The sequence below is a fragment of the Nuphar pumila genome, chromosome 15, assembly GCF_984573655.1.
Source record: "Nuphar pumila chromosome 15, dmNupPumi1.hap1.1, whole genome shotgun sequence".
Lineage (NCBI taxonomy): Eukaryota > Viridiplantae > Streptophyta > Magnoliopsida > Nymphaeales > Nymphaeaceae > Nuphar > Nuphar pumila.
This window is the reverse complement of record NC_143263.1, coordinates 83,304,999-83,572,471: the sequence shown is the minus strand read 5'-3', so window position 1 is coordinate 83,572,471 and position 267,473 is coordinate 83,304,999. Positions and strand designations below refer to the sequence as shown.

The 267,473-nt window shown below is 36.9% G+C and overlaps 4 protein-coding genes across 5 annotated transcripts; 1 reads left to right on the top strand and 3 right to left on the bottom strand.

The window, feature by feature from the left end:
* Positions 1 to 48,633: 48,633 nt before the first annotated feature.
* Positions 48,634 to 50,244, bottom strand: LOC149815812 (uncharacterized). Its single transcript, XM_089989138.1, has 2 exons — positions 49,663 to 50,244; positions 48,634 to 49,052 (listed from the first exon to the last, which is right to left on the bottom strand). Exons 1-2 carry the CDS (start codon positions 50,221 to 50,223, stop codon positions 48,900 to 48,902), a joined length of 714 nt encoding a protein of 237 aa, XP_089845264.1. The 5' UTR covers positions 50,224 to 50,244; the 3' UTR covers positions 48,634 to 48,899.
* Positions 50,245 to 70,674: 20,430 nt separating this feature from the next.
* On the bottom strand, positions 70,675 to 177,940 carry LOC149815811 (methyltransferase). Its single transcript, XM_089989904.1, has 9 exons — positions 177,716 to 177,940; positions 177,543 to 177,646; positions 177,296 to 177,415; positions 160,320 to 160,424; positions 160,049 to 160,153; positions 103,285 to 103,423; positions 78,487 to 78,602; positions 78,339 to 78,395; positions 70,675 to 71,182 (listed from the first exon to the last, which is right to left on the bottom strand). The coding sequence occupies exons 1-9, from the start codon at positions 177,858 to 177,860 to the stop codon at positions 71,087 to 71,089; spliced, it is 987 nt and encodes a 328-aa protein (XP_089846030.1). The 5' UTR covers positions 177,861 to 177,940; the 3' UTR covers positions 70,675 to 71,086.
* A 10,125-nt stretch (positions 177,941 to 188,065) lies between these two features.
* Positions 188,066 to 203,463, bottom strand: LOC149815810 (chaperone protein dnaJ 6-like). 2 transcript variants are annotated; one of them, XM_089989984.1, is made up of 9 exons: positions 203,372 to 203,463; positions 196,565 to 196,697; positions 189,823 to 189,921; positions 189,622 to 189,723; positions 189,473 to 189,532; positions 189,280 to 189,386; positions 189,105 to 189,187; positions 188,577 to 188,667; positions 188,066 to 188,496 (listed from the first exon to the last, which is right to left on the bottom strand). In XM_089989984.1, the coding sequence occupies exons 2-9, from the start codon at positions 196,676 to 196,678 to the stop codon at positions 188,283 to 188,285; spliced, it is 870 nt and encodes a 289-aa protein (XP_089846110.1). In that variant the 5' UTR covers positions 196,679 to 196,697; positions 203,372 to 203,463; the 3' UTR covers positions 188,066 to 188,282. The 2 variants fall into 2 exon arrangements, with proteins under 2 accessions (XP_089846110.1, XP_089846109.1); XM_089989983.1 differs by lacking the exon at positions 203,372 to 203,463 and adding an exon at positions 202,675 to 202,817.
* Positions 203,464 to 250,989: 47,526 nt separating this feature from the next.
* Positions 250,990 to 253,432, top strand: LOC149815809 (glutathione S-transferase U17-like). The gene is made up of 2 exons (XM_089989982.1): positions 250,990 to 251,456; positions 252,853 to 253,432. Exons 1-2 carry the CDS (start codon positions 251,130 to 251,132, stop codon positions 253,237 to 253,239), a joined length of 714 nt encoding a protein of 237 aa, XP_089846108.1. The 5' UTR covers positions 250,990 to 251,129; the 3' UTR covers positions 253,240 to 253,432.
* The last annotated feature ends 14,041 nt before the right edge of the window (positions 253,433 to 267,473 follow it).

The following is a 267,473-nucleotide window of genomic DNA, read 5'->3' as shown; positions in this document are numbered from 1 at the left end:
CCACCCCCGCCCCACCTCAAGATTTTATCCTCCACCCCCGCCTCCATCCCCGGCGGGGAATGAATTTTATCCTCTATCCCCGTTTCATGTCCTCCATCCCCGGTTCAAACGGGGATGAGGCGGGGATACTGCGGGGAAAAGTGGTCGGGGTGGGGATCGTGGCGGGGCAGGGAAAAGTGCACGTCCATCCCCGCCTCCACCCCCGGACGGGGATGGATTTTAACCTTCGTCCCCACCTCCATCCCCGTTTCATACCCTTCATCCCCGGTCCAAACGGGGCGAGGCGGGGCGGGCCCCCGCTTTCCCCCGGTCCACTGCCATCCCTAGTGATACCAGCTCCGGGGTAAATTAACTCTTTTAATTTATCTTGGGTTACTGATAACCTAAGTTAAATTGACGAAAAAGTGGTGTCTTCTTAAAAAAATTTAAAACTTAGTTGGGTTTTTTTTATTAAGGCGCAAACTTTACGTGGGTTTTTAAAAATTTCCCTTATTGGTGGTGGTTGTGGATCGTTGGATTACGTAAAAGGGTTGAAGAGCCGCGATGCACTATTCTCGCGTGCGCCATTTTCACGCGGGATTGGTGAGGTGGGAAAATGGGGGAGGTTTTCCCTACTGCTTTGGCGATGCGAGTGGGCCCCACCTGCCCGTTTGCGGAATCCCTAACGTGGTAAAAAAATTTATTTTTTGAGAATATTATATTTAAAATTACATAAAGGGGCCTCACGATTTTGAATATTTTGGTATGAGCCTTTTGGGTTCCTGAAAACTGCCAAACGAAGGCCTGATATGGGTCGTACGTAGGGGTGGGCAACTCGGTGGGCCAAGCCCACCCCGCTTGTCATGGGCCGGGTTTGGGCCCGTTAGGTACTGGTCTGAAACCCAGCCCGTTATATACATGGGCCGACCCGTGAAATACCAAGCTGGTTCGATGGGCCTGAATTATTAATTATTTTTTAATAATATAAAAAATATTAAAAATTAGCTATTACATGGTAACTTGGATAACTATTATTATTTACCTAATTAGTTGCATGCGAACTTGATATTTATTAATTATTATTATTTACCTAATTAGTTGCACTAGTTAGGAATTAGTTGCATGAGAACTTACTATTCTCTCATTAACCCATAATTTTAGTTAAGCATTTATAAATTTTAAGATTGGGTCGCCATAGGCTTCTCTTCAAACCCGAGCCTGTTAAGAATCAAGCCAAAACTTGGCCTGATCCATTAGTAGGTTGGGCAGGGCGGCTTGATGCCCCCACCTAGTCGTATGTATCTTATTGTGTCAACGGGTCAGGTTTACCTCGATTAGACCTAGACTAAACCCTATAGGGTCCGGGTATAGTGACAAATAAGAAGACTCGATTAAGACTTGGGTTTGGACCTGAAGGTCCGATTAATACATGAACTCAGGTATAGTTTGTGAAATTTTATGCGAATCAGGTCATGCTGAACATGAGCGTTTTTGCTCATGCCGACATCATGGCCATCCGATTTGCATTTCAAAAAACTCAAAAGTCAACAAAACTATGGCATTCATCCAAAATGCAAACAGACGGCCACGATGTCGGCATGAGCAAAAACGCTCATGTTCAGCATGACCTGATCTGCTTCCCTATGCCAAACCCCTTTGGGGGCAACAACATCTATTTTATATGACAAAAATCATAAATTTTCACTACCGTGGTGGTATCCCATGTGGTAAGCAGGGTCATGTGCCAAGCTGAAGACCCAGGTTCGAGATATCTGGTAGGGGTCTGCGTAACCCCATCTTGCCTTTAAAAAAAATCATAAATTCTCATCAGATTGAATACTTGGAGCCTCATCAAATGTTTCCCATGCTCTCAATAAATCAATATTCCAAGAATCACCATTGAGTTGAGCATACCATTAAAAGGAAGACATGATGCGGGGTTTATGCGGGGTTTTCATCCATGCATATCACCTGCATAATTGCATTATAAGATTGGGCAACGATTGTGGACGTGTTCAATCTGTTAGAACCATTCATCCATGACCCATCAGCTGACAAATGGATATCATTCTAATCAAAATCATTTTGTTGGTAATATTATGATTTTATATTCAATTTTATCACATAATAGCACCTTTCTTACTCTAGATTTCTACAAGCAATCCAACCACACCTCCATTAAAACCCCGTTGATTCCACTAAGAAAGTGATCAATTCTTGGCAATGATTCACCCACCCAACACAATTTAATGTAAATCAACAAGGAATGAGATTTCATATATATATATATATATATATATATATATATATATATATATATATATATGAAAATTAAAATTTATAAAAATGGGCACCGTGCTAAATGAAATCAAAATTTTAACCTCATAGACATATTCAACATGATTGATTTACTAAAAATAGACACTTGGATCATGCATTTTGGATGAAAACAATGGTATTTGGATCCTCAAAAATTTATGAAAATTGTAGGTTGTTGATTTTAGAAACCTTATAAAACTTATCCATGCATCAGGACGAGATACCTATAAAAACAAGCTATACAATCAGAAATTTAAAAAAATACCAAAAATCGAATATCATGTTTCATTCAACACCTACATTTTGTAGCTTTTCATTTCCTTATATATATATATATATATATAATCATCCCCTAGCCATGATTTCTGTCCTCTCAACTACTGTCATCCTCCTGTAAGCAAAAGTGAAACTAGTAGAGAGCTCAAATTAATTAACAATGACCACAAATAAAAATACGAAGAGAGAGAGAGAGAGAGAGAGAGAGAGAGAGAGAGAGAGAGAGAGAGAGAGAGAGAACTTATGTGTAAATGTGTAAATTATTAATAATTGACTACGGTTAAAGTTCAAAGAGGAATGCATTTGAATAAGAAAACAAAGAACTAAAGCCTTTGAATTATGAGAACTTTGGTGTGCGGATTTGAATTAAAAAATAATTCAGTATACTTTTGCAAATAAACTTATTTTATTATTTATTTGATTGAATGATTGGGCCTCATTCCGTCCCTCACAATTTGTACCACACAGCTCATAAAATTCATCACCTTGGAGGTCAAGACGACAAAACTATGAAGCGCATCGTCGTCGCCATCATCATTGCCACTGCCATTGCTGACGAAAGCATATTTCAATTAGGTTGGTGGAGGCTGCCAATGGATCGGGCCGGTCTATATTCATTATTTTATGGATTTGGACAAAAATTTGGATACGAGCGTAAAGAAATATAGATCCGAAACTAAACTTGATTTAGGTTTGGCATTCGCGATCCGCAAGGGTTTGCTCACCTGACAGAGGTTACTTGTGAATGTAATGTAATGAGATGAGGTTATGGGCATGTGATCATTTGCAATCTCATTTATTTATTTGACACTATTTATATTATATTAGGAAGGGGTGTCAATGGGTTGGGTTTGGTTCAGACTCACGTAAAAATCAGACCCAAACCCGATTTGAAAATATTGTACCAGATCTGAACTTGAGTCCAATCAAACCCACCATAAGAGAAACCATGCCCTGATCTTGTAAGGATTACATGAACTAGAGCCGAACCATACCTAATAAAATAATATTTTTTTATTGTTTTTACATTGAAACACTGCAGATCTTAGTTGGAACTAGGGTCGGGCCCGAGTCTGGCATGAAATTTCACAAACCATGTCAAACTCTATATATTAATCAGTCTCTTTGTGTTTGCCTCAGATTCTAATTGGACCTTATTTATTATCAAACCCTGACCCTAAAGAGTTTGGTTTGGGTTGAGTTCAGTTCAAACCCGATCCATTCACACCTCTAATATTAGGTAAAGTTTACGTATAGTTTTTCTTTTTGAGGCCATGACTTGTTCAACTGTCTGTTGCATATGCATAATTAGAGGTTGCCTAAGATTGACGCAGCTTATGAGACAGTTTGTATGGAAGGGTAAGGAGATGAGAAAAAGCTTGAGTTGACAGGAAAGTTCTCTATGTTCTTTTCCACCAAAACAGTTGGCAGGTTTCTAACTTGAGCTCGGATAAGTGGACTAAGTTTCACTTGATATGCGAAACCCCTTTGGGGGCAACAACATCCATTTTATATGATAAAAATCATAAACTCTCACCACCTTGGTGGTATCCCATGTGGTAAGCAGGGTCCTGTGCCAAGGTGAAGACCCATGTTCGAATCCCTCTGCCACATGGGACATAAGAGATATCTGGTAGGGGTCTGCATAACCCAGCTTGCCTTAAAAAAAAAAAAATCATAAGTTCTCACCAGATTGAATACTTGGAGCCTCATCAAATGTTTCCCATGCTCTCAATAAATCAATAGTCCAAGAATCACCATTGAGCTGAGCATACCATTATAATATAGACATGATGTGGGGTTTTCATCCATTCATATCACCTGAATTATAAGATTTGCCAACAATTGTAGACGTGTTCAATCTGTTAGAACCATTCATCCAGGACCCATCAGCTGACAAATGGATATCATTCTAATCAAAATCCTTTTGATGGTGATATTATGATTTTATATTCATTTTTATCACATAATATCACCTTTCTTACTCTTTAGATTTCTACAAGCAATCCAACCACACCTCCATTAAAACCCCGTGTTGATTCCACTAAGAAAGTGATCAATTCTTGGCAATGATTCACCCACCCAACACAATTTAATCATACCTAATACAAGGTAAATCAACAAGGAAATGAAATTTCATGAAATTTCATAATATATATATATATATATATATATATGTGGAAATGAAAATCTAAAAAATGGGCAACGTGCTAAATGAAACATGATATTGGATTTTCGGTGTTTTCTTCAAAATTTTGACCTCATAGACGTATTCAACATGATTGATTTACTAGAAATGGACACTTGGATCATGCATTTTGGATGAAAACAATGGTATTTGGATTCTCAAAAATTTATGAAAATTGTAGGTCGTTGATTTTGGAAACATTATAAAAAGCTATCCATGCATTGGAATCAAATGCTCCAAGACAAGATACCTATAAAAACAAGCATATAAATCACTTCTGTACAATCAGAAATTTGAAAAAAATGCCAAAAATAAAATATCATGTTTCATTCAACACCCTGCCCATTTTGTAGGTTTTCATTTCATTATATATATATAGTTAGTTAGTTAGTGATTGGTAGATTCTCACACATTAGGTGAGAAAAGAACATGCTAAATGGTTTTTTCAGCCCTTTTTATTTTATTTTTAAATTCTGACCGTACAGATGTGATCTATGTACTTGATTTTATAGGGATCAGCTCTTGAAGCATTCAATTCCGACACATGGGTGGGATGTTAAAAAAATCAACGGTCCAAAATCTTTATAAAATTTTGAGGCTCCAAATATCATTTTTTTCATCGAAAACAATGATCTAGGTGTGAATTTCTCATAAATCAACCATGCCCGACACATTTATGGCGTTAGGACTATAAGAAAAACACCGAAAGGAGAGAACTCATATAACACGTATCATTTCACACCTAACGTGTTAAATGAAATATGCTATATATATATAAAGAGAGAGAGAGAGAGAGAGAGAGAGAGAGAGAGAGAGAGAGTAATGGGTAGGTGCTAAATGAAATATATTAAATGATACGTGCTAAACGGGTTATTATGCTCTTTCAGTGTTTTTTTGCAGTTTCGACCTCATAAATATGTTGGGCATGGTTGATTTATGAGGAATCCACATCTGGATCATGTGTTTTCGATAAAAAAATGTATTGAGAGCGTAAAAAATTTATGAAGATTTTAAACCGTTGACTTTTTGAACCTTATAAAAACCCATCCTATGTCGGAATTGAACACTTCAAGAGCTTATCCCTATAAAATCAAGTACATAGATCACTACAAGGAAAACACTAATTAGCGACGGAAATAATCCATCGCAAATTAATGATGAATTAGCGAGAGAAAGATTTTTGTCGCTAACCTTTACGAAATTTACGACGGAAACCATTCTGTCAGTAATCCGTCGCTCATTAGCGATGGATAATCAATGAAATGTTTTTCGTCGCAATATCCATCGCAACTTAGCGATGGATCAACGACAGAACCTTTCTGTCGCTAGGTCGTCGCCAAGTAGCGACGACCTAGCAACGGAATTTTTCCGTCGTGAATTCGTCCCTAATTTCTCCGCAAATCCCCAATCTTAATCCTTTTCTTTCTCTTTTCTGTTTCGCCTCTCCCGCCCGACGCCATTCTTCTCCGCCGCCCGGCTCTTTCCGGCCCGTCGCCCCCTCGACCGCCGCCCGACACTCCCTCGACCATCGCCCGACGCTCCCCCTTCACCGACCTTCGTCGCCCTTCTCAGTAGGCACTGCCGGTGACCCCTTGTACTCCCCTCTGCTCCCGTTCGACAAACCCTATGAGCAAAGCCACCGCCTCTGTTGTCGACACATCGGCGACCTCTCGGTCACAGTCCCTTGTGCCAGCCTTGCCACCACTGTCTTTTCCGACGTCTCCTAAGTAAACCCTGTGACCCCCTCTCGCCTTTTTCCCCTTTTTTTCGGGATCACCGGCAGGGGGTGCCCCCCTACGTTGCTTGATTTCTCCAGCAGGGAGTGGCACCCCCTGCCTCACTTGTTTTCTGGCAGGGGGTGGGCTCCCTTCCTTACTTATTTTTCGACAGGGGGTGGCCCCCCTGCCTTGCTTCTTCTTTGGCAGGGGGTCGCCCCCCTGCCTCATTTTGTTTTTAGGTAGAGGGTGCCCCCTGCCTTACTGTTTCTCCGGCAGAGGGGTGGCCCCCCTGCGTTGCTTGATTTCTTCGGCGGGGGTGGCACCTCCCTGTCTGGCTTGTTTTCTGGCAGGGGGCTGACCCCCTGCCTTATTGTTTCTCCGGCAGGGGGGTGCCCCCCTACGTTGCTTGATTTCTCCGACACGGGGTGGCACCCCCTGCCTGGCTTGTTTTCTGGCAAGAGGGTGGCCCCTCTGCCTTACTTGTTTTCTGGCAGGGGGTGGCCCCTCTGCCTTACTTGTTTTTCGGCAGCGGGTGGCCCCCCTGCCTTATCTTTTTTCCGGTAGGGGGTGGCCCCTCTGCCTTGCTTCTTCTTTGAAAGAGGGTCGCTCCCTGCCTCATTTTGTTTTCAGGCAGGGGGTGCCCCCTTTGCCTTACTATTTCTCCAACAAGGGGGGTGGCCTCCCTACGTTGCTTGATTTCTACGACAGGGGGTGGCACCCCCTGCCTGGCTTGTTTTCTGGCAAGAGGGTGCCCCCCCTTGCCTTGTTTTCCGGTAGGGGGTGGCACCCCCTGCCTCATTTTGTTTTCAGGCAGGGGGTACCCCCTGCCTTACTATTTCTCTGGCAGGGGGTGGCACCCTCTGCCTCACTTATTTCCTGGCAGTGGCGTGGCCCCCCTGCCTTGTGTTTTTCGACAAGGGTAGCCCCTTTTTGTTATCGGGTAATAAACTTCATTTTAACTCATTGTTTTTTGTAGATTTCTCAACGGATCTTGCTTGTGCCCCACCACCCGTGGTAAGTGATAAAAATAATGCAAATCAGGTAAATACCCGTGGTGAGTAAGTGATGCAAGCGCATCACATGTTATTTAATTTTTTGGATACAACACTTTTTTGTTCACACACTCACTTAGTTGTGGATATCTAGGACTGCTTTGATGGAGTTTAGAGATCATGCTGAGCATGATTTTAATGTATGAGAATCGAAGTGTTCTTATTTTTGGAGTACGGATTTCATGCTAGGCATGATAGTAGTTAGCGGGATATTGGAGTGTGTTTTCTACATGTACGTGTTTGATATTGTTTTGATATAAATGATTTGAATGTCTTGCATGAATTTTAAATGTGTTTATATTCATGCTTGCATGAAGTTATTTTTCATTTGATTATGCCTTCCATGTGAAATTATATCATGATTTTTTTGTTCAAATGAATGTATCGTTTTATGTAATTTGATTTCAAATTTGTAAATATCCTCGTGATGTGTATAAATATGATGTAATGGTGTATTGTACATGAAAGTTTAAACAAAACATTGCTCACAAACAATCACCAAACAAGAATTAATAGATAAATTAGATATTTGTTTCATCATAGCATTATTAAGATTTTTTTTAATTAATGATGATAATATCTGTAATATTATAGGAAAAAATGACTATAAACCGTGAATGGATGTATCGTAGGATAGTTGATAATGAGGTGTCACATGAATATATGGATGGTGTTAACAATTTTATTGAATTTGCAACGACAAGTGTTAGTACAGTGGATCCCACCGGTCGGATCAGATGCTCCTGCACGATGTGTAAGAACAATCGATTTGTAGAACCTCACGGGGTTAGACATCACCTATACATGAAGGGTTTTGTTAGTGGTTATCAAAATTGGATGCTTCATGGTGAAGAATTTTGGAATAATTATGATGCAAGGCTGGATGTGGTGCACGATAATCCATATGTGGATTTGATATTTGATGCCGCAAGACCAAAAATGGGTTCTGCTGTGGGACATAGTGATGCACCAGTTGGAGTAGAAGAAGAAGCAACAAACGATGCAACTAGTACATTTTATGACTTACTTAGAGATGCTGATGAACCACTGTGAAATGATTGCGAGAGTCACACTATCTTGTTTGCAGTTCTTCAACTACTGAATTTGAAGTCCGAGTTTAATTTGAGTCAATCATGTTTTGACTGTCTGTGCTCTATTGTGAAGAGTATGTTGCCCAAAGATGAGAAATTGTCACAAAATTTCTACCGAGCGAAGGTTATGGTCAATGCTCTAGGTATGAGGTATCAAAAGATAGATGCTTGTCCCAATCACTGCATGTTGTATTTCAAAGATCAAGAAAATAGCAGATCATGTGCATCATGTGGACATCCTCTGTTCAAGCCAAAGACAAAGAGAAATGGTAGCACAAGGTCAAAAGAAGTGTCATATAAGTCACTCTGCTACTTCTCTCTCACTCCTAGATTGCAACGTCTTTATATGTCTTCAAGGACAACTAAACAAATGATATGACATGCAAATAAAGTTCGACATGATGAAGACAAAATCACACATCCTGTTGACGTAGAAGCTTAGAGACAGTTTGATCATACTCATCAGAACTTTGCTTTGGAAGTGAAAAATGTTAGGCTACGTTTATGTACAGATGGATTTAATCCATTTGGGGGTAGATCAACCCCATACTCGTGTTGGCCAGTATTTGTCACCCCATAAAACCTTCCTCCAAGTTTGTGTATGAAGCATCAAAATATTTTCTTGTCTCTATTGATCCCTGGTTCGACGTCTCCGGGCAAAAATCTCGATGTATATTTGAGGCCATTGATTGATGAACTGAAAATACTGTGGGATGACGGTGTTCTCACGTACGATGCCCACAAAAAATAAAACTTCAATATGAAGCCTGCTGTTCTATGGACAATCAGTGACTTTCCTGCATATGGTATGTTATCTGGTTGGAGCACACATGGGAGGTTAGCATATTCGTACTGCATGGAGGATACAAAATTGTTTAGATTGACGCATGAAAGGAAGTCGTGCTGGTTTGATTATCATCATCGATTTCTACCCAGCGATCATCTGTTCCAACGACAAAAGAATGTGTTTCGAGTAAACACAACTGAAATGAAAGGTCCACCAACAAGGTTGTCTGGCATAGCGATTTTAAGAAGATTGCGATACTTTTCATGTAGACTGACAGATGCCCGTAGGCCAATGGACAAAGAAATCTATATTTTGGAAACTACCATATTGGCCAACCTTATTGATACGACATAATTTGGATGTCATGCATGTTGAGAAAAATGTGTTTAATATAATAATGAATGTGAAAGGAAAAATGAAGGATAATCTGAAGGCACGTATGTATTTAAAAGTGGTATATAAAAGATCAGAATTGAAACTCAAAAAGTACAATGGCAAAGTACTGAAACTAAAGGCAAGATATATGCTTGAACCAGATCAAGTAAAGTTGGTATGTGAATGGTTGAGACAATTGAGATTTCCAGACGGCTATATTTTTAACATTGCTCGAGCTGTGAAGATAGATGATGGACAATTATATGGGTTGAAGAGCCATGATTGTCATGTCATTATGCAACGGTTGATACCCCTAGCATTTCATGATATGTTAGACAAACCTATATGGGGGGTATTGTTCGACTTGAGTAGATTTTTTAGAACATTGTACGCAATAGAAGTTGTAGCATCTGAGGTAAAAAATCTTGAGGAATCTGCCGTGACTACTATTTGTCAGCTAGAGAAGATATTTCTACTAGCATTTTTTGATGTTATGGAACATATGATCATACATTTGCCATATGAACTTAAGGTTGGTGGACCTGTGCAATATCGGTGGATGTACTCATTTGAAAGGTATATGTTTATTTAAATTTTTCTTTTCAATGCTATTGAGAAATTTATTGTAATCTGAGATGTATATTGTTGACATATGCATGTTTGACCTCAAAAACAAGGATCAGAATAAAGCAAGAGTAGAGGGCTCTATTTGTGAGGCGTACACCTTAGAAAAGATTTTAAATTTCTCATTTATGTACTTTGAACCTCACATTCCAACACGTTACACATGCACACCTCGTAATGATGATGAAGAACAATTAACTGTAACTGATAAATTGTCTATATTTCAACCACTTGGACATGCATTTGACAGTTGCCGGTGAAAACTCTTGAAAGATCGAGAGCAAGACGCAACACAAATATATATCCTTTTTAATTGCTCAGCAATCGACCCATATATAGAGTAAGTATACTTAATATGTAACAGTAAGTTCTATAGGTGCGTATATGGTTCGGTAAAATAAGTTTATGTTAAGTGCAGACAATTTGATCTGGAGTTGCGAAGAAAACTTCCACAACTCACTGATGTAGAAGTACAGAAAGAACATGAAAATAAATTTTGTGGCATGGTTGAAAGAGTTGGTAAGGATGATTGTATACATTCTTTCCCTTTATACAACAATAAGATACTTAATTTGTCATGATCATAGTCATTGTTTGTGCTTGTAGGTCTACCATGGTGATGTTGAAGATCAAGGAATATGTGATTTACAAAATAATTCGTCTAAAGTTGTGCAATGTTACAACGGGTACATCGTAAATGGTTATTGATTCCATACAAAAGACTACAGTGTCAACAAGTTAACAATGAATAGTGGCGTGCGTGTCAAGGGTAGTAGCTATGGTAAAAATGAACATGACTACTATGATGTTATAGAAGAAATAATGGAGTTGACTTAGGCACAAATAATATGTTAACTTTATTCAAGTGTCAATGGTTTGATCCCACAACAACAAGAGTCGACAAAGTCTCAGGCATTGTGGAGGTGAATCATAAATCAAGGTTTGCAACATATAAACCATTTATATTAACTCCTCAAGCTCAACAAGTGTACTATACTTCATATCTGAGTAAAAAAAAGTCAGATAGAAATGAATGGTAGACAGTTTGTAAGGTAAAGTCGAGTATGATTAGTTACAGGAAGACAAGATTGCTGAAGAGGGTGATTACTATCAATCAGATGATATGTATGACTTCTCTTATGATCATGATGTCACACATGGTATGCATGTCATATCTCCATTGTCTGATGGCACATGCATGGAAGAATGTAATCCAAATGATATACCAAGTGGATGAGCGCTAAATAAAGAAGAAGAAGATGACGAAGAGAAGGAGGAGGAAGAAGAAGAGTATGAAAGTCAAACAAGTGATGATGAATCATTCATAAGCTAGTGAAATACATCTTGTAATACATACCTGAATGATTTGAATGTATTAAAATCTATTGTATTGAATTGAATATATTGCATGTCTCAGATATTTTTCGAATTGATTATGTATGTCCGATAGGTATAGCGTTATGAATTGAATACACATGTAACGTGTTAGAATTATTTGAATGTATTGCAATATTTGAATGCCTTGCATGAAGTTTTTTTTTAATTTGATCTGAATGATTATAATGATTAGAATGTATTAAAATATATTGTACTGATTTGAATATATTGAACTGTAACTGCAATGTTTGAATGTATTGCATGTCTCAGATATTTTTCGAATTGATTATGTATGTTTGATAGGTATAGAGTTATGAATTGAATGCACATGTAACATGTTAGAATAATTTGAATATATTGCAATATTTGAATGTCTTGCATGAAGTTTTTTTTTTAAATTTGATCTGAATGATTAGAATGATTTGAATATATTGCAATCTATTGTATTGATTTGAATATATTGAAATGTAACTGCAATGTTTGAATGTATTGCATGTCTCAGATATTTTTTGAATTGATTATGTATGTTCGATAGGTATAGAGTTATAAATTGAATATACATGTAACGTGTTAGAATTATTTGAATGTATTACAATATTTGAATGTCTTGCATGAAGTTTTTTTTCAATTTGATCTGAATGATTAAAATGATTTGAATGTATTGAAATATATTGTATTGATTTGAATATATTGAACTGTAACTGCAATGTTTGAATATATTGCATGTCTCAGATATTTTTTGAACTAATTATGTATGTTCGATAGGTATAGAGTTATGAATTGAATGCACATGTAACGTGTTAGAATAATTTGAATGTATTGCAATATTTGAATGTCTTGCATGGAGTTTTTTTTTTAAATTTGATCTAAATGATTAAAATGATTTGAATGTATTGCAATCTATTGTATTGATTTGAATATATTGAAATGTAACTGCAATGTTTGAATGTATTGCATGTCTCAGATATTTTTTGAATTGATTATGTATGTTCGATAGGTATAGAGTTATAAATTGAATGCACATGTAATGTGTTAGAATTATTTGAATGTATTCCAATATTTGAATGTCTTGCATGAAGTTTTTTTTCAATTTGATCTGAATGATTAGAATGATTTGAATGTATTGAAATATATTGTATTGATTTGAATATATTGAACTGTAACTGCAATGTTTGAATGTATTGCATGTCTCAGATATTTTTCGAATTGATTATGTATGTTCGATAGGTATAGAGTTATGAATTGAATGCACATGTAACATGTTAGAATAATTTGAATGTATTGCAATATTTGAATGTCTTGCATAAAGTTTTTTTTAAAATTTGATCTGAATAATTAGAATGATTAGAATGATTTGAATGTATTGCAATCTATTGTATTGATTTGAATATATTGAAATGTAACTGCAATGTTTGAATGCATTGCATGTCTCGAATATTTTTTGAATTAATTATGTATGTTAGATAGGTATAGAGTTATGAATTGAATGCACATGTAACGTGTTAGAATAATTTGAATGTATTGCAATATTTAAATGTCTTGCATGGAGTTTTTTTTCAATTTGATCTGAATGATTAGAATGATTTAAATGTATTGAAATATATTGTATTGATTTGAATATATTGAACTGTAACTGCATTGTTTGAATGTATTGCATGTCTAAGATATTTTTCGAATTGATTATGTATGTTCGATAGGTATAGAGTTATGAATTGAATGCATATGTAACGTGTTAGAATTATTTGAATGTATTACAATATTTTAATGTCTTGCATGAAGTTTTTTTCAATTTGATCTGAATGATTAGAATGATTTGAATGTATTGTATTGATTTAAATATATTGAAATGTATTGCAATGTTTGAATGTATTTCTAGTATATTTTTATTTGTTAGAATATGGTTTATAGAGGACACACTCGTCGAGCACCCAGTGGTAGCCAGTCTGAGCCTTCATCTTCACAGGCTCCTTCGATAGGTATATCATTTAAATAATTATATACTTGATTAGTTGAAATATACATTATGTGAATTTCTAACTCATTGTTCTGTAGGTGTTATTTCACCTACACATGACCCAACTACGTCGGATGCAGGGTCTTCTCAGTGTGATTCATGATAAGTAATTCAAATAGTGTATATCGATGGTCGGTCGTAAGTATTTCATTGTCACTTGTTCCATATTTAACTTATAAAAAGTTTATATTGACATTCGATTGTTAATGTGTATCTTTTCATATGCAGTGCGAGCTTTAAGCAGCAAGAAGTAATACGAGGAATTACGAAATCATTACTGCATCATCTTCTAGGACCGGTAGCGCAATGGAAAGAGTACTCAAGAGAGGTGTTGGACAGATTAATTTTCTCATTCATGGTATGCAATCATTTATCATAACAAGAAGTGTTTTATATTTATGTGTGCTAACTTTCTGAATGTATTTGTAGGCTTCCCATTGTTTTGTGAGTGCGAGAGAAGAGAAAGACGTGAGGGTAGTGTGGCAGAAGGTGACTGCCAATCGTTTTGCCGACATGTTGTATAATATGAAGATTGTAGCAAAAAAAGCAGTCAGTGGGATAGATGATCCACTGCAGTGGAAGGGCCATGGACCTCCTAAATATTGGGAGGGCATGTGCGATAAGTGGACGAGCAATGATTTTCGAAACCGCTCAGCAAAGGCTGCACAAAACTGAGCAGCGATGCCCGATGCACAGCTACACACAGGTGGATCTAGGACTTTTGGGATCCACTAGAAGAAAATGGTAACTCATCAATATATATATATATATATATATATTTATAAGTATTTCTGCATACTTATTAATCGATTTTTTATATCATGTAACATTGTAGAAAGCAGAAAAAGAAGGCATTATACCTTACAAGGATGTGTTTGTTGAAACACATAAACGTAAGAACACAGAAGATTTTGTATCAGAGAAGGCGAGAGCGACAACGGTATGTATTTATTGTATTAATAAATATTGTGATATACAAGTTACTTTGAATTATATTATCATAAACATTGTAATTCTTAATTATTAATTCATATTCTAATTATTACTTTCTAGGAGTCATACAAGCATCAAATGATACAACGATATGGCGATGACTCCATTCAGCATCTGTTTTTTGATCCTGCAACATGAATGACTGCTACAGGTGAACCCAAAAAGGGTCATATTTTCGGGTTTGAGAGTAACATAAACACCAAACCACTCATTGCCTCCTGCAGCCCGGGCTCACAGAGTTCTCCCGCCAGCATCAACTCCCAACGTCCTATTGACCCTGCTATGTCTTGGGATAATGTTTGTCAGTGTCTTAAGGACAAAATGCAACACTTTTTAAATGAAGCCATTCTCAACCTTGTTCGTAATGAGTTGTGCAACTTTTTTCAAGACAGGGGAACTTCATCTGCATTCAACATGAGCTCAGGTGCCCGTCAGGTATGCATGATTGAATTGCTATAAATTTTTTCTTATAATTTTGTTAATGTCCTTTAGTTTATTACTAGTCTATGTGTCATTCAGTTATTTACTTTGTTGCATTAGATTAAGTGGATTGCATATAATTTATTTTATTATGTTTTGTTTATAAATACTAACATTTTGGTTCTCTTTTGTAGGATGTTGGAGATGATCAATGTAGAGGAGCTGAAGGAGGCATGGAGGAAGGGGCAGATCGAGAAAATGAAGAGGATGCTGCCCAAAATCTTGGCGAGGATTAGATTTTTTTGTTTAATTTGTTTGACAAACTTGTAACTAATTATAACTTCACAAGGACTGTACTTGGTAGTTAAAGTTTGCTTAACTTAGCATTTTTGTTTAATTTGTATGCATTTTTTATTTATACTATTTTTTTATAAGGAGAATATATGAATTGTACGAGAAATTTTTCTCGAGTTTCAAAATATTTTAAATTTTTTTTTTAAAAATTTATTATAAATTAGCAATGGAGTAGCGACGGATATTATCCGTCGCCAATTTAAAGCAGTCATCGGTTTGCAGTGGAATTTAAGCCATCGCTAATGTCCGTCGCCAAATTAGCGATGAAAATTAGTAACAGATACTCATCCGTCGATAAATGGTAGTGGCGAAAATAGCGACAGATTAAATTTTGTCGCTTAACCAAATCGATCTCCATTTAATGATGAATTCGCGACGTACATAATCCGTCGCTAAGCCGTTGCAACATAGTGATGGATTGGCGACAGATAAATTCTGTCGCAATTTAGCGACTAGAGTTATGTGACGGATGCTATCCGTCGCTAGTCTGTCGCAAAATCCGTCGCAAAGATGTACATCGACGGACTAGCGATGGATAACATCCGTCACCAATACATTTTTTCTTGTAGTGGATCACATCTATGCAGTCAGAATTAAAAAAAATAAACCTAAAAACTCATTCAACACCTACTCATTACTCTTATATATATATATATATATATATATAGAGAGAGAGAGAGAGAGAGAGAAAGAGAGAGAGAGCAAAACACATCGAAAAAATGCACCTGTGATCAGCAATGCATGTTATTTTATGAAAAATTACCTTTTAATGGCAGTCTCATTTTTTCGTTGAAACCTTTAGCTGCGGTCTGGGATTGCTGCTAAAAGGTGCTTTTGTGTGTGTTTGCGGGCAATTGTGCACCTCTTGTTCGTCTGTTGGTTCGTTCGATAAGTTACTCCATTTCCTATATATATTATCATCCTCTAGCCATGATTTCTGATCCTCTCAACTACTATCATCCTCCTGTAAGCAAAAGTGAAACTAGTAGAGAGCTTAAATTAATTAACAAAGACCACAAATAAAAAAACGAAGAGAGAGAGAGAGAGAGAGAGGTAAAATGTGTAAATGTCTAAATTATTGTTAATTGATTACGGTTAAAGTTAGGAGACTCAAGGAGGAATGCATTTGAATAAGAAAACAAAGAACTAAAGTCTTTGAATTACGAGAGCTTTGGTGTGACGATTTGAATTAAAAATTAATTCAGTATACTTTTGCAAATAAACTTATTTTATTATTTATTTGATTGAATGATTGGGCCGCATTCCGTCCCTCACAATTTGGACCACACAGCTCACAAAATTCATCACCTTACAAGTCAAGACGACAAAACTAAGAAGAGCATCATCATTGCAACTGTCATTGCTGACCAAAGTATTTGGTATGTTTATTGAGTTTCAATCTTTAGGTGAGTGGAGGGTGAAAGTGGGACCAGTACCAAGATGAGATGACGATTCCCTTCCATGCATATGGCTGCCAATGGATCGGGTCTATATTCATTATTTTATGGATTCGGAGAAAAATTTGGATACGAGCATAAAGAAATATAGATCCCAAACTAAACTTGATTTAGGTTTGGGATTTGCGATCCACAAGGGTTTGCTTACCTGACAGAGGTTACTTTTGAATGTAACCGAGTTGCCCAAACGTGACAAGTTTTGAAACTCACAAGTGACGTGCTGCCAGCCCTACCAACACACACCCATTCGCACGACACATGTCCTGCTTGATTTTTTTTTGTTGAAAAACACCATTAGTGGCAGTCATGACCTCCGCTAAAAGTCCTTTTGTGAATTTTCAGCGCATGATCGTCCATTTGCAATTTGACATTTGTGCATAGTGCACTCTTTGAATCTTCTCTCTCTCTCTCTCTCTATATATATATATATATATAGCATTATTGATTTCAACTAATGAGATGAGGTTATGGGCATGTGATCATTTGTAATCTCATTTTATTTATTTGAGACTATTTATATTATATTAAGAAGGGGTGTCAATGGGTTTGGTTTGGTTCAGACTCAGGTAAAATCAGACCCAAACCGGATTTGAAATGCTGGTACCAGATCTGAACTTGAGTCAAATCAAACCCACCATAAGAGAAACCATACCCTGATCTTGTAAGGATTACATGAACTAGAGCCGAACCATACCTAATAAAATAATATTTTTTATTGTTTTTACATTGAAACACTGCAGATCTTAGTTGGAACTAGGTTCGGGCCCGAGTCTGGCATGAAATTTCACAAACCATGTCAAACTCTATATATTAATCGGTCTCTTTGTGTTTGCCTGAGATTCTAATTGGACCTTATTTATTATCAAACCCTGACCCTAAAGAGTTTGGTTTGGGTTGAGTTCCGTTCAAACCCGACCCATTCACACCTCTAATATTAGGTAAAGTTTACGTATAGTTTTTCTTTTTGAGGCCATGATTTGTTCAACTGTCTGTTGCATATGCATAATTAGAGGTTGCCTAAGATTGACGCAGGGACAATTTGTACGAAAGTAAGGAGATGCGAAAATGCTTCAGTTGACAGGAAAGTTCTCTTTCTTCTACATCAAACAGCTGGCAGGTTTCAACTTTAGCTTGGATAAGGTGCACATGTCACACTTTGAGTATGCTTCTGCACCTGACCGACCTTCATTTGCCTTTGGGCCCCACAACTGCCAGGCTGTCATACAAAGATGGAGGGCAGGGTGCAGAGGCACGCTCTGTGTCATGCAAGGTTGTTAAATGGGACGAGGCGAAGCGAGGCGTTGAGCCTGTTACGAAGCGAAGCATAAGCCTCAAGGCGTTGAAGCGTAAGCTTCATGATCAAAATAATAAAATATATAATATTAATAAAATAATAAAAATTTTAAATAAAAATTACTAATCAACGTCAATATACAATAATCATAAAAAAAAAAGAGACAAAAATGAAGCACAAGAACAACCGTGTAAATTTCAATCGAAGATCAATATAAGGATGAAAAACTACAAGCCGTTCCCTCAATTTAAGCATCAAAGTAAATCAAATTCGGTCAATTACAAAAAAACAAGAGGCTCATTTTCTCGTCTCCGATACGATACCAAAAGAACACCAAGAACTAACTAACGCTTACAGAGAAGAAAACAAATAGCAAGGAAGAGGAAAAAGATAATTGCCTGAAACAATTTGCTGCCCTCGTTAGTGAATTGGAGGAGGACCTTGGCCTATTCGAACGCCGATTTGAAGGCGACGAGGCCAGCAAAGACATCTAGGCCGATGGCATCATCCCTCTCCCTCAGCTCGTCGAAGAGAGGGCTCAACAACTTCACCCTCCCTGACAAATCGGAGGCCTGCTTCTTCAAGGGGCCGCGGCAGCTTTCCGACACGGCTTAGATCTCCCGAACGAGGTCGATCAACTACTGCACCACCTCCCTCACCTCCGATTCCGACACCTCCGATCCAGAGGGAAACGTTTCCCCACCTCCCATTCCTTCCAAACAAAATCGAACGACGTGTTTGGGGATTCCTTCCTCTGTTCCGAAAGGGGAGGGAGCAAAACGAGGGGAAAAGATCAAAGAACTCTTTTCTTTTCCGTTGTTTGGACGGAGTAGGGGGATGAGTTCCAGAAGGCCTTTGCTAATGGAAAAAAATGGAGGTATGTGAATTGGGAGGAGCGAGAGAAAGGTGCAGGGATATTGTTGTGCTCACACCAGACTACATGATGTGCACACCTTAGAAGCGAAGCGCACCTCGATGCAAGGTGTGCGCTTCAAGTCTGCAAACGCCTCATACAACATCTCAGTACCTTGAGCTTGCGCTTCGCCTCTGAGGCATACACTTCAGGTACTGAGGCGTAAGCCTCTCACAACATTGGTGTCATGTGATGTCACTGAATTCCGGCTCTCTCAACTCCCCCTTTTCTCGATCTCCTCTTTTTATTGGAATTTTTTAGTAAAACATTATTCATGTGATAACAATTCTATTCACTACAAGGACAAGGGTCAATAAGAGCAAATTTTTTGCTGCTATTACTCTATTTCTCATCATTATTGATCTATAATAACAATAGTTTTTTGCTGATAAGTTATTAAGAAATGGTCTTTGTTGACCAATAATGATTATATTTATAAGGCACCGTTATAGGTGACCCAACCCCAACGAGTGATCGTGGTAACTAGGAACACTAATAGCAGTGAGGCAGCCTATAACGATGTGGTTGATTTAATGATGACATTTCGATGTCGCCGTTATAGCCTACAACAAGTTAATGCTTATTGTTATAGGCAGAGAGAATTAACTCACCATTATAGGCTAACTATAATGGCCAAACAAGGATTTCTCATATAATAGTAACATAGAAATGTTATCATTATAAGCTCTAAACCTATAAAATTAAAACTAAAATTTTGTTTTAACATTTTTTTACATTCAAATGAAACATATATTGAACAAAAACTTCAAATACACTTCAAACACTCAATTTCAAATATATATCCTCAAACATTCAACTTTAAACATAGACCCTCATACATTTACTTCAAACATACATCCTCAAATATTTAACACACTTCAAACTATTGACATTCATTCAATAAAAACTTTAAAATACTTCAAAAATATAAATCTCCATCCCCTACATCATCTCTAAGCCTGCAACAAATACACTTCAAATATAAACCCACTATATCCTCTCCAAGCCTGCAACAAATAGATTTCAAATACCAACTCACTACATCCTCAAACATTCACTTAAAATATATATTCAATAAAAACTTCATATACACTTCAAAAAATATACATATACTTCAAAAATACAAACCCCTTACACTCCCTACATCCTCTTTAAGCTTGCAACAAACATAGATACTTCTAATATTCACATAAACCAGTGTGCAAACAACAAATTAAGAATCTATTAGATAAAACATATTTAACACTATAATTTCTGAAAAAAGTAAACTTAGAGAATATGAAACTTACCCTTTATGATACTTCTAGAGGTACGAAGATGATCTACTAGTTTATATAATGCCCTCGCCATCAGTTTTTGTCCATCTATTTCAGTCTACAAATAACAAATTATGAATCTATTAGATCAAACATATTTATCACTATACTATATGAAAAAAATAAATTTAAAAAATAAAAAATTTACCTTCGTATGATACTTTTGTAGGTACAAAAATGATCTGCTAGTTTATATAACACACTCATCGTCGGTTCCTATCCATCTATTTCAGTTTGCAAATAATAAATTAAAAATATATTAGATCAAACATATTTAGCAATATGAAAAGAATAAACTTAGAGAATAAAAAACTTACCCTCTATGATAATTTTGGAGGTACAAAGCCACTAGTTTATAGAACACACTCGTCGTCAGTTCTTCTTATCAATATATTTCAGTCTGCAAACAACAAATTAAAAATCTATCAGATCAAACATATTTAGCACTATACTCTATGAAAAAATAAACTTAGAGAATACGAAACTTATCTTCGTATGATATTTCTTAAGATAAGAAGATGATCCACTAATTTATAGAATACACTCACCATCGGTTCTTGTCCATCTATTTTAGTTTGCAAACAATAAACTAAAAATCTATTAGATTAAACATATTTAGCACTATGGAAAAAATAAACTTAGGGAACAAAAAACTTACTCTCATATGATACCTTTGGAGATACAATGATGTACCAGGCTTAATAGTTACTAAAGTCTTTCATTGCTTGATTTTTTTTGTTGCATAAAAACCAGTTTGATTATGGTGATGATATTTGAATTTTGTTGCAACCTTTATCTTTCACGAAATTATGCATCAAAATATTATTAATCATACTCTAAATCATCTCGATGTAATGACATGAGATCTTTATTGATTGTGTTGGGGAGGAGGGTAATGAATCAACCCCTTTGTAATCATCCTCCTGATATGCATTGTTGTATTATTCTTCATTTTGTTCAGATGAAGATAACAGAATTTCATACACATTTCTTAGTATTATCTTCTAAGCTATATGTATTTTACTCTTTGTGGGGTTTCTAATATAAAATATTTGCATAACTTGAGGCGCTAAAATAAATGGATCATCTTGGTATGCTGAGTGAGACATGCTAATACATGTAAAGTATTTGTCCTTGCGTATGTGCCTATTATCAAAACAATTACATTTAAACATATACACCTGATTTCGTCCTATATATCTAAATTCGATAATATTTTTTAGAATACAGTAATAGTCTATATTAGGCTCCCTTACATCGCCTTCATACATAACCATTATCCCACTGTTATGAGAACTACGGTCTTCACCGTGAGACTGTGTATGAAACCTGATTCCATTCACATCATAAGTTTGATAGGACATTGGTTTGCGTTTAAGACCTCTTATGAGAATTTGTAATTCTAGAGAAGCATCCTTGTGCTTTTGTAGAAACCTACGTGTAAACTTCTAGTTATGTCGTATTATAGCTTCTTGAACATTGTTACACAAGCTGTGGATTATCGGTTTATGTTACTTTAGATATGATTCACATTCAACGCAGTTGTCCAATACATACCGATGAACTTTCGCACGTTCTTCATATGAAAGTACAAGTGGTAAACCACCTCTAACTTGTTGTGTGAGAATACAGACAAACGAGGTGGCTTTGTCGCGCTGGGCCTATCATCATGCTGATCTCGATGGTTAAATCTAGTATACATGCCACTAAGATACATTAAGCAAAAGGTTGCATATTCTGTTGAAATATATGCCTCAGCAATGGAAGCTTTTGCTTGTGCTTTGTTTCTCACAGTTCGCTTTAATCTATTAAGAAGTCTCTCGATCAGATATATCCAATGATATTGTATTGATCCAACAACTTTGGTCTCACTTGGTAGATGAATGGCTAGGTGCACCATGATGGTAAAAAATGCGGGTGAAAATATCTTTTCTAAAGCGCATAAGATTACTATAATATTTTTTTTTATCTTCGTTAAAGCATCGCTTCTTAACGTTCTTGTACACAACAGTCTGAACATATCACCTAAACGGATTAAAGGTATGCTGATTGTCTTCTTTAAATTTTCATGAATTGCAATAGGAAGTAGGCATTGTAAGAAGACGTGACTATCATGACTCTTTATTCTTGTAAATTTAGCATCATTTTTGTTTATGAATCACCCAATGTTGGATACGTAGCAGTCAGAAAACTTCACTTTTTTAAACCAATCAAGAAACTCTTGCTTATGCATACTTAAAAATGTGTACTATGCATGTGGTTTCTTTGGTGTTGCACAACCTCTGTCAAAGTGCAGGTGATGACATATGTAACACCCCAAAATTTTATCAAAATTTTTGAAGGAATTTTTTTAAACCACAGCAGAATAGTGTAATTGAAAAACGATGCAACTTTGAGAGGGTTACAATAACACAATCACATACACATTGTTTTTAAAACACTTAATTAAAAGAATTCATGCAAATGAATACTCAATTAAATTTAGAGTTTATAAGTCTTATCCAAATCCAACTTAATAAAAAAATTCCAAAAAAGTTAGATTTCCCAGGAAAGAAGAATCACGATGATCCATCTGACACCGCTAAGCAACCCACCATCGCACCATCTTATACATTATCTGAAAAATGTTAAAGTAAGGGGAATTAATCTATAACCTCGGTAGGTTACACAAAAACACATAAACAAAGATATAATCCAAATATAAGAGATAAGCATTAGCATAATTTCAGATAAATGACTAAATCATGCAACATAGTATATCAGGATAAACATAATTTATATTTTCATAATCAATCATGCTTGCAGTCAAAGTTCAGAACAAATATTCTACAATGCATAAATTTAGGTAAACAAACAATACATCTTAAATCCTACAATCATGCACATACTGAAATAATGTCAGTGATTCAATACTTGATGTTTTGTTTATCTTTTCTAGCCTTGAATGATACACACTCAGGGTTCCTACTCTGATTCAAGCAATCCAATGAGGTATTTTTTATGTCATATAATTTATTAGCCTTATTAATTAGAAGAATCCACAAACTCTCTTTGGAGTTTCCACTGAAGCGGTCCATGACCGAGAGAATCTTTCGGTTGTTCATACAAAATCGATTTCAACTATATAGAGATTTGAAATATACCACTTAGGCCATACGGTAGTCTGACCCCCTACCACCGACGATTGGGGACCAATGGAGACGGCTAACTCTCCAAAGCGACAACAATTGACTGGTCATGTGTACCACCATTCTCTCCAAGGTGCTCTTGGGTTTAAATGAGTTATAGGTGTTATTTAATATTAGACTCATGAATTAATTTCAAGTACTCTCAGCACACGTGCTCTCAGCACACGTGCTCTCAACACACTGGCTCGTTAGGCAACTTAACGACGAAACTGGCGACAGATACATTCTGTCGCTACTTAGCGACAGAATGGGCGACAAATATATTCCGTTGCGAATTAGCATCGAAAAATTCATGATGGAAGCTATCCATCTCTAATTCGACGCTAATCCATCGCTAAGCTGTTTAGCGATGGATTAGTGACAGATCAACGACAGATTTAGGTCATCGTTAATCCACAGGTTTCTTGTAGTGATTGCCACATCCCTTGTTTCACCACGGATGGGCTTGGCCTCAGAGTTCACTGTCTTGATGGTCCTCTATTTTGGCCTGAGCTTCAAGTTCAACCGCTCTGCCTCTTCCCGCAAGATGAAGTTATGCGTGGCCCCAGAGTCTACCATTGTTGTAGTAGACTTCCCATTTGCAATGACTTCTAAATACATGAGTTCTTTGCTAACCGGTATGCTTTCAACTGCATAACTTTTGACCGCGTTAACCGACCACATAGCTCCCATCCTTGGTTGCATGGCCTCAGTGTCACTACTCTCTGATAGTCCTGCATTAACCTGTCTGTCATCCTTCATGAGGCGCTTAGGACATTACCTTATGATATGCCTATCACCACAGAACCAACAAGTCACAACCTGCCCTTTGTTGTCGTTATTATTATACTTTTTATAGTTTTGTTTTCTGTCAAAATGGTGTTGGGTCGATGCCTCACCGTTATTGTCGCATTGATCCTCTTTATTGCCTCTATGGTCTGGCTTCTTCCCAGCCTTGGTCGATGAAGTGAAGGTCTTACGCTGAGTATTATCCACTAGGAGCTCGGTCGTCACATATGCATCTTCAAAAGTGTCGGGATTGCTCTTTTTCACTTCGGACTGTGCCCACGACTATAGTCCTACAATAAACCAATTGAGTCTGTCTTCATCTGGCATATTGGGTGTGCCCAACATGAGCTTCTGGAACCTCCTGATGTAATCTATCAAGGCTCCAGTGTGTTTTAATTTCGACACCATCCGATATATTTAGAGTTTTACATTCTGCAGCATAAAGTAGTTTCATAGCTCAATAATGAAGGCCTCAAAAGTATCAATTACGCAATGCCCTCTTTCCATGTCGCTATATTTTTGTCTCCACCAGGCTATGGCATCTTTGTCAAATAGAGTTGCTGCAGCCTTCACCGTGAGGTCCTCGACCAGTACGTTCTGAATATCCAGACAGTCTTCTATCTGGAACAAAAAATTCTCTATGGCCTTGATGTCTCTGGAATCATTGATTGCTTTGAAAAGATGCCCTAAACATTTCAACATAATATTTTTTAGTATTCTTGTATGTGTTTTTAAGGTGGGCACTGAAAGGAGCTAAACAAGGAATGTTTGTAGAGCAAGTAGTTAAGGAAGTTGATTGGTGTCTCGAGGAGGATTCAAAATCAATGTGGAATAAGATAGCGAGTGGCATGAGAAAGGTGACTAAGGAGGTATTGGGTGAGTCTAAAGGCGGTGCACCGCTAGGTAAGGATACATCATGGTGGAACGAGGATGTCAAATTAGCTATTAAGGTTAAAAGAGAGTGTTATAGAAATCTAAGTAAGAGTCGTGATAATGAGAATTTGGAGAAGTATATGATAGCAAAGAAGGAAGCTAAAAAAGTAGTTCAAAACATGAGGGCGAGAAGGATATTTATAGGCTTGCAAAGATGAGAGATAGGAAATCGAGGGATCTGGGTATTGTTAGATGTATCAAAGATGAAACGCAAAGGGTTTTAGTCAAAGATGAAGAGATTAAGGAGAGATGGAAAGATTTATTTGATAAGTTATTTAATGGAAGTCATGCTCAGGATCTTGGAGACTTCTCCATTCCTTTTCATGAGATGAATCATGACTTCATGCGCAAGATTCAAAAGAAAAAAATTGCAAAGGCTTTGAAGAAAATAAAATCAAGAAGGGCAGTTGGCCCAGATTGTATACCTATCGAGGCTTGGAAATGCTTGAAAGAGAAAGGTTTAGAATGGTTGACAAATATTTTTAACAAGATTTGGCACACAAATAAGATGCCTAATGAGTGGAGAAAGAGTACTTTGGTGCCTCTATATAAGAATAAGGGTGATGTACAAGATTTCACAAACTATCGGGGTATAAAACTCATGAGTCATACTATGAAACTTTGAGAGATGGTGATTGAGTATAGGTTGAGGAAGATTGTCATGATATCAGAGAATCAATTTGGTTTTATGCCTGGAAGATCAACTATGGAAGCTATACATCTTCTTAGACAACTTATTGAGAGATATAGAGAGAGGAACAAAGATTTGCATATGGTTTTTATTGATTTGAAGAAGGCATACGATAGAGTACCTAGGGACGTTCTTTGGTGGACAATGATGAAGAAAGGTGTTTCTCTCAAGTACATTAGTATAATTAAAGATATGTATGGAGTAGTAACCAATGTCCGCATTTGTGGAGGGGTGACAACCAATTTTTCTATAACGGTTGGGTTACATCAAGGATCTGCTTTAAGCCCTTTCCTATTTGCTATAGTGATGGAAGTATGGAGAAATTGATGGAGATGTAAATCATAGGATAAAGGTTGGATGGATGAAATGAAAAAGTGCAACTGGAGTGTTGTGCGATCGTAAAATGCCATTACGGTTGAAGGAAAAGTTTTATAAGACGACTATTAGGCCCTCTTTACTATATGGTACAGAATGTTGGGCTGCCAAGAGACATCATATTCAAAAAATGAGTGTAGCTAAGATGTGTATGCTTAGATGAATGTGTGGAAATACAATAAAAGATAAGATTCGGAACGAGGAGATACGTAAGAAGGTAGGCATTGCACCCGTTGAAAATAAGATGAGAGAGAATTGTTTACGGTGGTTTGGGCATATTCGGCGAAGGCCTATTGATGCTCCAGTTAAAAGGATGGAGAAATGGGAAAATATATTAGTTAAAAGAGGTCGGGGTAGGCCTAGGAAGACTTGGATGGAGATGATAGCAAAGGATATAAATGCTTTGAACCTCACCGAGGACATGACATTGGATAGAAATGATTGGAGGAGAAGGATTCATGTGGAAGACCCAGAATGATTTTCTTTTTTGTTGTTGTTATTGTTGTTTGTATTCTTGTATGTGTTTTTCCTGAATAAATTAATGAATATATGCTTGATGAACTGCCATATCTGACTTGCACAATCATACTCATACTTTAACTGTGATATCTCAGTTGCACCATCATGCTTTAGTTATGGTATTTGAATAACAATAACTATGTTTTGAACTACATTTACCTGGAATTGGTATAAATCCTTGCCAGGCTTTTACAAGTCTGACTCTTTAAAGAGGATTTCAGGTGACTAACTTGTCAAGAGTGGATGGCGCGAGGCAGTGGCAACATCATGAACTAGACTTCCATAGATCAAGGGCCAGCTTAGGATATTTTGTTTATAATATTGTTTTGATCTTAAGCGTTTTACTAATGCTATATTTTATGACATGAAGTCTCATATATAAATAAGTGTTTTGGTTTCATAATGTTTTTTATTTTTGTGGTTGTTTCTCACCTGTGACCTACTCAGAGTTTTTTTAAACCCAATATTGAGAATATCGTCTTTCCACTCTATATATAAAAAAGGCGAGCAGACCGGGGTAGCACCACTAGAGGTAGTAGAGCAGGGCGGGGTAGGGAGGCCTGCTGGCTTATAAAATTAGAGAGAGAGAGAGAGAGATGCGTTAAAAAAGAGGGAGGGGGTCCTTATTTATAGGGATCCAGCTTGGTCGGTGGGCTGCACCAAGTAGCAGCCCACCCAGCCAGCTGCCCCTTGGTTAATTACTAACCTGCCCTTGGTAGGTTGGTAATTAACCAAAATATCAAAAAGGGGTATTTATGCCCTTAAGTTTTTTTAAAAATCCCCTACTTACCTCTAAGATCTTTTTAACCCTTATTTTCTTATTAATTTCAAGCTTACCCCTTACCTATTAAATAGTCTATGTTATATTATGTTGGTTTTGGATCTAATTGATCCAAATCCAAATTGGTACCTATTAATGTAGATTACATTATAGCTTATAGTTGTGATATCATTTTGGGTCCAACTCAATCCAAATCCAATTAATATTATTTTATTCTTAATAGAGTATTAATTATTTTAATATTTTACTTATATTAATGATCTACAAGGTGGATCCATTTGAAAACACTTTCTTATTTTGTATCATGAATTTTACCAAACTCTTTTCTGAGTTGGATCCATCAATTGGATCTAGAGGCCATTTGAGTAGCTTAGGTTTCTTTCAAAAGTCTTAACTGGTTTTGTATGAAAATTCATAAAATATGCTAAGAAAATAAAATATCAAGTGAACCCTTATACATACGTAAATTTATTCAAAATTTTACAAAAAAATCACGGTTATTACATTTCCTCTTTCCCTGATGCCCCTTTTCATGTTGTTTATACAACTTGAGACCATCTCTCTCACACTTTTCCTCTCTCGCATCAGAAATCTCCGTCTCCTTCCTCCTTCAATTTTCCCTCCCATTTATCTCTTTCTCTCTCTGTCTTCACCAAGGTTTGCTCCATGCTCGACGGTACCTGTTCATCGATGATGCTCATCGAAAGTCGCTTGCTCGTGCCCCCTACTCATCGAAAGCCCCCAACGCAGTTTGATCCCCATCTCTCTTGCAATAACAATCTCAGACCAAGCACCAATCTCCTTTCTCCCTCGACTTTCCCTCCCCCTTCTCTCTCTCTCTCATTTCTTGCTTGGTTGTCGTTGCTATCTCCCTGCACTATCTTTAGGCTCAACCCCTCTGAATTTAGCCCAAACAGAGGGGCATCATCCTCTCTCATCGGATCAGCTTTTCATGACCTTGAAATGTTATTTTGCTTAGGTAAAATAGTGTGCAACATTGGCCAAAACCCTAAATTCCAACAATCTCACAGATTCCAATTCAAAAACATGAAAAAACACTGAATAGAGACATAAAAACCCCAAATATAAAAACCATGCACCATGATCATTGCTCATAACCTTAAATTCTCAAAAGAAACAGAAAAACACATACTAGTAAGAGAAAAAAGAGACCCAAAAAGAGGGAAGCATATAGATACAAATATACAAACGAAACTCAAACGATCTCATCGAAAGTAGGGGTTGTGTCAGGGCTCGTCCGAACAACTTGGATATTTATTTTTGGGCATAAAAAATGTTAACTCGAACCCAACCCAATGAACATGGTTGGAGTTTGGTTCATAATTTTGCATGGATATTTGACCCAACTTTGGCTGACCCAAGCATTTTCTTATATATTTTTATATAAAAAAAGAAAAGCATTAAGTACCCCTCAATTATGTGGATTAGGGTTGAGACTCCACTTTTTAAACATGAAAACCCCAAACCATTTACTAAAATGATTGTATTGTATGACAAATATGACGTATTTTTTAAAATGCCTTGCAATTTTCTCTATTCTCTCCATGTCCAAAATTGCAAATATCTGATTTTAAAAAGACTTTTTTATCCTTCGCACATGTGATTTCTTAAATATATGTGAATTTTCTATCAAATATGACTTTTTTTCATAATATTCTTTGTTCTCAGATTTGTATCTCTCTCGTCCAAGGTCAAAAACTTAAATTTTTATAATCGTTGGAAAGTTGAGACATAGACCAATAACTTTTCTACTTTGAGTTAAGAGCCAAAAACTTCTATAGGATTCTCATTTCTAAATTCAGAAATCAGAATAAAAACATACTCTATAGACTAGAACAAACACGCCTTTTCTGTGCCATTTTCAAGCTATATGTATTGAAAATCAAGAAAAATAGAAAAAAAGATAGAGATAGGTCGGGATGTTAGCATTTTAATGCCACCAAGATCACCTTAATTTGATGAGCTATTAGCGAGAAACATCCTCTGAAAGATAAATTGTTCGATTATTCCAGTATGTAGAGCATGCTTCTATTTCAATTTTGGAGCTAAAAAATGGGAACCCTAGAGGGATTTTCAGCTCTCACTTAAAACAAAATGTTATAGACCTATGTCTCATTCCAATGATTATAGAAACACTGATTTTCAACATCATAGCAGAGAAATACAGACTTGAAAACATAGACTATTCTGCAAAAAATATATATGTGATTTTTGCATATATTTTCTTTGATTTTATCTTAGATATATGCAAAGTTTATCTTATATATGCAATTTTCTCCTAAATATATGTGATTTTCTTTTATATATGCGATTTTCTCTTAAAAAGATAATTTTTTCTTAAATATATACAATTTTTCTCTTAAATATATGCAATTTTCTTCTTTATATGTGATTTTCTCTCAATTATAAATTTTCTTCTAAATATATGTGATTTCTTCCTATACATGCAATTTTTATCCTAAACATGTAATTTTCTCCTAAATATATGTGATTTCCTCCTATATGTGTGTTTTTTATGCTAACATGTGATTTCCTCCTAAATATATGTGATTCTTCTCTTAAATATATGTGATTTTTCTCTCTTATATGTGATTTTTTTAAATATATATAATTTTTATGAACAAAAAATCACATATATAGGAACAAAATCATATTTATAAGAGAAAATTAGAGAAAATATATTAAAAAATCACATGTTTATGAGAAAAATTGCATATACAGGAGGAACTCCATATATATTTAAGAGAAAATCACGTAAAATATATGCAAAAATTACATATTTGGGAGAAAATCACATATAAAGAAGAAAATTGCATATATTTAGGAGAAAATTTGCATATATAGGAGAAAATCACATATATTTAGGCAAAAATCACGTTTAGAAGAAAAAACACATATATAGGAGGAAATCATATATATTTAAGAGAAAATCGCATATATAAGAACTTCACATATATTTAAGCGGAAATCATAAAAAATATATGCAAAAATTGCATATATATTTTGTACAGAATAGTCTGTGTTCTCAGGTCTGTATTACTCTCCTTCGACATCGAAAACCTGCATTTTTATAATCGTTAGAAAGCTGAGACATAAGCTACAACTTTTTTATTTTGAGTTAGAGACAAAAAACTCTCTACCGTTCATGTTTTTGAGCTCTAAAACCTAAATAAAAGTATTCTTTGCATACTAAAATAACCAAACAATCTATCTTTCAGATAAAGTTTCTCCCCAACCCCTCATCAGATCAGGGTGATCTTGGTGGCATTAGAAAGTTAACGTCCTAATCTTTCTTTTCTTATTTTATTAATTTTCAATGCATGTGGCTGAAAATTAGCATAGAACAAATATAAAAGACAGAGTCATGCATGTATGTTTTAGCCTATAGTATATACTTACATTTTGCTTTTGGAACTAAAAAACGGGAACCTTATAGGGGTTTTCTGTTTTGAATCAAAATAGGAAAGTTAGAGGCTTATGTCTCAACTTTCCAACAATTACAAAAATAAAAGTTTTCAACATCAGATTAGAGAGATATAGATCTAAGAATAGAGGCTTAACTGCAAAAAATAGTCACATCATTAAGAGAATATATTTAAGAAATCGCATGTGTAAAGGGTTAAAAAAGTCTTTTTAAAACTAGATATTTAAGAGATATTTATAATTTTGGACATGAGGTGAATAACAAAAATCATAGGGCATTTTTCAAAAACACGTCATATTTGTCGTACAGTACGATTATTTTCTGAACCATTTATGTAAATGGAATCCTCATCCCTATTGTACCCCCTTTGGGATCTCATTGTTGCCCGTTGTTTTGTTCAAATCAGACCATATTGCTGGACTCAGCATGCTCAATCTGACACGAATCGACCCTTGTATTGCATTTTTTATAAAAAATGTGATTTTTTAAGATAATTTTTTTATATTTTATAGCCATTTGATTTTTTAATCATCGAAAAATCTTGCACTAAATTAAGATTTTGGCGATTCAAACATGAACCTTCACTAAGTGGACAATGTAGATTGCCTCTATAAGATCAGGTTTGATCAAAACAACTGGAAATAGTGAGGTCTCATGAGTCTTGGCTAGAATGGGAGCGTTTCATGAGTCTAAAATCTAGAAAGATAATTAAGCCTCCCAATAAACAAAAACACGGAATTTTAACGTGGTTCAACTGTTACGATACCTCTTTCTCAACTCACACTAGAGAGGTTTAAAGGTGACCTCTTAACAAAATGATAATCATGAGAGTCTCCTAAAACCACAAGATTACAAAATGCAGTCTTATCTTTACATTGAGAGGTAATCTCTCAACACGACCTCTACATTTAGAAGTTTCCTTCACGTTGGAAACAAACCTGTTGCTATCTGTAGAATTCCTATTTGATTTTCTTGCTGCAATAGGATTCATCATCTTATCTCCAGTTGATATGATTGGATCTGGATTTGACACATGCTTGGACCTGAGTAACTTGGTGTGGGATTCAAGTGAAACATTGGACCTCAACAAACTAAATGGGAGGAGCAGACAAAAGCTTGCACTTGAACTTGGTAAATTGAAGTGGAAACAAGCCTTTGGTGAGAAATTGATTATGGGCCTAGGCACTAAAGAAGCGTTTGCATGTCATGGAAACTATGGCTTTTTCGTGGAAATGCATCGACCGACATGCATTTCCACGCGCCTCACTGTGACCAAACAAACTGGCACTCCTTTTTCTCATGAAAAAGAGCCCAAAATCTACTAGAACCCCAACCTTTCAAACACCCCCCTATTGGGTCTAGGGATGGCAGTGGACCGGGGGAAAACGGGGCCCTGCCCTGCCTCTGCCCTGTTTGGACCGGGGATGAAGGGCATGAAACGGGGATGAAGATTAAAATCCATCCCCATGTGGGGATGGACTTAAACTTTCCCCCACCCCACCCCGCCCCGTCCCGATCCCCGCCTTGCCCCGCCCCGCCCCATCCCATCCCCAATCCTTTTAAGGGATGGCAATAGATCGAGGAAAAATGGGGCGCCGCCCCGCCCCCTTTTGGACTGGGGATGAAGGCGGGGATGAAGGTTCAGATTTTGAGACGGGGCGGGGTGGGGACCTTATCCCCTGCCCCTACCCTGGCCCATTGTCATCCCTAATTGGGTTGAGGAGATACTAAAGTTGGCAATGATAGAGGTGGTGACTATAAATGACAGATCCGGGTACTTTTTTAAGCTCAAGAAGTGTGGTCTCCGTTAGAGGAGCCGACTCTTGCTTCTTCTATCTATATTGACAATGGAGTGTAAACATGGCAGAATTGAGTGGCAATTTTGCAGGTGTGCGCATCTCTAAAAATCATACCATTTCACATCTTTTCTTTGCAGATCATATTTCATTATTTGGCGATGATTCCAAAGAAAATATGTGGGCTTTATAGATGTTTTTCAAAGATTTCTGAACTGCATACTAATGGGAGAAAAAGTGAAGTTATTGTTATTAATGACCCTACTAGAGAGTTTTCAGAGAACATTGCCTATTATTTTTTTGTTTGAAGGAGGCACTCTTCCCTTGTGTTACTTGGGATGTTAGCCACTCCATATAGGAATTTCAAGGGAACTACATTGGAGTCATGCTGAAAAACGTGTTCGATAACGGACCTAGGCTTGTACTTCGACATTCCTACCATTTTCGGGTTGAATGATTTTGGTTAAACACAAGTTGTCTTGCATTGCCATGCATTTTTTTTTTGCAGTTTTTCATATACCTAAGAGGATGGAGAAGTGGTTGAAAAGTTTGCTGCAAAATTTAATTTATTTGGTCAGGTAAACCTGAACAAAGTAAAGGGAATTGAGTGTCTTGGGATCTAATGGCTCAACCTCTTAACTTAGGTGTCCTGGTGTAGTGATGCAGCACTAGAGCAGGGTGTACTTGGGTTCAGGATCCATCTTTTGGGTTTTTTAATGTTTGGATCATAGCTAGAGTTTTGATTCATCTTTGATCCATATTAGATTATGTTATTTTGAGGGCTTTGTAATTAGTTTGATTGATTAATTATTTTAAACTTAGTTTTTCTTTCCCCTTTTCTCTCTAAACCTTATTTTTTATCTTCTTTTCGTAGTTAAAAATTTAGACACCCCAAATTTGACAGAATTATTTTATATCAAAGTCATTCAGTGTCCTTTGCCTATTTTGGAGTCTTCCTAAGTTCAATTTCATTTTCAGCCTTCAAAATTATATCCTCAAGGTTTTTTACCAAAATACAAAACAAACTAGAGGAATTCAGCTTTTAAAAAGCAAAAAATGAAGTCAATCTGATATTGCAATAAAAAGTTATGATCAAAATACTAAACAAACTAGAGAATTTCAGCTTTTAAACAAGCCAAAGATCAAGTCAATGATCTAGAGGGACTCTACCTAATTCAACCCATTAAGCCAAGTTTAAGTTCAGATCCCCTATCTCACTTAGCCTATTAGAGCCTATGCCAAGTTGAAGTGTTGTTGAATTAGGTAATGTGCTCGTCATCATAGGAAAGGGTTATCTTCCTCTTTATATGTTTATTTTGTGCTTATTTTATTTATTTATTTATTTATTTATTTATTATAAAAAGTATGATTTTTTCTAACGGATAGCATATTTGTCTTTATTTTGTGCTTTTCTGACAATCTTGATGATGACTCACACCATCAAGCTCACCTTCTTTTAGAATTTGAGTCACTTATAAGCTAAAGTTTGGCCATGCATTAAAGATTTTAAAGTTCTTGGGCAGCTGATCCCTGCTTATTGGAGGAGGAAAGATGTACTGATTGAAAAGCGAACCTCACATTATCTTGTGTCTCATCTTTTTTGAATTACACATATTTTCTCTTTAGAAATTTGGAGATCCATACCTAGGGATAAAGAGTATTTTAGCTTTTCAGTTTAGCGTTGCTAGTAACCTGCTTTGGCGAATCTACGAGAGAGCTTACTCCTGCATACCTTCAAGGAGAAATATGAAATGAGTGGCTGGCCTGCAGTGTTCAGGAAATAATAGGTGGCAGAAGGGGGTCTAGAATTTGGAAGGGGTGGATGAAATTAGGGCTGCCAATCGGGTCGGGTTGGCGGGTCAGCATACCTCAACACGAACCCGACCCGTTTATTAAACGGGTAACCCGACACGACACAACACGGTTAACCCGTTTAATAAACGGGTCGGGTCGGGTAAACGGGTTGGCGGGCGGGTTGGAGGGTCGGGTTCGGGTAAACGGTTTGGCAGGCGGGTCGGGTAAACGGGTTGACCCGCCCGCCTAACCCGTTTATTAAACGGGTTGGCGGGTTGGCATACCCCTAACACGAAACCGACCCGTTTAATAAACGGGTTAGGCGGGTCGACCTGTTTATGACACGAACCCGTTTAAGCCAAACCCGAACCCGGCTAAGAAGCGGGTCGGGTTGTGTCAGATTTTTCCACCCCTAGATGAAATCACTTCGGTTGCTCATGAATGCTATACACAATAAACAGAATTTTGGGTTCCCAAACTGCTGTACACAATAAACCGAAGCAGTGAGCTGAAGTTCATAAATCTTCTTTCTGATAAATTGTTCTCATGATGCCAGGTAGGGCACTAGTCCGAGACTCAGGTTACAATTATGCTTTTCTAGACCTTTCTGGGTTCTTCTATTATTTTATTATTATTATTATTATTATTATTTATTTTTAATGATTATTATTTATTTTTAATGACCAAGGAAATCACCCGTGCTGGACAGTTAGAAATGGGCTCTTCCATCTCATAGCTAATTCCCATTCCTGGGTGGAAAACCTCTAGGGTACCCCCCCTACCTCCAGGGTACCCCTTCTTCCCAGCCACCGGAAAACCTCTAGGGTACCCCCCTCCCCCCCTTGCGGACTGCTTTTTAAAGCTGCTTGAGCTCTAGGTATGACTAGGTCCCATAATATTTCAGGCCAGATTTTTATACAATGCTTTTAAGTTCCAGGTGGAACCACAGAGAGATCTGTGTACAGATGCTTTTTGAAGCCTGATAAAAAGGCTCGTCTAGGTCAAACATGCCAGATTAGAACTCAGTGCCTGTGCCAGATATGCCGTGTCCAGACCTGTCTTCAGTTCTGTTAGGCTCCAAAAATGATCCCTATGGCTTTACTCAGTGCATCGTTTTTAGTAAGGCTACAAATTCTTTGTTTCATTGAAGAATGGCTCCCTGCTGGACTCTGAATCCATCAGCACTCAGTTGTGACGATGCAACTTTTGGCAGTCCCATTATCATGTTCAGCCCTTCGTAAGTTTATGTCATAAGGACATGTTATTTATTTAGGGGGTGTTTGATTTGCGAGCAACACTGGACAAGGACACCATGTTCTGTTCAGTCCTGTCCAGACTCGGTTCAAGACATTACAAGGTGTCCTTGTGCGGCGTTTGCGTCAAGCATGTTAGAATGCTACTATTTATGTATCTCGATTCATCATCGAGAACAACTTGGACACATATATATCATTTAGCATGAATTCACTCTATACATTTTAAAAATAGGGATTAAAATACAAAGCCTTTAAAATCTAAGCATACCCAAAAAAATTGCAAAAAGATGATTTAAAATACAAAATTTCTAAAATCTAAGCATACCGAAAAAAAAAACATTCAGATCTAACATGCATTTATAAAAAAATTGCAAAAATAGAGATTAAAATACAAAAACCTAAAATCTAAGCATTCCTCAAAAACAAATTTGGATTTAGCATGTATTCACTCATAAAATTACAAAAATGGGGATTTAAATATAAAACCCTTAAAAAATCTAAGGATACTCGAAAAAAAAAGAAGATTTAACATGCATTCACTCAAAAAATTGTAAAAATATGGACTCAAATACAAAACCCTTAAAATCTAAGCATATCAACAAAAAAAATCATATTTATGCATGCATTTGCTAACAAAATTACAAAAAATATGGATTAAAATACAAAGCTCCTAAAATCTAAACATACTTAAAAAAATGGATTTATGCATTCACTCAATTTTTTTTTTTAAATATGAATTAAAAATAAAACCCTTAAAAATTAAGCATACCTTAAAAAATCGGATTTAACATGCATTCACTCAAAAAATTGCAAAAATATGGATTAAAATACAAAACCTTAAAATCTAAACATACCTAAAAGAAGACCGAATGCATTCATACAATAAATTGCAAAAGTAGGGATTAAAATACCAAACCACTAAAATTTATGCATACCTGAAAAAATAAATTTAGATTTAGCATGCATTCACTTAATAAATTATAAAAATAGGGTTTAAAATACAAAACCCTTAAAATCTAAGTACACCTGAAAAAAATCAGACTTAGGGTTCTACAACTAGAGAGAGAGAGAGAGAGTATTGATGGTGAGGAGAGGTCTCCAAAGAGAGTATTGTCGGTGAAGAGAGGTCGTCTATGAGAGAGTATTGTCAATGAAGACAGATCGTCAAATATGGAGGATGTTGGTCATCATTGTTGAAGGTTGTGTGGTGAGATAAGAGGAGAGAGCAAAGTCAGACAACCAAAAGTCGTTGTCATCTCGCCCTACCCGTGTGTCTTGCATTTACATGGGCACACGGACAAGCGTGGGTCCCATATGATGAGCGTCCCGTGGATAGGGCATTTTATTGATTCAAACCATAGTTGCTAGAGACGGGTATGGGTATAAGTATGAGTACATAAGACCCCTCAAAAGTTTTGGGTATGTTTTTATTGAAACGTGTATCTAAAAATTTTGGTATGAGCTTCTAATAGACATTGATATGAGATTTTGGTACGTTGTTTTCTTGATTATGGTACCCATTTTTAAAATTACATCTCATCATTTATGTTACAAGAATAATACCATCATATATATTGTGATAAAAGAAATGCTAAGAAAAGCAAAAATACTAAAAATCAAAATATCACCTAATTTCACTATGTATAGCAATAGCAATGGGCCAATGTCTCAAGCAACATGTAAAAACAAAATATTGAAAGCAATATATTTTAAGACAATAACTAAATAAAGAAAAAACAATCTCAAGCTAATGATGTAAGGGCTACCTCTTGCAAAAATTTATGAAAAGTATATGCAAGCACGAGAATGATCTCTTGCATGTCTTCTCAAACCTCAATCATGAATTTGATATAAAAAGTACAAAAATCATATTTAGATTAAAGAAAAAGAAATAACATCTTTTAGCAGCTTCAATGAAAGTGAGAGAAGCATGTCCATTGTTTTAATGGAAGTAAGCTAGATCCACACATACAAGAAAAGTGTAAGACGGGCTGCGGAGGTCATATTATCCCATGTCTTACCTTGTTTGAGAGGGATATTGTAAAACCCATGAATCTTCAACAATTTATTTTATGTGAAATAATGGCTCGAATTTAGTTCGTATTTAATGTTGCATTTACATCTAAGTTGAATTTCAAGTGTAAGTGAAATCCAATTTGAAACCCAACTTGGATTTGGATTGGACATCAATGTGAATTTAATTAAAACTGAATTTAGGGTGAATTTGGATTTAATTAAGACATTGAATCATAATTTACTTGGAGTTTGGAATCCATAGGGTGGGATGCCCCTCTATGTGGGCCCACTTGGATCAAATTGCCTAGGTGGCAATGTATTGAATTTAATATAAATTAACCTAGACTAGGGTGGGATGTCCCTCACTCCCTCTCTCATTATCTAGTTATGTAATTAAATTAGTAATTACGTTAATGAGGTGGATATTATCCTAACTTGCTTGGTTCACAAGGAACCAAGTTGGTTATCAAAGACGTGACTTGGTCAAGTCGGTTAAGATTGGCTTAGGTGGCATAAGGCATTGCTAAATACATTGTACCTAGGAAGTTTCTTAATTAATTTACTTAATTGTTAAGCAAGTTACCTAATTAAATCCTAAGGAAGATTGCTATAGATTTAGGTTGGACTCTCTCTTCTCCCACCCATTTTTAGAGAAAGAAGTCCCTAACCCTATGGTAGATTATTGTGCAGCTGCCAAGTGGCATTCTCCCTCATATATAATATTATATTATTTAGCAAATAATTTAAGAAAATTTTCATTAAATAGATCTTTTGGAAATTTTGATAGAGCCCAAACCCTCTACACGTTTTTGGTGAAAAACCCCTATTATTGTGTAGAATTTTTTGAGGTGGTGCTATGTGACACTCCCTCTTATGTGGATTTTATTTTAATTGTTTAATTAATAGATTTGTGAGGTATCATTGGATTAGAAGATCTTAGGTGAGATGAAGGCTTAGGATTGAGTAAAAAAGAGACCTAGATGGAGTTAGGTTTTGAAAAGCCTATAAGTAGGTGTGTGAGAAACCCCTACATGTTTTTCCTTATTCCTCCTCAAGGTTGACCCCCTCTCCCTCTATCTTCCTCTTCTTCTTCCCCAAGCTCTAGGTAGGAAAACCTCCATTAAAGCTTGAAGGTGGTGTTGTACCTTTTCAGTGGGGTAGCATGAGGATGATCCATACCATTGAAGATGAAGGATTCATAGACTCGACCAATTTCAGGTAGAGTGTCACTAACTTTGGATGTGTGTATATATTAGGGTACACGATCCATGCATGCGTACGAGTTTTTTATGCATCCTACAACCAAATATTGGTCCAGATATGAGTATGAGCTGTTTTTTATGTGTTTTCATGATTTTAAAACCAAAAATAAGTTTTTGGGAGATCGGTTTTGGAAAAATACTATGTTCTACGTTGTTTTGATAAGTTTCGTATATAGAATCATATTTTGAATTGTAAATATGTACTAAAATATTGTTTAGATGTGTTCATGCATGTTTAGATGATGTTTTAATTGATCAAAATCCTTTTTTTGTAGATTTTCATGGTAGATCTTTATGTAGGCTGAATTTCTTGTTGTGTTTCTTGAAATAGCATATTGTTTTTCTGAAATCTTGATCTGACCAGTCTATTTGTAAATTTGATTTCTCTTAAATGGACCACAAAAAAATTGTGAAAATTTATGAGGATACTCTACTCACGTAGAGAAGATTTTAGCCCAAATATTGTACTCATCTGAGTTTGAATGAGGGAAATATGACCTCTGCAAGTTTATGTAGAGAATCTATTTGAAACAATGAATCTGTTTTGACAAATTTTCATTAGTAAAATCATATCCCTTTAATTTTGTATTATATTGATCTAATCCTTTTATGGTTGATGCTTGATATATATGTACCTGTGATAAACATTTTGTATTTTGGTTCATTATGGTTTGAAAAATAAAAATTGGGCAACATGGCCTACATTTTGTATTTTTCTATGTTCTGTCTTGTCTAAGGACAAAAGTTACAGGTTATATAAAATTTTTAATTAATATTTATAACATTTTTTGCTCTTTTTTTTGTACTTGCTATGGACATGTCAAGCTATTTTTTGTAAAATTGTATGAATTTACTTCATTATTTATAATGTCTTGTTTGAGCTTACAATGTCCGGACAAGCCTATTTTGTAAATAGAAAATAGACCATCATTGCAGAATTTTTATAAATTCATCCGTAATGATTTTGAGGTTAGGTTTTTGTTACAACTTCGGTAAAATTCTGTCAACACCATTCCGAGTTGAGAGTGTTTGCTTGATTGTTCAAGTTTCAAAAGTAGACCCCATGGACATGAAACAATTATAGAGGTGAACTTTATTTAAAATTGACTTGTTTATGCATTGTATATAGGATTAGTATGATGTTGAACTGTACTTTAGCTTTTGTGCACAATATGTATGCTTTAATGCATGTATGGTATGTTATTTTGATACATAACATGAATATAATGTGTGCATGATGCTTTGATGTATTGCATGATTAGGAGACATGCAAAACTCTTGTGATGTGTATTATGATGTAAATGGATGCTATATTGTGTTGTAAGGCATAGAAGATGCATGTATATTTGAATGCTCGAAAGAGAACTTACGGTTATGTGATACCAATATTGTGCCCTAAGTGAGGCAATGTATGATCCCCAATTGGACGCTATGGACCCTGTAGGTGGGTTAAATGTGTTAAAGGCATAAATTGATGAGAGAATTAATAAAATAAATCTAAAATATGAATTAATTCTCTTGTACTTTGAAAGAGATGGTAAGCAATACTCTTTGGCTCTGGGGGTTACTTTATAGCCCGAAGGATGGCTTTCTCCAACCCCAAAAATAGGAGACATGACTACTACTGAGATCCACGGTGTAATGCCCCAAAATCAACCCTAAAATTTTAGAGAAAACTTTTTTTTTCGTTTTAAAACAACGAAAACAACTTTTTTCGTTGGGTTAAACATTTTGGGCGAGTTACAGTACAATCAATTATCATAACTGAATTAAAATGTGAATAACATCGAGATTTAATTAAGTCTCAATGATTTGAAATACATTTCATAGGATTTTGATAACAATCATAATTTTTTCAAAACTATCTCCGGGAAAAGAAAAGACTGGCTCTCGATGTCGCTTAAGCATTCTGCATCCACTCTGGAGTTATACATCATAGTCTATCTGAAACCCCATAAAACAAGTCAGACTCGTGAAAGCCTAGTAGAAAATAGCATACTTGCATAAATGCATGATATCATAATACATTCAAACACAACCTCAGATATATCAATTGTGCAATACACATCTTAGCAAACTATAACATAAAAATCATGTTAACAAATAAAATAACTGGTCAATTTTAATACGCATCCACTCATGCTAAGATTCACATCAATACAATAAATTATTCATATGCATGAACATATACAATATGCATGAACTTATCATTCATGTGTTGTGAGTCCTTCATGCATAAATAGAATTTTATCTTCACTTATTGTTTTCTTGCTTAAATGATACATGTCATGTTCTATCTATATGCAATTCAAAATCTTATTTCACTTATCAATATATGCCTGTGGGTTCGACACAGACTCTCCCAAATGGTGGTATGACCCAGGTTTGTGTTTTTAAATAATTGTGTCTTATTAACCTACGTGGCACCCCATCTGTAACTACTCTCGAGAGAGAATATAATTCTATAGAAAGATTTTTCAACTCTTGTAACCCGATATATCAGATTTTCATGCTAAGCTAATATTCCACAGAACCGTCAGTGTCAAGCTTACTCTTCCAATAAGCCACAAGAGAATTAATTTTATTTTTATTTCTTAATTAACTCCCTTGTTAATAGTGTCAATGCAAACATGCAACCAGATTCAGGGTTCATATGCAACAATATTCATAGCACTTAATGTATGCATTCAATTAGTTTCTACCATAAAATCAATACAATAATACAATCAATATGTATATACATAATCAAGGTAGGCTAATCATTGATATTTAGGCATGCTCAATATAATCAATAATGAAATGCATTCAGTTAACATGCATATCAGTCCAATATCTCATTTAAACATCAATAAATATGCTGCATAAAATAAAATACAACCTAGCATTAACACATGCCATACTTGCAGTTCGGATCCCTATTAACCTGATATTGGAAAACCTATCAAAACTCACAAGGACCAAATTTAACTCTCAAAATGTTATTGGGATTGCTCCATCATCTTAGGAACACAATCCAAGAAACATAATTATAAAATTCATTGTAATAAAATCAAAAAAATTCTGGGACTGAACCCTGTTCAGAAAAAATATGAGACAGTTCCTATCAACCATAGAAATTTATTTTGGTTTGTGAAATTTTTAAAGATTTTAAAAAAACTATTTTGATAAAATCCTTTTTACAAAATCTTGTTATATGTTACCTTTCACCCAGATTTTTTAGAATTTATTTTGATTAGGTTTTTAGAGCTTTCAAAATATTTGGTCAGAACGGTTGATAGGGCATAAAATCTATACTCTATTGCAATGAATGTTTCAGTCTCAAAACGAAACCAAACAGGACAAAACAAGATTTTGAATTCTTAGATGTTTAAAACACTCAAGTATTTTTAGTTTTATTTATTGACCTTGTTTTCATAAAGATATCAATTTGTTTCTAAAACTAGTCAAAACAAAAAATGATGACAGAATAACCAAGATCCAAACTCATGCAAGATCTATTAAATAAGAACAAAAATCATGGTGAAATTTATATAATCATGATTTTTTATGCTCTGATCATATATACAACATCATACAACATATATTTGATTATATTTATGTTAATCTTGCTAAAATATTAACATTCATAATCCAAAAATCAATAAAACCTTCATGGAATATCTTAAATACAATTTCATCAATAAAACCTTCATGGAATATCTTAAATACAATTTCATCTATGAAAGAATCACATGAGACATAAAAACAACATGGAATCATGAATTATTTATACAATAACATACTATTTAATCATGTTATACATGTCCTAATCTACCATATATGATCAGATTAACTTTCTTTATCATAAAACATCAAAACCTTAAAATATTTTTGGCAAAACCTTATTCAAAATTATTTTCGTGTATTTTTAACCAAGATCTATGCAAGAGACAAATTTACAACATCAAGATCTATGAAAAAATACTCAAAAACATAATTCTATATTCATTATATATACTAAACAATCTACTAAAATATAAATCTAACTATTCACACGATTTTTGCTTTTTAGGGTTTCGAAACTAGTCTTTTCCAAATCATTTTCTCAAAACTGATCTACTACAAGAAAATTGTGTATTAACGACGGAAAGCGTCCGTCGCATAATCCTGGTCTCTAAAATGCGACAGAATCTATTTGTCGCCAATCCGTTGCTAAATAAGCGACAAATTTAGTTTTGCGACATATAATATTTGTCACTAATCTGTCACTATTTTAGCGATGGATAATATATGTCGCAAAAGTTTAAAAAAATTTAAAAAAAATTTGAAATATAACACCAACTATTTCAATAGAAGGCAGTGATATTCATGATAAAGTTTTCCATGTCTAATGCTTGTCCATAGATAATCTGGCACTATTATGAAAATGAATCATGATTATTGACAAGTCTAGGAAGGTTGATGAGATGACTCTTCATTAACTTTTATGTTTTGAACGGAGATTGGCTCATCCCATCATACATTCACAGTTACTATTCATATATTAATAGCAGAGCCAAAGCTTCAAGAAACATTGAAAGACAGAGCAAAATGTGCATAACCCAAAGAGAACACCAACTTGATGTAATGATAGATGGAGCAAAAATTGAACCAGGGTGACTATTTCACCAGAAAAGTGTCATTCAAGACAACAATTGTTCACATTTAGCACTAAGGACCTACCAACAATCAAGAAACATTTAGCAGAAAAGTGGGGGGAGCATACCTTGTTTTACAATGACAAAACTAGAGACAAGGCTAAGACAACAATCATAAATCACCTTATGGGTGTAAGCTTGTGGTAAGCTCAATAAACAGAGTTCAGAAAATCCAGGAAGTGCTGATGGAAGACAAGCAGCTGTTTGACAAGATTTCAGAAAAAGATAGACAGGCAGAGATGGCAAAGCCTAAAAGAGATATTCATTAACAAAGAGTGAAGACAAGAATTGGAAACAAGGTCCATCACAGACTAAGTTTAAAACTTCAAACACAATGTTAATTGTAGTAGCAAAAGGATAATTAAGAATGGCAAACACAACAGAATAGCTTGTGCCAGCATTTTAAAAAAAGGGGGAAATAAATACAGAAAGAAGATGACCATGTCAACAATCATAATAAAAACAGAGCACATAATAATATCCCTAATAAAAAGGCAGCAAAACCGGATCTCTGACAGCAGAGGATACATTCCCCCTCATAAAATGGAATGTTGAATTTTACTCTAGAAGATATTAAACTAATGATGCGAAGTTCTAGAGCAACCAACCTTTCGGAAAGCATTGCTGAGCCTTCTTCGAAGAGCTCTTCTACAATCCCTACAGCAGATAGCTTCTTTGCTTGTTTATTCACAGAATCATGTGATTTCTTTCTGAAGAGATTTCAATTTATTTTGCTTTTTTGGAGGTGACGACAGTGGAACCGCATGGTCCGATGGAATTATGTCTACGACGATGCATGTTGTGTCATCTTTTAGACCCCTTGACTGCAGACCTTCCTGCAAAGTGATCAATATAACATGGCAAAAGATATTTGATCATCATGTTCCATTTACATAGAACAAACTAAAAAAATAGAAGAATTATCACCTTGACAACTTGCCTAGCAGCAAGCTCAGCAGGCAACCCACGGCAGGCCTTTGCAGCCATCTCTGAAGATACAACATCCCAAATGCCATCAGAAGCTATTATGAGCCTTCCCCCAGCATTTGATAGTTATGAAATCAGATGCTGTGTTAAGATTCTTCACATTGCAAGACCAAAAATCAAGTAAACACAAGGAATAAAAACACAGTAAATGTGAAATACGAGCTGGAAAATCAATATTTTCAAGAGGATATAATGAAGAGTAAGCAAACAATGATGCCCAAGAGCTTCAGTTCAGTTAAAATAGAAATTGGATATAGAATGACCTTTCCCTCCATAATCCACCAATCAATAGCACAAGAATCCAAGAAAAAGTTCAACTCCATAAAAGCTAAAGAATCCTTTAAAATGAAGAAGTAAAAGTCTAAACAAAAATCATTCATTCGTAGCATTAAAAAAAATTGAGATTTACACAACGAGAGGATGGAGGAGAGGGCAAAATTTGCTTCCGTTCGAACGGCATGGGCGATGATGGAGACGGTAGCTAGAATCTAGCATGGCTGGGTGCTTCAGAGATAGTGGACTCTGTCTCCGGCTCAGGTGAGGGGGGCTTTGAGGCTTTCGGAGACGTCGATTGGGAAGATGGGCAGGAAGGCTTTGTCAAGTGCGAACCCCCAGAGTCACGCCTTCCGGGCGAGTGTTAGGGCTTTTACGGGGGAATGGGGGAGAGAGCAAGCTAGGGACAATTTCGCGCCCAATATGAGTCGGTTTAAATAAAAAATTAGCTACGGAATTAGAAAAAATCTGTCCCTATTCCATTGCTAATTACCAACGGATTCACGAAAAAATTTGTTGTGAAGTTGCGACAGAAGTTTTCCGTCGCGAATTTGTTGCTAATTAGCGACAGATGCGTGACAGAATTTTTTTCGTCGCTAATTTCGCAAATATTTTGAATGTTAGCGGTAGATATTTTTTTCTCGCTAATCCGTCGCAAATTTGCGATGGAATAACATAATTTTTCCGTCGCTAATTAGCATTTTTCTTGTAGTGATCTTCTAAAATATCATTTTGGGTTTTTGAAAATCTTTTTCATATTGATCTAATAGCCATAGATGTTCTAGGCTTAGATTACATGAAGATCCAAGCACTGGATCAAAAGGAGAATATGCTAATATATCTCAAAATCGAACATTATAAAAGTAAAGATTTTCTATCAAAAACATGATTTTCACAATAACACCATCACTTTTTCCTCTCGTACCTTGTTTTGGGCTGGAGTACCCTTCATCAAGGTAGTTAAAAGTCTCTAATGGAGGACTAAACTTTTCTAATGACTTGAAAGAAGAAGAAGATATGAGAAAGAATAAGAAAGAGATGCACTTCAATAGGGAGAGGGAGAGAGAATTAATAATCTTCCTCATGAGGACCTTTATTTATAGATGGGCCTAGACAAGAGTCTCATCTCTAATATAAGAGATTAATATCTATTAATTTTCTTTATTAATAAAATAAGTAAATAAAGTATGGGTCATAACTTATTAAATTTAAAAATTGATTAAACTAGAGAAGAAAGGTAGGGTCTTTTTACTCTAACTTGGACTCTAGTGACAATAGTAACATTTCGGAAGACTTACAGACCCAAAAACTCAATAGAATTTGATGTTTAAATAGTCTATTTGATATCCTTCGAAACATAGATTGTCGTGGTGGTCTTAAATTTAATCGTACATACGGATCAGCAAAAAAATTTAGTCGAGTCGAAAAACATTAATTTTCGTCCTTCAATTAGGCATGAATTTCAGTTGACGATAAAATGCTCAAATCAATACCAATTTGGACGTGTAGATAATCGATTTTGATGTTTTCGAAAGGCTGCTTATTTAGATTTATAACCCAAAGAAACTGCACGCAACATGAAGAGGTAGTCGTGCTGGCTGGGTGGCTCAGCCTGTCGACCGTGACCCTAGGCTAGGACCCCTGCCCTGAAACCTAAGCTGGGTCTCTGTTTGCGCAAAGAGGAGACATCCATGGGGATGAAATAAGTAATAAACTCTCCCAACCAATCAGCCCTTCCATCTTTCACGGGCCAACTTGTCACTAAAATTAATGATCTTAATAAAAGGCAAAATTAGTGGGCAAAGGACAAGCTTTTATATGACCACCTTTTTTTTTAATATGGACATGTCCGTTGTATTAGCATAATTGTTCTTAATTGGCATACCATAAACAAACACCACGCAATTGCAAGTAGACCACCAATCCAATGGCTATCTATCCGTTACATGATCAATTACCTCTTTCACATGTAAAAGCCTACAGAGATATTACCTGCAAACAAATTTCTCAAGATATTGAATATGAGCTCCTCTTCCTCTACCTTCCCAGGAAGATTTTTTTTTTCTCGGTATCGAGCAAACCACTGGAAAGAGATCTCACAGCAGAAAAGGATTCAGAGATACACCACCTAGAAAAACTGTTATCCTCGAAGCGAAAAATGACTGATCCACTCAAAGTATCTGCTCCTGTCGTTAATTTGCAGGATGTTCATTTGAAGATTCAAAGATGGGATGTCCAGGGAATGCTCGGACAATCAAGATCGCTCATAGCAAGGTGACAGAAGCCCAAATGAGCAAGAAGCACCATTTAGGCTCTGTTTGGGAACAGGAGATGGGAGGGAAGATGGAGAGTTAATAAATACTATCTATCCCATTTACCCTCATTGATGTTTAGAAGCCAAGTTTTGGAAGATGGAAAGGGTGATGGGCGTGGAGACGAGCTTTTTGCAACTAGATCCTCAAGGATGTAGTTGGCAACTGCACTCTCATCACCCCCTCACATATTCTCTCCAACACCAACTCCCAAACAGAGCCTTATAGTTGTTTTAATAAGCCACAGATTTTGTTCTTTATTTTAAAATATAAGCAATTGCATCCACAGGGACTCCACACATTTGAGTAGGCCGGTGGGGTTAAGGTGTTCAAGCTGAAAGACGTCTCGAGATTGGCACCCGGAGCGTCCATCCCTTGCCGCAAGGTTGAGGCCAATGGGAAACTATCAGAGAGAGAGAGAGAGAGAGAGAGAGAGAGAGAGAGAGAGAGAGAGAGAGTACTTGTGACATTCACATTGCAGATGTTGAAACAGGGACATGGTCAACATGGCACTTAGGCCTGTAACAAGATGTCCCACCATGAGGGTGGTTTCTCCTCGATCCTCATTTATCAATATATCCATTACTAATAGCTTCCTGAATGTTGACATCATTCCCATTCACACAGGCTCAAAGTTATAATCTAATTGCCTGCTATGTTCACCAACAGCATAGCACTTCCTACTTTCTCTCTCTTCATAATGACTTGCCTCTTACATTTGAATAAGACAAGTTATCGACATATACTGTGGACTACATGGTTATCACTTGATATCAAGGGTGATATCTGCCATTCAAATTTGAATAAGACAAGTGATCGACATACATTTTGAACAACATGGTTAACACTTTGAAATCAGGGGCCCATTGAAAGGAAGACACACAAACCACACTCTCCACCATTATTTTATTGAACAGAATGGCCATAATTCAATTCCCCTGTACATGCTTGGAAAGTGACATGAGAGGAGTTGGTTCGTTTTACCTTACACGCTATAAAAGGAGCACAATAAAACAATGCATAAATTATTCCATAGTATTCATGAGTGAAATGGAGAATGACACTGCTTTTATCCTCACCACACATTGACATAAGAGGGTGCACATTTCTTGTGTGTTTATGAATGCTGATGATGAATGGGATGTACATAATGCAGATGCATCTTTTCAGTTTTTCACATAGGTACAATGGTTTTGTTTTGCATTATAGCCTGTTAAAGATGGATAACAAGGTGATCTCATGAAGGCATACCATATTCTTCCAACCATCACTAGCTGCACTCACTCTGCCCTCTGCACACTAGTCTTGAACAATAGGATGTACAGTTTATCCATGGAGAAATACACAAACCCTCCAACTGAATGCGTCACAAAAGATCCAAAACTCGTACCGACAATACAGTGCCATGCTGGCCCGTAAACTTTATCAAACTCCTACACCAAAACATACAAAAGATCGATCAATCAAACGAACAAAGAGATAAAACATATCACATCCACATTCCCACCCCTCCCCCTGTCCCTAGAGAGCACCAGACACTTCACTAAAGCTTTACTAAGAAAGGCACCCTTCCTTCAAAAAAAAAAAACTGACTCTGAAAAAGCCAGGACACACAGAATCATTGCATCCTTTCTGCAAAAGAAAAGAGCCAGGCCCTACAAAAACACCTTTCTTGTCATATCTAGAAAACTCCCTGAAACCGCACCTAATTATAGAGCAAAGGCATATTATTACACCACGTTGGGGGGATTTCCCCATTTGACTCTTGACTCCGAAGAAAAGATTACTCTTTACCAACACCATCAAATTGAAACCATTCTACCACGGCAACAATCTCATCTCCTCTCCCCCTTCAATCCATCCACTCCAGAAAGGAAGAAAACAAGAAAATTAATACAAATCAGTGATCACCAACTTAATCATACAATAAATACCCAAAATACAACATAATTTTTCCTAATCAAAAGCCCAAAAAAGACTATGGGTCATGCCTGGTTTGTGTTCCCTAATTGAGGCATAAAAGAGGAAAAAGGCAAAATGTACCTTCTTCAGGGCAAAAGCCAAGTTCTTGGTGCTGAACTTGCTGATGCTGGAATCATAAGTTGCACGGGCACAAGTGACAGCATGGGCCTGCATGAAAGGGGGCATGTCTTCAGCCAAAATCTTGGCTCCCATCCCTGAGAAATCAGACCCAGGTGACCCAGAAAGCGATTTCCTTCTCATGGGCTTCTTCCCATCAACACCACCATCTTCTTCCTTCTTCCCATCCTTACAATTACTAGAGACTAACCCCATTTTGGGGTCCCCTGAGAGGCGGGTATCCTTCCTAATCTCACCCAAATCCATGGACTTGAACTTGGAGTCGATGGGCATCGACTTTGTGGCCAATTGGGCGATGACCACTTTATTTGGTTGCGGATCCGAAGAGGTTCGTCTCCTCACCGCGTTGGTTGCAGCAGCCTTGTTGCTGCCGTTCCTCCTCTCCTCTGCAGCTGCTGCTTTGGCGCTATCGAGGGAGGAAGGGAGGGGACGGTGATCCGTTTGGGGCGGAGGTCCCCTCACGGCTGAGCTCGCTTTCGCACACGGTTGTCTCCTTGGATCCATCGCAGCAGCAGCACCACCGTCGCCGCACCTATTCTGCAGACCTAGAGCCATGGGATTTTACCTCTAGATAAAATATATACACACCGTTCTATCCTCTGAGTCACCATTCTTTCTATCATTCAACGTGTACATGAATAAATTAGACAGCCTATGGGTACTTTGGGGGATGCATTTCCAACGCACCAAACAGGGGTAGTCACTAGTGAATGATACACTCGACTGTATACTCAAAATCTGTAATTTATTTATGGTAAAACGGTTGTGTAACATGATACCATACTATACGGTGGTATATACTTTTGTTCAGTATCGTCCCCGTATCGTTTGGCCAACGATTCAGGTGAATCGGCCGACTACAGAATGTGACACATGTTAAAGTCATTAAAACAATATTAAAATAATTTTAAGTATTTTTTGCATTTATTAAAAAAGCCTATTCAGGGGGTACTGCTGATACGATACGTATCAGCCGATAATACTGACAACATTGCTTTTGTTTGTACATACATAGTCATGAAATAAAAAATCCAACCTTACATATGTTTTTACATTGGTTTATCTACTGCTTTATCGTGTCTAATACACCATATGATTGTTGTTTTCGCGACAACGGCTCGCAATTTATGAAAACAAGGGTGGCTTAAAACGGTATTAAGATATCGTATTTGAGTAAACTTAATACATAAAAATAATAAATAGAGCATGTTAAACATGATCCAATGGTTAGATTTTGCTTTTAGAGCCTACATCTATGTAAATTAATCAAGTGTATTAATAGTACAATACCACCATAGAAGCACCCTTTATTTATTTTTATTTTGTTTGTAGTTCTCAATATGTGATTCATTTCTTTGGCTTAGAGGTTGATCTTTGGATCATGCTGAGAATTTAAAATTCAATAACATGCAATGTATGGATCTTTTAACACTAAAAAATCGTGTTCATCTTTTATACCAACGGGGGGGGGGGGGGGGCTCCGCTTGTCTGGTAGGAGCAGCTAATGCACGTAACCTTGTGTTGGGACGTTGCAGGTTCAAAACCCAATGGTATATTTGTATAACTGGTAGAGGTCTGCCTAACCCCAACTTGCCTTTAAAAAAAATAAAAAATAAAGGATATCATTGTTTCATGTTGAAACTTCAAACCCCTTGTTCCAAAATGTTGTTTCTAAAACGTGAAACATCTGAGTGCATTTGTGTGCTCCAAAAAACTCTAAACGCATTTGTGTGATCCAAATTGTTCGTATAATGAGTTTGTGAAGGAAAATATGGTACAGTCAAGTGCTATATAGCTAATATTTTACACATGGGTAAATATTTGATACCAATGAAGGTATGAAACTATTGAGTAAAACTAACCTTCGTTTCATATTTTTTCATTTTTTTTTTGTTGTCAATCGAGCCTTACAAAGTCTACATTGTTTGCTTAGTTAGAAATGAGTTTTGAATTGCAAAATATATGTGAGGGAGGAGGGGTGTTTCGCCGGCATGGCCAGTGGGGTGGTTGTGAGGGCACTGGGACGAAGGAATCGGATCAAACCCCGCTGATGCATGAGTGTGTTCGTCGGTTTCAGAGGTGCGCCACATAAGGTAAGGTAGTCGTGGGGCCCCACCCGGAGTTTTCCTCAATTCAACTAGAGTTCTTTGCCCATAAAAAAAAAAAAACAATAGCCCACAATATACAAAAACCTCACCATTCCAAAAATAATGTTCTTATGTGGGAAAAACACAATTTGAAGTCCAACCCTTGGGAAACATACCATGCTTAACCTAATGTGATCATATTTTGTAGATACAATTTCAACCTATGATTTCCATCTGAATATTTATGCATCTTCATTGGTACCAAGTATTTTCCATTCACACACACGTGTGCGTGCTCTCTCTTTCACACGTGGAAAAAACACTGTCTGCACTCGTGGGTTCCAAACTCTTTAGTTAAAACTAATAGGAGGCTGTTTTGACTAAATCCGTTTCTATGAATGTGTTCAACATGGTCAAACTAGTAGGACCTTTAAGATGTATTTTTTCATGTAAAAATATAAATTTTTAAGGGTTAAAATTTCAGTGCATGGCTGTTGGTTTTTCAACTCTTAGAGTCTTTGATATGCACGTCAGAAAAACATGATCCAAGATCGGGTTTCTAACAAGCCAAACATGTAGATCTCATTTGGAAGGTCATATGTGAAAAAAAAATACAAAAAAGCAAAAAAAAATCAACTTTTGAACTAGGGTGTTTGAGAAACCACGAGGGTAGCAAACATTATCCCTATATATGTATATTAGCTATACTTGGGGATTATGCAAAAAATAGTCACATATTTGAGAGGAAGTTCGCATTATATAGAAGAAGGTCCGCATGTGCGAAAGGTAAAAAGGTTTTTTGAATCTAAATATTTACAATTTTGGACATGAGGAGAATATCGAAAATCATAAATTTTTTAAGAAAAAATCATCAAATTAGCTGTACAGTATGATCATTTTTTTATTCTAAATCCCCTAGTTAAAACTCATAGGGCAGGTTCCATTGTTCAAATATGACCCAATAAATGTATTTAATATAGTCTAAATGGTAAGAATCGACCTTTGAATTATGTTTTTCTCTTTAAATGTAAAATAATGATTTTCTGATAGGTGTAAATTTGGTATATTTTAGGCTGTTGATTTTTGGTCCCCTGAAAAATCATATATACACATTAGAAAAACATAATTTAAGGGTCAATGCCTACTAAACCCAACATGTAGTAGATCATATCTGAAAGGTCCGATCCAAAATAATAATAATAACAAATTTTTTTCAGTTATGGGTTTGAAGCTCATGACAGTAGCCAACTTTTTCCATATATAAATATATATAATCTTTTTCTTTCTTTTCTTTTTCTTTTTTTTGAAAGAGCTTTTTTTCTTTCTTTTCAATTTTTTTCTTTCTTTTCAATTAGGCAATAAATAACCCATACACTTTTGAAAGCGTCCGAATGTACCAATCTCACTCTTTTTAAAAGATTAACCTTAAAAATTGAAGATGCAGATTTTTTGTAGGATCTACATTCGAATTGGGATCAAAAACCCATCTGCTCGGAATATATTTCATTTAAATCCATAGTTTTTTCAAAAAAAATTTATCAGATCCAATATCTATTTTAAATCTAGGCTCGGGATTCAATTCTGCTACATCGGATCTATATAGCTAGATCCAGCTGTGGATTTGAACTTTCTGCCAGTATTTGGATTTGAATATAGATCTACAATGAACCAGCCCATACCTGACCTGTCTGCACCCTTAAGTCCCACACTGAATGTGTGGAGTTCAGAGCCAATTTGTAAGTCTCAACATGAAGAACCATAGAATCAAGCAGGTATATATATATATATATATATATATAAAACGTTAGGCCCCTTCAAAAATCATAGTTTTAAATATTTTTTTGCACGTGGAACATCGTAAATGCGAACTATAGATTATGTTTAGTGGAAACTGGCTTTTGGATCTCTGAAATCTGAGCCGTATATAGGTTTTCCCAGTGATCCAAATTCAGTGGCTATGAAGGTACCAGTTTTTTTAGGTTCAGAAAAATACATTTTTTGTCGAAAATACATTATCTAAGAGTTGATTCTCACTAAATGGAGCATGCTAAACACATCTAATGATTCGGACCTATCATAAAACACTTAAAACCTATAGGGTAGAACGAGGCGGAACGAGAAATGGGGCCTAATATGTTCAGTTCTCAATATATATAGAGAGAGTAGAGTAGGTGGTAGTTGCCTGCCACTTTTCTAGCCTACCATCAGCCTACCTAGCTTTTGAAGGTTTTTTCATGTATTCCTTAAACTTGAACGCACAAATATATTATACATGTTTGATTTTATAAGTATAGGCCCTTGGATAGTCTCATTCCGAACACATAGGTAGGGTTTTATAAGGTTTAAAAATCCATGGTCTAAGATTTTCATAAATATACGAGCCTTAAAAAACCCCAAAGGTGTTTGTTATAGCGGGATGGGGCCTAGGGCGCTAGGCAGGCGGTCTAAGTTCAAATATCATGGGCATCACCTCTTGTGCAAGCTGAAGCATGCCCACTCATTGGGGGGCAAGGGGTAAGCCTACGGAGTTTTATGCTGTCAGAAGAGCGACCATAAGTACGGCAGGCAAAGTCAACGTGGCTAGGTCTCTTCCTAGGGGCGGTTTCTCCGTGTGAATATAAAAAATAATAATACAAGCCTTAAAAAATCATGTCTTTTTTAATAAAAAAAGGCATTATCTAAGTGATATTTTTTAGCAAATCGATCATGCCAAACATATCTGAAGGGTTAGATTTGCAAAAAAACAACCCAAAAATATATGTTCGCTCATCCAGGACCTTTTACATAAACTAGTGGTGTAAACAGATCAGATACAAATACAGGTTGGATCATGCCAGATTTGAATCCCAATCAAAATTTCATGCAACCAATCTAAATCCAACTCTATATCTGAATGAGATCTAATGAAGTATGATTGAGTCTGGATTCAAAATATATAGGGCAATAGTGAATCCAGTGTCCCAAAGGGGTTTGGCATAGTGGGATGGGGCCTAAGCGGCTAGGCAGGTTGTCTAGGTTCAAATTTCATAGGCTGCCACCCCTTGTACAAGCCTAAGCATGGCGACTCCCCGAGGGCAAGGGGTAAGCTCACAGAGTTTTACGCTACTAGGACAGTGACGGTAAGCATGGCAGGCAGAGACAGCGCAACTAGGTCTTTGTTCCTGGGGATGTTTTCTTCGTGTAAATATAAAAAAAATAGTGAATCCAGTAAAAATGACTAAAAGAAGCTTCTACATGTAAAATTGTAAATATATTAGATCTGATCTCATCCGATCCAAATGTAGATCCCACAGAATATTGATATGTAATAAAAAATAATTTGTTTAAGCATATTCAAATGCGATTTGAATGTGCATTCAGATCTATTCTTATGATCCATATCCAGATATAGTGCCGCATGATTCAAATTGGATATCAAACCTACCATGGACAGTCTGATTTCCTGCTCACACACGAGTGAAGAGTTTGTAATAGTGTGCGACTCAATGGTGGTGTTAAATGCGTTCCCATCCAAATGGGTCAAATTGAAATGCACATGTCCTCTGGTTAGAAATAATGGACATGGACGAACATGAAATCCCTTTAGGTTTAGGTCAATATCACCAAAAAGCAGATTATGCAATATATACAGCGTGTGCTGTCCATCGCACGTGCGCATTCATTGGGTATTTGTCCAGTAGTGGGTGGCAGTTAAACCTCTCTCTCTCTCTCTCCATATACGAAAATGAAAACGTACAAAATACAAAATCTACTAAGTAAAATATGTTATTGGACTTTCATGAACTTTTGGTATTTTTTCAAAATTCTGACCATAGTGATGTGATCTATATGCTTGATTTTATAGGAATCACTTCTTGGAACATTTGATTTCAATGCATGGATATGTTTTTATAAGGTTTCAAAAATCAACAACCTATCATTTTCATAAATCTTTGAGGCTCCAAATACCATTTTTCATCCAAAATACATTATTCAGTGTTGATTTCTACTAAATCAATCGTGATGAACACATCTATGGGGTTGAAATTAAAAAAAAATTAAAAAAAAATACTGAAAATCCACTTCATGTTTTATTTAGTAGGGTTTTTTTTTCATATATATATATATATATATATATATATATATATATATATATATATATCAGATTTTATGAGGATTAAAAAATCAACCGCCTATAATGTACCAAAATTTCAAACCTCAATACAGCAAAACTATAATCTATGGGGCCGATTCTTACTATTTTGACCTTGTTTAACACATCTAGGAGGTCAGATTTGATCAAAACAACCTCCCACTATGAGTTATAACTAGGGATTCCTTATAGTTTGTATGTGCACAGTACTTAGCAAACATCCTTCTCTTTTTTTCTTCTTTGGGTGCAGATGATCCCATGGATGTGATCTACATGTTTTTAGTGAGAACTAACTTTTGAATAGTTAGAATCTGACATATGTGCATGTTCTCCGACAATGTTGTAAAAATCAACAATTGTAAATGCACTATTTTTTCAGAAAAAGACATGTTTTTCATCATAAAAACATGATATGAGGGTTGATTCTCACTATACAGAGAGAGTCACTAAAATACAAGAACTACAATGTGAACCACGATTTTCATGATTTTTTTGTTCCTTTCTCTTAAATATGAACCAAGCAACGAGCGGCTTGGCTTGTTTTCCAAGCTAAAGAAAGAGAAAAAGAGAGAGAGAGAGAGAGAGGTCAGCATGCACTTGATAGACATGGTGAATGTGTATCTCATGATTAGATTACATGGAGGCATGTCATGAGCACATGATGCATGGATCTCCTTTCTATACGCACACCAAAAAGTATATCAACATTCATTCTTAAACATTTTACATGATTTGATCGTTTCATAAGAAGTTTGATAAAAATGTGTCTTAGATTAATGTGTCTAGACTTCTTGTTACATTTCAGATTATTTGTTTTATATGTATAATTTTTATTTGATTCACATATTCAATATTAGAACCCAAAATAATCATGTCATCAATATATAAACAAATTATAATAAAAAAATTACAATCTATTTTATTTTAAATACACTTATCAACATCATGTATGTTAAAACCTTGATTTACAAGAGCTTTATCAAATTTCTCATGCCATTGTTTATGAGTATGCTTTAATCCATGTAAAGATTTCTTAAGCTTGCAAACTTTTTTTTATTGTCCTTGCACTATAAATCCTCTATATATATATATATATTTAATTCTCTATTAAATATTTTATTTTTATATTCATCATATAGATTTCAAGCTTATATGATAACTATAACAATCAGAATTCTAATAATAGTTATTTTGGTAACAAAAGCAAAAGTATCAAAATAATCACCATTTTTTTTTGTTTAAATCTTTTTGCAACCAGACAAGCTTTAGATTTCTAAATTGTACCATATACTTTTAACTTTTTTTTTTTAATTTATTTCCAGCCAATAGTTTTAAAATGAGCAAGTAAATCCATTAATGTTAAAACATTATTAGATATAATTAAATCAATTTCATCATTTATAGCTTATCTCCAAATGACAGCATCTTGAAAAGACACATGATCATTCTCAATAAAAAATACATAAAATCAAATCCAAAATTAGTTAGTTTTTTAATGTTTATTGTGCCTAACTTCAATTTCAAGTCCAATATTACAATCATTAAAATTTTCAGTCATGTCACTAACAAGTTGTTCATCAACTACAATACGACTACCATAAAGAAGAGAATCAAATGCATTCTTGTGCTCTATGAAAGATACATCTTTAAATTTAATAATAACATCATTAGCAATATCCAGAAATCTATATGTTTTCTAATGTTCAGCATAACCAATAAATACACATTTTAATGATTTAGGTTCAACTTTTTTTTTTGTTTTAATAATTATAACACACAAGCCCAAATGAAAAAATAACATAGATTAGGTTTTTACCAAACTACAATTCATAAGGTAATTTATCATATTTAGAACAGGGAGCTAAAAAAACTTATTTTGTATAACATTAGATTTTGTATAACATTAGAATATTTGAGAATGACATCAAATTTATCAAACTACATTATCTTTAAATCCATTTTGTACTTTAACAAGATAAAAAAAGAATTTGGAAAATGCTTCATCAAATAAATATAACAAAATTTGAAATAATCATCTATGAAAGTAATAAAATACCTATTGTTACCATGACTTAGAACATTATTCATGTTATACACATCTGAATACACTAATTTAAATAATTTATAATATTTTTATATACTAGAAAATATAACTCTAGTTAGCTTAATTTGAATGCATGTCTCACACCTATGATTATATTCTATTTTGATATGTTAATGGAACAGTCTAAAAGTATTCATATTATGAATACTACGTGAATTAATGTATTATAATCATGAGTGTCAAAGAAAATAGGAGTCCACTATGTAAACGAAAATAATAGATTCATAAATGCTCATGTTGAACATTTCACCAGTGACAAAACATTTGCCTACAAAGAGTTTTCCTTTGGTCATAATTTCAATCTCAGACTCAATCACAATTTTAGAAGTATTTCGTGACAGCAGATTTGTAGAGATTAAGTTATTATAAACTTCTGAAGCATAGTGAAAATGTTCAAGTGTTAGGATTTTTCTGGAGGTGAACTTAATTTTCATTCTCTTTGCCGAGCACTTTAGTTGAGGAAGAGTCTTTCATAAAGAGATTACATCTCTCCCCAACTACCTCATTTGACTTGAACAAATTTATATTGTTTTCCACATATATAGTACAATGTTCAAGTATTAATCTCTATCAATTGCCACTATGAAGGTTTGAGAGGTTAAAAAAAGATTTTTCTCTTATTTGGCATGAGACCATTCCTCTTTAGATTATGCATTACCATGCATAATGGCCAAACTTGTCACATACATAGCAATTGATTTTTTTTTATCAATTTGTTTTTTCTCTATCACAAAATTCTTTTTGTTTCTTTAAAATTTCATTATTTTATCACCTTTGTTACTAATTATATTCAATTTAGGCAAAATCTTTCTATAACTCAAATTCTTTTTTTTTATGAAAACAAGTTTCTTTCTCAATTCAGTTGTCCTAAAGAAGGCCCTCTAAAGTGATTTTGTCATTCTTATTATTAAGATGATTTATATACTCAAGAATCAAGTAGTTTTTCAATGATCACTGCAACTTGAAAGTCATCATCAAGATGCATACATTTTTCTTTGATCTTATAAGTCAATATTTGCATCTCGTAAATTTGGGCAAGTATAGTATTATTATTAACAATAAAAAAATTAGCTAACTGGTCTACAAGGAACCACTTATTACCAGTATCTTTTGTATTATATTTGATTTCTAAAGCATTTCACACCTCTTTAGCTAACTCCAAAAGAGTATATACGTCAAACAATAAATCGGCTAAAGTGTTCAGAATGTGTCTTTTCCATCAGTAGTTGTTTGTGTATAACTTCTCTCTCTTTCTCTCTTTCTAATATTCTTTTGTTTCGATTTCTCCAGCAACAATAGTGAAACGTAACTTTTTTGAGGACATAGTCGATGTGCAACTCAGACAACAAGAATGAGACCGATTGTCATCGCTTGAAGTTTGACCCATTAAAGCGATCAAGTTTCTTAAGGTCACGGGTCAATAGATTAATGGAGTTGTAGACGGATATCAAACCATAAGCCCTATTGAAGTTTTAAAATTATTGATAACAGTTTAAAAAACCAAAATCCTAAGTCTAGAGGCATATTCTTAATATCACTATCTTTAAAACTGTAATCGCCTTACTTCAAAATTTTTGAAGATGCGAACAAAGTTTGAGTGCGACTAAGTTCCAAGAATACAACTAAGCTTGGACCTCAAGAGTGTCACTGCTTCACAAGACTAAGTCACCTCTCTCACACACCAACTTTAAAGCCAAATGAGTGTAAAAAAATAGAAAGTAAGAAAGGTATGAGAATCAGAATAATCTAATGACTAAAAGAACAAAAAAAAAGGATTTTTATAAACTTAAGAAAACTAACAACATTTTGGGTGATTAATGAGATTGAATGGCCATCAATCTAATATTAGAAAAATAAACAAAAATGATCCTGAATGGTCACCTACAAAGTTAGAAAGCCTCATGATCACCATTTAAATGCTCTCAAATAGGTCAAATCAATGCGAGAAATGAAAAATCAAAATTGTCTTGATAAAAAAGTCAAGGTGAGCTCAATATGGTCAAAATTGACCTAAGTGCCTCTGAATACGCCTCACGTAGCTGTAAAATACAAAGTGTACCTTCATTGCACCTGACATCCGCATGTCACCCTAAGACATAAGGGTTTCTAAAGTATTAGAAATAAAGAAAATATTATTTAAACTACCAAAAATTTCTCTCTTAAATATGAGATTAAACTTTTTTCAAAGGTATTTTGATAGAAAACAATAAATGAACTAAATCTTCATAAAGAGCAAGTGATATGTACATTCTCATCATAGAGAATAATATATTTTGAATTTTTTCCAACAAATTGTTATTGGCTCTTTGAAAATATGTTTTAATTTACATTGGATAACTCTTGGTGCTTTTATATATAGTAGTTAGGTTATTATATTTATTGTTAAAAACCTTAAAATAATTATAAAATAATGTTAGGTGCTACATGGTGTATCATATGAATCATTCATGTCATGTCATAAGACATGGCACCCTACCTAACATGCTCTTATGACATTAGGGCTTGTTTGATGGCTTGTTCAACAAAACAAACAGAACACGTGTTTTTATTTTGGTGGCTTGTTCACAAAAAATGTGTTGCTTATGTTAAACATTTGTTTTGTTAGATCCATTGTACAAACATGGACACACATAAATAATAGGTTAGATAACTTCATTTTAGATCGTATGACTCGATCTGCCCAGCCATTATTCATGTTTTAACAAGATTTTCGATATCTCAACATTATAATTGGTATCATATTGGATCCAATTATGAATGTATGTCACAAATCATGAATTTTTGCTTCGAATATGGATATTGAATTGGATCCAAATACCAAAATAATATAATACTTATTTAAAACAAACATGCAACCATTTTTTTGATATCCCAACGTTAGAATTTGTACCATATGGAATTCAACTATGAATGTATGTCACAAATCATGTGTTTTTGCCCCAAATATGAATCTCAAATTATATTCAAATATACAAACAATATAATACTTATTTAAAACAATAATTTTTTTGATATCCTAACATTATAATTGATATCATATTGGATCCAATTATGAATGTATTTCACAAAATCATGGATTTTTGCCCCGGATATGGTTCTCGAATTGGATCCAAATATCAAAATAATATAAAACTTATGTAAAACAAATACACAACTATTTTTTTGATATCCCAACATTATAATTGGTATCATATTAGATCCAATTATGAATGTATGTCACAAATCATGATTTTTTTTAATATGGATCTAAATTTCAAAACAAAATAAAAATTATTTAAAACAAATTTGCAATCATTTTTTGATATCCCAACATTATAATATCATATTGGATCCAATTATGAATGTATGTCACAAATCAAGATCTTACTCATGCACACACAATCTACATCCACATCAGTGTACTCCTTTGACAAATGGAGGCTACTTTCGTGGCAAAGATATGGCCTTCAAAATGTTAAGAAATTAAAACTATGATCCATTCTAAGTAACCACGAGGCTCATGATCATAATTTTCTCAGTATAATAGAAAAGAAAATCAGTTTTCTAGAAAAGTCACACGAACACCAATCAATCAACCATCAATGATCAGACGATCCTTTGTAACTTTCAAATTCAATTTTTGCTCCTCACTGGATATCTATCATGGAGGTCAACAAGAAGCCCAAGATATGCCCTTGAGCTACTGTAGCCAGGTTTTTGTGGTTGAATTTTCCTCACCCACCTAGTGAGAGAGAGAGAGTGTCAACTCCAGCACTACAGAAGAGAACTTCCAACCGAAAAGATTTTTAATTTTTTGTAGTTTTCTTATCATAAATTAAAACAACCCAAACTATAGTCTGCAAGGTTACATGGCATCTGTGAGCAACACATCTTGTGTAAAAATGGCATTTGGATGTACCTTAACTCTCTTTGGGCATGCTTCTACACATTTGGTGGAATTTCTGTTGTTTACATCTTTAACTAGCTATCATAACTAGTTGGACTTGGCATCAAAGGATTAATTTATACCAAAAAATTAAATTAAATTGCAAGTACATGATTTTGAATTGAACCAATCAACTTTTTCTGACACACAGAAGCATGAACAGTTTTCAAGTTGGGGCACTGGAGAAGAAGCCCCTCTGAAGTAACATATGTGAAACAAGATCAATCAATATATATCTCTTCATATGTACTCCTAAAACACTTTCATTTGCTCGTGTCTAACTTAAACTATCAGTTCAACAAGAGCAATCAAATAAGATACCTGGTTGCAAGTTTGTGCATGAATTGATGTTTAGATCATGAAGCTCAAGACAGTTTAAATACAATACCTGCATTAGAGCCAAACATTTTAGAATCCCTGAAGGAGAAAGGTAAAGAAAATGTAGGATACTGATAATTTTGACTTATTCATGACATACATCTAAACCAGAGCAACCCCATAAGCTAAGTTTCTTTAACCGAGAGTGTTTAATAATTAGCTTTTGGCACATAGACTGCAATTTGACAACAGGTGGTCTCTACCGATAGCCATGTTCACAACCATTTTTGTCTGTTAGCAATCCTTTTCCATCAATGGCATTATCATGAGAGCAAGGATCTAGTATTTCCATCCCATAATCAATAAGCTGCAGAAGTGGCAATTGAGTAGTAGCAAATTGAATTCCACCTGAAAATAGAAGGCAATATTACAAGATTTGTAAGACAATAAAATACATAAAGAAATAATAAACAGAGCAATAGTTCAAGGACTAAGAGCCAAACAGAGGTTCAGACAACTCAACCGACTTTGGACCAAGCCTCAATCTAGAGCTGAACAAACTTGTATCTGCATAACTCCAGTAGCACCGAAGTCCTCAGTGGACCCAACTAATCAACTTACAATCAATAGACAATGCAACTTCACACTCGTTCTCTCGACTAGGTTCACACAAGACTCTTGGTAAAAGATTTCAAAGTTTACTAGTAAGTAATAACAGAAGCAACAATGGAAGAAATACTAATTTGATTAAAAATGAAATTACAAAGGAGAATTAAGTTTAAAAGATCTTTACTGGAAGTGATGTTAGAACAAAGTGCTAGTAGAAGTCTGGATAGAGTTTTCTGAAACACATTGCATATTATTCCAATGACATCATCGGTAATGCTTGAGTTGAAAATAGAATTAACATTCAAAGAGTATCCCAGAAAAGAAAAATTAAATCAAAATTGTTGCATGAACCAGTCGTTTGATTTTCATTTCTGTCCATTTCAAAAATGAAGACATTGATGCAGAGCATCCAGAGATAGAAGCGGATTTGGATCACAATCCAAATCTCCAGACTTGTTCCGAACATCGCTACCCAAGGCGATCCACTCGCTTGCAGGACATCCCTGGTCCTTGTGGATCTTTCAGTTAACTGATGCTCGTTGTGCTCCTTTTATTGTCTCAATTTCATTGTAAAATCATATTTTGGATTTGTTTCAATAATTGTCGTGTCATGTAATTTTTTTTTTTTTTTTTAGGAGCTGGATTCTATGCATCCGGATAGTTCTTGTACCCTATAGGATCTTTTTGTGGTACTAGAGGGTGTATGGGGTCAAAGGGTAGTTTTTATTTTTTTGCAAATTCGCTTCTCTTTTGTGTTGGTGCAGGATCCAGTTCGCAGCCTGTTTGGATATGGTTCATGATCCGTCTTCAGAAGGGGGATCCTAGGTAGCGCCACTTTGGTGTTGTCCATCTTGGACCTCATTCAAATCTTGTTGACCAGTTCAAAGTCACGATATGGTTGTTGGACCATTTAATATCCATTGGCTAATTATAGCCTATTCAAACTCGTTTTTGGTGCAAGGCTTGGGAAGCCCCGTTGCCTCTTTATTGTAGCTATTTTTCCAAGCTCCAAGCCCTTAATTAGGGGAGGTCGACCAAGGGATTGGAGGCTTCTTCTTTATTTTGAAAAATCGTGAATTTGGTGATGGCTAGCTAGTTTTTGGTGTGAAGCTTTTGAGTGTGGTACCTTTGTGAGAAAGAAAGAAACGTGCGTTCCTTGCGAGTTTAGAAGTTGAACTTGTGAGTGGTTCCACTTGTGGTGGCTGTTCTGAACGTGTTTGTGGTGGCTGATATTCTATCCCTACTGATTTGTGGTATTCTAATGGTGTCGGTTGCTTCCCAACGACAGCCAGTAACGATTTCAGCCCGGATATCAACATCGGTTCTTCGTTCTTTTCTTTTGCTACTTTTATTTGCATTTGTTTGTGATTGTTCATGATTTATCATTGCTAAGTTGTAATAGATCTTTAAAGAAGTGTGAATGCATGCTTAGATGTGTTTTATGTTATGATTTGTCTCCATTGATTTTTAGTTTTCTTGGAATATTGTTCTGTGTGATTGAAACTCGGATCCTATCAAAAGACCCAAAACGCTGTTACGAGATAACAGAGGAGTCTCTGATAAAATACTTGTATTGGACTCAATACTGATCAAATTTTAGCATTCTTTAGCTTTCTAGAAAGCTAAGACAATTGTATCCAACTTTGTAGTTGAGACATCTTTGAGATTCTCCCGTTTGGACCTCTAAAGTTCAGTATATTTTTGTTATTGGAAGATTGCTTGCATGAAATTTAGATTTTTTTTATTCTGTAAAAAGCTAAGATCTAAATCTACATCTTTCATGTTTGGAGATTTCGTTGAATCATTGTTTTTGTACTCTGAAAATATCAATTTTTGCTATTGTCATTTTGCTTAGAGTTTTTTATTTCATGGTCGTTAACTATTATCATTTTATAACTTCGAAAATTCATAGCGGGTTGTAGGAATATCAAAAAATTACAATCTTTAGTGTTCTGAAAAGGTATGGATTTGAGCTTTGTTTCGTCAATTGTGAGTTTCAGCAAAGTCCATCGTTTGAGGGGTTGAAAACCCCTTCGAATAGTCTGTTCGTGGAATCCGATAGTCTGTGTTGGACTTGTTTAGCAGTCCCAGTTCTGAGCTCGTGAAGCGGACATTCCTGCTCCGAATCTGGTGTTTTCAAATTCGTTGAAAAGCTGTGCGAGTCACGCACAACTTTTATTTGGATCATTTCTTTCAAAATCTAGTGCTCGGGTCCCGAAAACCCGTTTCTCAGAGTTCAGTCCAGATTCTCTATCATTTAAGCTTCTGCATGCGTTTGGATCCGTTTGGATCTTGGATCGTAGATCGGTGTGTACCGAGTCTACACCATTCCATTGCATCACATATCCACCAACAGAAACAAACCATACTCACTGCAAAAAAGGAACACTCACTTAAAGCTTGAGCAGCAGAGGAGTTTGTCCTAACAACTATACTAGGATTGAACAAACCCTGCTCATACATAAACCAGATTTAGCATCCATTCACTCTATATCTTGCAAAAATAGGATTTAAAATGCAAAAAACCCCAAAAAAAAAAAATGGACTGAACAAACCCTAACCTTGAATAAACAAGATTTAGCATGCATTCACTGTATAGTCTGCAAAAATAGGGTTTCAAATTCAAAAAACCCCAAAAAATGGAATGAACAAACCCTAACCCTGAATAAGCCGGATTTAGTATGCATTCACTGTATAGTTTGCAAAAATAGGGTTTCAAATGCAAAAACCCAAAAAAAAATGGAATGAACAAACCCTAACTCTGAATAAACCGGATTTAGCATGCATTCACTGTATAGTTTGCATAAATAGGGTTTCAAATGCAAAAACCCAAAAAAAATGGAATGAACAAACCCTAACTCTGAATAAACCGGATTTAGCGCGCATTAACTCAATCGATTGTAAAAATAGGGTTTAAAATGCACCCCCCCCCCCCCCCCCCAAAAAAAAAAAAAATCTAGGATTAAACAAATCCCAACCATGAGAGAGAGGAAGGGAGAGCACCCTATTCCTACAACAGAGAGGGACCAATACCACGGCGCTCTACCGGGTGGGAGTTTGAAACTGATAACACTTGCTGGAGAGGGAGAACTCCAATATCAGTTCATCATCCGAGGGGCCCCACCATTTAACGTTTCTTTCAACAATAAAGTTGAGGAGTAGGTGGGAAACAAAAGGTATTTTGTGCTCTTTGGGAATTGGAATTTTCCTTCCAAACTTGCAGCAGAATTTCTACTTGGAAAGTGATGGGCATGGATGACGGTAGACATGAAATGCCCTTAGTGACAAATATAGCTGATTTTTTTAAGATGTTGCCAAAAAAAGAAGAAAAGTGCAGGAAATTGAGTAACCGTTTTAAACGGCAGTTTCTCAGAGATTTTCAAAATATCATGATAAAATGTAAATATTGTGGTTTTAACAGCTAATTTTTATGAAAAACTTGTGATTTTTTTGTTATACCTTTTTATTTATTCATAAAAAAGTCATTTTAAAATATTTTAATTCGTTTTTGTTAAAGACGCAAGAAATATAAAAATCTTCGCTTTCTCATGAGATTTTGACTGCCGAGATTTTGGGTTTTAAGTACTTTGTTACTATGGAACTGCCATGATTCATTTGAGTCGATTTGGGTATGTTTCGCTGCTCCTTTCAAAAAATGAAAAGGAATCACATGAGAATTGAAATCTCATGAGACTCAAAATCACATGATTCTAATTCTCATGTGATTCCATTTTTCATGTTTGTTCCACGTGTGAAAAGAAATCCTATTTGCATTGGTTTTCAGTGAGCTTCACCTCGCCTCATTTCATCCTAAAAACTGAGAGAGAGAGAGAGAGAGAGAGAGAGAGAGAGAGTAGCTTCGCCGGTTTCCGGCAAGCTTTACCTTGCCTCATTCCAGCCCAAAAGCTGAGGTCGTGAGAGTGGGGCTCGCCGGAGGGCATGCTCTATCTCACAGGCAATAAAAAATAAAAAAGAAGAGAAAGGGGCCCCTGTTTTGGGGCACAACCCCAACGTCTCTATTTCACAGGAGGGAGGAGGAGCATTGTTGAAAATCACACATTAACCTGTGAGATTTCAAATCTGACACCATCCACCTTTTTTTTTGTTTGGTTAACAATCAAATGAGAATTGGACCAAATCTAATTCAAATGAGAATTCAAATCTCATGAGGCCCAACCAAACATAAGGTAAAAGAGGAGAAATCATTTGGTAGGATAGCAAAGTAGTTTTTTTGTCACAAAATTGCATCTACAAAAACTCATAATTTATTTGAAAAAGTTGTTTCAAGAGGAAAGATGAGATAAGCAGTGCACTAGAACAAGAATCCACGGTTCAAACATCCAACATTACAAACTCCGAGAATTACTGGAATACAATTCTACATTGCAAAATCTTCAATCCCATGGTGACCATCTCACCAACTGCAGGGATGTTCATGGGTTGATACCATGTTTGCGCCCTATTTCAAGGGCTTATCACTTGACTGTGACTGCCAATGATGTCTAAAACCTCATCATATGATCTAAACAATCCATAGTGCTTAAGGGGAGTAGTGAGTAGGTGCTTGAACATTAGGTACTTGACACTTGAACATGCTGGCCGTTCATGGCGGGCTTGATGAACAACAAGTGTCAAAAATGAGTTTTTTCGCAAACGAGCAATAGCGGCAACTAAAGTCGCCACTAAAGGTTAATAGCGGTGACAAAAATCACCGCTAAAGCTCAATAGCAGCGTTTTTTGTCTCTGCTATTGCTCGTTCAGGAGGAAAAACTGATTTTTGACAATTTTTTTACGCTGTCGTTCATCAAGCATGCGATGGACGGCCCACATGTTCAAGTACCTAATATTCAAGCTCCTATTACTTTTCTTGCTTAAAGGTTGCTTACATATGTCTGTTCATGGACTATAAAAAAAATGCTTATGGTGCTTTAGCCAGACTGGCTTTGATAAGGATCATAGTTGCCAGAAATGCATATCGATACAACTCTCAAAAATCCTGATAAGGGTTTCTAATAAACATTGAGACGGTTTCTAAAAGAATTTTGACAAGTTTCTAAAAAGTTGATACAAAGTATATATATTCATAAAGATGCCTACAAATTAAAATACTTAATCATGTACATACAATTTATCATTTATCGCATAATAATTTTTTTATCAATTATAATACCTAAAAGTCTTAATAAAAATAATGTGTGTACACCCACAAGGGCTCCATTCATCTGACAGGGGCGACCCATGAATGTCATCAAGTTGATGGGACATCACAAGTACGAAACCCATGGGTGGCACCTCTTGCCGCGAGGTCGAAGCTGGGTGTACTCCCTGGTGGGCAGGAGAAACCTCAAGGGGTTTTACCAACCGGAGGAAAGCCAATGTGCAGTGGGTGATGGTTTTTTTTTTTCTCTTGGACCATAAAAAAAAAATGTTTGTACAAAGTGAAATTGTTGTTTGTACATAAAAATGTCAAAAGAAATGAGCTCGATACTCATTTACAATGTGTTTCTACATAAGATGGTATTCATTTCTCAAGTGATTGGGACAAGCTTCTTAAATACCTGATACTTCTGTTTATGGTTTCTGAGACGAGTTTAGTACCAATATTTGGTATTGGTATGCCTGATGTGAAAGATGATAGGCTATATCAAGTACCAATGCAAGTATGATAAGAATTACAAGAAGCTTTCTATGCTTTATGAAAGAAAGGAATGGCAAAAACAAAATGACAATGATGGAAGAAAGAATAAATGAAAAGCTAGCCTTACGAAGTAACATTTTTGTTTTAATGATATAACGAACTTGTGTCATTTAATTTCAGTCTTATTTAACATAAATCACTTAGGGCACGTTTGGAAGCAGGAAAAACTCTCATAAAAAAAGAAAATTTTGCCTTTGAGAAGTTTTGATATGATAATTTTTTTAAAATGAAGACTCTTCACTTGTTTGAGTAGCTTGAGAAAAATAAAATGGAAAATATTAAAAAAATAAAAGAGAACATGAGGGTGGTGCTGGTGGAGCTTTTCCAAAGCGGTGATCCAACTGCACCGATGGATGCTGCCAATCTCTGGATGTCCAGATTCTGCGTTGCTAAGCGGAAATACTCGGGTCTCATCCTGGAGGTCTCTCTCTCTCTCTCTCTCTCTGTATATATATATATATATATATATATATATATATAGATAGATAGATAGATAGATAGAGAGAGAGAGAGAGAGAGAGAAAAAACATACCCGGACCTGATAAGAACTACATGAACCAAACCCGAGCCATGCCCTGTAATTTTTTTTTATCATGTTTACATTGAAAATTTGTGGGCCTTAATCGAAACTCGGGTCGAGTCCAGGTCTGGTATAAATTTTTACAATCTATACCCGAATTCATGTATTAATGGGACCTTCGAGTACAGACCCGGATCTTAATCAGGTCTTATTATTTATCATCATACCCAGACCCTATAGGGTTTGGTTCGGATTGGGTCCCCCATTGACACCCCTACTTAACACACCCATCCTCCTATTTTTTATATCAAAGCCCCATCAATAAAAATGAATCACTCTTATGGGTCCTTTTGTTTCTATGGCAATGATTTCTGGGTGGTACTGTGGTTTCTCTTGTTCAGATAATACGGCTTTTGTGATGCCTATTTGTTGGTCCGCGTAAAGTATTTTACAATAATTGCCATCTTTAAAAATTATTTTTAATCATTTGATGTGTGTATATGTGTGGTGAAGATATGGATGTGGGTGGTGAGATAAAAAGAGGGCTCACAAAAATTTTTTGAAAACATCCCTCCACACCCCCCCCCCCCCCCCCAAGAATATTTTCTATAAAAAACTGAAGCTTTAAAAACGAGAGAAATTCTCTCGTTTGAAAGGGTGCGAAAAACCGTACAAATTTTTCACTTTGTATCGCTTTTCTTACATCTTTCTTTAAAAACGAGAGAAATTCTCTCGTTTGAAAGGGTGCAAAAAACCGTACAAATTTTCCACTTTGTATCACTTTTCTTACATCTTTCCCACTTCCAAACATGCCATTAATGAAACGTAATGTTTCTTATAGAAAAATCCAACTTCCAAGAGGAAAAAGATCGTGCAATTAAGAACTATAGCAATCAAGATGTCAAATATTTCGGCTTTTAGATAAATGTATGTCCCCCTTAAGAGGTAAACATCTTTATTATCCGGCATATGCACGTCTTTTTTTTTGTGTGTGTGCACAGATGCATGTGCAAATGGTTGGGTCGTTTGTTTGGGTGGCCCTACCCCTTGAGTTCTCTTTTGCAGAAAGTCAAATATAAGATTTCTTATAAAAATCTTTTTTTACCATGTTTTTTTATAAGCTCTCTATACATATAAAAATGGGACACAGGCACGCACATGCATAGGCCTCTGAGTGAAGCATAGAGAAAGAGATATAATAGGCCCAATGTAGCCAACATACAAGGCCAACTTGAATTTGTATTTGTCCAATGGGGGAAGGAGCAGAACAATCGGAAAAAGCAAAATGGCAAACATGAACCAACTTTTACCACATCAAGGCAACAGTGACAGGGGGCCACATAATGCACACCATCCGTGACTCTGCCATGCAGCAACAGTTCTATACATTTGACTAATTTTAGCATTTGTTCTAGTTCCACACAGAGTTGTTATATCGGTCGATGCTTTTTCAACTAACTGCCCCACCACCCCATAAGAAATCTATTCTGCATTGCCCCATGTCCTCAATTGAAAATGTACCCTATACCTGCAAATTCAATTTAATCCTAACAAAGAAAGTATTTTCTGTGATTTGCAGTCACAGGTGCATGCATTCACATGCTGCATAATCAAACCATTAAAGAAAAACAACCTCAACATGCACCAAGGGTGCTGACCTGTGCTTGCCTGAATACCAAACTTGTGTCAGAAATTCAGCTAATAGAGCCATGTGAACTAAAAGAATGGATACATAATTGAAGAAAAGTTTCAACTAATAGCTAAAAGACTAGGTTTACATACTGTGTTGAATTACAGCAGCCATGGTGAGCTAATCTTGAAAAACTGGATCAGCTGTCACCTGAGAAAAGGGCCTACTTGCAGACAGTTCAACCCAATTTACATCTGGGGATAGACATCTTCTAATTGCAGATGATTTTGACCTTTACAAGGTGCACCCGAGAAGCCCTACATCGCAGTCGGTGCCTTTGACAGCTAGGATGTTGGCAACATTTTGGATGTACGTTTCTTCTGTGACCACATGGGCCCGTAAATTGCCAAATGTGTCCTACCAAACCGTCTATCAGAAATCTGGAAAACAAGGATGTGACTAGATGAACCAAAAGAGAACAGACAGTTTCCAAGAACAGAACAAAACAAATAATATATAGGGTACATTTTGACTACTAATGAGTAGAAATCATTCTTTTCTTCAAAAAATTCTAATTTTTGTAGATCAAATGTTACGGATGTGATCTACATGGTTTGTTTAGTGGGAACCTTGTTTTGAATCATGTGATTGTGACAAGTAATTAGGTTTTTAAAGGGATCCAAAAATCAACGGCCCACAATGTGCCAAAATTTCAAAACTCAAAAGATCACATTTTTACATCAGAAAAGCACGATCCAAGGCTTGATCCTTAGCAAACAAGCTATGCTGAACATATCTTTGTGGTTAGATTGAGTTGATACAACTTGCACTGATGATTTCTAGCTCATTAGTTCCTTACCTTCCTTAGTAGCAAATAGTTTTCCATATATATATATATATATATATATATATATATATATATATATATATATATATAGAGAGAGAGAGAGAGAGAGAGAGAGAGGAGGGTGGGGGAGGGCACATGCCAAGAAAACTCAGTAGGTCCAAATATTTGGACGTACAAGGTCTTTGATAAGTGGCCTGATCCATCATTTTTTTTTGGATAGTCAAGCTGTTGGATAGCCCTCTGGAGATTTAAGCCCCCAGAACCTCACTTATGACAGTGAAACCTAACCAACCAGCTATCCCATTCAAAACCATCCACAATGTCTACTGAATAAGCTAGCGTTGATGATTTCTTTGACACAGATTTCAGCATGAAGCTTTTTACTACCACATTTTCAGTATAAAGTCCATATACCAACATGGCGTAGAATGAACATGAAGGGAATGTGATACATGAATTCCCTCTAATGAAATGAAAAAGAGCTCACGCACCTCATACAAGAGGCTAAACACAACCCAAAAATGGGTTCAATCACAAGGGCCAGTAAGGGCCAAGAGAACACACTTAAAAAATAAATCTATTATGTGAGAAATGCATTGGTAACAAGTAGGGGTGTAAACGGGTCGGGTTTCAAGAAAAAAAAGAAAACGAGGTAGAGAAAGAACTTTGGTAAAAAAAAGTCCGCAATCTGAAATTTAAAAGGGACATATGGTAAATCAATCATCCCCTTCAAGTGTTTTTCTTAAAAGTAGTGGCAATCCATTTCAATGTACTTTGTTCATTCATGGAATGTATGATTACTAACTACATATATGGCACTCTTGTTATCACAACACAACTTTTAGGGTTCTGAAACAGCAACTCTTATATCTGTAAGTAAGGATTGCAACCACACGACCTTGGTTGTTGTTGTAGTCATCGTCCTGTACCCAACTTTCGTAGAGGACAAAGACACCTTCTGCTGCTTTTTGCACATCTAAGATATAAGAAAATCACTTAAAAATATACGAAAACCATGGTTGAGTGTTGGTTGTTGGGATCTCCTTCTCGGTCAAAATCAGTATATGCAATAAGATTTAAAAATGAGGAAGAGGACAAGAAAGCCCTTTAGATATAGTGTTTTTAATGTATCGAACAATTCTCAACACAACACTAATATGAACCGAAGTGGTTGCATACTGAAATTGACTTGTAGTATGCATTGCATGTGCAATATCCGGTCTAGTAATTGACAAGTACATCAATGATTCAATAAGCTCCCAATAAAGAGTTGGATCATCCAATAAGACTATCTTCAACTCTCATTTTGGCATTAATCACTTCAAGAGTAGTAGCAGATTTCTCATTTGTGATCTCTGAGCGTGCAACAATATCAGCTCCAAACTTGATTTGGGACAAAATATATTCTCTTGGCGAATAAGCTACTTCAATACTTAAGAAATATCTCAAAAAACCAAGGTCAATTATATCAAAAGATTTTTTAAGCATAATTTTAATTTCTTCAACTCCCTTCTTATCACTTTCATTGATGATATAAGAGCAAAATAACAATCACAGAACTTGTAGATCTTATAAAAAGAGCAGTGTCAATATAACATGATTTGAATCCAAAATTTAACATAATCCTACTGAACTGATCATATCATGTTTTAGATGTTTTAGGATCTTGTTTAAGCCCATATAAAGCCTTACGAAGGTGAAGAGCCTTCCTTATTTTAATATTTAGACCAAGGGGAGGATCCATATAGACTTCTTTATTCAAATTTTCATTCAGAAAAGCATTCTTAACATCTAATTGAAATATATGTCAATTTCTAATGGATGCTAGGACAACTAAAGTCCTTACGATGGTCATAGAAGTTGTTGGAGCAAAGATCTTCTCATAGTCTATATCATATTCCTGTGAATATCCTTTTGCAACCAACCTAACTTTGTATATTTCTAAAGATCCATCATTCTTTGTTTTAATCTTAAAAACTCACCTGCATCCTATTGTCTTCTTTCTCTTGAGAAGATGTTAGATTTCCCAAGTCTTAGCTTTATGTAAGGCATCTAATTCTAAGTTCAAAACCTCTACCCATTATTTGATGTCTTTTGTTTCTTTATAATTGGACGACTCACAATATGAATGAATAGCTAGAAGACATGCCCTAAATTTAGGAAAAATTATTTATATAAAACAATCCTACTTGGGGTTCTAGAAATTCATTCAGATATTCTAAGACTAGGTTCCTCTATTGCAAGTGGTTGACTATATCTCTCAAGTGCACACGGATGCTCCCCATTACCTCATTTACAATAATGCATAAGATCATGGGTAGGTTCTTCGCCAACACTAGATTCATCATTTAGTTCAGTATTATTACTAACTTCATTATCATCTTTTTCATAATCATTAATCTCAACATTTGACTTAGGCAATAAGTTAAACAAGAAGGCATACTCGGACTCTTAGGTTTTTCAAGATAAAATCCTCTTTCCTTTTCAAGAAAAGTGACATTCATGAATACATAAAGTTTGTCATTTATTAAATCATAACATCAATAGCCTTTTTGGTTATCAACATATCCAAAGAAAACACATTCAGTACCTTTAGGGGAGAGTTTATCATATTTTTCAAGAAATACAAAACATTTACATCCAAAACCTCTTAATCTTTTGAAATCGACAATAATTTTAATTTTTTTTTCAATTGGAGACTTGTTTTCTAAGATTTGAGAAGGCATTCTATTTATTAAATAAACTATGGTGAGAGTGCTTTGGACCAAAACCTTTTTGGAACTCTTTGAAATAAGGTCTTAGTAGTCTCAACAATATGACGATGTTTTCTCTTAGCAATACCATTTTTTTGAAGAGTCCTAGGATAAGATTTTTTATGTAAAATACCATTGGTTTTTAGATAAAATTGAAATTCATTTGAAAGAAATTCTCCCCTTGAATCGGTGCGAAATATCTTAATATTTGTTTTAAATTGATTTATTACAAGATTATGAAAATTTTTAAAACATGAAAAAACTTCATATTTGAATCTAAAAAAGCAAATTCATGTATGTCTACTAAAATCATCTATAAAAGTAACATAATATGAGAATTCACCTTTGAAAATAATGGGAGCGGGACCCATACATCCAAATGCACCAATTCAAAAAATTTATTAAATAAAAAAGTTTTAAGCCCAAAAGGTAACATTTTTATTTTTTCAAGTATACAATCATTACATACATTCTTTTTCCTTACAAGATTTTTTCAAAAACAGAAAGAGAAGTTTGGATCAGAGTTACCGGAAATGCCTAGCTAAGTGGGGAAGCGCGCTTCCCCGAAGCGCGTTTCGGAAGCACGAAACGTCGCGCTTCCAAAACATGTTGGGAAGCGCCAAATTTTTTTGGGAAGCACGCTTCCCCTTCGCTTCTCCCCTTTTTTCATTTTTTTGTATTTTTATTTTTATTGTATTTTTCTCTTTTTTTGGTTCCCCCTCACTTCCTAGGTCGCTTCCGGTTTGGTTTCGAGACTATTCCTGATTCGCTTCAAAGTCATCCCACGCTTCCTGCTTTCTAAAATTTTGAAAGTGCCTCACTTCCCGCTCTCGCTTCCTCCACTGGCAACCATGGTTTGGATATACTTGGGTGTCCTAGACATTTATGCTAAAGGGTCTAAATCAACTTTTTTAGCATGATTACAAAAAAAATCTTTACAAAGACATAAAAAATCCATATAATATAGGTCTTCTCTTCTATTGCCTTGCCCAATCAGCTTCCCTGATTGAAGATCCTACACCCAACAACCTTTAAATGAGAAAAAGACTGCACTCATAATCGAAAAATTGAGAAATCTAAAAAAGGTTTAAATCAAGTTTTGGAAAACTCTAACATTTGGAACATTTTTTTTTAATCACTTGAAATTTTGTTTAAGTTTCCTATACTTTCTACTTTCAAAGAAGTTTCATCGATAGATGTTACACATGAAAAATATGAATTAGTGCAATCGGATAGTAAGGATTCATTATGTGTCATATAAAAAGAGGCTCCCGAATCCAAAATCCAGGAGGATTTACCCGGAGGAGAAGAGGAAGATACAACGGCACCAGATGTACGAGTGGTTTTTAGGATTTGTGAAATGGCCTCCGCAATTTGTGCAATCGTGAAATCATTGAGGTTGCCTCCTTTTCTTGTTTCTTCACATTTTTGAGGTTCTCCACTCACCACGTCCACCTTCTTTTGAGTTTGGGACAATCCAGTCTTATGTGCCCCGATGCATTACAAAAATGACAACCTTTCTTCATCCATTGTATCCTCCCCCATTGTATCCTCCTCTATTGTACTTTTTCTCAAAGTGAGAAGGTTTATAGGTTTTTACATAGTTTTTGAGTCTTGATACAGCAAGAACTTCATTACTAAACTTGTGCATTCCAAGTCTAGTTTCCTCTTGACACACTTGGGCAAGAGCATCACTTATAGAATGAGCAGAAGTTCTATGAAGTAGAGATGACCGTACTTGCTCAATTTTTGGTCTAAGGCCATATAGGAAGGAGAAAAGATTCTCTCCACTTGTTTTTGCCCCATTTCTATTTTTGAACATTCCCACTTAGGTTCTAGCATAGACAATTCATCACAAATAGGAGATAATAGCAAAGTTACCAGTCGAGGAAGCGGGAGCGGGAAGCGATACGGGAAGCGAGAGCGGGAAGCGAGGCACTTTCAAAAATTTAGGAAGCATGGGACCACTTAGAAGAAAATTACGAACCGTCTCGGAAGCAACCTAGGAAGCGAACCGGAAGCGAAAAAAATGAAAAAAATGGGGGAAGCGTGCTTCCCATAAATGAGAAGCGTGTTTCCTATAAAAGGAAAACATGCTTCCCATAAAAGGGAAGAGCGCTTCTCAAAAAAGGGGGATGCTTCTCCACTCATTTCGAAAGCGCGACGTTTCGCACTTCCGAAGCGCGTATCGGAGAAGCGTGCTTCCCCATACGCCTAGGCGCTTCCGGTAACTCTGGATAATAGACAATAAAAGTCTAACACTTTTATTTCCTTGCTTGGTAGTATGCACTTTATCTTGAAGGTAATATAATCGAGTCATGTCCTTTTGAATGAACATGCTCTTTAAGAATACCCATGCATCACATGCTTTTTTGAATTTGATAATATTGGTAGTGACCTTAAAGTCTATAGTATTCATAAACCATGAGAGTATTTGAGCATTGTTAGCCTCTCAATCGTCAATTTTTTCTTGATATTCTTGTATAGTTTTCTCCTTTTCTTCTTCGGTAAGAGCTTCGATTTGGTCTCCTCTTCTTGTTAGCTTTAGTTTGGGTTCATTAGTGGTTTCACTAACGAGATTCCATAGCTTTTTCCCCTTAATGTAGTTTTCCACGGTGGTAGCCCACATTAAGTAGTTGCTTTCGTTGAGCTTGTAGGAGATGACGGAAGAGGATTCTCTTTCGCCCATGATGGCAATCACTTTGAGGATGAAGACTAGAAGATGATCAGCACCACACGAAGATCACGATCAAGATGTTTTTCAAACACAAGAGTCCTAGGCTTAGATACCATGTAATGAAACAAGATGTACACAAACACAATGATAACAAAAGGCGACACAAGTGCCTAAACACAAGAGGGCCTTTAATGGACCAATTACAATATCACAAAAGAGATACACAATAACAACTCACAAGAGACCAACAATGTAAAAATATAAATTGTATTTTTTCACATAAAATGATTAAAAAAGCATTAGGGAATACAAGGGGAAAACCCTTATTTATAACCAATTAAGAGGGAGAGTGGAGGCATCCCAACTAGCTGTTGAACTAGCCCCCAACAGTCATATTTATGACCCTTGGGAGCAGACCAACAACTAGTTGGCCTGTCCCAACAGCCATAAACAAGAAAAAAAAAAGAAAAAGAAAGAAAGGGGCAGCCCTATAGGCTGATCCCTATTATATTGTGAAATTACTGAAATACCCCTGATGGGATGGGTATTTCAGTTTACATGGACAGAAAACACACACACACACACACACACACACACACACACACACACACATATATATATATATATATATATATATATATATATATATATATATATATATATATATATATGTGTGTGTGTGTGTGGGAATGGATATAGATGAGGCTTTTTGCACCTTAAAATGGATGAAAACAGGTAGAGGATTAGGTCTGGATTGGGTCAGATCCAAAACTAGTCTGACCTGTAGAGGGATGGACAGAGTTGACCCCTTGTGCACCTTAAATTGGATGAAAACAGGTAGTGGATCAGATCTGGATTAGCTCAGATCCAAAACTGGTTTGACCTGTAATGAAGTACCAGTGCCAGTGTCTACACGGGTACAACACCCTTTTTGAAGTACTCATGCTACATAGGCCCTAGGTCTTCTCACCTTTAACAAATTAAGGTACCCAAAATAAAAAACAACCTTTCGAAGTTACCAAAAGTGTAAATCTTTGCTCCTTTAAATAAATCTGCTAAAACCTTGTGGTTAAAGCACTTTTTTCAATTGCCTATTTGTATAATAGAGCACCTTCTTCTTTGCACATTTCTTACCAGCTAAAAACTAATTCAGTCTCCACCAAGTACAACAAGGTCAAAACTTTGTTGTCCTCTCAATGTATACACAGACAAGTTCAAAAGCAACCAATGCATAAATTAAACTCTTTAAAAAAGCAAAACTGAACGTAAAAATGCTTAGACAAACAAAGTTGCAGAAAAGAAGGCACATATGTCATTACCTTTACAAGAGCGCCACATGAATCCTGCATTTCTGTCCTTAGTGGATACTCTACGAGCTTTACAACAAGAACGCAAAATCAACCAGACATTTCAATGCAGATAGACTATCTAGATATGGACTTTTCATAGAAGCGAAATAGGACTTACAAGAAATGCATCTTTGCCAACTAAGGGTGAAACAGAGAGCTGGGCCATCAATATGTCATATGATACAGCAGTATAAGGAGGTGTGACACTGATGTAATCAAAACATCCATCTTTACCTGCCAAAAGTAATCCATTATTAATGTTTGAATTCAAAATTTACCTCCACATGGTAGCAGGGAGTAGATTTATGTGACAGTGATCCATCATAATGGTTGAATTCATACTGTACCTCCACATGGTTGCAGAGACAGTAGATTTATGTACCATTTTGTTTCCATGAATTTTGACAATATGGCAGTCAGTCAAGACTCAAGACTAAATTACATAATGAACTAATGATGGAGACAACATGTAATTAAGATCATGAATAGTTAAACCAGCCTCACTATTGAACAGCCATCAGGCAAGCATCTAATAGAAGTCAGATAACAGACAGATAAAAAAGCCTGCATGTGTCACCATAAACACACACTATTATGGTCTGGTTTTGAGGAAGTTTCCGTTTAGTTCCCATGAATTTTGAAATGGCTAGGAAAAAGTTCTCTAAAGCCATAATGTGTAGGCCAAAATGCAAAAACACCCTCAAAGATCAAACATACTCTAAAAGAAATAGCTCGTGGTATACTCCCAGAATAAGACATTCTACATTAATAACAATAGTTTATCAAGAAAGAAAACATAAACGGTCTGCAGTTTCATAGAGAAGTCTTATATGATAAAAAGATGAATCAGTAAAAGGTTTCAAGATCATACAGATTCCTTTTAAAATAGCAATGAACCTCAATGTGTTTAATATGTTCATGAAGGGCCAGACGTGTTAACTAATGCGGAAAATATATACCTCAGAATACACTAACGTGAGTTTGGCCACTGAAGGGTGTATCAGTAGAGGTGAATCCATGGATTGAAACTTTGGCCTTAGCACCAGAATAAGCAATATTTTGACACTTGTTACTAACAATAGAAATTTAACATCACCAAGAATAAAGAAGCAGATGAAAAAAATTGAGCACCGCTAGCTGTCAAAACGATATGTATCTACATTTTGAATGATTATTTGGATGATAGATGTAAATGGAAAAGAATAAAAATGAAGGGGAAGACAAAGGAGATAGAACAAAAAGAAGATATACATACGTGACAAGGGTTTAGAACTTTAGAGAGTACTTGATTCCTCAATTCACTAGAATATTTATTACACATGGATTTTATTTTATTTTTATGATCAAGATGGAGGATTAAGGCCCCCCTCCTTTCCAGTAGACAAGCCCTACCAGTGGGGTTAAGACTTGCAACGTCTCATCACATGGTGACTTGAACAAACTGCTCCTATCAAACAGATGGAGCCCCTGTTGGTACACATGGATTTTCTTAGGGTATCACAATGACCTACAAAAAATATACATACGTGACAAAATGATCAAAATGCCTTTCTATACTAACACTTAGGGGTGGCAATCGGGTCGGCGGGTTGGCGGGTTGGGGGGTCAGAATACCTCAACACGAACACGACCCGTTTATTAAACGGGTCGGATGTGGCAAACACGAACACAGTCCATTTATTAAACAGGTAACCCGACACGACACGGTTAACCCGTTTAATAAACGGGTCGGGTCGACACGACAAGATTACACGACACAGCGACCCGTATATTAAACGGGTCAACCCAATAACATAGACACAATAACCGACCCGAATAACCTGTCTAACTGCAGAGCTACCCGCGTTGCCGGAAGTAAGCCACTGCAGGAGGTGGGAAACCTTCACTGTCTCTGTCATTGCTTTGTCGAGAAGGAGCCGTGAGAGGCAACGACTGAGAAGGACATCCTCGCCATCGTCGCTCCTCTGAGCTGGAGAGGGTTCGGTCCATCTTGTTCACCGGAGATCACCCGCAGCTTCGACCGCTCTTCTCCCTCTCTCATTTTCTCAGAGAAACGAAAAGGGGAACTCGATTAGGGTTTCCTTTTCATTTTTACTTGTAAGCATTTATTTAAAAGAAATAATTTCAGTTTCGGTGCTGAATTTTTTTGAAAATTCTAGATCAAGTCTCATATATTATTAATAGATTGTCCCGAATAACACAATTAGAAACACAAAAACGGGTTGCGGGTTGACGGGTTCGTGTAAACGGCTTGACCCGCCCGCCAAACCCGTTTATTAAACGGGTTGGCGGGTTGGCATACCCCTAACACGAACACGACCCGTTTAATAAACGGGTTAGGCGGGTCGACCCGTTTACGACACGAACCCGTTTAAGCCAAACCCTAACCCGGCTAAGAAGTGGGTTGGCAGGTCGGGTCAGATTTTTCCACCCTTACTAACACTAGCTTCCAATAGAGAAGATATCCAACATTACCATGTTACCAATAATCTATCCAAGTCTGGATCTTCCTATTGGTCTAATGAGAATATCTGTAAGGTAAGTTTGGGATCTCAATGTAATGTATGAACTATAAAATAGTTTAGCTCCTATCTTTTCTCAAATGAAATCACAGCCAGTGTCAATATGCTTTGTCCTTAAAAGAGTATACAAAGTCTAAAGCAATCTGAATGGCTGCTCTATTATCACAGTACATACTTATAAGGCTATAAGCACTACCCTTTGATTTTTGTCGGGGGGTTAAGAAAGCATCGCCGGGGTTGACCACAATTCGAAGACCCTTTTAGTCTTCTCTACTCTCAAACAAACAAAGCAGAAAGAAAGTCCCTTTTCGTTTTTCATCAAGTGGTGGTATCTGACAGGGGTTGAAGATCAAAAAGTGGGTTTCCTTCTTTCTATAGCAGGGCTTAGACGGGAATGTTGTTGAGTGGACGAAAGGCCTAACTTGATTTGAAGTTGCCTGTTTGTTTGCCATCTACTTGCTAAAATATGTGTATTATCGTCATTTGTAATCTCGTATATATTTATATTCATATATATATATATAGATACATATACATATATATATATATATGTATATGTATATGTATATGTATATCTATATCTATATGAATATAAATATATATTCTTTATTCACCCAAAAGGGTATTTCTGTAAATTCCTGTTTTGCGCATATTCCACTTTGGAATATTGCTTGTAATTTTTCATTTTTATTTTTTATTTTTTATTTTTCTTCTTTTTTCCCTTTTTAATTTTCGGCTTTTGTGCCACATAGGGAGGCTCCCCAAACAGTCGTTGGGGAGCCTCCAACGGTCACATATGTGACCGTTGGGGGCTCCCAACGACTCTCTTGGGAGCCCCCTTTGTGGCTCCTTTTCTTGCTTATAAATAGGGGCTCTCCCCTTTGTATTTACTTACTTCTTGAGGGAGCTTATGCTCCATTGTAATGGGGTTTTTACCCCTTGTCCATTGTTTCTTCAATGATATGCAACTTATGACTTTATGTCATATTTTTCCCTTTTTATGGGTTTTATGGGTTAGCACATTATGTGCTTGTGTTGTTTCCCTTTAATGGGTATATTTGCACTTCACGTGCATATGTATGGGTTCATTATTGAACCCAATGTATTCCAACTCACTTTCTAACATGGTATCAGAGCAAGGTTGAGATCGAGTTGCTCTTTGGTGCATCGGGAAGCGTGGTATTCAAGAATTTGTTAAAGAAAAATGGTGAAGTATTCATTTCTCTCTATTGTCTTTCTTATAGTTATTCGGTATGCATTCTATTTCTTTGAGTATTGTATGAAGAATGTAATATGTTCTTTTCTTTATGTGTGCTTTTTTGTCATTATGTCTTTTTTGAGTTTCTTGCTACTCCATTGAATCATTTTCGTATGTTTTTCTTTGAAAAAAAAATGATAACTTGTTTGGCGAAAAATTAGATATATGATTGCTCAAAACTTGCTTTAATGGGTCGGTAAAAATTTATGACCGTTGGAACTTTGAATTTACATTTTAAACCTAACCTTGTTTATGAAAATACCTTTATATGAATGTTTAGTCTTTAAAGAAAGGTATGTTAAGATTAAAATGCTTGTGAAAAATGTTTGGCATATATGAAAAATTTCATATTATGTGTCCGTTTTATATGAGCAACATTTAATTAAGAAAGTTTTTTTTTTAATACCGATTGAATTAAGTTTTAAAATGGTCTTATGGAATATGGTGATTTTCTTTCCATCTTTACACTCTTAAGGATGTTTTCAACATTTAGAGAGTTCTCTCTCTTTTCAATAAGAGACATTTATATTTCTATGTTGTGATTGTCTCTTGTGGGTTTTGGTGTTTGTCCTTTTGTTTGTTCATTAGTGAATGTTGTAAGTGCTTAATGCACTCTTTTGCTTTTCCGCATATTTCATTACAAAAGTTATGGTCTTCACTAATGTTTATTGTGTACTTATTTCATTAGGAGTAGGTAATAATCTATTAAGTCATGTTTTTTGATAAAACTTAAGAATGTTAAATTTTTCCTCAATAAATGTTTACTTTTTATTTAAGCCATAGTACAATCTTATTTATCATAAGGTTTTGTTAATGAATCTATTTTGTTGGGATTTCTTCCACTTTAATGGAGTTTTCTCCTTCTTTGGGAGTTGTATATGTTTTTTGTTCAAACTCTCCTTAAGGAGCCTTTCGGTCCTTATAATCTTCTTGTGAGTATATACTCTTTTATGAAGATTTCATGATTGTTTATCATTTTTAAGTTGCAATAGTAGATTTCATAAGTTTTTCGAAATTCACCATCTTTATGAATGCCTATATTGGCCTAAGTTTGTTATTTTTGAACTTCACCAACTTCACCGTTTAATTGCACCTTATGTCTTTCATAGTTAAGGCTTGTTTGTTCTAAATCGGTTCATACACATGATGTTGCTTAATATTTCATGTTATGTTGCATAGTAAGCCTTTTTTTTTGGTGTACAAGACTTCTTTTGAAGATTAAGCATAATTCGTGTTTATGCAAAATTGTTTTGATGGATTATATTGGACCTTTGATTCAATTGGTTAATCGGTCCTCTTTGTAAAAACTTTTATTTGGAAAATGATTCCTTATGTGTTTATTGCCCTTTTGTGACATTTATGTTTGTCCATCACATGTTATTTAATGCATCATTTATTTGGCCTTAGTATTGTTATATTAGAGATGTTTGTCGAGGTGAGTTATGGGCACCTCGTGTTGTATCATTTTTAGATTGTCCACCTTCCATATTATAGATGGTTGTTAAGGTGAGTTATGGGCACCTTGGGACTCTAAAATGATTTGTTATTTGATCTCTAATTATGAGTGTGACACTCATTTTTTCTCTTGTGCCATTGATATTATGGATGCTTCTATGTAAATGTGATGGACATATGGTATTTGAAACCTTAAATGTTTTAAGGTACATTTAAAATCAAGATGTTTTGGGATTATAGCCCAACCTTTTAAAATCAAGATGTTTTGGGATTGTAGCTCAACCTTTTATTTGTTTATGAATCTTATGAGTGCATTTGCACATTTGTGATTCCGTATGTTGTGCTCGTTATGCACATGTGTTCTTGTGTTTTTTCACAAGTGTTCTTGGTGTGTATGTTCACACATTTGTTCTAAAGAATATTATTTTATCGGTTGTAGTATCTTGTTGAAGATACGTTTTACTTGCATCTATTCCAAAATGTTATTATGAGTATTCTTTTTTTAAAAAAGGAATATTGTTTCATTCGAGGTTTATTTTCATTACAAGTTTATTGCCTCAAAAGTCTTTTCCTTTTATGCCCATTATCTAAGTGTCATCATATGTAGACAAGAATTCTATTACACCTTTGTGTGTTTTTAGCCCTTTGTTGGCTATTGCTCTCTTGGTCTAGTAGCTGAACACACTTGACTTGAGTGTTTTTATATGTAGACAAGGCACGTTGATTCACACCATGGTGTGTAATTTTTAGCCTATGTTGGCGTTTGTGTCCTTGTTCTAGTCGCTTAGATGTATGCCCATGGTTGGCTTATTTCACTCATTTCAAGTGCCATCTTATGTAGACAAGATATGCATTGTGTTTTAGCCCATGGTTGGCTTATTACTCTTGTTCTAGTAGCTAAACATACTTGGTTTTAAGTGTATTTTTTACGTAGACAAGAGATACTTTTTAGTCCATGTTGGCATGTATTCTCTTGTTCTTGTCGTAGATGCACTTATTTCAAGTATTATTATATGTAGACATGAGGTTTTTTTTACACACCTTTGTGTGTGTCTTTGGCCTTTAATGGCTTTATATTCTTGATCTAGTAGCTTATACACTTGATTTATGGGTTTTGGAGGACTAATGAGGAAGTTGTTTGTAATGGATAAACTATTGTTGAAATTTGCAAAATTTCATTCATGACTTATGTTTTTCAAGTAACTCATATTTTTTGATATGGATATCAAGTTGATTTCTTAGCATTTAATCTATATATTAAGTGCTTATGGGTTTTTACACCCTTCTCTTATATGCAAAATGTGGATTTTGTCAATTAAGTATGACTTTCATAAATGATTTTAAGACCTTGTGAACTCTTGGGTTTATTTTACCTAAAGTATGCTTGGAGACTTCGTTTCTCTTGTTTGGGACTTCATTACATGTTTGAAGCATGATCATTAATGAGTTCTTTGAGTATTAATTCATTTAATGATAAGTACATACATATGCACAATTATGCTATGCTCTTTATGGCCTTTTTTGGGCTCTCATTCAATAAAGCATAGGTATTTTATGTCTCTTCGTAGGCTTCTTGTGGTATCCCTTTGTGGATCATTTTGTTATTCCCCATTATGGGGTTATATTTGTCCAATGTTGGACCTTATGAATGCATTATGCATTCTTACAATTTATTTTTGCATAATTTGCTTCCGCTCAGTTTGTTTTAACATGATGTATGATTTTGAAACTTTAAGTGTCATTTCTGCATAATTTGCATAATTTCTAACATAGGTCATCCATAATTATGCTTGTTAGAAATGGTCCATTTGAGTAAAAGTGCAAAGATATGTTTTACTTGTTTCTTTGTTGATTCTCTACAGGATCGCTAAAGATGTGGAACATTAGATGCATCATGGATTCGATTGATGGGGAATTGGACTTGAAGACCTAGCTCAAACTGTCATGAAGATGGAGTTTTTTTTAAAGACTTTTGAAGAATTGGACTTCGTCTCAAGACTTCCCTTTGATTTTCCAAACTTTCGGGGTTTTTCCCCGCAAAGTTTGAGGGGGGATGCTAAAATATGTGTATTATCGTCATTTGTAATCTCGTATATATTTATATTCATATATATATAGATACATATACATATATATATGTATATGTATATGTATATCTATATCTATATGAATATAAATATATATTCTTTATTCACCCAAAAGGGTATTTCTGTAAATTCCTGTTTTGCGCATATTCCACTTTGGAATATTGCTTGTAATTTTTCATTTTTATTTTTTATTTTTCTTCTTTTTTCCCTTTTTAATTTTCGGCTTTTGTGCCACATAGGGAGGCTCCCCAAAGAGTCGTTGGGGAGCCTCCAACGGTCACATATGTGACCGTTGGGGGCTCCCAACGACTCTCTTGGGAGCCCCCTTTGTGGCTCCTTTTCTTGCTTATAAATAGGGGCTCTCCCCTTTGTATTTACTTACTTCTTGAGGGAGCTTATGCTCCATTGTAATGGGGTTTTTACCCCTTGTCCATTGTTTCTTCAATGATATGCAACTTATGACTTTATGTCATATTTTTTCCTTTTTATGGGTTAGCACATTATGTGCTTGTGTTGTTTCCCTTTAATGGGTATATTTGCACTTCACGTGCATATGTATGGGTTCATTATTGAACCCAATGTATTCCAACTCACTTTCTAACACTACTTGCTTTTCTTTTGCCTCACTGCTATGGTCTTTTTCACGCTTCTATATTTAACTTGAATTTACTTTGTATAGGCTTCAACCAAGGCCCTCACAGATACCATGAACCATAGTTTTGCTCAGCCACAGCACTAGATCTGTGCACAAAATTTTGTTCTTTACTCCTCCATAAGACCCGACTATCACCATGCAAAACCTAGATACAATATTTCATGTCTTTATTCATCAAAGGGTGATGTCTTGACATTTTTTAGCACACACACACCCATATATATTATACACACGTGTGTGTGTGTGTGTGCACCCGGTAATGTGAGCACTCATTGTGCATATGGTCAAGAACATCTCTCTCACCCAATCTAACCCTATGGATATGTTAAGCATAGTTTGTTTGTCAGGAAGCACACCGTGTAAATTGCTTTTCAGCAATAAATTTATGATTTTTAATTTTTAATTTTTAATTTTTGATATATTGTGGGCTATTAATTTTTTACACCCTTGAAAATTGTTTTTAGACATCACAATGATTATATCTATTTTTAAATATATCATATAGATCACATCTATAAGGCTTTTTTATCTATCTGATAATTTGGTAGAGTGAATGTACATTGGGCACATTAAAACTGTCAGTGTGTGCGTGCTGATGTGGGCTAAAGCGCATGGTCACCTTGACAGCAAGGTTATTTTGAAGGAGGGGGAGATGATACGGGCCAGAGCACATGGATCCATCGAGTCAAATTATATAGTGAGATGAGGGTTTGGTCCAATTGTGGGTCATGGGTCCAAGTAGTTTGTTTGCTATGGGATTGACACACAATATATGATGTAATAAGTTCTTCCTCCTCATGAACGAGAATTAGCCTTTGGCTTTGGACATAGCCCCACCTCGAAGAAGTATTTTCCCTCTTCTTCCCTCTCACTCGCCTCCACCTCCCATCTTCGCGTGTGCCCCATGCTTGGTTGAGACTACACGCAGACTTCCTTGCCACACTGTAGTTCGCCTCATGCCTCTCCCACCATGTGCACTTGTCGATGCACACACATTCCCTCACCGCAGCTTGCTCACCACGCACACCGATTTTGTGTCCCGTGTGGTTCCTTCACACACCCATGTAGCTTGGCAATACGCACTCGACGGCATCCCTTGTCAGCGTGCACATATGTGCACCAGGTAATGTGAGCACTCATTATGCACGATGGTCAAGAATATCTCTCTCGCTCAATCTAACCCTATGGATGTGTTAAGCATAGTTTGTTTGTTAAGAATCATATCTTGTATCGTGTTTTTCTGAATATAGTTATGAATCTTTAATCTTCAATTTTTGACATATTGTGGGCCATTAATTTTTTGATGCCCCTTAAAAAAAATTCTTATATATCACAATGATATGATCCAAAATATGTTTTTTTGATTAAATATATCATGTAGATCACATCTATAAGGCTTTTTTATATATCTGACTAATATGGTTGAACTATTTAAAGTGAATGCACATTGGGTGTGTGTGTGTGTGTCTTTGTTAATATTTTCTATAAACTTTCATATGCAGAAACGACTGTAGATCACATAAACGTCTCATAGATGGATTCAGCATAGTTCAAATGCTACAAGTCGGTATTTGGATCATTATTTTTTCAACCTAAAAATATGACTTTAGGTGTCATGAAAATATTGCATATTGTAGGCTGTTGATTTTTGGAATCTTCCAAAATCAGACCTACCTGTCATAATAGGACAGTCGAAGTGCTGATTCCACTAAACAATACATGTAGATCACATCTCGATAGTTGATTCATGAAAACAACAAAAAAATGAAAAAAAGAGATTTGTACATACAAATGACTGTAGCAAATGTATATGTACAAGTATATGTTGAGAATAACCATGTATTGCAAAGGGTATTATAGTCATTCAAGTTAGAATGGGTGTAATTATTATTTTGTATTTAGGCCAAGGGCATTTTTGTACACTAAAATATAATGAATACATATAAAAGGACGTGAGCCCTATCATTTTCAGTATACTTGGCTGCTATTCTTCTCTCTGTTTCCTTTCTTATTCTCCTAAGGCACGATTCCACAAGGCAGGCACATATTCCAAGATATTTAATATGGTATCAGGGCGAGATATAAGACCTCATTGAAAAGAAGTCGTTATGTACAGGACTGACGCATCTTCATTAATGGCTACATTGTAATTTAGCTGTGTTGTAAAAGGGTAATTTAGTACCCTAAACCTTGTATTAGAGGATATATATAATGAAGACTTGTTCACCGATTCCCTGTATGAGGAATCGTGGTTTCTACTGCAGCATATTTTCTCTCTTGCGTTCTCTTCTCTCTCCGTGTGATTGAACATCGGATTCCCTAAATTCTAACACTCATATCAATGTTGTTGTTGATTCATTGATTCCTCTTCAAGATAAGTTTCTCTCTCATCTACCCTAATTTTCTTTTCCTCCTGTCATTTTCTTCATTATTCTCATATTCCTTCTTTCTTTAAAAAAAACTCGACCTTCGATCCATCGCAGATCTAATTAATCAGATCTGTAACAGATTCAGTCTTCTTTTCCTTTCTCGGTTTTCTTGGGATCAACCCTCTCTTCCTTTATACCCTAAAAAAAAGAGGGAAGATATTAAAAAAAAGGTAACAGGAAACTCTCCCTCTCTCTCTCTCTCTCTCTCTCTCTCTCTCTCTCTCTCTCTCTCTCTCTCTCTCTCTCTCTCTCTCTCTATATATATATATATATATATATATATATATATAAAAAATCTAACATTAAACTAATTGTATTTAACAATAGATGGATTCAACATTATCAAAATCACTAAAATACCCTTGAAAGAATGGTATTTTTAAAGTGCATGGTTACTTTTTGAACATTATAGGTCTTTTGAACCTAGAGGGAATTGAAAAGTCAAACACCTTTTCCAAAAGAGTAACTTTATAAAGCTATCAAAGTCACCATATGACCTTGAAAATTAACATTGTATTTTAAAAAATGTTATTGTTTTAAAGGTGTTTTAGTCATTTTCATAAGGTTAAATTCATCTAATGTTAAACACAACTAATTTAATGTTAGATTAACACACACACACACACACACACACACACACACACACACACACACATATATATATATATATATATATATATATATATATATATATATATATATATATATATATATTCAAACCGGATCTAATAAAAAAAAAAGGGGCGATTGTTGATGTCAACAATATCACCGATCTGACTTGTGCCCTATATCTTTCTATATTTACATTTCATTTGATAGTTGGAGTTGTACACAGACTTTATTTCTTCGCTGAGCCACTTTGTAATGTCACATATTTTCACACTTAGTTAAATTTGAGATTTTCAAAAATTTGGCTAAGTCTGGGAGAAAAATCGTTTGAACCACAATTTTAGATTGATGTTTTTGAGTCTGGGTTTGACCCAAGTCTCATCAACTAGGTCTAAACGAGCCAATTGAAACGCGAGAAAAAAGTTTTATTTTCAATCTTTAAATTCAAGCGAAATTCGAGCAAAATTCAAGTTATTTTTGGGTGAAATTCGGAATTTGATATTCATGTAATATATTGTTGGATGCGTCTCGAAATTATGAGTGCAACGGTGTTTTACTTTTCTAAATCTGGGCTATGGTTGGTCCAGAAATCACATTTTTTCAAAAATTGAGCAGTCTAACGCAGAGTTACAAGTCGAGGAAGCGGGAGCAGGAAGCGATACAGGAAGCGGGAGCGGGAAGCAAGGCACTTTCAAAAATTTAGGAAGCGAAAAGCGTGGGATGACTTAGAAGAAAATTACGAACTGTCTTGAAAGCGACCTAGGAAGCGAACCGGAAGCGAAAAAAATGAAAAAATGGGGAAGCGAGGGGGAAGCACACTTCCCATAAATGGGAAGCGTGTTTCCCATAAAAGAGAAACGTGCTTCCCATTTTTAGGAAGCACGCTTCCCTGCACGTTTCGGAAGCACGACGTTTTACGCTTTAGAAACGCGCTTCCCCATGCGCCTAGGCACTTTCGGTAACTCTGGTTTGTCGAGATGGATCCGGAGTTGAATCGGATCGGATCCAAATCTTAGGATCCAAATTTTTGTGGATTTTGGTTCTATTTAAGTCCTACGTAAATCTGGATTCGATCCAGGTCTTACTCCAATTTTTGTTTTGGGTCTTGGATCTGAATCCGGATCCAAATCCAAGCCCAACATTTTTCTAGCTTTAAATTGAATATAAAGCTTTATTTTGGGTTAATATGAGGTTAGGGAGCCTTCTAGGTTAATTTGGTTATTTTTGGAAGTTTTTAAATATTTTTAATTAATTAATATTTAATAATTAAATAAATAAATAAATAATATTAATTCCGAGTTTTCATTTTTGGGCTGAGTAGGACTTCCTAAAAGAGTTCTTATTATTGCTTAAGAGAGGTTAAGAAAGAGTTTTAAAAGTTTTAAAAAGGAAAAAATTTCAAATATGGAAAAGTCAACATTTGGGAGAGTTTCAAAAAAAATAAGAAACTAAGAGAGAGAGAGAGTCCAATAGGGCTGGAGAAAAAGCGAGGGGCGACCTCCCCTATAGGGCCTATAAAAAACCACAAAAAAGAGAGAGAAAAGAGAAAGAGAAGGAAAAAAATGAGGAGAGATAAAGTGAGGAAAAGAGAAAAAAAAAGGAAGAAGATGAGGAGTTTGAGCCATCTCCAATCATTTGCCCACGTTTTTCAACTTCCACCATCGTTTTTCTTCAAGTTTTTATTCATGGTATGAGTTTTCTCTCTTGAATCAAGTGAGAAATTGATATAGATTGGATGCCCATGCAATATTTTGATGGAAATCCATGGAAAAAGCGTTTTTATCTGTCACATGGGTGCGGGTGCGGGTGCGGGTGCGGGTGCGACACGGGTGCGGCACAATTTTAAATTTTTTGGACACGGGGACTCGGCTATATATATATATATATATTATTTTATTTTATTTTATTTTATTTTTAAAAAAAAAGATATTATTTTATTTTATTTTATTTTATTTTATTTAAAAAGTACACAGTCACAGCACTGTGCACTGTGCACAGGCACTGTGCGCACTGTGCACTGTGCACAGGCACAGCACTGTGCACTGGCACAACACTGTGCACTGGCACAGCTGTGCACAGCACTGTAAACAGGCACAGCACTGTGCACCATCTCTTTTTATATAAAAAAAATCATTTTTTTAGTTTTTTCAATAGACATTTTTGGGCTCGGTCAAAGTTGACCGAGTCCAAAATGTGGACGGACTCGGCCTCAACTCGTTGACCGAGTCCGACTCGGCGTTGACCGAGTCCGACTCGGCGTTGACCGAGTCCGACTCGGCGTTGACCGAGTCCAGGCCAAGCCCGAAGCCGCACCCGTGTCCACACCCGTGTCGGGGCGTGTCGACTCGGGTGCAGCACCTCCCTAGCCGAGTCCGTGTGACATAGGTTTTTATGCATGTTTTATCAAAGATACATCATGGATCTTCATCCATGCGTGTATTCTTGATTCTTTTCATCTTTACAATGAAATAAAATTCTCTACATGTTAAAACAGAATTTTTATTGGTGGTAAAAGTTTTTTTTCTAAGGTTTCTTTTGTAAGTTTTGATCTACATAGATATTCTATTGATTTAGCCAATAAGTGCATGGCATCTAGGTCTACGTTTTGTTTTGGATGCATGGATAAAGGCATATGATGTCTATATACCTATATGTTTTTTTTCATTATTAGTGTGTATGACAGTAGTGATTCCTATATATATATATATATATATATATATATATATATATATATATATATATATATATATATATATATATAATTGTGTTTTTGTAGGGCCAAGAATATTGAATTTTCGTTGATGCCTAACAACCCATGCAGTTTGATGATGTTAATGTTATGTAGTGTTTATTTGAAAACAGTTTGGTAAATCCAAACTCTTTAAAATAGAGGTTGGCTGGCCCATATGGTTGTGTGTATGCCGATCTTTTGAGTTTATTAGTTTAACAACTTCAGTGTTTATAAAACAGTTTCTACATATACAACAGATTTATTCCCACATGGATGCAGTTAAATTGGGCTGCAATCAAACTTGTTTTTCTGTGAGCATGCTTTGATTCTTTAGAAAGCATGATCTGAATGTGTTTGGTCAGTTATACTTCGTGTTCAGATGCTGCCAGATTTGGTGGACAGGGGTTCATGAAAAAAAAATTATCGAGCAGGGTTTTTTTTCTCATAAAAAAGGGGATTACGGGCTGGCTGGCAGCCAACCGAGCAGGGCTCAGCTGACTGCCAGGCCTTGGCAGTCTTATGTACAGGCACTGCCAGGGCCTGTACATTAACTGTCAGGCCCGGGGCTGGCCTGACAGTCCCCTAAGTGGCGATAGAGAGGACCCTGACAGACCTGCACAGGCCCGACCTGTGCAGGGTCTGTGTGTAAGGTCATCTCGACCCCAGCCGAGTGGGCTCGACTGGGCTCGACTGGGGCTTGTTAAAATGTAGTTTGCGTATGGATCTGGATCCAGATCCATACGCATGTTAAATGAAACACATGCTCAATACAGCTTCATTAATGGCATTCTTGTAATATCTCTGATATTACAAGGCTCATTGTATATCTGTTTATTTTATAAAGCTTAGGGTTTGGAGGTCGAGCCTGTGCGTGCCGCCCCAGCCAATTGTGCATCTCCTCCTCTCTCTCTCTACTTTCCTGTGCAAGCTGAACCACACATACATCCATACAAAATCTCATATGGTATCAAAGCTTGGGGTTGCGGAATCCTATTAGAGGCGTGTTCAGCGAGATATGAAGAAACAGGTTTTGGCTCGTCTTCCCCCTTTTTTATTCTCCTCTCCCAACCCTTCTATGCAACTCATCTTTCTCCCTTTTTATTCTCCTCTCCGAATCCTTCTATGCAACTATTTTTTTTTCTGCTAGTTCTCGTTCATCATCTGTCCAGGTTCTTAACGTGATACCAATCCCATCGTTCATCAACGACAGTCCCAAAACTAAACAGGTTCGTCTGCTACTCATTTTTTTTTATTCTCGTTCATCAACGACTGTCAGCCACATCAACGACTGCAGCCATCGACGACTGTCAGTCATCGTCTCTTGATTCATCCACTCTTAACGTTTGTCAGTCTTTCCTCAACATCAACGACTACAGCCACATTGCTGCAGCCATCGACGACTGTCAGTCATCGTTTCTTGATTCATCCACTCTCAACGTCTGTCAGTTTTTCCTCAACATCAACGACTGCATCCACATTGCAGTCATCATTTATAAGTGTTCTCCTCTCTGATTGCAGCCTGTTTGATTCATTTTTTATTGTAGTCACCATTTTTATTCATTCTTTAATTGCAAACAATCTCTTTGATTCCAGAAATTTTTCTTTTCCTTTATTGTTATTTTAGTGTTCCCAGTGCAACGCCTATAGGCAGATTATAACAGTTTACAATCTTGATTTTGAATCTACAAAAAAAAAAGGATTATTTCAAGATATTGGTAGCACAGGTACATGTCTTGTTGAAGTTCTCCTGATTGATTAAGTGATCTCAAACCTGTTTGTTTCTTTCCATTCGTTTTGTTTGCTTATTCATTGTCCCATTGATATGGATTACTCATCGTCATCCGGTCCCTCTGCAAATTTCTTGAGTCAACTCGTTACAGAAAAACTTACTCATTCTAATTTTTTGACTTGGAAGAGGCAAATCCTTCCTTTTATACGGAGTCAGGATCTCGATGAACATCTGGATGTTTTAGTTCCTATACCACCACGGCTTATTTTGCAGGAAACCAAGGATGAGAAGGGTGACACAATTATCATTTCTATTAAGAATCCAGAGTATACAGCTTGGAGGAAGTGGGATCAGTCTTTGGTTGCTTATATTACGTCAACACTCTCTCAAGAAGTGTTGGTTACTCTTTCAGATGATTACACTGTGGCGGATCTGTGGAGTAAGTTGTCTCAGACATACTCTCAGATATCAGAAGCCCGAGTTATGTACTTAAAAAATGAATTTCAAAGTTTGAAGAAAGGCTCCATGACAGTCATGGAATACATAGGCCGCTTGAAGAGTATTACTGATCAATTGGCGGTTATTGGAAGTGCTATTGCAGATAAAGATAAAGTTCAACAACTTCTCAATGGATTGGGTCCTGATTTTGACATGTTTACCACAGCTTTATCATGCCTTCCTCAGTTGCCCACTTTTGATGACCTTCAAGCGAAACTTCTCCAGCATGAGATGATTATGAAACAAAGGGCAGAAGGAAATGAATCAACTCGTCCTCATTCAGTTTTGGCCATAGACACTTCTGTAGGTTTTGGACGAGGGAATGGAGGGCATCAAGGAGGCAGAGGCCGCGAACGTTTTGGGCAGGGAGGACGTGGTATCTTGCCTATACCTAATATTTCAGGGGCTTTTAATAAAGGGAATCAGAGGAGAGTGCCCACTTTTTTCTTATGTAACAAAAGAGGACATGTGAAAGTTGATTGTTGGTTCAATCTACAGAATAGAGGAAAAATAAACAAAATTGAGAATAAATCAGCTACTACTGTGGACACAAAAGTGTCATCCACAGATGTGCAACAACTTTTGTTATCAGCATTGTCACAGATGATCAAGCAAAATGAACAAGGCGAATGGTATGTTGATTCAGGTGCCGCCACACAAGTTACGGGTAATGCGGGTAAGTTATCTCACTTATTGCCTTATTTTGAAAATGGTAGTATAGTTACGTGAGATGAAACTTGTCACTCCATTAGTCATACTGGCAGTGCACATATCCCTATGTCAAAGTCCTCACTTAACTTGTCCAATGTCCTTCTTGCTCCTAATATTAAAAAGAACATTGTTTCTGTAGCTAAACTTGTTGACGATATGAATTCTTCCGTCGAATTTACTCCCTCTTCTGTTTATGTTAAGGATCTACGAACGAAGGAGACGTTCGCTAAGGAGGAGCGACAAGGAAACATGTATGTCTTCAAGGAGATTCCTTCAGTGTCTTCGCCTTCAGTCCCAGTCCTCCAGTTGAAGTCGTCCAAGCATTCTTCAGTGTCTTCGCCTTCAGAGTCTTTGTTTTTCCCTTCATTGGAAGTTTTTAATTCATCTCATTGTAATAAGCCAGATATTTGGCATAGTCGTTTGGGACATTGTAGTCGGGGTTTCGTTGAAAATCTTGTATCTGATGGTCTCCTTCCAGAGTCTAGTTTATGTTCATTTTTTGATAATAATAATAAATGTTCATGCGAACTCTGCAAAAGCCATGTTCTTCTTTTTCATATTATAAATAAAAGAGCTTCAAAGCCATTTGAGATTATTTGTTCCGATGTTTGGGGACCCGCACCTATTCCTTCTCTTTCTGGCAGTCGTTACTATGTTGTTTTTATTGATTCTTATTCTCGTTATACTTGGATATATTTCCTAAAACACAAGCATGAAGTTTTTCAAATATTTCGGGAATTTCATTCGATGGTCAAAACAAAGTTTGCTTGTGATATTGTGCATTTACAATGTGATGGTGGAGGAGAGTATTCAGAGAACGAGTTTATTGCCTTTCTTCGGGATAAAGGAATAAGTCGACAAGTTTTTTGCTCTCATACTCCTCAACAAAATGGGGTTGCGGAGAGGAAACACAGGCATATTGTCGAGAGCGCGATGAGCATGTTACATGATAGCAATGTGCCCATTAGTCTCTGGAAAAAAGTTTTTCACACATCTGTTCATATCATAAATCGTCTTCCTATGGCACTTTTGGATCAGAAATCTCCCTATTATATTTTATTTGGGCAACATCCCTCTTACGATGAGTTGTGTGTTTTTGGTTGTGTATGTTATGTACATATTGATTCATCTCTGCGAAATAAGTTTCAGGACAAGGCTGTCAAGTGCAGATTTGTTGGGTATGCAGATGAATACAAAGGTTATCGATGCTATGACCCTACTACAAAACGTATTAGGACCTCCAGAAATGTTGTTTTTGACGAACGAAATTTTCAAGTCGATGACTCTGCAGCGTTGCCATCTCGAGAATTAGAAGTATATGATCCATGGATGAGGGCAGATCTTTTTGCTAATACAGGAGAAACATGTGAGACAAATTGTCCTTCCTTCGGCTTGAGTAGGGAGTTGAATGACTCACAGATGCATGTTGAATTATCTCCAGTTGAGTCTCCAGTTGAGCCACCCCCAGTAGAACGCTTCTCTGGACAGATATACACTAGACGGGACAAAAATACAGAGCCGAGGAATGTGGAAAGCATCGCCAATGATCCAGCTCAAAGGTCGTCACGCATTAAGCATCCTATTCAACGATGGGTGAGTTATGAGACATTCTCCCTTGATTTCCAGTTGTTTGTCTCAGCTCACAAAACAGGATGAACCCACTTGTTTTAATCAAGCTCTTCAATCTCGTCATTGGACTGAAGCTATGAATGAAGAAATGGAAGCTCTTCATGAATGCCAGACTTGGGAAATAGTCCCTCGGCCAGAAGGAAAGAATGTAGTTGGCTCAAAATGGGTTTATAAAACAAAGTATAAGCCTGAAGGAAGTATTGACAGATATAAGGCGCGACTTGTTGCTCGAGGATTCACACAACAATATAGTGAAGACTACGATGAAACTTTTAGTCCGGTAGTCAAAATGGGTACTATTCGTGTCATCATATCCCTAGCAGTCGATCGAGGTTGGAGCCTTAGCCAGATGGATGTTAAAAATGCATTTTTGCATGAAACTTTAAAGGAAGAAGTGTATATGGAGCAACCTCCTGGTTATGCCAAGAAGGATCCTACTGCCTGGGTGTGCAAACTAAGGAAATCTCTGTATGGGTTGAAACAGGCGTCCTGTTCCTGGTTTGAAAGTTTCTCTATGCAAATTCAGAGTTATGGTTTTAGAAGATGCTCTCTGGATCACTCACTCTTTATTTACCAAAAGGCAAACATTGTTATACTTCTTATATATGTTGATGACATTGTTATCACTGAGAACTCAGATAATCATGTGCAAGACGTGAAGCAGTTTTTAATGAAAACTTTCAAGATGAAAGATTTAGGGGAGTTGAGGTACTTTCTTGGTGTGGAAGTTGACAGACAACAAGACACATTGACACTCATGCAACAAAAATACACTCTTGACCTTCTGGAAAGAGCCGGGATGACGAATTGCAAACCAGTCAACACTCCTAGTGTATTACATCAAAGGTTGAGCTCTGAAGATGGTCATCTTTGTGTCAACCCTACAACGTATAGAAGTCTCGTGGGGATGTTACAGTACTTGACCTTTACCAGACCTGATATAGTTTATGTTGTCAATCAGGTATCCCAGTTTATGCATGCTCCAACGGAGGGTCATATGGAAGTTGTGAAGCGCATTCTACGCTATTTAAAAGGAACTATAGGAGACAGACTTGTTTATCGCAAGAACGATAATCTGCATAGAGAACATGAACTCATCACTTATACAGACGCAGATTGGGCAGAGGATCCAGATGAGAGACGATCTGTCTCCGGATATTGTGTATATATTGGACACAATTTAGTGTCCTGGAGCAGCAGAAAACAAAGGCAGTGGCACGATCGAGTACAGAGGCTGAATACAGATCGATGGTGCAGGCACGGCAAAAGCCACATGGATTAGGCACTTATTGAGTGATCTTGGGGAGACAATTATTCGATCATTTCTTTTATGTGACAATCAAAGCACAATAAACATTGCATGTAATCCTATCCAGCATAGCAGAATAAAGCACATTGAGATTGATCAACATTTTATACGGCAGAAAGTCGAGATGAAGGAGATAGAACTACGTCATGTTCGAACAGAAGATCAAGTGGCAGACCTGTTTACCAAGGGGTTAACAGGACGTCAATTTTGGCTATTGAAGAGCAAGTTGTACATGCTCCAAAATCACGTACAACTTGAGGGAGGGTGTTAAAATATAGTTTGTGTATGGATCTGGATCCAGATCCATACGCATGTTAAATGAAACACATGCTCAATACAGCTTCATTAATGGCATTCTTGTAATATCTCTGATATTACAAGGCTCATTGTATATCTGCTTATTTTATAAAGCTTAGGGTTTGGAGGTCGAGCCTGTGCGTGCCGCCCCAGCCAATTGTGCATCTCCTCCTCTCTCTCTACTTTCCTGTGCAAGCTGAACCACACATACATCCATACGAAATCTCATAGGGCTATGCCTTTAAATTTTTCAGAAAAAAAAATATATTAAACAATTTATGTTAGGCAGCAGTCTGGCCAGCTTGAGCCTTGATCCCATGGCTCCTACCAGACTGTTGGGCAGCAACCTCCACTCAAGAAACTTCTTTTTTTTAAAAAGCAAGTTATAAATAAAACTTTTAAATTATGAGTGGTTGGTGTGGCTAGCAGCCAGCCAAGTGGGTCTCAGCTGACTGCCAGACCTTGGTAGCTGTGACTAGTGGTGCATTCTTATTTAAAAAAAAAAAAGGAAATAAATGAATGTATTCCATTTCTACGGTGCTGGCCTAGTTTACTGGAAAATTATATATTGATTATATGTGTTTTGCGGCCTAATTGGAATTTTGAATCATGCTGGGAATAAAAGATTTTCATGTGCTTAACTTGTCGAGACTTCCTTTAAGCATTGTGCTACATGTAGGTTAATTTAAGTACATGTGTGATTACATGAGACGATGCATGGTTTGCGGACATAGGAATGTTCACTTTTCTTTTAAATTTAGCTCTCATGAATGGAAGCATACATGGGAATGGTTACATGAAAACACATGCACATGAATAATGAATGCATGCATATGAATGCTTTATTTATTACATGCACATTGTTATTCGACATATATGAGTGCATTTTAAAAGCATATTGACATCATTGCATTTATAGCATGAATGTTTCGATTTTTTCATATGATGCATCCATGATCAATGGATCATCGCGGGCCTGGTGAGCCTGAGCTTAGATTGCTCATTAACTTGTTTTTATGCATCGCAAAAATCACATTCTCGACATTTTTCTCTAATTGCACTGTTCTGCATTTTCCACGGGCAAGAGTACCGTGATGAGCCTCGCGTTTGGAAACGCGAATTTGTGGTATTAATTTGGCATGCATGGTTGTGGATAGAAAAGCATGTGATATGTAATGAATGCATTGGCATGTTCCTAATGATTTTTACATATGAATGCATGGGTGATTAAAGTGGATCATCATGGGTTGTTAGATGCCTTGAGTCGGTGTGCTTCTTGTTTTACTTGTTTATGCATTGCAAAGATCATATTTGGTATTGCGGTTTTAATTGCATTGTTTTATTGTTATCATGGGTGGTAGACCGTGAAGAATTGCTCATGTTGACTTGCGAGCTTACGTTTGCATATTTGCAAATTCATGGAATTGATATTAATAACAAGATAAAAAGAACAGTGTAATTAATGATCCCTTGATGTTCCTTCTACAGAAATGTAATATTGGGCTTAGCGGTTTGGGGACCGTGAGAATACAAAAACTATGTGTGTGTTGTTGTTGCCCCTAACCCGATATTAAGGTTCTTCTCCTGGCCACAGTTTTCAGGAGAATCTGCCACTTTGCCTGGGGGTGGTGTGTAGACACAGTTGTTGTTTTGGTATACCAAGAAAAGTGGCACTTGTGAATGATGATGTCCCTGGTGTCTCCGACATTAGATGTTGATTTCTAATATTCCGATGAATGGTGTTGTTTTCTTATATCGGTCGAGGGTTAAGTTTGGAACCAAGTAATAAAATACAAATTGTGTGCTAAGTTACCCTGGGAACCTAACTTGACCACGGAGATTTTACCTGTTTGGTGTATCCGCGGGCAACAGTAATTAAAAAGAGAAACTTAAATTGTATGCATTTAATAGGAACATGCATATAGAAAAGAAAACTTGACTAAAGATAATAATGTGTTCATACATGTGCATTGAAATCATGCATACTCCTGCTATGCATTAGATCATGCATATTTACTTATTACCCTAATTGTGATATATTGATGAATGCATGATGTTTCTTCCCTACTGCATGTTAAATGTCTATATTGCTTAACTTGTGGTCCCTATTGATTATTAAATTGTCTCTCATGCTTAACAATTGTTTTCTATTGTATAAATGATTAATTGAATTACGAATTTGTCATAAATGCATCCATCTAAATTATTGCATGAATCTTATCTGTATTCTTTATGCTTATTTGTTTCATTAAAGGGATTTATACGCAAAAAATTTTGGATTCTAACACCCTATTTTTTATGTTTTTTCGCAGCCTCAGATGTCTAGTGGAGAAGGCTTGCTTCTGAGAAGAGTCATGAGGGGACTACACCACTGCAGGGCAGATTCTTGGGACGGCGTGACTCTTTCTTTTTGTTTTCTTTACTTTTATTTACTTATGACTTAAACTATATGCATTTGAATAAATAAAGTTTTGATTAGTTTGGTACTAAGTCACATGGGTGCGGGTGCGGGTGCGGGTGCGGGTGTGGGGATGCGGCACTTTAAAAACCCATAGGTGCGAGGGTGCGGCAGGGCAAAAATGTATATATATATATATATATATATATATATATATATATATATATATATATATATATATATATATATATAATTTTGAAGTTTTAACAGTTAACAACAGTAAAACTATTATATATATAAGGGAACCTTGACCGTTTCAAGGTTGGCATAGTCAGATAGATCATTTTCTTAGTCAACAATATGTCTGGGACTGGTCAAAACAGGGGTACATTAACCAGGTTATATGAACATATATATGCTTGAGTGATTCAATGTAACTTCATATTTCTAACATTAAACCTTACGCAAGAGCAACCAGCAAAAGAACTTGAATGAAGAGAATACCTTGTGTTTCTTGAAACAGGAAAGTGAGCAACTGCACCTTAAAATATTGACAAATCAATAACTTCTGTAACTTGGTAGATCTTATAATCCTATGAACTGAACTTAGATAATGAATCAATTCCAAAACAAATAAATTAAACCCATTACATGCCCATAACATAGCAACACATTTTAAGCAATGGTTGATAGAACGACTTTTCAAAAAAGATAAAGTAACATTTGACCTTAAGTCATCAAGCATAAGCAACTAATAAAATAGATTGTAAACGAAATGAAAAATCAAGAAGCTCCACAAAACCCATTTTAACATAGAATCAAAAGCCCCAAAATCAAATAGTCAAAGATCCCCAAAAAATAAATACAAATTTTATTAACTATATAGTAGCATCATCAATTCATCAAAAAAATTCGGAATGCCCAAACCCCCCAAATAACATTATTGAAAAAAATTCAAAATACCCAAAACCCCAAAATAATATTATTGAAAAAATTTTGAAATGTCCAAAAAGCATATTAATAAAAAGTTAAAAACCCTAGATGCTAATGACCCACGTATAATACAATCAGAGAGAATAGAGCGAGTGAGAGTGACGAAGAGCGAGTGAGAGTGAGAGCGAATGAGAGATAGTGAGTGACAGAGAGGAGAGACCGTGAGAGTGACGGAGAGCGAGTGAGAGTGAGAGAGAGAGCAAATCGGAAGGAGACATACCTAAGAACTGAGGAGGAGCGGCCGGAAGGAGTCGGAGATCGTCGATGTCGGCATCGACATCGGCTTCAGGAGGATTTTGCCCTAATCCTCCTTCTTTCACTCGTTTTTCATCGGGCGAAAAAAAAAATAGTCTAAAAAATGAACCTAAATGACCCTGGGTGCGTTGACCGCACCCGCATCTCATCGTGTCGACGCGGGTGCAGCACCTGCTTTGCTGAGTCCCTGTGACTTAGGTTTGGTATGAAAGATGAGTATAAGATCCCTTGTGATGGTGGTTGTGTTTAACTGTAAAGGCCCCAGGTCTCTGGGATTGTTTTCGCACTTAATTAAAAAAAAATTGTCACTTTTTCATGGGTATGAGCTGGGATCGTTACACACTTAACTTTTCATCCCCCCTAAGCATCCTTCCCTATGTGATGGTTATCGAAATTTTGCTGCCTAGGATTTGTGGTTTGTTTTCACATAACTTACATGGATTTGTGATTGTTCTACCATTGATTTCCTTTGCCACATTGCTTTTTCTCTTCTTTTCATTGTCTCCCTAATTATTCCCTTCATAATTTCAATTGTATATGTTGTATTTGCCTAGTTATGAGAAAGATAAACTCTTGGCCAAGGCCACTAAATGCACATTTCTTGGCTATGGTATTAACCATAAGGGATATCGGTGTTTTGATATCAATGAGAACAAGTTACAGGTTTTTCATCATGTTACTTTTTCTATCCACATTCCGGACTTCTCTAGTTTGTTGGGACTTTATTGTTGATATTTCATTGTTTTTGCAATGACTTTCTACCATGACATTAATAGATTCACTCCATCTAATTTACCTACTTCTTCTCCTATTCCAGTTCATCTTAGCATTCTTGTTGCTCAAATCATAGAGTTGACATGCAGTCAGCTCCTAATGAATACTTGTAACAATCTGTTGAGCTGATATCAATTAATCCCGAAGTTACTTGTGATGCCCCTTTTATATGAGATACTAAAATAAGCCACAGTAATGGTTTTCCACCATGCTAGAGGTGTAAATCTAGCTTTGGCTTTTTTTCGTTAGTTCTCAAGGCACCCTGACTTTGTAAACATGAAATTAGTGCAGGCATGATTTCCAGAGCAACTGTCTTTACCCTATGATTATCAATTGGCTTTTGTATAGCATGAACTTCATACTACTCATGAAAGAGAACATGTACAAAAAATTAGATTAAGCCATCAGAGTTCAGACCATCAACCTCATTTCTTATTGATAATCCACAACCATAGAGGATTGTAAGCAAACAGAACACCAAAAAGGCATGGGCAATACAATTGACCTAATTACAGTCAAAAGATTAAGGAACAATTATGACCAGACACTTCCATTATTGATATCTGAATGTGCATACCTGGAAATTGTGCCGCCTGCTCCAGGAACCTTTCCACCTGGACAGTATGTACCACAGACATGTTTAAAAATCCAGTGCATTCTAAATTTGGCCTCAGCACTTCAGACACAACCCAAGGATCCATTTCAACAAAATGTGCCTGATAATTAAAACACACATTAAAGTAAAATGTGGTTACATATACAGTTTCATATACTTGAGGGCTAAAACATGATGTACATATCATACAACAAATTCTTATGTTGAAGCAAGATTGCTAACTATAACAATTAAAAAAGGAACAAATAGACAGAACAAGTTGGAACAAAAAATGCAAATTTCCATACAGATCACTCAAATTCAGCAAGATGCCACATTTTTTAAGTCTATGCTGCAAAGCACACTTCATTGATCTAGCCCCATTTGGTACTAGAAATAGAAGGAATACAAGAATTACATAAAAAAGGAAGAATAAGAAAGAAATCATAAATTTCATTACAAATAGAATCCTAAATTAAAAATGAGCATCTAGATAACATATTGCAAACTGGATGAAGCTAAAATTGTTACTTTCTGGTTTGAATTCAAACATTGTCCATTCATTCCATGGCACTTTAATGAACGAAACAACCATATTTTTCTTTCAATTTCATGGGCTCTTTTAGATCATGTCCTGGTCAATCACCCCAAACACTGCATAATCTGAGCTTCTCTGAAGATTCACTTGGAAAAGGCATTTATTTTTAACCACTAGCCCCCTTATGTTCCATAGGCCTGTCTTCCTGGGAAATCTAGGTGCAAACCTGCTTGTGATTTTGCACTGCATGAACGAGATTGCTTAATGTTATAATCCTGGAGTATTCTAACATCCAGACGAGATGATTGACGAATGAGTCAGTTTTTGCAAGAGAGGACGCCTTTAGATTCATATCTTCCTCCATCTTGCCTACACATTATGATGGGAGAACACAGTTGAGCTTATCAGTGACTGAGATAATAATATATATCTTAATCACCAAGACCCCTTGCTGATAGTTCACAAGCTAGTTGTATTCATCCTTCATGTCCTCCACCTTGCTGAGTATCAACACATCCTTCGAAGCTGCTGAGGTAGAGCTTCCATTCCCCTTACTGCATTCCTTCATTGGTAAACCAAGAAGGCTTAAAATGTTGCCCTAACTTCTGCCTCGACACAATGAGGTAGCATGGAGATGACATGCCATCAAAGTGTGCTAGAAGTAGTAGTAGGAGTTGAGTTGAGTTGAGTTGGATCCTCCAATGTAATACCATACTGAACCGCCCCATCTTATGAAATCCATAATGATTATAGGACCTAGGTCCATTGTATTCTTTAATCCAATTGGCATCCAAGTCCAAGTAATATAATGGGTCCTTAAGACAACTCAGGCGAAGAAGCCCTAACAACCCTTCAAATTCCATCATCACTTGCATCCTCTACTCTTCAGCCACCACTCCCAAGGAGCATCCTCTGCAATCCACAAACAATTGTTCATGGTTTGATAGGTTTCTGCATTCTCTGTGGGCTTGACAAGATGATTGTGGATGCCAAATCTCTTGACAAGCTGGTGAATTATGTTGTCATTAGAACTTTCCTAAGGACTCAGTAGAACCTATATTTTGACTGATCCTACTCATATCTCCCTTAGGGCACATTTGGAAGTGGGAAAGATGTAGGAAAAGTGATACAAAGTGGAAAATCCATATGACTTTTCTGACCCATACGAGAGAAAATTTCTCTCTGAGAGAGTTTTTCTAAAAAGTACATTTTTTATAGGAAACATTCCTCCAGGGCAGGAAAATTTTGTGGTCTCTCTCTCTCCATCTCACCACCCACCACCATCAATCCTTCACCCACCACCACCATCCATCTCACCCACCACTCGAAAAGCCGCACTCCCCAAGATGATTTTTCATCATCCATCTCATCACCACCTGTAATATCGTGTATTTTCACACAGCCATTTTGAGATTTTTTTTCGAAAATTTGGCCAAGTCTTGGAGAAAAATCGTTTGAGCCTCGATTTTAGATCGATGTTTTTTAGTCTGGATTTGACCCATGTCTCATTTTCTAGGTCTAAATGAGTCAATCGAAACATAAGAAAAAGTTTTTTTACCTTTAAATTCAAGCGAAATTCAGGTTATTTTCGAACAAAATTTGAAATTTGATATTCGTGTAATATGTCGTTGGATGCGTCTCAAAATTCTGAGCGCAACGATACTTTATTTTTCTTGATTCGGACTGCGGTTGGGCCGAAAATCGCATTTTTTTTTAAAAAAAAATTGAGTAGTTTGTCGGTTCGAATTCGGACTTGGATCGGACCAGATCTGATGGATTTGATCTAAATTAATATGGATTTGGACTCTATCCAAGATCCATATTAATCTGGATTTGATCCAGCTCAAATCCCTTTTGGATTTCAGAAATGGATTTGGATCTTGGATCTTGGATCTTGGATCCAAATCCAAATCCATGCCCAACAATTTTTCTAGCTTTAAATTCATCAAAAACCTTTAAATTGGGGTTTATTTATATTAAGAAGCCTCCCAAATTAATTTGGTAACTTTTGGAAAGTTTTGGAAATTTAATTGTAATTTAATATTAAATAATTAATTAATTAATTAATTAATTAATTTAAGGCAATTCCAAAATTTTATTTTGAGGTTTGTTTAGGACTCTTGAAAGAGCCCTTAAACACCTATGGAAGAGTTCAAGAGGATTTGAGAGACTAAGAGTTCTTTTTAACAAAATTTGGAAAAAAAACTTAAGGAGTTTTAAAATTTTCGGAAAACTCACATAAAAGAGTTTTAATTGCATGAGAAGTTTTCTCTCTCCAGCCCTTTTAGATGGGCTGGAAAAGGGGGGGGGGGGGGGGCGTCCCCTCCTATTAGCCTTTAAATACTAAAAAAAAAAGGGGAAGAGAGAGAAAAAAAAAGGGAAGAAAAAAAAGAAAGAGGGAAAAGGAGAGAAAAAGAGAGGAAGAAGAAGATGAGGAGGAGATCCGCGCTTCTTCAACTATCCATCTACTGTAACGACCCCAATTCATACCCCTTGAAAATGCATTTTTTTTAAAACCATTGCGAAAATCTTTTCAAAAACCCGAGGCCTTTACAGTTCCATTCCCAATTGGATAAAACAACCAACTACGATAGAGCTTACAATTATCATTCATAACAAACCAAACATTTATTGAAATAATGAGTAATAAGTCTCGAGACAATTGCATAAAGAAAATGTGCAGAATGCAATATCAACTGAATGATACAAAAAGGAAAATAAAAGACTGAGTCACGTTATCCATCTGTGATCTGTCTAGCAAGTGCATGACACCTGTAACTCTCCCAGAAGTCAATCGCTTCACTGATCACCTACGGTTGCAAAAAACCATATAAAGAAGAGGTCAGAAATCCAAAGAATTTTGCATACAGATCTCTCTAATGAAAATAAATGAGCATAAAGAACATGAAGCATTAAGCATGAAAGAACATTAATCAACAGCAGGAATGACCATTTAAGTATGCAAGACATTTAATATGCATTAGAATTAAACATCATGCATCCACCAACATGTAATAATTAAGAGTATAAGTAAAATATGCATGTTCTAATGTATAGCAGGAATATGCATGATTTATGTGTAATGCATGAACACTTTATTATCTTTCATTAAAGTTTTCTTTTCCATATGCATGCCCTATTAAATGAATACAATTTAAGTTCCTCTTTTTAATTACCGTTGCCCGCGGATACACCACACGGGTAAAATTTTCCGAGGTCAAGTTAGGTTCTCAGGGTAACTTAGCACACAAGTATTTTATTACTATGCTTCAAACTTAGCCCTCGACTGAATCACCTTCGGAACATTAGACATTCGTATCTAATGTCGGGACACTACGGACCTCCACATCTAATAGTGTCACTTCCTTGGTATACCATAACAACAACTGTGTCGAACACACCACCCCCAGGTAAAGTGGCGGACTCTCCCTAAAACCGTGGCCAAAAGAAAAAACATCAATATCGGATTCAAGGGTCAAAGCAAAGCACACGAAGTTTTTTGTATCCTCGTGGTCCACCAAAACCGAACATCTAAGATGCCCATTCTTGCGATGGGAGATCTCAGTACATATATTACACTGTTCTTATTCATTATCTTTTTTTTTTGTTAAAGTCATTTATTAAGTTTTGCAAGTCAACATGCAAAAGCAAAAGCAAAAACTCGCATCTACCTCTGCGAGAGTCATCACGGGGCTCCAGCCCGTGTAAACACATAGAACAGTGCAATACAATGCAATAAAAGTAAATATGATTTTTGCGATGCATTTAAAAGTGAACAAAGAGAGAGCAAACCATAGCTCGAGGGCCCCAAGCCCACGATGATTCATTTCGAACATCAATGCATCGTATGCAAAAATCATAATATGTAATTTATGCAATAATACCAACATGATTCCAAATGCACATTCATTCATACCAATTTAACAAAGTGGATGAGCTACCACAGTCATATGCATGTGTTCACCGTCAATGTAAAATTGTTTTCATGCAATCACTTAACACACATGCATTCATTCATGATTCATAAGTACATGAGAACATTTATGCAGAATTGTACATGCTAAACACACATTGATTTCATGTGTGCACATGCCCTTGAAACTAATCCATAAATGCACGATAAATAAACATGCCCCATAAATGTAGGCACATGAAAATTTTCATTCATAACATGTGTTAACATCCACACACATGAACATAACCCGGCTCTAGAAATTGAATTTCACGGCTGCACACATTTGTATCATGTATGCACCTGTACCAAAACAAACTTTGCAATAACATGTTAACATGCCTGCATTCATATCCAACATGCTAAATTCAAACTAAAGCAAGAACTCCATTCATCAGATTAAGTCCACCATACTTAGCAAAAATCTGGAAAATAATCACATGACTAGGCTCGTTCTTTTTAAATGTACACGAGCACTTGGAATCACTTGAGATAGTATATTGCTAATGCATATAGTATCAATTCCAAGCATATGAAACCAAACCCCATTCTTTTATACACAACAAGCCAGCTTTAGTTTAATTAACACGTCTTGAAATAAATTTAAAAAGCATAGCTGAATACCCAATTTTTTTTTAAGAAGGTTTACACCCATCCAGCCGACTGTCAATCGGCTAGGGCTCAGCTCCAACCCAGCCGACCCAGTCCGCTGCCCTATGTACAAAACATTTAAAACAATTCTTTTCATAAACAACTATACATGTATCATGCAAGGTTCCATAACACACAGTAATTATTCTCAAGGTTGCACATACAAGTTTTTACAGATTTAAGGCTTAAATATGCAGAGATTAAACACGGTTACATTCACATATGACAGTATCCAAAACAAATCATATGCACGTTCATAAGTCTAACAGAATCACTAAGCCACTTGTGTATGCTTATTCCACAATGCATATGTATTCATTGTTTTCAGAAAGCACATCATTACACACATTTTGTAAAAACCGTAAGTTTTGCCATTTAAATTTTGGGGAAAACATGCAATTTGGACCTTAGATCCATATTTCGGATCTCGGACCCATAAATGGGTATCGATGCATAGCTTAGGGCTTTTAAAAAAAAAAATAAATAAATAAATATATATATATATATGTAAATTAACGTTTGTAATACAGCGAGATATGTATGGCGAACTCGCGGATCCACAGTTGGATCCATTTGGATCCAACTCGTGGACCCATTTTCGTTAACAAATAGGCGTAGACCCAACTCGGGGTCGGTTACCGGGTCCCGGGTCCGGACCCGGGTCGCCCCTGTGTGTCAAGTAAAAAGAAAAAGGGGGCAACCCGATAAGGGTTGCCCGATTTTTCTGAAAAAGGGGAAAGTGAGAAGGGGGAGGGTTAGGGTGCTGAGAGTAAACCCTAACCCCTATCGTGTGAGGGGAAAAAGGGAAAGGTGAGCCGCAGCCTCCGGCGAAAGGAGAACGACCTCCACCAAATTCGGAAGGCTTCCTCCTTTAAGATGGCAGGTTGGTATCCCCTTCCCCTTTACCTCTCTATTTTCGCCCCAAATCTCTCTCACTCTCCTCGTTTTAGTGCGTTGCTGGAGCCACACCACCGGCAACTCCCCAACTGCGGCAGACGTGCGCACCTCCCTTGGCAAGCGACGGTCCTTCCTCCTCCTCGTTGTTTCCCTACAGCCGGAGCTCGATAGTGGGGGTGGGATCGACCTCAGCCGATCTCTCTCTAGTAAGCTGCATCCAATCATCCGGATTTGCGAAACAAGGTACGGGTACCTCTTTTTGTTTTCAAATGGGGCATCGGTGGAGGTTCGATTTCATGCAGCAGTCGATGGAAAATCGGGGAGAACAGTTCCACTGTTACTCCCTTGCACCTTCTGTGCTTTTGATGTATAGAAAAAAAAGGAAAAGAAATTTTCAGTTACAAGATAAGTATGCTGTTGATTGCTGGCAGCATACACAGGCCCACACTGGGCCTGTGTATATGCTGCTAAGCCCAGCCAACAAGGTCAGCTGGGCTGGGGCAGGTGGGTGTATGCTTTTGAACCCAGCTGACAGGGTCGGCTGGGCTGGGTGTTCTTCTACCTTTCAAAAAAAAAAAAAAAAATATATACATGACATTTTTACAGGTAATGTGCGTAAATAACAGTTCTTTTAATGTTGTTCTTGTTGACAGCATACACAGGCCCATATTGGGCCTGTGTATATGCTGTTAAGCCCAGCCATCAAGGTCGGCTGGGCTGGGCAGAGTTGCAACAAAAAAAAAAAAAAATCAGTTCCTTGTCGCAGGTATGCTGTTCTTTTTGACAGCACACACAGGCCCAAACTGGGCCTGTGCACATGCTGGTGGACCCAGCCGACAGGGTCGGCTGGGTTGGGCTGGGTGTTTTTCATCTATAAAAAAAAAAATATATATATATATATATATAAAAAAAAATAATCTATAACAAAGATGCTTAAGCTGTTGGATTATGTTATGGTTAGTAAGAGAAGGATGGGATTTAAGTTATAAGCCCTTTTGGGCTGATTTGTGTTTTCATGTATCGATATGATAATCATGTTTAATCATGTTCTTTTTTTTTATAACAAGTCTCAAGTTGTATTTTTCCTTATACATGAATATATCACTATGATGCATCTGTGAATCATACAATGTATGTTCCCTTTCAAACCGAATCAAGTGAACTCTCTTTGTGTTCCATCCTAATCTTCCATTATGAATATAAATATTTTCTTAGCTTCTGATCCATCCTTGTTGACCCATTTTGCGTTTTCGTATATCGATATGAAATTTTATGGAAAAACATTCGGATTTATCATGCTGTTAGGCATTCTTATTTTAATTTGAATGGTTGGAAAATATTGATATTGTTTAAATGAATTGGCATCAGATTTATCATGATGTTAGGCATTCTTATTTTAATTTGAATGGTTAGAATGAGATGATGATTCATCCATGGTTTAATTCTGATATGTCTTAGAAATTAAAGATGGTATTGAAATTGTGATCCCTGTATTAGTATTCCGGTGATCAAAATGAATCATCGAGGGTTTGGTAAACCCGAGTTGTGGGAATATTTTTCCTTACTCATTTCAATGCATTTCAAAGATCATGCTTCATAAAATATTTCAGCTTTATTGCACTGTTCTATATGTTTCCACAGGCCGGAGTCCTGTGATGGCTCTCGCGAGGTAGATGTGAGCTTTTATCTTTCCTTTTGCATATTATGTTGCAAAACTTAAGAAATTAAATTTTAAATAAAAGAAATAATAAAGCACAGTGTAATATACCTTCTGGGATCACCCATCTGGAGAATGGGGATCTTAGAAATCCGGTCTTGGGGAGACTGTGAGGATACAAAACTCCGTGTGCTTAATTTTGGTCCCCTGAACCCGATATTGAGGTTCCTTCTCCTGGCCACGGTTTTAGGGAGAGTCTGTCACTTTACCCGGAAGTGGTGTGTTTGACACAACTGTTGTTTTTGGTACCAAGGAAGTGGCACTTGTGAGCGTGGGGTGTCCCTTGTGTCCCCGACATTAGATGTGGAGGTCTAATGTTCCGAAGGTGATTCGGTCGAGGGCTAAGTTGGAACCCAGTAATAAAATATAAATTGTGTGCTAAGCTACGCTGGGAACCTAACTTAACCTCGGGGTTTGTACCCGTTTGGTGTATCCGCGGGCAACGGTAATTAAAAGAGAAACATAAAGTTGTATGCATTTAATAGGGCATGCATAAGAAAACAAAAGACTTAAATGGAAGATAATAAAATGATTCATGCATTGCATAAAAGACATGCATTTTTCCTGTTATGCATTAGATCATGCATACTTTAATGGTTTCCTTACTCAGTACATGAGGGTAGATGTTGAACGTTAAATTCTTGTTGCATGCTGAAATTTTAGTAGATGCTGCTGCTTTACTGTCCTTGCATGCTTAGCAATTATGATTGTTGCATGAATAAATTCTCAGTTGCTATAAACTGTCTTGTATGCAATTCCATTAATTGTTACATGATATCTCATCTTCATTCTTTATCTCACTTGTTTCATTAAGAAGTAGCTGTGCTCAGGATTTCGATTCTGACACCCTACTTCGTTGGTTTTTCGCAGAAACAGGTGATCAGTGAAGTCGACAGCTACTGCGAGGGCGCGAGAGTCACAACGAGTTTTGACAGTCTTCTTTGTGGACAGAGTGGCTCTTCGTTTTGTTTTTTTTTTTATCTAGTGTTATTGTTATTTGCTTATTGTCATCAGTAGTTACTTGAGTCAGACACTTTATTTTTTTTAGATTAGTTTTTAATTCATGAATAAAGGTAATGGTTAGTTATGGATGTTAATTGCAAGTTCTTTTGTGGGTTGTGGCTATCCAGTTGGAATTGGAACTGTGAGGACCCCGGGTCTCTGGGAAGTTTTTCCGCACTGTTTTAGAAAAAAAAAAAATCCGCATTTTCAAAGGGGATGAGTTGGGGTCGTTACAGGTTTGGTATCAGAGCCACCACAAATACTTGCAATTTTATCGTCTTTTAATGTTTAATTCTCATAATTGGTATGTGAGCCCTGTCCTGAAGCGTCAACAAGTTGTGACTCGTCCTCCAGAGCAGTCTTCTTCACGGGTATGTTGCTTAATACTTTTGCTTACTTTATATAAGTCCTATGTGATTATGTTACTTAAAATTTAATGTTCTTTGGTGTGAATTAAAAGTCTGATATGATTCGGGAACGAATATTGTTCATGATCAACCCTAAAGGGGTAGTGTCAATAATAGTCTAATTTGAAAAGGTGGTGCATTGTAGATGTCGCACTATACCCGTAGAGGCGCTTCGTCTTCTACTGCTGCTCCCACGAACTGGCAGGAGGAAAGAGATTTCATGATGGAGACCATCCATACCCTAACAGAGACTATGGCGGCACAAGCTGCACAAACGGCCCAAGCAGCACAGGCTGCACAGGCAGCTGCACAGGCAGCCGTGCAGGCAGCGACTCGTGACCCTCCGGTCAACATCGTTCCCAACGCAGGTGGCGTTTCGTTCGAGAGGTTTCTGAAGTTGGACCCGCCTTCCTTTTCAGGAAAGGCAGACCCGGAGGCTGCCGAGAGATGGGTCGAGGAGATTGAGAGGGTGTTTGACGTCTTACTTGTCCCTGAGGAGAGAAAGACACCCTTTGGCACGTACCGCTTAAAGGGCGATGCCATGAACTGGTGGGACACCCTGCGAAGGGTGAAATTTGCTGATTGGGATGAGATTCCTTGGGAGACGTTCAGGGAGGAGTTTCTGGACGCCTACTTTCCCCCTTACGCCGAGGAGCAGATGCAACAAAGGTTCCTCGATCTGACTCAGGGGACCATGAGTCTAGTGGAATACACTACTAAGTTCCGGAGTCTTGAGAAGTATAGCCCAAACCTCTTCAAGAATGAGAAGGCAAGGGCGGCTAGATTCGTGCGTGGACTGAAGGACGGGTTACGGACTCGTGTGCTCGGGGGTCGTCCTTCTACCCTGGCCGAGGCGATCGAGTCGGCCACCGTACTGACCGAGGACTGGGAACGATCCAAAGGTGGTTTTCAGAAGAAGGGTGGCAGCGGAGGAGGTTCTTCAGGCGGGACCAGGAAGAATCCTCCAACAGGAGGGGGAGTGCAGAACGGAAAGAAGCAGCGGACCTGGGACGGGCGACAGCAGGGCGCGCAACAGGGCCGACCTCAGCCGCGGAGGCAACAAGGGAAGGCCCAACCGGCCTGTCGCAGATGTGGCAAGAATCATCCATTAGGTTTTTGCCCATCGTTTAAGGGGGTTGCTACCAGTGCCAACAGCCAGGGCATATTGCCCCCTTCTGTCCGAACAAGCCTGCGGTTCCGGGTGGACAGCCGCAACAACCACAGCAGCAGAGGCCTCAACAGCAGCAGGGTCAGCGCAAGACCAATGGACGGGTCTACGCAGCGACAACAACCTCCCAGGATGATCAGGCTGATCTGATCGAAGGTATATTCTTAGTCGCCAAACACTTTGCACGTGTTATGTTTGATTCGGGTGCAACACACAGCTTTATTTCCTCTTCGTTTGCAAAGTTGCTTGATTTGGTTCCATCTAGCCTCGAAAGGGCTCTTGAGGTGATGTCACCTATGGGTGCATCCTCTTCCTGTGGGAAGTATTTTCCGTCCGTAGGCGTGGTGATAGAAGGCCATGAGTTGTCGGCCGATTTGGTCATTTTGGATATGACATTCTATGATGTCATCTTGGGCTTGGACTGGTTGTCCAAGCATAATGCGACCCTCCAGTGTCGGGGCAGGAAGGTAATCTTGGAGCACCCCAAGTTATCGACATTGTTGTGCCATTCGACGAGACCAACCGATGGGGTGAAGATCATGTCAGCTTTGAAGGTCTCCAAGTACCACAAGAAGGGTTGCATGGTATTCTTGGCCAGTGTTTCTGCTCAAGACAGTCAGGCGCCGTCCTTGGAGCAGTTAGACGTTGTCCGCGAATTCCCGGATGTTTTTCCCGAGGATTTGCCAGGTTTGCCTCCGCATCGAGAAATTGAGTTCTCGATCGAGCTAGTGCCTGGTACAGCACCAGTTTCACGCGCTCCGTATCGCATGGCACCTGCTGAGTTAGGGGAACTGAAAAAGCAGTTGCAGGAGCTTCTTGACAAAGGATTTATTAGACCGAGTGTATCCCCTTGGGGTGCCCCTGTCCTCTTTGTTAAGAAGAAGGATGGTTCAATGCGACTTTGTATTGACTACCGCATGTTGAATCAAGTGACGGTGAAGAACAAATACCCTTTGCCTAGGATCGATGATTTGTTTGATCAGTTGAGAAGGGCCAAGGTGTTCTCGAAAATCGATCTTCGTTCAGGATATCATCAGCTGAGGATTAAAACCAAAGATATTCCTAAGACAGCGTTCAGGTCCAGATATGGGCATTATGAATTTCTAGTGATGTCATTTGGACTTACAAATGCCCCTGCGGCATTTATGGATCTGATGAACCGGGTTTTCAAGTTGTGGCTGGATTCTTTTGTCATCGTGTTCATAGATGACATTCTGATATATTCGGAGAGTGTGGAAGATCACCGAGAGCATTTGCGACTCGTGCTGCAGACACTGAGAGAACATCAGCTTTATGCTAAATTCTCAAAGTGTGAGTTTTGGATCGATAGGGTGATGTTTCTTGGTCACGTGATATCCGAGAGAGGTGTAGAGGTTGATCCAGCAAAGGTGGAAGCCGTTTTGTCATGGGAACAACCGAAGACGGTGACAGACATTAGGAGTTTCTTGGGATTGGCGGGTTATTATCGTCGATTCATTCAAGATTTCTCGCGTATAGCGGCTCCGATGACTCGGTTGTTGCAGAAAGGAGTGAAGTTCGAATGGTCCTCTCGCTGCGAAGACAGTTTCCAAGAGTTAAAAAAGAGGTTGACCACAGCGCCGGTGTTGACATTGCCTTCCGGGGCGGGTGGTTTTGTGGTATATAGTGATGCGTCAGGGACTGGACTGGGTTGTGTTCTTATGCAACATGGAAATGTCATAGCATACGCTTCCCGACAGCTAAAGGTGCATGAGAAGAATTATCCCACCCACGACTTGGAGTTAGCGGCAGTAGTGTACGCGCTGAAGATTTGGCGTCACTACCTTTATGGAGAAACGTTTGAGGTCATGTCTGACCACAAGAGCCTCAAATATATCTTCACCCAGAGGGACCTGAATTTGAGGCAACGTAGGTGGTTGGAATTCCTAAAGGATTACGACTTCTCCATCGCTTACCATCCGGGTAAGGCGAATGTGGTGGCTGATGCGCTTAGTAGGAAGGCGTCAGTCACAGCAGCTAGCTTGATTGGACGCAGTTGGGATCTGGTCGAGGAGTTCGTACAATGGCAACCTTTTTCTGATGACTCCGAGCGCATCCTTTGTGCCGGGATGCAGGCACGACCAGAGATCATAGACCGAATCGAGGAACTCCAATCAGAAGATCCGGACTTTGAGAAGTTGTGCGATAGTGCTCAGAAACCAGAAGCGCAGTTTCGCCGGGAGGAGAGCGGGACCATTATGTTCGGAGACCGATGGTGGGTTCCTAAAGCATTACGGGAAGAGCTGATGAGTGAAGCTCACAGGTCGAAGTATTCCGTTCACCCTGGTTCCACCAAGATGTTCAAAGATCTTCAGAGGACGTACTGGTGGAATGGGATGAAACGGGACATCGCGGAGTTCGTATCTCGGTGTCTTACTTGCCAGCAAGTGAAGATTGAACACCAGAGACCGGGTGGACTTTTGCAGCCTCTTGAGATTCCAGAATAGAAGTGGGATGATATCTCAATGGACTTCATCGTAGGGCTGCCTAAGACCCGACGACAACGAGATGCCATATGGGTGATTGTGGATCGGTTGACAAAGAGTGCTCATTTTCTTCCGATCAGGATTAGTCAAAGCTTGGAGAGTTTGGCCGATCTCTACGTAGAAGAGATTGTTAGGCTTCACGGAGTGCCTCGTTCGATAGTGTCAGATCGGGATCCGAGGTTCACATCTCGATTTTGGCGCCAGCTTCAGAAAGCCCTTGGCACTACCTTGAAGTTTAGTACTGCTTTCCATCCGCAGACAGACAGGCAGTCAGAGCGAACGATTCAGACGCTCGAGGACATGTTGAGAGCGTGCGCTCTAGATTGGGCCGGTGATTGGGACAAACATGTGAAGCTTGCAGAGTTTTCTTATAACAATAACTTTCATGCTACTATTGGCATGGCCCCGTATGAAGCACTGTATGGCCGACCGTGTAGATCACCGGTTTGTTGGGATGAGGTTGGAGTGAGAGCAGTAGAGTCTCCAGAAATCGTCCAGCACTATGCGGATCAGGTACGTTTAATTCGACAAAGGTTGATTGCAGCTCAAAGTAGGCAAAAGAGTTATGCCGATCAGCGGCGTAGAGAGCTCAGTTTTGAGGTAGGCGATCACGTGTTTGTTCGAATCTCGCCTACGAAAAGTATCTTCCGGTTTGGGAAGAAAGGCAAGTTGAGTCCCAGGTATGTGGGACCCTTCGAAGTCCTTGGACGTGTCGGAGAGACTGCGTATCGAGTAGCCCTTCCTCCTCAGTTTTCGCAGATTCACGATGTTTTTCATGTCTCGATGTTGAGAAAATACGTGCCTGACCCCTCACACGTAATTCACTATGAGGCGATCGAGGTACAACCTGACTTAACAACGGACGAGAAGCCGATAGAGATTGTGGAACGCCAAGAAAGGGTACTGCGCAGTAGGACGATTCCAATTGTAAAGGTGCGTTGGCAGCATCATGGGCTAGATGAATGCACTTAGGAGCCTGAGGCGGATATGCGTCAACACTATCCTCTTTTATTTGGTACGTGCTAATTTCGGGGACGAAATTCTTTTAAGGGGGTAGGGATGTAAAAACCGTAAGTTTTGCCATTTAAATTTTGGGGAAAACATGCAATTTGGACCTTAGATCCATATTTCGGATCTCGGACCCATAAATGGGTATCGATGCATAGCTTAGGGCTTTTAAAAAAAATAAATAAATAAATAAATAAATAAATATATATATATATATATATATATGTAAATTAACGTTTGTAATACAGCGAGATATGTATGGCGAACTCGCGGATCCACAGTTGGATCCATTTGGATCCAACTCGTGGACCCATTTTCGTTAACAAATAGGCGTAGACCCAACTCGGGGTCGGTTACCGGGTCCCGGGTCCGGACCCGGGTCGCCCCTGTGTGTCAAGTAAAAAGAAAAAGGGGGCAACCCGATAAGGGTTGCCCGATTTTTCTGAAAAAGGGGAAAGTGAGAAGGGGGAGGGTTAGGGTGCTGAGAGTAAACCCTAACCCCTATCGTGTGAGGGGAAAAAGGGAAAGGTGAGCCGCAGCCTCCGGCGAAAGGGGAACGACCTCCACCAAATTCGGAAGGCTTCCTCCTTTAAGATGGCAGGTTGGTATCCCCTTCCCCTTTACCTCTCTATTTTCGCCCCAAATCTCTCTCACTCTCCTCGTTTTAGTGCGTTGCTGGAGCCACACCACCGGCAACTCCCCAACTGCGGCAGACGTGCGCACCTCCCTTGGCAAGCGACGGTCCTTCCTCCTCCTCGTTGTTTCCCTACAGCCGGAGCTCGATAGTGGGGGTGGGATCGACCTCAGCCGATCTCTCTCTAGTAAGCTGCATCCGATCATCCGGATTTGCGAAACAAGGTACGGGTACCTCTTTTTGTTTTCAAATGGGGCATCGGTGGAGGTTCGATTTCATGCAGCAGTCGATGGAAAATCGGGGAGAACAGTTCCACTGTTACTCCCTTGCACCTTCTGTGCTTTTGATGTATAGAAAAAAAAGGAAAAGAAATTTTCAGTTACAAGATAAGTATGCTGTTGATTGCTGGCAGCATACACAGGCCCACACTGGGCCTGTGTATATGCTGCTAAGCCCAGCCAACAAGGTCGGCTGGGCTGGGGCAGGTGGGTGTATGCTTTTGAACCCAGCCGACAGGGTCGGTTGGGCTGGGTGTTCTTCTCCCTTTCAAAAAAATAAAAATAAAAATATATACTTGACATTTTTACAGGTAATGTGCGTAAATAACAGTTCTTTTAATGTTGTTCTTGTTGACAGCATACACAGGCCCATATTGGGCCTGTGTATATGTTGTTAAGCCCAGCCATCAAGGTCGGCTGGGCTGGGCAGAGTTGCAACAAAAAAAAAAAAAAATCAGTTCCTTGTCGCAGGTATGCTGTTCTTTTTGACAGCACACAGGCCCAAACTGGGCCTGTGCACATGCTGGTGGACCCAGCCGACAGGGTCGGCTGGGTTGGGCTGGGTGTTTTTCATCTATAAAAAAATATATATATATATATATATATATATATATAAAAAAAATAATCTATAACAAAGATGCTTAAGCTGTTGGATTATGTTATGGTTAGTAAGAGAAGGATGGGATTTAAGTTATAAGCCCTTTTGGGCTGATTTGTGTTTTCATATATCGATATGATAATCATGTTTAATCATGTTCTTTTTTTTTATAACAAGTCTCAAGTTGTATTTTTCCTTATACATGAATATATCACTATGATGCATCTGTGAATCATACAATGTATGTTCCCTTTCAAACCGAATCAAGTGAACTCTCTTTGTGATCCATCCTAATCTTCCATTATGAATATAAATATTTTCTTAGCTTCTGATCCATCCTTGTTGACCCATTTTGCGTTTTCGTATATCGATATGAAATTTTATGGAAAAACATTCGGATTTATCATGCTGTTAGGCATTCTTATTTTAATTTGAATGGTTGGAAAATATTGATATTGTTTAAATGAATTGGCATCAGATTTATCATGCTGTTAGGCATTCTTATTTTAATTTGAATGGTTAGAATGAGATGATGATTCATCCATGGTTTAATTCTGATATGTCTTAGAAATTAAAGATGGTATTGAAATTGTGATCCCTGTATTAGTATTCCGGTGATCAAAATGAATCATCGAGGGTTTGGTAAACCCGAGTTGTGGGAATATTTTCCCTTACTCATTTCAATGCATTTCAAAGATCATGCTTCATAAAATATTTCAGCTTTATTGCACTGTTCTATATGTTTCCACAGGCCGGAGTCCTGTGATGGCTCTCGCGAGGTAGATGTGAGCTTTTATCTTTCCTTTTGCATATTATGTTGCAAAACTTAAGAAATTAAATTTTAAATAAAAGAAATAATAAAGCACAGTGTAATATACCTTCTGTGATCACCCATCTAGAGAATGGGGATCTTAGAAATCCGGTCTTGGGGAGACTGTGAGGATACAAAACTCTGTGTGCTTAATTTTGGTCCCCTGAACCCGATATTGAGGTTCCTTCTCCTGGCCACGGTTTTAGGGAGAGTCTGTCACTTTACCCGGGAGTGGTGTGTTTGACACAGCTGTTGTTTTTGGTACCAAGGAAGTGGCACTTGTGGGCGTGGGGTGTCCCTTGTGTCCCCGACATTAGATGTGGAGGTCTAATGTTCCGAAGGTGATTCGGTCGAGGGCTAAGTTGGAACCCAGTAATAAAATATAAATTGTGTGCTAAGCTACGCTGGGAACCTAACTTAACCTCGGGGTTTGTACCCGTTTGGTGTATCCGCGGGCAACGGTAATTAAAAGAGAAACATAAAGTTGTATGCATTTAATAGGGCATGCATAAGGAAACAAAAGACTTAAATGGAAGATAATAAAATGATTCATGCATTGCATAAAAGACATGCATTTTTCCTGTTATGCATTAGATCATGCATACTTTAATGGTTTCCTTACTCAGTACATGAGGGTAGATGTTGAACGTTAAATTCTTGTTGCATGCTGAAATTTTAGTAGATGCTGCTGCTTTACTGTCCTTGCATGCTTAGCAATTATGATTGTTGCATGAATAAATTCTCAGTTGCTATAAACTGTCTTGTATGCAATTCCATTAATTGTTACATGATATCTCATCTTCATTCTTTATCTCACTTGTTTCATTAAGAAGTAGCTGTGCTCAGGATTTCGATTCTGACACCCTACTTCGTTGGTTTTTCGCAGAAACAGGTGATCAGTGAAGTCGACAGCTACTGCGAGGGCGCGAGAGTCACAACGAGTTTTGACAGTCTTCTTTGTGGACAGAGTGGCTCTTCGTTTTGTTTTGTTTTTATCTAGTGTTATTGTTATTTGCTTATTGTCATCAGTAGTTACTTGAGTCAGACACTTTATTTTTTTTAGATTAGTTTTTAATTCATGAATAAAGGTAATGGTTAGTTATGGATGTTAATTGCAAGTTCCTTTGTGGGTTGTGGCTATCCAGTTGGAATTGGAACTGTGAGGACCCCGGGTCTCTGGGAAGTTTTTCCGCACTGTTTTAGAAAAAAAAAAAAATTCCGCATTTTCAAAGGGGATGAGTTGGGGTCGTTACACATTTTTTTCTGTAAAATACCATGCATGCACCACGATTTCAACATACAGTTTCATGTATTTATTCAGTCCATGACATGACTCACCCATAGGAATCGATTCCCACGAGAACTAGGCATCAAATGAAAGCATATACATTACTTAAAAATTCAGTTTTAACACAGAAATTAGTATGATCACAAATTTGTTTTTGAAGGATGAAAAGAGTCAAAAACACATGCATGGAAAGGGATCCATAGATCCTATTTCGTATATCATAGAGTGATCACGTAGATCTACTCTTTCACCATGATTTTTTTATCATGGTGTAGCATGGGAATCGAATCGGTATTCGATTTCTCACTTATGTCAAAAGAAGAGACATGTACCTCAAAATTGACGTGGAGACAACCGTGCTTTGTTGCGCAAATATGTAAACAAATAAAGGTGATAATTAACATACAGGAATTTTTGACCGAATCAGGGTTGACCGCATGCAGTGGAAGTAGGGGCGGTGTGTGTGTGGACCCGGCAACTTGACGAGCCCAGCCTGACTGACTAACCCGAAGGCTAAGGTTAAGCAATCCCTACCAGCTATACAACTATACCACTGGAATTCAAGCCTGCCAAGTCCCAACACAAGGTGACGTGCACTAACTGCTCCGGTCAGACAAGCGAAACCCTCGCTGGTTCCACCAAAGAGAATCAGGCAGAGGCATCACCCCTGCCTGGCGGCCGAAAAAGAGAGGTGGCAGGAGGGTGAGCCCCTGCCTGCCGAAAACAGAAGGGAGGCAGAGCCATCGACCCTGCCTGTCGGGATCCTAGAGGCGGTAGGAGGTGAAACCCTGCCTGCCGAAAATCCACAAGGCGGCAGGGGGCGAGCCCCTGCCTGCCGGCAACAGAAAGGGACAGGGAATGAAGAGAAAGGGAGGGCACGACTTCCAAACAAGAAGAGGGAAGGGCGAGGGAACACCCTGTCTCCCACCCTTGTCTCCCACCCTGGTGGTGTCCCGACCACCGCTGGGAAACAAAGAACGAGCACAGAGAGGGGTCGGGCTCAAGTGAGGCAAGACCCGGCTCAGGTGGAGTCCGCTGTAAACCACAGAGATGAGCAACTTTCGGCAGGTAAGCAGGAATGTGGCATTGCAGCAAGATGTGTCGTGAATCAGAAAGGAAGGTACTTGGGGGAGGTGCTGGCGGAACAGGCAATAGTGGCTTGGAGTCGCTGGGCCGAGCAAAGCTCCGCCGAGGGTTCGGTTGGACAGAAGAGGAGGATAGCGGCAGATGGTCTGCAGCTCAGCAGAAATCATCTGCAGAGAGGCAGCTCGATGGTGTTGCAAGAAGTGGCACCTTCGGTGGTGCCGATGGTGAAGGTGGTGTTGTGAGCACCTAACCAAGAAGAAGGGGCTCACAGTGGTGGTGCCACCGTGAGTCAAAAAGAAAGAAGTGAGAGGGCACACCCAAAGTGGTGGTGTGGCCTCTGGCAAACTGCAGCCCGTCGAGAGAGAAGAGAAGAGAAAAGTCGTTACCTGCGAGGTTGCCGAACGGCCAGGTCGGCTGCCGAAAAAACGATGAGCGAGCGAGGGAGAGAAATCGAGAGGGAAGATGGGGGGTGCCAGAAGGGGTCGTCGCCATGGAGAAGGGCGGTCACCTGCGCGAGGTTGTCGGGGAAGGTGGGTCTCTGGTAGGCGAGGTGCAGAGAGCGGGGAAACGAGCGGGAGGACAGAGAGAGGTGGTCGGGGTGGCTCGGGGAGAGAAAAGCAATGAGGATTCAGGCGGGGGTACCTCGTCGGCAGTGGAGCTCGGTCGGTGAGTCCCCGAAGCTTGAGCAGGAGAGGAGAGACTGCGAAGAGGGCAAGCGGCGGAGTGTTAGGGTTCTTCTGAGAACCCTAACCCGCACCCTCTCTTAAAAAGAGATGGGGGGCGCGATTCGAGAAACCCCAAAGGGGTTTCCTTTTTCAGTCGAGGGGGAAGGGGAGAGAAGCGATGTGGGGGAGAAGGTTTTTAAAATAAAACCCTTGCCCCCATAACCGTAGCGGGTCCGGGTCGGATCTGTATCTGACCCGGATCCGAAATTATTATTGTGTTTTTAAAAAAAAAAACGTGAGTTTTACATCTACGCTCTATCATCGTTTTCTTCATCTTAGATTCATGGTATGGGCTTCTCTTTTGTTTCGAGTGAGAAAAAGGGCATAGATTCATATTCCATGCGATGTTTTAGTAAAAGCCCTAAGAAGAGAGTAAATCTGAATATTTACTCTAAGATCCATGGGTAAATTAATGTATTTGCATCATTTTCGAAATATATATATATGTGTGTGTGTGTGTGTGTGTGTGTGTGCAGCCAATTTAGTGTGTTAATACTTTAAAATAATTTCGGAGCAAGCCTAGCCCTTTAATTAAAAGGGAAATCGTGGTTTTGGATTTGTAATAAAACTAGTGTATTAAGTAATATGTTTAGGTTACTTCTTGGAATCCTCCATGTTCGAATGTTTTTTCTTCTTCACTGTTTTGGCAAGCCTGTTAGTGCATACAAGATTTAGTGTATATGAGCATACACATAAGTACTTAAAGCTTTAAAACTTGTGTACGTATAGGCACATCTGACAGAAATTTTTATGTAAAAATTTTCTGGGTTTGATTGGTTCGTCAGGGGCTCACCTGTGTCCTGGCCGGCCCAGCCACTTGGCCCGGCCGGCGCAGGCCTGGCAGACTTGCCAGGCCAGCCATTCAGCTGACGCAAGCTTGGTAGACCCTGTCAGGCCAGCCACTCGGCCTGGACACGTGTTATTCAAAAAAAAAAACTTATATAAGCACTTGGTGGGCTGGTTGGCCTGACTTGCCAGGCCCCACCATGGTTTGAGTCGTTTGACTGGGGTCTGATCGGACCAGACCAAACCCGGCCTGGTGCTGGTTGGCAGCCTGGTAACCCAGCTGAGTGGCTCAGCTGGACGGGTTCTTATCTTGAAAATAAATAAATAAATTTAATACAAAAGAATGAAAAAAATTTGCTCTCATTATCAAATTGGAAAACTGAACAGTGCTTATAAATTTTGGATATCGTCCGTGTTATCTATGATCATGAGATGGCCCATGTGGCCGATTTGCATAGTTTAGTACATGCCTGATTTGGTGCACCGTGTTATTGAGGGTTTAGTGAAATGCACTAAGATTCCAAAATTTGATCTTTTATGGGTAATTAGACTATGTGCATGCTAGAAGTAGATATTCACATGTTGGTTTCCTATGTGTGCACATGAACTCTAATGTTAGATTTTTTTTCTTATTCATGGATTGAGCATGTGCGACTCCGAAAAATTATAGTGTTGTATATACACGTTTGCATGAGTGTCATCACCTATGTCACATGGGTGCGGGTGCGGGTGCGGGGATTCGGCACTTCCGAAAAACCCGGGTGCGGGGGTGCAGTAGGGGCAAAAATGTAAAATATATATATATAGAAGGGGGTCCGGGGGTTCCCCCGACGCGGGTCGGGGTCCAGTTTTTTTTGCTGGTGTTTGTTTGAAGACTTGTTACCCACGTTCTGCTTGTTGTGTACTTTGGCACAACGGGACAAAATTGATGAACCGAAAGGATTGGCAATCTGATCGACCCAGCATGTTGAGTTCTGCTCCCTGGTCTTCACGAAAAAAAATATAAGCTAAAGGTTTGATGTGGTTTGTTGGAGAGAGTCTTCACGAGGCTCCACTGCCACGCCACTGCCTAGGGTTCTTCAAATTTCATTTTATATACAGTTGCACACAGATCTCCCGTCTGGACTCTGAATGACAGCTAAAAGAAATTTATTGGATTTGACATGTGGAAAAGAGAGGTCTACACAAGGCTACGGCTAGAGCACTCATCTCGTCAGGAGAAAAGTGAATACTAATAGCCACCAAGGCTACCACCACCATTATCATTTATTATGGAGAGAGAAAATCCTTTATAAAATAGCATGGGATGCCAACAAAGCTTGTCAGATCTTGTGGACACAAGTGCCCCTTTATAAAACAAGAGCAGCAACAGCAAGCAGGCATCCACGCTTCGGCTGTTCCGTCCTTTCATTCTCTCGTCACTACCTGCAGGGATCCAGCAAGGGGTGGGGAGAGGTGAAGAATCTGAAAGTAGGCAACTCACAAAAGCTATCAAGGCCAAAATCAAAATCAAAATCCAGCAAGGGATGGGTCCCGTTGCGCGGTCAGCTGTCAGCAGAACTTTTTTTTTTAAATTCCGCAACCCATTTCATAGGGCAAATATTTTTTTGAAAAAAAATCCAAAAAAATTGACCGAAATGACCCTGGGTGCGGTCAACGCACCCAGGGTCAGGTTGACCGCACCCGCGTCGAGTCGCATCGACGCGAGTTCAGCACCCTGCTAGCCGAATCTCTGTGACATAGGTCATCACGCTTAATTTGAAATGATTCATGTATGAAAGCATGCATTGGAGATAAATACGTGTATGAAAGCATGCATCTAACATTGATACGTGAACTTAATGGAAGTGTGCACTTGACGTGATTGTGTAAGCTGATGCACATGCATGTGAATATTATTGTTTCATGTACCTCTCTAAAATTTGCATTAATGAATGGGCATTGAGAAGCATTCAGAAAGAATGCATAGTGACATGTTATTCATGATTTTTTAGTACGAATACATTAATGATCAAAATGGATCATCAGAAGCTGTGTGAGCCTTGGGCATGTATTGCTCTTTGTTTAAGTTGTTCTATGCAATTGCAAAAAATCAAACGTGATATTATTGTTTTGTTGCATTGTTCCAATGTTGTCACGGGCTGTGGTCCCGTGAAGAACTTGGCATGTTGATTTGCAAGCTTAGGTTATTAATTCTGCATGTTGATTTGCAAATATAAAAGAGACGAATTAATAACAAAATAAAATAAAATAAAGAACAGTGTAATATGTCTCTTCTTTGGTGTGAAAATCTTAGATATTGCGGTTTGGGGAAAATCGTGAGGATACTAAAACTCTGTGTGCATTATTGTTGCCCCAGAACTCGATATTGAGGTTCTTCTCCCGGCCACGGTTTTAAGAAGAGTCGGTCACTTTGTCTGAGGGTGGTGTGTAGACACAGCTGTTATTCTGGTATACCAAGAAAGTGACACTTGTGGATGTTGATGTCATTGATGTCTCCGACATTGAATGCTGATTTTCAAAGTTCCAATGGATGGTGTTGATTCTTAATATCGGTCGAGGGCTAAGTTTGGAATCCTAAGATACCTTGAGAACCTAACTTGACTTCGGGGATTTTACCCGTTTTGAGTATTCGCGGACAATGATAATTAAAAAGAGAAACTTAAATTGTGTGCATTTAATAGGGACATGTATATAAAAAGAAAAACTACGATAAAAGATAATAATAATTTATTCATGCATTGCACTGAAATCTTGCATATTCCTGTTATGCATTAGATCATGCATATTTACTTGTTCCTTTAACTGTGATATATTCGTGAATGCATGATGTTGTTTCTTAATGCATGTTAAATGTCTTTAATGCTTAAATTGTAGTCCCTGTTATTTATTAAATGTTTTCTTATGCTTAATAATTGTTCCCTATTACATAAATGATTAATTAAATTATGAATTTGTTATATTTATGTCCTTCTAAAATATTTCATAAATCATATTTATATTCTTTTTACTTGTTTGATTCGTTAGAAGGATTCGTACGCAGCATTCTTTGGATTCTGACACCCTACTTCTTGTGTTTTTTGCAGCCTCAAATGTCTAGTGGAGAGGACTTGCTTCTGAGAAGAGACACGAGGGGACTACACGACTGCAGGGCAGATTCTTGGGATGGCGTGGCTCTTTCTTTTTGCTTTATTTACTTTCATTTACTTATGTGTCAGACTCTTTACATTTGAATAAATAAAGTTTGGTTTGATTTGGTTTGGTAAGAAATATGAGTATAAGATCTCTTGTGGTGGTGGTTGTATTTAACTGTAAAGGCCCCGGGTCTATGGGATTGTTTTCGCACTTGTTTTAAAAAAAAAATTGTCACTTTTTCATGGGTATGAGTTTGGGTCATTATACCACCACTATCACCCACCTCTCAAAAAACCGTGTCGGAGAAGCTCCACCACCACCATCACCTACCACTCTAAAAAACATGTCGGAGAAGCTCCACCAACACCATCACCACCACCCATGATGATTTTCCACCACCACCATCCATCTCACCACTACCACCATCACCCACCTACTGAAAAACCGTCCTCCCCATGATGATTTTTCACCACCACTACCACCCATCATCACCCACCTCCTGAAAAACTTTTTTGGAGAAGCTTCACCACCCCATGATGACTTTCCAACACTACCATCACCACCATCCATCTCACCACCACCACCCTCCTCCTCTCATTTTTTTTAAGATTTTCCATGTTATTTTTCTCATACTACCCAAACAAGTGACAATTCTTTATTTAGAAAAACTATCATATCAAAACTTCTCATAGGCAAAATTTCCTTTTCCTATGGGAGTTTTTCTTGCTTCCAAACATGCTCTTAGTGTTCCTTCCCTTCCATGAGTAGATTGATGAATCCATTAATACCATAGAGAAAATCTCCAAACCAAATCAACTCATTTGTCTTAGGCCTTGTTTGTTTTATGCAACGTGTAGAAGGGAGCAACCACCTGTGTAGAGAGAGAGAGAGAGAGAGAGAGTCGGCTGCACAGAAAACTAATCACGTTACTTCTTAGATTAGGGCTTCTCATTATATTAAATAGAGAGAGGCTAAAAGGAAAAATTACATCTAAGTCCTTATGAGAACAAAATTTCAAAAGACCTCTAATATAAAAGAACTTAAACTAAAAACCACCTATTCTCAACACTCCCCCTCAAGCTGGAGCATAGATATCAATCATGCTCAGCTTGTCACAACATTTTGAGAAATTTGGCCTAGCAAGAGGCTTTGTAAACATATCTGCAACTTGGTCTTCCGACTTTAGGTATTTGGTAGTGATATGACCAGCTTAAATCATATCTCTTACATAGCGGCAATCAACGTCAATGTGCTTTGTTCTCTCATGAAAGACGGGATTGTTTGCTATATATGTTGCGGCTTTGTTATCGCACATCATGGTCATTGGAGAGGAAACCTTCACCTAGAGATCATGAAGAACAGTGCGAACCCACATCAATTCAACAGTTGTTTGGGCCATAGCCCGATATTCTGATTCTGCACTTGACCTGGAAACCACATTTTGTTTCTTACTTCTCCATGAAATCAAGTTGTCTCCCAAAAACACACTGAATCCTGTGGTAGATTTTCTATCTACTACAGATCCAGCATAGTCAGCATCAGAATAGGCTACTATCTCCAGAGTTCCACCTTTCCTAAACAATAACCCCTTTCCAGGAGAGGATTTTAGATATCTGAGAATCATTATTGCTGCATTCCAGTGTACCTCAGTTGGTTTGTCCAAAAACTGGCTAACTTTGCTTACTGCTAAAGCAATATCCAGTCTGGTCACAGTTACATATAATAGCTTCCCTACTAGGGAGCGATAGCTTTTGCTATCAACTGGTTTTGATCCTTCTTCCAACAACTGAACTTTATGGTCCATGGGAATATTTGTTGGTTTAGTGTGAACACCCCAAATTTTTCAAAACTTTGTAAATAATCCATGTTTGCCCCTAAACCCATTTTTTTCTGAGAAAAACCAAGTCTGAATGCTCTGAAAACCCTCTTTTGTAAAAAATTTCTCAAAAATACCAAAAAAAATAGTTTTAAACCTTTGATTCTCGTAAATTTTAGAACTTTATTCCAAAAATATCAAAATAAATAAATAAATATATATAGAGAAAATTTCCAGAAAAGAGCACAAAAATGGCCTTTCAAAAAGGCACCCTTTTGAAAAAAAACAAGTTTTGTAAAAAAAATGCCTTTTTGCAAAATCTTGTTAAAAGATCACCCTTTTATAAAAAACTCGAAAGTAAGAGGGGCCCATTGGAAATCCACTTAGGGTTTTCTCTTTGAGAAAACCCTTCGCAAGAAAAAGGAAGGGGAGGACGGCGCCTCTCTCTTTCTCTCTCCTCCATCGCCCATCAACCTCGGTTTTTCGGCTGGAACCCTTCTTCCCGAACCTTCTCCTTCTCCTCTTTAAAAAGAGCCCGCAGGAAGCCCCATTCCTTCATCCATCTTCACCCCTCCATCTTCATGCATCTCGGTTCCTTCTTCTCCTTATTCTGCCTATTTCCTTTCTTTTGGGTTCTCTTCCCCACCAACGGAGGAAGGTCGATCCTATAGTTGAAGCCCCTCGTCTTCAAGTGCCTTCCAGTTCCAGAGCTTCAGCAGCATCGCGTCTCCTCCCTAATCAAGACATCCGCCTTCACCCTACCCTCGGCCTTCCTTCTTTTTCCTTCTTTGATCGATACAGCTTCTGCCTTCCCATTTCCCTTTCTCCTTCTCTCAGTTTTCCCTTGTTATTTTTGTTACTTTTGATCGACTGAAGAAGACACCGCAGCAAAGTCAAGCAAGCCATATTATCTCTTCTGCTCCATTTGAAGGAATCAGATTAACTCCTTCTCCAGAGCTCCTGCAACTACAAGTACCCTTCTCCTAATCTTTCTGTTTTTATCCCCATTGAAGCATATTAGGTAGCGTCGGATCGCCTGAGGCAATGTCGATCTACCCCTGTGCGACACCAATGGAGCCTTAGCACTCCAACATTCTCTGCTATTTTACTCATTTTTACGTGATTTCCAGGTTTTTTTTTTCTTTCTTTTCCCCACCCCCCTTTTTCTCTTTCGTTCTTTTTCTGCTGATTGTATTTCAGATTCACCTCTGCAAATTTTTTTTTTTATCATCGCTTGTTTTATCATATTATGCATTACTGTTATTCTGGATGATTCATATTTTTAACTCCATTTAAGAATTGCATCTACACATCGATAAAGCTTCGGTTTCTTTTTTTTTTCTTCATTTTTACTCCAGCACGACTGCCTCATCATAATATAGCATTTCGTTTTTTTTTTATCTTTTCCATTTCTGATAATCTATTTTGGTTTTCCTTTGTTCCTTTTCGCATTGCTTGTTTACAGTTCGATCATCCATTATGGGTAAATTCTCATCTGCATTATCGATCCCTCACGTTATTTTTATCTTCTATTCATATTAGATCCCCTGCATTGTGTCGTCCATTGCGTTGTGTGACCAGGGTCAGATCCCCTTCTCTTCCCAAAATCCACTGAATGATAATATTAGAATCCTTTTTTTTTAGGTTATAGTGATCCCTTCTTCATCCGGCACCAGCCTCATTAAATCCAGCGTCCCTCCATTTCAAGTACTCGATGTAAATGTAATGATTCCAAAATCTGGAATAGTTGAGTGTTCCTCCTCATATGTCTTCTACATTCACACAGTTGTTTGCACTCTTGCACAAACCCTACAATTGCTTCTAGTCACTTTATAAAATGATAGATTCTCCAGATCCCGAAACCCAATTTGTGCCAAAATTTCAAATATCAGTGTGCCCAGCAGTGTGTCATGCTATGACTTTAGAGGTATTACTTTCATTAAAGTCACCATCTATTGGCCTGTCGTGGAGTTACAATTCAGGTGAGATAATTGCCTCTGCTATGGTTGTCACTCATGTTTCTGGGCTGGTTAGAATATCAAAAGCCTTACGGATATTCAGTAGTTGTTCTAATGGAGTGTAAATGGGATACAGGGATAAGTGATCGCTCCTCCCCTTTATCACTTTACTGACAGAATCGTTGCCTAGACTGCATGATTATAATCATTGGAAGCACAGATGAGGGACCTCCCTCCCAGAAGAAAGGAGATAATGCGACAGGGGCAATCTTGAAACGTGGGAAGGCAAAGCACCTTAGCTGAGATCACCTTGAATGCGTCTGGGAAAGGTATGACAAATCACTCAGGTCGATGCTTTACCTCTTGTTTTCCTTTTTTCTTTAAATGGATATATTGCATTTAGTTGTAATGTGCATGCTCTTTTAAGATATATATACCTGTAGAAACATTAGAATCATACTTTTCCTGCTATGTTTCTTCTGGCACCATGTTAATTAATGATCCTGAATCGCAAATAAGTTTAGAGGGTACATCGGCCCAAGGATGGGCGCAGGAGGTTGTTTGCTCCGTTCGGCATTGTCGTTGAAGCGTCTAGGATTCTGATTTCTGCCTGATTTCTGGTGGCCCAACTTCTTTATCTTGTTTCACCCCTTGAAGAACTACTATATATATTCCATGGCTATCTTTCATCAGGCCCGCCTACGGCGAGGAGATGACCAAAGACAATTAGGTGAAAGAATATGTTGGTTTCCTCGTGTAAATTTTGTAGGATTCTTGCTGTCTTTTGTCTTCTTTTTTTGTACATCCCATTAAGATTATTTGTCCCCAAGTTTTACAGCGTATTGATTTATGAATTCCCACAAGTGCCATATATGCAAATCTCTTTCTTGGATTGACAAAGCATGGGATTTCAGTAATCAATGCTCCTCATCATGTCAAGAGCCCATAAGATCATCTTCTGTTGTCAAGAGCCCATAAGATCATCTTCTGTTGTCATTTTCCTCTAATGAGATCATTGTGTAAAGACTTTGAGTTATTCAATTGAATTCAAATTCACAACTAAAGCTGAATTTTATGGGTTTTTTTTTCTTTTGGGGGTCTTGTAAGACTTGGAATTTTTGTTTAGGATGGCTTAGATGAAGGGAAGGGAATAAAAAGATTTGAGTAAAGTTGATGATAAAAGAATCAGTTTTAGCAGGGTGTTAATAGCATGTTGTATTTGGCAATACCTTTATAACCACTGAATCACTTTCTGTTTCATTGTATTCTCGCATTAAGTTAAATAGATGTTAGATCTTTTCGCTATTTGCTGCTGTGAATTTCTAAAACACCCTTCGTTGTCATACATCCACTATGAACTACTACTCATCTCACAGCATATATTCATTGTACAGTGCCTCATCTCGCGAGTCCTCCATTTCCAAGCATCCTTGATAGTGCATATCACCAGCGTTTTACAGTATTTTCTGCAAACCGCTGTAATTTCAAATCATTATGTTCCATCTATTGAAGGCCTTCAAACCACCTGTCGCTCCTGTGGCCACATCCAGTTAGCCTCTACAACTCCCAGCATTCTTACATCATCCCTGCATCATTGCTCCACTTTTCACTGTTTATAATACACCACCTGCCACCACCCAACAAACCCTCAATCTACCTGTGGCCATTACACCTACTATGCACATCTCACCTTATGCAGATCTTCTGCAAAAACATATTGTTCATACCACTGTCCTATGCACAGCCCGCATCCCATGTCATTTTATTTCCTGTATAAACCCCAGCTGCACCTCTTGCAGCATCAGTTTGTCCTACACAGCAGCAACTTGCTATATGACTACCTCATTCTCTGAACCACATTTCCTATGTCCTTCCTATACTATTTACCTGCATACAATGGTACAACATCCCTTCATCTACCCATCATACCCATTCTTCTACCCACGGTAGTAGCAATATCCATGTACCTACTAGTTGACCCATACGCTCTACATGTATAGCCATACCTTTATCCTTCTTAACCATGTCATTATTCATCACTTGATAACCCTCCGCATAGAATTTTCATTCATCACCTCCACTTAGCTATCTAATGCATCTGACTCTTATATAGTACCTATGCAGCATTTCTATCACACTCCATTTGCAATACCCAACACCTGTCCAGCTCCACTACCTACAGCCCATTAGCTCATCTCCTCTCTCATGCCATATATATTTATATCTATATATATGTATATATATACCCATATATATAACATATGCATGTATAAGCATATATATCATTTTTTCTCTCTTTCCATCATTCATATCTTGGTATATGAACATTTTTTTTTATATCCATATGATATATGCCATTTTTCTTCTATTTTCATGTTAATCCAGTTGTTTTGCAGGGAATATAAGGAGAATATCATCACTTGAGATTTGTATTTTTAAATTTAAACCTTGTAATAAGTTAGGTCTTATGGAGAATTTACATTTTCAGCTCTTAGGTAGAATGAATGAGCATTGTTAATATCATAAATTGTTTATTTTCATGCTTTTTACCTTTATTTTCCAAAATCTCACAATGGTGAAACACGAATGGCACGTGCACCATTTCGTAAGAGGTAATTAATCCTAAGTTGATGATTTACATCAATGGCCATAGTCAGGATATAAACAAAACTTAGTATTTTTATCTTACATGAAGTAACATTGGATCCCCTTCAAAAATCATCATATTTTCAAATATTTCATTCTTTTATCAGAGTTTGATTTAAAATTAATTCAATATATATATCAATGGTCATAGTCAGGATATATTGAGAATTAATTTCATATTAAACTCAATAAAAGCACTAAAATGTATTTTATTCTTCATTTGAATTTAGATATGATTATTATATAATACATTCATTGACCATAGTCAAGGATGTATTATATCTTCAATCTTATTTTAATTCATTTAAAGAATGAAATATTTTTTTTCAAAATCCAATTTCAAATTATTTAAATTCATTCATCATTTATGATAGAATTGCATCATATTTTCAAAATTTCTTTTCAAAAACTCCAAGTGATTTTGAGTATCTTCCTTCATTTCTCAAATCAATTTTATTGTATAGATTCAAATTCAAATTCAAATTCAATTTAATTCCATCTTCAAAGTTCAATTTAAAAACTTTGAAGTTTCTTATTCTTCTGACTTCAAATTCAAAAATCAAGTTTATTTTCTTATCTATCCAAGTTTTGAGATTGATTCTGAAAATTCAAGTCTTTTTCTGAATTCTAAATTCAAATCTGGGTTTTCAAAACCAGAACCATCTTCAGAAGTCCCATTTGGAGTTTCAGAATCCAAATCCAAAGTTACATCCTAATCCCAACTTGGATCCAGATTTCCAAGTACAAATCTTCACTTTTTGGATCTCAGATCTCAGATCCAAAAACCCATCTTAGGATCCAGAATCCAATTCCACCTTGGATCTCAAACTTCAGATCCAAAATCCAGTATAGGATCCAGAATCCAATTTCACCTTGGATCTCAGACTTCAGATCTAAATCCATTTTAGGATCCAGAACCCAACTCCATATTGGATCTTAGACTTCAGATCCAAATTTCATTTCAAACTTCAGATCCAAATTACATCTTGGATTCCAAATCTAGGATCCAATTCCATTTAAAATTTAGAATCCAACTTCATCTTGGATCTCAGACTTCAGATCCAAAATCCATTCTAGGATCTAGAAACCAACCTCATCTTGGATCTCAGATTTCATATCCAAAACTCATTTTAGGATCCAGAACCCAACTTCATCTTGGATCTCAGACTTCAGATCCAAAACTCATTTTAGGATCCAGAATCCAATTTCATTTTGGATCTCAAACTTCAGATCCAAATTCCATTTAGGATCCAGAATTCACTTCCATTTCGGATCTCAGACTTCAGATCCGAATTCCATTCCAAACTTCGGATCCAATTCCATCTTGGATCCCATATTTCAGATCCAATTCCCCTTAGGATCCCAAATCCAGAATTCAGTTAATCTTGGATTTCAACTCTATTTAGAATCCAAACTTTTGATTCAAAATTCCATTCTGAACTCCAAATTTCAAATCAAAATTCTATCTCTGAATCTGAATTTCATTCCAAGTTTACCTTGAATCCAAAAATCAGTTTTATTCCTCAATTCTATTTTGATTTCTCAAATCTTATTTTAATTTCAAGCTTTACAATTGAAATTCAAATTACATCTCTACCCTGATTCAAAATTCTAATTTAAAGTCCATTTATGACTTCGAATTTTCCTTTCTTCTCCTTTTATTTCAACTTCAAAAACCATTCCTCTTAAGATCCAGATTTATTTTCCCAAGCTCTGATTATTCCAAAAACTTAGAACTTTAAATTTTAAGTTCTAAAGTTAAAAATCATTTCTTCACTCTATCATCAGATTCATCTCAGAAACACTTGAGAAATTTCCAAAATCATTTTCGAAAGAGCATACATCCTTGCATTTGCATAAGCATGATTCTTTGTGCATTTAGACTTAGGATAAATTCTTAGATAATATTTTAGCAAAGCAAAAGGCATGAATTCGACTCTTGGTTCGATTACCCCTGATAAAGGCGACAGGAACGGTCGAACCTCGTACCGACGAGCGGATCCCGTCTCCCAGTTTTCCCGCAAATATTTCAAAACGGAGGCGAGTTATTTTCTTAAATATTTTCAAAATTAAGGTCAAGTGAGACCCCGCAAAAGAATTCTTCTTCTCTCCTTTTCTCTTCTTTTCTCTTCTCTCTTTCTTTCTGTCTTTTATTTTTCTCCCTTCAAAAAGGAGGAAATAGAGGTCGGAGAGGAAAAGAGAAGGAAGAGAGAGAATATTACGAGAGGAAAAATTTTGCGATGATCACATTTAGCTCCCAACATGCCTGTTTCCTTTAATAAGTCAAGAACATTCTTCCGTTGAGACAAAACCATCCCTTCACGACTCCTAGCAACTTCTATACCCAGAAAATACCTGAGTGAACCAAGGTCTTTTGTAACAAAGTGTTTTTGAAGATGAGCCTCTGTGGCTTCAATAGCTTTCACATCATCTCCTGTAAGAATGATGTCATCCACATATACCACCATAACAACAATGCCAGAGCTAGTTTTCTTTATAAAAAGTGTATGATCTGCTGCTGATCTATTAAAGCCAAAGCTTGACATCACTTCAAACAACTTTTGAAACCATGCACGAAGACTTTGTTTCAAGCCATAAATCGCCTTTCTCAATCTACACACCTTCTGACACTCCCCCTCAACCTCGAATCCTGGAGGTTGTTGCATGTAAACGGTCTCAGATAGATCCCCATATAGAAATGCATTTTTCACATCTAATTGGCACAAGCTCCAACCTTGCTGAACTGCTACTGAGAGAACAAGACGGATGGTACCCCTCCGTGCAACAGGAGAAAAAGTTTCAAAGAAGTCAATTCCATATGTCTGAGTATACCCTTTCGCGACTAATCTGGCCTTGTACCTTTCAATAGAACCATCAGATTTATACTTTATTGTATATACCCATTTACATCCAACAATGTCAGCATCGGCTGGGGAATCAACTAGATCCCAGGTATGCTGAGATATTAATGCTGTCATTTCTTCTTGCATAGCCAGCTTCCAGCGATTTTCAAGTTCTGCATGTTGATAGTTCAGAGGAATAGTTTCAGCAGATAAGGCTGAAATAAAGGACTTCATCTGATGTCCAATTCTGGCATGGGAGACAAAATGAGATATGGGATATAAGGTACATTGTCGTGTCCCCTTTCATAGAGCAATAGGCATGTTATCATCATCATGAAGATCACTATTGTCAGTAGAACTTACCTCAAGAGAAGAAGAAGATGAAGGCTTTTGCGGAGGTGGAGCTCTACGCACATATACCAATGGAGGATTATTAAATCTGGAAGAGGATGAAGTTTGGTTCGGTAATGAGGGCACAGATTCCAAAGGAAAAGGAGGTATAGGTAATGGAAAAGACTCAGCTGGATCAACCTGCAGCGGGGAACCAGAAATAGAGTAATATGGAGAGGATTCCAAGAAATATACATCCGCACTGACATACTCTCGGCGAGAAATAGGATCATAACATCGATAGCCCTTTTGATTTTTTGGATAACCTATAAATATGCATTTTGTATCTTGAGCGGCTAATTTATCACGGTCAGGGCCAAGTTTGTGTACAAAACAAACACATCCAAATATTTTTGGTGAGAAAGAGAAAAGTGGGGCATTAGATTTTAGGATATGTAATGGAATTTGATCACCCACAGAAGACGAAGGCATGTGGTTGATCAGATAGCAAGCAGTGGTAATCGCATCACCCCAGTATAACGCAGGAACATTGGATTGAATCATAATGGTTTGGGCAACATCAAGCAGGTGCCGGTGTTTGCGCTCAGCCACCCCATTTTGTTGAAATGAATAGGCACAAGAAGTTTGTGGTTGGATGCCATGATCTTGGTAAAATTGTAACAGACCTTTTGATTTAAACTCGAGAGCATTATCAGTGCGAACAATCTTGACAATAGATTCAAACTGAGTTTTTATTTCAAGAATTAGGGATTTGATAATACTTGGAACTTCAGATCGTTCTTTTATTAAAAATACCCATGACAACTTAGAGAAATCATCAACAATAACAAGATAATAACGACACTGAGTCCTAGTAGGAATCTTACTAGGACCCCATACATCTGCATGAAGAAGTTCAAAAGCTTTATTACTAGACTGACTCTGACTCGAAGGGAACGAACTTCGATGATGCTTTCCCAACTGACATGCTTCACACTGAAATGATGTGGTTGAAGGAATTTGAGGAAAGACCGAACGAAGCTTTGACAAAGAAGGATGACCAAGACAACGATGCCACTGAACAGGACTGAATGAGTGTTCCACTGCAGCATGAACATTACCCATTGGATGATGTAGATAGTAGACTCCATTTTCTTCATAGCCTCCACCAATCTTCTTCCCTGTCAGCAAATCCTGAAAATGACAACCCATCGGATCAAATATTACTCTACAATTTTGCTCTCTTATAAGGCAACTAACAGAAAGTAAACTTTGAGGAAAGTTTGGAGCATGAAGAACATTTTGCAACTGTAATGAGGAGGATATAAAAATATTTCCCTGACCAACGACCGGGGAGGAACTCCCATCGGCTAATGAGACTCTTCGATGAGCATTAATATCCTTTATATCTGAGAAAACAAGTGAATTTCCACACAAATGTCTGGATGCACCAGAGTCAATAATCCACTTACTGTCAGTCGGATGAAGATGATTTCCGGTTGAATAGGCAACACCAGCTACAGGAGGAGTGGAAATGGAACTCAAAGGACGAAGAGCTATCAACTCATCATATTCAGCACGATTGAGGGTGATACTACGGTCACTTGCAGAGATATTCTCTTGTACGTTTGTTGTCTCGATAGTAGTAACATTTGCTTTAGGAATATATGACTTTGATGAAGAAGAGGTTGGCCGACCATGGTTATCCCAGCAACGATCTTCTAAATGTCCAGATTTTCCACAGAATGTACATTGAAGCTTTCCTCTGCCTCCCATACCACGTCCACGTCCTCGTCCTCTGATATTCTGAGTATTTTCACGCCCATAACCAAATAAGACAACAAGAGCAGATGACTGAGTCACAGGCTGAGATTGTGGCAGAGAGATCGCAAGTCTACTCAGACGATTGTATGCATCAGCAAGAGTGGGAACATCTGATCCAGTCAACATTTGAACTTTTGCAACAGAAAATTCTGAAGAAAGACCTGTAAGAAAACGAGCAACCATGGTTTGTTCTTGATGATCCTTTTGCTTCGAGCAACAAAGAGGCCTGTGAGCATTAAGTCTTTCAAACGCAGCTTTGACAGAGGCATAGTATTGGGCCAAGGTCTAATCTCCCTGCTGCAAATTATAAATCTCCTGTTCTACTTGCAGGATACGACTCACATTAGTTTCTTGTGAGTATGTATCACGAAGATTGTCCCACATCAATTTGGTTGTATTATAGTAGATCAATCCACCTGCAATATGGGGTTCGACACTATTCATGATCCATGGCATAACTATGTCATTATCTTCATCCCAAGTAACATATTTTCCCAATTTTTCAGGGGGTTGATCTTCCAACAAAATATGTTTTCGACAATGTCCAGATACCGACATCATAAAAGTTCTGGACCACCTGGCATAGTTGGTTTGATTCAACCTTACGGAAGAGTCGTACGAGAAGGGGTTGGCAAAAGACTTATACTCCCCAATCTGTTCCATTTTAGAATCACATTTCGAATTTTCAGTCATACTGCTCACTTGAACAACAAGTATTCAAGTAGAAATTTCCAACACTGTAAGGAATCAGCCCTGCTGTTTCAAAAAAAAAACAGCCCACAACCAGCAGGGAATCACTCCTGCTGCTTTCACGATAGAGGGATAGCTTAAACTAACACAGCACGAAACAAAACTCGACACAGCAGGGAGTCACGACCATTGCTGCACCCAAACACACCACGACCAACGATAATATTAGTTGCAACACAAATGATCACGACAACTGTTGTTCCCCGAACATATAAGGCATAACGGCCAATAAGTCTTCAGAAGACAATTAAATAGATCAATCATATCTCGATCACACGCAGCAAACACAGGAAATAAATTTCAGAATCACGGCAGGCACGCAATCAGCACAGAAAAATGAAAATCACGGCTGGCACGCAGTCATCACAGAAAACATGACAATCACGGCTGGCACGCAGCAGCACAGAAACTTGTTGCGTGACCCAAACAACAGGAACAGCCAACAGCACGTCAATCACGGCAGGCACGCAACAGCAGGAACTCGTCAATGTCCAGGAAATCACGATAAGAGATCACGAGAAAAAAAAAACTCCCACGAAGAGAAAAAAAAACTCCAGATTCAAAAAAAAATGGTTACAGCTCCAGGAAATCACGACAGGAGCTCCATCCTTAGATCTGACGACAGATCTGGGTAACATCCCAGATCTGTTATCAGATCTTCCACAATAGTGCAATAGCAAACCTAATTTCACGCAGTCTGGGGTTTTTTTTTTCTCTCGTTGGTGAAGATCAGTCATCTCGTGATCACGCTCCCGGGATCGAGGGCTCTGATACCATGTAGAAGGGAACAACCACCTGTGTAGAGAGAGAGAGAGTCGGCTGCACAGAAAACTAATCACGTTACTTCTTAGATTAGGGCTTCTCTATATATTAAATAGAGAGAGGCTAAAAGGAAAAATTACATCTAAGTCCTTATGAGAACAAAATTTCGAAAGACCTCTAATATAAAAGAACTTAAACTAAAAACCACCTATTCTCAACACAACGCACATGGGAAAGTGTTGAGCTGGCAACCTCGATGTAATGCTTTTCCACAATGAATGAAAGAAACATCAAATCATCATGGTGGGAAAGTGCCATGCTGGCACAAGTGGGCCCCAAGTTTTCCAACCATCTACCACTTTTTATATGTAAATCCATTTATACCCACCCTATGAAAGCTTTCACATGGGCTAAGTTGGGATGATTTTTTAGAAACCCATGTTCATTCCCATGTAAAACCTTTCCTTTACATGGGAATGAAACAAACGAGGCCTTAGAGTTGTTTTCTTTTTCATTCAAAGGTAAACTTGATGCCCTTCCATTATTGAGTGCTTCAGAAGCAATTGTGGTCCTTTGCCCCTTCACTGTGACATCCACCTGAACTTTCTCTTTGTTTCCTCTTCCTAGGTGGCCATGATCATCTACAAAAATAATCAAGTTAGGATTAATCTAAGCCCATGGAAACCCACATTTACTACACATCTTCTTATTATGGTTCAATGAGTGACACTTCTTGCACCACCAATTCCCAAACTAACACATAACCTCCCTTATCCTATGGATGAATTCTCTATAATTCTTTCTCAATAAGACCTCCTGCAGTGATGACTTAAGCTCCAAATAATAATCATAAATAAATAAGGGAAGGAAGAAGTTGAACTTCAACCTATGAGCTGAAATCAACCTATGAGTTGAACTTCACTAAACAAGGTAAATCGTAATATCGCATAGTTTTATACTTAAGTCATTTTGAGATCTTTTGAAAATTTGGCTAAGTATAGAAGAAAAATCGATAGATTCTCGATTTTAGGCTGATGGTTTGGGGTTTGGGCTTGGCCCAGGTCTCATTGTCAAGGCCTAAACGAGCCACTCAAAATGTGAGAAAAAGTTTTATTTTTTACTTTTAAATTCAAGCAAAATTCAGGTTATTTTCAGGCAAATTTCGGAAGCAAAATTCGAGTTATGTATCGTTGGATGCGTCTTGAAAATCTGAGTGTAACGATATTTTATTTTCCTTGATTCGGGCTACGGTTGGCCCGAAAATCTCATTTTTTCAAAAAATGAGTTGTTTATCGGTTCGGATTTGGATTGGACTGGATCTGATGGATTTGATCCAAATTAATATGGATTTGGACTCTATCCAAGACCCATATTAATCTGGATTGAATCCAGATCAAAACCCATTTGGATTTTTGAGATAGATTTGGATCCGGATCCAGATCCAAATCCATGTCCAACAATTTTTCCAACTTTAAATTCATTAGAAACCTTTAAATTGGAGGTAATTAATGTTAAGTAGCCTCCCAAGTTAACTTGGTAATGTTTGGAAGCTTCTAAAATTTATTTATTATTTAATAATAAATAAATAAATAAATAAATAATTTAATTCCAAAAAATAAATTTGACAATTGTTTAGGACTCTAAGTAGAGCCCTTAAACCCATATAAAATCACTTTAGAAGTGTTCTGGTTCAATAATATAATTTTTGAAAGCTTTTAGGTATTTATTTATTTATAATTAATTAATTAATTACGAGATTATTTTTTTAGTGTTTAAGACTCTTGGTAGAGCCCTTAAACACACCTAGAAGCATCTAAGAAGGTTTTAGAATGCCAATTAAAATGAAACTTTGAAAAAGTCACGAAATTTTTGAAACTTTAAGAGAGGAGAGTTCCAACTGAGGTTGCACTCTCTTCTCCAGCCCATCTAGAGCCCTATAAATAAGTCAAAAAATGGGAAAAAAAAGAAAGCAAAGGAAAAAGAGAGGAAGAGAAAGAAAGAGAGAAGAGAGAGGAAGAAGAAGAAGGCTACATTCTTCAATCATTTGTCGTTTCCACCATTAAATCCATATTCATTTTTTATCTACACGTGAGGTACGGGTCTTTCTCTTGTTTCGAATGAGAAAAAGAGCATGGATTCGATTTCTATGCAATGTTTTTGAGAAAATTTATAGAAAAAGAATAAATATGGATGTTTACTCTAAAGTACATGGAGGAGGCCATGGATGTGTTCTTGATTTTTTTTATCTTTTCAAAAATAAAATTTTGTATGTCTTTTTTTATGCTAAAATAGAATTTAATTGATGGTAAAAACAGTTTGTTATGTGTTTACATTGTGATATTATCGATTTCCATGGGTGATCCATGTTATGGACCGTTAGATGCATGTAGAAATGTGATGAAATAATATTGTATGCATGCAGTTTTTATTAAAAGTTTGGGTGATGGTGGTGTAGTTGAGAAATCAGGATATGCATGTGTTCTTGAATAAGTATATACATGTAATCTAAATGTTCATGGCATGCATGTGTGTTCGCTTTGTTTTGGTAAGCATATATGAATATGATCATGCCCTAGTATGCATATTTGAATCATGAAGCTTGTAAATGCATGTAGGTACAGACCTATATATGCTTGAACGTGAGTCTTGATACATATGCCTACCTGAAATTTAATCTAAGAAAGCATGCAGGTTTTAATGTGAATCTTTTTATACATACATACTTGCCATGTGAGTCTGAAAGTTTTGGACATGTTTGATTGTAGAAAGTATTTTTTTAAAACAGTTTTTTTTAATGTTGCTGGGTTGACTGGCAGCCCAATCGGGCTGATTCGGCTGGGCAGGTGCAAGCCTGGCAGCTTCCGCCAGGCCCAGCACACATATGCTGGTGGTTTCAAAAAAAAATAATAGACAAATATTTATATGTTGGTGGCTGGCTGTCAGACCAGCCGAATAGTTCGGTTGGCCTGACCGGCCTGGCCCTGGCTGAACAGTCAGCAGCCCAACCGTGTGGTTCGACTGGGCAGGCTGGGCCCTGTCAAATCCAGTCCAGCTCTCGACTGGACTGGTACAGGCCTGGCAGGCCCTTGCCAGGCCCGGTTTGCATTTGGTAGTAAAAAAAAAAACATGAAACTATTTTTTTTTTACAGAAATTTATTTCGTTGTTGTTGCTTTATGCCCGAACAAGTGAGGCCCAACCGACCCCCCGTCGGTGTAATGAAATAAGCGGAAGAAACCAAGAATGCTAAAGCATTCACTATGTCCCACACGGACAAGTGCAACAAGCACAAGAGAGAAAATCCACTAAGGGATATACAAAGAGCCTTATAAAAAGGCTACACACATGAAAAATAATATCACTATTATTGAAGAGGAGCTCTCAAGAGCAATACGACATACATGGGGGGTTCCCCCTATTTATAAGAAAAGGAGACCAAAGGGGCTCCCAATAGAGTCGTTGGGAGCCCCCAACGGTCACATATGTGACCGTTGGGGGCCCCAACGACTCCATTGTGGGGCCCCTTTTCGGTATCCAAAAAATACAAAAATAAAAATAAAAAGAAAAATAAAAAATGGTGAAATAAAAGAAACAAAATAAGTACCCCTATGGGGTATTTTGTGAAATGACCATAATACCCCTATCGGGTATTATGGTATTATTACGTATGTTTTAACACCCCCCCTCAAACTTTACGGGGGAATGACCGAAAGTTTGCCAAGGAGGAACAAGAAGCGAGGAGCAGGCAGAGCTTTGGTGAAGAAATCGGCAAGTTGATATTCTGAAGTGACATATGGCAGTGTTACTGTCCCACGAAGATATTCATCACGTACATAATGACAGTCCATTTCAATATGTTTCGTCCTCTCATGGAAAGTGTGGTTGCTGGCAATGTAGATGGCACTTTTGTTATCGCAACAAAGCTTCGAAGCCCCGGTAATTTCGACTCCCATATCTTGAAGAAGACTTCGAAGCCACACCAGCTCCATTGTAGTAGTTGCCATAGCCCTGTATTCTGCTTCAGTAGAAGACAATGAGACTTTCTGCTGTTTCTTGCACCTCCAAGCAATTAGCGAATCTCCTAGGAACACACAAAAACCAGTAGTTGAGATTCGATCATTTGGGTTTCCTCCCCAGTCCGCATCAGTATAAGCTAGTAAATCTAAGGAAGAGAGTGAGGATAGGAATAGCCCTTTAGTCAAAGTATTTTTAATATATCGAATGATCCGGAGCACAGCACTCATATGCACAAATGTAGGGGCATGCTGAAATTGGCTTGCAGAGTGCACAGCATGAGCAATATCGGGCCTGATGATAGTCAGATAGGTGAGGGAGCCTATGAGTTGTCTGTAGGGCGTAGGATCATCCAGCAGAACTCCATCCTCCAGTCGTAATTTAGCATTGATAACCTCGGGAGTTTCCACCTTTTTATCATCTGAAATCCCAGATTTGGAACATATGTCTGCAGCAAGCTTCATCTGTGACAATATATACCCTCGAGGAGAGTATGCAACTTCTATACCAAGAAAGTACCTGAGAAAACCCAGATCAGACATATCAAAATTATGTTTTAACATATTTTTAACTTTAAGAATACCGCTTTCATCATTGCCAGTGATGATCATATCATCAACATAAAGCAGAAGGATGATGATACTATTACCTGCATGTTTAACAAAAAGAACAGTGTCAGTATAACATGAGCGAAATCCCAATTGTAACATGATAGCACTAAACCTATCATACCAAGCCTTAGGGGCTTGTTTAAGACCATATAAGGCTTTTAATAACCGAAGGGTTTGACCTTGGTTAACACTGATTCCCGGCGGAGGGTCCATATATACTTCTTCGTTCAACTGACCATTAAGAAAGGCATTTTTAACATCTAATTGGAATATAGGTCATTTCTTAGATGATGCTACCGCAATTAAAGTTCTAACGCTTGTCATGCGAGCCACGAGAGCAAAAGTTTCCTCATAATCGATGCCATATTCTTGTGAGTATCCCTTAGCAACTAATCTAGCTTTATAACGCTCTAGGGAACCATCACTTTTTGTTTTGACTTTGTAGACCCATCGGCATCCAATAGCTTTCTTATTTGGAGGAAGGTGAACTATTTCCCAAGTTTTAGCTTTATTTAAAACATCTAATTCAACTTTCATTGCTTCAACCCAATGAGGTATACTTTTTGCTTGATTATAATGGGAGGGTTCATAGTAAGAATGCAAGGCTATAAGACAAGCTCTATATTTAGGTGAAAGAGTTTCATATGAGACAAACCTATTAGGTGGAATTGATTCTCTAGAAGAACGCCTAAGGGAGGTTTCTTCTAGGGGTTCATTAAGCCGCAAGAATTTTTCTAAAGCACTAATAGGTTGGGCTTCCTCACGCCGAGTGTATACTTGAAGATTGTCACCATTAGTTGGTGATACATCATTATCATGAGAATCATGAGTATTTTCTAAAATTTCCGGATGACTCAAAGAGTCATCATTTGAATCTTCTAAAAGATCATTGATAAACATATAATCAATTTCATTTGATTTTTCCAATATGTCAAATCCATTTTCATCTTCTAAAAATGTTACATCTTTGGAGACAAATAACTTATTGTTTTTATGATCAAAGCATCTATAACCTTTTTGATTTTCACCATATCCTAAAAATACACATTCTATTGCTTTAGGTGACAATTTATCTCTTTTATGTAAAAGAACAAAGCATTTACACCCAAAAATTCGAAGACGATTGTAGTCGGGTGTCATATTAAAAAGTTTTTCATAAGGAGAGATATTGTTCAATTTTGAAGATGGCATCCTATTGATTAAATAGGTGGAGGTTAACACGGCTTCGGCCCAAAATTTTTTAGGAATATTTTTAGAAATAAGTAAGGATCTAGTGGTTTCCAAAATATGCCTATGTTTTCTTTCCGCTAGACCATTTTGTTGAGGAGTTCTTGGGCAAGATTTTTGATGACAAATGCCATGTTGTTTTAGATATGATTGAAAATCATTTGATAAGTACTCTCCACCCGAATCGGATCTAAGAATGGATATTTGACTTTGAAATTGATTTTGAACTTTTGCATGGAATTCTTTAAAGAAGTTAAAAACTTCCGATTTAAAGTTAAGAAAATAAATCCATACATATCTAGTATAATCATCAATAAAAGTAACATAATATGAATAACCACCTTTAGATAGAACCGGAGATGGCCCCCAAACATCGGAATGCACCAATTCAAAAGGTCTTGTTGTCACAAAGGATCTAATAGGAAAAGGAGTAGACTTCATTTTGCCAAAAATGCAATCTTTGCAATTGATATCTTTTTCTTTACAAAACTTGTGTCCAAAAGGAAAAAGATACATTTTAGAGTAACTTGGATGTCCAAGCCTTTTATGCCAAGTTTCAATATTTTTGTCTTGGACATAAGTACAAAATGAGGTATTTGGAAGCATTAAATTATCCATAAAATAAAGGTCTCCCTTCCTATGGCCTTGCCCAATCCGCTTTCCGGACCGGAGATCCTGCACAAAGCACCCTTGGGATGAGAAAGATATTTCACATCCATGGTCGGCTATTTGAGAAACGGAAAAGAGGTTAAGATTTAATTTTGGAACTATTCTAACTTTTGGAACAAGGAAATTTTGAACATTTTTAGAATCAAGAGTTCCAACACCATTTATTTTGAGAAAAGTTCCATCGGCCGTAGAGACACAAGACATTTTTGAATTGGTGTGCACATTGGTTAATGCATTTTCATGAGGGGTCATGTGAAAAGAAGCTCCGGAATCTAAAATCCAAGAGTACGTACCGGGAGGTGATGATGAGGCAATCGCGGAACCGGAGGTAGAAGAAGTAGCCTTTAAAATTTGTTGAAGAGCCAAGGAGATTTGTCCAAGAGTATCTTTGAGATCCCCGTTCTTGCCGTCATCTTCTTTGGTGGATGATTCTTCAACGGAAGCCACCTTTGGCTTGAATGCTCCATTTAGCTTTGGGCAAACAGGTTTAATATGTCCCGGCTCATAACAATGATGACATATAATCATTTTTCTTCCACCACTCCCTTGCTTACCAAAATGAGGTGGTTTGTATGTTTTAACATGATTGTCGGGTTTAGATACGGCAAGAACTTCCTCTATGCTTTTACCCATGCTATGCCTAGTCTCTTCTTGAATAATCTCGGCAATAGCTTCTTCTAAGGGAGGAAACGTAGATCTATGGAGAAGTGAGGATCTCACTTGTTCAAATTCGGGACGAAGCCCAAATAAAAATTGAAACAATCTATCTTGTTCCATTTGTTTTTGTCTTAGAACCACATCCTCCATAGATACCCATTTAGGCTCTAAAAGAGCCAATTCATCCCACAAAGGATTTAGAGCACTATAGTAATCTTGTATGCTCATGTCTCCTTGTTTTGTGGTTCTTACTTTTTCTTGCAAAAAATAAGCTCTTGCAAGATCCTTTTGGGTAAACATACCCTTCATAAAAAACCAAGCTTCATTTGCCCGGCGGAATTTTGCAATATTTGCACATACCTTAAGTTCGACATTATTCATAAACCATGCTAGGATTTTTGCATGGTTGCTCTCCCAATCTTCCATTTGATGATGATAATCTTCAATAGCCTTGAGACGAGCATCGCCTTCAAGTGCTTTCTCTTGATCTCCTTCCATCTTTGTGAGCTTAAGTTGGGGTTCCGGAACGGTTCTCATTACATAACCCCAAAGCTTCTTGCCTTTGAGATTATTCTCCATTGCGGATGCCTACATCATGTAATTTTTTTCATTGAGTTTGAATGATAGATCGATCTTGACTTCCATAGCTACACAATGAAGATGTGAGAAAGAAAAGAAGTAGAGAGAGACAAGATTTTACCTTTAGTAGATCTTATGGCTCTGATACCATGTAATGAAATAAGCGGAAGAAACCAAGAATGCTAAAGCATTCACTATGTCCCACACGGACAAGTGCAACAAGCACAAGAGAGAAAATCCACTAAGGGATATACAAAGGGCCTTATAAAAAGGCTACACACATGAAAAATAATATCACTATTATTGAAGAGGAGCTCTCAAGAGCAATACGACATACATGAGGGGTTCCCCCTATTTATAAGAAAAGGAGACCAAAGGGGCTCCCAATAGAGTCGTTGGGAGCCCCCAACGGTCACATATGTGACCGTTGGGGGCCCCAACGACTCCATTGTGGGGCCACTTTTCGGTATCCAAAAAATACAAAAATAAAAATAAAAAGAAAAATAAAAAATGGTGAAATAAAAGAAACAAAATAAGTACCCCTATGGGGTACTTTGTGAAATGACCATAATACCCCTATCGGGTATTATGGTATTATTACATATGTTTTAACAGTCGGCTGGGCTATGTTGGCCAGGTCAGCCTCAACCGACTGGGTCGGCTGAGTCAATGGCCTTAAAATATATGTTTAATTAAGATGATGCATGAGTGAAAGCATGCATTAGTTAATAAAAGTATGCATTTGGCATGAGTGTTTGCATGTATTAATTGGATTACACTTGGTTGTATGCATGCAAGAGAATGACATTGCGCACATGTCTAGGTTGTTTATGACATGCATGTTCATGATATTAATGAATAGTTGTTTCTTATGCATGTAAAGACCTGAAATTATTATGCCTTGCATGTAGTCAGTGGCATGAGTGTTCACATGTTCAGTTATATGATTCATGAATAAAAAGCATGTATTGGTTCATATGTTTAATTGAATTGGTTCATGAATGGAAGTGTGCATTTGGCGTGATTATATGAAAACATGCATTGTAATAATGAATACATGTATATGGATATTGTTGTTTCATGCACACCTCTAAATTGGCATACATGATTGTGCATCGAAAAGCATGTGATATGAAAAGAATGCATTGGCATGCTCCTTAAGATTTTTGCATATGAATGCATAGATGATCAAGATGGATCATCATAGGAAGTCTTGAGCCGGTGTGCTCCTTAATTTACTTGTTATACATTGCGAAAATCTCATTTGATATTGTGATTCTAATTGCATTGTTCTATATTACCATGGGATGTGGTCCCGTGAAGAGTTGTGAATGTTGATTTGCGAGCTTGTGTAATTAATTATGTATATTGAATTGCAAATTAAAAGATATGAATTAGTAACAAGATAAAATAAATTAAAAAACAATGTAATTTACGTTTTCTTGATGTCCCTTCTATAGTATGGGAATCTTAGACATTGCGGTTTTGAGAAACCGTGAAGATACTAAAACTCTGTTTGCGTTGTTGTTACCCCTGAACCCGATATTGAGGTTTTTCTCTTAGCCACGGTTTTAGGGAGAATTCGCCACTTTGCCTGAGGGTGGTGTATAGACACAACTATTGTTTTGGTATACCAAGAAATTAGCATTATCGTTGTTGATTTTCATAGTGTCCCGACATTGGTTGTTGATTTTCAATGTTCCTGAGAACCCTACTTGACCTCAAAAATTCTTACCTGTTTGGAGTATCTGCGGGCAACGGTAATTAAAAAGAGGAACTTAAATTGTGTGCATTTAATAGGGATATGCATATGCAAAGAAAACTTTGATAAAAGATAATAATTTATTCATGTATTGTACTGAAATCATGCATATTCCTGCTACGCATTAGATTATGCATATTTACTTGTTCTCTTAATTGTGATATATTGGTGATTGCATGATGTTTGTTCCCTAATGCATGTTAAATATTTGTATTGCTTAAATTGTGGTCTTTGTTGTTTATTAATTGTTCCTTCATGCTTAATAATTGTTCTTTATTGCATGAATAGTTAATTGAGTTATGAATTTGTCATAATTGCATCCCTCTGAAATATTACATGAATCTTATTTATGTTTTTTTTACTTGTTTGTTTCATTAGAGGGATTCATACACTGAATTTCTTGGATTCTGACACCTCCACTTTTGTGTTTTTTCGCAGCCTCAGATGTCCAGTGAGGCAACTTGCTTCTGAAGGAAGCTACGAGAAAACCACATGATTGCTTTATAGATTCTTTTTGAACAACGTAGTTCTTCTTCTTTCTTTATTTACATTTCATTTGCTTATGTCTCAGACTATATGCACTTTAATTAAATAAAGTTTGGTTTGAAAGATGAGTATAAGATCCCTTGTGGTTGTGGATGTTTTGTAACTATAAAGGCCCTGGATCTTTGAGAATGTTTCTACACTTGTTTAAAAATAATAATCATTATTATTATTATCATTTTTTCATGGGTACGAGTTGGGGTCGTTACATAAACTTTCAATATTAGAATCATAAAAAAGACAGAAAGATTTCACACAGGCAGGCAAGGGTGAGCTTTAGAACTAATTAAACTAGTAGTTCAATAATAAAAGGTTGGGCCTGACAAAAAAGGCTTATGTTCATGCAGCAAGATTGGGACGTGTGTGAACACCCCAAATTTTTCAAAGTCTTGTAAAAATAACCCTTTTGCCCCTAACCCCGTTTTCTGAGAAAATCAAGTCATTTCTTCGAATTCTCTGAATTAAATTCCATGACACTATATTCAAAATCAACTCCGGATCCGAATCCAGTACTTTAAATCCATATTTTCTCAAAATCCGGATCAAAATCCATTTTCTGAAGGAATTCTCTCAAAATAGCTCAGAAAATTCCTTTTTGTAAATATTTTACAAAAACACAAAAAAATTAGTTTTAAATCTTTGATTTCTCGTAAAGCTTTAAGATTTTATTCTAAAAATACAAAAAATAGAAAAATAACATGAAACCCAAAAAAAATGGAAAAAATACAAGAAAAGCAAACGATTCTCAAGGTTTTAAAAAGAACTTCTTGCTGAAAAACTCAAATTTTGAACTATTTTACAAAAATTTTCTTTTAAGGGGGGACCTCCTTTTTGAAATAGAGAGGATTGGCAACGGTTGCAGGGTCGCTGCCTCTCTCTGTCGTCCGATTCTCAACCGCCTCCCCTCTCCTCAGCCTTTGATTTCCCGCAGACCTTCTTCCAGAACCATCCACCATCGCTCAACTGTCATCCCCTTTCTCAATCATCCATCGACAACAAAACCTCCATCAGCCATTGGATCATACCCTTCATCTCTTCTCGAATCCTCCGTTCCCTCTTTAAAAGGAGACATCAACTCCATCCCAAGGGGACATCGATCATCTCCTAATTTTCTGAGGCATACATTTCTAGCAAGCACCGATCCATCATCCAGCATTAATCTTCTCCATTGCTAATCATCTTTTTTTTTTTCGACTCTTTGCTGGCATCCATTATCGACTTTTCCTCTGGAATCATCCATTGTCTTCATCATCTTGGCTTTTGCACGAATCCGTCTTCTTCTCTCCAAAGCTCCTCTGGATCATCGTGTGCTGAGGATATCGGAAGAATAATCGCAAGGACCCTTCTTCTCCTTGACAACTGACACAAGAATCGATCCGGAGCACTCGACCTCCTTCACCAAACTCCTTCCTCCCCCTTTGCCAGGCGAAGCAATCCACTTCTCTTCGGATCGACTGAAGGATCTTCAATCCCAGCAACAACGGTAGAAGGTAAGTAACTCACCCCCCTTCTATTCCATTATCGCTTTTCCCTTGATCCTTCATGATTTGTTTTCTTCTCTCTTTCTAATTTGCACTATCCACCTAATGCATCCCTATACCATCGGCCTGATTATCGCAGCATCGATGGTATATATTGCAACAGTAATCAGGCCTCTGTTTCAATGCCTACGGCATTTAAGGCTACATCTTTATTCCCTATTTTAATGTATTTAATCTAGTTCCTTTTTTTTGGGGGGGGGGAGGGGGGGGGGGGTAGCATTGCTCATCGTTTTCCTCCAATAATATTTCATAGCTTGCTGAAGTCCCCACCCCCATTCGATTATCCTTTGTTTCATTTTGCTGTAGGATGTCTAATTGTCTTTGTTTTATTGAGATTTTCGGTTGCTTCATTTGTATATTTGAGTCACTTTGCTTCATCGATATGATCAACATCATATTCTCTTCATCTCCATTACGTGATCATTTGTGATTCATCTGCATCATATTCAGAGCTTCATCACATTTACATTCATTGAGCCTCATCTGCATCACGGCATCAATTATCGTCCCTACTCATTTCCCCATCATCAGATGTTAGTTTTCAATTAATTTATGTATTATGGTGTGAATCCCTATACTTGGTTTATGCTCTCTTTTTTTTTCTTTTTTCTTTTTTTTATTGGATCCAATGCATATTCTCCACATTTTATTTAGTTTTGCATGGCGTCAACCTCTTTTCTTCTTTACAGCAAACATCCCTGCAATACATCCAGTTCTGCTTCAGTTTGTAAAATTTGCTCTGCATTTCGTTATATCAAATGATGTTAACAATGGTCTGTTGAACGTCCACTATGTGTGATAAGGTTATGCTGACTGTGGATGATAATGGAGTTTTTACCATTAGAGTCTGGTTCTTCGTGAGCCTTATGAGATGCAGCGATAACAGATGGTTATCCAATCGGGGAAGGAATATAAAGTGTTGTTACAAATGAGTTTGCCTCATGTATCGAGTTTTTCATCCCATGTCCATAGAATAATTGAGCTCTTGGACCTGCAAATAGATGCTGATATGAATTCTAGCGACTTTGGTAGTTTTTGACAGGGGTCAGATTTTTTTTGGGACTCTGGTTTAAACCCTTTGCGCCTGTAAACTCACAGTGTTGCTGTTAGGGTGTTTTAGTAAAGTGTTTATTGACCGACTCTTATTTGAATTTCACAAGCTCATGGCCTCTTCAGGTTCCGGCCAGTTGGTGAATTGACCATGTTATTTTGAGGTCCTGGGTTGAGGTATATAGTTAGTTTTGTTCAGGGTCAAAAACCCACAGTTACTAACATAGTCATTCCCTACACTCTAGTATCACAATCGGTAACAGATGACAATCCATTTACATCAACTCTCTGCATTTTGAGAAAGGGTAGGTGTTGATTAAAAAGGGGAAATGGACTAATCAGTTTCTGTTTGTGCAATTTATAACAATGGTGATAAAGTTTTATGTTGTGGAGAGCTTTGCATGAGGTCATTCCACCCACCAACTGTATCAGGTTCTGATCAAAATTGTATATCAGCGGGCACATCAAGTGCGCAAGCAAGGGCTATTCAAAAAAAAATCTCATTGCTAAAACTGTCAGCACAAGTCATATCCATTGGAGACGTTCGTATAGCAGGCTCGTTTTATACAAACAGGGAATAAATTTCGCTGTCAACATTTCATCCCTCCCCTGCTTGTTATAATTTCACTCAATCATCACTACAACACCCCATGTTACCCTTCACATTGCATTTATTTAACCTGTCATCTAGTTGTGTCTTCCTGCAGGTAACACTATTCATCAAAGCATCTAGCCATATTAGGTCTAACTCAATGTAGACATTAAGTTTAATGACTGTTGTGACTTACGGCAGTGATGTTCCAACCCTAGCATTGGGCATCAACTATACCCCTCATTCCTATATTTGTCACTTCACTGTTAGCATCCAATAGCATCCAGCTACCAACCTACTGGTACCTCTTACCCCCAATAACATCCCTTACAATCACTATATCCTATCGCCAGTTTCCAGCCAGATCAGACCCACTGCTGGCATGGAATTTTCCCTCATTATGCAGACTTCAGGATAGATTAAACTGGGATTTAGAAGGTGGTATTGTTGGGGTTTTGCCTGAGCCTGGTAGGGAGTCTAAGCATAGATTATTGTCAGCACTATTGCGATCTCAAAATGAATGTCACAGGGGGTTTTAGATGGTTCACCTGTACTAACACCAGGTCCCAACACTTATATGCTTTTCACGAAACCCCACCCATACAACCCTTAGGATTCAACCAGCTGATGTCTACCAGGTCTGCTGTCCATCTCCTTCACAGCTGCCACATATTCCCACTTAGCCCCTTTGTTGTATCTGCCAATTCACCACCTCCATTACACTTTTTTTTGTCACTCGCACATCCCTGCATTCACTTTGTTCTTTTTCTCTTCATTACATGTTACAGTCCCATTCATTTCCTGATATGTCATACCCATTTCATATACTTTTTTTTTTACAGCACCCACTGCACTTCCCCTACAGCACCTTGTTGTCATCATCTTCCAGCATGACCCATTGCTCCACAGCCGCATATACTAGCTACTCATTAGTATGCAGTAGTACCTGGTTGGGTGCTTACAACATCCCCTGTACCCTATGTTTTTCAATATCCTAGCCTCTGTTTTCATGCATTCTGGCCTTCAGCCCCAAATTGCATTCCAGCCGATTAGAGCCTAGATCCATCAACCACCAAGCACTTCACGTTTCACTATACCCACGGCTCCTTTTTCAGTCACTACAGCACCTTTACACCTACTGCCTCCTTTTAGTTGCAATAATGGAGTTGAGATGGTCCCCTTCAATAATGTAGAATATGTTGGAAAGGCCTTTGATCCTACCTGCAGAATTTTGTAAATATTGTTACAATTCCAGATTTAGGAAATTTTAGGTGTTTTAACTGCAAGGTTTTTATATATCTCATATTTTTCCAAACATATACATATAGGCATGTTGATATGTATGTCATTTTTATCCTTTCCATTATAAATATCTTGCTATATGAGCCTTTCTACCATTAACATTCACATGATATATGTGATCTTCTTTCTCTTCATTACTAATCAGTTAGTTTTGCAGGAAACATGTAAAAGATATCATTACTTGGAGTTGTGCATTTGATTTTATCCATTGTAATAGTTAGGTTGGAATAAGAATTTACATTTCTTGCTTTAGGTAGAATGAATGAGCATCATAGAATACCATGAATTGTTTATTTCATGCATTTTTTTTTTGTTTTTGTTATTTCTCAAATTCTCACAATGGTGAAACACGAATGGCACGTGCACCATCTCATAAAAGGTAAGTTAATTCTAAGTTGATGATTTACACCAACGGCCATAGTCGGGGTGTAAACAAGACTTAGTATTCTTATCTTTTATGAAATAATACTGGATCCACACTGGATCCCCTTTCAAAAATCATCATATTCTTCAAATATTTTACCTTTTATCAGAGTTTAACTTAGAATTAATTCAATATATATACCAATGGCCATAGTCAGGGTATATTGAGAGTTAATTCCATTTTAAACTCTATAAAAGCACAAAATATGTTTCATTCTTCACCTGAGTTTAAATATAGATTATTATATAATACATTCAATGACCATAGTCAAGGATGTATTATATTTTCAATCTTATTTCAATTCATGCAAAGAATGAAATACAATTTTCAAAATCTAATTTCAAAATTTAAATTCATTCATCATCTAGGATAGAATTGCATCATATTTTCAAAACTTCCTTTTCAAAATTCCAAGTGATTCTTCTTCTTAAATCTTATCCAAATCCAATTCTATCTCATTTCAAAGATTCAAAATTCAAGTTCAAAATCTAATTTGACTTTGAAATTCCGAAATCATTTTATATTCAAACTTCAGATTTCCAAACTCAAATCGAAATTCGAAGTTCAAATTTAAACTTTGAAGTTATCTTTTCAAAATCAAGTTCATCCCTTATCTTCAATCAAGGTTTAGATTTGATCTGGGTTTTCAAAACCCAGATCCATCTTTAAAAGTCCCATTTGGACTTTTTCAAAAAAACCAAATCCTAGTCTCAAACTTGGACCCAGATTTCCAAGTGTAGGACTCCATTCCACTTTGGATCTCCAATCACGGATCCAAATTCCATTTAGGATTCAAATCCTTATTCTACTCTGGATCTCCCATCACAGATCCAAATTTCATTTTAGGATCCAGATCCTCACTCTACCATTGGATCTCAGACTCAGATCCAAAATCTAATTCTTAGGATCTAGAACCCAATTCTACATTTGGATCTCAGACTTCAGATCCAAAATCCATTTAGGATTCAGATCCCATTCTACCATTGGATCTCAGATTCAGATCCAAATTCCAATTCTTAGGATCCAGAATCCAACTCTACTTTGAATCTCGGACTTCAGATCCAAATCCATTCTTTAGGATCTAAAACCCAATTCACCTCGGATCTCGGATTTCAGATCCAAGTCCAATTTAGGATCCAGAATCCAATTCTACTTTGGATCTCAAACTTCAGATCCAATTCCATCTTAGGATCCAGAGTCCAACCCTATCTCGGATCTCAGATTTCAGATCCAAATACCATCTTGGATTCAAAATCTTGAATCCAATTTCATTCAAAATTCCAAGTCCAAATTCCACTTTAAATTCCAATTCTAAAAGCCAGTCCCATTTCATTCAAACCAAAGTTCCTATTTCAGATCCTAAATCCAAAAATCAACTCAAAACTCTATTCAGAATCCAGAATTTGGATTCGGATTTCATCTTGAAATTCCAACTGTTCCAAATCCCATTCCTCAATTCCTTTAAATCCCCCACATTTCCTTCTAACTTCAAAGTTAGAATTCAATTCCATTCCAAATATTCATTCAAGTTCAAACTTCCAAATTCAAAGTCCATTTATGACTTTGAAATTCTCTTTCCTTCAGTTTTAAGATCATTTCTCTCAAAGATCCAAATTCATTTTCCTAAGCTCTGATTATTCTAAAAACTTAGAACTTCAAATCTTAAGTTCTAAGTTAGGAAGCATTTCTTCACTTTATCTGATTCACTTGGAAATTCTTCAAAATATTTTCAAAAAAAGAGCATACATCTTTGCATTTGCACAAGCATGATTCATTGTGCATTTTAGACTTAGGATAAAATACTTAGATAAATTCACTGCAAAGCAAAAGGCATTAATTCAACCCTTGGTTCGATTACCCCTGGTAAAGGTGCCAGGAATGGTCGAACCTCGTACCGACGAGCGGATCCCGTCTCCCAGTTTTCCCGCAAATATTTCAAAACGGAGGCGAGTTATTTCGAATATTTTCAAAATTAAGGTCAAGTGAGACCCGCAAAAGAATTCCTCTTCTCTCTTCTTTTCTCTTCCCTCTTCTTTTCTCTCTTTTATTTTTCTCCCTTCAAAAAGGAGGAAAATAGAGGTTAGAAAGGAAAAGAGAAGGAAGAGAGAGAATATTACGAGAGGAAAAATTTTGCGATGATCACAACGTGTCGATTACTCTTTCTATCCGAAAGTTAGAAAAAACATATCCAATTTCCATCTTGAATAAGCTTTATGGATCAACACCTGCCGTGGATCTAGACAGACGAGAAGGGGTGGACTAGCTGCTTTATGGAGAAAGCGAAAAGTGGATAGTGAGAGTTGGATTCGGAAAGACAAATTTCGGTCACTAGCTTAACTGACTTATCGAACTCAAAAAAAGGAAGGTTTCTTCTCAGGTCCGCTTGCTTGAGCAACGGTAAAGCTATAAGCCTTAAGAAATGTTAACATTTGAAATAATGATTTGCAATGAAAAATTGGAATGATGCAGTGAAACAAGACTTTGAAAATATATAGATTTCCTCTTATTTCTCTTCTAAGGAGAGCCTCATTCATGCAAGGGTTTTTCACCGTAACAAATAAGGAAAATGACAATATGAGACTCTGAATTATCAATTAATTGAGACAAACACCAAAATTTGTTGAATTTGAAGAATAGGAATGTATCAGGTGGATTAAATAGACTAGAATGGATTCTAACATGAGTTGGGCCCTACATAAGACATGTCAGACAAATTTTCATCACCAATAATAATCCTTCCCTTTTATAATTAACTAAGGGCTTGTTTCTTTCATTCCTATATAAGGGCAAGGCTTTTCATGGGACGGGGCACAGATTAGAAAAAATCCTGCCAGCTTAGCCTTCCCATGAGAAAGCTTTCATAGGGGGAGAGGTATGAAAGGATTTACACATAAAAAGTGGTAGGTGATGGAAAAAACAGGGGCCCAGTTTCGTCGATATGGCACTTTTCCACCATGATGATTTGATGTTTGTTTCGTCCATGGGGGAAAAGAAAAGAAAAAAGATTGCCAGCTCAGCACTTTTCCATGAAAGTTGCATGGAACAAACGAGCCCTAAGAGTTTTATTTGCATCTCCTGCTACATGGTTAGCCACATTTGAGCCCACATACCACAAACAATCTCCAATTGTTTGCAGGTTACTATTAGAAAATAAATTCACTAACACGGCATAGTTGAATTAAGAGTGGGAGTAATCGATTCAAAATCCCAGATGGTCGTATAGGGGCGGCCACCAGTTGCCACATTTGAGATATATTGATATTATTGTTGCTCGGAAAATATTAACAATTTGTTAAAAGCATGCGCATGAATTTTGCAATATGAGCAATAGAGGACCATATTAGGGGTAAGGAGAAAGACTTGTCCACCAAATGGTTCTGTGGCACCATAGCAAAATCTAGACTTTCCGCCACCTCGTTTGCTTCCGGTATTTCAACCTTGTTTTCAGCTGCATGCTGAAAAAATTGGAAATATTTAACACCTTATTGATTCTCCAATGTCATTTGACTTCATAGCATGATGGGAAAAACATTTCATACTGAAAACCTAGAGGTTGCAAAGAATCATAGGTAAGAGCTCCCTCAACATTATAGGGGCAAGAATGCTGCTCAGTTCAAATCCTAAGCCACCAAATAATATGCTATGAGACTCAAATTGTGTGCAAAATGTCCTATAGAAGCAAGTTGATTGGACACAACTATAGTTTTAAGACAAAATACTTCCATTTATAATCTATCACATCTCAAATTCTATATGATCAACTTTAAGTACATAAGGTGTGAAGTAGACACCTAGGAATACATGTCATAGGGACTCTTCCACGTCTCTTGTGCAGAACAACCTAAAGGAACCTAAAGAAACACTCTTTAAAATAGTGTGAAGGTAATGTAAGCAACCAATTCTCTCATGTTTCATGTATTGATTCTGGATATCTTTTAAGAAAAGGTGAGCTACCATGAGATTTCTCTCTTGTCTCCTCATCAGACACCAGATCAGTTCCATTAAGATGGCGCTAAGGGTATGGCCTTTGTTCAAGGAACCATTTGTTTTTTTCTACACAAGAAAACTAGAGTCAAGTTTATTAGAATTAGCTTGCCTAAACCGAAGTGACAACATCAACACAATGATGATGATCATGTTAGCATATAGCAAGAAAAAGAGAACTAATCAATAGATATAGATAAGGAGTTCAGGTTTTAAGTGCCAAACTGGTTGGTTTTTTGTGAGAAAATAAAGGATTAACAGGAGAAACCCATAAAGGAGTACTTTTTTGGGTTTGATGATGATATCACCAAAGCTGATTACATCAGCGAAAAACCCAAATCCTAAAACAGGAATAAACCAGATGCAATGAGTGAACCAGAATTTGATTAAAACAGACTTTGGCTTGACATATATGATGAACGCACCACAACCCAATGCTGATGTCCGGTGTGGTTGTGGTGAGAGAGAAACGGATTATAATTTTGATTATGGGACCACCTACGTGTGCTTGGCAATCTTGCCACTATGATAATGAATAAAGAAGAGGGACTTAAGAAAAAAAATGGTTTAATATTGATAAAGATTCAATCTGATATGGAATATATAAAAGAACAATAAATAATGAGTGATGGCAATCACCAGGCTGACATAGGCAATAGAGGGCGACAAGCCTACAAGAAGATGATGATGAAAGGGATACAAGAAAGAAACAAGTTTTCTGTGGAGATCCAGGTAACATTCCAAGAAAAATAAGTTATTAAAGAAAAATGAAACCAAAGAAAGAAAATCAAGCAAGGCAAGATATTCAAAAAAAGTCACAGGAAACAGGAGAAGAACAAGTTAATAAATTAGGATCAAATCCAAAATGAGATGATGATGATGGTATGGGAATAGAGAATGGTATTAGAATGATGAGGTGATGACGCGTAAATGTGGCAAATGACAATGGCAATGATGATGATGTTATGAGTTTGAGTTGTATTGCATAGATAAATTCTCCAAGACGCTAATCATTTCCCAATAAAATTGTCCTCATGTCCTATAAAATTATATAGAAACTCTGGTAGAACTAATATTCAAACAATGATGCTGCTTTTTCATCAAAAATGATCATGCTGTTTTTGGCAAGCATATGAACATTGACCCTCACTTCAATGTGAGACTTGTGTCAATATCTTATATTGCCTTTTTGAAGATGCTTCCTCCATGAACTCGCAAAATACAGTATGGTTACCTTCTTTTTGGACACAAAAATCTTATATCTTCAGTATTTGGAGTATAAAATGGTGCAAGCTGCGAAAAGGGTAGAGTTATTAGTTTACTCTGTAAAATGTTCTATATTTCAGTGTCTGAATGGATGCAACTAGTGTCATTTTCAGAGATAACTATGCGTTTTCAAACCATCATTGTAACTGCAAATACTGCATGCTTAACCTATCTGCGATTGTAAAATGGGAATATTATTCTCTGCAGCATTTTTTTATTTCTTGTAACTTTCGCGAACTCGAGGAATATGTTAGATAGGAGGTTTCAAGAGCAAAATTATTGCATGGTAAAGGTAGATAAACTAGCAGCAGCGTATGCATGCAACTAGAACAAACAAGAGCCAAAGAATATGCTTTAATAGGTAATTGTTTTCGACAGAAACTGATGCTGATTTATGCATATCCATCAGATACCTCAGAACATCCACGGCTGATAGCTTCAATACCAACAGATCCAGTGCCACTATAAAGATCAAGCCAACGACCAGGCCGTAAAGAAGCAGGACAACCACCGGCTACCTACACAAATGATGCATAGAATCAAGATCTCCAAAAGTAACATAGATATTTGATTATCAAAGGTTCCCACCTTCAACATAGGTCAAATTTCTTTTAATACAGCGCATGATTACATCAAAATGCAGACTATCAGGAATTAAAAATGAGTGTTATACAAAATTTTCACCTGCAATATATCAAAAGCTGCACCTCGCACAACTTCCATCATTGGGCGTACATCCATGCCTTTTGGTGAGAGCAACTTTCTTCTACGAGCCTTTCCTCCAAGAACCTACAATAAGATATTTAGATAAATGAAGTGAAAGACTGACCACCAAAATGTGTCAAGAACCTTATTTGTTATGTACTGAAACAGTAAAAACGGAAAACAAAGACAAAGAAAGTCACAGACACTAGGCCAGACAACAATGTCGAAAAAACTTGCACCTATTAAAAAGCTAAAACTAAATAGAACTTCAATAGAAACACACCAACAAAGGACATAGTGAACATATTGGCAATAAAGTTAAAGGTCAGACTATGTATCCATTTACTTTTAGTAAATTCTAAGTATTTGATTCCTTTAATAATTTCATGGACAAATTATTTAGTAGTTATTGTTCTTCTATTCTCTCTTTGTGGTACCCTCTACGCTTTTTTCTTTTCCTATCATTCATTGTCTTCAACTATGATGTGGTTTCAACATCATATAAAAGCAATTATAGTTACTGGGTCACATTTAGAATGTCACAAGGATACAGATTAGGGGTGTCAACGGGCCTGGTTTACCCGGACCCAACCCGAACCAAACCCTATAGGGTCTGGGTATGGTGATAAATAAGAAGACCTGGGTCCGGACCCGATGGTTCGATTAATACATGGACCTACATATAGTTTGTGAAATTTTATACCACACCCAGACCCGACCCGAGTTCCAATTAAGACCCGCAATTTTTCAATATAAAAATGATAAAGAATATGGTTTTACCGGGTATGGTCCAGGTTTGGTTCGTGTAGTTCTTATCGAGTCCGGGTATGTTTTTTCTTATAGTGGACCCGATTAGACCCAGGTCCAGACCAGATACCATGCCCGAAAATCTGGTCCAAGTCTGGTTCCACCTGGGTCCAAACCAAACCCGACCCGTTGACACCCTTAATATAGATGCAGGAATGCGACACGATGCAGATATGCTTGGTAATGACAATTTTCAAAAATTAGGACATGGGGACACAGCCATACATGATCATGCATATATTTCACATTTTATTAATCATTATTTATGCATGATCCATGTTAAAATTGCCTTAAAAACCCATTTTTATCATTAGTTTTGAGAAACCGCATTGAATTGAATTTTATCAGAAAATTGTATTCTTCAAAGCTTTCCCTGCATTTTTTTTAGTGTTTCTATTATATTTAGAATTTCTTAATTGTAGTTTAGTTAGTTTAGGTTTGTATTAGCTAATTTGTAATTTTTAATTAGTTTAGGAAGTTTGCTTTTTAGACAATAAAACATGTGTTACTAAAGTGGGTCTTTTTGGAAATTATTGAAAACTCTTGGACTTGTTTTGAAAAATTTGTTTTAACCTAATACTATATTATAAATAGTATACTACAACAAAGGAGAGGGGTTTTTCCCTGGTTGATTGCTCGCCCCCCTTGATCTCCTCTTCTCTTATCTCTCTCAAAGCTGGCTCCTCTCCTCTCCATCTTTCTCTTCTTCCTCCGTTTCTTTTTCTTCCTGTTGATTAACCACTTCATCGCTGGCATCTCATCATCTTCATCGAAGAGTGCATCTGCAGATGGGACTAACCATTCTTCTCTCAACCAATCAGGCAGAAATATTCGGTGAGTAATCTTCTTCCCCCCCCCCCCCCTTTTCTCTTTACGTTTTTATGCACCTTGTTTTTCTCTTTCTTGTTGGATTAATTAATTCTTAGTCTTGCATTGTGGTTGCTTTCAGTAGGGTAGGGTCAATTTCATATAGCATACGGTTCTTGCTGTTTCCAAGAACTCGTTTTACTCTTTGTTTCATGTTTTATTCTGAGTGTTTTGAAAGTGCAGTTTAAGAAACGGTTGATTATCAATCTGATTTGTGTGAAAATCTAGTCACACAGATCAGACTGATCTTGATCGTCATTCATATAGTAGTATACAGCGGGTATAGATTAACATCAATAGGATTTAGTAGGGTTTAGTTTAGATTCTGTAATTAGATTAGGAATCGTTTTTTGTTTTTGGAGTCGTCTGTTTGCAAAACGTCAAACACGCATGCAGCGTGATCAACGTTAGGCTAAAAGTCTGTTGAGTAAAAGTGTATTGAGTCTGTGTGTTTTGGTATTTAGCTTCAGCCTGCTTAACATTCTTGGTGTTTCCTTGTTGCATTGGTTAATTCTTGTGCAATCATTTGATTTCTTGCTTTATTTTTTTCTTTTCAGTAGTTCGGTCATGACAAACGTGTGTCAACGTGTTTTGTTATTAATGTTGTTAGGGTAGTCTATTGAGTCTGTGGTTCCGACAAAGTTAGATCAGTCCTGTATAGCATCAATCAATTTTTATTTCAGTCCATTAGATTAAGTTTTAGCAGTGGTTTCTTTTATGCCTAATCAGTTTTTTTTTATTATTCATGTAAAGTAAGATCTGTTTTAGAATAAGTAGTTCATGTCTGTCAGTCTGGTTGCATCTTAGACTTCATAGATAATGGCTTTCCTTATTAGCCGTTCTTTTTATGTTTCTTGATTTTATGATTAAGTTGCTTAGCTTAGATAGTAGGTTAAATTAGATTAAATTTATTTGAAATAGGCTATTAGTTTAGTATTTGTTTAAGTTATTTAAAAAAAACAAAAAACAAATAAAACCATGTTATGTTAGTTGATAAAGGTTAGCCGATTCCCTGTTTTATGTGTTTACGTGCATTGATAACCCATTAGGAGTGCATTAGTATGTCTGTCATTATTTTTAGCACATGGTAAGTAATTAGTTTCTTGATTGAGTAATTAGGTGGTTGGTTATTTTATCTGTCCTGATAGTTTGGTATTCATTAGTTCATAGTTAGTTTTGTTTCTTTTAGTTAATTCAGATATTGTTTTTGCCGATTTATTTTTGTCATTAGCTAAACAATTCTTGTTTAGTTTTCCTCGTATTGCTATGTGTTTTGTTTGTGTTTTTGAAGGGAAGCACTTGAACGTGCGAGAGATGCGATTTCGAGCCCTGAAGAGCCTCTCAGATACCAAAAAAAAAAAAGTTCCCTCAAGGGACAGAAAAGGTCCCTCAGGGAGCCCTCAGAAAAACCAAAGTTCAAGAAAACATACATTACCTCAAAAAGGGATAGAAAGCCTCAAGCACTGACGACTTGCTTTTCTTTTTAGATTAGGATTTTATTTCATTTAATTCAATTCATTTGGGTTTGTAATAAGCACTTTAATTATTTGTTTAAGCCCTCTGCGTAGGGCAGTACTTTTTAGATATTCATTTATTTATTTAATTCTTTTTCTTTATTTTGGCAATAAAGAGTAGTGTAGTTGTGTGTTTGAATAAGAGTATTTCCCGTTCCCTGAGTTCGACCGGGACTCCACCACTCATGCGAGCCGGTTTTTATATTTTTGGTGTATAGCTTTCACAGGATTTTCATTAAAATATTGTTTTAAAAAGCGTTTTCATAAAACTCACACCAATACACACATCGATGCATGCATGTGTGGTGTGTATAACACAATAATTCTAAATTCACTATAATTAGGAACGTCAAATGATGAAACTAAGTTGAAATTGAAATGTAATTGATGAGAAATTTTAAAAGAAAAAAAAAACTTAAGTGAATACAAAATAAGTAAATAAGATCAGAAAAGGAAATAAATAAAGTTAATGACACAATGTTGATTGTGTGTGAAACTGGTTTGACTTTATCCTTTAAGTGTCCATGAAGTGTCCAAGTATCATGTCGTCCAAGTATCATGTCGTTGAAAAAAGGTGAAAAGGATCTGACCCGATCCATGGATTGTGTACAGCCATGTAACATATCCATACTTATGTATTGTAACCCACTTAGACGGTCGGGTCTGGATACACCAGACCCGGATCCATATCACTGTGTTGTAACATTATAAAAACACCTTTTAGGTCACGATTCTAAGTATGAGAAAATAGAAATCGTAACAGCTGAAAAAGGCCTTGGGTTTCTTCTTCGTCTCTCTCTCTTTTCTCTATACAGGTGAAAAACTTTCATGGTATCAGAGCTTAGATCCGTCTAAGGCTGAAAAGAATTTCGGCAAGAGCGAAGTTCGAGGTTTTTTTTTCTTTCCCTTTCTCCCTTTTTTTTCTGCTCCTCCTTCTCCCTTTTCTTCTATTCCTCTCCATTTCCTCCCCTCTTTGCTCACTCGTCCCCTCTTTCTGAAATCTCATGTGTACCCACACCTCACGTGGGTTTCTTTTCTTTGTGAAATCGTGATCCACATGACCTCTATTCATGTGGGTTTCATATTTGGTGAATCTGCGATTCACGTGCACCCTGTTTACGTGAACACAGACTGTGGGTGACTGTGTTTCACGTGAATTGATTCACGTGAAACACCGAATCTCTCCTTAACTTTTTTCTTGATCTTCCTTTACCTAATCTCCTCTAAGTATGTCTTTGCATATTCGAATATTTTTTTTTATGATTCTTTACTGCTATGTTGTGAAACTTATTCCTTGATTTTCTATTTCTATTCTTATCAAAAAAAAAGGGAGTTCTTTTAACGTGTGAAGGCATTCTTCATCACGTCAATCTCAGTTTTTGGACTGCATAGAAAAGGTTCAGAAACTGAGTTCCCTGAATCCGACAGCCTGCGATTCTCTATCCTAAAAAAAAAAAGGAAAGTGGGCTGAACTTTTTGTGAACACTCTGGTTGACATTCTCGTTGTTTTTCATTCTCAAATGGACCCTTATCTCTCTCAATCAAATCTTTCTTCAAGCTTCCCCAACCAACTCGTCGCTGAAAAATTGAATATCATTGTGTTTTTATAATGTTGCAACACAGTGATATGGATCCAGGTCTGGTGTATCCAGACCCGACAGTCTAAGTGGGTTACAATATATAAGTATGGATATGTTACATGGCTGTACACAATCCATGGATCGACGTGGATCGGGTCGGATCCTTTTCACCTTTTTTCACGCCCCCTCAAGTTGATCATGGTTTTGGACCATGAACAACTTCCCTTTAAGCATCCAAAAACAATCCTTTGGTAAATAGATCTGCAACTTGTCTTTCAGTATTGACGAACTCAGGCTCAATCTCTTTTTCTTCAACCTTTTGTCTCACAAAGTGTTGATCGATCTCAATGTGTTTGGCACGACTATGATGTATTGGATTGAATGACATGTTAATAGCACTTTGGTTGTCACATAGCAAAGTAGTGTGGGAAATCTTTTCTCCTACTTCGGTTAGTAGATGCCTGATCCATGTGACTTCGGCAGTAGCAGCAGCCATAGATCTATACTCAGCCTCAGTGCTTGATCTAGCGATGGCCTTTTGTTTTCTACTGCTCCAAGAGACTAAATTTTTTCCGATGAAGACGCAATATCCATATGTAGATCTTCATTCATCAGGATCTCCTGCCCAGTCTGCATCACAATATGCAGTGAGTCTGTGCTCATCTTTGTCATATGACTGTGGTGAATATATTAATACATCCCCAATAGTCCCTTTCAAATATCTAAGGATCCTCTTGACCGCTTTCATATGTCCAGTACGTGACGCATGCATAAATTTAGACACTTGATTGACTGAATAAACAATATCAGGTCTGGTGAATGTGAGGTACTGTAACATTCCTATTATGCTTCGATACCTGGTGGGGTCATCACACAAATCTCCATCCTGAGCGCTAAGTTTTTTATGAAGCACACTCGAAGTTCCCAAAGGTTTGCAGTCTTACATGTCTGCCTTGCTGAGAACGTCTACGGTGTACTTGTACTGAGTGAGTGTCAAGCCATGAGCCTGGTTATCAACTTCTACGCCAAGAAAATAACGTAGAACTCCAAGATCTTTCATTTTGAACCTCTGACCTAGTAAGTCTTTTATTTCTTGGATGTGGGTCGCAGAGTTTCCTGTGATGACAATATCATTGACATAAATTAATAACAGAGTGCTCACAGTCTGACTTCTAAAAATAAATAATGAGTGGTCCAGCATGGAACGTGAAAATCCATGTTTCTGAATCTCTAGCGAGAAGCTATCAAATCATGAGTGTGATGCTTGCTTCAGACCATAGATAGCTCTTTTTAACTTGCACACATGAGTTTTACAATTTTGTTCTTGATACCCAAGGGGTTGCTCCATGTATACTTCCTCCTTTAAGTCCCCATGTAAGAATGCATTTTTCACATCAAGCTGACTCAACTTCCATCCATGTTCAACAGCCAGGGAAATAATAATTTGGATTGTTCCCATTCTTACAACCGGACTGAAGGTCTCATCATAGTCTTGCCCTGCTTCTTGAGTGAATTCTTTTGCCACAAGTCTTACCTTGTATCGTTCAATGGTTCCATCTGGCTTGTACTTTATTTTGTAGACCCATTTACATCCGACAACATTTTTGTCAGGTGGTCTGGGAACAACTTCTCAGGTTCCACATTCATGCAAGGCTTGCATTTCATCATTCATGGCTTCTACCCACTTGGTAGAAGTGGTTGCCTGGTATTACATGGTGGGCTCATCTTCCTTATTGAGAGCAGTTAAGAAGAGTTGAAAATCCAATGAGAAGTTGTTATATCTAACCCACCTGTCAATGAGATGTCGTATGCGGTTTGATTTTCTGACCTCAAGAGTATGAGAAGAAGTCGGATTGCCGTCTGAGACATGATCTGAATGGCTTGATGTTGTCGGTCTCTGTCTAGAATAGACAATGCCTTTGTATCTGCCAGGTACTTCTGTATTCTGTGATCCCGACGTCCCAGTGTCTTCAAAACTCTATTATTCTTGCTGCACGCAATCTGAGGAGCATGCTTCATTGGAGTCAACAAAAAGTTCTGAACTCAACCAAGGATAGTAAACTTCAGTTGGCATATTCGTTGCATCAGCTCCGTCATCAAAATTTTGTTCATCAAAGACAACATTTCTTAAGATTCTGATACGTTTGTTGGTGGGATCATAACACCTATATCCTTTGTAGTCGTCTGCATATCCCACAAACCTACATTTCTGCGCTTTGTCCTGAAACTTGTTTCTCAGAGACTGATCAATATGCACATAGCAAACACAACCAAAGACACGCAAATCATGATAATTAGGATGAGCTCCAAAAAGACAGTGATAAGGAGACTTATTTTCCAGAACAACCATGGGCAGTCTATTTATCACATGCACGGCAGAATGAAAGGCTTTTGTCCATAGGTTGATAGGGAGATTACTGTCATGAAGCATACTCATGGCACTTTCAACAATATGTCTATGTTTTCGTTCAGCAATCACATTTTGTTGAAGGGTGTAGGGGCAGGACACTCTTCTTCCTATTCCATTATTTCGAAGAAAATAAACAAAATCACGGGATGAGAATTCCCCACCTCCATCACATTGGAAAAATTGAATATACTCAGAAAATTGATTTTTGACCAAGGAAAGAAAATTTTGAAACAAAGAGAAGACTTCTGACTTATTTTTTATGAAATATATCCAAGTGTATCGAGAATAACTATCAACAAAGATTAGATAGTATCTGCTCCCAGATCCAGAGACAATTGGGGTGGGTCCCCATACATCAGAACAAATAATCTCAAAAGGTTTTGAAGCTCTCGTATTAATGGAATGGAAAGGCAATACATGACTCTTACATGAAAGACAACTGGAACATTTATGACTGCTCTCATTCCCATTGAGACTTTCGTTTGGAATGAGATTATTAGAGACAAGTTTCTCAATGAAATGACTCCCACAATGTCCTAACCGACTATGCCATTAGAACGGCTTATTACATTCAGAAATACTAAAAACACTGGCAGAAGAAGATGAACATGACTCTAACGAAGGCTTCGAATTCAGATGAGCAGGGCGGACAGCATGACATGGAGCTTCTTCAAAGACATACATATTGCCTTGTCTTTTTCCTTCAGCGAATGTTTCCCTCGTGCGTAGGTCATTGACCTGCACAGAGAAGGAAGTAAATTCAACTGAAGCGTTATTATCATCAATAAGCTTGAAGACAGAGACGATGTTTTTCTTAATGTCAGAAGCATGAAGAACGTCAAAAAGAGTAAGAGTGGAATGTGACATAGGAATGACAGTTTTTCCAACATGAGAAACAGGATGGTGGGATCCATCTCCAGTAACAATCTTACTTTTTCCAAAATAAAGAATATGATTAGAAATCTTACCTACATCACCTGTCACATGAGTCGCTGCTCCTGAGTCAACAAACCAAGTGCCTTCATCACTCTGCTTCAATTTCAACTCTGACAAGGCAGATATTAGTAGATCTTTGATCTCTCCACTATCTCTGGTATTTGTGAACTTTCTTTTCGTTTCTGTCTGTGGGCCATTTCCTTTATTCTTTGGATTGTGCCAACAATTCGCCTTGATATTCTTTGGATTGTGCCAACCACGCCCTCCGTATCCACTTCGCCCTTGTCCTCCTCCTCCTCCTCCTCTACCATAAGTCACTCCTGTGGCAAAAACTTCTTGAGAATTTGTATGGATGTGAGTTTCTTTAGAGAATCCCTTCAGAGTCATTTCATACTGAATCAATTTCGCCCGTAACGCATCGAATGAAGGAAGAGCAAGAAGGCACAATAGTGAAGTGACTATCATATTGTAGTCAGATCCCAATCCACTCAGAGTTTGTTGCACCATGTCTTTGTCACTTACGGCACATCCTATAACTGCAAGTTGATCTGTGATGGTCTTTATCTTGTTCAAATATTCCATGATGGTCATGGATTTTTTTCTTAACAACTGAAATTTCCTTTTAAGGAAAATCATCCTTGCTTGAGAAACCTGCGAATACGTCTGAACGAGTCGCTCCCAGAGTTGTAGTGTTGTATAATTGTCGAGAATGGCAACTAGAACTTCTTGAGACAAGGTTGAGGTGATGTACGAGACAACTGATTGATTTTTCATTTCCCAATTGAGAAATTCTACATTTTTGACATACACGATCGAACTCGCCCCTTGATCATCTTTCTCTTCTCTCGGGACAAATTTTGGTGGAACAAGAGTGGTTTCATCCAGGTGACCTAAGAGACCTTGACTCCTTATAAAAGGAATAATTTGTCTCTTCCAAATCAAGAAATTTGAGGTATTCAACTTTTCAGAGACGAGTTGGTTGAGTAAGCTTGAAGAAAGATTATAAAACACCTTTTAGGTCACAATTCTAAGTATGAGAAAATAGAAATCGTAACAGCTGAAAAAGGCCTTGGGTTTCTTCTTCGTCTCTCTCTCTCTCTTTCTCTCTCTATTTTCTCTATACAGGTGAAAAACTTCCAGTCGTGTCGACACAAGATACGCATGCTAGGTGAAGAGTCTGTGTGACATAGCATTTGCTAGTGATAGATTATTTGAGCTCATGAGATGGCAAATAACATACACTATCCATTGATCTATGTCACAGGGGTACACCAACTAGCCAGAATATTCTAAATATTTCATCATTTGTCTACTGCCATCAGTTTTTCTATTCTGACCCGAGGTTTCAGAAAATTTTGTAATATTCATGAGGTGTTGACAAAGCTCAGTCTCAAGGAAACTAGATTAAAGACCATGACCATGACAGGTAGAAAAGTATGCTTTGTGGATTCTGTTTCTGCTGCAGCTAGACCACGTGCATCACTAAGAACCACTTCTCAACCACCACCTTTTGGAGGAAACTGTGAAGACGCCCTCTCGAATATGTTTCTTGCACAACCTGCAGACAAGAGAGAAAGAAAAGGGAGAAAGAGATCTGGAAAACTGAAGGGATGTCTTACCTTGCCTCGGGTGACGTCTAGCCTTTTATATTATAAAACATGATAAATTACATAATTGTCCTTAAGGTTAGGACTATAAAAGTATCTTTAACAAGATACTAATATCAAGACCTTAATATTCTTGATGACAAGCACGTGCACACATACACAATAAGCACTCTTAGAACACTTGTGCACAAAAGCACAACTCATTAAATCTCACAAACGCACCAAGGCATAAAAGAATAAAAGCTTTATTGAATAACAGTTGGAGCCCCTCCAACGGTCACAAATGTGACCGTTGGAGGGGCCCAACGTCTATTTGAGTGGGGTCCCCAAGGTACCTTTTAGGTACTGATTAAAAGGAAAATAAAAATAATTGCAATCACATTCGTAAATTGAATGTGCGTAAAACAGTAGAAATGACTAAACTACCCCTATGACTAAAATAAGGAAATATATATTTTACATATACAAATAGATAATACATATATATATATATGTATTATCCTTTATATATGTAAAATATATAGGATTACAAGGATTCGTAATACAATTTAACACTCCCCCCCCCCTCAAACTTAGGGTAGGATATGATCGAAAGTTTGCCAAGGAGGAAATTGAATCGTGAAGCACACAAAGTTTTGGTGAAGAAATCTGCCAACTGATATTCTGAAGTTACATATGAAAGATCTATAACTCCTTTTAGATACGCTTCTCGAACATAGTGACAGGCCATCTCAATGTGTTTAGTCCGCTCATGAAAAATATGATTTTTGACAATGTATATTGCACTCTTGTTATCACAGCATAGTTTGGTGGGACCTTCTATTGTGATCCCCATGTCTTCTAATAGCTGATGAATTCATACAATTTTCATGGTGGTAGTTGTCATGGCACGATATTCGGCTTCTGTTGAGGATAGAGACACTTTTTTATGCTTCTTACATTTTCATGAGATCAGTGAGTCTCCTAAAAACACACAAAAAACAGTCGTGAGTGACGGTTATTTGGGTCACCTCCCCAATCAGAGTCAGTATAAGCAATTAACTTTAATTCAGAAGAAAATGACAAGAATACTCTCTTATTTAGTGTGCCATTTATGTATCTTACGACCCGCAAGATGGCACTCATGTGGACAGATGTTGGTGCATGCTGAAACTGACTTGCAGTATTAACTACATGAGAGATATCTGGTCTAGTAATATTCAGATACATTAATGATCCCACAAGCTGTCTGTAGGGGGTGGGATCGAAGAGAGGAATACCATCATCAATCTTTATTTTGGCTCCTACTATAGCAGGAGTTTCATAAACCTTATCATTCGTAATACATGACCTGTCAATAATCTCAGAGGCAAGCTTAGTTTGAGATAAAAAATACCCTCTATGAAAATAAGCAACTTCAATACCCAAAAAATACGATAGAAATCCCAAATCAGACATTTCAAATTTATCCTTCAAAATTGTTTTTATGCTTTTAACCCCCTTAGAATCACTTCTGATTATAAGCATATCATCCACATATAAAAGCAGAATGACAATCTCTGCATTAGTTTTTCTAACAAATAAGGCAGTGTCAGTGAAACATGATAAAAACCATTTTCTAACATTACGGAGTTAAATCTATCATACCAAGCCTTGGGGGCTTGTTTTAAACCATAAAGTGTTTTCCGAAGACGAAGCACTTTTCCTCCGAGAGTCTTCATTCCTGGTGGAGCCTCCATATATACCTCTTCATTCAGATCACCGTTTAAGAAAGCGTTTTTAACATTCATTTGATAGTTGTTCCATTTGTTAATTGAGGCAATGGTGATGAGACATCAGACAGTGACCATTCGGGCCACTGGGGCAAATGTTTCTTCATAGGCAATCTTGTATTCTTGACTATATTCATTTGCTACTAATCGAGCAAAGGGATATCACCGTTTAAGAAAGCATTTTTAACATCCATTTGATAGTTGTTCCATTTGTTAATTGAGACAATGGTGATGAGACATCGGACAGTGACCATTCGGGCCACAGGGGCAAAAGTTTCTTCATAGTCAATCACGTACTCTTGACTATATCCCTTTGCTACTAATCGAGCCTTGTATCTCTCGAGAGATACATCGCTCTTAGTTTTAACTTTAAAAACCCATCTACATCCCATTGTTTTCTTAACCTTAGGAAGATCTTAGAACTCCCAAGTCTTAGCCCTGTTGAGAGTTGAAAGCTCACATTCCATTGCTTTTAGCCATTCATGATTTTTTCTAGCTTCTTCGAAGTTTCTGGGTTCTATATATGAATGAATGGCGCTAAGGCAGGCTCTATGTTTAGGGGTAAAGGAATCATATGAAATAAACCTAGAAGGCATCTTTCTACTTCTCTCAGTCCTACGTAGGTTTTCAGTATTTGTTGAATTGGAACTATTAGGTTCACTGTATTTTTTAATTGCACTCCTAAAATTGTTTCTATCTCTATGAGTATATGTTATGGGATCTCTCGATGCTTCTTCATTACTATGTTGGGAGATAGGGGGATGAGATGAACCATTTTCTTTATCAATGACTTCATTATGAATGACATCGTCATCACTATCTTCATCATGTGCTAACATTTCAAATAAAAATGAGTAATCCATATTTTCTTCAACGGGTTCACTCCTTTCAAAACCATTAACATTTTCCAGAAAACTCAAATTTCTGAAGACATATAGCTTATCATTCTTAATATCATAACAACGAAACCCTTTTTGGGTTTCGGAATATCCGAGAAAAGCGCAGCCAATAGCTTTAGGTGAAAGTTTTTCGTTCTTGTCAGTAAGAATGAAACATTTACAACCGAAAAATTCTCAACCGACTATAGTCGAATTCTTTGGCATATAATTTTTCAAAAGGCGAGATATTGTTCAAATTTTTAGAAGGTAGCCGATTTATCAGGTAGACAGATGCTAAAGTTGTTCAGCCCAAAAACCTTTTGGGATGTTTTGAGAAACAAGTAAAGTTCGAGTTGTCTCTATTATATGTTTATGCTTCCTTTCGACTAATCCATTTTGTTGTTGAGTTTTTGGACATGATCTTTGGTGAAGAATACCATGACTTTCAAGATAATTTTGGAATTCACTTGAAAGGTATTCTCCACCAGAGTCGGTTCTAGAAATTTTTAGATTCCTATTAAATTGATTTTTAATCATCATGTGATAGGTTTTAAAGGTTGAAAAAACTTCATATTTGTGTTTAAGAAAATAAATCTGACAATATCTCGTGAAGTTGTCAACAAAAATGACATAATATGTGAAGCCTCATTTTGATAAAACGGGTGTCGGTCCCCATACATCCGAATGGACAATTTCAAAGGGTCTTGTTGTAAACATAGATCTTTGACAAAAAGGCAATTTTTTCATTTTCCCAAATATACAGTCGTTACAAGTGAAATCACTTTTAGATAGACTTTTAACAAAAGGTAAATGCGAAATTTTTACAATATTTTGGTGTTCAAGTCTCTTGTACCACACATTAATATCCTTTTGTTAGACAACATTACAAAATGGGTATTTTGGAATTTGAAGGGTATCGACATAGTATAGATTGCCCTTCCTAGAGCCTTCCCCAATCAATCTCTCGGACTGGCGATCCTGTATCCAACATTTGTTAGATAAAAACTTTATATCACACCCATAATCCGAGAGTTGAGAAACGGAAATCAAATTTAAGTTTAATTTGGGTATAAATCTAATTTTTGAAATAAAGAACCTTTGTTTTTCAAAATTTCTTATTCCTTTAACTTTAAGGGATGTTCCATCCGCAGTTGAAACGAAGGAAGGAAAGAGATTTTTAGAATATTCAAAAAAAAAACTAAAACTTGGGGTCATGTGAAAGGAAGCACCCGAATCCAAAAGCCAAAAGGTCTTATCGGAAGGAGAAGAGCTTGACATCGCGGCTTCGGAAATAGCCCCTTTTAGAAGAGGTTGAAGTGCATCCACGATTTGTTGCAACGAGAGAGCTCTATTTGAAGATGATGAGCACTCTTCCTTTTGAGGTTGGGATGTAGTAGCCATGGCTAGTAACTTTTTCCACTTTGGGCAAATAGGCTTGATGTGCCCCGGTTCCTTACAAAAGTGGCACAAAATCTTGCTATAATCCTTATTCCCTCCTTGACCATTTGAGTTTTGATTCTTAAAGTGAGGAGGCTTGTAGGTCCTTAAGTTACTCCCCGGTCTTGAGACGGCATTAGCACCCTCATTTTCTTCGTTGTTGGACGGTGTAGCAAGAACACTTGGTTGTTTTTGCTTATACCCATATGAGTTTCTTCCCCACTAAGTTTAGTAATTACATCTTCAAGAGAGGGGGAAGTGAAGGCAGATAAAAGAGAAGACCGGATTTGTTCGAATTCGGGCCTAAGCCCATTTAAAAAATTAAAAAATTTATCTTCTTCCAATTGTTTATGACGCAACACTATGGCTTCTCCACTCCACTTGGATTCGAGCATAGCAAGCTCGCCCCAAATAGAAGAGAGTTCGGCAAAATACTCTCTTATAGTCATTTCTCCTTGATGAAGAGTTAGCGCCCATTTTTTGAGGTAATACTTATGAGACAAGTCCTTAGAGGTGTAGATCTTCTCAAGATACTCTCATGCTTGAGAAGCCTTCTTAAACTTGATAATATTGGCGTTAATCCTCATTTTTACGAATGAAAAAATCCATGAGAGGATTTTAAAATTCCTCATTTCTCATTCTTCATGCTTTTTTGTGTAGTCATCAAGAGCCTTGGCACCTTCTTCGCCTTCAAGGATTTTTATTTTTCCTTCTTCCATCAAGGTTATCTTTGGCTCTGGTTCAAAAATCGAGCCTTGAACATAGCCTCAAAGCCCTTTTCCGTTGATATGAGCCTTTATGTTTCCGGCCCAAACATGATAGTTGGACCTATTGAGTTTAAAGCCGAGAGAGAAATGGGAGTCTTTTTCACCCATTAGAGAGGAGAGATGATGAAAAAGAATATGTACCACAAAGGATTTTTAGATCTTTCTTAATAGAGGAATCTTCTAAAATATTGGACGAACAAGAGGATTCACTCCAATCTCCAAAAATTTGAGAGAACGCTTTTCAAGGCACCGGAAAGAGGGAGAATCCACACGATTTTTTTTTCCCAAACGAGCTCTAATACCATGTAAAAGTATCTTTAACAAGATACTAATATCAAGACCTTAATATTCTTGATGACAAGCGCGTGCACACATGCACAATAAGCACTCTTAGAACACTTGTGCACAAAAGCACAACTCACATCTCACAAATGCATGAAGGCATAAAAGAATAAAAGCTTTATTGAATAACACATGGGCTTTGACTCAAAGCCTTAAGAAATACAAAGGGGAGAACCCCTATTTATAACAACACAAAAGGAGCCTTGGAGGGGCTCCACTCATAGACGTTGGAGCCCCTCCAACGGTCACAAATGTGACCGTTGAAGGGGCCCAACGTCTATTTGAGTGGGCCCCCCAAGGTACCTTTTAGGTACTAATTAAAAGGAAAATAAAAAATAAAAGAAAAGAAAGAATAAAAATAATTACAATCACATTCATAAATTGAATGTGCATAAAACAGTGGAAATGACTAAACTACCCCTATGCCTAAAATAAGGAAATATATATTTTACATATATAAATAGATAATGCATATATATAAATATCATATATATATATATATATATATATATATATATATATATATATATATATATATATATATATTATCCTTTATATATGTAAAATATATAGGATTACAAGGATTCGTAATACAATTTAACAAGGACATCCTAGGCCTGCTAAATTTTGTTACTCTATTCCTTTAAGAAACTCCATTCTAATGATACGGTTGAAGAGTTTTCTTCTGATGATTGTATTCTTGGTAAAATCTTTATTTTGCATTTTAATTCAAGTGTTTCTATTTCCAATTGTTCTTTTGTTGTCATACAAACTGATCTTTGGAGATTGTATCTTTAGAGGTGGTTTTTCTTATCGGAAAGTACTCCCATAAAGTGTACACATAAAACCAGTCAAGAAGAATATAAGCTGAAAAAATAGTAATCAAACTCAAGATCAGAGTTTTATTAAAGAAAAAGTTAAATACAAAAATATTTAAATACTTCAACTGTACATATATAGATGAAAGATTTTACAGCTTTCCACACATCCAATAAATATTATGCTTACAGAATATATGAGAAAAAAAAAGCACAATAAATGAAATATTCTTGTGTGCAAGAACAACAGAACACTGGTGCACATACATGAATACTTGACAACTTCGTAGAAAATCCTATTCAACTTCACTAGTTATAATATTACAGCTTTGCACATCCAATAAATGCAATAGCTTACAGAATAAGCGTGACAAAAAAATACAGATTACAGAATAAATGAAAAACTCCTCTGTGCAAGAACACAACAATGATGCTCAAACATACAATAAAGTGACGACTTGATAGTAAATTTCCTTCAACTTCATTAATTTGACATTGATGTATGTTTTTTATCACTACTTTAGCCGGTTTAGCACCTGAGCCAGTCACTAAAAATTTGAGATGGTTTCATTTCTTGATCCGTTTTTCAACATGTGACCATTACAGTCAATTCTTGTCTTCCTACATCTACATATGCGATTCAGTTAAAAGCTTCATTTTCTACACTGTACGAGGATGAAAGTTTTTTATTAACAGGGAATTCTAGATATATGTTTGTGTGTGCATTATGTATATTTTCAAGCCAAAAAATAAATATGTGTGTGCATGTGTCTCTTGAAGCCAATATAAATCTGTCTGTCTTGTGTCTAGACGTGATCCATGATTCGTGCATTTGAGGCAATAAAAGAATCCTACTAAGAAAGAAATCCAATGCATGAGTCATCAAAATCAACGTCTATTCAGCGCATTCATACATGCCTACATGCAGATGTGCCTCTATGATGGCAAAAAACATAAAAATTAAGATAAAGGAAATGTTTGAAAGTGCCCATTTAACAGTGATTTTCTGTATTAAATTAAAATAGCAAACTTGTGATGTATCACTCGACATGGGTATCATGCCTCTCAGCAAGTGTATCATCGTCATCAAACTAAAAGTTCCAAAAACAAAATGCAGTTCCTATGCAAAGCTCCTAAATACGAGAAACTCACAACTATTATCAGTATCAAAAGTGTAGTTGGTCAATTTGAAGAGAAGACAGAAAAGGAAATAACAGAAAAAGGAAGAATGGTGAGCATACTTGGAGCAGCTTATGAGTGGTCCTGAGAGGTTCGGGCTCCTCCGGCGGCCGTGCCCCCCTTTTCCCTTTCCCCGCCTTCTCCTCTTCATCTCTCCTTCCTTTTCTGCTCCCCCCCATCTTCTGCAATACCAACCAACAGATAGGGAACGAGAACTCTTTTCTCAGCCAATCTCCAGAATTCGGGACGAGAGCAGTCCACCGTTAAAAAAGAAAACGATAGAAGGGAAACACGTCGAGCAAAACGTACCTTGGAGGTGACGGAGTACGACTCGTCGACAAAATCAGAAGGGTCGAGCCCGTACTCTTCCAGAAACCGAATCCTCCGATCGAACTCCACCTCATTCTTGCCCCCTACCCCAAACACCACCATTAAAACGAATGTAAGCGTGTAACAGAAAGAGAGAGAGAGAGAGAGAGTACTGGAGCAAACTGAGACGGTGGGGTGAGTGAGTTTGGTTTTGAAGTTGAAGGAGAGTGAGGCAGCCACAGGATGAGGGTGATTGGCAGTCGGAGATGAAGTGGTGATGGGGAACGAGGGAGGAAGTGGGATCGATGAAGAAGCCATTCCCCCCAACCAAAACGAACCCAAACCAGCTCACTCTCTCTCTCTCTCTCTCTCTCTCTCTCTCTCTCTCTGCTACCACCTGTCGCTCATCCGTTGCTTAGCTAAACTAAAAACACAAATGGGTCGGGTTATGTTCTGGACTTGGTACAAAAGAACCCAATCCGTTCAAGCCCAGAGTCAAGGACGTCAATGGATCGGATTTTATCGGATATCCGACCGAATTTTGGCTCCATTCGGTAAGCCAAAACAATATCCGATTATAATCAGATACGGTTATGGTTTTGGCTTTTGCTACTGAATCCCACAAATATTTGGATTTGATGGATATCTGAATATGATTACATGTGAAAAAAAATGGATATGATACGAGACTTTCAGCATCTGAATCCAAAACTGAGTTTGATCCATTTAGCCAACATCCGATCAGCCGAATCTGGTATTGGGCACATCTGTTCCGAATGTGAACCGTTTACTTCCCTATTTATATCGCATTCAGGTTTTTCTGTTTTAAGATCCAAATCCTAGTAGAGTGTGTTGGTTTTGGATAGGAGATCCAACCTAACCCGTCCATTCGCATATGTTTCGCAAGCTCCAGTGCTTTTGCTCTTCTGTATAATTTGCTGTAATATTACTCAAAAGATTTCGTATATAGCACTTACTAGGGGTGTCAACGAGTCGAGTTTATCCGTACCCGACCCATATCAAACCCTATAGGGTCTGGGTATGATGATAAATAAGAAGACTAACTAAGACCTGGGTCCAGACCCAAAGGTCCAATTAATACATGAATCCAAATATAGTTTGTGAAATTTTATACCAGACTCGGGCCCGACCCGAGTTGTGATTAAGACCTGCAAATTTTCAATGTAAAAATGATAAAAAATATTAGTTTACCAGGTATGGCCCGAGTCTGGTTCATTTAATTCTTATCGGGTCTGGGTATGGTTTTTCTTATGATTAGTCCGATTAGACCCGGGTTCATACCCAAAAATCGATGCTCTGTCTTATTTTACCTGGGTCTAAACCAAACCTGACCCATTGACACCCCTGGCACTTACCCATTGAAATTTCCAGCAATACAAAGCCCACAACTGCATTGACACGTGGCACTATGTGGGCTTTGATATCAATGGTCAGGATTTGCTTAAGATAAGGCGTATGATACGCTGTGTGTCCTGAAATCCTGATCCGCGTTTGTAGTAAAATACATACCACGGCAAAAAGTGCAGAAAAATAAGATCACTAACGTGGTGTTCTGTCCATGGCAGTTCCCTTTGTTTTTTTGGACAATCCTATGGAAAAACCTCCTCCAGTTGGTAAAACCATAGGGGTCTCTCCTGCCCACGGAGGGATGCCACCTGAGGGGTTTTGATCTTCTGACATCACGTTAACTTGGTGGCACTCACAAGTCGCCTCTACCGCATGAGTAATGCCCTAGTGGGCGGTCCATGCCAGCTTTTGATTCGACACACGGTACCCTTATAAGTGGGTGAGAGTGGTTCAGACTCGGTTTGACGTAGTGGTGACAGTAAGCCCGTAAAGGCCATAACAGAATCGTTGAGCTAAAACCATTATTGATTATGTTTGATTGGTAAGGACTCACCCCATCCTTGTATGTGTCATAAATGCGTGATGTGACTCGCACTTTGTTTATATATTTATAACCAGCGAAAACCACTTCACTCACTGGCTCACTAGTGTAAAAATGACATGATTGAAAAAATTAAAAATGATCATGAAAAATTTATTACATTTTCTTAAAAAATTTATAATTTTTTATATTCTTTGAAGGTAGCATTAAGATTTTCAAGGTTTAGCCAAAGATTAGCTGAGGACCCACTACTCATCATATTTGGTTTGGTATTGCTACCGCTCATGACTTCAAGAGTGAGGATGATATGACCGAGAAACATCTTTATCAAAATATTTTTGCTTCTCATTTTGTGTGGCAAAGAAATTTTGAGTCATGGGTAAAGGACCCTTACATGTAAGACCCATTGCTCATACTATTTGAGATCCTTATTTTGGTAACTTGTGTTCACAAATATCTTAATTTAAAATAATCTTTTTTACCCTTTTTTACCTTTCATACATGTGATTTATATATATATATATATATATATATATATATATATATATATATATATACTAACTTTCTCTCAAATATTTGACTATTTTTTGCATAACAATCTTTGTTCTCACTATCTCTTTGATTCAACGTTAGAAACTTGCATTTTACAATCATTGGAAAGCTAATATACAACCTTATAACTTTTATTTTTTGAATCACAACCGAAAACTCTTTAAGGGTTTTCGTTTCTGAATTTCAAAACTGAAATAGAAACATGCTTTGCAGACTTAAACAACCGAATAATGAGTAATTTCATATGACATTTCAACTCAAAAAATAAAGAATTCTGAAAAAACAAAAAAATAAACAAAAATACATTTTCAACGACCCCTAATTTGCTAAAAAACAATAAAGAAATGCTAAGATACAACTCCATCAATATTTTTAAAACTAAAAGAAGTCCGAATAAAATATATGAAGACTTGATAAAGTCCACATAATTTATGCGAACTTTCTCAAATTAGCATATATTTTTATGCAAACTTTTTTAAGTTTACATATAGTTTATGCTAACTTGAGAAAGTTCACACATTTTATGCGAACTTTCTCAAGTCCACACATATTTTATGCAAATTTCTTTTTTGCAAACTTCTTCAAGTTTTAAGAATATTGTCAGAATTGTATCTCAACACCCCTTCTTCGTTTTCCAACAAATCAAGTATAGTTAAAAAGATATTTTTGTCTAATTTCTTTGTTCTTTTATGTATTTTTTTGAAATCTTTCATTTTTTAGATCAAAACATCACCTAAAACTACATATTATTTGGCAAAGCATGTTTCTTTTCCGATTTTAGAACTAAAAAACAAGAACCCTAAAAAGATTTTTAATTCTTACTCAAAACATGAAAGTTATGGAGTTTTATTTATGTAACACCCCAAAATCCTAGACTTGAAACATTTTATAAAAATGGTTGAAAGCTTTGAAATCAATCATTTATCAAAGTTTAAAATAGAGGTTCAACGGAAAATCATGTTTGAACTAGAAAGTCCCTCGACATTGGCCGCATTACAGCGCTAACTTTCCTTTACAAACTGATTTGTAATTTCAAATATATTTATTGAAATAAAAAGAAGAAACAGAATTTTGGTAACACAATTTTAATAATTCAAAGTTTAATTCAAAAGAGAGGCTTTTAAAAAAATTATATATCATATTTTACCAAAATATCCTCAGAAGCGAAACGTTAAGAAAAAGGTCTCATTTTGATCTCATCACATCATCGTGCCATCGCAAGTTGTATCAGCATGTTCACCACCTGCCCATGAAATTGGTCAGTTTTGCAAAAAACTAGTAGGGGTGCAAAATACAAGAAAGAACAAATACTGCAATAAGCAAGATAATTATTAAACTAAACAGTAAAAACAGAACAGAGCTAACCATACATGTTGCCGAGTATGGCAAGCAAAACTCTAGTAAAGCAAATAGCTAAATACAAGAGCAGTAAGGAACAAAGTGTTGAACAAGCAAAATAAGCATTTATAACAATTCAACTGATTCAATAGGCAGAGAGTAACTAACTCCACCAAGCAGTTAAGCATAGCAAGCAGGGTAACTGAATAAGCATAGGCATTCATAATAGAGCTCACAATGCATGCAATTACCACTGAATTCTTCAGTTCACCGACAAATAACTATATCAATCATAAATTGCAAGTTATTGCACAACAAGCAGTTTATAAGTTACACATGGTTAAGCAATCACACGACAACAGTTATATATTAACTACAAGATATAGGCAGCTTGTAAGGCAAGCAACTACATTGGTTCTAGTTGTAGACACTTCGTAGATTACGAGTTGTATGGAATCACATTCATCATAAGATATAAACAGTTCATAGATTACGAGCTGTAAGCAGTCACAATCATTATAAGAGATGCAAGCCAACAAGTGTTATAATACAACAAGCACGAATAGTTTCACCAAGTAGTAAAGCAAGTCACGTGCTATTATACTGCAACTAACGTAATGTTATTATCATAAGCATTCAACTAATACGAGCAGCTAGTTATTACTAGCAAGAAACTGTGTAAGCAGCTCAACCAACTAGAGCAGCACCACAACAGGCATGCATAGTTCAATGAGTGGTATACGCTGAACTACAGAGCAAACAAGCAATTCACGTCACAGCACGCATATCTCGACAATGTGAATAGTTTATATTTTGTTTTGATTATTAGCTGGTTGTTGTGGGTACACACAAGATAAGAAACATAGAAACAACCGAGATCGATCTAGGGATTTATTATGCTATGTATATTATGATACCCTGGATGACTGACTGAGTCTGCTCCAAAAAGGACGACCAGTAACCAAGAGAGTAAATCCCCAAAGGCATTCATGGCCCGTGGATGCATCCAAACTTCTGCAGAAGTGGCATGAAGACTATCTTTATAGTATTTTCCCTAACTCTGATGACTGGAGCAGCTGAGTCATTTGCCCGAAATAGCTATTAATGATTTGTCCATCAGAGTTTTGTACCATCCATCATCTCTCTTGATGAACCATTCCAAACAGGCACGATGAAGGTTTCTTAATCGTCGCCTCATTCTACATGCTCGGGTCTATTATGCCCGCTCGAGTATCTTACCTGTGAGGGTGCATAGTCTCCATTTAGTGAATTATATGTGCTAATGCATGTTTGAGGCAACCACAAACCTCTCATCCTACTCACCGCAGTACGCAATGTACCTGTTCAAAAGTACAATTGCGATGAGAGGGGTCAACTCATAGTGAGGGTAACAACATCACCATTTTGTGATATCAAACACGTGTCAATGCACGTTCGAGTTTAACATGGACCTCTTATCCTACTCATCGTAGTACGCAATGTAAATGTTCAAAAGTGTACCTACGATGAGAGGCATGGATTTCTCAAAAAAAAAAATCCCCACAATAATGCTTTTTTGATAAGATATGGTGTAACCATTCAAGTTCAAACTTGGCATGCTCAAGTCCTTTAGACTGTCATGAGCCTCTTGCTTGTTAGGTGAACATTGAAATTACATGATTAACAAAAAGTGTCAAAACACACCTCGAGGTTACTACAGACCTCTCATCCTACTCATCGTAGTTCAAACATATCATACACGACTAAGGGTACGACTATGAGGAGAGGGGCATGAATTTCTCAGAAGAAACCCATCAGCAATCATCTCGCGAAGAAAGAAAAAAAGTCAACTATCTTAGTTTGGCCAAAAAACCCAATAACTAGGTCTCGCAACAGAGGTGATGTAGCAATGGTTTGGAGATGACGTAGGTTCTTTAGTAGAACCTTCGCTCATCCCATGCACATGCCCTTAAACAGGGTTATCTGAATTGCATCGAATAGACAAACTGAAGTTGTAAAACACTTTTTCCGAATACATTCATTTGATAAATCCCGCCACTATCATGCAAAAGGCTTTCAAAATCTGCTTTACAAAACTATACATTTCGAAAATAGGTTTATGCCTAAAACTCATCCTTTTTGGAGAACCAAGTGCATAGGTGTGCATCATGTCTTTTAAAATAAATGAACAGGTTGAAATATGCTTGAAGCTGCACTGAGTGAGTGCAAGCTAACAAAGAACAAATGTGTGCACATTACAGTACGACGATAAAGTATGATCGATCCCCAAAGTGCAAGACTACGTGTCGGGCGCAAAACCTCAGAAGCAGTACACAAAGTACAAAATTGTACTTCAACTAAACAATTGAGCAAATATGTGAATACTAAAAGCAATGCACGAGGTACAAAACCATACATCGGCCAATCAAACACGTAAGCAAGTGATATACCCAAGATAGGGCATGAGGTATGAAACCGTACCTCAGCTAACCAAACATGCAAGCAAGTAATATGTAAGATAAAAAAGCATACAAAATGGAAAGCCTTAGCTTATAAAGTACAGAGCAATAGAAAAGAAAGTGCAAAAATTAAAAAAGACAAAACGTAAAGGCCGTGATGCATAAAGCTCGAAGCAACAGAAAGTAATTGCAAAACAAAAGCCTGGGCACATATAGCACGACAGCAAAGTAAAAACAAGAAAATAAAAAGTCATGGCACATAAAGCTTGGGGCAGCAGAAAAGTAAAGTATAGAAAAGTAAAGAGGACAAGGATCACGAAACAACGCCTTTGAATTAAAAGACATAAACTATAAAGACAGGAATTAAAAGCCTGAACACATATAGCGCGGCGGCAACAAAAAAGGAAAGTGCAAGGAAAGTAAAAAGGACAAGGATTGTGAAACCGCGTCCTTGAGTTAAAAGATATACGTATATATTTTTATACATATACACGTATAATTGCCTCTTTCTTTCCATTTTTAATTATATTGTCTTATCTTAGCATTCGTTCATTCATTGTCCTTTTACACAAGAATCTCTTACCTTAAGGGGTTGTGGGTCCTCGTATGCCTGCGACGTAGGTAAGCATGTGCTTAAGCTACGAAGAGCGAGCTGGCTCCACTGTGCAACATGCGAGTCGTAAAGGTGTCAGCATGGCATGATTCAAAACAAGAGGGGTCTGATAATACCAACAATGGTATTAGACCCTGCACGCAGGGATCTCAGCTCTATGCAGAAAAGCAGCAGGGCGCCCTAGGTCCCCTGCCTGCTGGAACAAAAAGGCCTCTTGACAGGGCCTTGCTGGTTGCAAACGGCAGGCAACGACAGAGGCAGGGAGCTTTTCTCCCTGCATGCCCGATCAACAAAGAGTATGGGGCTCGACCCCATGCTAGCCCTGCGAAAGGCACAGAGGCAGGGGCAGACAGAAGGCGGAAAAGGCAGGGAAACAAAAAGGGGCAAGGGGCTCTGCTCTGTCAGACGGGTTGCAGCGGCTGGGGGCCCAGCCCCAAACAGACCCGAGAAGACAGAGACATGGAGCATCCCTTGCAAACGCCGCAATACTAGCCCAAAGTACTGAGCCACTGCGAAGCGTCATCCGCGGATTCAGACATTGAAGATATCAGTGCAGGAAGGAGAGCTGTTTTGACTCCCCACCTGAGCCAACATATAAGAAACATCCAAAAGTCCACATAGTGGCATGGTAACCAACAACAACAGCACGTTGCAGCATGCTGCATTGTGGCCTGCCAAAGCGCATGACAAAACCTTTTGGCAATAGGCATAAAGAGCCTTGCCAACAACGAGTAGGAACTCGATGCTGCTTCAGCAAAGGGGAAAGCAAACACAAAGACCCGAAAACACCAACCGTGCACACACACACACATGTGCACGATGGTCATGCAGAAAAACCCCCAAGCACCTCGTGGCAAACTAGCGCAACTCCCAGCCACGATGATGTCGGGCATCAAAGCCAACGCCACTCATGCGCCAAAGCATGAGCAATATGCCCATAGCTCTACCCACTAGTTGGCACTGCAGTCGAACGAGTGAGCAAGCAATACATGGGCAACAGACATGCCAAATGCGGGAGAGGTGGAGCAGGGAGGCAGAAGAGCTCAGTAGGGCCCTGCCAACTCACAAAAATCCTAAGGAGGTGGCAGGGGTTCGGCCCTTGCCACTCGCCAACAACCATCAAGGAGAAAAGGACAAGCGACAGGGGAGATGTCCCCTTATCGGCCCAACATAAGGCACAGGCGGCAGCCTGACCACCTGCCGAAAAAGAAAGAGTGTAGAAGAAGACAAGGAGAGGTGCTCAGCACCTCCCTCTTGGTAGACCCAGAGCCACCCGCGATGGTGGCTCTAGTCCACCAACAACAACGGAAAAGGAAAAAAAAAAGGAGGCAGGAGGTTGGCGACGTTCTGCCGGCGTCCCCAACAAGAAAACAATGAGAGAGGAGAGAGGGAGTTACCTAGGAAGACCACTGACGTCACGGGTTACTCGGCAAGGGTCACTGACGAGAGTTCAAGAGCAAGGTGAGGAGGCAATCGACATGCGGTTTCAACGAGTAGAGAGAGCTCCAGTGTCAGGGGCTCTTTTGTCGAACTGAAGAGGCACAAGGGAGAAAGGCGGTGACAGGGGTCGATCGTGGTCAGGTGCCTAACGGGAGGGTGTCAATGCTAACAGAGAGAACATGGGGGAGATAAAGAGAGGAAGAGGAAGAAGGGGGAGGGCGACGTTGTCGTCGGCATCTTCCTGTCGTCGGTCCTGGGTGGTCGCTAAGGTGGATGCTGGCAGACACAAAGAGAGGGGAGCGACAAGAACTATCACCGGCGAGGTGTGTCGAAACACGAGCACGAGGAAGGAGAGCAACAACGACGTCAGGGACCTCAACCGAGCTACCGAAGCAAGGGTGGCAACGATCGGGAGTCGCTCATAGGTGGGTGTCGAACTGGGGTAATTGCCGATGATGACGATCGTTGTCAAGGCTTGCGACGAAGGTGGAAGGTCGGGGTGAGGTGGTCGGACATGATCGAACAACACTCCGATAAGCAGAGGGAGCTCCGTCGATGGATGCCATGGGTGAAGGTCGCTAGCAGCCTCGATCGCTGGTGGTCGCGAAGAAAGGGGAGGAGACGAGAGTGGGAGAAGCGGAAGGAAGGAGAGAGTGGTGGCTTTTAGACGCAGGCTCTCAAAGGTTCGAGAGCCTAAGTCCGGGTCGAGCTCGGATCCGACACGATGGACCATCGACACATGTCTGACACAACACAATTGTTTTTTCAATAATTTTAACTTTTAAATGATTATAAAAACACAAGTTTTCAAGGTCAAATCAAAGAAATACAAATTTAAGAACAAAGACTTAAGAAAAAATGTCACATATTTAAGAAGTTCGTATATGTATAAAAAAAGATCATATGTGCTAAAGATAAAAGTTTTTTTAAATCCAAATATTTACGTTTTTGGAGGAAGAGAATATCAAAAATTGTAAAGTTCTTAAAAAAAAAACACATCAAATTAACCGTTCAGTATCATCATTTTCTGACTAAAAAATCATACTTGCTGTTCAATTTCTTAATTCTCGTGCCTCTAAGCCTTCTTACACCTCACTCACTTGTGAAGAGCTCATTGGAGTAAAAACACATTGACATAGGTTTCATGTGTTTTGTAAGAATCATAGTTGCTACTCAATTTCTCTTAAGGGGTGTTTGATTCACTGTCCAAGGGATGAACGAAGTGCAGGCTCCATCCACATCCCTGCCCCCCCCCCCCCCCACACACACAAGAAACAGAGAAACCAGACACTCTGATGCAGAGCACGTCCCATACCCAACAACACACAGCCGTGTTTCGAGTTTGGGTCCGGACCCGAGACCCGGATTCAGCCAAACCCTTTTAAATAACTTAGGGTTGCGTGCGGGGGATAGAGAATTTTCAAAAAGCACAGCCGCAGTTTTTCTTTCTTCAGCAGTTCCCTTTTCCTTATTTTATTATTGTTTTCCTTTACGGTCTGAGGCCTTTGCTATTTTCTTTTTGGTTATTATTGCTCCGTCAGTAATTTAATTTTATTATATTCTTGCATTAGAGTTCTGAAAAGCTTGTTTGTCTTTTAGCATTTGTTCCTTTTCTTCTCAGTCATTCTTTCAGTTGCTTACTACTGTTCAGAATTTGTCTATACTCTTCAGTCATATTCAGCACACAGTTTATTTGACATTTGATTGAAAATAAAACTAAGCCTTAGCCTCAGCCTCACCATCGGGGTGGGCATTGCTACCAGAATCGTGCCTTCAGCACCATCAACAGGAACCTCTGACAGCTGCATCATGCACGACTGTGCATTGAAAGGAGCAGCCCCAACAGCCCGTTAGCAAAACAACACCGATTCCTCCTTAGCAGCACAACGGTACCCAGGAATGTGGGTTGTGTGCTGATCGAATAGCTTCAACGTTAGCCCCATTTTTGTATCAGCGTCACCCCTTTTAGCTGCACCGAAACGTGTCCATGTCGACACCCATTAACACAAAAGTTTTGAGCAACAAAAAAATTATTTGTTGAGGTGCATGGACGGGCTAAGACAGTGTGTTCTGTCTTGTTCGCAGACGTGCAAGGACATTCAGGAGCGTCCTGTCAACGTACATCAGCGATTCAAACACACCCTTAAGTACATGTCTCAAATAAGCCCCCTTGTACCTCATAAAAAATCTATCTTATTTTCAATTATGTTGTTATACTCTATCATAAGTAACGTTTATAGAAAACATCATAACACTAGCTTCTTAGCTGGGAAGAAGAAATAGACCACTATAACAAAATGCCTGCCATGGCATCGATGTCCACCCATAAAAACATATATATTTGACAATCACAAAGTTCCTCCACCTGTCCTAAGGCTTCAATGTTCACCAAGAACCTGGTTTAATGGAGGTGCCTATTGGCAGCAGAACGTGAAAAAATATTATTTTTTTCACCTCTGCTTTCGTTTTGCCCGCTCTTTACCCATCTCCAGCTTTGTTCTTGCAGCTTCAAATTCTGCTTCTGTTGGTTCTGGTTCAAGATTGGCCTTACCAGTTGCATATTTTGCAACGAAGGATGAACACATGGAGTCAAAACGCTCTTTTCTATCTTCTCGGCGTCGAGAAATAACAGCAAGCAGATCAACATCTGCTTCCTTCTTTGATCTGTGAATCAAAAGGAACAAATGTTAGAAGGGAATATATTTCAGAGCATTTCAAATGTTGGTTCAGCATCAAGAACTAACTTGCCACGCTTTTTAAGTGGATCAGTTGGTGGCTTTCTTTGTGAGACTTCTGCAGCCCATCGCTGATATTTTTTGGAAGCCTTGAGCTCTCCTATCAAATGATTAAGATAAGAAACAATTACAGAATTTGAGATTTTTACACACCCTGGAATATGTTGGTGACCAAGAAACACTGCTAGATAATAACAAGCTTCAAACTAATAGGCATCAGTCTCTCAAAGGCAAAACAATAATACTGAAAATGGAAGAAATTAAACCTTTGCCAAAAAACCATGAAAACTTTCTAACAGAAACACATGATAACAGAGTAGATACGGGAAAGAAAAATCTAAAACATTATGTGACCAAATATTTAAATCCAAGGCTGCTTTCAAATACGAACACTTCAATAAGAAACTTGGAAAACAATAATTTGATCACACTGTATGGTTAAACAGTAGACAATGATGCCAACACTTGTTTTCAGAGGAAAGGAAAGCACATAGACAAAATTAACAAAAAACAATAAGGGAAAAACAGATATTAAACCTGCAGCTAATGCTTCTTCGATGATGTCCTTGAAACGGTGTGAATCCAGCTTCTCATCTGAACATATCATGTAATTAAAGACCCTATAGGTACATAAAACCATATCAAATTAGGAACACTGAATTTCCGAAATCAGAAATTATTCTATGAACAAACCATTAAAAAAGATGCATACTTATCCATGTTGCCTTTGAATTTTTTATAAAAATCCTTCAAATCCTTCTTCTCTGAATCAGATCCTCTGTAGGCAGCTTCAAACTCAATTATATCATCTTCAGTAACCTATAAAACATAGGAGAAACCTTTTCTCAGCAGGCTTCCAGAAAACACTACCAAGGAAGGAGAGCTCCTTTGGCATTTCAACACACCTTTTTGTACATTGACCTGAAATACTCATGCAAGCTTTCAACAGCATCCCCAGTAAAAGCCTGCACATTCAGAAAGAAGAGATAAAATTCATGATAATAACATAATGATTCAATATCCAAACACACAAAACTTGAAAGAAACTACTCACGTCGTCATCAGTGCAACCAGTCTGATCATAAACTGCTCTTTTTTCAGTATCCCCAAGAATAGATATTACCTTCTGCAGGAGCTGAAACTTTTCCTTGGCTTCCTATGGACAAAGACATCCACAGAAAAAATAAATGAATAATAGAGTTGAAGGAACAAAACAATTTTGTAAGGACGCCACAAGACGATCATCACATTGTACCTCATCACCAGGATTTTTGTCAGGATGGAGACGCAAGGCCAACTTGTAATATGCTTTCTTTATTTCTTGTTGGGAAGCAGTTTTTTCCACACCTAGAACCTATAAATAACAACAAACCATCATTATGCAAAAATTATCCTAATATTTGATAGAAAGAAGGAACAAAAAGACCAATGCCTTCATAACCAAAGTAGAGCACGTTCTTAAACTAAAGGCAGCTAGCAACCTGTTCGAACAAATGATAGATTTTCCAATTGGAGAGTATGCAATTGATACGCCAAAAACTTAAATTTGGCAAAAAAAAACAAAAACAAAGGTGATTAAAGAGTGAACCATCACAATCCAACATTCCTCCATTGATATCATATTGGTTCCAAGGTCAACAAGCATCAATAACAGCAACTATTTTTAGCAGAGAAAAATGAACATCACCAATAAAGGATTTGAATCTATGCCTATAACATTCAAAGCTAGTAAAATTACATAATGTATCCCTACATATAAAAATGTGCCACATATAATATCCACATGCACAATTACGGTAATGCTGTTGTTGCACTAAAATATAATGACCAGAATGTCCTTATTAAGTGAAATGATAGAAATGCCCTTGCACGTCCCCATCAAATCAAGCATGGTCTAAGACCATCGAGATTTTGCTCTTGTTCGTACAATGGCATAAGAAAGTTGCTTTGCCATGATATTAGACACTCAATTTAGATACTAACGAGTCATGGTTCTAACTATTGATCCTCTTATCTTCTCATGAAAAAAGTGTTTACCAATCTCAATCTTAGTTGTCAAAGGCGGTATCCAGTGCCTAGGCGGTGAGCCCCTAAAAAGACTAATGGGGACTAGGCAAACTAGTTGGTACCCCAATTAAAAATAAATAAAAAATATGTAAACAAACTGCTAAAATGAATAACAAACATGCATACAACATAAAATCAATCAACAATCCACAATAGACAAAACACATGTCGTTGAACACTAGAAAGCAATTATATTAAATAACCTACTCTGTGTGTGTGTGCATCAACATCTGTGTGTGTGAGAGAGAAAAGATACAGAGAACATATATACTTACATATTATTATATATGTATGAAACACACAAACACAGAGTATATAATATATAACTCAAAAACATAAACTATAGGGAAAAAAGGAAAAACAAGAAGAAAAAAAAAGAAAAGGGAAAAAGAAAGAAAAGGGTCTGTGTGTGTGTGGGTGGGAAGAGAAGAAGAAAACCAAGAGAGAGGGAGAGTGTAATGGGCCTCCTCTTCTTCTTCTCACTGCAACAAACCGAGGGAGAGAGAGAGAGGAAGGGTGTAGCCCTTCCCCTTTTACACTTGCCCCTTGGCACAATTGACCAAGTTTGGACAAGTCCAAACCTGGTTAACAAAGTTTAAAAAAAAGACATAACTGTCCCCACACCTAGTCGGGGACAGCTTAGGCAGTAGAAAAGCCCCACCGCCCAAACTTAAAAGCTAAAAGCCCAGGCGGTGGGGCTGCGACTAGGTGTCGCCTTTTGATAACTAAGGTCTCAATGTGCTTTTTTTTATTATGCTGCATTAAAGTCAATGATAATAGACATTGTGGTATGATTGTCACAATATAACAATGATTTTTCCAATAATTTGATGTAAGGAGGTGATTGGCTTTTTAATCCATGTAACCTCCGCACCTAACCAAGGCAACCATTAATATCCAGCTCTGTACTTGATCTTGATAACATACTTTGTTTCTTGCTACTCCAAGACACCAAATGCAAGCTTGAGAATAGACAATAACCAGACAGTGAAGGATGTGTCCTCGAACCTCCAGCCCAATTGGCATATGAGTATGTAACAATTGTCACTTACAGAATCAAGATAGAGTTGCATAGTTTTATAAGAAAGGCCTTTTGTGGATGCTGCCCTGATATATCTTAATATTCTTTTGATAGCATCAAAGTGGGAAGTGAACATGCATAAATTGAGATATTTCATCAACGTGCCTGGATGAGTGGTGGCTACAAGCCTAATACACCATTTATGCTTCCATACTTGGTTGGTCTTGACGATTCTTTTCCTTTTCCCCTAATCAAGAATCTAATGCCATCAAAATTTACATAGGCTTGTGGCCAATCTATTGGTATGTCTAAGCAATTCAAAATATATTTTTGTTATGATCCCAATTGATAGATTTGACGAGCTATTGCTAATAACCACAGACTGCTACATAGAAACATTAAACTGAAGGCCCAAACAAAATAAACACCTGAGAAAAAGGACCACAAATGGATAATGAAAAGTCATAAGCTACATTATTTGAGAGAACTGCTCATAAAAAATCTCATAGCCACCTATTAATTCTAATGGAACTTTGTCAAAGATTTCATCTTATGATGAGTTACAGAAGCCCATCCAGAAGTCATGGATACGATTGCATGAACATCAGACACTGGAAAACTCAGGCATAGACTTGTTGAAGTAGTTCAATATATTGTTGTATGTAGTACAGATGGCAGAAATAATTTTTATCTAAATACTACTACATGTTAGAAAAGACATATCTAGGTCTATGATGGTCACCCTAAATTAAGTTTGGGATTATTCTTGACAAGCTATCCATAACCTCCTGAGCAAAGCCCATAGTTGAATTCCCTTCATTAGTTGAATTTATCAATGATGTTAAACTTCACCCATGGTCACATGGTTGAATTGGGAGAAGCAGTAGGCAATATTATAGATCAATCCATTGAAGAACCCGGGACTCAAGTAAAATTAATAACTTTTCATATTGGTGCAGTATTCACATGCAGTACTGCAGAACATGTACTAACTCTGGTAATCAAAATATCATTCACATATAGCAGTCTCTGATCTCATGTTGTCCATAAGAAATAAAAAGTGAGACCTTACTACATGACAAGCTATCAAATCATGCTCTCAGTGCTTGTTTCAGCATGTGGCTTTGAGTATGGTAACAGAGTACCTTCCTTATAGGATCAATCCTGGGCACAACTGCTCCATGTAGACTACTTAACTCTCACTAGTATGATTTCCAATTGTGTCTCAGCTAAAGAAAGACAACTTCTAGTTTGCACAACAGGTCTAAATGTCTCATCATAATTGAAACCATGTTCTTGCACATAACCTTTCACCAGTAATTTAGCCTTAAAATCTTTTAATCTATGTCACAGGGACTCGACAAACCGGGTGCGGCACCCGCGTCGACGCAACGTGGGTGCACATGAGAGTGCGGCACCCGGTGTGGTCAACTGGACCTTGGGTGCGGTCAATGCACCCAGGGTCATTTTGGTCCAATTTTTGGACATAAAAAAAATGCCCAATGAAATGGGCTGAGAAGAGAGGATTAGGGCAATTTTTTTTGCCCTAATCCTCTCCTGTACTCTCCCCTCCCACGCTCCTCTGCTCTCTCGCTCGCCTCCTCTCTTCCAGACGTCTCTCAGGGGAGCCCGATGCCACCTCCTCCTCTCCGCCGACCTCTCCGCCGTCGCTGCGGACCACTCTGCCGCTGCTGCAGAGTGGCCGCTGCTGCAGACCACTCTGCCACCGCCAACTGCTCCAGGTATGCCCCCAACTCCCTCTGCTCTCCTCCTCTTCGACCCCTCCCCTGCACAAATTATATATATATATATATATATATATATATATATATATATATATATATATATATATATATGCCGCACCCCTGCACCCAAATTTTTTTAAAGTGCCGCACCCCCACACCCGCACCCGCACCCGCACCCATGTGACATAGCTTTTAATACTTCCATCAGCTTTGTTAGCATTTCCTTACAACGATCCATAGCTTCTCAAGCATCATATTCATACAAATACTCAAAGCATGCATCTCAGCATCTAACCTTGATCTATCTTATCACTTTTCAAACCAAACTCTGAAGCTTGCATGAGTCCACATAATGCTCTTCTCACACTACAAAGTTACAAACACGAGTTTAATTGTCCACCATCCTTGGTGGAAATTCCATATTATCTTCTTTATTCAAATATCCATTCAAAAATGCATTTTTTACATTTGACTAGTGCATTTTCCATTATTTAAGTAATGCAACCATAACAATGTTCCCATTATGATCATATGAATTGCTGGTGCAAATGCAATCTAAAAAATCTATCACATATTGTTGATTACATTCCTCGGCCATCAATCTTTCCTTGTACTTTTTTGTTGCTCCATCTATCTTGGCGTTTACCTTGTAAACCATCTGATATCAATGGTTGCCCTTCCCAAGAGGCAGTGGAGGAAGATCTCAAACTTTCATTTTCACAAGTGGGACTAGTAACTAGTTCTTCCACAATAAGTTTCAAATCAGGAGACTAAATTGCTTATTTATGAGATTATGAGTCATCCTTCTCTAGATTTAGCAATTTTGCTTTGTCTAGTAAAGAAGAGATTGCCTTCCATGAGCTCCAATTATGATGGCTTTCCAAGAGAATTTACTATGCACCTTAATACCACCACATGATTATTTTCTACAAAAAAAAAAACATGATTATCTACTGATAGGGAAGGTGTAACCTTAAAGCTATGTCAAATGGATAAGGATGCAGGAACAGGACACGATATGGGTACACTTGGTATGGTACAATAATTTCAAAAACTAGGACACGAGGACACGGTCATACACACACATAAACTTATATGTATGTGTGTATGAAACAACAAATCCAAATCACTATAATTAGGAAAATCAAATAATGAAACTAAGTTCAAATTGAAATGTAACATAATTGATAACAATTTTTAAAAGAAAAAGAACTCAAGTGAATACAAAATAAGTAAATGAGATTGTCATGCCCCAAATCGAAATCCGAAAATCTAGGGAGATTTTTTGTTCATAATTATTTTTTAACACAGTGGATGTCTTCTCAAATCATTTTGAAGCTACCCCAAATTCGGGCACGTGACAGATTTAGAATCAAACCATTTACAACACAACATATCAAAATAGATTTCATTTATTCCATAAATGAAATTTCAGAGTTTACAACCAAAATGATAATGATAGAAGCAGTCAAGTCTAATCCTTTCCAAAAATCCTGAAGTCTCTGTGTGCTGCAACATCGGCCCGCCTACGCACATGGATCTGAAAATCACAAAATATGAAGCGTGAGACACATCATGTCTCAACACACTTCCGCAGACCCTTACTAAGTCTCTAAAACGCAAACACAATATTTACGATTTAAGGTACGTAACCTTTATGTCATCCTATGATGATGTAAGCATACAAATCACGTATACCCTTATGCATGGACAACCATACAATTTATGCATACTCTTATGCATATATAAACAAACCATTTACGCACACCTCTATGCATATATCAACCATAAAATGCATGCATACCTTTATGTGTATGAACAAATTGCCGTTGTTGTCCATGGCCATGGTACATACCAGAGTTACCAATCGAGGAAGCGGAAAGCGAGGCAGTTTCAAAATTTTAGGAAGCGGGGAAGCGTGGGACTACTTAGAAGAAAATTCCGAACCGTCTCGGAAGCGACCTAGAAAGCGAACCGGAAGCGAAAAAATGGAAAAAATGGGGAAGCGCGGGGGAAGCGCGGGGGAAGCGTGCTTTCCATAAAAGGGGGACGCTTCCCCTCACGCTTCGGAAGCGCGACGTTTCGCGCTTCCGAAGCGTGCTTCGGGGAAGCGCACTTCCCCTTTTACCTAGGCGCTTTCGGTAACTCTAGTACAGACCTCACCTCAGACCCAACACACAAAAACAAGCCAAAACACAAACACAATCAGCTAATATGGCCAGTCACCAAAAAAATCATGGAGTAGAAGGCTTACCTAGGAAACAACGATCTATAAAATGGCTGACTGAAAAGTTGATCCTCTCTTCTCCCTTGCTCTCTTTCTCAAAATGGCCAATGGGGAAAGAAAGAGACTCGAGACATTAAATAGAGGAGGTTGGAACTTCTATCCCAATTTCTAGGTGACGCCCTTCTTGCAGTTCCCAAAAAAATATCAACCTTTTGTCACCTTTTTATCCATGGTAAACAAAATCAATAATTTTGTTTTTCTAAGATTTTGAAACTCGTAAGTGGTCTCACGCATGGACTATGAATCATCTCTATTGGGTCCATGATCCAACATAGGGTCCACTCATAGGATCTAACTATTATATTAACATCTTTTTAAATAAATTATAATTAATTATAATAAACCTACACCTTCAAATCTTTCATAATAAAAACATCCATATAAAAATCTTATTAATTAAATTATTAGAGTTGTAGATAATGCTTAGAATTACATTTGCCATTTTGGGAAGTATCCCGTATTGCCTCAGTAATTGTTTCTCAGCACTGCTCTAGGCACTACCATGTGTAATCTTAAATGCATGGATTGGTAAAACGTAACCAACACTCTTTCTGTTATGGCTTTTCCTAAATGGTTCTTAATAATGCGCTATGCTAGTTAACAAAAACAGAGAAAGGAGAAGGAAAAACAGATTCCAAGTAAGATAGATAATCTCATATTCAAGCAAGTGATACATAAAAATATAACCATGGTACACAAGAAAACTAATTTGTCATGGAAGTATTAAACGAAGATACCCAACAGAAAAAAACAAAAGCAACTTGAATGAACTGAAAAGAGATACAAAGCCTCGGTAATAGAACAGTGCAGTAATATTGTCGCAGACCATTGAAAAAATCAAGATAAATCTTCTTAGAGGAAATTTTTGGTGGCTTACATCATATAAACTCTTTGCGGTTCCAGCCTTTTCACCCACACAATTGTCACTTGGTTCTTCCTCAACCTCATCCTCTACCTCCTCATGGGTCTTAGACTTCCCTTTCTTTGCCATCTCCAAAAAGTTGATCCAACTACAAAACCAACAAGAAGAGCAATTAGACAAAACTCAAGAGACGATACATTAAAAGGCAAAATTTGTCAACGGAAAACAGTAACCATACAGCTATCTACAAAGAAACAAACACAAGAGACTAGCCAATCAAACTTGCCAGGCGTATAAATAACAAACAGTTATCAAAGGACACAAACTTCCAGTCTAGGAGCATCACCATCATTAACATCCCTTTGAGAAACCATCAACAATATCAAATACATGAATCATGTTTACTTCACATTGTAAAAGGCAACAATTATTTCATGGAACTCAATGAAGAGACTGAAGCAAGCAGCAACTAAAAAGAAAGCCTAGAAGAAGAGGATGGCAGAGATGCGCTATATACCAAATGTCAAAAAATAGAGAAGAAAAAGGAGATGTCCTAGGGCGTGAAAAGGACCGAGATTGAGAATCCAAATTAGGAGGGACACCAAAGATAGCATTTTGCCACTAACCGCGCCATCGTAATGGATGGTAAGAAAAGAAGACGGAATGTGATTCAGCAAGAATAAACAAAGCCCAAGGAAGAGACACATGTAATCAGATTTGTGACATGCAACTATAGAGGCTGAGATCTTCTCCTTTGTTGTGAGAGAGACAGATGCTAAAAAGAAAAAGAACAGAGATTTAACGTGGTTCGGTCTTTCAGACCAACATCCAAGGAGAGAAATCGATAACTCTTCTTTTTATTTTCTCATATCATATTCATTCAGAGTGCAGATATATATAGGGAGCAAAAACAAGGAAAAAGAATTTATCTGATAAGGCAACACAATATTCCTTGATCTGGAACGTAACAAACTCATAACAATGCCGATCTGATTTCCCGCATAATGCTCTCTTTCCTTCACTCCCCCTCAAGCTGGGAGTCGAAGATATTATGAGACCCCAACTTGTCAAGAGCTCGATAAAGTTGTTCTTTACCAACCGCCTTTGTAAAAATATCTGCCAACTGATTAGAACTCGGGCATAAACGAAGTAGAAATCTCTTTGTTTTGCACCTTGTCTCTAACATAATGGCAGTCTATTTCAATGAAATGTGCTTTGTCCTTTCATGGAACACAGGATTTGCGGTGATATGTATTGCAGCTTGATTATCGCAATATAGTGGCATTGGTGTATGAACTTTGAGACCAATTTCTTTGATAAGTGTCTTGGTCCAAGTGAGCTCACATGCAGTGGTTTCCATTGCTCTGTACTCAGCCTTGGCAATTGACCTTGATACCACCTTTTGTTTTTTGCTTTTCCAAGACACCACATTTCATCTGACAAAGATGCAAAAACCTGTTGTGGATTTTTTATCAAGAGCACTACCAACTCAATCAGCGTCCGAACATACATAAACATTTGTATGTCCATTTCTTTTAAGCCAAATTCCTTGACCAGGAGCCTTTTTAATATATCAAAGTATTCTATCAACTGTTTCTTGATGAATTTTCTGTGGATCATGCATGAATTTGCTTACCTCTCCAACGGCATACGCAATATCTGGTTGCGTTACGGTCAAATAAATAACCTTTCCTACAAGCTTTATTATTGAGTTATATCTAGAGTTACCAGTCAAGGAAGCGGGAGCGGGAAGCGATACGGGAAGCGGGAGCGGGAAGCGAGGCACTTTCAAAAATTTAGGAAGCGGGGGACCACTTAGAAGAAAATTCCGAACCGTCTCGGAAACGACCTAGGAAGCGAACCGGAAGCGACCTAGGAAGCAAACCGGAAGCGAGGGGAAGCGAAAAAAAATGAAAAAAATGGGGAAGCGAGGGGGAAGCGCGCTTCCCATTTATGGGAAGCGCGTTTCCCATAAAAGGGGGACGTGCTTCCCATAAAAGGGAAGCGCGCTTCCCAAAAAAGGGGGATGCTTCCCCTCACGCTTCGGAAGCGCGACGTTTTGCGCTTCCGAAGCGCGCTTCGGGGAAGCGCGCTTCCCCTTTTGCCTAGGCGCTTCCGGTAACTCTGGTTATATCCTCAATCGAATCTTTGACGGCCTTCTCCAATTTGTGATTGACTTCAATTGGCGTTTCAGCAAGTTTAGCACCAATTTTTCTGTCTCATTCAACAAATCAATAGTAAATACAACCCCTTATTTGAGTGAGCAATTTCAATTCCCAAAAAATATTTTAATTTTCCCAAATCCTTGATATCAAAGGTTTTATGTAAGTATGTCTTAACACTGTTGATGTTTTCTGTATTGTTTCCTATTATTATGATATCATCAACATAAACTAATATCACAGTAATATTGTTGGAATCCGTATTCACAAATAAAGTGTTATCAAAAGCACATTTTGAAAAATTATTTGTTTTCAATGCTTGACTTAACTTTGAATACCAAGCTCTTGGAGACTGCTAAGCCCATATATAGCTTTTTGAAGTTTGCAGGCAACACTAAGATTGTCTCTACTTGGATGTCCCAACAACATTTTCATGAAAACTTCTTCAATCATGTCTCCTTGCAAAAAAGCATTTTTTACATATAACTGAAAGATATCCCAGTCAAGATTACTAGCAATAGAGAGAAGAATTCTTAGCGTATTCATTTTTGCAATGGGAGTCAAGGTTTCTGTGAAGTCAATACCGGGGGTTGAGAATATCCTTTCACTACAAGACGGGCCTTGAACCGCTCAATGGTGCCATCACTTTTAAACTTTATACGATAAACCCACTTGCAACCAACCATCTTTTTATCCTTGGGCTTTGTCACAACTTTTCAGGTTCCATTCTTCTTTAAGGCTTTGAGTTCTTCATCTATTGCCTTGCGCTATTCTTGACTTAGCAATGCTTCTTCATAAGTACATGGTTCTTATACTTTATAGATTTCAGTGAGATAAGCAACATATTTATTAGGCAAATGATTATACTGAAACTGTCTTTCAATGGGATATGATGATGTCTGGTACGTCACAAAGTCTGCTTGAAGGTCTAGTAACTCTTTCGGACCTTTGAAGGACAATTTCTTGACTGCTACCATTTTCAACGTTTTCAAAGGTAGAATTGTTATTGCTAACATTCTCAAGAATAAAGCCATTAGTGTTGAATTGGTCATATGCATGAGAAAATTTATCATCCTGAGTTATGTTAGAAAGTGTTATAGTGTGACCCGAAAGCTCCCCCCGTCTACTACCTTCGATTTCAAAAAAGGCTTTCTCTTCAACGAAGTGTACATCTCTTGAAACATACAATTTTTTATTCTTTATTCTTTACAACAAAGCAACAATAACCTTTTTTAGATGGAGAATAACCTAAAAAGACACATTTGATTGCTCTATGTTCCAACTTATTTCTATGCATTGGTTGATTCCAAACATAAGCAACACAACCAAAGGTCTTCGTATGATTGATAGAGTGATGTCTACCTTTTAGCATTTCAATAGGAGATTTATAGTCAAGATGTGGAGTTGGTAGATGGTTTATAATATATCCAGCAGTACTAACAGCATCACACCAATAAGTTTTAGGAACATTCATCTGAAACATCAAAGCCCTAGTGACTTCCAATAAGTGTCAATTTTTTCTTTCAACGACGCCATTTTGCTGCGGCGTTCCGACACAAGAAGTTTCATGTTTCATACCATGTTTCCTTTAGAAGTTGATAAATTTTTCATTCACATATTCCTTTCCATTATCTATTCGCAAAATTTTTATTTTGCAATTGTATTGTGTTTGTATGAGGTTGTAAAAAACTTCAAATTTTGAAAAAACCTCATCCTCATCCTTGCCTTTCAAAAAATAAATCCATGTGACCATGAAAAATCATCAATGAACGTCACATAATACTTGAATCCATTTCTAGAGGCTAGAGGCTAGAGGCGATGGTCACCCGACGTCATAATGAATGATATCAAATGCATGCTCAGAAAAATGTTCAAAGATTGGAAAAGGAGGTCTAGTCATTTTTTCAAGTATACATACTTTGCATTTATTGCAATCAAAATTCATAGAAGGTATTAATTTTTGCAACACACGACAAGAAGCATATCCAAGTCTAGCATGCCATAAATAATTTTCATCATAATATAGATAATTTTCATCATAATATACAGCAACAAAAGTTTTTTTGAACTCATCCAGCATGTATAACCCATTTGATTCCTTTCCTTTACCAATCGTCCTCCTTGTCTTCGGATCCTGAAAAATAACTTCAGTTGCAGAAAATATAGCATAGCAATCTAAAGCATGTGTTGTTTTGCTCAGTGTTGTTAGAGGCGAACGCCTCAGTACCTGAAGGGTACGCCTCAGAGGCGAAGCGCAAGCTCAAGAAACTGAGGCGTTTGCAGGCTTGAAGTGCATGCCTCTCGTCGAGGCGCGCTTCGCTTCTAAGGCGTACGCATCATGTAAAGCAAAAAAAAAAAACTCATGTCACATGTCCTCGTGTCCAAATGTCCTATTCTTCTGAAAAAAAAAAGTCAAACTCGCGTCACATGTCCTCGTGTCCATAAATCTTTATGGCATAGGTTAGAATTGTAGTGTCAGGACCTGAATGGCCTCAGATTGTGTTCCTAATATCTACCTGTTGTAGAGAAGCAGAAAGGTCGTTCCTAAAACCTACACGTTTGAAACAAGAAAATGAAAGCATTAACGAAAAATTCAACTAAAGCTATAAAATTAAATTAAAATTAATGAAAACAAACCGAGGAAGATTAATATCAAAGGAATGAAAGCAATATAACAAGCAAAAGAAAAATTAGGATTTTTAATCTCCAAAAACTATCTCTATCTTGCTCCTAAGGCCTATTTAAAGATGATAGGCCAGATCTAAGATCTGGACCCCACACATGAGATCTGATGCGCGACCCATTAAAACTTCGGATCAAATTGGGTTCTAAGTAGGGAGATGGATTGTACGTACGCTGCTTTTGTTCACCTCGATGACCTCCACACAATAGCCTCCTCCTGTCTAGGCTTTAGATTTGTACTTAGATCCACTTTAGGATTCTGAACACCCTAACCAATGTTGTCGAATCGTTTGGCCACTGATTCAACTGTATCTGTCGATACCAATACTCAAGTGAATCATTCTATATCGGCCAAAAAAAAATATATAATGTGTCAATCATAGCATGACACATGTTAAAACCATTAAAATAATGTTAAAATAGTATTAAATTAATTTTTAGTATTTTTTACATTTATTTAAAAATAGCCAATTCAGGGATGAAGAGTATTGATTTTCTGTCGATACTATGTGTATCGGTCGAGGATCGATACCGATAACATTGACCCTGACTATCTTGCATTAAATCACCATCCTGGATTATAGAATCAGGATCGCGTAATTCGCCCCACGTCACCACCCCTAAGCAAAAGTCCAGAATTTCTGGCATTTTGGTGAACTGAAAAATCAAAAGCCTTGGATCACCATGAATTCCACTATATCCAATTAACAGTCAATAGGGAACACGAATCCCATCATTTGAAATAGGAAAGTAGTATTTATTTACTGTCGTAAATTATAGGAAAGTAGTATTTATTTTATATTGTCGTTTATTAGTAGTTCTTATTTAAAATTTCCATTATTTTATTAATATTATATATTTTATTATTTTGATCATGAAGCTTACGCTTCAACACCTCGCTTCATAACAGGCTCAACGCCTCGCTTCGCCTTATTGCATTTAACAACCTTGATTTTGCATTTAACATTATTGCATGCCGGGAAGACCCACGACAGCAGGGGCGTGCCCCTTCCTACCGGGAAGCAAATGGTAGCAGGGGCGACTGCCCCTGCGAGAGAGAGCGGGAGGGAACGGCAGAGGGGCCGCCGGCCTCCTGCCGGCCCTCCGACAACAGAGGGAGAAAGAGAAGGGGGAGGCGCGGCAGGGTGGCACCGGCCTCCTGCCAGCCTTCCGGCGAACACAGAGAGCGAGGGGGAGGCGCGGCAGGGGCCGGCAGCCTCCTGCCGGCCTTCCGGCAAACAGAAGAAGAAGAGAAGAAGGGAAGAAGAAAAAGGAAAATACCTGGAAGAGGAGGCGCCGTCGTCGATGTCGGGCTCCCCTGTGGAGTCACCGGCGACGGGAAGGGAAGTGGGTACCTGCGAGGTCGCCGGTGACGGCGATCGGAATAAGAAGGAGGTGGGGGCGGCAGGGCTTGCTGGAAACCGCAACGAGAGAGAGAGAGACGTCGGGAGGAGGCACGGGCAAGATGGTTCGGCGCGCCCGTGGAGAATTTTTCGTTCCATTGGTTCCTGTTATTTTTGTAACAGGGGGGGGGGGGGGGGGGGGGATGGAAAGAAAAATACATAAGAATAAGAACGCGGCGGACGCGCGGAACGTCGTCCGCCACGTCCAACGTTTGTTGAAAATCGCCGTCCTTAGCGTAATGTTCGTCCGAAACACACTGAGAACCGTGCATCAAACGTACCCTTAAGACGCGCGACGCATCACCAACTGAAACCCCAGAACCCCGTTTCCTTTCACTTTCTCATTCAAACTGGACCCATTTTTTCCAAAACCCTAGAAAGTCCGTCGCTTAGTGGGAAATTCTTCAGGGAAAAAAAGTAACGAAGGGTGAACAACTCCATCCACAAAGAAAAATTGCATGGGAGTCGGAAAAAGTCTCAATCTCTGACTGGAAGGGCTCCCATTACCGCAACCACAGGAAGGAAATCGAAAAAGGGCAAAACTAAAAAACAGAGAGAAGCATACGAGAGGTTACCAGGGAAGTCGGGCGATGGAGATCGAAGCAGCAAACCGAAAATCTTGAGAGAGGAATGCGATCGACAGCAGAAGAGAAGGAGGAGGAGGAGAGAGATCTTTTTTCTTTGGTTTGAAGAAAAAGGGAAGGGTCGGGTCGAAGGGTTGGTTTTTGGGGGTGGGGGGGGGGAAGATCAGCCGTGAACCGTCCGATGAGGATCTTTTGATGTCAAGGCGTGCCATCCTTTTTCCCGCCCAACAAGCAAAGATGCACCATTTTGGCGGGCAAGGGGGGGAAGGATCTGGAATTTCAGATATGTCCGGGTCCCGTTAGATATCCGTTTTTCCTTTTGATACTTAACACGGAGAAACCGCCCCCCAGAAACAGAGACCTAACGGTGGTGGCTCTACCTGCCTTACTCTCACTGTCCTGACAGCGTAAAACTCCGTGAACTTACCTCTGGATCTCAAAAAGTCACCACGCTTAGGCACGTGCAAGAGGTGACTCCCATGAGATTGGAACCTATCAGCCTTTTAAAATAACAACCAGGCATAGTCAGTCAGCCCCTCATTGAACCATTCACATCCAAATATTAAAATAGGCATAAAGCAACCTTCTAATGAACAATTTATATACAACATTAAAAAGTCCATCATCACTTATGAACTCTGCTAAACCTAGCAGTTACAAGACAATAATGTAAACACCTTAAATATAAACAGGGGAGTCCCATATACCAAGCTTCCATAATTAAATATATTCAACAGAATATATATATATATATATATATATATATAATAGTTCAACATCGCATGCAGACTTCGTTGAGACCATCAAGCATGAATCAATCACTACAACATGCATATGGTGTCTTAGTGAAACCCTACATTCACTTATCGAAGCAGTTTATATGTTCCCCCCCCGGAATAGGCAGGTGCGTGTTCTTGGGTCTGAATAAGCGCCACGTATATAAGCATGTGGGGCTCGTTTCCCCATGTGTTTGCATCACTTAGCATCAAAGTCCGATGCATTTGTAAAGACTAAAGTATCCTTTCTCGCCATTAGCGCCATGAAACAATATTTCGAGTAATATACCAAAATCTCCTTCAACTAGAAAATGGAGGATAACCTTTTGTTTTCGCCGTAAGCAACACCTCTGCTTGAAGAGTCTCAAGCTCGAAATATGTTGCCCTCTCCATTCCGGATCACCCTTACACCTTCGGAGGAGCACCCTTTGCGTTGTCTGCTGTCGTGGGGGCACCCTTTACCCTCTCCTGTTGTCGAAGCACCTTTTACCATCGTCTGCTATCGAACCACCTTTTACTGTCGTCTGTTGTCGAGCCAACCTTTGTCGTGCAGCTAAAAATCTATCAGATATTGAATCAACAAGAGCAGATTCAAAAGTATACTCTGCAACAGCTGGCTCCAAGTTCTTCTGCAGAAGTTCTGACAACAACTCTGTACCAGGGGTCAGATCCCACATATCATTTGTAAGCAAACGAACTCATTCGTAATGGCAACTCACTGCACCATTCAAATCGATACAGTTTCTCAAATGTTTGTTATGTTAAACATTGTTTCAATTGGTGGTTCTACATACTCATCAAAGAGAAATAATTGAAGATCTTTACAAAGAATGGGTTGACCTTGTTAAAGGAAAGGTGATTCAGTTATTTGTAATGGTCTTTGAGTTATTATTTACCATGCCAATAAAAGTAACAATTTATAGTATTAGCATGTTTTAAAGCGATTCATAAGACAAATATCGTAATAATTGACACTAGCAAACACATAATATCTAGTTACAATAATTCATACTTCAAATAATGTGCAGCGAGTTTAATAGAAATCGCTAAGTGAGCAACGATTTGAACACACACATCAATATACATATCGAATAATATACTACAAATCGATACGACAATTCAACATAATCGCTTATTCATATTATAAATCGATACGATAAACGTAAGTACTGTTATGCCTCACCAACCCTAGATAACAGTAATCGTGGTAACTTCATAAATCATAAATGCAAATCGCGAAGCCTGATCCATCAGATATTGAATGACACATATTTTGGTAAAAAATCCAAATCGACACGATTTATGATTTATGAGTTATGATTTATACGTTTAAAGCAACAACATTTTATACATTTAACGCAATAGCGATTTATGATATATAAAGTTACCAAGATTTGTACTCAAGTTTGCTAAATTGTACAACAAGGATTATTGTTGAAGCTCAAACGTTACAACGATATGTACTTATGAAGGGTGTGATTTATACATCGACTTGTAAGTTTGAAGCAACAACTTGTATGTTTAAATTAGAAATGATTTATATGTTTGATGCAATAGAGATTTATAATTGTTGATGATAGCGATTCACGTGACAACTATTTAATTACCGGTACGACGCTTTAAAGCAATTTCCATAGAAATCGCTAAACGAGTAATGATTTGAACATGCAAATGGCCACCTCATGTCCCAACAATTGTTATTCCTCACGCACAGGTTTCAATTACATACTACAAGTATCTAACCCTAAACCCTAAATCATAAACCCTAAACCCTAAACCCCAACCCTAAACCCTAAACACTAACCCTAAACCATAATCCCTAAACCTGAAACCATGAACCCTAAACCATAAACCCTTTTGCCGAAACCCTGAACCCTAAGCCCTAAACACTACCCCTAAACCTGAAACCCTAAAACCTAAACCTCCAAACCTCTAAACCCTAAACCCTTAATATCTTACTAAACTCTAACGCTAAACCCTAAACCCTTAATAAATTACTAAACCCTTAATAAATTACTAAACCCTAAAACCTAGACCATAACTCTGAACCCCAAAACCGCAAACCCTAAATCCTAAACCCTAAACATCGTGTTGATTTGTTCTTTAGTAAGTCTAAACATTGTGTCGATTTCTTTAAAGCTATTTCCTTTCTGCCTTTTATGAATCAGTCATTAGGTAAATCGTGATACGACATATCGTTCACGTAGAAAATGTTCGTAAAAGCAAATCGCGATAGGATATCATTCACATAGACAAAGCTGGTAAACAAAAATTGTTATAGGACAAATCGTTAACGATTTAGGTCCGTTGATGTACAGATCTTGATGAAACACTTTTTCTTTAAAACAGTGATAACGATTTGAAACTTTAACTTAATGTTTGTTACTGTACAGATCATGATAGAACACTTCTTCTATATAATAGTGATAGTGATTTACAACTTTTTAATAGTTATTAAGTTGTAAATCGATTTATACTTTACTAAGTCTAAACGTCATATCGATTTGTGTACACGTAAAACCCCATTCTATGTAAAACCCTAATATAGATCTGTGTAAAACCCTATTCTACATAAAACCCTACCCGACCTGACCCTACCTGACCCGTCGTCTATGTTTAAAACCCTAATCTATTTAACCTCTCTTCCTCTTTTCTGCGGCAGCGCAACTTTTTCTTCTTCTTTTTTCTCCTCTGCCTTCTTCTTCTTCTCCCTTGTACTTTTCTTTCTTCTTTGTTCTTCTGTGTTCCTTCTACCTATGCTTGATAGATGAGTTTTGATGCTGATAACGTAGTTGTTTCACGTCGTGAGGAAAGATCTGTATAATCTTCTATGATGATTATGGTTGTTATCTTCTGTGTTTACATCGATATATTCATGACACATACGACCATGACGTATTTGGTGTGAAGTATATCGAAGCTTACGCAGAATATAACGACCATAATCATCTTCAATCGTTGCTGCCATACGGGAGCAAGCACAAATATTCTGCATGATAGACAGGGGGAGATGTTGATGTTCATCTATTTGATCTATTCCTATTGTCGGACCCTCCATTGTTCGCAAACCATAATTCGTAGTTGGAAAAATATCTGCCTACCTTCGATATACTTCATGACAAATATGCACATAGAATCAGTTGCTTCAAGGGAACAATGCCTAAGTTGATGTTTGTGAAGCATATTCACATATAAACCTTTATAGAGCTCTTGCTAGTCGGAATATGAACTCTATGACAGGAGTGATAATATTGGAGGATCTCTGAAAGCAAAGAATGTTAAGCTGAGGATATTTGCATGAGAAGCAAAGAATATGCAACACTCATATATTTTGTAAATGAATGTAGTTTTAATGTATCATTGAAGTTAACTCGATTTATAGTTTACTATGCCTAACATCATGTCGATTTGTTTATTGTATTTTTCCTATCGGCCTTTTATGAATAAGTAATTGTATAAATCGCAGTAGGACATGTTCACTTATACAAAGCTCATTAAATTAAATCGCGAAGGGACGGTATCAAGCAAATTTTTGTATATCATCTTAAAAAGCGATACTAGAAAATACCTAATATCTTACATATCGCATAATATATTAATCATCGATACGATAATTCAACATAATATCGATGTCTATCATGATTCTTTATATCAATTTAAGATAATGTTTTCATTCTTGATATCGATTTAAGATATTTTTTTGATTATAAATATTGGTTGTTAAAATATCAATAGAAATGTACATATTGATTTAAGATGTTGTTCTGAATCTAAATATCGATTTTAAAGATATCAACACGAATTTCCAAATCAATTTAAGATATTATTTTGAATCTTAATATCGATTTCTATGCTGATTCTTAATATCAATCTAATATAATGTTTTGATTCCTAATATCATTTTAAGACATTGTTGTGATTCTAAATATCAATTTTTAAGATATCAATAGAAATTTCTATATCGATTTAAGATATTTTGATTCTTAATATTGATTTAAGATATTGACTTGATTCTAAATTTTGATTTACATCCTGATTCTGTATATCGATTTATAAGCTATCATTCGTAATTTCCATATCGATTTGTATGATATTTGATCATCTAGTTGTGTTATACTATAACAATATTTTCGCAAAAAAAGGCAGATCTTTGTGGCCGACAACGCCGTCATTTTAAAATCTTTTATTATAAGATGTGAACCGCCAAAAATATGAATCGGCAAAAAAACTTTGGCAGGTACCACAAACATTAAACTCCTCTGCTATAAAAGGAGTTCCTCGCAATATTTTCCCCTAAATGTTCCACAAAAATTCTAACGCATCTTCTTTCGCCAAAGCACCCTTTGCCATCTTAGCAAGTTTTTATGTTGTGTAGGTTTTCAATGGCTTACATTTCCGAGAGAAGAAATGTTTCATCGTCAACGGAGAAAACTCTTGACGTAATCGTACAAGAGTATGCTTTGTATGAGCAAGTAAAAGCGTACTACAGAATAATGAAGTTTGAGAATGATAAAAAAAGGAGCAATTGCTGGTAAAGTATAGATTGGAGCCTAATTCGTCAGATATTGAAGATGATAATCCAACAATGAAAAAGAAGAAGAAGGATGACGAAGACAAGCAAAATGAAAGGAAGGAGGAGGATAATGAAAAAAAGTAAAGAAGATCAAGGCAAAGGAAGAAGGATGTCGAGGGTAGAAGAAAGCAAATGAATAATAAGGAGAAGGAGGAAGAGAAGCGAAGGGAAAAGGAGGATGAGGAGGAGAGGGAGAAGCGAAGGAAAAATAAGGAGGAGGAAGAGAAGCGAAGGCAAAAGAAGGAGGAGGAGGAGGAGAGGGAAAAACAAATGAATAATAAGGAGAAGGAGGAAGAGAAGCGAAGACAATTGAAGAAGAAGAAGGAGAAGGAAGAGAAGCAAAGACAGTTGAAAAATAAGGAGGAGGCAGAAGAGAAGCAAATACAATTGAAGAAGAAGGAAGAGGAAAGGCAAAGGAAGTAGATTCAGGATGAGGAAGGAAAGGAAAAGCAAAGGAAGGAGAAGGCGAAGGAGGATGAGAAAGAGAAGAAAAGACAAAGGAAAGAGAAGGAGGACGAGGAAGAGAAGGAAAGAGAAAGGAAGAAACAGGACGAGGAAGAAAAGGGAAAAGAAAGGAAGAAGCATGAGGAAGAGAAGGAAAGGGAAAGGAAAAAGCAGATGATGGACGGACGGAAGATGTACAAAAGTAGAGGAAGGGAGGGGATGAAGAGGAGGAAAGTGTGACAAAGGTACGTTAATCGCTATTGTATGTCGTGATGCACTATTGTAGGAATTATTATGTATAGCGATTACTATGTACAGCCATTATGACGTATAGTGATTTCTCTTTAAAGAGACTACTGTGATAGCGATTAATGCGATAGCGATTACTGCGATAATGATTACTATATATAGCGACTACTCTGTATAAGGATTACTAGGTGTAGCGATTAACTGTGATTTGATATTTTATGTTACAGGCAGGTCAAAAGAGAAGCAGAGCAGCAGGTAAAAAGCTGAAAGGGCGGTGTATGTAGCATCTAGTTCTGTCGTGATTCAGAAAGCTAAGTGAATATCACAAAGACCGATTACGAAAGATCACTTTGGTTGCCTTCTGGACCAACATTATTTTGAAAATTGCTGAAACACCATGACCCATCTGGTCAATAAGTGAAACCATAAGACGAACACGTTCCAGTTTGAGGGTTTTGGGATGACCATAGAAGATGTGGCACGAATTATGGGTCTTAAGTGTCATGGCAATGTTGTCCTAACACGGGATTCAAGCTATAACCCAAAGGACAATTGCATCACCTTTTTAGGAATGTCGATGGAGGAATGGCGTGAGTGTATTTCTTGTGGAGGCAATTCCTTATCGATCAAAGTTCATTTTTTGTGTAATAAATGGGAAGGTCGGTCCGCTGCATGTGCATCTGAAACAGCTGACCAAGAGTTGCGCGACTTCCTTCATTATTTTTTGGACTTACTTTATTTTTTTAGTGTTCTGGATCGAGAATAAGTTACTTGGAGTTGCAGTTCCTGAAAGACTTAGATGAAGTTGACAACTGGGCATGGGGTGTTGCTATGCTCGCATACTTATACAATCAACTTTATCGTGCAAGTAGAGGTACAAAAATCATCGGGCGGTTTTGTCCATTTGTTGAGTTATTTGTTTATTATATATTTAGTGCTTGTGGACTAAGCTGGTTGGAGGTTGCAATCTTACTAATATATTGTTTTTGTAGGCCTGGACTTAGCATATTGTCATCTTGCATCCTTAGTGTGGCCAAGCGGTTTATGGTTTTCTCATGATCGGTGCATGAGCTTCAATAAATGTCAAGTGCGAAAATGGTCAATTTTTTTTAGATGTGCTGCAATTAAATGAGTTAAATGGTTTAAAATCATTGTAATGTTTAGCATTCTTAAGTAATCATCGCTTTATGATTTCACATTTCTTAGTACAAATCGTTATCTTCTATGCATCTAACTTTCATTAGCGTAAGTAATCACAACTTTAGGATTTTGTCTTCCTTATTAAAAATCGACATCGCATTTGCATAACTTTCATTAACGTAAATTGTTGTAATATTTAGCATTCTTAAGTAATCATCGTTTTAGAATTTTCTTCCTTAGTACTAATCATCATCGCCTTTGCATCTAATTTTTATTACCGTAAATTATTGTAATGTTTAGTATTCTCAAGTAATCATCGTATTCAACATTTCATTTTCCTTAGTACAAATCGTTATCGCATTTGTATATAACTTTTATTACAGTAAATCATTGTAATATTTAACAGCCTTAAGTAATCATCGCATTCGGCATTTCATTTTCCTTAGTACAAATCGTTATCGCATTTGCATCTAACTTTCATTACCATAAATCATTGTAATGTTTAGCATTCTCAAGTAATCATCGCATTCAGCATTTCGTTTTCCTTACTACAAATCGTTATCTAACTGTCATTATCGTAAATTGTTGTAATGTTTAACACTCTTAACTAATAATCACATTCAATATTTTGTCTTCTTTAGTATAAATCATTATCGCATTCAACATTTTGCATGAATAATTATGTCTATATCTAAACCACAATTTTGATTGTACAGGTTGTGTGGAGACCTTATGGATATGGGGAGGACGAGGACGACGAGGTTGTTGTTAAGGCTGCAAGACTGTCTGTATGCAATATTTGGCTCTTTAGCAAATGTGAAGTCAAGATGCAACATGGTAGTCGAGTACTCCTAGAAATTGGCTTGGGACAGTCGATACCAAAATTGCCTCTGGCATTGAAAAGGAAGATGAATAGTGGTGGGGCCACAAACGTGAATTGGCATGAATGCTTCAGAGAACAATTTGATAACTGGAACAAATGAGGTATTTGTGCCATACCATATGATTATAAAGAACGACAATATGACCCCAACTATTTTAAAAAATATTGGCAACCCATGCATGGAAATCAACAGATTGAGGAGAAGCAACCTGAAAGTGAGGTCACTCTTGTCCCCAAGCATGTCATCCTCCATCATAGATGTAACGCCCATCGTGTCCATTCGGTGGATACTACGTTTCTATTTGTTGTAGTACACGATAAAGAGCAAACACAACTCTCAATGGAGAATGTATCGTCCGACCAAAAGTTTGTGATGTTGGAGAGTGAGAATAAGGAGTTACGGAAGGACGTACAGAATTTGAGTAAACAAATTGGGTCGTTGGTTGAGTTGATTACCAGTGGGTTATATAAAATTAAAGGAACAAAGAGGCCACCTAATAAAGAGACTCCACCAAGTGCAAGCAAGAGACGAGTTATAGGTCTATCTTACTCATCAAGCACAAATGAATAAACATATGTGATTTGTGTATCCCGGTAATTCTATGTTGTAATTATGACATTCTTTGTTGTAATTATATAATTTTTTTTTTAATAAGTGTAACACAAAAGTGTTGCTAACTCTTTCATGATTTATACTTACGTATAGCGATTACTGGCTTCGAGTTTATTATGTATCGTGATTCCTGTGATAGCGATTACTCTGTATAGCGATTAATATGTATAGTATTTAGGAAGTTACAACGATTTATACTTACGTTTGCTAAATCGTATCGCGATTACTAGCTCAAGGTTTATTACTTTTAGTGTTTCGTGTGATAGCGATTACTTACTATGTCGATTACTCAGTATAGCGATTATGAAGATACCATTATTTGTACTTACATTTGCTAAATCGTATAGCGATTACTGGTTTAGTGTTTATTATTTATAGCATTTCGTGTGATAGTGATTACTTAGTTTAACGATTAATAGGTATAGTGATTATGCAGTTACCGCGATTTGTATTTCCTGTGATAGTAATTATAACAATTACTAGTTTTGATTTTATTATGTATAGTGATTACTAGTTTTGAGTTGCAAAAAACGTGACATAACATTAGTATAGGTTTAGGATCTAACACGCTACTGATGTTATGCTACGTGTCATTCATTTACACATACTAACATCATGCTGATGATACTAGCAAATGAAACATCTTTTAATTAATGCGCAATGTAATTTATTTATTTGTTAATAAACTTTCATTGCGTGATTTTTGAAAACCGGTGGGTTGTGAAACAACGTGAATAATAAATGAATGAATCATCGTGTTCTGCAAGGCACACAAGACGTTTCCTTTAATAGCATGGAACATGCGACATTTCATTTAAAGAAGAAAATGAACCTTTCTTATAACCTGCTTCATGAGCAACGAACAAAAAAAACGATGTTTCCTCTAACCTCCTTCTAAGCGCAAGTTGTATCGATGTTGAAGAAGGATGCTACGATTCAATCGAACATCCGCAAAAAAGGGTACATTCAATTCCTATAACCTGCTTCAACCTTTTTACGTCGTTTACAGTTCGTTTAATGAATATAATGCTACAATTATTTTACTAAATATTTATCTAATTTCAGTGCAGTATCTACAAAACAAGGTGCCAGAAAACTCAGCAAAGTGCTCGAAGAGAACATCGACCGGATGCGAGATGAATTTGCAGAAGAACACACTACCAATAATTTTGTACGTATGAAACCACTCTCAGTTATACATTAACGTATACGATGGGTATGTATATTAACAAATGCACATTTGTTTTAAACAGACTATTCATGATTTCGTCTTTTATATTCAAAGCAAGGGAAGAACCATGTCGGTCTGCATCATTACCCCTTATTTTATGGTATATCGGTTATCTGATATGTTTATTTTGTTATTTTATTTACTAATGTACCTTCTTTTTTTAAACTTACTATTATTACTATTTCGTTCAATAGAGTATTATCCGCCGAATGCCATACACAACTGGATTTTTAGATGGAATACAATACTGGGTTGACGACGACCAAATGACATACTTTTTTTTCAAGTGAAAAAGGTTTGTGACCATATCGATTTGTAAGTTGTTAAATCTATTTAAGATCCTTTTTTATTTCTTAATATCGATTTTAAGCTATCAATAGAAATTTGCATATTGATTTACGATATTGTTTTGATTATTAATATTGATTTCCATGCTAATTCTGAATACCGTTTTTTAAGGCATTGTTTAGATTCTTAACATCAATTTCTTTGTTGATTCTTAATATCGATTTAAGATATTGTTTTGATTCTTAATATCGATTTAAGATATTGCTCTGAATCTTAATATCAATTTCTGTGCTGATTCTTAATATCGATTTAAGATATTGTTTTGATTCTTAATATCAATTTTTTTTGTTGATTCTTAATATCTATTTTTAAGCTATCGTTAAGAATTTTCATAGCTATTTAAGATGTTTTGATTTAATGCTGATTCCTAATATCAATTTAAGATATTGGTTTGATTTTTAATATCGATTTATATGCTAATTCTTAACATCAATTTTTATGGTATTAGTACTCATTTCCATATTCATTTTTTAAGATATTTTATAATCGATTTGCAGATATTGATTCCTACATTGTGGCAATTATAAAAGCATTGAGTCTTATACGTGTTGGATGTACAAGAACAAAAATTATGGCTATACAACCCCTTGGACTATGACATTGGTGTAGACCGTGACATTGTGCATTTGATAAGTTTTTATCTTTAAGATTTTTGTATCTTGTACCACAACCCAGAATTTACTTGCTTTTGCATAAACCACAGGTTGGATTTTTCAAAGACTTGTTGGGTGTCGACATTGGCCCGTGGAGGCTTTACGTCGCAGAGGATTCTCCTTTACAAAACAATGGCGTCGATTATGGCGTCTTTGTAATAAAGTATATTGAAGAAATATACTATGGACGAGCACCTGAATTCACCGTTGTATGTTATACACTTAAACATTATTTATTAACCTATATTATTGATTACTACATTTTTATATTGTTATCATTTCCATTTTTTTCCAGGATGATATACCTGGATTCTGCAAAGAACTTTGCGAGAAATTGAAAGATTTTCTAGTTGAGGATGATACAAAAACCCAGACTGCAAGATTACCTAGAAAGCTACGAAGGACGCGAAGCCCTCAAGAGTAAGAGGAAGTCATTTTAAACGTCTAGCTATTCTCAAGGATAACATGAAGATGGTTACTATCTACTACTGAGAGAGAGAGAGAGCAATTTTTTGTTCAACTTTCAATTTTTAAATTTTTTGTGTATAGACATTTGCAATAAATTTTGTAAGACAGTGTACAAAATTCACATTGTACAAATTGTTAATATCGATTTGTAATATATTATGCTCAATTGTTGTATATCAATGTGTAAGATATTATGTGTTTTTTAGTGTCGGTTTTTATGATATTTGTATTATGATTTCTATTATAGAATTATAAAGAATTATAACATTACAACACATAATTATCATTTAGCGTTTTGTAGCATAAAAATGCCACTGATTTGCTTTTATGAGCTGTGTTCCTATTGTAATTTACATAATGATTGATAAAAGTCAAATGATTTGCACAAACATTGACCATGCAATTTTACCATGATTTCAACTCATGCACAATACAATTTTTACTGAGATGTGGCTGACATAGACGTCATTATGTAAATTGTTATACCATTCTGATTTACACAATGACGTCTATCTTTTAGACAATTAACTTTGTCTAATTGAATGACACATACCAACGTGATTTACACAATGACGTATGAAGGCTATGTGCTATCGCGATTTGCTTTTACGAGCTATGTCTATGTCAATGATAATTTCTAATCGCTTTTACGGGCTATGTCTATGTCAACAAAGGGCGAACATTACAAGCCTTTGTTCGCTGCATACATCGCTAATTCCTTTTGTGATTTTCATTCACGTAGGGTGAGCATCACAATGATTTATGAACAGTACACGTCTCTAATCGCTTATTAGATTTTCATTGATGAAGGGTGAACATTACATGCCTTTATACACCACATACATCGCTAATCCCTTTTGTGATTTGTAAGATATTATGTGTTTTTTAGAATTGATTTGTGAGATGTGGTTTTGTTTGTTAATATCGATTTGTAAGTTATTACGTTGAATTTTCGTATATCAATTTGTAAAATATTATGCTCAATTGATGTATATCGATGTGTAAGATATTATGTGTTTTCTAGTATTGATTTTTATGATATTTATAGTATGATTTCTATTATAGAATTATAACAAATAATTATAACATTACAACACAAAATTATCTATTTCCAATAAAGAATTATAGAATTACAATAAAGGATTATCGATTTACAACAAAGAATTATAGAACTACAACAAAGAATTATAGATTGCTAAATATTACAATGATTTGTAAGATATAAAAGTTAAATGCTACAACTATTTTGAAGCCAAAGAATCCACACGCGATTCCTGTGTTGCATTGCTTGCTTTTGAACTGAATAGAGCCTGTCATGAAACAGAATAATATCAGACACTACATTAAGTTCAACAAGAAATGCTAACATCTTCTCAAAATTGTTACATAACAAAAGACTTGTCATACTCATGCCATTGTTCCACTCAAACAGGTCGGGTGGATTCCAGGTTCCAACATTGTAGTGCATGTCTGTATGATATTGCTGCATGTTGAAAATTACACAAGTTAGATATTGATAGATCGCACGTAATACAATTTATATGTGAAGCAATATACTGTAATACATATCTGTTCATGCAAAGGGCTTGGTTGCTTAGAGGTTGGTTGTTTCTTAGACATTTTCTTGCCAACCAATTCCAGTGCACCCTTTGTCCTCCGACGATTGCGATCAGAGGTAGGTTTGCTTTTGATACCCTTCGCTAGGTGAATATTCCCATCATAATCTACAACCTTTTCCTCTTGACTTGTCGAAGATGATATTAACGTTTTGGCCCAACTTCTCATAAGGGTCAGGGGAAGCGTGATTTTCACCTACATTGTTCGGACTTGTTTTCTTAAATTGGTCTTCACGAGCTGCAACGGACTCATGAAAAATTAACTGCACTTTTTCAAGTAATTTCCTTGACACGTTTCTCATACATACATAGGCTTCTTCGCTTTTTGATGCCAAATCTGCAACATGCATAAGAGACCTACATAGTTGTTGGTAACGGGAGGCTATCTGGCACTTCTCATCAACACTAGATGGACTGACATTATTTGTCTCTAGCAATTCAATCTTTGTTTGTCTCATCCATCTTCGCATTATATATTACTCAGGTATTTCTTGTATCTTCTCTTGATTAGGTGCCTTTAATGCATGATGACATAAAATACCTTTGAATTCAAACATTTTTTACGCATATTCAACTATTCTGTTGTCAATATTGTACGTAACATGTGCTTCTTGCCTTTTTAGATACTCATCGTCATCCCATACAACATGGTATTTTTGCATATTTCCATATTGTATACATCCTTCTATGTTGCAATTCATGACCTGTATAACCTCCTTCTTAGTTCATTCAAAGACAGTTAGTGTATACAGATCTGCAGGTCGCGTTAATATTTGTATGCCCAAAATTACAAGGCGGGTGTTGAAGCATTTCACATATTGTTCAAGCTCATTCTGTCTAAGACCATCTACAAATAATTTATATTGTTTAATGAAACGAAACATTGTTAAACATGAATACATTGTATTTTTTAGTGTGTCATGCATAGATTCAGCTCTTTATGTGCTTATCATACATGCACAAAAGTATTGTCTTTCATATGTCAATGTCCACTTCTCTTTGTCTGCATATAAATGTTGTAACCACACACAATCTTCAAGGTCATACATCTGAATCATTTGCTCTCAATCAGGCATAAAGGTGACCTCGTCTATGCTCTCAAGTACACACTGTATAAACTTTTTATCAAACCCTATTTTCTGATTAAAAAATTATCCTATGTTCTTTGCTGCATTTTGAAAGATATGCCGCAAACATAGGCGATGATGTGCATATGGCCATACATGAGACACTACAACTGTAATTGCATGATCACCATCTGTAAGTACAACTCCAGGGTGCTTCCCATTCATTGATTGTGTAAATACTCTGAACAACCACTCAAAGATTTCCTTAGTCTGGTTATACAAAAAAGTGTCGCCTAATATGCAACTCTGTGAGTGATGGATCACTTTGACAAACTGCGCAAATGACCACTGTTTCGTATTAATCTTCACAGTCGTATAAAAAACAAGCACATCATTGAAGCATTCATAATCCATTCTTGACTTTGAATCTGCCCAAAACATATTCACAACATACCCATCTTCATCTAGTTCCATTGCACTAAAGAAACAAGGGTCAATGTTTGATTTTTTCTGTAGGTAATCAACCAACATATTGCTCCATTCTTCATGTTTTCTGACCTCTTTCTTCTCAAGTGATTTCATAGATCCATAGGTGTGAATGATACATTCTCGCGACCACCATCTACGTGCACAAAAAAATTATATGTCTTCCTTGGTGCAATGCCAACGATATTAGCTATTTTAGCAATTGCAGCATGCGCTGCAGTTACTTTACGATGTGACCTTAACATAAGAGTCATAAATGAAGCAACTAATTCATGGTTATGATCATTGATTAAAGTATTAACTACATATTTTCCATTAAGAAGTCTTCTTAACACCATTCTTGTTGGACAACCACATCTTGAATCTGGCTTGCTTCTTGTTGCATTTCTACTTAACTTCTTTCAACCTTACTTTGAACAAACATATGCCTTTCTCACCACAACACGCTGTGCATTTTTTGCCCAAGAATACCTTCTAACACTGAAGCCAATTTTTAAGGAATAACCATTGTAAAATTTGTATGCCCCTTCCTCATTATTAAACCGCATTCCCTCTATGGGAACAAAGTCAAGTGTACTATCATATAGACTTGAAGTGCATGCACCTTTGTCAAGTGCACTGTCATGATCGTCTACCTCATTATTGAATTGCAATTTGTCTGCTGAAATATTCAAGTCAGGTTTGAATCCAATGCTTGCACCCTTCTTATCATGTGCATCATTAGTGCACATATTCAATTCTTCAAGTGCGTCGATAGTACGGATGTTCGTTGCTCCATGACTTTCCAATGATTGAGATACGTCATCTTCACTGGAACTAGTTGATATGCTCAACACTGTCATGTGTAAAATATCAATTTGCGTTAGCCAATGCATATGCTTACTACAATTTATTCAAGATGCATATAACAATGATTACGGATTAGTTAAGCATAATAGCTTAAAAATCAATATTAACAAATAACACCATATCTAGCAAATCGATACTCGAAAACACATAATATCTTATAAATTGATATACGACAATTCAACATAATATATTACAAATCGTTAGTAACAAACAAAATAATATCTCACAAATCAAAAATAGAAAATACATATATCTTACAAATCGATATACGACAATTCAGCATAATATATTACAAATCGATATTAAAAAACAAAACAATACCTGACAAATCGACAATAGAAAACACATAATATCTTACAAATCGATATACGACAATTCAGCATAATATATTACAAATCGACATTAACAAATAAAACAATATCTCACAAATCGTTACTAAAAAATACATAATTGCTTATAAATCGATATACGACAATTCAACATAATATTACAAATCTATATCAACAAACAAAACAATATTTCATAAATTGACACTAGAAAACACATAATATCTTACAAATTGACATCCGATAATTCAACATAATATATTACAAACAAAACAATATCTCACAAATCGATATACATGTTACTACAACCATAATTAATGTTACATTGCATATACTGAGTGAATGAACGATACCCAATGAGGTAGAGGCCCTTGCTCGCATCTGTAACCAAGCATTCTTGTCAACAGGTCCCAGCGTCTTACAAATGTCTTCAAGTTTTCAATCGTTGAAACAATAAAATCTACCTGGAATAACAAAACGCCTTAATGACACTCACAACGACATACGTTCTTCAACAATAGCACGATGACAAGAAAATGTACTCATGACGCTTTAATGATACTTGTTGCAATGTTTGTGCTTCATTGCTTTATTCCATACTGCCTAACAAAAATGAAGAAGAAGAAAAGGCTGTAAAAAGAGATGGCTGACAAATTCCTCTTGACACCCACCAATGATTGAACCAATCGTTCGATTTATAGTTATCTCCACGTGATAGGAATGAATCAAGAAAAGTTTTTTATCTTCTTCCACTCATTCTCCTCTTTTTCTTTCTTTCGCCTTTGTTTTTAGCTTGTGCTACAACAAAGGCAGAACGTGCAAATATATATACGAAAAGTCAAAGAACATTTTTGTTCAACATATATCTATCTTACGGTTGGACATTTTCGTCGGAAGCATATCTGCCTTTTTTATATGTTATTTTTATTATAAAGTCATTGTGGGCAATATTGACGTCCCAAGATATTCCTCCCTACACACAGAATCACGTGAATTCGTGTTTCGAGAAGAACACACAACACCCTCCCTTCACTTATCCGTAATGTTGTCGGACACTGCAGAGGATATGGATGCAGTGAAACAACAATCGTCACTTAAAAGGTTGTGCATCAACGAACAAAGCTTTGCTAATCGGCAGGGTTCTGTGCAGAAGAATGCAGAGATCAGGGAGGTTTCACAGTGGCACCGCAGGGTGTTCTGGTGATGGCGTCTAAGCAGTACGACAACTCCCTTGATGGCGCTTCAGCAGCAGCAAGATCGAACCCTGGTAGTGTGACCACCGATGACACAATCACAACAGGGAGCTTGCGCACTTGGAGAGGAGAGCGAAGGAGAACGAAAGAAGGAAAGAACGAAAAGAAAAGAGGATGCCTGCGTGCAATCCAGAACTGTGGGGGAAATTTATATGAGAGGGTGGTGTATGTTCTCCCTCGATGATTCACTGAATCCCACGTCTGTGTTCGGGGGTCTGAATGAGCACCACGTATACAATCACATGGGGCTCGTATTCTCGTGTATGTTGACATCACTTAGCATTAGAGTCTAGTGTGGTTAAAAAGACTTAAGTACCCTTTCTTGTTATTCTTCTCATAAAATGACGGTCTGAGAAAATGACAAAAATGCTCTTTATTCAAAAAAGAAAAAACAAACGGTTCAAAAAAGGACAAACATGTCCTCCATCCAGAAAGTCGAGGATGATGTTGACTCTTCAAAGTCTACACAGCAAAACGAATCTGAGCCATCAAAAATGTCTGTTTCAACTTTTCATCGTCATCTTTTTCTTCTTCCTTCTTTGTAAAACACTGTAAAACCCTCTCTCTTTCTCTAGATAATAAATCAAGGGAGGAAAAAAGTTCCCTCTGGAGAAGGCCATGAACATCAACCCTCTCACTCTCTCTCCCTTCTCTCTCTACTTCTGTGCACATCCAGCAGACAATCCTACATTGCTCCATCAAACACCGACTGACTTGCACACTGACTGTAGCATCGTTCAACTTGATGAGTTGTGAAGCCTGATTCATAGTTTTTGCCCTTACAAGAGGGGGTTTGGGGGCTCTTCCCAACGTGGGTAGCATCATTCAACTTGATGAGTTCTGGAGCCTGATTTAGAGTTTTTGCCCTTACAAGAGGGGCGTCCAGGGGCTCCCCCTAGAGCGGATCCCTCTTTTAGCTATCGAAAAAAAGCAATAAAGCATTTTGTTTAATCATGGGGCTCAAGTTTCCTTCGCTTGTTCCTTGCTTGAGGTTTTCGTAACACCCCTTCCCACGATTTTTCTATTTTTCTTTTTCTGTTTCTTTCCCAAGATTTTTTCAATGACTCCCCTACAATGATTTTTAGTGTTGTCGGGTCTCCAACGAGCTTCACAACAATTTATATTGTTGTCCGGTCTTCCAACAATGATTTGTAGTATTGTCAGGCCTTCCTACAACGATTTGTAGTGTTTTCGGGTGTCCAACGAGCCCAACAACAATTTATAGTGTTATCCGGCCTCTCAAGAGCGATTTGTAGTATTGTCGAGCCTTCCTACAAAATTTGTAGTGTTTTCGGGTCTCCAACAAGCCCCACAACAATTTATAGTGTTATTTGGTCTTCCAACAACGATTTGTAGTGTCTTCCGCAAATCACTATAGCGATTTGTAGTCTTTTTGGGTCTTCATCGAGCCCCACAACAATTTATAGTGTTGTTGGATCTCACTATAATGATTTGTAGTGTTATTCAGTAAGCAAATCGCTGTAAATCGCTACTTGAATTAGGACCAACTTGTCAGGCCATATCTCCCTAACCGGAGGTCATATTTCAAATCGCTGGATGTGCACATAAGTAGAAAGAGAAGAGAGAGAGAGTGAGAGGGTTGATGTTCATGGCCTTCTCCAGGGAGAACTCTTTGTCTCCCTTGATTTCTTCTCTAAAGAGAGAGAGAGAGGGTTTATAGTGTTTTACAAAGAAGGAAGAAGAAGAAGATGACAATGAAAAGTTTAAACAAACATTTTTTATGGCTCATGTTTGTTTCGCCGGATGACCATCGGATCGCCAACTCACCATCAGATCGTCGGTTAACCATCAGCGAAATGATTAAGGTTCGTTTTGATGCTACCCATGCTGGGAGGAGCCCCCAAACCCCCCTACTGTAAAGGCAAAAACTCTAAATCAGGCTCCACAACTCATCAAGTTGAAAGATGCTATCAACGCTGAGAGGAGCCCCCAAACCCTCTGCCTGTAAGGGCAAAAACTCTGAATCAGGCTCCACAACTCATCAAGTTGAATGATGCTATCCACGCTGGGGGGAGCCCTCAAACCCTCCTCTTGTAAGGGCAAAAACTCTGAATTAAGCTCCACAACTCATCAAGTTGAATGATGCTACCCACGTTGGGAGGAGCCCTCAAACCCCTCTTCTGTAAGGGTAAAAACTCTGAATTAGGCTCCACAACTCTTCAAGTTGAATAATGATACACACGCTGGGAGGAGCCCCCAGACCCCTCTCCTGTAAGGGTAAAAACTCTGAATCAGGATCCATAACTCATTTAGTTGAATGATGCTACCCACGCTGGGAGGAGCCCCCAAACCCTCTTTCTGTAAGGGTAAAAACTCTGAATCAGACTCCACAACAGTCAATGTGCAGGTCAGTCGGTGCTTGATGGAGCAATGTTGGATCTTCTGCTAGATATGCACAGAAGCAGAAAGAGAAGGGAGAGAGTGAGTGAGGGGGTTGATGTTCATGGCCTCCTCCATGGGAGATTTCTTTCTCGGATAATCCTGCAGTGCAAAGACTGAGTCTTAAATAATCATCTTTGGGGCACTTAAGTCTTTACAACCACTCCTTTTGTAGAATCGTCATTTTTTTGGCAGCAATGGAGGAGCGGGTACTTAAGTCTTTGCAATCGCATCAAACTCCAATGCTAATTAATGCTGACAAACATGGGGATACGAGATGCAAATGCTTAAATACGTGGTGCTTTTTGGGACCCCCGAGCATGAGATGCCCTGTTCGGGGGGGGGGGGGGGTAACATATAACCTGCTTCTAATTTATACAGAAATCAGAAGGGAGGGATGGTTTGGGAATTTTCTGAAAGGGCAAGGGTATAAACATCACTCGGCAGGAGGGATGCTTTAAATACAATCATCATGAAGAGAGTGAGGTGTTCTTTTGGACGAGATGCTGAAACGATCAATTATCATGGCTCACATTTATGGGTTTGAATTGAGCTTGGAACTGGATCCCATTCCAGATCCAATATTCTCAACCCAAACCCAATTATAAATGGATAAGCTCCTTTAGCTCGATCCAATAGGGTTTGGGTCCGATTAGGATCCAAATGTCAATTTCGGTTGAATTTGGACGGATTGTCGATCCAGATAAAACGTTGAATATTATTAATTTAATAATATTTATTATATCACTCGAGAACCAGGTATTTTTTTCCAAAATTTCCCCGATAACTTAAATAAATTTTTATTTTAATACAAATACTTACTAATTACCGAACATACATAAGTTCCTGAGCACAATCTCATATTATTTTTAATTATACATATTTATCAACACCACACCTAAAATCTCAGAAAATACAGATACCCCTAATTCTTACATATCTTTCTAGCCTTTATTGTACAATAACTGTATAAAATATCTACGAGATTAATATGATCATGCACGATACTGACTCTTCCTTAACCTTGCTCATGATCTCTGCCTTCTTGTCCTTCACAATGACTTTTGTGTCTATTCTGACCCTTTCAAAGACTCACAATGCTTACAAAATTCGTTAATAACTTTTAACTTCAAGTCAAAAATATTTATTTAACATGTATTTAATAAATAAATAATAAAATAAGTAATTAAAATATAAAAAGTTTAAAATTTAGTATTTATTTATTAAATAAATTAAAATTAAATAATTAAAATACTCAAACTCCAAAATTAATAAATAAAAAAATATACTTTATCGATGAATACAATGTGAGAAAAACAAAGGAGTGAGAGAGAGTATGGGCAAGAGAGGGTGCAGGGGCGGGAGAGAGGGGGTAGGGCAAGATAGAGAGAAAGGGCATGCGAGAGAGAGGAGGTGAGGAAGAAAAGCATTTTTTTTTTAACACCACTTTACATAGATGAATATTTTTTTGGTGCTAGTAAAGACGTTGTACTGACTCAAACTAATATCGCGCTAGTATAACATACAACTTTATTGGTGTGACCATATTTCACGCCAATAAAGATGTTTACTTCATTGGCACATAATTATAGTGACACAATGTATGGTGCATATAACATACTTCTTTACTGACACGAGTATATTTTATGCTAGAAAATATGATTCATAAATGGCACACATAAGAGGCACACAAGTAAAAAGGTAATTTCCTATAGCGAGAAAGAGTCAGACTTTAACTAAATAAGGTAACTATAAAAATTAAGTACCCATTTTTAAGAATAAATAATTTAAGTCTAGTTACAAGGTGTGCAGACATTTTTTTAAAGATTGGTCTTAGGTCTAAATATTACCAATTGAAGATCAAAAGTGAGGTACCACAATTATGAATTCTTAGTTTTATGCCATTTAGATTGACTAATCCTGTCAACATTTGTGGATTCAATGAATCGAGTCTTCAAGTCATACTTGGATAAATTCATTATTGTATTTATTAAGAGGAAAAGAGGATCATAAGGAACATCTTAGGCTTGTTTTATATACACTCAGAAATAAGAGGTGTTTTGCTAAGTTTAGCAAGGGCAAATTTGGTTAAAACAAATAGCATTTCTAGTCATGTGGTTTGTAAAGATGGCATATTGGTTGATCCTTCAAAAGTAAAAGCACTAGTAAATTGGGAGAAACTTGACAATATAATCGAAGTAGAAAGTTTTTTGAGATTGGATGGCTATTATATAGAAGGTTTGTAGAAGGGTTCTCCTGTATTGCAACTCCTTTGTCATAACTGACTCGAAAGAATGCTCAATATCAGAAGAGTGTGAAAGATGTTTTTAAGAGTTAAAGGCCTAATTAATTGCAACCCCTATTTTGACTATTTTGATAGGGACAAGTGGATTTAAAATTTATAGTGATGCCTCATGCAAAGGCCGTATGTCTTAATGCAAAATCAGAAGGTAGTCACATATGCATCAAGTCAACTAAAGGATTGTGTATGAAACTATCTAACATATGACTTAGAACTGACAACAATAGTTTTTTACTTTAAAATTAAGGCACTAACTTTACATAGGGCAATTTGAGATATTTATTGATACGCAAGTTTTTTTTTTTGAAAAGAGTTGAACATGTGAAATAGGAGATGGATGAAACTCTTGAAGGATTACAATTGTACACTTTATTATCATCTAGGCAAAGCCAACATTGTCTCTAAGCAGAGAGAACACTAGGATAACCACTCATATGATAACCAATTTGTGAGTCCAACCAATAATCATTCAAAGAGTTAACGAAGCACATAAAGAAGGCCTCCATTTGGAAGCCTTAAAGGAAAAAGTTGGGAATGTTGAGAAACAATATTTTGATGATGAATATGTGATGTGATATTGATATAATATGATATGCTTATGATTAACATGATGATATTGAGAAATGTTATATTATGACTTGATATGATATGATTTGCTATGTATCTAACATATATTTGATGCAAGGTTCTTTCACTAAAGAATAGTGAAGACTATGTGATCACGTGCAACATTTGAAGCAATCATACTTGGATTCTGAAGAAAAAGCTTGATTGGCCAAATCTTCATAAAGTCTCTCCAAGATGAAGATGATCGGCTACCTCAAGAATGTTTCTTTCTTCTTAGAGTCATATGTAACAAAACCTTCAAAAAACATGCATAATTCAAATTTCTATATGTGTTTTAAAACCACACATTAAACATATAAGTCATTTATATGCAAAAAGATGAGTTTTTTAAAGTAACCGTTCAGTATGTTTTGAATTATTTCTAAAAGGTTAAATCAAACCTTTTAGAACAATCATTGTACTTCCTACAAGCATTTATGAAAAAGACAACTATTGAAAAGATATAATAGCTCATGATTTCAAAAGCATTTATGAAAAATATAACTATTGATAAGATATAATAGCTCATGATTTCAAAAGCATTTATGTAAAAAACAACTATTGAAAATATATAATAGCTCATGATATAAGAACATTTACTCAAGAAATGGTGATTTGTAATTTAAGTATTACTCAAGCATTAATTGTACTTCAAAGCATTTATTCAAGAAATGACTATTTGTAATTTAAGTATTACTCAAGCATTAATTGTACTTCAAAGTATTTATTTAAGAAATGACTATTTATAATTAAAGTATTACTCAAACATTAATTGTATCTCAAAGCATTTATTAAAGAAATGATGATTTTTAAAAAAATTATTATTTTAAATATTTAAGCATTTATTGTACTTCAAATCATTTATTTGAGATATGACGATTTATAGTAAAAGCATTATTTTTATAATACACAAACATTTATTGTTTAATACAACATTTATTTAAGAAATAATAACTTATGAAAAAGTGAAATGGTACACAAATTATTATATTCTAAAGTACATAACTTTTTCATAAAAGAAAGGATGTCTTGAAGAGACAAGGTGTTTAATATCAAATAGTACACTAATTTGAAATAGTATTTTAAAAAGACACATCTTTTTGTAAACCTATATATACAAACAAAAAGGTGTTGTATACATATAGACAAGACACATCATATTGACAAAAACACAAATTTGTGTTGAGAAAAATCAAAAAGAAAAATTTGTTCTCCTGAGTGATTATTCTTACTTCTTTTTAAAAAGAGAACATTATGAAGGAATCTTCAAAACCGAGATATTCCAAAAGAGCATTCATCTATTGCATATCATTTTGAAGGTTCTATAGGAAAAGTGTGTAACTTTCTATTGTTCAGTATTGATCCTTCTCGGGATTGAGAAGAAGACCTCTATAGAGTTGTCTGTTTGAGGGTGTTGTAGTATTGATCCTTCTCAGGATTGAGAAGAAGACCTCTACAGAGTTGTTTGTAAGAGGGTGTTGTAATATTTATCCTTGTTGGGTTTAACAAAGAGAAAATAGTGGAATACTCAAGTGGTAAGACTTGAGGACTGAATATAAGTCCCCTCTAGTGGAATTTCATTTGTTATTAGAGCAGGTTTTGCTGGATCTGACATAACAAGTCTTCTGGCACAAAATGACAACATCTTCCTATGTTCGTGATATTGAAAGTCAACACTCCTCTTGTCCTTCTTTTTTTACTGGCACTAATTATGGATATTGAAAGTGTAGAATGTCCATATTTCTCAAGTCTATAGACTTTGTAGTATAGAAGATTGTAGAATATCCATATACATCTTCAGCATCAAACTATACTTCATGGTCTGATAAAGAAAAGAAGATGGGAAATTTAAATGCAAAAGTTATGAATACATTATATTGTATCATCGATCAAAATGAGTTTATAATTCTATGTATGATGTATGATATTCTCTAAAAGTCATCCATGAAGAAACAAGCAGAGTAAAAGACACAAAGAACTCATATTTAGTTCGAAAATACGAACTATTCAAAATGAATAAAGATGAATTCATTACAGAGATGTTTACTAAATTCACCAACATCACCAATGATCTTAAATCTCTAGGAGAAACCTATTCCCAGATTGATAGGTTGGAAAAGGTTTTGAAATCTCTCACATCTGATTGAGAGAAGAAGACCACAACTATCGAAGAAGCACAAGATTTATCAAAATTAACATTGGTCGATCTCATAGGCAATCTGTTGGCCTATGAAGTCCACACGAAAGAAAGAAGTGAAGAAGAACAACCTTCAAAGAAAACTCTTGTCTTCCCAGCTCTAACTCGAAGATCCCAACGATTTATTAGAAAAGACAGGTTGTTCAAAAAGCATAAGGAAAAGCAGAACCTTAAAGATGAAATCATCTGCTATCAATGCAAAAAGCCAGTTTATGTAAAACGTGATTGTCCTCTTCTAAAAAGGAGATCCAAAGAAGAAGACCCAAAGAAAAGACACTTCAAGAAGAAAGCTCTTCATGCTCAATGGGATGACACAGAGCCATCCTCAAGTGAAGATTCAAGTGATGGTGAAGCAGAAACAACAAACATGTGCTTCATGGCAGAAGAAAGCCTTGTAAGTCCAAAATCTAATTTTCTTTTGTTGAACTTCTAAATGCTTTTCAAGAACTATTTCAAGAATCTAGAAAAATGAGTCATAAAAATGAAATATGAAAACTTAGATATTTCTTAAAAAAATGAAAAACTTACTATTAAAAATTTTGATCTAAAGGAGAAAAATCTATAGCTAGCTTCTAAAATTAATTCTACAAGTGTAAAGACTAAAAGTCTTCAAATAAAAATTTCAGAGTTAAGGAGTAAAATTGAAAACCTGATGAAAACGGTTTTCAAATTTACCAAAGGTAAAGAGAACCTAGATAAACTTCTAGCTTCTCAAAAAGTCTCCTTTTACAAGAATGATATTGGTTACTCTCATTTCAATAAACTTTCTTGTTCAAATAAAAAAACTACTTTTGTCAAAAGTTCTTTAAACTCCAAGCTGAGTTATCATTCTTTTAATAATTATAAATCAAATACTATGTATTCTACCCTGATCAAAGAGAAACCTAAATCTAAATGGATATGGGTTCCTAAATCTAACAAAAAAGGACCCGATTGGGTACCAAAAAGATCATTCACTTGATTTGCTGCAGGCTTTAAAAAAGAAGAACAAGCGGATATTAGATAGAAGATGTTCAAAGCATATGACGAGACATTCATATCAATTTGTTGTTCTTCAATACAAAGAAGGAGGAGCCGTCACCTTTGGAGATAACAACAAAGGTTTAATAATTGGTATTGGTAATATCGATCATCCTCTTATTAAAGACGTTCTCCTTGTGAAAGGTTTAAAACATAATCTTTTAAACATCAGTCAAATGTGTCACATAAGGTATACTATCAGTTTTAAACATGATGCATGTCTTATATTTGACTCAAACAAAAATATTATTTTAAAAAGTCTAAGAAAAAATAATGTTTATGAATTATAATTAGATAGTATTTCTGAACATTGTCTCATTGCTAATAACGACTCTCAAAATTTGTGGCATATGAGGATGGGACATATCAACTTTAAATATATCTCAAAACTTGCCAAAAATAATTTGGTTTGTGGGTTGCCTAAAATGTCTTTTAAAAAAGATTATTTTTATGATGCTTGTCAATTGAGAAAACTGTCAAAATCATCTTTCATATCAAAGAATATGGTGTCAAGCAAAAGACCTTTAGAGCTTCTTCATCTGGATCTTTTTGGTCCTTCTAGGATAGCTAGTCTTAATCATAATAGATATGCTTTTGTAATTGTTGATGATTACTCAAGATTCACTTGGGTAATATTTTAGAAAAATAAAAGTGACAAGTTTCATAAATTTGAGATTTTTTGCAAAAGATTACAAAATAAAAATTCTTCTTCTATTGTCAAAATTTGGAGTGACCATGGAGGAGAATTTAATAATGAACTTTTTATAAATTTCTGTAACTTGCATGGCATTTATCATAACTTTGCCTTTCATAGGGCTGCACCTCAGAATGATATAGTAGAAAGGAAGAATAAAACCCTTCAAGAATCTGCTAGAACAATGCTCCAACATAATAATCTTGCCAAATACTTCTGGGTTGAAGCTATAAATACTGCATGTTATATCTTAAATAGAGTTCTGATTAGGTCTTTATTAAATAAAGCTCCCTATGAAATATTATATGACAAAACTTCAAGAATAGACTCTTTTAAAGTTTTCGACTGTAAATGCTTTATCCTAAATACTAAAGATAGTCTTGATAAATTTGATGCTAAATCTGCTGAAGGCACATTCTTAAGATATTCAAGTCATAGTAAAGCATATAGAGTTTTCAATAAAAGTACTGAGTCTATTGAAGAATCTCTGTATGTTAGCTTTGATGAATCTATTGGCCAATCTGTTCTTAATGATATTAATGATGATGACTTTATAAGTATAAATTTTGCTATAGATAATGCATCAAAGTCAAATGAAGATGGTCAACAAAGAACATTTGCTGAAATTAAAGATTATCCTCAGAAGCAGATATATATTGGGAGACCTAACCCAAAGGGTTCAAACAAGGGCTCAACTAAAACGTATTGCAAATAAGACTTTCATCTCTCAATCAGAACCTAAAAAGATTGATGAAGCCATTATAGATGAGTTCTCGATGCTTGCAATGACTGAATAACTAAATCAGTTCCAAAGAAATGGTGTGTGAGATCTTGTACCTAAACCAAAAGATCGTCAAATCATTGGGACAAGGTGGATATTCAGAAACAAGCTAGATGAATCAGATAATGTAGTTAGGAACAAGGCAAGGCTTGTGGCTCAAGGATACAATGAGGAGGAACGTATTGACTTTGATGAAACTTTTGCTCCTGTTGTTAGACTTGAATCCATAAGAATATTTTTAGCGTATTCAAGTTATATGGATTTTAAACTATATCAAATGGATGTCAAAAGTGCATTTCTAAATGGATTTATAAATGAAAAAGTTTATGTAAAACAACCTTCAAGTTTTAAAAATGAATCATTTTCAAATCATGTATTTAAACTAAAATGTGCTCTATATGGTTTAAAACAAGCAACACGTGCATGGTACAATCGTCTTAATACATTTCTTTTAAAAACTAGTTTTTCAACAGAAAAAGCAGATTCAACTTTATTTATAAAAGTAATGGATGCTCATACATTAATCGTTCAAATATATGTGCACGATATAATCTTTGGATCTACTAATGACAATATTTTTCAAGAATTTTCTAAGTCTATGCAGAAAGAGTTTGAGATGAGTATGATGGGAGAACTCACGTACTTTCTTGGACTACACATAAAGCAAACTAAGGATGGAGTGTTGATCAATCATTCAAAATATGCAAATGAGCTTTTGAAGAGGTTCAATATAAACTCATCGACTTCAAAGAACACACCTATTACTACATCTACCGCATTGGACAAAGATGAAGATGGTAAGACTGTAGATTAAAAAATGTACAGAGGTATGATTGGATCACTGCTATATTTAACTGCTAGTCGTCCAGATATCATGTTCAGTGTATGTTTGTGTGCTAGATTTCAGTCTGATCCTAAAGAATCACATCTAAAAGTTGTAAAAAGAATTATAAGATACTTAAAAAGGGCAATCAATTTTGGATTATTTTATTCAAAATCATCTAATTTTGACTTAATATCTTATAGTGATGCTGATTTTGCTGGTAGTAAATCTGACAAAAAGAGTACAAGTGGAACCTGTCATTTGATAGGACATTCACTAGTCTCTTGGTTCAGTAAGAAACAAAACTGTGTATTTTTATCAACTACTGAAGCAGAATATATAGTTGCAAGTCTGGCATGCACTCAAGTAATATGGATGAAACAAACTTGAAATGATTTTGGATTAAAATACAAAAACACTACTATATTTTATGATAATACAAGTGCAATAAATCTTTCAAAAAAACCTATATTGCACTCTTGTATAAAGCATATCCAAATTATACATCAATTTCTACGTGATCAAGTTCTTAATAATATAATTAAACTTGAATTTGTGCCTACAAACCATCAATTAACAGATATTTTTTCTAAACCACTGAAAAACAAGAATTTTGCACACATTAGATGAGAATTAGGTATTTGTAAACTAAGTGATTTATAAACTGTCGTTTGTGTCATATTTTTGTTAAATATTAAACTATAGTTTCACTATTATGTATTTAATTCAATATTTCTTTTATGACATCTCATTCTTCACTCCAGTTTTGGCTTCTCTATTAAATACTAATTGAGTTTGACAAATGGGCATGTCAAATCTTCACCACTTGATCACATGACATAATTACTTTATGTCACTTCTTTCTTCACGCCTACTTATAGTCCTTCATTCATTATTTCAATGCATCATTGATCTTTATGTCTTTTCTATATATATTAATCCTTTATGTCTTTCAATCATTTCTGTCATAAATGGCTTGGCATTTACTTATTGGACCTTATGTCCTTTTTTCTTTCCACTCTCACACGCGAATTGAGTTGTCATTTTCTCTTTTCACATTGTCTCAAAACAATGGCTCACCCAATGTTAATTTGAAATCTCATACTTCAACTCGCTATCTCTTTATCAAATTTTTCATCACACTCAAGTTTCACTCTCTTTCAAAAAATTTATATGACCATACATTCATACCATTCACAAATTGAATTCTTTTCATTTAAAGATATATTTCTCTATGCTATGCAATAATTTAACATCCTCTATTTAAAGAGTTGTTGCACATGGCTTTTTATCAAATGAAAAGTCCTTGTTACTCTCATTCCTTTTAAGTTTTTTTGTCAAGGTTTAAGTTTCAAGTTCGCTACTCTATCAATTTCCTCTCTAGTCTCTCATCATGGCCTCCTCATCAAAATCGTATGATAGGCAGTCTTCTCAACACACATTGAATGAAGAAGTGGATATGGTGGACGCATCTCAACTTTGCTACCCCAACTTACTTCAACATTATCACTATGTTAGTTCTCTTTCAATTCAACATGGTAAACTCATACATTTTGAAGACTTTACCTTTTTTTGACTTAGAAACCACTTTGCATGACTTTGTTCATGTTTTAGGATCTTCAAATGAGTCAACGTACTATCCAGAACTCATCAAACTATTTTATACAAATATGACCATCGATCGAGAACATAAGTGCATTTCTTCTTTGGTTCGAGGTCAAGTTATCTCCTTTAATGTAAATTTATTGGCAACCATGTTGAACCTCCCTGCCTACGAAATAGACCTAGGTAACATAGTACCAATCGATCGTACTATGTGGGATAAGATTCTATGCTCGACTTTAACAACAAAATTTCCTTGGCATACACAGAACTTAAAACCACATTCAAGACTTCTTTCATAAATCCTATTTTACAATATTTTTCCAAAACCATGTACAATGGGATTTGTGGCCAATGAGATCTCTCTATTATTGTATGCATTGTTTAGCTCATTTCTTATAAATTGGGCCTCCATTATTTTCGACAACATGATAAATTTTTGAGAATTTTGTCGACTCCCATTTGGATGCTTTATCACCTCAATTCTCACCTTTTTTAATATACCACTAAAAGACGAAGAAGCCATCTTTACTACTGACATCCTTGATGCCTCTTTCATATCTCAAGTGTATGCATCTCAACAACCAAACGAAGTTGCTGGATATGACAATTTAGATTCTGACAGTACAGCCCAATCCAATATGCTCTCTGTTCTAGTGGATGTCCAAACAACACAGAATCTTCTCATGCAGAATTAAGCCTCATTAATTTCTGTGTTTCAATCATTGAAGATTAGTCAGGACGCTCTTCTCAAGCATCTGCAACCGTTATCCCCTTCATACTGATATTTTTATGTAACTTTAAATACTCTTATCTCCTTTTTGTCGATGACAAAGGGGGAGAAAAACTTATGTGCACATGTGATGTGTACACAACAAACTCTTAACTCTATGTTATGTGTGTCTGTGATACGAACATACTATGATCTACTGCTTGATTATTATTTTCTTTATGAATATATCTATCGTATGCATTGCTATTTATCATGTTTAATCATCTTGATATATGTGGCATATTGATAAGGAGAGCATATATTGTCATCATAAAAAAAAAGAGAGAATGTTGAGAAACAATATTTTGATGATGAATATGTGAAGTGAAATTTATATAATATGATATGTTTATGATTAACATGATGATATTGAGAAATGTTATATTATGACTTGATATGATATGATTTGCTATGTATCTAACATATATTTGATGCAAGGTTCTTTCACTAAAGAATAGTGAAGACTATGTGATCACGTGCAACATTTGAAGCAATCATACTTGGATTCTGAAGAAAAAGCTTGATTGGCCAAATCTTCATAAAGTCTCTCCAAGATGAAGATGATCGGCTACCTCAATAATGTTTCTTTCTTCTTAGAGTCATATGTAACAAAACCTTCAAAAAACATGCATAATTCAAATTTCTATATGTGTTTTAAAACCACACATTAAACATATAAGTCAATTATATGCAAAAAGATGAGTTTTTTAAAGTAACCGTTCAATATGTTTTGAATTATTTCAAAAAGGTTAAATCAAACCTTTTAGAACAATCATTGTACTTCCTACAAGCATTTATGAAAAAGACAACTATTGAAAAGATATAATAGCTCATGATTTCAAAAGCATTTATGAAAAATATAACTATTGATAAGATATAATAGCACATGATTTCAAAAGCATTTATGTAAAAAACAACTATTGAAAATATATAATAGCTCATGATATAAGAACATTTACTCAAGAAATGGTGATTTGTAATTTAAGTATTACTCAAGCATTAATTGTACTTCAAAGCATTTATTCAAGAAATGACTAGCATTTATTATACTTCAAATCATTTATTTGAGATATGACGATTTGTAGTAAAAGCATTATTTTTATAGTACACAAACATTTATTGTTTGACAAAATATTTATTTAAGAAATGATAACTTATGAAAAAGTGAAATGATATACAAATTATTATATTCTAAAGTACATAACTTTTTCAAGGATGTCTTGAAGAGACAAGGTGTCTAATATAAAAAATTACACTCATTTGAAATAGTGTTTTAAAAAGACACGTCTTTTTGTAAACCTATATATACAAACAAAAATGTGTTATACACATATAGACAAGACATAAAACATATTGACAAAAACACAAATTTGTGTTGAAAAAAATCAAAAAGAAAAATTTGTTCTCCTGAGTTATTATTCTTACTTTTTTTTGAAAAAGAAAACATTCTGAGTGAATCTTCAAAACTGAGATACTTCAAAAGCGCATTCATCTATTGCATATCATTTTGAAGGTTCTATAGGGAAAGTGTGTAACTTTCTGTTGTTCAGTATTGATCATTCTCGAAATTGAGAAAAAGACCTCTACAGGGTTATCTGTTTGAGGATGTTGTAGTATTGATCCTTCTCAGGATTGAGAAGAAGATCTCTAATGGGTTGTCTGTAAGAGGGTGTTGTAATATTTATCCTTGTTGGGTTTAACAAGGAGGAAATAGTGGAATACTCAAGTGGTAAGACTTGAGGACTGGATGTAGGTCAGGTGTTTGACCGAACCAGTATAAATCTTATGTTCATTGTTTGGTGCCTACAAATATTTTTTAATTTACGATATGTGCTCATATCCGCTATTCACTTCCCTCTAGTGGAATTTCAATGAAGGGCTTGAAACCTGACTTCAACATACCTGAAGATGGTACATTGAGGTATAAAGGACAACTTTATGTTTTGTATGATGCAAACATAAGGAGAAAAATATTGAAAGACACCCATCGAGCCCTATATTTATTGCGCTCACCATGATGTACAAGATTTACATAGTACATATTGGTGAAACAATATCAAGAAAGAGATCGCCCAATTTGTGTCTAAGTGTCTAACCTGTCAACAAGTGAAAATAGAGCATTAAAAACCTGCTGGTTTACTTCAAACCTTTGTCCATTTCTAAATGAAAGTGGAAGCATATAACAAATGGATTTTGTTGATGGCTTGTCAAGAACCACAAATGGTCAAGACTTAATTTGGGTTATCACATGCAAATTGACAAAATAAAAAATGGATCAGAAAATGACAAGAGAGAATGGTAGAGCATTTCAGCTGGTGGTTATGATGATTTGGGAGGCACGAACAGAACTATATTTGATAATACATACAATCCTACGTGAAGGCTGCAGTCTCATATCATGAATGGTATTAGAGATCACCTGCTGCCCATTCTTAGTAGAGTGGAGCACCTTGTCTACCTCAATTAGCTTTATTCAGATACCTCCTCCGGAAGGAAGGATATTCTTATCAGTGTACACTGTTTTTAACAGCATACGAAGGACTTGGTCCGGAATAGTGCAAGTTGGCTTCTTAGAGTTGGATGGTTTGTTCGGAAATCTGGGCTAGAGGGCTGGCAAACGAGCTGAACAAACTGAACAGGGCATGTTGGGGCTCAGCTCATTTACTAGTAGATTGAGCTCGTGGCTCGGCTTATGTTCATGTTTAGCTGAGATGAGCTTGGCTCATTCCTAAATGAGACGAGCCAAACACAAGTTGTCTAGTGTAAAAACATTTCATGTTATTTATACATAGTATATACATTTTTATATATTATACTTGAAAATATATATAATTTTTTATAAATAGCACTTAATATATATTTAATATTTTATGTATATAAATTCCATTTATCCATTATATATATTTTATGCATTCTTTCTTTTATATATTTCACAAAATATATATTATCCATAAAAAATCTATATTTTATCTATGCGAGCTATCGAGCCGAGCCAAACTGAACACCTTGTGTTTGGGCTCGAATCGTTTAAGCTAAACGAGCTGCTCGTGGCTCAGTTTGCCAACTATATTAACTAATCACGAGCGAGCTAGTGACAAGCCGTACCGAGCCGAGTCACGAGCTGCTCTGTTTGTTTACCAGCCCTAGCTAGAGTTAACCGTGAATGAAATTGGTGGTGAAGGATGTTGGGAGATGTGGTGGCCTCCAATTTGATCATTGAATCATCAAGAAAGGATATAATTGAAGTCTTTGGGAGAGCTCTAGAAGGTCGTGAGAGAACAGGTAGGGTGGACAGCACAGTTTGTGGACTTCTTTTTCCAAATCTCAGAATTCGATGCAGATGAATCCCAAAGGAGTGCAATTATCTTCCGATGTATTTATGTAAACTAGGGATCCTGAATTGTGATCATGTGTGGAAGGATAAACCACCAGATTAGTATGTTTTTAAGTGTTTTATGCAATCTGATAGGGATCTGCCTAACCCAGCTTGAACATAAAAGAAAAAACCATATGATCTTTAAACAAATACGAAATTGATATGCATAACATAACAAAAGCTATATCATTAAGAAAAAGTTATAACAGCCTCACCAAATTGCACGCTACTGCCCTTTATTGGTCTTCAAAAAGTAGTAAGATACATGACCTCATGGCTTGAGCAAAATCTGCAACTTCATTCAATATGTATTCCCAAATAATCTAATTTTTCAATTATTCAACTATTTTTTTTTACCAAGTTCAACATTAACATGCAACAATAAGAATTTATTTGTAATAAATAAAATTTTTGGCTGGTTAATTGGTCAGATTTTATTGATGAAATAGTCTGGGCACTGGGGAGACAAAAAAAAACTGAAAACTTTTTCTTTATTATTAGTCATCGTCTTTCCTAAATCTCAGCTCTTCTTTATTCTTACTCTATTTGAAAGCCTGTAATCAAGCATAGTAAAATTGATGGCTGGCAAATTTCCACCATGTGTCTTTTTTCTTATATATGTAAATGGGTTGGCCTTGGTTCAGATCTAGGCATCATCAAATCCGACTTGTTTGGATACACCTTAATCGGATAAAGATTTGGATCTAGAGTAGAATTAGAAAAAGCAATACTGCTGTATCAAGATCCTATGACAATCAGATATATTTTACATGTAAACAAGCCAGAATATCCAATGATTTTAAATTCAGATTTGGATGCAGAATTGCACTACCGAATTCAGATTTGATTGTTAATCTGATGTTGTTTCCTTTACCCAACCTGACTAATCAAATTTGGATTCATTTGGATATCTGACCTGAGTAGGGTTTCAAACAGGTCAGATTTGGGCAGGGTTCTATCAGACCAGAATCTGAGTCTGAAACGCAAACAGTAGATCTGCCATGGATCTGGATCTGTATCTGAATGAGATTTGAGTAGATTAGGTTGAATTCAAATATGAAATACATGTGGTAATATTGGATCCAGAAAAATAGAACAAGGCAAGCTATTTACATGTAAAAAATGCATTGGGGTCGGATTTTGATTCGGATCAACCCCAGATCCAACTTAAAATGTTGATTCAAATCCAAAAGTGGTCTGATTGAACAGATCTAAATCCAGTCAGATCCACATTTGAATTTTACATTAAAACATTCATATCCAAAAAAACATGTCGGACTCAAATCGGATATCCAACCACTGCTTATGTAGCTCTCTTAAGACTCTTCGATGAGAGAGAAATTCGACACCACCTCCGCAGAGCACAGGCTCAAAAAGTGCGAATTCAATAGAATGGATCCTAGGATAGATGATCTAGCCCCAAAATGGGCCAAGGACAGTGAAATTTAGCATGTAACTCCTGTCATTAAATGACCTGGTCAAAATTGTAGTAGGGTCGGGTACCTGACAAAAATCATAACCCAAACCCAGCCACAAATTGTTGGAGTCGGGTTGGGGTCGACCTAAATATTATTTGGGTTAGCACTTTTCATACCCATATTCGGGGATTCGGGTTGGGTACTCGGTACAAACTTGCCCATTGATAGCCCTAAGAGAAACAATATAACAGAAGCATTACAAAGAAGACTAGACCCAAGGATACCAATTAGGTGGTTTATCCTTCTAAACTCTATCACAATTAAGGATTCCTAGATTAGATAAATTCCTGTGCAGATAATTATTTTTCCTTGGGAATCCAAAACTTTCACAGCTGAGGTTTATTGAGAGATCATAAACCTCGCTTCTAATCTTGGTAAAAGGAAGATGTCCTTCCATAGCACTGTTAAACACCTGCACCACATCCTTCCATGATGATACCACAATTATTATTTCAATTGGATTTCTTCCCAACAAAACTGGCCACCATTTACACTCTCAGTCACCTGGAACAAAGGACCTCACGATCCATCCAATGTGAAGTAACCACCCGCAGCTATTCTTACAGTGAAACCCACTCTCCATTTACCTTGGACCACACTATATATATACAGATAAAATGATCTATTCATTTGGAGGAGGCTGCCATCTAGAATTAGATGATGACAATTAGCAGCAGTCACGACCAGCGCTAATGTACTGGGTGTAAAAAGCAGTCACGACCGCCGCTGCTAAAAGTCTTTCCCCCGCACCCCCCCCCCCCCCCCCCCCCCCTCTTCCCAAAAAAAAAAGGCCTCTGTCGCTGATTTGCGCATGATTGGCACAATGGACTTTTGTCTGATAACAATGGACAGTTTGTTCATCTAGGCTATATATATATACACACTAGTGCGCAAACTCACATGAGCCCAATGTTGTGTGTTCGAGCATCACTCGTTTAAGCTAATTGAGTTACTCGTGGGTTGGCTCATCATCTATATAAGTTCTTCCCAACTTGGGCTCTAAGATCCAAGAGAGTCCACATAGAGGGACATCCGATGATCCCATGGGTCCAATTACCAAATCCTTGAAATTCAATCCTAAATTAAAATTCAAACCCAAACTCAAATTAAAATTAAATATCTAATTGAAATTCAAATCAAATTTTAGAAATGAATTTCATCTTTATTTGTTAGAAAATTATAAAAAAATCTCAAGTGTTACACATACCACATCCACTCCTAGTGAGGTGGAGGTGGCCACAACAAGGCCAGTATCTAACTTCGTACTCGACAAGCTAAGAAGTTCTGCAAATCCAATGACATGAACAAATGAGAAGCAGCCGAATCAAATTACATACAGGCAAAATGGTCTACTATAGAGATTCGATGACTTTGCCATTAGTGCTTGCTTCCTCTACAGTGGCCATGAAGACATGGCCAACATTCCTCGTCAGCTGCTGGACAAACTGCTATGCCTGCGGCTCAGACATATAAAGAGATCTTCTCTGCGATTTTTTTTTTTGGCAAAATGTCCCATCTTCCTGCATTGCAAACATACACCAGTGTCACAGGTAGAAGGATATCCCTCATGGTTTCTTTTGCACTTTGGGCAAACTTGGGTGAGTAGCTGAGTTTGCTAGAACACTCTCTATTGAGTACACAACCTCTGATACTGAGCTGATCTTGCTCTGTTCTTCAAGAATGACCTCTTGTTGTCCTTTCGTGCTCCTGACTGCTTCTGGGTGCTCTTGGTCATCTCACAGTCCTTGTTGATGATGGTGGTTGCCTCTATCATCTCGATCAGGATTTGAGGACCCTTGATGGGTACTCGACTCTAAAGTCCATCTTTAAGCCCTCAGACAAACTTCATAACCTGCGGGATATGTGTTCGAAGAATAGTGCTCCAGGTGCCAAAACTTGCTAGTGTACTCTAACAATGACATGCTGCCCTGCTTCAAATCTCCTGCATCTTATTCTATCGGGCATGCACAGAGAAATATATGCATCGTGAAATGCTTCCTTGAATTTGCCCCTAAGCATGACAGTCACTGATCCAAAACGAACCTCTCGGGTGGTCTACCACCATCTCTCGACATCGTCCTTCAACCTATATGATCCAAACAAAGTCTTCTTCTCCTTAAGCATATCTAAAATAGAGAAGATATGCTAAATCTCGCAGATCCAGAACTCGGCTCACTCCAGGTCACTATGCTCGGTAAATGAAGGAGGGTCCAACTCCAAGAACCTCTTGAAGGTGACATCCTGAGGCTGGGAGTGCTAAGCCTACGCGACCTGCATCAACGTGTTGAGGGCTCCCATAAGGAAGCCCCTCTGCTTGGTCCAATTCTGCGGCTGGCGAAACATCTATCAACGAAAAAGAAATATGAACTTAACATAAATATTGTATCTACTCAACTTACTAACGTATGCTAATAAAATATGATACTACTGTAAACACAAACTTATCACTACATAGTAAACATAAAACTTACGAACTTGGTCTGGTTTCGCGAAAGGCTGGTATAACACGATGCTCAAATGTAACACCCCAAAATATTTAACTCAAAAATTTACAAGCAATTCTTCTTTAAATCACAACGAAATTGCTTACTAAAATTTTGGTTACAGATGATTGATAGAAGCTTTTATACCATTAGACAAAATAACTAAAACATTGTCTTGAATTATTACATGTCGTGTAAATTCATAAATAATAAGATGTCATGTAAATTAATAAATAATAAAATAATAAAATAATAAATTTGAATCAGAGTTCCACAGGACATCAACAAAAAGATTTGGTCTCATGGTTCCAACTGCAATGATGCCCGTAATTGCTCCGTGTCTTTTTATTTACTACTTGAAAAATAGTAATTTAGAGAAGGTCAAACTACACCCAATCTGAGTAAGAAACACATAAGCAATATATATATATATATATTCATCATGTTAAGAGTACACAATACACATTCATCTTTCTAGTATGCAATAAATGCATTACATCATAGATACATACAATTAAACTGGTAACATATATTGTCTTTCAGGCATACATAGGATCTCGTAACTTAAGTTATGTGTGTATATATTAAATTTTGTTTATTTCATAGTGTGAGTCCTTGCACTACAAAGGATTATCGAAACCCCAAACCGACATTTGGAGTGATCTAAGTGTATGCACATCACCAACCTAGTGTATAATAGGTACCAACATAATTTTTTTCAAAATTATAGGCTCATATCTAAGACAAGCACTTGTACTTGCATTGTTTTAAATTTTCCTTCTGAATTTGGGTGTACAGGTCATACCCCATTAGTCATTCAACCACAGGCTCTATTCCAGATGAAACATACCCAAGTATATGCATCATAACATAGCATCAACCATGGCACCACATGAGTTCTTCAGAACCGTGTGCTCATTTTTACTTTTCACACAATCATACCCCTATAAATTTTCTTAAATGTGTAAAAAAATAAGCATTTAACAATAAGCAGTTCATGCATTAACAATGATCATGACATTTGCATGTCGACCACATACAAAATCACCTACGAAACATATACATCAATGATGTCTCATTCATTTGCCATGTTCATTATCACACATCATTCTTTTTTATAAGCAGATAATCAAGCATATACACTTTAGTGAGCCTTGCCATAAATTATGTGTGTACCTTAGTGAGTTTCAAAGCTACTCTGAGGTAGTGCTCGACAATAAATAGTCAATGTAATATATGTATGTGCGCCACATAAATTTTTTTTCAGTCACGAAGATGTATGCACACAATTATGCCAATGCATATGCACAACAGACATTTTCAAGTGTGCCTATGCATGTCCACAACATGACCACACGGTAGTGTTTGTGCATTTGCACAACACACATGAATAAGTGTGCCCATACAAGCGTGTGATACATTTTGTATGCTCATTCTCCTTATATAATGGCCATGCAACATAATGTACAAACTTGCCTATATATATAATTTTAATTTTTTTTTAAAAACAGGTTGGGCTGCGGTGGACCCTAACAATTAAACATAGTATTGCTGGTCGAGTATGCACTAACCGGCCAGGTCGCCTTGCACTGGTTGTGCGTCAGCAACACCCAGCCAATGTGACTAACACTAGATGTGTTTTAGGTGTTTGCAATGCCCCACCCATATAGGAGTCAACAGACCCTGGTCGGATCATTCCAGGCAGACCAGAATGGTTTGGTCTGACATACCACACTCCAAACACAATTAAAAGTGGGCTGGAGTCAAACAGACTCCTGCCCGTTTTCATACACACCCACGCTTGTCACATGCATACCTTTTTCTCTTTTTCTTTTTCATTTGACTCATAACCAAAAATAACTAAAAGCAAATCACATGGGTCACTGTATTTTTTTTATAATCTAACACAACCTTAGAATGTTACCGAAATAGATAGCCCCACAACTATGTTCAAACTTATTTTATTTTTTAATCTGCAATGCCCTAGCACAAGGGGACATGCACAATCTGACAAGCTGGGGATTAAGTTAACCCTAACCTATTATTATTCAAGATACCCAGAAGGTCTTGAACCAATAATAACCCATCATAAGGTGATGTGCTCATACAAATTTATTTATATATATATAGAGAGAGAGTTATAATCCAGGGTATGGGAGACCCCAATCTGATTATTTGGAACTGTAATGTCCTAGCACAAGAGGATGTGCACTAGGTGACAGGCTTGGGGATAGAAAGAATCCATCCTATTATGCAACATATCAGAAGAAAAGAAAATCCAATACATTCAAACACTGCCAAAAAGTAAAATTTTCAATCAAAACGATCCTTAAATAGGGCCACCTGACATCACTTAGTGAAGTACATATTTTAGAATCAGATACATGTATATACATTAACCAGGAAACACACGAGTATATATACCTATGCACAACCATCTAATAGAGATACAACTTTGACAACAACATCAAAATCGATAAACAATGCAGGATTAAATATACAGATCTCGAAATCACATTCAGTAAATCTACATATGATATTAGGGTGCAGGTATATAGGATATTCCTATTCACATGATTGTCATACATCGCTAAAATCAGCAATAAATGGATTCAATCAAGAATAACAGTCCAAAATATAAGTATATACATAGTGGTATAATAAAAGAAATATTCATGGGTCTACTTATGATATGTTCACACCCTCTATTCGATCTTGGATATCATGAGAACACCAAGTTCAGACCCATGTGCTTACTAATCTAAACTAACTTAACAAATTCCTTATATTCTCTTTTTTTTTTAACTACACAAATCCATGTATTTGGTACAGGGTATGATGGTGAGATCCTTATGCTATGTACATGGTTTGTTCTAAGCATTTTTCACAGAACAAGATCTATAAATGGATGCCATCGATCTGATCCATGCCTTTTGCACAAGATCGGAATTGTGTATTATTGCTTAATCATGATCATATGAGTGTTTATGCAGATTCCGTTATCTAATAGATATAAAGATACATATATCCGAAGTGAATGATATTTATGTATCACTTAAAATAATGTATATGTATATGGTTCGTATATACCTACCCAAAAAATCATCGGAATACCATAATCGAAAGCTGGAACTATGCAAGGGTTCGGTTGCCAAAAAGGGTCATTGTTTTAGGTTCTTCTTCAAGTCGCGACTGCACCAATAGTTACCGTCGCTCTATTGATGGGGTTCTTCTAAGGAGACAAGAAGAGATAGACTGATAGAGTGAGAGAGAGAGAGAGAGTTTGGGGAGGGCATGTAATGTAGTTGTCTTATTTTATTTTATATATAGTTTTCAACCTCAAATCAAACAGTTTAGGCAAGTTTCCTAATGAGGGTTCTATCAAATAATGCAATAATGTAACCAATTCATCTTGTCCTATTTATTTTATTTCATTTTTTAATTCCAACAAAAACGTATAGTTTATTTTCCACTTACCAAAACTTGTCCTCCATACTCCTTGATTTGAAAACCCCTCCTTAAATCTCTTTCCTAAAATCGTTAGTGGTCTATTGACTTTACCAAATGACCATAATAAATTCTAGGATTTTATTTTCTATTATAATTATCTTTCTATTTATTATTACTAAAAGATAAGGCAAGTGGATTAGTTGACTTTCTCACCTTAGATTTAAATTTATAGGATTTCCTCCATATCCTTTCAAAAAAATAAAACGTGAATGAGGTAAGACTTCTCTCTTACCTTTTTTGTTATTTTTTGTTTTATTTTGTTCTTTCTTATTTCATTTCTTGTTGATTTAGTTTAGGAAACTTCTTCGTGCGCATTGGATGGGATATGACAAGTAGGTGAAATAATCCCATCCTACTTAGACTTTCTTGGTTTGAAAAATGTATCCAAATCCATTTGGAGATCCATAAGCTATCATGGGGCCTATAGAGGGGAATCCTTCCCAATGGACTCCACATTCTAATAATACATTAATTAATTATATAATTTAAATATGTTTCTACTCAAAATCACTTTTATTCAAAACCTTTTACTAAATTCAATTTAAATCACTTTGAAATTCAATTTACCATTACATTACCTATTAAATAAAAGATCTAATTCAGCCTTAACTTTAAATTCAACTTGAATAAAATTCCAACCTAACGTTACACCTTAAACTAAATGTGGATATTGGATCTGTTCAAAATCAATCTCGAACCCAATTCCAAGCATAATATAAAATTCAATTATTATTTCCTTTATATATATATTTGAATTATGTCACATGCAAAAATAAGAGAGGGTTCCCTTCTTTGGTAGGTGGGTCCCACTAGAGGTGTGTCACCTAATCCCCTTGTATATATATATATATATATATATATAAAATGTTTAGAAACAATTCTAATCTTGTTTCACATTTGATTCTGGATCCAAATTTGGATTCCATTCAATTTTGGATCAACTAAAGATCCAAATCTAACTCTAAAATTAGATTTTGGATTTCACCCATATCCAATATAATTGGATTGGACCCAATACAGTTAAACAAGATCCAAAACTAAAAAAAAATCTATAAAGCAAATTTTCCATTAGCTCTAGAATGACCTGGACTATAAATTAATTAATTTAGTCTATTGAAAGGCCACTTCTAAGCCAACTTTAATTGAAAATTCAAATTCACTTTAACTTTCAGTTATATTGAAATTTAAGTCTAACTAATTCCAATTTAAACCTTAAATTAATTAAATTACAAAATTTGAAATTAAGGTTAAATTCATATTGAATGCTTAGTTTTAATATAGATTGAATCACTTTGGTTTTTTGCTAAAGTTTTGGATTATGAATCAAAATCTAGTCTAATTTGGATCTTGGATAGAGAGTCAGTTTAAACACTGAGAAAAAATGATCCAACAGGGCAATCAATTATAAATTCATATTAAATCAGTAAAAAAACCTTGAAAATTCCCAGATGTTACATCAGACATCTGAAGCGAACCTGGACTGGTTTATGCTGCTTTGATACCAATAATTGCCATGTTTGAAAAGTCTATAATATAATATAATATAATTCTTGCCCAAATTTCTCTGATTAAATTTTTTTAAAGCACAACATAAATTTGAAAACCTCTTTTTCTAAACCATTGGTCCCAAAAAATGACTACAAAATGAGACATTTACTTAATTTGGCAAAAACCATAATTTTATTTATAATTAATGATTCATTTATATAAAGTCTTGATTTAATAACATCAAAGTTTTAAAACTATAAGATTTCCGACAAAAGCAGTCTCAGGTCCACATCGTACGATGTCCTGGATCTTCCCATATCCTTCGCATCCCATATGCCTACCGCTGAGCTCATAAAAAAGGATTCAAATAAAGAAGTGTGACACCATGAGTCTCAGTATGGTTTTACCTCTCAACATGATCACTTAGCTAGTGTTGCATAGCAAAAATGGTTGAAAAGCCTATTTGGCAACAATCCAAGTTTTAAAACAAGAAGGGTCGATCCTTAGCCATTGGCATCGACCTTCAAGTGTTCTCAACATGATAGCATGAACATCAAGGAGTCAACCCTCAGGATCCTAGGTGCACCAAACCCACAACTCATGCAATGAATGTCTAAATGCATGAATATTGTAATTAATCTCTTCATTTAGTGTTTTTTGCGTTATGTGTCATGCTCACACACATCATTAAGTTATGATCCTAATTACCGCCATGGGAGCACCACTTTATGGCAACTTGAGCACCCTTGGCTCGCCTAGGGGGTGTTCATTCAACCATTTTATTGTTCATATTAACTCTTGGAGGACATTGAGACACTTGCACTAGAGTCTGGGATCCTTCATCAAGACCTCTCTCTCCTTGGGACCTAGAGTTCAGAACCTCGTCCATCTCCCTATGGTCACGTAGTGCACTACTAAGGCATACGATCGCAACTCCACCTCTGCCTCGAGTATCATGGTCCATTGTCTCCTAAGCCCCATGGTAGGGGACAAGTCTACAACTGACTCTATGACAAGACTACACAAGTCTCATCTCTGTCATAAACAAAGCCTAACTACCTCCCATAGGTTTAGTGCAACTCGTTCTCATTTGATGAGTAACGTCACCTCATCTTTTAGAGCATGACAAAAGTAGTGTAACTGGTTATAAATTAATTAATTTCATTCATAAGCATAATGTCACAATTTGTACCGAACCCAAAGTACATAGAGTACCCCTCAAATCTCTCAACCAATCATATTCTCACCATGCAAGTCAAGTTTTCTTGCAAAAAAAAAATCATCTTTCATACCCTTACAACATGCATAATGCCATATAGATTTCCTTGAATTCACCCACATGCTAGTCAAAATTTTTAAGTTTTCATCACAAGAGAAACTGAGAGCCACAACACCAAAATTTGGCCTATTTATTCATCGTATATATTTATCTATATTTGTTTCAAAAGCCACATCAATCATAGTTAAGAAGACACTTAAACAGCCAATATAAGTACATAGAACAAGGAACTAAAATCAATCATGCTTAATAAGGCACTTAAACAATATTATGATTGCAGCGATTTCCTACACATTTTGATTAAAACCAGCATGCTTGTAAACATGGTTCTCACAAATGGAAAGTGAGTATCCTCCAAACACTCCTCCTTAGAAAGGCACTTTGGTAACTGTGTTAAAGACCAAGGATATAGATCCCATAGGGTCCAGTTAGCTAATGCCAACCATGGACGTGTGAAGGATTCAACTCATGAGATGATTTTAGAGGGATTCCAAGATAAGGACTCTACACAATTAGAAAGTCCAATGTGCAATTTTATGTGTTTTAGAAAGGATTCTAAAATAATGTGTCCTTTTTTCATTAAGCCTCCTTATATTTGCCTTTGAAGAGAAATCTAATGACTTTCTAACTTTTGTAAATGACTAAGCAATAAATACTAATTACTTCTCTCGCATTGAATGTGAGAGAGAGGCATTACTATGGACATAGATCCATACCGATCGAACCACGTAAATCATGAGTCTCTTGTGTGCATGTTCTTGATTATGTTCTCTATTATAATACCAAAGCTAGCATGAGCATAGTCTTTGTGGCTAGATTCTTTTTTTGTTCAGTCATGGCATCTCAGTTCAAACAATTATTGATATCTTATGGCCTTGACAAGTATATAGATGGGTCAAAACTGAAACCTGACGAATTGATTGTCAAGGATGACAAAACGGTTCCTAATCTAGACTACATTGTGTGGAAAAGGCATGACTAGCTTTTCTTAAGTTAAATCATATCTTCTTTGATTGAGTCAATCCACACACATGTCACTAGACTTGAAACTTCATATGTTGTGTGAAAAACATTATAGGATTCCTATGCTGCACGCTCTTTTGCCAGAGTAATGACTATAACCCTAGCGTTGAGCATTGGGCCGTAGTTAAGTGTATTCTCAGATACTTTAATTTTTCTATTTAGTTTAGGCTATTGATTAGACCATCCAAGTGCAAAATGATCTCTGTGTATTTAGGTGTTGATTGGGTAGGCTGCCCATATGATAAAAAATCTACTCTAGGGCCAAATATATTTTTTAGAGCTCCATGAAACATGTGGTGTCAAGATCGAATACTAAAGCTGAATATAATGCTATTGCTAATACTGCATTTTAAGTTACATGGGTATAATTTCTTCTCCGAGAACTTGGAGTGGACTTTATTTCTCCTCCAATTGTTTGATGTGATAATAGTGATGCAACCTATTTTGCTGCATAGCTCCAAGGGGGGTTGGTGTAGTGGGGTGGGGCCATAGTTGTTGGACAAGAAATCAAGGTTCGATTCTCATGGGTATCGTACCTCCGCGCAAGCCAATGCATATCATAGGCTACGAAGGCAAAAGTCCTACCCTCAGCGTTTTAGGCTACTATCATGATGATTGTAGGGATGGTAGGCTAAGCCAGCGTGATTAGGTCTTCGTGTCAGGTATAATTTTTTTGGATTATAAAGTAAAAAATGAATGGGTTATAATTTCTTCGGGTTGCAAGGTTTAGAGGTTACGAGAAATGAGAGAAAGTAGAAAGAGAAACTAAAAAAGAAGAAGAAAGAAAGAGACATTAGAGAGAGATGTAGACTGCTAGAAAGAGAGGTAAGAGAACATCATTGTTATTTTTCAAAAACTAAATAACTTCACTAGACCTTCTTATATAACTTATATAGAGGGGGTTGTGGTTGAGTCATAATTATCCAGTACTTCATCTAATTAGAAAAGTTAGCAAATTCTTACCTATTTAAGAACTTCACACTAATTAATTAAATTAATTAAAGACTTTTAATAAAAAAAAAATTAATGAATATCTAGAAGGGTGAGTCTCCTTGGACTCTGAATTTATGCCTCCCTCATGTGGAGCCCTTCTACTAATTGACATGTCTCCTGGTGATACCAGGTGTTCGACTTTTTCTCTTTCTGACTGAAACTATGATCAATTAGCTTTTACTTAATTAGAGAAGCTACATCAACTGCTAGAGACCGACTGATCAACCCCCATGGGTCTATGGAGGTGGTGTTTGGATCCTAAGTACCGGATCTGGATATCTTATCATATTCTGGTAAGACACTTACTTGACTTTTCGCTTGAGGGGGGTATTAAAGACAAAGGATTCATATTCCATAGGGTCCAGTTACCTAGTGCCAACTAAGGACTTGTGAAGGATCCAGCTCATGAGAGGGTTCCAGAGGGCTGCCAAGATAAGGACTTTTCAAAGTTAGAAATTCAAACGTGCAACAGTATGTGTTTAGAAAAAAAATTCTAAGCCTCTACGTAGTTGCCTTGCAGAGAAAGCTAAAGACTTTTTTTTCAAAGAACAAAGCTAACGACACTTCAACTAAGCAGTAAACACTAGTCACCTCTCTCACGTTGAATGTGAGAGTGAAGGGCATTATCGCGGAAGTAAATTCATACAGATCGAACCACGTAAATCACAAGCCTCTTGTGTGTGTGTATGTGTATGTGTTCTTGACCGTTTTCTATGACACTGTATCTTGGTTAACACAGTGGAACAAATTAAAAAATTGCTGATAATTTGAAATCTTTTGGTTCTTCTGTGGCAAGTTGGTGTTAGCTGTGCTTCAACGACGAAGAGACATTAATGAAAGCATCCCACTCCAAAAAAAATTACAGAAGTTGTGCAAAAGATGAATTGACGCTGATAAGACACCATATAACTATCTGACATCGGTTTCACTATAATGTTGCAATAACAAAATAAAGGAAGAAAAAGTTCAGAAAATGACGTGTAAAAATATGGCACCCAAACCTGTATGCATTGAAAAAGTCTAAAGCAGCAATTAAAAAACCATGAAAATTTTGACAAAAATCTAAAATACATTAAAACTATTATCCTAACAGTTTTTTTCTGTAAGGATAATACTGTTCCCAGTAAAGACTAGGAAGAAATATCCTCACAGTTGAGATCGTAGAATTTAATCATGCTGATTCGTCATGCATGACGTGCTTTAATCGGCACCACGTTGCGAGCAGAATTAGTTTCAAATTGTTTGGTATATTAATGTTTGGAAATTTTATATCAGTAACTTGGGGGCAAAGGTAGGAACCCATTTATTGTTTATTTTTTAAGAAGGGGGACCCGGATGCAATGGTGGTCCAAATCCTTCCACTCAAATAGTAGTCCCATCACTTGTTACACCCAACTACTCAAAAGTTTTATGTCTTTTGGATCCGATCTCTATTGCAGATCAGGGAGGAAGGGCACACACATTGTGTGTCTCTGGGTCGGGACTGGGTTGTGCCCACATTGACCCGGCCGGCCTTTATTGAGAATTTTGAGTCCCCTCATGCCCACCCTGACCCAAAAAACTCTCCTATAACCCATTTATCGTTTTTATTAATGAAGGGGGACCCGGATGCAATGGTGGTCCAAACCCTCCGATTCAAATAGTAGTTCCATGTTCACCCATCACTTGTTTACCCGCAAGTTTAATGTCTTTTGAACCCGGTTAAAATGGTTCGAGAAGGTTCCATGTTCACCCATGTGTGAAAGTCCACACTTGCACACCAATTTAGATGTAAAACCCTTGTGTGAAAGGGTTTAGATTTCATTTCATACGAAGTTGGGGTTGGGGGTCAAGTCAAGTGGTTGGCCTATATAAAGTTAACCCACCCTTTAAAGAGGAATGCTCAAAAGCAACCCAGGGAGAAGAGAGAAGAGAGAAGAGAGGAATTAGTAGCAAAAAAGAAAGAGGATGGAAAAGGGTGGAGAGGTGAAGCTGATAGGGACATGGGCAAGCCCATTCGTGCTGCGAGTGAAGGTAGCCCTTAACCTCAAGCAGGTACCCTACGAGAACCTGGAGGAGAATCTGCCCTTCAGCAAGAGCCAGCTTCTGCTCGACTCCAACCCTGTGCACAAGAAGGTACCAGTTCTGCTGCACAACGGGAAGGCCGTCTGCGAGTCGTTTGTGATTGTCCAATACATAGACGAGGAGTGGGCATCATCCGGAACTCCCATCCTTCCTCATGATCCTTACGATCGAGCCATCGCCCGCTTCTGGGCTGCTTACATCGACGAAAAGGTGAGCGCCATCTGTTATTGAACTGTTTTTTGTTCGGTTCTTCGATTAAGGGGTGCTTTTGCATGACACCCACTTATTCAAAAAACTGGGATAAATCAGGATGTTTCAAAGTCGAGTAAAGACTGTTATCTGAACTTTTCTCGATTTCCATCATCCCATCATATATCTCAGTTTTTCTGAGCAAGAGGGTCACCGTTGATGTGCTTTTGCATGACACCCACTTATTCAAAAAACTGGGATAAATCCGGATGTTTCAAAGTCCAGTAAAGACTGTTATCTGAACTTTTCTCGATTTCCATCATCCCATCATATCTCAGTTTTTCTGAGCAAGAGGGTCACCGTTGATGTGCTTTTACACATTTCATGGCTTACAGAAAATTCCATTTTACCTTTATCGCTTCTTAGCTTGATAGTTTCCATGTGAACACCCATGAAGTTATGGTAAGCTGCATGCATATTGAATGATGGAACAAAACAGAGATCAGATCAGGTGACATGTCCAGTTCTGTTCCACTCATCCTCTCGTCTTCGTACTCCTCTTAAATTTAAGGATTCAACATGGTCCATTTAATAATAATATACCTTTGGATTGTATGTTTTTCAACAAAAAGAAAAAAGAAAAAAGAATGATTGTAAAATCACAAGATTTCATGTTTCGTCAACAGCTGATTTTTATGTCGCCAAAAAAATATCCTCCACACAAGGAGGACGGTGATTTAAATGTCAATTTTCACTAAATGAATGACGCAGATCACATCTGTGGGGCCCAATTTTGTCAAAAACAACTTGCATCAATGAAATCTCAAATATGGGTATGAAGATAAGGGGTGAGTGACTCCAATTTGTGATATGTCAAAATACAAATTTTTGTGTTCTTAAATCACAACCATCCATTGCGGAATAATGCATTAAACACTTTTGTGATGGGTCCCACTATTGAATGATGATGAAGAAGGCCTTGTACACGGTTATGATTAAAACATAAAAAAATCGTGTTTCCAAGTATCACATGATCTGGTCTCAGAGAAACAACAGTGGTGGGATTAGGGGTGTCAATGGCTTGGACCCTGCTAAAATGAGTGGGTTCAAACCTGGCCGAGTAAATGATGCGGGTATAGGGTCTGGGTTCTGGTTTGATCAATTTTTTCATAAAAAAACCAAACTTAGAGCCTATAAGAATTTCATAAACCAGGCTCGATCCGTAGCCTGTAGAATAATAATTGCTAAGTTTTTTACATTGAAAAATAACAAAAAAAAAACTTTTTTGACTGCACCATGAATGGGGGCACAAAGAGATTGGGTTTGGTCGGACTTTTTGATCCAAATGTGGAGATTAGGGTTCGCTTGCTGTCTGCAAATGAGTTCCCTTCTTACAACGCTTGTGGTCTTGCTGCAGTTTTTCCCATCTATGTTTGGGATCTTGACAGTGGAAAGCGAGGAGGAACGGAAGGGTCGCATAGTGCAGTTGTTTGCAGGGTTGGAGCTGCTGGAAGAAGCCTTGGGGAAGTGCGGCAAGGGAGGGAAGTTCTTCGGCGGTGAGACAATTGGTTATTTGGACATAGCGCTAGGGAGTCTTCTGGGTTGGCAGAGGGTGTTGGAGAGGGTCAGTGGGTTGAAGTTCCTTGACCCCAACAAGACCCCAAAGTTGGAACTCTGGGCTGACTCTTTCTGTGAAGCCGAAGTTGTCAAGGAAGTAATGCCTGATACTGACAGATTGGCTGAGTTTGGCAAGGCCCTCCAGGACCGGATGAAAGCTGCTGCTGCTGCCCCTCCGTCCTCTTAGTCAAGAGAGACCAGCCCCACATTCTCTTCCCTTTCTTCTGTCTTGGCCTATTTAGCATTAGATAGTTGTGGCCTTCATTGTTGTCCCCCTTGTGGTTCTCGTCGTTTCTTCGTAGAAAAGTTTCATGTCTGCCTTGTGCTTGGTGCTTGCTGTAAGATAATTTGGAAATAAATATTGTTGTTTTGGTTTGTGATATCAATGTAGCAAAGACTTGTTCATCGAGGGGAAACCTGACCCTATTCAAGGAGAGGGACCTCAAGATGTGATGCGGTTAGTCTTCAATTGTAATCTCCATGTTGGATCTTTAAGTATGGGACAAGTGAGCATCTTCTAATCATTTCATCCTTAGTGATATCTCATCACTTTATATCTTAGATCTAATCCTTTTCATCTTGAGAGTTAATTCATAATTATATTTTTCTTTAAAAAAAATATACAGCTCAACCCCAAGCAATTAAAAACCCTTTGATCGTTGTAACGACCCCAACTCATACCTTTTGAAAATGCGGAATAATTTTTTTATATAACAGTGCGGAAAACTTCTCAGAGACCCGGGGTCCTTACAGTTCCAAGTCCAACTGGATATCCCAAACACCACAAACGAACTTACAACCATCATCCATACGAACCAAAACAATTTCTTTATTTATGAATAAGAGTAAATTTCAGAGACCATGTTTTATTCGACTGAAAATAAAGTAACAATTAAAAAAACAAGAAGAATTAAAACAAAAGAAAGAGTCACTTTGTCCCCTGCTGAAGCCGTCAAACTCAAGTATAACTCTCATCCATTCCCAGTAGTCAGTCTTGTTCATCACTTCATGTGAAAACCAACAAAGTAGGGTGTCAGAACCGAAATTCTGAGCACAACTACTTCTAAAGAAACCAGGTGAGACAAAGAACATGGATAAGATTTCATGTAATGATTTGAATGAGTGCAGATATAACAATTTACAGAATTTAAGTAACCATACATGCAACCAATTACATATACTCACCAGTCGAGAACAGTAAAACAATATCATATATCGAAACTAAATAACCAAACCTTGCAGCATGCTTTCAGAAAGTAATATCAAACACCCATCATTCTATCATGATTTATAGAAAAAATCAATTATGCATAATCTAGTGCATAGCAGAAAGATGCATGATTCTTTTTGTTATCTTTTATTTAAGTTTTCATTTTCCATATGCACGCCCTATTAAATGCACACAACTTTAAGTTTTTCTTTTTAATTTTCATCGCCCGCGGATACACCAAACAGGTAAAATCCATGAGGTCAAGTAGGCTTTCAGGGTAGCTTATCACACAATTTGTATTTTATTACTGTGTTCCAACTTAGCCCTCGACCGAAATCAGGAAACAACATCATCCATCGGAACATTAGACCTCCACATCTAATGTCGGGGACACAAAGAACACCCCACACCCATAAGTGTCACTTCCTTGGTACCATAAACAACAGTTGTGTCAAACACATCACTCCCGGGTAAAGTGACAGTCTCTTCCTAAAACCGTGGCCAGAAGAAAGAACCTCAATATCGTGTTCAGGAGACAAAATTACAGCACACAGAGTTTTTGTATCCTCACTGTCTCCCCAAGACCGGATCTCTAAGATTCTTATACTCCAGATGAGATATCCCAGAACTTATATTACATTGTTCTTATTCATTATATTTTTATTAAAGCCAATTCTTTAAGTTTGCAACACCATATGCAAAAGTAAAGTGAAAACCTGCATCCTCCCTTGCGGGAACCCCTTACAGAACTTCAGCCTTTAAGGACAACCAGAACAGTGTAGTAGTGTGTCATACCATCTTATGTGGTTTAAGTGATGCAGTCAAAAACATATGTGAAAAGAAACCAAACCCACGACTCTCCAGGCCGATAATGGTCCAATTAGGCCATCGGTGCATCACATAATAAAACCAAGTAGTGTTTATTTATAACATTAGGCCAATAGTGCCAAAAACATGTGCACTCATGCAAACATAACCCAATCATATGCATGTCCTTTCTCATTCATCTGCATTTTTACTATGTGTGGTACCTACATCGTATACGTGTATTAACCAATGCATTTTTCTTTTGAATGTGAGTGTACATGTAAAGTTTCACATATTCATCAAGCATACATGCTAAAGAAGAAAATCAGTTACCGAATCATGCTCGCATTCATGATTGCACAACCAGTATCATGAAATGCAAAAATAACAGTTACCAATTATCGGGCAGAAGTGTAAACTTTGCCATATGCTGGGGAAGTTAGTTGGGCTTACCAATCCCAGACCCGCCAACCTCCTAGCTAGAAATGTAGTCAATTCAGTCCATCCAACACATATCAACCAATCATATTGAAATGACATAGATTTTCAGGAAAGAAAATACAGTTTGCACAATTATCTTAATGTGCACAAGGATCGACCAACATGATCAGATCATTATCCAAAGCTTAGGGTTTCAAGAAACATTTACATGGTGCTTATACACAAATCCCATGATAAATCTGTCCATCAAACCCAATTATGTATGCAATACAAAAACAAACCTGATAACTTTCATGCATGAGCATCACTATCAACCTATCATGAATGAACAAGATTAACATTATGAATAAAATCAACCATTACGAACACAATTTAGCTTAATGCACGTGTCCCCACATGAATTCAAGGTGTGTATCTCACGATTTCAGCGTGAGTACAACTCTCATATTAACAATATATTCAAGGGAGCCCAAGAAGACATGATGATCCAATCAACTCTCAAGCCCTCATCCTTTTTCTCCCCTTTATATCTTTTATTCTTCTTTTTACTTGTAATCTGAGCCCTAAAAATCAGAGGCTATTGTAAAAGTAAAGACACAAAATAAAAAATTAGAGGCTATTGTAAAAGTAAAGACAATCAATTAAGCATGGACTAATTGATTGTCGGTTTCCGTATTCATTATTTCTAAGCAAGATAAGAGGCTGATGCTAGAACCAATTCTACCATAAACCCAATAATATCTTTACTTGGTTGCAATAAAAAACCGCATAGGCCTTCCAAAACTGGAATTCACAATCAAAATAACATGTATTTATTCCCGGTCCTCTTTACACTTTACACCACATGCCTAGCACTAGGCAGGAAGGCATAACAATGGCATTCAATCAAATGAGAGTCCATTGATGAAAATTTTACCTTAGTAGGTCAGGCAAATGAGCTTAAACCAGGTACACTCAGAGGCACGCGTATACGTGCACTATCTTTCAAGTGATAGTTAACCCACTTAGGATCTAATGCTTGGTGCAATAGGTATTCGTACAACTATCTTCTCAGGATACAATCGAGCTTTCGCCTACTCGCAAAAAATGGGTTCATGCCCTGCACTAGGTGAGACTAATAACCTCAACACAAACCACCTTAAAAAGCCTCTTGACTAGGATAGGAAGATTTATGTTTGAATTGGATATGGATCTCATGTTTAGATATGGGTATGAATCTAAACTACAAATAGATATGAATCTGAACAACAATTAGATTGGCAACTTAGTAATGGATTTGAACACCAACTCAGAGCCTCAATTTGAGACCGATGTTTTTTAGTCTGGGTTTGGCCCAAGTCTCATCAATAAGGTCGAGGCGAGCCAATCGAAATGTGAGAAAAAAATTTAGTTTTTACCTTTAAATTCAAGCAAAATTTGAGTGAAATTAAGGTTATTTTTTGGGCAAAATTGAGAACTTGATATTTGTGTAATATGTCATTAGATGCATCTTAAAATTCTGAGCGCAATAATATTTTACTTTTCTGAATTCGAGTTCTGGTTGGCCCGAAAATCATAATTTTTAAAAAATTGAGTAGTTTGTTGAACTTGATCCAAAGTCGGAGCAGATTGGATTCAATGCATATGATCCAAATTATTATGGATTTGAATCTTATTTAAGACCCATTTTAATATGGATTTAATCCAGATCTTGATCCAATTTTGTGTGGGTATGGGTTTGGATTTTGGATTCAGATCCAGACCCAAATCCATGCCCAATGATTTTTCAACTTTAATTTCATCAAAAACCTTTAAATTGGGGTTTATAAATGTTAAGAAAGCCTTCTAAATTAATTTTGTAATTTTTGGAAGCTTTTGAAAATTTATTTAATAATTAACATTAATTAATTAATTTAATGTAATTCTAAAAAAATATTTTGAGGTTTGTTTAGGACTTTTAAAAGAGCCCTTAAACACTTCTATAAGGATCTAAGAAGGTTTGAGAAGCAAGGAGTACCAAATAGAATAAAATTTTGAAAAGTCAAACTTGTAAAGTTTTAAATTTTTTGAAAAACCAGGGGAGAGGAGTTCCTATAATAGAGAACTCTCTTTTCTCCGGTCCTTTTAGAATGGGCTGGAGAAAGGGGGGGGGGTCACCCCTTATTAGCCTTTTATATAGTCAAAAAAAAAGGAAAGAAAGGGGAAAGTGAGGAAGATCTAGAAAAAAAGAGAAAGAGGGGAAAGGAGAGGAAAAGAGAAGAAGAAGAAGATGAGGAGGGCTTCCGTCTTCGATTATTCATGTTTGCCATCATTGATTTTGTTTTTTTCCTCAATTCACACAAAGGTACGGGTCTTCTCTTTTGAATACAAGTGAGAAATCGAATGCCGGTTATATTTTATGCAATATCTTGGATGAAAATCCATGAAAAAAATGTTTATATGACTGATTTCTCAAAAACACATGGAGGATGATCCTTGGATCTTCCTACATGGCTGAATTCTTGTTGTTCTTTTATCTTCTTCATAGAAAAAAATTATGTACATGTTATAACAGAATTTTTATTGATATAGGAGTGGTTCTTTTAGAACCCTCTCCGGTGAATATCGATTTCTACGGATGGATCTTGATAAGGACAGAGTTGTGCATGAAAATATATGTTGAAATCAGGTTGTATGCATGTATTTTTTAGAAAACGCGTGTGCAATGGTGTGTTTATTGAAAACATTGAATATATATGCATTCTTGAATAAGTATCTTCAAGAAAGCTTATTGCTCATGTCATATTTCTGAATGTGTATAGGTTTAATTCGTTTTGTAAGCACATGTGAACGTGATCATGTTTATAACATGTTTTTCTTTTTTTTTCTCTCATTAATGTAACTATGCATAGTTCACGCATAGTTTAAAAAAAAAGATTTGTATATAAGTTGTTGTGCGACAGTCGGCCCAAGCCGAATGAGTCGGCTGGGCTAGGGCTGACCTAGCCAACTGGGTGCATCCGACTATGCATTAAAAAATTTTTATTTTTGTTAACTGTTGGGCCCAGACGACCTGCAGTCGGTTGAGCCATGGACAATCTTCCCTAGTCGACTGGGTCAGTTGGGCTGGGAAACTGACCCAATCGACTGGGTCGGTTTGGTCATATATATATATATATATATATATATATATATATATATATATATATATATATATATATATATATATATATATATATATATATTTATATTTGGGAGTTGGATTCTTGTTTTATAAAAAAAAATTTATCATGTGTTGTGTATGTTATTCCAAAGAGAAGCATTACACGTATTGTTATGTATACACTTGGAAAGAAAAAAAATTATGCATCGATTACAAAGAGAAATAGTGTATTTACAACATAGTATACACTCGATAAAAATATGCATTTAGGTGTATGTGGTTATCTAAAAAAGAAACAGTGCATTAACAGAAAATGTAGTGATGTGTATGTCTGTTCAAAAGGGGAACAATGCATTGACATATATGTTTACATTTGATGAGAACATGCATTACTATATATTTGCAATTTAATGAGAACATGCATTGATATATATGTGTGTGTGTGTGTGAATTTATTGAGATCATGCAATAGACATGAATATGCACACATGATGGGAATATGCATTTACATGAGCACATGCACCTAAAGGAAATATGCATTGACGTGGACATGTGCACGCAATGAAAGTTTGCACTTGGCATGATTATGCGTAGAAATTGAATAAAGACATGCTTGTGAATACTCTTGTTTCATACGCATAATAAAAGTTGCGTATATGAATGTGTATTTGGAACATGTAAATTATATCATATATTACATGTTTTTATGGTTTTTGCTTATGGTGCATTGATGATTGAAATGAATCATCAGAGGCTTGGAGAGCCTTGAGCTTTGATTTTGCTCCTCCTTTATTTATTTTAAATGCATCACAAAAATCATATTATTACTGTTGCACTGTTATATGCTTTTCCGCGGGCGGTGGTCCCGTGATGGTTCTCGTAAAGAAATATGTGAGTTTGTGCTTTTGCTTTTGCATGTTGAATTTCAAATTAAATAATTGACCTTTGATAACAAGATAAAAAAAAAGAATAGTGTAATATACGTTCTAAGATCTTCCGTTGTTAGAATAAGAATCTTAGAGTTTCAGTTTTGGGGGAGACCACGAGGATACAAAAACTTCGTGTGTGCTATTGATTACCTCTGAACTCGATATTGAGATTCTTTCTCCTGACCATGGTTTTAGAAAGAGTTTGCTACTTTACCTCGGGGTGGTGTGTAGATACAATTATTGTTTTGGTATACGAAGAAAGTGACATTATTGGATGTGGAGGTTCTTAGTGTCCCAACATTAGATGTGGAGGTCTAATGTTCCGAAGGTGATTCGATCAAGGGCTAAGTTTGAAACTCAGTAATAAAATACAACTTGTGTACTAAGTAACCCTGGGAACCCTACTTGACCGCGAAAAATTTTACCTGTTTGGTGTATCCACGAGCAACAATAATAAAGGAGAAACTTAAATTGAGTGCATTTTAATAGGGGCATGCATATAAAAAGATAACTTGATTAAAGATAATAAAGTATTCGTGCATGTGCACAAACATCATGTATTTTTCTGTTATGCACTAGATCATGCATACTTACCTGCTTCTCTACTTGCCTTGTATGATTGAATGCATAATATTATATCATGTTACATGCTGAATTTTCTAAATATTTATCTGAACCATGTTCTTATTACAATAGTATTCCTCTAAATTATTGCATGAATTCTTATTTGTTTTCTTTATGCTTACTTATTTCACTAGAGAAATTTGTACACATAATTCCTCAGATTTTTGACACCCCTGCTTTTGTGGTTTTTGCAGCCACAGAGGATCAGTGAAGCGACTCGCTTCTGGGAGAACTACGAATGTTACACGTTTGCTAGACAACTTCACAGATGGACAACGTGACTCTGTTTTTCTTTACTTTTTTTTACATTTAAATTATTTACGCACTCTAATTTTCTTACATAATTGTCTTGAGACTATTATTACTTAATTAATAAAATTTGGATTGTTGTGGTGTGCATGATAAATGTAAGATCCTTGGTCGGTTGTTTGGTTATCCAACTGTGAGTGGAACTATAAATGCCCTGAGTCTCGGGTAAGATTTTCACAATGTTTTTTTTTTAAATTTTGCATTTTCAAGGGGTATGAGTTGGGGTCGTTACACCAATTATATATCTTCTAGGTTACTCGGTCCCGACATATAGTTTGATCAAGATACGTGCAACTAAGGTACAAATCTGAAGATTTCGTTCCGTGTACAGGTCAACCCAATACAAGTTTCATATTTAGTGTTGGACACGTTGTTTTTGGTAAGCCACATGGTTTAGAACTGCAGAAAGCAGTTAATAGTAGTCTGTTGCTTTAATTCATTCTATAGTCTTAATGTTATAGAATGCATATTTATAGATTAGATAGAATAAAATAGTTGACATGTTCTTATCATTAGCAGTTTAGTTTTGTGTTCTCATTAGAGATTAGCTTACGTAATAATCTTGTGTTCGGTTAATTAGAAGTGTTATTCATCTTTAGCATTTCATTAGTTCATTAGCATTTATATTAGAATGTTGAGACTAGTTAATTTTATATTTAATAGTTTCTTGAATCAGACTTAAAAGTTGTTTTAGTCATAGTCAATTAGGCTTTATTAAGTTCAATTTAGCTAAATTAAATTCATGTTTTTATTGCTTTACATTAGCAATTCTTTCTTATTCTAGTTAAACTTTTTAGTTCACGTTTTAATAATTAGAATCATTAATTAGTTTAACTTGTTTTATGCATTAATACACTTCGCGGTTTATTGTTTCATAATTAATTAGTTGAATAGTTTGTTTTCAATTAATCCATAGTTGTTTAGTTAGTTTGTTAATTTCATAATTTAGTGCTTTAGTTTGTTACATTAATTAGTTTCTTGTTTGTTAGTTTGTTTTGTTGTTTTGTCATTTAGTTTTTCGTTTATTCATGTTACTTCATAGTTATTACATATAAATAGTTTATTCTTAGTAGTAAGATTCTTGTTTTTATGATTTTTTTTAACTAACCTTGAAGTTTTGTCTAGTTTTGATGTGTTTCGTTTTGTGTTTTGACTTTTGATTCTTGCAAAGAAGCGTTTAGACATGCGATGAGCCCTCGAAAATACCCCTGAAGAGCCCTTAAAAGACCCTTCAGGCCCTTAGAAAGCCCCTCAGAGCCCCTTAAAGAGCACAAACAAATAAAGAAATAAGAAAACCAAAGCTCAAGGAAGGGACAAGAAGCTCAAGCACTGAAGACATTTTCTTTTCTTTTTAGCTTAGGTTTTAATTTTATTTAATTTAATTCAATTTGGGTTTGCAATGCGACACTTCATTTTTACTTGTTTAAGCCCCCTGCAGAGGCAACACTCTCATTTAATTAATTAATCTTTTATTTCAAGGCAATAAATAGTAGTTTAATTTTTATGTAGAATACAAAATATTTTTTCCGTTCCCTGAGTTTGACCCAAACTTCACCACTAGTGTGAAGCTGATTTTATGATTGGATGCACAGTTTGCACAAACATTTTTATTGAAAACATATTTTTAAAATGCTTTATTGAAAAAGTTGCATCAAGAACATTACCATAAGACACTAGCATAAGAATATGTTTACATGTTACATTGTCTGATGTCGAGAAGGGAAAATTGTTTTATCTCAACCAGCCTTTTTGGAAATTAATTTTATACATTCTTGGCTCGTTTTAAAGGATTGTAGAGGATCAGAGAGACCTGATCTTGTTTTGAAATTTTGGAATTTATGTTAGAGGTGTGAATTATGATTCAAAAACATTGTGATTCTTGAATTTTGATATGATCATTATTTATGTGCTAAGATTAATGGGTTTGTTACATGATCATGTTTTAGATTTATGATTTTGTGCTAAGAGGCACTGATGTGGATTGTAAGGGTTCAAAGGGGATTGGATTGGTGCAAGAGTACCCTGGATGCAGGTGTGACGTGTTGTCATGGTATTCGTATCGGGAATTTGCTTAGTATAGTAATGGGTTGTGATGCATGGTCCATAGACGGGATAGTGCATCGATGAGTGTTGACCCGTGTGTGCATGGTTTATGGGTGTTGACCCAGTGTACCCAGAAGTGGTATTATGGTATGCCATAATGAGTGTGCATGTGATGACTTTTGTACTCATGTATCATACTTCCTAGATTATATATGTTGCACTTTGAATTCTAACACTATTACTAGTGTGATGACCCCTCTTATGTTTAGTAGAGGATAATCATGAACAAAATATGATAGATATATGTGTATGATCATAGCATGGATTAGAATCATAGAGGATTTGAAAATGTGAGTTGGGCTTAAGAAAGTCATATTCGTAGGATGTGTGATCTCGAAGGATAAAATATCCGTACACCCTACTAAGGTGGAAGCTATGTTGAAGCGGGAACAATCAAAGAGTGTTGTAGGCATTAGGAGTTTTTTCGGTTTGACGAAATCATAGCATTAATGAATGCACATGAGAGTCTGAGGCTAGCATGAAGGAGAGATACCCCAGTTGTTTGACTAGTTCTTGTATCGAATTTCGAATACAAAAATCCTTTAAGGGGGAAAGGATGTAATACCTGCAAATTTTTTATAATTATTTGATAAATAAAAATTATGTCTTCATTGTCGGTTGAATTTTAATTTGGGATTTAATTTTAATTTATAGTTGAATTTTATGTAAGATCTAATTTCAATATAGTGTTTAATTTCAATTTGAGAATTTATTTCATTTAGAGTTGAATTTCAATTTGAATTTTTATTTGGGTTTAATTTTTAATTTAGAATGAATTTCAATATGAATTTAATTTGAAAACAAATTTGAATTTGAGATATGAATTTTTAGTTAATTTGATGTAAATTAGTAAGATGGATTGTTCAAACCAAATTGCAGCATAATAACTTGTATGAGAGATGTCAACTAGTACTAGCACCTGAAACTGCTATAAACATGAACAAAATAACCATTTTTCATTGCACTGTCAAAATTGAAACCCTCAAACTGAACCGCCTAAATGAAGCTCTACATATTGTGATTTGAACCATATATATACTTAATCTATTGTCACCAAAGACCACTGGATTTGGTGAATCTGGTTTTGTTTCTTCACCATAAGTCTCCAAATCATGCAGATGATTATGCTCCTAGAGACACCATCAGATACCCAACTATTGAATTGTGTAGGTAGCACCTATTCTATAGTGTGATTTTAGCAGCATAGTAGGGAATTTCAAGAGGCTGTCCAAATGAATGGATTTATACCATCTTGAAGAGAAAACAACCAATGACCTACAGACAAAGGGTTGGGATCATGTTATATTGAAAATCACCACTAGTGGTGATTATCAATATCCACCTGATGTCCTGTGTAGAGGCATGCCCGTACCATCAAAATGCCTCGATAAAACAAAAATGCCCTTGAGGGAGACCAAAAGGTGATATAAAAATGCCCTTGTGAAGAGCCTAAAAGGACTCCCTCTGTAAAGACCGTGATTTTTTTGGAATTTTCAAAAATAATAAAGGATTATCCTGATATTTTTTTGAATAATTGATTAACAATTAATTATTGATAAGCCTTTTGGATTTTATCAAGTTATTTAAGATTTATGAGTTTTTTAAACATCTTTGAATTTAGATTTCGATGGAGGATCCATGGGGATCGACCCCCATGAAACTAGTTCAAAATATGCATTTGGAACACTTAGGATCCTCTGGATCTATAAGTTTAAAAGAGCTTGAATCCAAAGCGATATCTGAATTTGTAAACCAATATAATAAGGACTCGGACCCATTTGATGGAGTCGGTCCAAGTTAAAAATAGATTATAGTTGGATCTTGGAAGAGATCCGGATTACTGAATCCTTAAGACTGATATTTGGATCCAATCGCAAAATAAGTTGGATCCAGATTTAAATTGTTGAACACATCAGGTCTAGAATTGGATTCACATAGACAAACCAATTCTAAACATACTAAAAGTGCAACATATATATAACTAATTGTGGATCCTTACTAAGGATCTTGTAATTAGATTGGATCCATTGGATGGACCCAATCTACTTTATCGTAGAAATCACTAGATATATATAAATATAAGTATATATTTAAAATAGTATATATATATATATATGAATATATATACATACATATATAAGAATATGGATATATACTAATATTTGGATCAAAGATCCAAATGAGACCCAAGGGGGTCTCATTTAAAATGACATAGGAGTTGGGACCCAACCCAACTAAGAAGACCATACCATTTAGATGTTTAAGATATCATGGATTGGAATTGGATCTGAAACGTTCCCAACCAAATCCATAAGTATGTTTTAGATTGGACATTAGAATAAGGTTTGGGTTGGATTTGGATTTAAAATCCAAATCCAACCACACAAAATATGTATATATATAATAATTAAAAATATGGTGGATTAAGTTGAATCCAAATGGAGTCAACCCAATCAAACCAAACCCAATCACACATTTTAAAGTGTTTAACACTTTGGATTTGGTTTGAATCCAAATGGATCCAACCCAAATACAAACATATGTACTCACCACCATCCTCAAAGGCTATACCCCCCCCCCCCACCACCACCACCACCACTTAGTTTTCTTTTTTTTATTCACCACCCTCTCGTGTGCACCTCACTACAGCCACACACCACCACCTACCCCTACCGAAGCACTCTCCTCTACGGAACCACCTTTAGCCACCTCCCCTTCTCTCAATGTCCTTTGTTTTTCTTTTGACATCGAGCAATGTATATAAGATATTGTCACATATGTTCTTCTCAACATGCATCATATTTAAGTTGTATCTTAACTTTATTGATGACCAATATAACAGTAAAAAAAATGCTTTTTTCGTTCAATTTAGATACCCTTGGTTGTTATCACGTTCTTTTATTTTTTCACCAACCCATATTTTTTTGAAACCAACTGTAATGTTACTTAATTGTACCTTCAGTTCAGCTCAAGATAATTCATTTGGTGGCCCTCTAAATTAAACTTTACCATTGAACTCTTTATTTTTGTGACATTATGGGTGATTATGTGATAAGAATTGATGGTATGTCATGTAACACATATTCCTGCCGAACTTTAAGCTATCTAACCCTGTATTAACATTGCAAACTAGACATGCATGCTTCTCTTTCATAGACCACCGTGATAAATAGGCATATGCTAAAAAATCATTGATAGTCTATATTATCGTTGTTCACATTTAAAATATCTCTTTACTTGATCTGTCGTATGTGCTAATGCCTTCATCCCATAACTCTTAAAAATATTTGATTAATGACTATAAGTAAACATCTATGTTATTTTGAGGTGCCTTTGGTCTAGGCATGAGTAGGAAAAGTTGTATAAAAGGTTCTTTCATACACATCTATGGAGACAGATTATATGACAATAATACTACATGTCACTTAATCCATTAAAAATTGAGTTTGAGGGTGGATGCTTGATTTCATCTTTGCCCTCAATCCTCTCTCATGTATACAACACCACATATCTTATCTCAACCCCTTTTCACCCTATAAATATCCTCTTTAAGGCAAGTGAGAGAGCTCGTTCTTTGGATTTTTGAAAATCCTTGTGATTTCTCTCTTTCTCTCTCTCCACCTCTTCTCACATAGAGGTAGGGTGAGGTACCATTGCGGACTTCATCCTATACGTTTTTTGGGTTCTTGGTGTTTAGTTATTCTTTTTTATTGGTCTCAATAGAAGCTTAATCTTTAGCGACAATTTTTTATTGATGAAGCTGAATCTTTAGCGACAATAAAAATCATCGCTAAAAAGTCTAAAATGAGCAAAAAGCCATTTTAACATTTTTTAACGATTTTTACGTTGGCCATTCATCAAGCCCTACGATGCACAACCGGCGTGATCCCGTAGGTTGCTGCCCACCCAAGTGTTGCTCAACTACCACTTTTTCACACACACACACACATATATATATATATATATATATATAGAGAGAGAGAGAGAGAGAGAGAGAGAGAGAGAGAGAGAGAGAGAGAGAGTAATGGGTTCGTCCCAAACCCATTTGGTGCTAAACCACATGCTAAATGGGTTTTTTGAGTTTTTTTTTTTATTTTATTTTTAAATTCTAACAGTCCAGATGTGATCTATGTAATTGATTTTATAGGGTTAGACTCTGAAGCGTTTGATTCCAACACATGAGTGGGTTTTTATAAAGTTCAAAAAATCAACCATAAAAAAATCTTTGTAAATTTTCGAGGCTCTGGACATCATTTTTTTTATCAAAAACAGATGATCCAGGTGTGAACTCTTAGTAAATCGACCGTGCCCAACACATTTATGGGGCCTGAACACCATAAAAAGTACTTAAGAAGTCCGAAAACCCCATTTAGCACCAAATGAGTTGAGCACAAACCCATTTTCTTATATATATATATATATATATATATATATATATATAGAGAGAGAGAGAGAGAGAGAGAGAGAGAGAGAGAGACTTCCAAAGTCCGAATAGTAAGGGTGAAAATGGATCATATATGAGCTACATCATGGCAGATCCAAATCTGGATGCAAAATGTGAACTGTATATCCAAATTGAAATATGAATCCAAATCAGATCCAATTAGGTAAGATTGAATCAAAATCCGAACTATATGTAGATCTTTGTTAAAAAATTAAATTGTATCTAGCCATGAGCATAAAATCTATATGTAAAATTTTTAAAATTATATAAAATATATTAATTTAAAAATTATTTTTATCACCTTAATCTCTAGATAAAATGTTTTTTTTCAAAATAAATGTTGCTCTAAAAATGTTTACGGTTACCCAAAGCTTAGCGAGAAAGAAACCCTACCAAGTCGGTCTAAACTTGGGTCAGCTTGGTGGGCGACTTG

Bases quoted from the DNA above. Each gene is read 5' to 3' on its own strand.
- LOC149815812 (XM_089989138.1), bottom strand. From the start codon at position 50,223: ATGGATCCAAGGAGACAACCGTGTGCGAAAGCGAGCTCAGCCGTGAGG. The intron at 49,053-49,662 runs GTACATTTTGCC...GTTTTGGTGTAG, and splicing joins TGGCTTTTGCCCTGAAGAAG to GAGTTTGATAAAGTTTACGG.
- LOC149815811 (XM_089989904.1), bottom strand. From the start codon at position 177,860: ATGGCTTCTTCATCGATCCCACTTCCTCCCTCGTTCCCCATCACCACT. The intron at 177,416-177,542 runs GTACGTTTTGCT...TTGGTATTGCAG, and splicing joins CGTACTCCGTCACCTCCAAG to AAGATGGGGGGGAGCAGAAA. The intron at 78,603-103,284 runs GTATGCACATTC...TACTTTTGGCAG, and splicing joins GCAGGCGGCACAATTTCCAG to GTAAAGATGGATGTTTTGAT.
- LOC149815810 (XM_089989984.1), bottom strand. From the start codon at position 196,678: ATGGCAAAGAAAGGGAAGTCTAAGACCCATGAGGAGGTAGAGGATGAG. The intron at 189,533-189,621 runs GTGAGTAGTTTC...CTGAATGTGCAG, and splicing joins CTGGTTGCACTGATGACGAC to GCTTTTACTGGGGATGCTGT. The intron at 188,497-188,576 runs GTTAGTTCTTGA...TTTGATTCACAG, and splicing joins CCACTTAAAAAGCGTGGCAA to ATCAAAGAAGGAAGCAGATG.
- LOC149815809 (XM_089989982.1), top strand. From the start codon at position 251,130: ATGGAAAAGGGTGGAGAGGTGAAGCTGATAGGGACATGGGCAAGCCCA. The intron at 251,457-252,852 runs GTGAGCGCCATC...GTCTTGCTGCAG, and splicing joins CTGCTTACATCGACGAAAAG to TTTTTCCCATCTATGTTTGG.